The 229,977-nt window shown below is 42.6% G+C and overlaps 3 protein-coding genes and 2 long non-coding RNA genes across 5 annotated transcripts in view; 1 reads left to right on the forward strand and 4 right to left on the reverse strand.

The window, feature by feature from the left end:
- Positions 1-58,993, reverse strand: part of LOC132393961 (solute carrier organic anion transporter family member 3A1-like) — a 293,808-nt gene extending 234,815 nt beyond the window's left edge. The window contains exons 1-2 of the mRNA XM_059969457.1: positions 58,855-58,993; positions 36,807-37,272 (exon numbers count right to left, since the gene is read on the reverse strand). Coding sequence (XP_059825440.1) covers positions 36,807-37,272; positions 58,855-58,986 — 598 coding nt within the window. The 5' untranslated portion in view covers positions 58,987-58,993. The remainder of the gene's footprint in view (positions 1-36,806; positions 37,273-58,854) is intronic.
- A 552-nt stretch (positions 58,994-59,545) lies between these two features.
- Positions 59,546-65,112, forward strand: LOC132393962 (uncharacterized). The gene is made up of 3 exons (XR_009512116.1): positions 59,546-59,682; positions 60,027-60,798; positions 64,366-65,112. It is a non-coding gene; the product is annotated as an uncharacterized LOC132393962 (long non-coding RNA).
- Positions 65,113-103,578: 38,466 nt separating this feature from the next.
- Positions 103,579-184,105, reverse strand: LOC132393963 (solute carrier organic anion transporter family member 4C1-like). Its single transcript, XM_059969458.1, has 14 exons — positions 184,053-184,105; positions 174,886-175,009; positions 164,495-164,758; positions 153,863-154,057; positions 152,511-152,607; positions 141,934-142,055; positions 133,079-133,194; positions 130,469-130,613; positions 127,599-127,791; positions 120,539-120,698; positions 113,122-113,288; positions 110,389-110,453; positions 109,275-109,412; positions 103,579-105,579 (listed from the first exon to the last, which is right to left on the reverse strand). The coding sequence occupies exons 2-14, from the start codon at positions 174,986-174,988 to the stop codon at positions 105,428-105,430; spliced, it is 1,917 nt and encodes a 638-aa protein (XP_059825441.1). The 5' UTR covers positions 174,989-175,009; positions 184,053-184,105; the 3' UTR covers positions 103,579-105,427.
- Positions 184,106-185,109: 1,004 nt separating this feature from the next.
- LOC132393869 (basic proline-rich protein-like) lies at positions 185,110-187,803 on the reverse strand. The gene has a single exon (XM_059969263.1). The coding sequence runs from the start codon at positions 187,801-187,803 to the stop codon at positions 185,110-185,112; it is 2,694 nt and encodes an 897-aa protein (XP_059825246.1).
- A 25,237-nt stretch (positions 187,804-213,040) lies between these two features.
- LOC132393652 (uncharacterized) lies at positions 213,041-226,148 on the reverse strand. The gene is made up of 3 exons (XR_009512021.1): positions 225,891-226,148; positions 218,088-218,122; positions 213,041-213,943 (listed from the first exon to the last, which is right to left on the reverse strand). It is a non-coding gene; the product is annotated as an uncharacterized LOC132393652 (long non-coding RNA).
- Between the last annotated feature and the right edge of the window lie 3,829 nt (positions 226,149-229,977).

Raw genomic sequence — 229,977 nt, forward strand, 5'->3', positions numbered from 1 at the left:
GAGTTGTAAAGTAATACTCATCTCCTTCTACCTGGCCACGAAACTTATCAATCACCCCCCCCCCCCCCCCGTATAAAGCAGACAGCGAGTATCTATCTCTAATACTAGAGGACACACATTTAAGATCAGCAGGGATGTGTGGGACAAGTTTTTCTTCTTTTACACAGAGAGTGGCGGATCCTGGGATGGTGCTGGAGGCAAACATGATAGAGGTGTTCCCAAGTTTCTTGGGCAGTAGTGTGGAGATTAGCAGAATCACTTTATAGCACAGTGATCACCAACTGGATTTGATTGCCACCGCTGTCTGTGAGGAATTGGTACATTCTCCCCGTGACCGCGTGGATTTCCTCTGGATGTTCCCGTTTCCCCCCACAGTCCAAAGATGTCCAAGTTAGGGTTAGTAAGTCGTTGGTCCCAGAAGTGTGACGACACCTTGCAGGCTGCCCCCCTAGCACAATCCTCGGACTGTGTTGGTTGTTAACAGAAACAATGCACTTCACTGTATGTTTCAGTGCACGTGTGACAAATAAAGCTAATCTTTCTTTCTTTCATCGAGCATAGTAGCAAGTATTTTTGCACACCATGTCCCTGTGGAACACGAGGCGCCTATCTATAAATGGTAATCCCATTTACCAGCAGTTGGCCTGCAGCCCTCTGTGGCCCTGCCAATTCACATACTCATCCAGATACTTCTCCAGTGTGCGAATAGCTGTCTCTACCACCCACCCAGGCACTGTGTTCCAGATCCTAACCACACTCCGGATGAAAAAAAGTGTGTTTAAAAGCACGAGGAATCCAATTACTTTACTCCATTATTCAAGAGCTAATGCTCTTTCAAACAAAGAGGAGATGAGGACCGAGGCTCCAAAATAGAAATGTTTGTTTTACCATTCAAGCATTGACTACCTTAAATGGAGTCTCTCCCCGATAAAAAAAATTGCCACTGGCTCAGTACATTATGGAGACTCTTTTTCTGCTTTTCTTTGCATTCTGATGCAATTAGTTAACCATGAAGGCAAATGTTGTTCTGTTTATTATAATTACAATGTTAATAACATCATAAAACACAGGAGCCGAATTAGGCCATTTGATCCATTGAGTCTGCTCCACTATTCAAGCAAGGCTGATTTATTTTCCCTCTCAACCCATTCTCCTGCCTTCTCTTCATAACTTTTGTCACCCTCAAGAACCTATCAACCTCTGTTTTAAATATACCCAATGAATTGGCCCATAACGATGTTACATCATTTGTAAAACAAATGGGATACAAATGCTGCAGTCAGACACAATTGGGCAGGAAGTTCTTCAACCCAACAGAAATCTAGATCTAAAACAATTTGCATGGCTCCTCCCAACTCAATTATCAATTGTTTCCCCAATGACAGGTCTTATCTTAGTCTTTGAACAAAACTGTAATGTGAACAAATATGGCATTTTACATAAACGTTATCTGGGAGGATTCACAAGTTGGCCCAGAAATGGTGACAGGGCTCAAGGCAACATTTTTACTCATATGATTTCACGAAATCTGATTATCATCATCAAATATCTAACTACATGAGCGGAAAATCGAGCTGGAAAAATAATTTTTCACACTTTTTAACAATGTTTCAAGGCGGCACAGTAACATAGGGGTTAGCCTGATGTTATTAGAGCACCAGTGATCTGGGTTCAATTCCCGACAATGTCTGAAAGGCGTTTGTACGTTCTCCCCGCGACCACATGGATTTCCTCCGGATGCTCCCTTTTCTTCACACATTCCAAAAAATGTATGGATTATTTGTTTAATTCTTCACACGAGTGTAATTGGGCAAGAATGGCCTGTTACCATGCTGTTGTATCTCTAAATAAAGAATAGAAACATTAACCATGAAGGGATTTGGAATGTTATAAAAAGGATTAAATAAATCCTAATTCTTTCTTTTCCTATTAATGCCAGATTGCCGGACTGCTACATGGCAGATGACTTTTCCAATTTATCTTCCATCCCCCTACCCTACCACCACTTGCCTCTGTCTCCATGCCTCTCTGCAAGATAAGTGTTAATGAACTATCCAATGAACACTTCCTCTAATGGAGATGGAAGTGCAGAGTGATGACAAAACTCATTCCACACACTGCTACAAAAATAAAGCCTGGAGTCTTTTCCCTTTGTCAGATCATTAAATTCATGCGTTTGGGCCAATTTTCAGGAAATGACATCTACATAAAATACTTAATTAACTTTCAAGAAAAAGGAAAGAAACATCTACTTCAGCGATTCAAACAATTAGATATGTTTAGTATTTCAGCCTCCTATAGAATTACACACTCTCTCAACTTCACTCACCCCAATGCTGAACTGTTCCCACAACCTATGGACTCTTCACCTCATGTTCTCCATATTTATTATTTATTCATTTAATATTATTATCTTGATTTTCTCTTGCTTTTTGCATTTGCTCAGTTTGCTCTTTTGCACATAGGTTGTTTGCCCATCTTGTGTGAGGGCTTTTATTGGTTCTATTAAGTTTCTTTACTACGAATGCCTACAAGAAAATGAATCACAGGGTGGTACAAGGTGATCATATATGTTCTTTGATAATAAATCTACTTTGAACTTTGAAATTGGTGGTGTTGTGGACAGTGAGGAGGATAACCTCAGGCCACAGAATGATAACAGATGATTATAAATCGGGCAGAGTAAATTTAATCCTGATAACTACAAAGGGTTACACTTGGGAGGTAAAATAAGGATAGGAGATACATAATAAATGTTTGGAGCTCAGGGAATAATGAGGAAAAAAGAGACTTTGGAGTACAAATACAAATAACACTAAAGTTGGTAGATGCAATGGTATAAAAGGCATATGAGATGCTTACTTTTATTATTCAGCATGTAAGAGCACAGAGGGTATAAAAGTCTTACAGAACTTTAGTGAGGCCACATCTGGAGTTGTGTGTACAGTTTTGGGTACCACAGGATAGAAATAATGTAATGCTCTAGACAGAATTCAAAGAAAATTCCCAAGGATATCGATTGGGATGGAGTATCAGATTCAGATTTATTTATCACAGGTACATTGAAACATCAGAGAAAATGATAAAAGTTCTAAAGTTCAAAGTACATTTATTATCAAAGTATGTAGACATTATACATCCTTGAGATTCATCTCCGTACAAGCAGCGACATATACCAAGGAACCCATGAGAAAACCCAACAACCAACTGGCAGAGAAGCGAAAAAGAAAAACAAACCATGCAAATACTAATAGTAAGCTAGAGACATTTAGAACAAAAGTGAGTCCACAGACATGAAGCCCAGAGTAGGCCTCAGCCTCAGCCTCAGCCTCAGCTCGCAGTGGAGTAAATAACACCTAACTAACAGACCCATGGATGTGCTGGAGACACACCACACATTCCAGTATCAACGCAGCACACCCACGATTTTCAGCAGAGCAACACCAGCACTGACAACAGCAAAAGAACAAAATAACAACAGCAAAACCCACCCATGGTCTCACATGCATAGACAGGCCTCCAAGCCTAGGACAGGCCACATCCAGGCTTTGGTTGTGGGCAAAGAGCAGAAAAATTGGGTTTCTTTTCCTTGCAGAAAGGAAGGCTGAAGGGGGACCTTATATGGTTACAAAATTTTAAAGAACATAAATAGGGTCAACAGTGGTAAACTTTTGAGGGTAAACTTTTCCTCAATTGAGGCTTTTAATCAGGGGCATCAGTTTAAGATAAAGAATAAAAGGCTTAGAAGGGATACCAGGAAGAAATGTTTCACTCAGAGGGTGCCTGGATTTCAGAACAATCACACGAAAAAGGCAGATAGATGTCGGTAAATGGAAATATTTTCGATGGATACTTAATAATCAGCATAGACATGGTGGGTGCTAAAACCTGCTTCTGCGTATAATGCTGTGTACAACACAGGATTTTCTATCCAACCTGTATAGCCCGTGTTAATATCTCAGGCAGGTCTTTCCTCTTTTTCACTGTCTAACTCTTTATCAGCAAAATCCTTGGTTTTCTTTAGCCCCATGTGCTTATCTAATGCCCCCATTCTACCATTAGCTATGCCAGTGGGTTCTAACCCCCCTCCCCAAACTCTGGATAAAGTGCTCTTCTAAATTCTCTCTTTTGTTTCTAGATAGATAGATACTTTATTCATCCCCAAGGGGAAATTCAACATTTTTCCAGTGTCCCATCCACAACTGACTGATAGAACATCTTCAGCATCTCACTACAAACATTGAATGACGCCAGCCTTATACTTTATACTTTATGGACTTTAGCTTTTCTCTTTCATAGAAGGGATGAGGGGGCACTCTCTCTATGTCCACCTTATTGAAGACTTTCATATTTAAAAGCCTCCTGATTTTTTTTCTTTTCTTAAATGATAATATCGACATTTACACCAATCTTCTAAATTAGTTTGTACCCTTAATATTATACTTTTTTAATATTATGATTAGCGTAGTGGTTTTACAGTACCAGCGATCCAGGTTCAATTCCTGCCGCTGTCTGTGAGAAGTTTCTACATTCTCCCTGTGATCGCATGGGTTTCATCCCACGGTCCAAAGACGTATGAGCTGATAGGTTCATTGGTCATCGTAAATTGTCCCGTGATTAGGCTGGGGTTAAATAGGTGGATAGCTGGGCAGATTTGTTAGAGGGGCTAGAAGAGCCCTTCACTGTATCTCAATAAACAAAAAAAAAAATTATTTACATAAAAAAGTAATTAACTTAAAAAACTCTGATTCAAGCATTTATTCAAGTTTATTGTTTCTGATCTTAAAATTACACTGAAAATGCAGTAGAGAGGCAGGCCATTTTACCATTTAGTCCAGCCAGTGCTGTTGTCCCATTCAGGGCAAAATCTCAGTTGCTAATTTAAGTTGAGGAGTTGTGTTATATCAGAGTTCTTTGTAGGACCCAACTTCCAATGAATGTTGTTTTTAATCCAACTCGCTACTGAAATTCTACATCCACTAACATTCCAATATAAGCACATGATCAATGACAGCGTTCTATTGTCTATAAAAATATATTGTGTGCTCATATGTTTTCCCTGTCAAAACATAAAATAATAAGAAAAAATGCTGAAGAGTAAATCAAAAAATCTATTCAATTTGTGATGTCCAGACAAAAAAAAACAGAATCGGGTTTATTAGCACAGAGATAGCATGGGAACAGTACAGTCCAAGATAGCCAAAACACTAAGTTAAAACAAATAAATAATGCAAAAAAGCAAAGATAATAAGGTAGTATTCATGAGTTTATTGCCCATTCAGAAATCTGATAGCAGAGTCCTTCAAGCTCTTTAATCTCTTGTCTGATGGTAGTAATGAGAAGAGGGCATGTCCCGGATCGTGAAGGCCTTAACGATAGATGTCACCCTCTTGAGGCCCTCTAAACACTGCTCTGACTAGTTTCTGAGATGAAGCCCTGTCGCTGTTACCACTGATCTCCAACAACAAGGTTTCTTTCCTTGTTTAAGGTCTGAATGTAACCACTGGAGAGTTTCCTCCTCGATTCCCACAGAGTTCGGTTTAATCAGGATTATTTGATACCACACTTTGTTAACTGCTGGCTTGATGTCAAGTACGATCACTCTCCCCTCATTTTACCAGTTCCACCATTCCATCTACATTTGGACCAAGGCTCAAATTGGATCTGAAGCCAAGTGGCCCTGACAAAACCCACTTCAGGCATTGTGAATAAGATATTGATTTAGTAATGATAGTCGATACTTTCCACCATTTTGTTAATGACTGAGAATAGATTGATTGGGCAGTTATTATCTTGATTGGATTCTTCTTGTTTCTTAGGGTAAGGGATATCTGTAACTTTTCACCCTACTGTATACTTGCTTGGAAGTGTGATTTCTTCTCGAGACTAAGCTTGCAATGTACTACACAGTGGGTATCGCCTGGTCCCATTCCCTTTGTTACATTCTTCGCTCTCAGCAGTTTCTGCAGTGAATAAAAGTGACTGAAGATGGTGAACATAAAGCAACACACACATCTGCCTCATCAGAGCTGCCTTTCATTTTAATACTGTGGAAGGATGGGGGCATTCCTGGAGACTCCTCCTCCCATTAGCTGTTTAATTCTCCAACACTATTTACGACCTGATGTGAAAGAATTGAGTTCATTTGTTGGATAGCGACCTGAAACAGAGTTATAGTGCCACAGAATTGTACAGTTCTGAAACTGTCCCTTTGTCTCACCATGTCCACGAAGATCCCTTTGTGCATCTACAGTGATCCCAATTGGCCCGCAGTGCAGAACGATTTCATCTGAACATTAATCTGGTACACGTACGGAAAGAGGATTTAATGAAAGTGAGGAGATGCTAGACCGCTATAAATAATATGGGGAACCCATCCCAAATGAACCTCAAGGGGGCCAAGTTTAATAACTCACTAAAGCAATAGCCAGGACACATTGCACAACTGAATCCAAACCAACACTAAGCATCATCAAGGACCCCCACTCACCTGGAAATTCTCTCCTCTCCCCCCTCCCATTAGGCAGAAGATACAAAAACCTGAAAGCACATACAACCAGGCTTCTATTTCACCGCTATCAGACTCTTGAATGGACGTCTTACACTACAGGATAAGATCGATTATTGACCTCTCAATCTAACTTATTAGGGTCTTACACTTTATTGCTTACTGCACTGCATTTCTCTGTAGCTGTTATGCATCATTCTAGCTCAATGCACTGTGGTTTGATTTGATCTGTATAAGCAGTATTCAAGCTTTTCACTGTACCTTGGTCGAGGTGACAACAATAACCAGTTGACCAAGTCAACGTGGTTGAGTGCAATGCAGGCAAGATGTTAACTCTATGCTGTCCGCTCATTTAATTGTTTTAACATCTATTCACACAAATTAACTGGTTGGACAAATCGGAGGGCCATCACTTGCTGCTGCTAAATCCGGTAAAAACTACCCTTGGTTGTTGACAGCGTGGGAAAGCTGGGTGGTAGGGGTGGAGCTAAAGCGATATTGCAACTTGACCACGTATCTTGGTGGAAGGAGACAGAGGGTGGTTTCTCTGATCGGAAGCCTGTGACCAGTGGTATGCCAGAGGCAATGTGCTGAGTCCCCTGTTGCTTGCAAACTAAATTCATGAAGGTGCGTACGTGCATGATAATTAAGTTTGCAGATGACACCACAATTGCTGGGGTTGATGGGACAGTGAAGAAAGTTGTCAGAGATTACAACAGGAAGGAAACTAGAAAAGCGGGCAAAGAAGTGACAAATGGAATGTGTCAAATGTGCAGAGTGATGCACTTAGGGAAGTTAAAACAGGCCAGGACAGTGAATGACAGGGCCCTGGGCAATGTTATGAAACGGAGAAACATGAAATATAAGTACATAGTTTCCAGAAAGATCGTGAATTCTACTATGTTTCTTTGTTCTGTGGCTGCCCGCAAGGAGATGAATCTCAAGGTTGTATGTGCATACTTTGCTAATAAATTTAAACTCTGAACTTTTAAAGTGGTGACATTTGTAATCAGGACGGTGTAGAAGTCAAACAGCAAGCTCATTTTCATTGCACAGGCATGAAGAGTACAACAGTTGGGTTGGGACATCTTGTTACAGCCTCATGAAGGACTGGGGAGGCTGCACCTGGAATACAATGCACCCATAGGTAAAGTGTCACCTCACCTGGAAGGACTGCCTGCGGCCCTGAATGGTGGTGATGGAAGAGGTGCAGGTGTGTAAGCCCGTCACACTTGCAGACATAATTGCCAGGAGGGAGTTCAGTGAGGAGGAACAAGCGGACAAGGGGGTCACATAGAGAGCAATCCTCGCATTAAGTGGAGAGTGCAGAGGAGGGAACAATGGTAGGATCCCATTGAAGAAAACAAGAACCCAACCCTGATACAGCAGCTGGAAGATGCAGTGAAAGGAAAAGGGGGCAGCATAGACGGTGATGAAAGGGAAACACTTTTCTTTGAAGAAGGAGGACACCACAGATGTTCTAGAATGGAAAGCCTCATCCTGAGAACAGATGGCAAAGAGACAGAAGCCGAGAAAAGGGAAAAGCATTTTTAAAAGCAACAGGGTGGGAAGCGGTCAAAACAGCTGTGAAAATCATTAGGTTTATAAAAGATATCAGTACTGTATATCTTTAAGTATACACATTGCGTATCAGTACATCTTCAAGTACTGAATCTCACCAAGTCTCAGACATCACAGCGCATCTCCTTCCCCCGATAACCATTCTCAAGGCACATCTTGCCTCAGTTCCTGGCGCTTTTTAACACTTCGGTGCACCTCACACGCGCATCACCTGCCTTTGACATGTGGTCAGCCACTCAACCATCCGTTCTGGTGTTTGTGGAGCTGTGATCCAGTGACAGGATGCAGGACTCTCCCTCAAACCCAGGACAGCCAGCCCACCCACGCAGTCGACATCAGCGCTCACTGGCATGCCCCTGCTTGCTCGTGCAGACTAATGCAAATCCAGAACACAGCGACAAGTCAAAGAGCAAAGCTGCTGACATTCCCTAACCTCCCCCAGGTCAGGAATGGAGCAGCTGCTGAGCCGGCCAGTATGGAATGAGGGAACTAAAAATAGTGACATCCTCAGAGCTAATGGTTTGTTGCCACATTCCACCACTTAACGATAATCGAAGTATAGATCACTTGTTACCTCAGCTACTTCACCTCATCCGTTCCCTCGTGATAACTGAACTATTGCACTCCAGGCTTTCCAGAGATGCAGGAGCAGCAGGTTTACAGGACGAAATGCAAATTCATGAAGCATCCCCTATCTTTCTCAGTGCTGGTATCTTTAAGTATAGTGGCTCACGTAATGTTTTACAGCATCAGTGATCATGCTTTGATTCCCACTGCTATCTCTTTGAGTTTGTACGTCGTCCCTGTAACTGTGCGGGTTTCCTCCAGCTGTTTTGCACCTTCCAAAGACATTCGGATTAGGATTGGTAAGTTGTGGGCCTGCTGTGTTGACATCGGAAGCGTAGCGACACGGACAGACAGATCCCAGCGTAATTCTCAGACTGTGTTGGGTGTTGATGCAAATGATGCATTCAACTGTATGTTTCAAAGTTTCAATGATATATCTAATCTATCTTTGAAAGCTAATCAGGTTGAACATGAAGAATTTTAAACACAAGGCAGGACAATGACACTCTGGCAATGATATTGTCAGTCACCAATTTAGCTAATGACATTAGAACGAGAGGTCATAGACTAAGAGTGAAAGAAGAAAAATCAAAAAGGAACCTAAGGAGGAACTTCTTCACTCAGAAGATGGTGAGAGTGTGAAACAACTGTCAGTGGAAGTAGTGGATCCAGGCTTGATTGGAACATTTAAGAGAAGTTTAGATAAGTACATGGATAGGAGGAGATTGGAGGACTATGGTCCAAGTGTGGGTCAGTGGGACAAGGAACAATGTAGTTTGGCCAAAGGGCCTGTGTCCGTGCTGTTGTGCTCTGACTCCATGGCTTTATTTATAACTTACAGCAAGCACAGATAATATGTCCTGCACATTTAGAGACATCAGACTTGCTGGCCTGTGGTCCAGGCATGGCCAAAGGGTAGCACAGGTTCCGGCTGTCCAAAGCGGGAGGTTCTATATATGTTTTGCCGCTGAGCGAGCAGTTGAACAAAAAGGTATGTACAATTAAACATTTGACTATTATGAAACCTTCCAATAAACTTGAGTTCATTACGGAGGAGCCCATTACCACCAAGGCACAGGGCTGGCAGAGCTCAGCATCCATTCGTTCCAGCTCAAGTTAAGACACTGGGAAGCTGCATCCAATAACCAAAGCTGCAGCTTATATTGCAGCACATTACTCAACGGAACGTTTCAGCTGGTGGAACTGCTTTCTCATAGCTCCCGAGACCAAGGGTGTGCATGTTTGTAGGCAAGCATATGGAGAGAACAGGTTAAATAAGTCCAGATAGGTACTTGATCCTGTCCAGGCTCTCTTCTCACCACTGATATCAGGAAGGAGGTCCAGGAGCCTTAGGCCTCACACCACCAGGTTCAGGAGCAGTCTTTGCTCGACAATCATCAGGCTCCTGAACCAACATGGATAACTCCACTCACCGCAATTCAGAACTGGTTCCACAACCTACAGACTTGCTTCCAAGTTCTCATGGTCTGCGTATTTTTTTTTATTTGCAGCATTTTGTCTTCTTTTGCAAATTGGTTTTTTATTAGTCTTTGTTTATGTGTAATTTTTCATAAATTCTGTTGTATTTCTTTATTTTCCTGTAAATACCTGGAAAGAAAATGATTCACGGGGAGTATATGGTGACATATACATACTTTGATAGTACATTCACCTTCACTTTGACTTTGATTGGCACAGAGTTGGGGGGATGAAAGGCTGCTTGCTCTCCTGTTTCCCTCCGTGACAGGGGTTCCCAAACTTACTTGTGCCATGGACCAGTACCATTAGGCAAAGAGTCGGTGAACCCCAGGCTGGGAAACTTACTCTATGACTGCGTCTGAAAGCCACAAAGGAAACTTAGGTTGCTGCTATACTAAAACAAGAGATGAGCTTTCTTTGTCACGTGTAAATTGAAACATACAGTGAAATGCATTGTTTACTTCAAACCAAAGCAGTGAGGATTGTGCTGGGGCAGCCTGTAACTTCCAGCATACTCCTGGCAGCCATGAAACACGCTTGCAACTTGCTAACCGTAACCCATACATCTTCGGGAACCGGAGCACCCAAAGGAAACCCACACGATCAGGAGAGAACATGCAAACTCCTTATAGACAGTGGTGGAAAATGAGCCCTGATCGCTAATCATTAGCGTTGTAATAACCACTTTGCTATTGTACAACCCAGTACACCTCACTTGCTATTTGAGGCCTACAAACAGGCTTTTCAGGATGCAGCGTCCCGATAAGTTATCTGTGACTAGACACTAGGAAGGCAATGAAGGAGTAGAACCCCTTTCAGCCCCGATGTAGGCACACTGGTGTGTAAACAATGTGCATGGGGTCAATGACCCCCTGCATCGACTGGGAAGTTTGTAATCCTCAGGAAGCAACATGCTCCCTCCATCTCCTGGCCTCTGGCACAAGGAATGAAGCTCTCTTTGGAGGCAGAACTTCATTAAAGTCCCTTGTGCAACAGTGTTGGCAAATTCCACTAGGTCCAGACCTGGCGAATTCAAGATGGCTATTCAGCCACCTCATCCAGTAGGAAGAGAAGAAGATGGGGAGGGGAAGGGAGGGAGAAGAGACAGGAGGGGACATGAGGGGAGAAGCAGAGAAGAGAGAGGACAGAAGAGGAGGGGAGGAGGGGAGAGGGGTGGTGAGGGGAGTGAAGGGAGTTAGAAGAAGTGAGAGGAGGTGAGAGCGAGGGACAGCATGAGAGGAGGTAGAGTGGGATGAGGAGAGGGGCAAGAGGAGAGAGAGGAGAGGAGGAGAGAGTTGGAGACAGGAGAGGGGGAGAGGTGGAACAGGTGATCGGATGGAGACAGTGAGGACAGAAAAGGAGAGGGGGAGCGAGTAGAGGGAGGGAGAGTAGGGAAGGAGGGGAAGGGGGGAAGAGAGGAGGGGAGAGAATGAAAAAAGGCTGATTGATTGAATCACTGACCACACATGAAAGCCCCCCTCCTCATCCCTACACGTTCAGCTCGCTCTGGGTGCCCAGTGTTGATGCTGTGTTTCAAGAGAAAATGCCTGCTAATGTAACTATAACTCTGACCAACTGGCTTTCCAGGTTGCTTCAAGTAGAAATGTCCTTCAACACTTAGCACACCACTCCCTATAGACTTTCAAAACCCAGTGCAGCAATGGAATGTGCCGATGTTTGTAAAGTCAGAGCAAGGGCCGGAAGAAATCAAACAGTGCAGTTCCATAAATAGTGGGTGAACCCTTTATCGAGTATTGTCATTCCTGCTGCTGACATGCGTTCGGTGTTACAAGTTTAAGAGAGAATTGTAACTAGGGAATTATGCTCCAAAAGAATACTGCTGTTGAAGCAGCTAGGCACACAGAACGGCCTCGTCAACGACCTGCTCTGTTAACCTCCAGTGTATATTTCATGCAGGCATACGGACACCTTCATTCTATACAAGATGGAGTCATAAAGCACTATGACATGGCGTCACCGTAGCGGTTAGCACCACGCTATCACAGCTCGAGGCATTCGCAAGTTGAACTCCATTCTGTAAGGAGTTTTTATACATCCTCCCTGTCTAGCGCGTGGTTTTCTCTGGGTGCTCTGGTTTCCTCCCACAATCCAGAGGTGCACCGGGCAGGTTAATTGGTCATCGTAAAATTGTCCCGTTAGGGTTAATCCGGCTTGTTGGGCGTTGCTGGGGTGATGCAGATTGAAGCACCCAGACCATAGCTCTCCATACCCCTGCCATCATTGTAATTATCCAAACTTCTCTTAAATGTTGCAATTGAACCTGCACCCACCACTTCCGTTAACAGCGCGTGCCCACACTCACACCAGCCCGAGTGAAAATCTTCCCCCTCAGGTTCCCCTTAAATATTTCATCTCTCACTCTCAACCTATGATTCCTAGTTCTAGTCTCACTCAACCTGTGAGGAAAACTTCTGCTGGTAATCATCCTATATATACCTCTCATAATTCTGTACACCTCTGTAAGAGGTATCGCTCATTCTCCTATGCTCCAGGGAATAAATTTTAACTTATTCCACCAACCCCAGTCCCAGCAATGCCCCTGAGAATTTTTTTTCGCTATGATTATTAACATAAGGCTTGCTGTGGCAAAAAAGGCGTCCATTCAGCCCTTTAGATCCCTTCTAACCCCTAGTGGCATTAGTCACATTACGCTTCTCTTTATTTCCAGCCTCCCCCCATATCATTCTCTTTCATTGGCTCCCTTTGATTGAGCTCGGGTGGGATAGGCTGTGGGAGGACAAGTGTCACTGGCACAGAGAGGCAGGGACCAAAGCCTGACTGAAAATGGAGAATGGACAATTGCTGCGGGTAAACAGCAGGTGCAGTCTGCTCTTGTGTTATTGGACGTTGGGAGAGAATATTCACGGAAAAGAGAACAACGTATCAATTTCCACAATAGGACATGCTCTTAGGAGAAATTATATTCTCAACATCTGCTAAAATGGATAATGAGCCAATTATGTGGAATTTACAGGAAAAAAAACATAACTATATATAGTTTTAAACTCCAATTGAAAACAACTAATTATTTGAGATTTATTCCCTCCACTTCAAACTTAGGGTGCAAGTGAAATGTTAGCTGAAAGAAACTGACCGTGTTCACATACTTGTCAAGGAAAAAACAAAGTAAACTACTTATCAATACAGAAATTGCAAGAGTAACATATTTATGGGGTGATCCCATTGGAAAATTGCTTTGCTCTTATAAACTCCTACCACAACCAATCAGAATTTGTCAAAGACTCAGTAAAAGCATTCTGAATTAAACTGCTAGGTTCCAACCGATTCCGAAACTCTCAGAAATGAAAATCAAAATAGATAGCCTCCTTAGGTAGTACAACAAAGAAATGAGCTTTGCTGGTGATGATTAGCAAATCATTAATTGAAGCGGTCACTAAACTCAAAATACCTTAAAAGTGTTACTCTGACATCTCGCTTCCTTGCATGTTGGGGGTGGTCGTTAGGTCAGGATTTAACTGTATATTTATTTAGCATATTCTTTAATGGGTTGGGCATTGCTGGAAGACCATTGGTAGACAAGGAAGAAGAAATGAGAGCACACAGAGAAATTCTGTTGCCTGGGCTCTTCAATGATTTACCTAAAGTAACTCAGCAAGTGAAAGCATCTTCTCTGAGATGTAAAAGGATTTTGCCTAAAACAAGGAAGTCAGAGATACTAAATATTTTAAAAAAGATAAAGGAAATCCTAAGTGGAACAGCACTGTCAGTATGAATAGCTATAATTTCAGTCGGGATTCCGAAACATGGATTGTCCATTTCCTCCGCCAGATGCCGCCTGATCACCGTGTACCTTTAGCAGCTCAATTTCTGCATATTATTTCAACAAAGATATCATACAAATTAGCACTGTCTGAAAAAAAAAATCATGAAGCAAAAGTTATGAAGTTCAAGAAGGGCCCTGCCCACCCTGATCAGGGACTGTCTGTCCCACTCCCTTCAGGGAAGAGGCTATGCAACATGCACACCAGACTCGAAAACAAGCTATCAGGCTGATCAACACCTCCACCCATTCACACCCCCCCCACCGCCATTACTTCAAACATTTCCTGTCAGAGTCACCTTATGTACAGATGCTCTTGTACCTAGTTGTCACTTTATAGACATTTTATTTTATAACTCTAAAATTATATATTTCCTGGACCTATTATAAATCTAATCATACATTTATATTGATTGTGTTTTATTGTATACTTCATCCCTAATGTGTTTATTTGCATCACATCCAGAGTAAGAATCATTCCTGTCCTCTTTACACACGTGTACAATGAACAATGACAAGAAAAACAATCTTGAATTTTGAATCTTATGTACATAAAATCCTTAATATTTATGAATACAAGCTTAACTTTAAAAAAAATCAAACTCCTTGATGAAAGGTTTTTGTAAAGTTGTGATATTGCATGTGAGTTGATATATTGTGATATAGTGAGAGAATTCATTTCCACGTGTTAGTCTGGTGTAAGACTGCCCAGCCAAGATTCAAACATCCTTGTAAAAGCTCAGCTCCTGTGAGCCTAAAATAGGTCTGAAAAAGGCAAATATAAATATTTATTGATTTATTTAGCAAAACAACGTGGAATAGGCAAACCCAATTAACCCTAACCTAATCACAGGACAATTTTATAATGACCAATGAACCTAGCTGGTACATCTTTGGATTGTGGGAAGAAACCAGAGGACCTGCGGGAAACCCATGCATTCCACGGGGAAGACGTGGAATTCTTTACAGCACGGCACCGGAATTAACTCTGAACACCAGAATGCCCCAGATTGTAATAGCGTCAGGCTAAATACATGCAAAACCAATTGTAATGTACTAGACCTCAAGAGCGTTGGCTTAGAAATTCAACTGCATACCATTGCTTTGTCAGTGTTAAGTAATTGTGATTGTTTTTTTTTGTTTTTCATTTAGTGAAAAGTGATAGCAACAATCTCTACATTGTTTTGTCTCACTCCAGATATTTGATGGGACATTTTAGGGTAGGACTCTCAAACTGTTAGCAGCAAAAGGAGTGATGTAAATTGCGTGTGTACAGCTCCTTCTTAAGCACAGTCAAAATACGTAAATGAGATTACCTGGGAAACAAGTTTTTGGACATGCAGCACTTCCAAATTTCTGCATTAGGGCTATGAGAAATTCCTTTGCTTAACTTTCATCCATTTGGCATCTTACTGCCCTTCACTGCTGACAAACCCTCCCCACCAATACCTAGTAAGATCACAATTAGTCACTACCCTGCAAGGCCCAGATTCTGAGCCTTCGATTTCTTGGTTTCCAATTAGCTCTAACCGTCCTTTACAAACTACGTACTCCCTTCTCTAGACCTTTGCCCGGTAAGCCTGTTGAACCTAAGCCTATCTTCCCAGTCTTTAGCTTATGACTGGTTAAGTCCTGGGCCTTTCTTCCTGATCTATAGACTTCTTCTCTTCAGCCACCCAACTCAAACCAAGGCACAGGCCTAATTCATGCTTCACCATCCCACACACCCCCACTGCAGAGGCTTCACCCATCTTTACCAGAGCCTCCAACACAAGGCAAGGCCTCTGATCATTATTTTGCCTCATCCTGGTCCCTGGTCCACACCCACAAATGACCATTATCTTCTGTTTTGCTTCCCTTTCACCTGGCCACAGCCCTACAGAAGAGAAGTTTGACGTTAACTATCACTGCATCATTTTTTGGTCAGAGCTTTTTGCCCGCTGATTTGAATTACAGGTTTTCAAGATCAGTTGAATTTCTGATCAGTAGTGGCCACCCAAACTTTGATGACAGCCGAATTTGATGAAGTAATGGCATGGATAAAAGGCTGAGCAGCTGTACACAGTCTTGTTGGAGATGGTTAACAGTGGGGGCATAATTCCTGACAAAATTTTGAAGGTACTAAGTGTTAGTGTCAGCCTCGACAGGAAGGCAGCTCCCAGTCTCCCCCCAGCTAACAGGAGTCACCTGCCATTCATTTCCAACTCATCACCTGCAGCCTATTTAAACCCAGCTCTCATACTCAGTCCTTGTTCACCTATCAAACCAGCTAATTTCAACCTGTCACTCTTGGCCTTCGGTTACCTCACTGTCTGAGGTACTTAGTACCTGTTCTCTCTTGTTCTGTGTAACCTCATGGCTTGCTACTTTGCAGTTTATTATTAAAGTTAGGGTAGTGGGTGGAGATACGTCTCTACCAAACAAGGTGTAAGACACTCCTTCCTTCTGCAAGCCTGCAGGTCACCCTTGGGCAAGATGCATTACCTGTTTTGCACACCATCCCCCAATCAGTGTCACGTAAAGTCAGGGGAGCAGGTGGTGGATGGTCACATGAGCAGCTGTTGTATATCACAAATCCTAGTTACATGACCACTGACGCCAGGCGGACAATCTCTGAAGAGTACTGAGTAGGGTCTGAAGTAGGGTCTGAGTAGGGTTTGTGAAGACACTGCCCAGAAGGCAATGGCAAACCACTTCTGACGAAAAATTTGCCAAGAACAATCATGGTGAAGATGGTCGCCCACATCATACAACACAGCACATGACGATGATTATTATGATTAAAGTTACTATACATTGCTGAATTGCCTCCGCAGCTCTGCTCTCGGATCACGCCTGCACCACGTTCTCCCACAGTGGAAAAAAATACACATTGTTTGTGATTATGGTCTGCTCAAAAAATAGGGAATAATCCAAAATCAGTTGTTATTTAGCTGTTTCAGTACATTATGAATGCACATATTTACTCCTATTGTAAGTATTCAAACAAGATGCATTTTCCGGCTCACATTCAAAATGACCTGACCTGGTCCAGACTTCAATTATCTGCAATTACAACCTATTAAAATTTGGCAAATGCATATGAAGCAATTTAGAAAATGGACTTTTATTTTTCATGTAAGTCATTTAGCTTTTGTGTCGATTATGTGGAATCAGTATTCTTATTTTTAATGTCATTGTGGGACATTTATCCATGAAATAAAACTCCCAAAGAATCTAAACCAATTGGTAACGTGGGATGCAGCACAAAATAGTGTCTCATGTGTACCTGTGCTCGCTCAGTATCCAAGACCTCGTCTGCAAGGAGCCAGTATTAATACAACAGGCTTACCTGCAAGCAAATCCTCAACGCACATGGCAAAACTGTAAATGTGTTTTTCATAAACATGTTTACCCTTTTTGCAACAGACAACACATGGAGGAAATCCTCCCACCAGTGTGCAGAATAACAACCAGATTTCTACAGCCTGTCGTTCCCTGGAGAGCGTGCACTGGGGAAAGTAACCAACATGTCACAGAGATCATATCCAACTTCTTAAACAGAGGGCTGATAAAAAGCATGTGGAAGTATAGAATGCGCCTGTTTGGTTCAGTCATTCATAGGTCGATTTTACAGTCCTGACCACATTAGAAAAAATGTAATGAAAGAGTTTAGTCTCAGTCCTACAGTACTGCAAATTATTATAAACTACTCCACTTCTCATCTCGGGCCATGTGGGAGGAGGAACCAAATTTGCTGTCCAAATGCATTTTTAACTGCCAAAATCATGGTCCCCAGTGGAGTTAACTTTGACAAATTCAGTACAATAGAAAGTAACAAGAAATTATGTTTACATGAGCAATTAGATTAACCTTTCTAAGGATCCATTTGGGCAGAAGTACTCTCACAGGGGCTACACTAAATGCTTCAGCCCACCCAAAGCCCAGTCTTGCCTGTCCCTGTTGGCAGTAGTACCCTTGAAGGACTCCGGCATCACAACGTAACTTCACCGGTTTCTTACAGTGGCTCAGTTCCAGGCCAAGACATCGTTTTGACTTCAGTCATCTTCTTCATTGTGCAAGTGACTGATTACTCAAACAAGGCCATTCAAAGAGCCCCGGATCTCCTAAGTGGCTCCTCAGTGTAGTGCAGTGGTTAGCAACAATGGTTTACAGTACCAGTGACCTGGGTTCAATTCCCACTGCAGTTTCTAAGGAGTTTCTACATTCTCCCTGTCACCACACAGATTTTGTCTGGTGCTTAATAGGTTAATTACTAACTACCAGTTATTAAGTTAATTAATCATTGTAAAGGGGTTAAACTGGGGGATTGCTGGGCAGCTCAACTCATACTCCACGCAGTATCTCAATAAATAAATTCTTCACTTAAGCTAAGTTAAACACAATACTTCATTCCAAGCCACATGGGAGGCAGGGATAGGATGCCATTTGCAAATCACACTTTGTATTTCCTAGTTGCAACAAACTGCTGTGTCATCTATACTTTAATTAATGTGCCTAAGTCAAAAATTTAACAATATGTCAGTGTTTCAGATTATTCAAGGGTTATGGTGAAGAGCCATGAATGTGGAATCGAGGCCAAGATCAGATAAATCACACTTGAATCTGCTCCTACATTTTTGTTTAATGACATCGAATAATAGTACTGTACATGACTGTACGGGATCATTTTAAGGTCTCAGTATGAGTTGGCTTAGGTTGGAAGTGATGTTATTTTTTTAAAATCAGATTTGGAATCGACTCACAACACGTAATCATATGAGATTCTGCACACAAAATGCTGGAGGAGTTCAGCAAGTCAGGCAACACCTACGGAGGGGAATAAGCAATTGACATTTCAGGATTCTATCCTGATGGAGGGTCTCGGCCTGAAATTTCAAGTCCGTAGAAGCCACCTGACTTGTTAGGTTCTTTGGGCACTTCGCGTGTCTTACTTATTTAAATATATTGATGAGGATGTGGCCTCAGGTTTTATCTCTCTTCCAGCTCTGGTGTAGTGGTATCAGCACCGGACTTCAAGGCCAATGGTGCTGGGTTCAAATCCATCCATGCTGGGTTGAGCTGGCAACTCAGCCCAATAAACATAGAAATCTTCTGCCCACAGTGCCGTGCTGACCATGTAACTTACTCTAGAAACTGCCTAGAATTTCCCTAGTGCATAGCCCTCTTATTTTTCTAAGCTCCATGTACCTACCTAAGAGGCTCCTAAAAGACCCCATTGTATCCGTTTCCACCACTGCCGCAGGCAGTGCATTCCACGCACCTTCCACTCTCTGTGTTGAAAAACTTACTCCTGATATCCCCTCGGTACCTATTTCCAGGCACCTTAAAACTATGCCCCCACATGTTAGCCACTTCAGCCCTGGGAAACAGCCTCTGGCTATCCACATGATCAATGCCCCTCATTAACTTATATACATCTTATATGCGAACAGACAAATGCTAAGGAAGTGGCAAAAAATGCCGCCTGATGCGCCACAAGACACAGAAAAGGAACAAAAACTCTGACTTTAGTTAGCCAGCTTCGTGCACCATGGAAAAATGGCAAGTAAATGGAAGATGGGATAGTATTGTGCTCTGATAAAAGTGCTTTTCAGCTGTAGCCTCAGGGTCAGACACAACAGGAAGGTTCCTCAGTTTCCTCTAGTAACCCCCCTCCCCAATCCATAATCTGCTCCCTTCTTGTGACCATTCACTTTCCTTACAACCCCAGATTAGAACTACCCGTGATTATTGAGTCCATCACGTCCAAAACAGCTTCCAAAAGTCACCCCAAAACCAGACCCCTCCCAACAATCACCACCCCCTCCCAACCCCTTCAGCTCGGCCACTGATCATGCTGTTTTCCAAAACCACTGAACCCAGTCTCACACATGACACTCACCGCAAACCTTATCTGCTTCTGGGCTGCAGTCCTCACCCAAGAAGTTTCCCACTCCTGGATTTGTTGTTGTTCAGTCGTTAAGTCGAGTCCAGATCTTCGTGACTCCTGGACTCCTGCACACCAAGCCTTCTTACTGGAAACTGCCTCTCTGAGATGCCACAAGGTCATACACAATGTCTGAGTAATATTATCTATCCATCCCTCTCCTTCTTTTACTTTCTGTTTTACCCACATGAGAGTGTCTCCAAGGAATCCTGTCTTCTCATGATCTGGCCAAAATATTTGAGTTTTTGTCCCATAACCAAGCCTCCTCGTGAGACTTGGCTGTACTTCTTCAAGTACTGACTTGTTGGATCTTCTTGCTGTCCAATAAACTCTTAACACTTTCCTCCAGCATCCAAGTTCAAATTCTTTTGTATTCAGCCTTCCTAATAGTCCAGCTCTCACAGCTGTACATCATAAGTGGAAATCCCATAGACTTGACTATACCGATCTTCATAGACAATGTTATGTCTCCACTCTTCAGTATTTTATCTAAATTTGCCATTGCTGCCCTCCCCAGAAGTAAGTGCCGTTTAATTTTGTGGCTGCAGTTACTATCTATAGAGTTACAATCTCTGAACCGAGGAAGACAAAATCCTTCACTGCCTCCACTTCCTTTTGACTTATCAACGCAGCATTAATAGGGCTGGTTAACATAATCAAATAGGGAAGAGGTTAATCAAACGCACAAATGTCTGCTAAATAAAGCTCCAATGTGTTTTGTGAAATCAGAACACCTGTCCCAACTACTAATTTAACCTGCATTTCTTATATTACCAACTTTTATCAGTGCACCACAGAAAGCATTCTGTCTGGATGCATATCTGCTTGTTGTGGCAAATGCTCAGCAAGTGACCACAAGAAACTGCAGGGAACTGTGGAACAGCTCAGCACATCAAAGGAACCATTTCCCCCTTAATGGAGCCTCAATAAATCAGCCATCATAATCTAAGACCCCACCCACCCCAGACATGCTCTCTCCTCCCCTCTCCAATCAGGCAGAAGATCCAAAAGCCTGAAAGCACATACAGCCAGGCTCAAGGACAACTTCCACTCCACTGTAATCAGACTATTGAACAGACCTCTTGTATGTTAAGATGGATTCTTGGCCTCACAATCTACCTTGTTATGATCTTGCACTTTATTGTTTTCCTGCACTGCAGTGATCCAGTAGCTTTTAACCTTTATTCTGTATTGTTAATGTTTTACCTTATTCTAGCTCAAAGCACTTTGTAATGATCTGATCTGTGTGTACAGTATGGGAGACAAGCTTTTCACTGTACAGTGCCTATAAAAAGTATTCACCCCCCTTTGAAGTTTTCATGTTTTATTGTTTTACAACATTGAATCAAAATGGATTTAATTTGGCTTTTTTGACACTGATCAACAGAAAAAGACTCTTTCATGTCAAAGTGAAAACAGATCTCTACAAAGTAATCTAAATTAATTACAAATATATAAGACAAACACCAGCTGGTGGCTTAGTGGCATCAGCGCCGGACTTCACAGCAAAGGCTCTCGAGTTCGAATCCAGCCGGCTCCAAAAACCTGGAGAGGGATGGACTCCGCTGGGTTTCAGATGCCCAAGGCACGCCGTACGCCAAAAAGATCAATGCAAAAATCTTTTCATGACAGCGCCCTAACCCCTAATTACTCCACACACACACACACACACACACACACACACACACACACACACACACACACACACACACACACACACACACACACACACACACACACACACACACACACACACACACACACACACACACACACCAAAATAATTGATTGTAAAAGTATGCACCTCCCTTTAATATGACACACCAAATCATCACTACTGCAGCCAACTGGTTTTAGAAATCACATAATCAGTTAAATGGAGATCTGTTTTTGGAGACATGTCTGCAGTCAAGGTGTTTCAACTGACTGTAGTAAAACTACACCTGTATCCGGAAGGTCCATCTGCTGGCGAGTCCGTATCCTGGCAAAAACGACACCATGAAAATAAAAGAACACTCCAAGTGACTCCACAAAAAGGTTATTAAAAAGCACAAGTCAGGAGATGGATACATGAAAATTTCCAAGTCACTGAATATCCCTTGGAGTACAGTTAAGTCAATCATCAAGAAATGGAAAGGCTGTGACACAGCTGTGAATCTGCCCAGAACAAGCCGTCCTCAAAAACTGAGTGACTGTGCAAGAAGGGGATTCGTGAGGGAGGGCACTAGAATACCTATGACAACTCTGGAGGAGTTACCAACTTCAGTGGCTGAGATGAGAGAGACTGCACATACAACACCTGTTGCCCAGGTAGTTCACCAGTTGCAGCTTTATGGTAGAGGGGCAAACAGAAAACCACTTTTGAAAAAAACTCACATGAAATCTCGGCTAGTGTTTGTTGGAAGGCATATGGGAGTCTCTGAACTCAGCTGGAAGAAGGTTCTATAATCTGATGAAACCAAATTTGAGCTTTTTGGCCATCAGACTAAATGCTATGACTGGCATAAGCCAAACAGCGCACATCATCAAGAACACACCATCCCTACCGCAAAACATGGTGGTGGCTGTGGCTGTGGGGATGCTTCATTTCAGCAGGCCCTGGAGGGCTTGTGATGGTAGAGGGTAAAATGAAGACAGCAAAATACAGGGAACACTTGATGCAGTCTGCAAGAGAACTGCAACTTGGGTGAAGATTTGTTTCCCAGCAATGACCCAAAACGTAAAGTCAAAGCTACATTTGCTACAGAGCTTCAAAGGAATGACTTAAGAACCACAAAGTTAATGTCTTGGAGTGGCCAAGTCAGTGTCCAGACCACAATCCAATTGAGAGTTTGTGGCTGGACTTGAAAAGGGCTGATCACTCATGATCCTCATGCAATCAGACAGAGCTTGAGCAGTTTTGTAAACAAGAATGGGAAAAGACTGCAGTGTCCAAATGTGCAAAGCTGACCAGAGACCTATCCACCCAGACTCAAGGCTGTAGTTGCTAACAAAGGTGCATCTGCAAAATACTGACTTGGAGGAGGTGAGTACTTACAGGAAGTGAATACAATTATTTCGTGTTTAATATTTGTAATTAATGTTGATCACTTTATAGAGATTTGTTTTCACTTTGACACTGAGGAGTCTTTTTTCCGTTGATCAGTGTCAAAAAAAGCCAAATTAAATCCACTGTGATTCAATGTTGTAAAACAATAAAAAGTGAAAACTTCCAAGGGAGATGAATACTTTTTATAGGCACTGTGTCTTGGTACATGTGACAATAATAAACCAATACCAATATATTGCATTTTATGATACTTGCAAACAACTACAGAAAAAGATATGTTGGGATTGGGCAGTACGGCAGCGTTTAGTTAGCGTTATTCCCTCAGAGCGCCACTGATCACCATCTGAGGTTTGATTCCTGCTGCTGGATAAAGAAGTTGGTACATTCTCCCAGTGACCACCTGGGTTTCCCCCAGCAACTCCAGTTTCCTCCCCCATTCCGATGACACACGGTGAAGGTTAGTGAGTTGTGAGCAGGCTGTGTTGATGCCAGAAGCATGGCAACACATGCGGGCTAACCCCACCCCCCCTCCCAATCCTTGAACTGTGTTGTTCATTGACACAAAATACCACATTGAAACGTCCATTTCAATGTTTCAACGTAACGTGACAAATAAAGCTAATCTTGAACTTAAATATTAAATCGTTCTGGGAGGAAATGATTATATGAGGACACCAAAATCTCACATAGAGTTAATGGAAACAGAATAAACAATGATTAATTATTTACAACCATTGTCCCTATAAAAACAATGAGTGGAAAAGAGCTTTTTATTATATACACAGGAACACTGGAATTTCGCAAGATGTCTTCACAACTTAGCTACAAGTACTGAGCAATAAATAAACACTCCTCATTTTCTGTGGAAGATTGACACAAATAAACTTTTATGATTGCTATACTAAATTATAGTTTGTGTAATGAATCCCACTCCTTTGGGAATCAAATAGGAATTCCCAGGCATAGTTTAAATTCTATCGCATCAATTCACAGTCCCCCCACCTCCACGTGACTCGTTCTGCTGTTTCAGGCATTTCCTAAGTGGTAGGCTGCATCTTTACCAGAATGCATGTCACATGTCGGTTGAAGACGATCTGCACTGTAAATTGTTATGTTTAGTTTAAACCTATAGATCAGCGTAGTTGGAAAGAATGTGGAAATTTCAGCTCAACATTGAGCTGATTCTGCACCCTTTGGACTCATTTTCATGAGCTTTATAATTCATTTTCTTGATATTATTTATTTATTTATCTATCCTTTTTTTTCTTCTTTTGCACATTGATTGTTTATCTGTCTTGTTTATAGTTTTTCATTAATTTGTTCTATTGTGAATGTCTGTAATAAAGTGAATCCCAGGGTCACAGTATATGGTCACATAGATAATAAATTTACTTCGAACTTTGAACAATCAGCAGAAGCTTGGATAGGTACATAGGTGGTAGGGATATGGAAGGCTATGGTCCCGGTACAGGTCAACAGGAATAGGCAGTTTAAATGGTTTGGCACAGACTAGATGGGCTGAAGGGCTTATTTTTGTGCTGTATTTTTCCATGACTCTATGACTCTTTTTCACTGCATGTTTCAATGTACATGAGATAAATAAATCTGAATCAATAATCAGACACATTTGTGAAACCCTTAAAGAAAAAAGATTGGGCAATGTACCACAGAAATAATGGGTAATAGCGTGGCCACTGCTATTTACTGAACAAGTCTAATTCTGCTTCTGGGAATGGCAGTGGGTGGTGGCAAAGTCTGAAGAGCAGGTAAGCTGCATTAGTTCACCTAACAGTACAGTTTACATCCACACATCTCCAGGCAGGGAATAAGGAATAGCATCTTCCAAATATTAAAGCAGGATATATCAAATGTGTAAGATGGGGGGAAGAGAAATGGAGAACCAAACAATTCTTTTCAAACTTGCTCTAATTTTTTTTTAAACTGGGCAAATCAGTCAATTAAACTGGTGCAACAGCATTGTAAATTTTAGCGCTGCATGTATAGGAGTGATCTAATAAACTTTCATCAGTAGACACTCGCATAAATTAATCTCGCTGTCCCTTCAAATATTGAATATTAGGAATAACCAGATTACCAGTATTCACTAGGATAGAGCTCCTTGAACATAGTCAGTTGTCCTCACTGGTGCCCTCCACACTCCTCCACTAAACACTGTAACTGTCAAAGGACAGCGGCCAAAATAATAAGACCAACATCTGCCTGCAGGTCCAATACTGGGACTCCCCCCGTGCAAGGAAACCAGTTTCACTGTCAGGTCAGTAGTTGGTGCTTCAGATAGAAAAAATAAGTAACATTGATGTTATGGTGTCAGGACCACGATCACAACCAGAAGACCCACCCACTGTGGACCCACATCAGTACTTCAGAAACTGCTATGCCTCCTGAACCTAACAAACATCAGATATCATGGAAGTTGGTAACCTGTTCAAAGTAAAGCACTCCTCATTTAGTTTTGAGACTGGCTGCGATGGAGCTTCAAGTTACAAGCATTACAAATGAATCGAGCTAGCATGAACCAAGACATGCAAGTGGACAAACAAGTTTACACACGTGTAATTTCTTCTTCTTGAATCCAGGGTATAGTACAGAGGAAAGTTAACACTTTCTCCTTGGGAAATAAAAGCAATGTTGAATGAAACAAATTCATATTCCAGTCACTTGCATCCAGATTGCTATGGAAATTGAAAGCCAGTGACCTCCGTGTTGACCAACCTGTCAGAAATCCATCATGGGACCACCAGAGGTTGTTCAAAAAATTGTCCAGAAGTCATTCTAATACTTCCATTTCTGGAGAGGTAGAAGGGCCTGCAAGAGTATTTCCGTCTTAACCTCATCAGTATAAGCCAGCGCCTACAGCAATTGGGCCCCACCATGTGTCTGCTTCAGCTGCTCTTGTCCCTCCAAGACCTAGCTACATGGAACCAAAGCTCCCAAGAACTCGATGGACTCTTCTCACTGCAGTGTGGGAAAATGAGGTGTAAAGTTACAAAGGTGCATCACAAGGTGCACACAGAATCTACACAAGAGAGTCAGCGAACGTTTTAAATCCAGAGTAAATGCACACAAAATGCTGGAAGAACGCAGGTCAGACAGCACCCACAGAGAGAAATAAACGTTTCAGGCCGGGACCCTTCACCATGATGCAGATCAACTAAGTTCATGACACGTGTCAGTGATAGCAAACCTGATTCTGATTCTGGTTTAGAACTGCCTGCATTTTACAGGAATATTCACTTAAATTCCTCACTAGAATACACCTCGTTCCATCAGAATGCATGCCAACACATCTGCCATCAATAACAATAGGTCATTTATAGAAATACAGGTATCCCCACTTTATGAAAGTTCGCTTTAACAGAAGACCTACATTAGTACCTGTTTTTACTAACTGAAAGAAATCCAAAGAGGATTTTCGCTTTTATGAGAAAAGGCGAAAAGCAAAAATAGCGCTCAGCGTTTGTTTTGCAGCGAGCCGTTATAGAGGCAGTGTGCACCCCGAGCAGCGAGAGTGGCAAAAGGTGAAAATAGCGCTCAGCGTTTGTTTTGCAGCGAGCCGTTATAGAGGCAGTGTGCACCCCGAGCAGCTAGAGTGACAAAAGGTGAAAATAGCGCTCAGCGTTTGTTTTGCAGCGAGCCGTTACAGAGGCAGTGTGCACCCCGAGCAGCGAGAGTGGCAAAAGGTGAAAATAGCGTTCAGCGTTTGTTTTGCAGCGAGCCGTTACAGAGGCAGTGTGCACCCCGAGCAGCGAGAGTGGCAAAAGGTGAAAATAGCGTTCAGCGTTTGTTTTGCTCTCAGTGAAACACTCAGCATCAAGCTGCCACAGCTTTGAACAGCGTGAGATTTTCACTACGATTGACAGTGCTGCAATGATTGCCAAGAAGCATGACTTTACTTTTAAAAGGGCACGTAGGTTTAGGGCAGGTTTGCAGGATGTCTTGAGTGCTTACAACGAACTGTACGATAGAAAAATGCATGAACCTTCCAGTGTGCTCGCTGTCTTCCCGATTCCGGTAAGTGAAACTACACTGTACGTACATTATTTCTACTTTATACAGGCTGTGTATTTATCATATAATTCCTGCTTTTACTATATGTTCGTGTTATTTTAGGTTTCATGTGTTATTTGGCGTGAGTTGGTAGGTTATTTTTTGGGTCTGGGAATGCGCAAACATTTTTCCCATATAAATAAATGGTAATTGCTTCTTCGCTTTACACCGTTTCGGCTTACAAACTGTTTCAGAGGAACGCTCTACCTTCAGATAGCAGGCGGAACCTGTATCCGGTGTCTTTAAGACACACAGGAACTTAAAACTAGAGTTAAACCACTTGTAAGAATACTTATTGCCCAATACAGGGTTCGGTCATGATACGTACAAGTATAATTATCTCGAAATAAGGGATGGGTCACGCAGAACTGAGAAGAGAAGTTCTTTACCCAGAGGGAAGGGATTTTTGAGTTTATCTAACCAAGGCGTCTGAGGGCTAGCTGTTGAGCACATGCAAGCAGAGACTGGATTTTGCAGGAATTACTGGAAGATGACGTCAGAACATGAAAGTGAGATTGAAGGACAGTATCAGCCAAGACCCAAGCAAAGTATTAGAGCAGAAGCAAACACCATGAATGGCCTCCATGTGCTCTCACTTCCTCTGTTAAATGAGAACACACGTGAAGAGTTTAAAATTAAATGAAATCATTGTTTCAAAGCTCACAATTGCTTTGGAAGAAGCCAGAAGAGAACCATGTCACTAGCATGTTGTTAAAATGGCCAAAATACTGCAGCTGCTTTTAAGTACTGCTTGACTCTTTCCACACTCTGAGTAATATGAGAAAATTATTCTTTATTGAAGATTTTCACTATTTAGCTTGTCCTAAATTAATCACGACAAGCACATTCAATAGTCTGAACAAATAATACTTACATCATCTTCTAAGCAAGCTGGGATGTGCGGTGTCTGAGTAAAGTTAATCTAGTTTGGACTAGAGCCTTATTTCATTCCTTGCGTCATTATTTTCAACGACGTGATTAATTTTAGAATTGAAATTGAGCCAAGCCTGATTGAACTTGCTACTTCTAGTTCCTACTCTAAGAATTCAGTCCTGTTTGACATTTGATCTGCTATGAATCCTTTTTCTGGATCTACAACTGTGGATACTTAAACAGATATTTCAGAGTTCACACTGCAGATGTTTCGGAGTTCTCCCAGTGAAATCAGCCAAACAATTTTAGTAATAAGCAAAATTACTTAGCATGCCATTTGGAAAAGATAAACAATCTGAAATCTCCTTGTTTTCCTGCCATTTCAGACTGAGTTACAATGACTTCCTCAGAATTAGAATCAGAATCAGGTTTAACATCACTGTCATGTGTCATGAAATTACTGTCTTTGCAGCAGCAGTACCTTGCAATACCTAATAATAGAAAAAATGTGAATTACATTAAGTGTGTGTGTATATTTTTTTACATAACATACACAGTATACGTCCTTCAGACACTTCTGTTAACAGTTAAAATATAATATTTTAGATGATTCTTTGATTAAGAAACCAGACCAGACTTCACCTGACCCTCTTAATATAACAAAGGAAAGAGCAATGTTTGGCAAACTTGTGAATGACGGATCTTCATGGTTAACATTCTAATTTACACCAGGGAAGATGTAGTACAGATATACAATCTACACCTCTGAAATAGATCACCATCACAGTAGATACCATCTTCATGGTATGAAGAAATCCTTGTCATCCTAGATAATGCTAAAACTTCTGGAAAACTTATGGATGTACTGTGCTTTTTCAAGGACAGTAACTGAGAACGACACTGTCGAAAAGACGTGCACTGAATTGTGGATTATTTAACTTTTAAAAGCTATTTGAAAGAATTTTTTAGAATACTTTTCCATTCTGGGAGAGGGGGAACAGATTGTTTCATTGTACAATGTACCAATTTATATCATAACCATCGTCCTGTGAATAATTGGCATTCCTTTTAGAAATGTCCTCTATGCTGTTTAAGTCCTCTATGCTGTTTCCAATTGAATGGCAGAGGAGGTGGACAAAATGCAGGCAAAACAACGGTAAATAAGTGACACTGGATATTAAAAGTGCTGTGGGTAGGATTTTGACTGATAAAGCTGAAGAAAAGCCTTCACCTACTGTGTGTGATTAAAAGAATGATTAAGCCGGAGAGGTGCCCGTTACACAAGAAGACATTTAAATGTGATGCTATTACAGCTTGGGGGCATTGGAGTTCGGGAGTTCAATTCCGACGCCGTCTGTAAGGAATTTGTACGCTCTCCCCGTGACTGTGTGGGTTTCCTCAAGGTGCTCTGGTTTCTTCCCACGGTCCAAAGATGTATCAGTTAGTAGGTTAATTGGTCACTGTAAATTGTCCTGTGATTAGGCCAAAGTTAAGATAGGTGGGTATGTGGGTGGTGCAGCTCGTTGGTCTGAAAGAGCCTGGTCCACGCTTTATCTCTAAATAAAGCTAGAACAATGAATTAAAAAATACTCAGGATCCACGGACTGAAATCCCTGAGAATGCTGAAACTGCGTGATGGGAAATGTCTACATATCCATAGAGACAGAAAACATCGGATACAATCTGAACAGCCAGGTCAAGACCCAAAGAGATTAAAGTCTTGAAATGCCTGCTTAATTTACATCTCTGATGTCTCTTGAATACCCTCACATTCATCTATTTGCCAGTATATTGCTGCTCTCCTGTTAACTGGTTCCAAAAAAAGCTGCTCGACCTCATGGTAACAAGGCATATCTGAGTGTGGCATTTGCCTTCAATGTGTTCCAGCCCGCAGTGTGTACGAAGCATGGATCCCATAGGTTTAGCTGAACAACTGAGAAAACAACACTTGCAGGAGTGAACTTTAATCAGCTGCTCAAGCTGGGACACTAACAATAAGCTTAAACCCAGGGAAAGAGTAGAAACATTCTCAATGTTTGAAAAGTTGACGCCCTATGTCAATGTTTAATGACAAAATGTAATATGAACTGTATTCCTGCCCTGCTAAAACCATCTCGGTTGATTTACAATCCAGATTCTTTATGACCGAGGAATAGAATTTCCACTGGCCCCTCCCCATCTTCTCATGCAGTTCAGTTCAAGACTAAAAGAAATCCTAAAGTAACTCAAGAAGCTATTGTGCTGCTTAATCACGCTGGCTGCAGTGCCCCATCACTGTAGGCCTCCGTTAGTCTCGATAGACCATGGATTTGTGCATGGAAGGTTTCCAGGGTGCAGGTCTGGGCAGGGTTGTATGGACGACCAGCATTGCCCATGCTGCGTCTCCCCTCTCCACGCCACCGATGTTGTCCAAGGGGAGGGTATTAGACTACCCCTCTCCCAACAACACCGGTCCCCCACACAGACAAAATCTGGGATCCAGGTGAGCTAAGGCTCCACACTCACAAGGTAGTGTAGGTTCCAGGTAGCACGTTGGTCTCCGGTGACCCATACTCTGAATCTGATACACAAGAAGTGCTGTTCGTCATCAAGTCTGTTGTATTTCATCGGCCTGCTGAGAAAACTCACAAGAAAATGTACCTCAGGGTTGGTATGTTTTGTAACTCCAAAGCATTAAACTAATTGAAAGGAAAACATGGGAGTCAGGAGGTGCAAGTCTTAGTTTGTTTTTTTAAAGCAAGATGGACACATATAGGTACGATGTAGTGGTGTGATGACATATGCAATTTACATACTCTTACAGATAACCCACACTGCATTATGTAAGCAACAAAGAATGCTAATCAAACAATAGATTTACAATATTACTCAAATATTTCTGAAATGTTAACTACACAACGCTCCTCCCTGCTGAGCTATGAGCTCCAACAATATAAAATGCATCTCAACTATATACACAGTATAATAGATAATACAACTACTATACAGACATCTGCACCATAGTAAATTTAAAATTGTACTATTCAGGGCTAAAGATGTAACTACTGTGAAGGATTTCTTATTCTTGAGGGATAAGACAGTCACTCTGCTTGGCAGGTGTGACTTGTGGCTGTGAAAACGATCTCAGGTTCTGAGGTCTCCTCCGTGGTGGTTGTAAGAGTTGACTTGGAGACTCCAGGAAGTGGCCCAGACAACTCTGAAAACCTCTCATCTCCTTTTCTTGTCTCTTCTCACTGGATCTACTGTGATCCTTGCTTCCACTGTGATCCCTGCTTCTACTGTGATCCTTGCTTCTACTGTGATCCATGTTTCTACTGTGATCCCTGCTTCCACTGTGATCCCTGCTTCCACTGTGATCCCTGCTTCTACTGTGATCCTTGCTTCTACTGTGATCCCTGCTTCTACTGTGATCCTTGCTTCTACTGTGATCCTTGCTTCCACTGTGATCCCTGCTTCCACTGTGATCCCTGCTTCTACTGTGATCCTTGCTTCCACTGTGATCCCTGCTTCTACTGTGATCCTTGCTTCTACTGTGATCCATGTTTCTACTGTGATCCTTGCTTCCACTGTGATCCCTGCTTCTACTGTGATCCTTGCTTCTACTGTGATCCTTGCTTCTACTGTGATCCTTGCTTCTACTGTGATCCTTGCTTCTCTGTTTCTCTGTGATCCTTGCTACTGTGATCCCTGCTTCTACTGTGATCCTTGCTTCTACTGTGATCCTTGCTTCTACTGTGATCCTTGCTTCTACTGTGATCCTTGCTTCTCTGTTTCTCTGTGATCCTTGCTACTGTGATCCTTCCTTCTACTGTGATCCTTGCTTCTACTGTGATCCTTGCTACTGTGATCCTTCCTTCTACTGTGATCCTTGCTTCTACTGTGATCCTTGCTTCTCTGTTTCTCTGTGATCCTTGCTACTGTGATCCTTGCTTCTCTGTGATCCTTGCTACTGTGATCCTTCCTTCTACTGTGATCCTTGCTTCTCTGTTTCTCTGTGATCCTTGCTACTGTGATCCTTGCTTCTCTGTGATCCTTGCTACTGTGATCCTTGCTTCTCTGTGATCGTTGCTACTGTGATCCTTGCTTCTACTGTGATCCTTGATTCTCTGTGATCCTTCCTTCTACTGTGATCTTTGTTTCTCTGTGATTCTTGCTACTGTGATCCATGCTTCTACTGTGATCCCTGCTTCTACTGTGATCCTTGCTTATACTGTGATCCCTGCTTCTACTGTGATCCATGCTACTGTGATCCTTGATTCTCTGTGATCCTTCCTTCTACTGTGATCTTTGCTTCTACTGTGATCCTTGCTCCAACTGTGATCCTTGCTTCTCTGTGATCCTTGCTTCTACTGTGATCCTTGCTTCTCTGTGATCCTTGCTTCTCTCCTTTTCAATTTCCTGTTTTTCTTTTTCTCACCTTCCTTTTTCTTCTAGTTTCTTGTGAGTATCTCTGAATTTGTTAAGTTTATCCTCTTCCATAGCACTTATGTCATCATCCTCTTTTTTCTTTCCAGGATGTGCATCTTCATCTGGGAAGGTGTATTTAGTTCACTGGGGTAATCTCTTATGAATCCATCTATTGATCCCTTTATGATCTGATTTCTCCTCTTGGTTTCCGCATACACAACATCATCTGATGAATCCTCGGTTTCTGTACCTTCATTGACTCCTCCCTTCCAGCTAAAAGCCAAGCAGCACTTCACAAGTAAATACCTGATTAAAATATCAGAAGCATTCTCATATATTTTGCCTACAAAAACCGTTGTAGTCCGACCAGTGCTTTCGTCACTTTCACAATTCCTCTCAGCAGCCTGGTCCTTCAATGGTCCAACATCCTTTCTATCCAGAGCCTTAGAGGTTAACACCAACACCTACTTGCTCTATGTTAGACCTGAGTTCATGGTGTGGAGCATGGAGACTTTTTGTGGCATCATCCAGTACCTTTCTCGATTTGCTTTCAGTCGACTCTATTACAGGATATGTGGCATGTAAATGGCGGATGGATCTCCAACAAAGTTGTAGTTGACTCAGCCAATCACGTTCCTCAATGCTGCCCCTTCCGCTTTTACCACATACAAGCTCAATGGGGCTTGTTGTTTGCTGTATTTCACTGCTAAGAACGTCCTTCCCACAGGAGGTGTCTTTTCTCCAGTATAAGGTCTCAGTTGGATATCTGCAGGCTTCAGTTAGGTATCTTTGAAATGCCATTCAAACTCATTTTGTGGAATGACTGAAACAGCTGAGCCAGTGCCCAATTCCATTTTAATTAATTTGCCGTTCACTTCTGGTGTAAGCCATTTTGCCTTTTTATTGTTGGGTTTCACTTTGTAAACTTCAAGGCCACCCAGCCTTACATCCTTCTCATCAGATTTTGTACCAACAGCAAGCAGGTCAGTGCTTCTTCTGAAACTGCAATGTGATTTTTCATCCTTTTCTCTTCCCTGAGCAGTCCATTTCTTTTCGTCTGTCTGACATGCTATATGTGTCCTACTTTGCTGCATTTTCTGCAAGTTTCACTTTTAAACCTGCATTGGTCTGATTTATGTGAGCCCCTGCCACAACGGTAACACAATTTGTTCGACCAGGCCATTTTTCCTCTTAGGACATTGGAATTTTGTTCACGGTCACTGTCATCCCTAACTGCAGCTCAACTGCACCTCTGTCTACCCTTTCCATTCATACAGCAATTTCCAAGGGCTCTTTTAAATTTAAAGTTGTGCCTCAGTTAAGAGTTGTATCTGAATGTTTTCCTGTAAAATTCCACAAACTAAACAATCTCTCAGCCCATCTGACAATACTCGGACAGCTTTTACAATTCAGCCTTCCATGCTGAAATTGACTCGCCTTCCTTTTGAATCTGCTAAAGTGCAATCAACAATGTCTTCAATTCTAAATGTTCCTGCATTACTTTCACAATATCAGCAAAGTTCATTTCGGCTGGTTTCGTTAGAGCAGTTAAACTTCAAAACGTACTATATGCCTTAAACCCGATATACTCAGGAAAACGGATACTCATTTCTCATTGGTTATTTCATTTGCTTTAAAATGCTGCTCAATCTATGTGTACAATATCCAGTTATCTTTGTGAAATCAACTTTGTCATTGTGGCCGGCCATTTCTGCTCTTTTTAATGATTATTCCCTGATTCACCTTGTATTCACTGATTGTGAACCCATGAATTCTCCCATTGTGAAACATTTTTAATTTGTTCATCTTTCCCTTTCACAAAGGAAATGTGCTGCGCTATTTTTTAACTCGAACGTCATACAGCACTTCAACAGATAGGTAGTTATTTCAGATTCGCTGTAAAAGTACATTGTCTCTACTGTTATAATTAAAAGGAAAACAAGGAAGCCGAGGGATGCGAGCCTTAGTTCACTTTTGTTAAACGAGGAACACACTTATGACATAGTAGAATGACGATGTATGTCATTTACATACTTTCACAAATAACCCACAATGCACTTTGCAAAAAATGAAGAATGCTTAAGCAAACAATATGTTTAAGTATTATAGAAATACTAAATACACAACCAGGGTAGTGGATGGTGACGTATACGTAATTTGTTAATAAATTTACTTTGAACTTTGAATTCAATCATTCAGAATGCTTGTTTCCAACTTGACTTGCGCTTCCTGCATTTCTGAACAAACTTCCTATGCTATGGGTAACAGACTAGTGCAATTGTACATTTATTCTATGGTGTTCCACTGTTGTAATTCATAATAATATGCCTATTTATGTCTGGAAGGTATTTTGAAGTACTACTGGATGATGGAATTCTCCACCAACTTTGAAATTCCCTGCCACAGAGAACAATGAGATCTTTATATGTCAGTACTTGAGTTGTGTACACAAGATATATTTTCTTTCTCTTTTACAGATAAACAATTATTATTGCAGATGTGTTGGTACTGCCCAACATATTGACTTTGTTACAAACTTATCCTTGAAAATCGAAACCAAAAACATTTGTGTAAACTACAGAAAATGTCATGATCCACAATCACCCACTCTGCTTAAAATAAAACAAACTTCCAATGAGGTTATATACACTAAGAGATCACTTAGCATGAATCAACTAATCAAGCAATGAAAAAGTTTCTAGCAACTAATCTGTCAAACTCTTTATCTCATAAATTTGTGTGTTATCCATCTGTGACTCTACATTACTACATTTTTTTAAAAAGAGTTTTCAGGCATTGCATCTTCTTGAACTATATTAGCCATTCTTGAGAATTATTTGATATTTGAACAGTATAGCAATAAACTGTCTTAAAATGAAATTGCCCTTAATTGCTCAACTCTGGTGAGCACAATGTGTACTATAAAAAGTAACACGTACAATGTGGAGCTACTGACAGGTCTCCATTTATGCATCCCGAGGAAGGTCAGTGCTATTAATGGATACAAATATTATAAGATCCTACAGCCAACATATCTGGTGAGTTTTCCACAGTCAGTTCCCATTCATAAATCTTAAACTTATATCAATACACTTTGAAGGTCAATTAACATGGATGAAGGAAGTTAGTAATTACAGAGATGACTGAACCCTAACAAGGGAGCATGACTAGATATACAAGAAGACGTTAAGAACAGTTAACTTGCTTGTTGTATGGCTGGGAGATTCATATCCAACTTCAGCATGACAGGTTTTGAAATAATCAATAGACCCAATGTAGCATGTTTGGTTTGGCAATACTTTTGAGATCACTGCTCTCTAGCATAAAACCAAGACAGTAATTTTACAGGAACTCCAGCAACTGATACATAACTCTTGTCTGTAGTTTTGACATTTACTGCAGGTTCCTTCAACAGTAACTCAGGAAATTCCAAATACCGACAGCACAGGGACTGCAACAATTCAAGGAGAAGATCTATTGCATCTCCTTCCAAAACCAGGGACAGTCAATTAATCTGGCTTTCCCAGTAATATACACAGCACAAGAATATTATGTTAGGAGGTAATTTTTGCTGGTTAACAGTAGTAACTGTAAAAGCAAAATAAAATGACACTGCTTATCCTCAATATAAAAGGTATTTTATTGCATAATATTTGTCACGATTGTACAATCTGAAAATGTTGCTGACACCTAACAGGAAAATATATAGACAAGAATAAGAGAGCAAAATGAATTAATTCCCAGCAGTATACCAACACCATTTTTCATTTAATAGTGACAGATAGTAGGACAATGGTGGCTAAAGGTTCATATGAACATTATGTTAGGTAACGATAATTTGTCAGTGATTACCTGGCTGAGAAAATGGGAAAAGCACTGATCTAATTAATAAAAGACATTTTCTTTATGAAATTCTAACATGTTTTTCTTCAATTATCGTAACTTTCAATAGGGATCTCTGTAGATGACTAGCAAAAATGTTTAAAGACAATCTGGTTACCACAGAGTAGAATGAATTTTAGCAAGAAATCATTATATTGGAAGGAAAACATCTTAACAAATTGCCATTTCCTCAAGAGGAATTTTAATGCAAGTGGACAATTATGGCAGAGTGAAGTTCCTAAAATGTCAACAATTCACCCAAATCACCTCATACAGAGAAATATATGCTATAAATGCTTACAGTAGCCTCCTTTGAGCCCTCAAGGACACCTCTGAGTTATTATATTGATTGAATTTCTACAGGATCACAAGATTATTTTCTCTTTAATGACACTAACAGATTAACTGTGGGGTCTGAAAGTGAAATAAGCTTTAAATAGATTCACTCTGGAAGTTAACACTAGGCAGTCCATAGTACAGAGACTATATAGATCAGTGCACCTCATTTAAACCACAATCACCAAATTGAACAGATGGCTGATTAATAATCGAATGAAGAATTTTCCACTATCTCAATTCATCCAATAAACACCTGGAAATACAGAATTGTTAACTGAGCTATCACTTTTGAAAGTGTGGCTGAGAATAAAGAAGTACTCACCAATATAAAGTGACGAATCCCTCTTCCGTACATGGTCATCGATATAGGAGACTCCAAGCGGTTGAATGGGAGTTGCTCCCGCCCCAATGATAACCTGTGCCACAATAACCAGGACATACATCATGTTTGTCGTTTCTGTTTCTGCACACGTTTTTAGATTCTTCTCCATTTCAATCTGCTCTTCCTCCGAGGAAAGGTTTGCCAGACAGGTGTTCTTCACCACTGATCTGTCCACCTGCTTGTATTGATACTGATGGCTTAGGAACTCGGGTAATGCACAGAATAAAGACCCTATGGCCATTATGATTCCGCCACAGCCTATCAGTCGAGGCCGATGACCCTTGCCACCGAAGTAGCTCACCAACAATATTATCATGAGGTTTCCGATCTCAAAGCTACTCGCAATCACTCCCAGTTCAGTGCTGTGCAGGTCAAATCGCCTCTCAAGCGTTGTTAGAATACTGACCTGTGAGACACATGAGAAAAGCACTGTCAGTATTTTAAAAAGCAACAACCTGATTTAACGCTCCCGTGCACCAAGGCTTACATCCATTTTACTAAACCCTTTTGTGGTCGTAAACTGTCATCTTCATCAATAATTATGTGTGACAGAACAAAAGAGTATTGTTTATAGTTACCATATAGTCATGATACTCTGCTAGTAATTCGCAGACACTGAGCTCAAATCCCATTAGAGTGCTGGAAATTAATCACGAGAGAACTGCTATATTAATTTGCCTGTGCTTCAAGGTGCTTTGAAGTGAAATGTGAGAATCAGAATCAGGTTTAATATCACTGGCACATGCCGCAAAATTTGTTGTCTTTGAGACACTGGTACAATACAATACATACTAATAGGGAGAGAAAAAACTGTGAATTACAGTAAGTACATACTGTATGTATTAAATAGTTAAATTTAAGAAGTAATGCACAAAATAAAAGTTTTAAAAAAGTAGTGAGGTACTGTTCACGAGTACAATGTCCATTCAGAAATCTGATTTCAGAGGGGAAGAAGCTGTTCCTAGATCATTGAGTATGTGGCTTCAGGCTCCTGTACCTCCTCCCTGATGGTAGCAATGAGAAGAGGGCACGTCCTGGGTGAAAGGGGTCCTCAATGATGGATGCCGCCTTTTTGAGGCACCACTCCTTTTCAGATGTCTTGGACACAATGGAGTAGGACAAATACGGCATTTGTCCTACTGCTAAAAAAATTAAATCTTACATGTGTTCTTTCCTGTTCTTGCAAATAAAATGTGCAAAATTTTGAACTTCATTTACACCTAGGGCAAATCATTGTCTCAATAATACTACCTACCAATAAATGTAAAGGCTAAACCATCTTGACAGAACAGAAATCCAATTAACAATTTATATCAATAATGCTATCGAGCAATAAATGAAAAGAATAAACCATCTTGACAGAACAGGAACTCAATTAACAACTTATATATCTTTTCTGTCAACGTGGAAGAATCAACAAAAATAATTGGGCAAAGATGTGAACTTGTTAGATTTCAAACCACAGATAAACCACTAACTTCATGATTTTGTAACTAAGTCAAAATGTGAGGGTACCTAGGCTCAAATCCACGATAAGGACTTGCTGACACCAGACATTAAACCTGAACTCAGTAAGTGGAAAGAGATAAGGTTGACAAACAGGCTGTACTTCCAAAGTACGGTCAGGAACATCACTTCAAAATACTTTTCACAGTCACAGGAGAAACAATCAAACCCAAATCAAGACAAGATCTATCCGGAAGTGAGCTTTTGCAAGATGTGTGAAGAAGAAGGATTTCCCCTCCCAAGTGATTCTGGTGTCAACTCTGCCCCTGCAACAGCCAGCTGCCTGATGCAAGTCAAACTGACTGACCATTTTATGCTGTAAAAATAATGTATTATAATCGTGTCTCATTCATAAGTTTGTCAATTTCACCAATAGTCATGCTGTCAGCCAACTGAGCTCAAAAAACTGAAACTAAAAGGCTATTGTCAATAATTCTCAATATTTATTGTTTATGTAGAGATACAACACATAACTGGCCCTTCTGGCCAAATTACTCTTCCATGGCCAACGAACTACTAAACCATATGACTTCAGAATGGGGGAGGAAACCAGAGCAGCACACAAAGAAAACCCACGTGGTCACGGGGAGAACGTACAGACTGCTGTGGAATTGAACCCAGGTCATCAGACGCTGTAGTAATGTTACGGCTAATTGCTTTCCTACCGTACTGCCCCCATGTTCAATTCAGGATGAGGCGTTTAGATGCTCAAAACTTTTTTATTTCATATATATAGGAATTTTTTTTAGAAGGTCAGGAAGAACTCAGCAGGTCAGGCAGCATCTATGGAGAAGAATGAACAATCGATATTTTGAGCTAAACACAAGAAATCTACAGATGCTGGAATTCCAAAGCAATGCACGCAAGCTGCTGGAGGAACTCAGCAGGCCAGGCAGCATCCGTGGAAAAGGGTGAACAGTTGATGAGACCATTTATCAGGAATGGAAACAAAGGGGTGTGGGGGGGAAAAAGAATGTCCTCCTGAAGGATCTCGGTCTAAAACGTCAACTACTCACTCCTTTTCATAGGTGCTGCCTGGCCTGCTGTGTTCCTCCAGCATTTTGTGTGTGTTGCCTTTGATGGCTTGACAGGACTCAAAAGGAAAGTGACGGAAGCCAGAATAAAAAGGTGGGGGGAGGGGGGAAAGGAACACAAGCTGGCATGTGGTAAGTGAAACCAGGTGAGGCGGAGGTAGGTGAGTAGTGGGAGGGGGAGATGAAAGGACATGATGTGAGAAGCTAGGAGCATTTATTTAGTATGTTAGTTCAGTCGTTTACAGTTGCTAAGAGTTACAGCTTCAGCACTTGCATAAAAATTACTAATATTTGACATGAAAGGTTTTCTGTGAAAGTGTGTTTTATTGCCAATTTAAGAGTGGTGTGATATAAATATGGTGAGGTTGGGGCTTATATTACCCCCTAATAAACAGATGCACTATCCTGAGACAAAGACCCATAAACCACTTGAAACAGACGAAAGTGCATTGAAATTACAGTTCCCTCAAGCAACATGAATCCTACAAAACAGGTTAAAAGCAACCACATCAAAAAAAGAGGCAAACTACCCAACATTATCATTGTCTTATCAATACACTGATGATTCTTGAGAATGTACTGGCTGCAACTCCTTGTAGTCAGACAACTCAAAAGGAGACTTCGGTTTCTGGAGGCAAAGGGGTTATCAGTAACCAGAGGGTGTGGGCAGGAATTAAATGTAACCCGCTTTTCGGAGGTACACTGAACAGAACTGTATTCTGGCATCTGCAGATAGGTGCATATGTTGTGCTCAGTAACGACAGGGAAATGGGGCTTGCCAGTACAATCATTAATGGCCTGTTGGAACCCAGGAACCTACATTAAGCTTTTTTTTTGATTTACTATAGTTTTTAAGTAAACTCAATGAAGAGATCATTCAAGTTTAACTAAAATTCCAGATCAGTAAGCAGTCCAAGCACCCTATTGTAGCGGTGTGCTACACGCAGCGCTAAAATTACGACACGGAGTCGGTAACTGCAGTTGAAGGAAATAACTTTATTCGAAATCCTCAGCCTCACTTTTAAGCCTCCCTCAACCTGCCCCACCCCCCCCCCCCCCCCCCGTGGCGCAGAGGCTCCAAAGCTCTGTGCTCGCAAATCCCCGTAGGCTATCTAATTGTGAGCCGCCGGTTCGGATGTGCCAGGAAATGGGTCGCCACATAACCCCCCCCCCCCAGAACCGGCGATACATCCCCCAATGTCCACAGTCTGGGCCGGAACCTGCTTGGGAGGTCGGCCTCTGCGCCGAGGTGTCAGAAACTCGGCCGGTTGTGCCAGGTCCACATGGGCCGGTTTAAGGCGGTCCACCGTGAAAACCTCCTCTTTCCCCCCAACGTCCAGCACAAACGTGGACCCATTGTTCCGGAGCACCATAAACGGCCCCTCGTATGGCCGCTGCAGTGGTGGCCGATGCCCGCCCCTTCGTACAAACACAAACTTACAGTTCTGCAGGTCTTTGGGTACGCAGGTTGGGTTCCGCCCGTGCTGTGAAGTGGGTACGGGGGCCAGGTTACCGAGCTTCTCGCGTAGTCTGCCCAGGACTGCTGCGGGATCTTCCTCTTGCCCCCGTGGGGCTGGTAGGAACTCCCCGGGGATGACCAGGGGCGCGCCGTATACCAACTCAGCCGACGAGGTGTGCAGGTCGTCCTTGGGTGCTGTGCGGGTGCCGAGTAGGACCCAGGGAAGCTCGTCCGCCCAGTTGGCTCCTTGCAGGCGGGCCATGAGGGCCGACTTCAGGTGACAGTGGAAACGCTCCACTAGCCCGTTCGACTGTGGGTGGTAGGCAGTTGTGTGGTGCAGCTGAGTCCCCAAAAGGCTGGCCATAGCTGACCACAGGCTGGAGGTGAACTGGGCGCCTCTGTCGGAGGTAATGTGGGCCGGTACACCAAAGCGAGATATCCAGGTGGTGATCAGGGCTCGGGCGCAAGATTCGGAGGTGGTGTCGGTGAGTGGGACCGCCTCTGGCCATCTTGTGAACCGGTCCACGATAGTCAGCAGGTGCCGCGCTGGCAGGGGGCCCATGATATCCACATGAATGTGGTCGAAACGCCGGTGGGCGGGATGGAACTGCTGCGGTGGGGCTTTGGTGTGCCGCTGCACCTTGGCCGTCTGGCAGTGCATGCACGTTTTGGCCCATTCACTGACCTGTTTGCAGAGTCCGTGCCAAACGAACCTGCTGGAAACCATCCGGACAGTTGTCCGGATGGAGGGATGCGCCAAGTTATGAATGGCGTCGAAAACACGGCGCCGCCAGGCTGTCGGGACGACGGGATGGGGCTGGCCGGTGGCAATGTCACAGAGTAGGGTCTTCTCACCCGGGCCTACGGGGAGGTCCTGGAGCTGCAAACCGGAGACTGCGGTTCTGTAACTCCGAATCTCCTCATCCGCCTGCTGTGCCTCTGCCAGTGCCTCAAAGTCTACCCCTTGGGAAAGGGCCTGAACGATAGGGCGAGAGAGCGCATCTACCACGACATTGTCCTTACTCGAGACGTGCCGGACATCCGTCGTGTATTCAGAGATGTAGGTCAGGTGGCGTTGCTGGCGGGATGACCAGGGGTCGGACGCTTTCGTAAACGCAAAGGTAAGCGGTTTGTGGTCCGTGAACGCGGTGAAGGGCCGACCTTCTAGGAAGTACCTGAAATGCCGGATTGCCAGGTAGAGCGCCAACAGTTCCCGGTCGAAAGCACTGTACTTGAGCTCAGGTGGCCGCAGGTGTTTGCTGAAAAACGCCAGGGGTTGCCAGCAACCTGCGATGAGTTGCTCCAGCACCCCACCGACTGCCGTGTTAGATGCGTCCACTGTGAGGGCGGTAGGGGCGTCCATTCTGGGATGTACTAGCATTGCGGCATTCGCCAAAGCTTCCTTCGTTTGAACGAAAGCGGCAGCGGACTCCTCGTCCCAGGTAATGTCCTTGCTCGGACCCGACATCAGGGCGAACAGGGGGCGCATGATCCGGGCAGCTGAAGGGAGGAAGCGGTGGTAGAAATTGACCATACCTACGAATTCCTGAAGGCCTTTGATCGTGGTGGGTCGGGGGAAGTGGCGGACCGCATCTACCTTAGCGGGCAGAGGGGTTGCCCCGTCTTTAGTAATCCTGTGGCCCAGGAAGTCAATGGTATCGAGTCCGAACTGGCATTTGGCGGGGTTGATTATAAGACCGTACTCACTCAGTCGGGCGCAGAGTTGACGGAGGTGGGACAGATGCTCCTGACGACTGCTGCTGGCTATGAGGATGTCGTCCAAATAGATGAACGCGAAGTCCAGGTCCCGTCCCACCGCGTCCATTAACCGCTGGAACGTCTGTGCGGCATTCTTCTGGCCGAACAGCATGCGGAGGAACTCGAAAAGGCCAAACGGGGTGATGAGAGCCGTTTTGGGGATGTCGTCAGGATGCATCGGGATTTGATGGTACCCTCGGACGAGGTCTACCTTGGAGAAGATCCGTGCACCGTGCAGGTTTGCTGCAAAGTCCTGAATGTGCGGCACAGGGTAGCGGTCCGGTGTGGTAGCCTCGTTCAGCCTGCAGTAGTCGCCGCACGGTCTCCAGCCTCCCGTCGCTTTGGGCACCATGTGCAGGGGGGAGGCCCATGGGCTGTCGGACCGCCGGATGATCCCCAATTCCTTCATCCTCTGGAACTCCTCCTTCGCCAGTCGGAGCTTGTCCAGGGGAAGCCGCCGAGCGCGGCCGTGGAGGGGTGGTCCCTGGGTCGGGATGTGGTGCTGTACTCCGTGTCGGGGCATGGCCGCTGTGAACTGCGGTGCCAGAACCGATAGGAAATCCGCCAGGACCCTGGTGAAGTCGTTGTCGGACAGCGTGATGGAGCCAAGGTGAGGGGCTGGCAACTGGGCTGCACCCAGGAAGAACGTCTGAAAGGTCTCGGCGTGTACCAGTCTCTTCCTGGGCAGGTCGACCAGTAGGCTGTGAGCCCGCAAAAAATCCGCACCCAGAAGCGGTTGGGCTACGGCGGCCAGTGTAAAGTCCCATGTGAACTGGCTGGAGCCGAACTGTAGCTGCACCTGACGGGTGCCATAGGTCCTTACTGTGCTGCCGTTCACGGCCCTCAGGGGGGGACCCGGTGCCCTGCTGCAGGTGTCATAACTCGTCGGAGGTAAAACGCTGATCTCGGCACCAGTATTGACCAAAAACCGGCGTCCCGACCTTCTATCCCACACATACAGGAGGCTATCCCGATGGCCAGCCACCGTAGCCATCAGCGGTGGCTGGCCCTGGCATTTCCAGGGAACTTGCAGGGCGGGCGACAACGGCGGGCTTCTGCGCCCCACTGCTGGTGGTAGAAGCACCAGTGTTCCTTGGGCCGGGGGTTGGCGGGCTCTGCGGCCGGGCCTGGACGGGTTTGCTGCTGGGAGCGTGGCTGGGAGATCTGTGCGATGGACGCCCCGCTCACCTTTTTGGCGTTCCACAGCAAGTCTGCCCGGGCTGCCACCTTCCGGGGGTCACTGAAATCCGCGTCGGACAGCAGCAGGCGTATGTCCTCCGGCAGCTGCTCCAGGAATGCCTGCTCAAACATGAGGCAGGGTGTGTGTCCATCGGCTAGAGACAACATCTCATTCATTAAAGCCGATGGAGGTCTGTCGCCCAAGCCATCCAGGTGCAGTAAACGGGCAGCCCGCTCGCGCCATGAGAGTCCGAAAGTCCTGAGGAGCAGGGCTTTGAATTCCGTGTACTTGCCGTCTGCCGGGGGCGACTGTACGAACTCCGCGACCTGGGCCGCTGTGTCCTGGTCGAGGGAGCTCACCACGTAGTAGTAGCGGGTGTCTTCTGAGGTGATCTGGCGAACGTGGAATTGGGCTTCGGCTTGCTGGAACCATAAGTTCGGTCGCTGTGTCCAGAAACCCGGCAGTTTCAACCAAACCGCATGAACAGAGGCGGCGTTGGTCATTTCTGGTCCAAAAATCGTTTAGACCGTCGGGGTCACCAATTGTAGCGGTGTGCTACACGCAGCGCTAAAATTACGACACGGAGTCGGTAACTGCAGTCGAAGGAAAAAACTTTATTCGAAATCCTCAGCCTCACTTTTAAGCCTCCCTCAACCTGCCCCCCCCCCCCCCCCCGTGGCGCAGAGGCTCCAAAGCTCTGTGCTCGCAAACCCCCGTAGGCTATCTTATTGTGAGCCGGTTCGCATGTGCCAGGAAATGGGTCGCCACATTATTACAAATGAATTGTCATAAAGGAAGACATCTTGAGTTATTACCCTGAAAGTTTCACATAAACAATTGTGAGGTACTGATTAAAAAGTTACATCCTTCCTTTGAAGGCAGCCTGTTACACTGCCAAAAGGAAATTAGTTAGCTCACTTACAATAGAGGAACTAATGAAAATATAATAATGTTAGAATTCGGAGCAGCATTTGTAACCTGCATAAATATAAAAGAATCCTTAAGAAAATCAATAACAATAAAGTTCACAATTAATATTTGTGATGTTAATATTGACAAAGAAGATAGAGAGTTATTCATCAATCTCAGAAGAGCAATCTGGGAATGTTTTGGACACCTCCAGCTCAATTCTCTCTTCCCTCCAATGTTTTAACCCTCAGTGATAGGGACCTCATTCTTGTTTTTGATCACAATGCAATTCCAATCCCAGAGAAGGCTCACCCTCTATCAAAAGCCTGGTTGACTTTCTTTCACTTATTGCATTACAATGAATTATTGGTATTCAGGGAGGAAATCAGCCCAAGTTTAAGATTTTCAATAATGTCAAAAAACAAAACACAGATCAGGAACGTGGTACAGCTTCAGCCATGGTGCAATTGGCAAGAAGTGATTCCCGAATTAGAGGGCATGAGAGGTTGGACAAACTGGGTTTTGTCCGGAACGCCGTTGGCTGAAGTGAGATCTAATTATGGGAGAAACAGACAGTACCTTTATCCCAGGGTTCAAATGTCTAATACCAGAGGGCACACATTTAAGGTGAGGGGGAAAATTTTGAGATGTGTGGGGCAAGTTTTTTGTACAAGTGATGTTGGATCCCTAGAATGCACTGCCTGGGGTGGTGATAGAGGTAGATACATGAGGGTCTTTTAGGAAACGTGTAGATAGGCACATGAATTTGAGGAAAAAGGAAGGAGATGGCCATTGTGCAGGTAGACAAATTAGTTTAGTTAGCCATTTGATTACTAATTTACTTGGTTTGGCACAACATTGTGGGCTGAATGGCCAGACTCGGTGCTGTACTGGTTTATGTTCTTTGCTGTCGATATGCAACAGGATGGTTAGGACATCAGCTGAGGTTAGAGAAAAAGGTAGAATATTAGATGTTCCAAAGAAAGTGGTCACTAACTGTCACAAGACCACCCTCGTGTGTATTCTTAACATTTTTAATTATACTTTCAGCAATTCTGGCTTCTCAGATTCAAGATGACTCTGGAATTCCCACCCTCTGGTAAAGAGCCAGACTTTCAGGAAATGAGGCTTGGATATTCAACCCAAAATGATGCAACTTGCACTTCCTGCAATCACCACCACCCCGCTGGGATTTCAGGATTATTATTTGCATTTGGCTCAAACTTTTAAAAATGCATTTCAAGGTCTTTTTAAATCTACAAATGATTCTCAGAGTTGCCCCATAAATTCACTTTATCAGTATGATGTTGATAGTTTTCATAAATATAGATTCAATATTGTTCCAAAATGCAACTAACTCAGTATCAAAGTTATATTCCTAAAACACTTGTAAAATCTCTTTCTGGCATACTTGCTCAGAATGTCTGTTTACAGTTATTATTATTCCCCTCTTAAAACTAACTGTTTTCAGATCTACAACTATTTAATCTACTTCAAGTATTTCATTTATAACTATTACAATAATTATGCAATTTGTCTGTACCAACTAACTTTACCCATTCAGTACGGACTATTTTAACTTACAACAGCTGCCCCTAAAGTGTCACACTAACTATTATGTCACCCCTCCCATCTTCCCACAGTGCCTTACACTTGTCTTTGTTAGAACACAAGCTGTACGATATTGCGCCAGAACGCATGGATCCGCATGCTGGAGCTGGCCGTTGGTCCTCCATCGGCGATCTCCTCAACGTGCCCCAGGCCTCTGTGCCTACTCACTCTGCTGGGTATCAGCTGCACTCACATCTGACCTCTCACTCTTTTGCTGAACTCATTATCAAGCAAAAGGGTGTTCCCTCCATAACTGAAGTGGAAAGCTGGATACACTTTGAAATTGTCATTACCTATCATCTTCAGAGCAGCCATCCAGCAAGGAATCATTCTGTCGTATGGAATCACTAACCTTCATTTAACAGTTAAGATCAGGAAAGAGTTTTTGTATATTTCTCTTAGTTTCAATTACATATTTAAGTTTTAATTGACTGCAATCAGTTTCATGGGCTTTTAAATATATGACATTTTTCATTCAATCATATAAATAGATGTTTAACTATGCAGTTTCTTTCAATACTGTCTAATAATCAGAAACATTTGGAAAAAAATAGAGGCCTTCTGACAGCACAGAGGTCTGGGCGCCATGTGGCTACAAGAGGGTTACTACAACCACTGGACATCACCAAAGGCAAGCATGAGGTACAGGCTGCGTCACCCAACCCAGTGTGCTCCTGTGAAATTCTACCTTCGACAACCATCCTCGGCATTCGCCAAACACACTTTTGAGATGATTAAAACAGTGCCAATGAATATATTGAAATATATAGATGAAAGAATACATCACAACAAACCCTGTGAAATATGCTCATTGATCTAGACGACTGACACAATAAAGAGGAGGCAATAGCTCAGACAGATCTGCACCTGGAGTTGTGTGAAGTTATACCAAGCTAATGGTATAATTTCAATATACAGTTTCCATACATTTGCCTGAAGATTCTCTCTACATTTTAAGCGGAAATTTTAGCAAATATTAACACATATTCCATGGTGTAATATTTTACCATTTCTTTTTCCTCTCATCTCTTTTTTTTCAGCCAACTAACCTTTAACTCTTTAGCAAATTCTGAATCATTTCATTTGGAGTTTGAAGAGATACATCTGTCACCAAGGACTAGCAAATCTCTACAGATGTACAGTGCAAAACATTCTAACTGGTTGCAGGAGCTACTGCGCAGGATCAGAAAATGCTGCAGAGGGCTGTAAATTCAGCCAGCTCCATCATGGGCAATAGCCTTCCCACTGTGGAGGACACCTTCAAAAGGCAGAATCCATCATTAAGGACCTCCATCATCCAAGACACACCTTCTTCTCACTGTTGCTATCAAAGAGGAGGTATAGGGGTGTGAAGCCACAATCTCAACATGTTAGGACCAGCTTCTTCCCCTCCACAATCAGAGCCATTGCGAGCCTCAGTTTCTGCACATTTTAGTCTATCAGTGATGATTTACAGTGTTTTATTAAAGGGGATGAATACTTACACAATCAAATATTTTATGTTTTAAACTTGCAGGTAATTTAGACCAGTTTGTAGAAACTTGTTTTCACTTTGACGCATAAGAATCATTTTTGGTGATCTGTGTCAAAAAAGCCAAATTAAGTCCACTGTGATACAATGTTATAAAACAATAAAACATGAAAACTTCCAGGGGCTGGGGTGGGGTGACTATATATACCGGTAGTGCGTGTCTTCTATCTGCACTCACAGAACCTATGGAACAGATTTCACACAAGTGCTCATGAATCAGAGATTATCAGGAGCCAGTGGGGATGTAGCATTACTTCAAGGAGGCATTGAGTACATTCTTGAATCAATTTTTCTGTCTGCCTGAACCTCACGGCATGCCAATGATAATAAACCTGATTCTGATTCATCAGAGGTAGTGAGTAAGTCTCTGAATTAATTCAGCAAGTGATGGGACATGTTTTGGTCATAGCACAGTAGACAGAATAGAGTCTGGAGTAAGTTAAATCTTTAATTAATGGAGTAAAAGTACAGTAGGGTCTGCTGTGCGTGTTCCCCCACTAACAACATCCACCACACCCAGTCTGGGTCAGCACTGACAGCACTCCAAAAAAATGTTCTCTTGATGCACAATTAGGGACTTTTGACTATTTGAGTCAATATTTCCAGTGTTAGTGTATGTCTTGGAAGAAGATAAGCATTGAAGGCTTATTACAGGAAAAAAATTGGTGTTGGGAGAAGCATGGGGAAGGAATTTCAGAGCAAAGGGCGTTACCAGTTGAAGGCACGATCATCAACAGTAGAGTGCTTAAATTTAGTGATGAGAGCATGACCAGAATTTAGAATGTAGCGGGAGATTTATAAGGCTGTAGATGTTTATAGAGGCAAGAACATGGTGACATTTTCAATTAAGAATGGGAATCTTAATATCAAGTTATTGCTTATCCAGGAGGCAGTGTCAGTCAGCAAGCTCTGAGGTGGATTGGTGAGATTTACGTTTTTGATTCAAGTTTCAAAGTGTTGATTTATCTCAAAATTCCAGTAAGTGAAAACTAGGAGAGCAGTGGGATAAAAACAGAAAATGCTAGAAATACCAACTAGGTCAGGGAGCAACTGGGAATGGAGGGGCATGGCTAGCATTTCAATTGACGACCTTTCACCTGAATTGGGCACATTATGACAGAAACAAATTTCAAGATGCGAAGAAAAGGGGAGTGAAGAAGAAAAAGTAAACAATATGTGAAGGGGAGAAGATTGGAGAGATTAAGTCACAGAAAGGAATAGTAATGCAAAGTGCAAAAGGATAATAACAGGAAAAGTAAATTGTATCAGTCATCACTTCTGAGCGATGGTAATATTTGCTGCCTTCGTTTCAGATTTCTGCTGGTGTTTTGTTTCTGTGTTCACGCTTTAGAGCAGTTAAGTCCAAAAGTAAAAAGGCACAGCTGAGGGGTTACAACTGCAGATGAACTAAGGCCTTCCCACCAATGAGGACATCTTCAAAAGACAATGGCTCAAGAAGGCAGTATCCATCACTAAGGACTCTCACCATTTGGGACATACCCTCTTCTCATTACCACCATTGGGAAGGAAGTACAGGAGCCTGAAGACCCATTTACAATGATTCAGAGGCTGCTAATTTTACGCCTTGCCACTGTACTGCTGCCACAAAACATCAAGATAAGGCAGCAGTAATAAACCTGATTCTGATTCTGTTCATGATAAGAGATCAAAGTGAGCTGCTTTAGCAACAGCAAGGGTTTGTGGATGGTGTTACCCAGATTCCAAGCAATCCAGATGACTTCAAACAGTGGTCAGGAGGAAGCACAGTGGCAGTGACTAGGGAATGGTTTGATAGAAGAAGCAAAGGTAACCGTAGTCATTGCTAGATGGAAGTTTATGAGAGTACTGGATATTAGCAAATACGTCCAAAAAGTAAGTGAAAGAAGCAGAGATAATAGAAGTTTCATAGCAACACACCACAGCACGGTCCTAATCCATGTAAATGCACACAGCGAATAAAGTTGACCCTTGAAATGAAAATGGCGTGTTTGTGGATGATGCCACAACATGTAGAACTGTAATGCACACAAAAAGGCTGTTTGACCCACACTAGTCCATGCCAACAAAGATGCATATTCAAGCTAATACCATTTCACAGCACTTGCCTCATATCCCCGTAAACCAGGGGTTCCCAACCTTTTTTATGTCATTATCTGAGGGGTCCGTGGACCCCAGTTTGGGAACCCCTGCTGTAAACTCTTGTCATCCATATAGCTGTCTACATACATCTCAAATGTATCTGGATGCACCACCAGCCTCAACCACTTCCTCTGGCAGCTGGTTCCATACATAGTATCTGCCAACCACCAGGTTTTCACACAGGTTCTGATTAAACCTTTCACTGCTAACCTTATACCTAATAATTTAAAGGCCTGAACCTAATCTATTCAGGCCTTTGAACATTTCTGATTCCCCAAAACCTGTAAAAAAGACAGTTCACCTTATCAATGCATAATACACCATGAGTGGCCTTACCAACCTCTTGTACAATCACTTATTCAGTTATTCAGTGACCTAACTGATGAAGGCCAGAATGCCCAAAGCCTTATTCATTGCCCTGTCTATCTGTAACTCCACTTTAATAAGACCATAAGATGTAGGAGCAGAAGTAGGCCATTCGGCCCAATGAGCCTGCTCCGCCATTCTATCATGGGCTGATCCAATTCTTCCAGTCATCCCCATTCCCCTGCCATACCCTTTGATGTCCTGGCTAATCAAGAACCTAGCTATCTCTGCCTTAAATGCACCCAATGACTTGGCCTCCACAGCCGCTTGTGATAACAAATTCCACAGATTTACCACCCTCTGACTAAAGCAATTTCTCAGCATCTCCGTTCTAAATGGATGTCCTTCAATCCCGAAGTTGTGCCCTCTTGTCCTAGACTCCCCTATCATGGGAAATAACATTGCCATGTCTAATCTGTTCAGGCATTTTGACATTTGGAATGTTTCTATGAGATCCCCTCTCATTATCCTGAACTCCAGGGAATACAGCCCAAGAGCTGCCAGAACTATGCATCTGTTCTCCACAGTTACTCTGTTCTACAACAGTACCGAGACCCTCCTTTTCAGTGCAGAAGTCCTACTGTAACTTATTTGTCCTTCTAAGGTGTAACACTTAACACTTAATGTGAATAAAATTCCTTTTGCCATCTTCAGCCCACTCACCCAGCTGATCAAGATCCCACTGCAATTCTTGAATCCTCCTTATTGTCTACAACATGGAGTGCTTTAAATCAAGATCAAAGTCAGCACAGAAACAGGCCCTTTGGCCCATTCAGTCCATGCCAAACCATTTAAACAACCTATTTCCATTGACAGGCGCCTGGATCATAGTCTTCCATACCCTTCCCATCCATGTACTGTACATACATATCCAAACTTCTCCTGAATGTTGAAATCATAATGACATCTACCACTTGCTCTGGCAACTAATTCCACACTCTCACCACTCTCTGAGCGAAGAAGTTTCCCCTCATATTCTCCTTAAACATTTTACCTTTCACTCTTAACCTATTGCCTCTAATAGTAGTCTCACCCAACCTCAGTGTTAAAAGCCTGCTTGCATTTATCTTATTTATGCCCCTCATAATTTTGTATACCTCTGTCAAATCTTCAGCATTCCAGGGAATAAAGTTCTAACTTGTTCCAATCTTTCTTTATAACTCAGGCCCTTTAGTCCCAGCAACATCCCTGTAAATTTTCTCTGTATTCTTTCAATCATATTTACATCTTCCCTGTAGATAGGTGACCAAACTGCACACAATTCTCCAAATTAGGTATCACCAATGTCTTATACAACTTTAACATAACATCTCAGCTCCTGGACTCAATACTTTGATTTATGAAGGCCAATGTACCAAAAGCCTTTTTAATGACTCATCTACCTGTCACATATTTTCAATGAATTATGAACCTGTATTTGCAGATCCCTTTGTTCTACCACACTCCTCAGTGCCCTGTTGTTCACTGTGTAAGACCCACCCTGGTCAGTCCTCCCAAAGTGTTACACCTCAAATCTTACCATCATGTAAACTTAATAACCATTCTTTACGTATTCTCATTAATGTAGATGACAAAAAATAAATATTACATTACCAACCCTGGGGCACATCGCTAGTCTAGACCTCCAGTCTCAGAAACAATCTTCCACCATCACCAATTCCTGCCATCCAGCTATTTTTGAATTCCTGTGGCTTGTTCTTTGTTGATGTCATATGATCTAACCTTCCTGAGCCATCTATCAGGCAGAACCACATCAGAAGCCTGACTGAATTCTACAAATACTACATCTACTACCCTCTGCTTGCCAACCTTCCTCATTATTTCATCAAAAAACTCAATCAAGTTTATAAGACAAGATCTTCCTGAGACAAATCCATGTTGGCTACCCCTAATCAACCCCTGCCTGTCCAAACATATCTATATGCCTCAGAATGATTCAAAGTTTCTCAGGAGATTATATTCTGCTCTACAAGAGAGAAGACATCACATGCTCATTTGCACAACATGGTTTGATTTATAGTTCTTCAATTTCTGTGTTCAAATATCTGACCATAAATAATGCAAATGGTTAGAATTTAACAAGGTATCATTTAGACACAGCGCTAACTGCAGATTAATACTGTGTTACCCCACGATTATTCGACAAGAATGAAGTGTAAAAATAGCCATCTGACTCAAAAAATATTCTTCTTTCTTCTGCTGCAATTTGTAGTAATAATATTATTACTTTTGCAGCTTAAAGTGAAATCAGAAAGTGACAAGTTCAAATAAATATTCATTAATTTGTTCTCCACTCCACCTAATGTTTCAGGAAGTTGGGAAAGCCTATGTTGGAGTCGACAGATGGTTTTACAGGCTGTGTATGAGAGAAGACAGAAGCATCAAGGGGGAAGCAGTCCAAGAGGATAACATGGTACAGTTAAAACAACACCTTTCAATAAACAGTATTGGGCTGGAAATTGCAGGCACGTGCCAACAATTCATCAATGGTTTTTGATAAGACACAAGCGATTGCGCAGATGCTGGAAAATCTTGAGTATCACACACATTCCAGAGGAAATAGTGCAGCATCTATGGAGGGGAATAAACAGTCAATGTTTTGGGCTCAGACTCTTCATCAGGATCTTCATCATCAACTTTTATTTCCTTCCATGATACTGCCTGACTTGCTGAATGCTCCAGCATTTTTTGTATGTTCTGTGTATGGTTACGATGACATTTATTGGGATAAATACTATTATGTGTCTCTGAACAGACCATGAAAATATGAGCATTAACTCGCTTCTTGCTCTCTTTTTGCATTACTTACTTATGAGTTATTTCTTTTTGTAGCTTACAGTATTTTTTAAAAATGTATTTCCCTGTACCACTGCTGCAAACAACACATTTCACAACATATGTCAGTGATAATAAGCTTGATTCTGATTATGTTGTAAGTCTCACACACATGTGGCCAACCCAAATTCTGTTATCTTACTTCACCTAACAATCTTCTGACATGAAATGCTTCAAGGAATTCAATGACATACTACATGTGTGTTCCAATTTTCCAGAGAATACTCCGAGGAATCTGCCTGCTGAACCAATTTCAGGTTATACGTGGTGCAGACACAGTTCAGTGGATGACAATGGCTGTGAGTGACCCAGATAAGAACAAGGTAATACAGTATATAATTCCTTGCTCAGTTGCTTAAATATTAAACTGTTAAATGTGTTTACATTTTAGGTATTAATATTTAATCATTTTCAAACAGGAATGAATAGTCCATTGATGCCTTAAAATCTGTTTGAGTGTTTCTGAATCTCAAAGACATTCAGAGATATTCAAAACACTTGTTAGGTTTGAAAGCTGATTAAGCCTGGGCAGGAGGCTTCAAGTTTCCCATATATTTCTGACAGTAGGACTTGTTTGGGCCACAGCCATGATGCTTGCCCATAATTATATTACATTGAACAAGTCCCTGAGTCTAAGTACAACAGCTCCATCTTTGATTGGGACAGTTCTGGGCTACAAATCAGCACTCATGGATCTAGAAAATGTGGTAGCTCATTGCTAACAGCAAGCTTTAAAGCAATCTGTTGCAGATGTTATTTGGAGGGAGTTTGCTGAGACTTTAGGGGAAAAAAAACTTCCTTGATGATCTTCTATCTTGACAGTCACGTTGGCTGTGACTTATATTTTTATTGCTTCCATTGGACACCAATCAGAAGGAACTCTGGCCAGCAAAAACTAAGATCATCAATAGCATTGACGAGAGGCAAATAAAGCCAGAAATCCAACCATTAACTTTTCTTCAATCATTGGATCAGCTCTATCTTACACAGTGAATTCACCAGCTGAGGTCATGTCCCCTGGGACACGGCTTTGTTATTGCTGGAAATACCAGGGTAACTAGCAGGATACGTGGCATGAACAAGCACATCACTGATTCCTTAAAGTCATATTCTAAAAATGTAACCACTTTCAGATAAATTATTCCCTACAAACCAAAATAAAGAAGTCTGAATCATTTACATTTTAACTAAAGAGTGAGCAAATGCTGTTTTCGGACACATTGATTTGAATTACAAAACAGGGTGCATGGTTAGTTGTCAGCACAAGAGGGGTAAAACCAGATTTTTTTTAACTCTTTAGTAAAATATTGAGCAATACATAAAGGACAAAATTTATTGCCACAGTGTCATCACTAGCTAGTACTGTGTGATGTTTGAATAAGGGGAGATCTCATTGAAACCTATTGAATATTGAAAGGGCTCGATACAGTGGGCATGGAGAGGATGCTACATATAGTGGGGGTGTCTAGGACCAAAGGTCTCTTATGAGAACATCTCTTAAAAACAAAGATGAAGAGGAGTTTACTTAGTCAGAGAGCAGTGAACCTATAGACTTCATTGATGGCTGTGAAGGCCAAGTCATTGAGGTCTATTTAAAGCAGAGTTTGATAGGTTCTTGATTAGTCAGGGTGTCAGAAGTTATAGGGAAAAAGCAGGAGAATAAATCAACCATGGTGACATGGTGGAACAGACTCGATGGGCCAAATAGCCTAATTCTACTCCTACTTTGCATGGTCTTCCAGCATTCACAGTGTTCAATGGTACATGAATAAATGGCATATTCTAAATTTGATATTTAAAATGGCATTAACACTCAATTCAACGTGCAGTGGGCCACAAAGGAAACAACCTCTTGCTCTTAAGAGTCGTATTGCACATAAAAACATCTGTTAGCACAACTGGTCCATCCTGATCAAGATTCCCGTCTAAGCTAGCTCCATTTGCCTAGGTTTGGTCCACATCCCTCTAAACCAGATTTTCCCAACCTTTTTTTTAAAGCAGTGGATCCCGACCATGAAATGGGGTCCATGAACCCCAGGTTGAGAACTAAACCTTTACTAATCATGTACCTGTCCAAGTTTCTTTGAATGAAAAAAAAGTTTAAAAAATGATGCAAATACAGGTTTAGTACCTCTTATCCAAAATGCTTGGGGCTGGAAGTGTTTCTGATTTCAGATTTTTTCATATTTTGGAATATATAATGAGATTGCTTGGGAATGTCATCATCTCTGACCCAGAATATATGTGCTACCGGTAAGCAGCCTTTGTCTTACACTTGTTCAGCACACTTATCTACTTAACAATTAAAAATTATTACATATCATTAATGTAATGAAAATATAATGTGTGCAGGATAACAAGAGCAGCTCAGCAACACTAGAATAATATCTAAATCAGCTGCTGAACAACAACAAATAATGGAAGGTTTTCAGTCCCCACCTATAATGCCATGTTTTGATTAAAAGGTGACAGTACACTTTATCTGTATTTTACTTTTTTTTTAGTGGTGTAGTTACATTTTTATAAAAGCAATCAACTTTGTAGACTTGTTCTTGTGTAAGATTTCTATCAGTGACAATCTTGGCAAACATATCAACAAATGTCTCTGCTGCTTCGTGATCAGTAAATGCTTTAAAAAAGTAATGCCATGACTTTTCCTAAGTGTCTGAATCAGCCCGCTGAATACTCTTACTACATTCAAATTTCAGTTTGTCGTGATAGATTCCTGTTTGTTTCATGATCAGCAAACCATTAAGTGGCGTATTTTCAATCTGACACTGACGAATCCACTCTTTCAATGCACTATCGAGATCCTCATTTTGGGCTTTATGCAGTGTTTTTCCAATTGTCATTAACTTCTGTTCATTACATATATGAGATCACTTTTCACAATTGTCTGTGGTATGCATAATGCTGAGCATTGCCTGGGAACCTTCCCTAGCATCTTGTGAATTGTCCATTTGTGACATCAAATTTCAAATTTTGGAGGTGTTCAGATTTTAGATTTTCGGATAAGGGGCACTCAACCTGTATCAGCCTTCATATCACTGGCATATGTCATGAAACTCGTTGCTTTGCAGCAGCAGTACATTGCAATACGTACAAACTATAAATTACAATAAAAAATTATAAACATAACACTGATATAGAGAACTCTTTTCATACAATGTAGTTTAAAGTGCTTTGCTGTGAGATAAAGTGCAAACATGAAAATAAAAGACAAAAAGATGTTAGTTAAAGCAAGGTTAAATAAATAGGCTTTGTACTAGCATTTGAAGGTCTCAACTGTCGGCCCCATCTTGAGTACTAGCCTACAAATTATGCAGGACATCTTCAAGGAGAGGTGTCTCAGAAAGGTAGCGTCCATTATTAAGGACTTCCAGCACCCAGGGCCTGCCCTTTTCTCACTGTTACCATCAGGAAGGAGGTACAGTAGCCTAACGGCACACACTCAGTGATTCAGGAACAGCTTCTTCCCTTCTGCCATCTGATTCCTAAGTGGACATTGAACTCGCAAACACTGTGTAGGCCTCCGTTAGTCTCGAGAGACCAAGGATTTGCGCCTTGGAAAGTTTCCAGGGCGCAAGCCTGGGCAAGGTTCTTTTTTATGGAAGACCGGCAGTTGCCCAAGCTGCAAGTCTCCCCTCTCCACGCCACCTCACTTTTTCTAATATATATTATTTGTTTTTGCATGATGTTTAATCTATTCAATAAATGTATACTGTAATTGATTTACTTATTTATTATTATTTTCATTTTCTATATTAAGTATTGCATTGAATTGCTGCTGCTGACAAGTTTCACTACACATGCCGGTGATCATAAACCTGATTCTGCGTCTGCATCGCTTATAGTTTTAAGTGTTGAATTCTACAGTTTCAGAGTGTAGCTCAAAAAGATTACCTGCCTGCCAATTATCTTTTGAGGGAAACTGTTTAATATATATAAATATAATTAATACAAATATTAATATATAGTTAAGTAAGTTGTGCAAGAAGAGCCAAAAAGAAGTGTGGTATTGCTCATGGGTTAGTTTATTGCTCATTTAGAATCTGATGGCAGAGGGAAAGAAGTTGTTCACCGCACATTAAGGGCAACAACTGTACAGTATATAGTTTAGGAAACGTCGCATGTAGAAGCTTATATTGCATAGAGCATAGGAAAGGCAATAGATTGAAATAATGGGAAGCCTTAGTGGGGAAGACCAAGAGGAGAGAGCTGTAGGGTTGACTATGAAAGATATGTGCCAGGACTTAAGATCTGGAAAAGGCTGAGTTTCAAGACAAAGGGTTGTGGGGTGAGGGATCTGAGTCGAAGGATGTAAGGTGGGGGTGAAGTCAATGGTAGAAGTCGGTGTGGAATTAAAAAGTAACGCTTGAGGCGGAGGTATTGCAAGACTCAGAAGTACAGCCGAATGAACTGGTAAAGGGGAGGGGGATATAACAGAGCAGTCAGAAGAGGAATAAACACCAGAAATTCTGCAAGTGCCCGAAATCCAGAGCAACACACACACACACACACACAATGTTGGCGGAACACGGCAGGTCCGTCAATGTCTATGGAAATGAATAAGCAGCCGAAGTTTCAGGACGAGACCCTTCTTCCGGAAGAAGGGTCATTCATCTCTGTCAGGTCGCGACTTTAGCTGGAGGGAATGGGGCCCTTTTAAATAGGAAAAGTCAGTACCGGTGTAATAGCCAAGGTATGGATAGAGATAACTAAACTTATGCCAACAGCTGTGGCAGTTTCAGTGAAGGGCAGAGATGGGATTTTGGTATTAACTCCCAATCCCGAGACTCCCTCAATTCTGCAGTAGTAACGGGGAGGATATATCAACCGCGGGGGTTCGAAATGAGCAGCACTCCAAGTGGAGAGTTTTCTGGGATCTATCCATGGTTCTCCATAAACGTCAAGCATGGACAGATCCGAAAGGTGGGGCGTTGAATAGCAAGCCAACCCCGGATTACGGTAAATGATCGCCAAGTGTGTCCGCGCTTAAACCATTGCGAGAAACCAATGTCACGGCGCAGCCAATTTCGCTCCACCTGGGCGGTACCGCTGCTAACTTCATCATCTCGGTTAGGTCGGGCGGAGACTACCGGAGTGGGGGTAAAAATCTGAGGAGAGCGGCACGACCACTTTTGGGCATCTTTAGTCTCGCTTCAAATTCGTGGAGCGTGCATGCCTGTCTAATTTGGCAACTTTCATACAAACAAACCAGCTGCGGTCGGGGAGAATCACCCGCTCCTTCCCTATTCTGTGTTTACAGTTTAGTGACCACGCCGCCGTCATCTGCACCTCATACTCGTGTCTCGCCTCCCGACTTGTAACTGAGTGCCCAGAGATATCCGCCGGACACGCCGCGATGTCAGGTCGAAACCGAAGGAGCGCGCCGGCTAACGGAAATTATGGAGGATTGTCACGGCCTCCGATATATAAGCAGAAGACGTGGAGATAGATATCTAGGGGATCAAGCAGCACCTGTGAAAGGTCGATAACATTTGACAACTTTTTAAAAATAGGAACTGAGTGGGAGTTATCAAAACAAATGAAATTCATTAGCCCACACTGATATGTATTTGTCATTCAAAGCAATCGCACTCTTCCCTTTCGCCACTGCTCACGCAGCTCCCGGGGGCATGCTGCCGGTCGATACTTACTAAATACGCGCCGCTGATACCCTGCGTCAGCATCAGAAGGCACTCGGCGACGAGAAATGTTCGGATATCCGAGAAGTAGGACACGCGGGGGCCCCCGGCCGCCGATCGCCCGCTGTCCCTCTCATTGCTCATCCCGGGGTCGACTTGCAGAAGTTGTCAATTGAACGGAAAGGCTCGGGCGGAGAGGAGTGGAGAAGCCGGCACGTCTCCGCCAGGGAGCCACACCCACCGGCCGCTGCCTCGGAGACTACGCGAGGGTGAGAGGCGATGGGAGCCAGAGCGAGAGGTGGCAAACGAACGGGAGTCTACAGGGAAGGAAGTGCTGTGTCCGAGTAGGAGAGTTAATGAGTGACACTAGGTGTGCAGAATGAAGAATACCCCAAGTGAGAGTGAGAGAGCGGGTTTCGGGCGGACTGCGGGTGACGGGGCTAATATGAGGGGGTTACAGTGTAAGAGACTTGGGGGAAAGGAGTTATATATGTGCGGAGGGAGGGTGCCTGAGAAAGGGTGTGTCTTTGAGGGCGAGGAGACAAGGGGAGGGTTCTAAGAGAGTGAGCGCGGGAGGGAGGGGATTGCGACGGAGATGCCTCACGATGTGAGGGGTAGAGTGGAGTGAAGCGTGCGAAAGGGTGTGTGTTGGAGGAGTGCCCGTTCAGAGGGCAGTCCCCTCGAAGGCAGAGAAAGTGAGAGAGGGAAGTCTGTATCAGTATGACTGGGAGAGTATGTATGAGAAGGAGGGAATGTCCGCTTACACGGGGACGGGGGTGTGCAATAAAAGGAGAAGCAATCAGCGACTCTGTGAAGGAAGTGTGTGAACGGTGGATCGGGGTGAGTGCATGTGATATGTCACGGAGGCTGCGAGAGTTACAGGGCAGGGTCAGATGAGGGTGGTCGCCTTGACAGATGAGTAGATGTGTGACAGAGCGCGAGACCAAAGGATGTTGTTTGAAACAGGGGTTATTGGGCATTAGGGGGTGGAGGTCACTGTAGGCGAAGGAGCTGAGAGCGTGCGAAGTGAGGAAGGAAACGATGTTGGAGGGAGGGAGGGACTATGGGAGAGGAGGAGGAGGAGGAGCGGTAGAGATCGTATGAGAGGGAGAGCGCTGTGCTAGTGGCAGAGACTGTGTAAGAGAACACTATATGAGCTGACACGTGTTCCCTCCTTGCGCCAGAATGTCAGCAGGAACGGAACAGACGCGGAATCCCCGGCAAAGTCCTTTTCACGCCAACTTTCCCGGCCTCCGCGACTCCCACAGAGAGGACCCTAGCATTCCGGGCCAGAACAAAACTTATCTCAAGCCGTAGCGGTTTGTTTTATTTTAAAGTTCCTGGCGTAGTCACGGTCCTGAAGGCAGGTCAACTCCGTTCCTCTCTCCACAGATGCTGCCCGATCTGCTATGTGCTTCAGGCATGTTCCAGTCTCTCGGGCTAAGAGGCCGCTGATTCGAGCTTACGGCTGCCAATCGTGGAGCTCCGAGCTGTCAACGTCCAATGCACTGAAACTGATCTGACCGAATGCGGTGTGGTCGCCCCCGCGGAACCAAACGCGCCTCTGGATGACTCCACGTCCGAGGCGAGAGACTGGCCCTGAGCTAAAGTCTCAACAACTAACTTTGCAACAGGCTTGCCGGTGAACTGAGCGCAAGTTGGCCCGTGGGTTTGCAAAGGTTGTACAGCTCGGACCCGTTCAGCCCCCGAAGCGCATTTTGATTCGTTCATGCATTCGGATTTTTTGAGCAAAGATTCCGAGATTTGAGCTAAGATGTGGGGAACTTTCCTGCACACGGTTGGAGCCTTGCAAATGCTTCCTGCCTTCCTCCTCCCAACAAGATATTTGTGGCTGAGCTAAGACCTGCCATCGTGCAGCGGGGCGTGGGTTACAGGCAAAAACCGCAGAAGGCGATGGAACAATATTGCAACTTCCTCTCGAGCTGCTCTCTGGAGGTGGGAGGGGGGGGGGGGGGTGGGAGGTAACATTGTAGAAAACGAACACACACCCGGCGTTTCCCACTGCAAACAGCGCCACGTAGAGGGCTCGAGTCCGGGAACCGCAGCCGCCTCAGAATCATTGTGGGTGGAGAGAGAAGATGAATCATATTAAAATTATAGTCATCTCCAAAAAAAATCATCATGTACCTTATGTTAAGAAAAGGAGAGTTGAAATCTTAAAATGTACGAATGCTAATTATTTTTAAGGCTGTCAACATAAAAATTTAGGATCAACATTCATTGATTCAAAGACGCGGTCACAAATAGGACTTTTAAGGTGGCGTTCATCATTATTGCCTCTATTTAAAGAGGCTCTATCTCTATTTGCTCAAACCCGCGGTCACGCCTCCCTTTCTTTGTTTTCCCAGAAGTCCAGTTACTCAGCTGAATCCAATTGTCTGCTTTTCAAAAGCTTCTTAAAGAGGGGATGATCCTCAATAGTCATGGTGAAATAGTATGGAAAAGTTGCTACAAGTAATTTTGTTACAGTTAGCTCACTGAGATTTTACTGGAAAATTTTAGTTTATTATGAGTTGAAAATGACGGAGAATTCAACTCAAAAGACTCATAGACGCACACCTGTTCACACCTGGGACACGACACACACACTGTTCACACTGAAGACACGACACACACTCTGTTCACACTGAGGACACAGAACACTCTTATGACGGCGTATGACACACACACTGTTCACACCTAGGACATGACACACACACCTAGGACACGACACACGCTCTGTTCTCACTGAGGACACGGAACGCTCCTGTTACAGTGTATGACGCACACCTGTTCACACCTAGGACACGACACACACACACTGTTCACACTGAGGACACGGAGCGCTCCTGTTACAGTGTATGATGCACACCTGTTCACACCTAGGACACGACACACACACTGAGAACACGGAACGCTCTTGTTACACAAAGTGTAGGACACACACCTGTTCACACCTAGGACACGACACACACACTGAGAACACGGAACGCTCTTGTTACACAAAGTGTAGGACACACACCTGTTCACACCTAGGACACGACACACACACTGAGAACATGGAACGCTCTTGTTACACAAAGTGTAGGACACACACCTGTTCACACCTAGGACACGACACACACACTGAGAACACGGAACGCTCTTGTTACACAAAGTGTAGGACACACACCTGTTCACACCTAGGACACGACACACACACTGAGAACACGGAACGCTCTTGTTACACACAGTGTAGGACACGCACCTGTTCACACCTAGGACACGACACACACACTGAGAACATGGAACGCTCTTGTTACACAGAGAGTAGGACACGCACCTGTTCACACCTAGGACATGACACACACACACTGAGAACACGGAACGCTCTTGTTACACAGAGTGTAGGACACGCACCTGTTCACACCTAGGACATGACACACACACACTGAGAACACGGAACGCTCTTGTTACACAGAGTGTAGGACACGCACCTGTTCACACCTAGGACACGACACACACACTGAGAACACGGAACGCTCTTGCTACACAGAGTGTAGGACACGCACCTGTTCACACCTAGGACACGGAACGCTCTTGTTACACACAGTGTAGGACATGCACCTGTTCACACCTAGGACACGACACACACACTGAGAACACAGAACGCTCTTGTTACACAGAGTGTACGACACGCACCTGTTCATACCTAGGACACCACACACTCACACTGAGGACACGGAATGCACCTGTTCAAACTGAGGACACGACACACACTGTTGCACGGTACAAAGCAGCGAGCTAAACATGTGCTGGAACCTCATTTGGATACTTCAGCCAGCAAACTACGGATGATGGAAATCTGACATTAAAACAGAACACACAGAGCAGGTCAAACAGCATCAATGGAAAGAAAAACAAATTTATGTTTTAGCTCATTAGCCTAATGACAGAACTGGAAAAAAATAAACATAACAAATTGTAGGTGAATGCAGAGGCAAAGAAAGCAAGGAGAGAAGGGAAGAACAAAGGAGAATGTCTGGATAGAAGGCAGGATATTTGAACCATTAAATGCAGTACATTATCTATGTTAATCCATTCACAAATGCTGTCCGACTTGGCTGAGCATTTCCATTTCCACCTTCTGTCTTTCTAATATACCCATTGAAAGGATGCCTGTTTTTAGGTAGAGAAAATGGCTCTTATTTATTTTAAGAGATACTGTGCAGAACAGGCCCTTCTGGCCCAATGAGCCACACCACCCAGTAGCCCACCTATTTAACCCCAGCCTAATCACAAGACAATTAACATTGACCAATTAGCCTACCAATCAGTACACCATCAGACTATGGGAGGAAACCAGAGCACCCAGAGGAAATCAGAATCAGAATCGGGTTTATTATAATCAGCATGTGTCTTGAAATTTGTTAACTTAGCAGCAGCAGTTCAATGCAATACATAATATAGAAGATGAAATAACTATAATAATAATAATAAATTACAGTATATGTATGTTGAATAGATTAAAAACCAGAAATAATATAAAAAAGTGAGGTAGTGTCCAAGGGTTCGATGTCCATTTAGGAATTGGATGGCAGAGGGGAAGAAGCTGTTCCTGAATCGCTGAGTGTGTGCCTTCAGGTTTCTGTACCTCCTACCTGATGGTAACAGTGAGAAACAGGCATGCCCTGGGTGCTGGAGGTCCTTAATAATGGACGCTGTCTTTCTGAGACACCGCTCCCTAAAGATGTCCTGGGTACTTTGTAGGCTAGTACCCAAGATGAAGTCGACTAAATTTATGACCCTCTGCAGCTTCTTTAGGTCCTGTGCAGTAGACCCCCCATACCAGAGAGTGATGCAGCCTGTCAGAATGCTCTCCATGGTACATCTATAGAAGTTTTTGAGTGTATTTGTTGACATGCCAAATCTCTTCAAACTCCTAATGAAGTATAGTCGCTGTCTTGCCTCCTTTATAACTACATTGATATGTTTGGACCAGGTTAGATCCTCAGAGATCTTGACACCCAGGAACTTGAAACTGCTCACTCTCTCCACTTCTGATCCCTCTATGAGGATTGGAATGTGTTCCTTCGTCTTACCCTTCCTTAAGTCTACAATCAGCTCTTTTGTCTTACTGATGTTGAGTGCAAGGTCATTGCTGCAAAACCACTCCACTAGTTGGCATATCTCACTCCTGTACGTCCTCTCGTCACCACCTGAGATTCTACCAACAATGGTTGTATCATCAGCAAATCTATAGATGGTATTTGAGCTATGCCTAGCCACACAGTCATGGGGATAGAGAGAGTAGAGCAGTAGGCTAAGCACACACCCCTGAAGTGCATCAGTGTTGATCATCAGTGAGGAGGAGATATTATCACCAATCCGCACAGATTGTGGTCTTTCGAGGATCCAATTGCAGAGGGAGGTACAGAGGCCCAGGTTCTGTAACTTATCAATCAGGATTGTGGGAATGATGGTGTTAAATACTGAGATGTAGTCAATGAACAGCATCCTGACGTAGGTGTTTCTATTTTCCAGGTGATCTAAGGCCGTGTGAAGAGCCATTGAGATTGTGTTTGCCATTGACCTATTGTGATAGGTAAATTGCAATAGGTTTCAGGAAAACAAATTCCTTACTAATGGCGCCAGAATTGAACTCTCAACTCCAGGATGCCCAAGCTGCAATAGCATCATGGTAACTGTATGTTACCATGGCACCCTTCTGCCACTGCCATCAGAACTGGAAAGAGTGAGCGATTTCAACTTCCTGGGTGTCAATATCTCTGAGGATTTAATCTGGGCCCAACAAATCAGCACTGTTACAAAGAAGGCATGACAGTGGCTATAATTCATTAGGAATTTGAGAAGATTTGGTATGTCATCAAAGACACACTAATTTCTATAGATGTACGTGGATGCATCACCATCTGGTATGGGGGTGGGGGCACTCCACAGGACTGAAATAAGCTGCAAAAAGGTGTAAACACAGTCAGCTCCATCATGAGCTCTCACCTCCGTATTATCTAGGAGCAATGCATCAAAAAAGAGCATTCATCATTGAGGATGCCCACCACCCAGAAGATACCCTCTTCTCATTGCTTCCATCAAGAAGGATCCTGAAGACACACACTCAATGATTCAAGAATATCTTGTTCTGCACTGCCATCCAATTTCCGAATGGACATTATTCACCTCACTACTAATTTTACTCTTTTTGCGCTACTTATTTAACTTTTTTTAATAAATGCCGGTGATATTAAATCCAATCCTGTTTCTGATTCCTTAAAGGACACCAGAATCTGTCAAACTTCTGAGGTAGCTGTAGACAGTCCAGAGGTTGTGTGAGGTGAGAGTGGTGTTTGGATTTATAAGGAGGCCACGGGTTGTATGAGATGGTGATGATTGGTGTTGATGAGAGAGACAGACACGGTGCCTCCTTCGCTGCCACAGGGAAGATGTTTATGCCAGGATATTGGTTTTATGCACGTGTCTCCAATGGCAGAAATTCTTCAGCAATCACGATGTTTAAAATACATTTAGATAGGCAAGGCATAGTAGGATATGTTCCCAATGTAGGCAGATGGACTTAGTGTAGACAGTCGAAAAGATCAGCATGAATGTGATGGACTGAAGGGCCTATAGCACTCTGCAACTTTATCTGACAAGAGCTGTTGTGGGAAGATACTACTTTTTAACAGACTGCTCACCTAATAATCCTTTTAACCTTGCTAGTCAAATCCTCTGCCTGGAGTTACTACATTATCCTCTCTCTATATCCACAATACCAATTGCAATCATCACTTCTGCCCTGTACACACATTCTTCCACCTTTAATCACTGTCTTATTAACACATTCATGTATCACACAAGCAAGGTACCCCATAACTTGAGACATAAATTTGAGAACAGATTTACCCTGGCGTTCCCCAGTGGAAGAAATGGCCAGTGTAGATAAAGGGACAAACAACATGGCTGTTGTTACTGCTAGCATGGAGAACGCTCTGAATAAGGTTGCTACAAACCTCATCTCTTTCTATTTCCATGTTGACATGACAAATAGGTGGTGCTTTCAATGGACTGATCTCTCTTTCCTTCACGTTTAGTGACAACTTAGACTTTCTTCTATGTCAGATGCTGTAAATGCAGAGGTAGATTTAGGAGGGCTTCCTGAGGCTGGACCATTGCAAGTACCTGCTCGGATACTGATGCGTCCTCCAAAGGCACAGATAGAGAAGAGGTCTGACCTGGTGAATTACTGCAATGTGTTCAGGGGCTAGGAAGTTAAAAGTTCCAGCTCAAGGGAAGGTGAGGTCCAACAACACTCCCAAAGGAGCGGACTCAGATGCAAATCTCAAGTGCTCAAACTACAGTACACCTGACAAGATGCATAAAACCTACAAAGGGTAGCTCTGAAGATTTAAACTACAACATTATCAAAACTTCACAAGGAACGTAGAGACCAATTGGTGGAACGCAGACCAACCAGGCAGTTTCACGATCTTGACCATCATATCCATCACAACAAAGGCTCTTCTGACAGTTTCTGAGACGACTGACAAGGCTTTCATAAAAGGCCTGACGATTGTTGCCTTGGCTTTGAGGTCAGTGTGTTTGCTCTGCCCTCTACCGTAAGGTGCTCTCATTTTCTCCTGACTCCTTTCACCCTTCTGCTTATGCTTCGGTCCTCCAGAATGGTTGAGTAGGCAGTCAATAACAGTCCAGTAACCGAACCTTTCAGCAATCAGAAAAGTACGCTTTCTAAGTCAGAAAACAGGCACCACAGTAACGTGGCAATTCACACGACACTGTTGAAGGTTGGGGCATTCTGGGGTTTGGAGTCCAATTCCAACACTTGCCTGCAAGGATGTTTTCCCCTCGACCACGTGGATTTTCTCCACGTACTCTAGTCTCCTCCCACAGTCCAAAGATCGACCAGGTGGGTTGATAGGTCGTTGTAAATTGTCCTGTGATTAGGTAGTGTCAACTTAGTTAGGCGGCTGGACGGCACAGCTTGTTGGGCCGGAAGGGCCTGTTCTCTATCTCTAAATAAATTAATTTAATTAAATGGGGCAAAACACCCAGAACCTCAATAGTTGTCTCACATGGTACATCGGTGGTAAATTCAAATGATTTGCATGTAATAGTAAAATAAAAGTATATTACTGATGGTCCTTCCTGCCTAGAAGAAGTTATAATGTCAGATGGTGGAGAAAGTAATTATCACAAAAGGACTCTACAAGTAAAGGGCATATTAATCATTTTAATCAGCCATTTAAATAATAATCGAATGGTACTGCCTAAACCAATACAGAAAGCTGCTGTACTTTTCAGGTGTACAGCACTGTGCAAATGGCAGGCACATATTCTCATCTAATATTTGTATATCTGTGCACTTGCAATGTTACTGTGACACTGTAATTTCCTTTGGGATTAATGAAGTATCTGTCTATCTATAGCAAAGGTTCCAAGGACTTTTGCATAGTACTGTAATTTATGTATCGCACTGTGCTGCTGCCACAGAAAAAAACAAATTTCATTTTGTACGTGAGTGATGATAAACCTGCTTCTGATATGGGTCTCTATTGAGGACTGAGAGTGGGGAGGGGGCAGGGAGAGAGGAATCATGGTTGGGAAAAGGAAAAAGGGAAAAGGGAGAGGGAAGGGAGCGGGAAGTACCAGAAAGGCATTCTGTAATAATCAGTAGACAAAGTGTTTGGAATCGAATGACCTTGCCCGGTATCTCAGGGCAGTGTGTGACTGGAACCACGCCACCCTTCCCCACCCCCAGTCCCTGGCACTCCTTCTCTGCCACCTGTCCCATACCCCTCCCGTGGTGCTACACCCTCGTCATTCCCAACATCCTTTGCTCCCAACTAACTTTCAAACTCACTTTCTGTTCCACGTTAAAAAACCCTAATTATATATCTGTGCCTAAGACTTCTGCATAACTCCCTTCTCTGAAAGTACCCTCCTAGTTAAATTAGATGCTTATTCTGTACAGTATCTTGAGAGAGCCACTATATATGTTCACCTGAGAACATGGCAGCTGACTTTGAGAAATGATGGTTCCCCTTCAATTTGTATTTTATTCAAGTAGGTGTTTAACAAGATAGCAACATCCAGTACTTATCCTTCTTCCTGAACCTGAATATTTCATGGAACTAAGGTAAGGGGACAGTTGACCTATTTATCAGGAAAATAAATTATGAAAATGTCACAGACCCAGGCCACAATAATGTTCAGTGTGTTAAGCTTATTGTCATAAGAATACTTAAAGTTAGTAACCTACACCGGGAAATCCAAACCAGTGTGTAATCACCCAAAGGATAAGGAGTCAACTTGTTAATTTATTATTTATTGGCAATTCTATTAGCAAGCTGTTAGCTTCAAGTTGCCGTAGCTTGTGAATGATAAGCGCACAAATTTTCACTAAAAACTATAACTTCAGTAACTGCAGCAGACATTTCAAACCGCTGAGCACTCTTGAGCTCCAGTGGAGTCTCGGTAAGATCCTGTGAATCCACTGAAAGGGTAACTGAACCAACATCGTTGTCCTCCCCCAGGCCAACAGCCCCAGCACAGAAGCCCTAATTACCTTCATGCCGTTTGCACGCCTAAAACTCTGAAAATAGATGCTCTATTCTGAGCTCCATCGCAGCAATAAATTATCAAGCGAGCGAGGGAGAAAATTCAAGGACATTCCCAAATGCTCCTTGAAAAAGTGTAACTATCCGCACTGACTCAAGTTCAAGACCCTCAAAACCCTGAAGCTGTAATCAGGATGGCACTGACAACTTTGAGCTCGTTTACTGGGAGCACGCCAGCTTAAATGATGTCAAAGTCAAAGTAAAATTTATTATCAGAGTACGTGCACGTCACCACATACAATCCTGAGATTCTTTTTCTGCGGGCATACTTAGCAACCTATGGAGCGGTAACTGTAAACAGGATCAATGGACAACAAACCGTGCAAATGCAGATACAGTATAAATAAATAGTAATAAACAGTGAGCATGAAATAACAAGATAAATGCGTCCTTAAATGAGTGCCGTTATCCCCTTTTTGTTCAGGAGCCTGATGATTGAGGGGTAGTAACTGTTTTTGAACCTTGATGGTGCAAGCTGGAACCTAGCGGAAGGAATACTTGAATTATTGAAGCCTGCTTGTACCTCACAAACTAGAGGTGTTTTATATCTGGAACCAGCAGTGAGAATCATGGCACAGGTCTCAGAAGCTTTCTGGAAAAATAGGTCATAATATCTGTAAGATACACAAAATGCTGGAGGATGTCAACAAGCCAGGCAGCTTCTATGGACGGGAACAAGTAGCTGATGCTTTGGGCTGAGAACCTTCATCAGGACCAGAAAGGGCGTAATGAGTTCTTTGTCCTATGTGGGGCGCCAGAGAGCGTTGGACTCGGGATTTTAGAGCGCCTGAAGTGATTAATTGTAGTTGGATAAGAGGCATTAATCATTTAGAGTTCCTTGTGTTTTTCTTGTGTGACTCACCCTTTGCAATGTGGTCTCCTGCTGCTTTCTGAGTTTATTTTGATAAGCTTGGGGATTCTGTGTTACCCTTATTGAAGCAGATGCCCGATTAGTGCTAATCAGCTTTGAGAATGCTGCATCTCACATCGAGGTTCTGTTGGAATTACTATGAATAAACTCTTGTTGCTGTCTCTGCAGCAGAATCTGCACTTGGGTTCTGATTTTGCCAGCTTGCATCATGACAAGGAGCACAAGCTGGAAGATGATAGATGAAACCAGCTGAGAGCAAAGGGAGGTTGGTGGGGAGGGACGTTGAAGTGAGAAGCTGGGAGGTGATAGGTGGAAGAGGTCAAGGGCTGAAGAACAAGGAATCTAACAGGACAGAACCGTGGACAACGGAAGAAAGGGAAGGAGGAGGGGAAACAGAGGGAGGTGATGGACATGTGAGGAGAAGAGAAGGGGTGTGAGGGTAACCAGAATGGGGAATGGAAAAAGACAAAGAAAGAGGAGAGGGAGAAATTGCTGGAAGTTGGAGAAGTCAATGTTCTTGCCATCAGATTTTAGATTACCCGGACGTAATATAAGATGCTGCTTCTCCAACCTGAGTTTGACTCTAATGCTTATGAATATGGGTAAGAGCAGATTTTCAGACTAACCCCTGGGGAGTATACACAGCTCCTCACACCACGACCGCTGATAAAAGCCTGTCAATCAGGACTGGGACCTGTGCTTCACATGGCCTCCTGCATGTGCTACTACCATATTTAAAAGCACAGCGCATGTGCCGGCTGACAGCTATTCAACTATAGCAGCTACATCGCCCAAGCACAATGTATGACATTCATTTATATGCTTCCCCTTTTTTCAAGGTAAGATAGCAGACAATTAGTGCATCAGCAAGAACAGTCCAGCAGTATATAAATGCATCTGCAGTGTATAGACGCCCACTAGGGGGAGTGTTAGCTGTTACATGGCAGTCAAACTTTATTTTCCTTTTCAATGTGTCTTTCCTTCCTCCCACAATCCTTTCTGATTATGTTAATTGGTCACATGGGTGTAATTGGGAGGTGCAGACTCTCTGAACTAGAAGGGCCTGTTACTGTTCTCATTCCAACATGTTGGTCCATGGCCCCCTCTAAGGAGATGATGAGGTTGGAGGAGCGACACCTCATATACCATCTGGGTTGCCTCTAGCCTGATGGCATGAATATCGATTTCTCTAACTTCCGGTAATTTCACCTCCCTCCCCCTCTCTCTTTTTCCATTCTCTATTCTGGTTCTTGTTTTCCCCCTTTCTTCTCCTCACCTCCCTCCGGTATCCCTCCTCCTTCCTTTTCCCTCATGGTCCACAGTCCTCTCCTACCTCATTTCATCTTCTCCCACCTATCAACTCCCATCTCCTAACTTCATACCCCCTCCTTCACCCACTCCACCTACCCCCTCACTGGGTTTCATCTATCTCTTGCCAGCTTGTCCTCCTACCCCACCCCACTCCTTCTTATTCTGGCTTCCTCCCCCTTCCTTACCAGCCTTGATGGAGGGTTTTGGTCCGAAACATCGACTACTTATTCCTTTCCCTAGATGCTGCCTGACCTATAGAGTTCCTCCGGCGCTTTGTGTGTGTTGCTCAGTACTCGAAGAGGTATGGACTTACCTGAATGGTTGTGTGATCACACTGACCTGTCTTCACTGGCATAAAGGAAAGGAGCTGATGTTAAGTGCATTGACCCCTCAGCTTAGCCCCTTAGTCTTCTGCCTGTGGAGCTCAACGATGGAGACGGTGGTCAACACATGCATTCTCCAAATGGTGGGTACCTCGGAGGTTAACAAGCTGACTCAAGCGAAAGGCAGAAGAAACACTTCTCTGTGGAACAGCTGATCACACTTAAGAACAATTTCTCTCAATGCTAACCCTCTGTAGATGATGCCTCATCTGCTGAGTACTTACAATTTCTGATTAGATTTTACATTCACAGCACCTACAGTGTTTTGATTTTGTTTAACATTTAATCCATTTTATGCTAATTAATCTGCTTACCTTAGTTTATTTTGTTATATCACATTATTTAACATCAACATTATTTGATTATATAACATTACTTACTTCATTCAGCACCTTAATAACATACATCTTTCTTCAATAAGGAGCTTATTTTTCTGCCAATCCGCCAAAGTTCAAATGATGGGTCATTAAATGTTAATGTTCCCTGTTTCCCTTCTCCATAGATGTTCGTTCATCCCATAAGTATTTCCAGAACATCCTGTTTTTATTTCATATTTTAATTTCCTGAATTGAAATTGAGGCTTTATAAAACACTGGTGAGGTCTCACTAGGAATATTATGTGCATGTTTGGGTCCCTTAGAAATGATATGCTGACTTTGGAGAGGGTTCAAAGGAGATCCACGAAAATTATTCCAGGATTGAAAGGCTTTTCATATGAGGAGTTTGTGAAATCTCTGGGCCTCTACTTACTGGAATTCAGAAGAATGAGGGGTGACCATTGAAACCTATCGAATGTTGAAAGGCCATGGATTTAGAGAGGATGTCTCCAATGGCAGGAGAGAGTAAGACCAGAGGGGACAGCCTCAGAATAGAGGGATGTCCATTTAGAACGAAGATGGGGTGGGATTTCTTTAGCCAGAGAGCAGTCAACCTGTGGAATTTATTACCACAGGCAGCTAGGAGGCCAAGTCACTGGGCATCTTTAAGGCAGAGCTTGATAGATTCTTGATTAGTTAGGACCTGAAGGGATATGGGGAGAAGGCAGGAAATTGGGGCTAAGAGGGAATGTGGGTCAGCCATGATGAAATGGTGGAGAAAACACAGTGGGCCAAATGGCCAAATTCTGCTCCCATATCTTATGGTCTTAGGGAATTACCCTTAACATTGTTTATCAATCTATAAACACCATTGTTCGGCTGCATTTTAACAGGCTAATATTTTGTATGTGGCACTATTAGTGTCAAGCAGAATCAATATCATGTTTCTATTTATAATCCAATGCCTGGGGGACCTTTAAATCATTTTATGTTAGTGAAAGGCAGGCGTTATTGGCTGTACGGTTAGTAAATGATTGATTACTGCATCCAAATCTCTCTTTTCTATATATGTCCTGCCAGTCTACTTCTCATAAATTGGAATCAAAATCACAAAATTAAAGAGACGGTGTGCTAACACATAGCTTAGTTCCCAGGGTATTTTTTTTTTATTCTGATCTCTGTCATTTAAAACGTGGCTGCTTATTCCCGTCTCAATTACGCCTGATTCAATGGTTGAGTGAGTCAACTTGAAATCAGAAGCTGGTTTATTATCACTGACATATGTCATGAAATATATTGTTTTGAGGCAGCAGTGCAGCTCAAGACATTACAAAATTACCATAAATTACATTAAGGAATAAAATAACTAAAATTAACGCACCGACTTTCCAGTTTTCCCCAAAAACATTTATTCGGATATTCCATTCACCTATCGATAGTTTCATTTTCACTGGCCAGCTGGAGATTCTAATGAGTATGTTCACTGATCCTGAACTGTTGACATGAATCTTGCACATTTGGCTAAGTAGACAGAGGGTTCTAGGTTGGATGGGAAGTGTTGCAAATGCAAATATTATAGGGGCAAAGGGAGTAATATCATACAAGATGGTAATGACCTCACTTTGGTGTGGCATGGTAGTGTAGTGGTTGGCTCAGTGTTTCATAGTTCAGGTGACCCGCGTTCAATTCTGGCCGCTCTCTTTAATTAGTCTGTACAATCTCGCCACGATCACATGTGTTTCCTCTGGGTTCTCCGGTTTCCCGCCACTGTCCAAAGACATACCGGTTGGTGGGTTAATTGTTCATTGTAAATTGTCCCGTTATTAGGCTAGAATTAAATCAGGGGAATGCTGGGTGGCTGGGCTTGAGGGTCTGTAAGGGCCTATTCTCCACTGTATCTCAATCAATCAATCAATAAATAGATAGATAAATAGAAAGATAAATAAATTAACTTCTCGCCAAATCTGAAATCTGCATTCATAGGTTGAAAGTTGATGAATCTGATCAGCACTTCCAGCAAAATGCAATCCTGTGGTTTTCCCCATGACCAGGGCTGTCTTCAGCCTTATCCACATCTTCTTTAATTATACATCGTCTGTTCGAGTATTCCTGGCCAGATTTGCACCTCCTATATTTTGTGCACTGAATGAATGGACGAATGATCTTTATTGTCATTATACATAGGTACAATGAAACTCTGTTTAGCTTCTTCTCAGGCAATTAAATAAAGCAGCAGATAAAAACAAGGAAGTAAAAAAAAGTATTAAATAGATAAGTAGCAGAAAATAAGTTGCAGCAACACCAGAATATCACAGTAATGCACAAAGTGCCTTTAGTGCAGGTATTTGAGTCCTTGTGTGGGCTCACAGTTTCAATCATTGCTTCAAAAGTGATTGTCTGTTTCCTCATGCTGCGTACTGACAGGATGTACCTAATGACCTCCAGAAAGTCATTTATTTATGACCTCTCTCAATATTAATTTCCTCTGGGTCTACAACACTACGAGATCTGAAGGCTTCACACCCTTATCTCTTTACTCCGAGTTGTGTCACACATGGTCATAAACGGTGGTGGGAATATTGCTGAGTAAACGGGCGGGAGAGGCCTCGATGCTGACGTCTTCCGTGATGGTAGGGTCCCGGGTCTGAAAGGCTGAAGGCAAGCTGGGGCATTTGATATAAGCCTCCATCCTGCTGTCCTGACTGTCACAGAAGAGGGGCTACAGATGGCTGGATTTGCTTCCAGTGAAAGCACAATACAGCTGAAGACTCTGCTAGGCAGTATTCTGCCCGTTTATACACTCCAGAAGAGCCACGTCTCCAGCTGAACTATTCCTGTACAACTACAGCAGTATTAATGAACGGACAATATGGAAAACCGCCCGTCTACGTCCCAGAGGCATATTTCCAGTCCTTTTCCCTAGAAATAGACAACCACTTTTGAATGAGACCAGTAGAAGTCATGGGTTAAGGGTGAAAGGGGAAACGTTTAAGAGGAACATGAGGGAGGACGTCACCTGCATGCCTGCTCGTTAATGCAAAATCTAATCAGCCAATCAAGTGGCAGCAACTCAATGCATAAAAGCGTGCAGACGTTCAATTGTTGTTCAGGCCAAGCCTCGGAAAGGTGAACCGACTTTGACGGTGGAATGATTGTCGTTGCCAGTGTGAGTAGTTTGGGTATCTCAGAAGCTGTTGTTCTCCTGGGATTTTCATGCACAGTAGTCTCTGGAGTTTACAGAGAACGGTGCAAAAGACACAAGGCCTTTAGTGAGTGGCAGTTCTGGGGGGTGAAAATGCCTGAGCGTCTAAGAAGAATGGCCAGATTGTTTCAAAGTGTCAGGAAGATGAGAGTAGCTCAAATAAACACATGGCACAACAGCGGTGTGAAGAAGAGCATCTCTGTACGCACAACACGTTGAATCTGGGAGTGGATGGGTGACAACAGCAGAAGATCACATACATACACTCAGTATGTACGCTGAGCTCATCTTTTTTCTCATGTCCTTTACTTCAGACAAGATGCCAGTTACAGAAAGAATTGCTAGGTTAGTTATCATTTTGTTTTCATTGGAGCTTAGCCAAGAAATGAAGTTAAATTCTACAAATCGATTTACCAGTAACGCATTCCCAAACAAATACAAGTTTGAACAGGAGCCAGGTTATAGCTCAGTTCAGTTGACCAAAATCTTACGGGTGGTAAATCTGGACAATCGCTTGGGGAATTTTAGATGTACTCCACTCATGAAACAATATTATCCATGAAATCTCTGTGTGAAAGAGTTTTTGGAAACCATCAGGCCACCCTAATGTAACTGGAATCTGAACATGGGGAAAATTGTGTAAGGTTCTGAAAAAAATGTCGACAACATATTAGAATCAGGTCAAGTAAAATTGGTGGAAAATGAGATTTTGGCCAGAGAATGTCTATTCAGTCCTCCCCATCCACTCAACATCAGTAAATCTCTTCCTCCAAATCCAGTTTTGCCAGCCCCAGTCTCTACTGAACAATTGGAAGATAGTCCCTCAGCTCTCTCGAACCGCTTTTCTGATTCACGCCCCCCACCCCCAACTTTCAATGTGCACATTCAACAATTTCAAGTAGTTCTCATTCACTGTTTGTACACAAACCAGCCAATTCTGCCGCGGGTTAGCCATCTGTAACATTAACTCAGTTTTCTCCCTCCATTGGCACTACGGGGCAGGTTCCCATCAAGGGTCTCAGCCTGAAACGACAACTGCTTACTCTTTTCCACAGATGTTGGCTGGCCTGCAGAGTTCCTCCAGCGCTTTGTGTGTGTTGCTCGGACTTCCAGCATCTGCAGATTTTCTCTTGCTTGTGGGCAGGTCCTATGCCCTGATCCACGTTTCACACCTTTTGTGTGTTCTCTCTTCTATCTGTCCGCTTTACCTCACAACCAGATGTCTCAACAACAGCTTCTCACCACTGCGACTCTGAACTCCCTATATCCCATCTATTCGTCCCCATTGCCATCCTCTCTGCAACTTAAAACTAACTTGTTTTCCCTATTTTCTTTCTTTCTAGACAAAGAACCCTTGACTCAACATTTCAACTGTTCTTTTACCCACAGATGCCGCCTGACCTGCTGGCTATGTCCAAAACTCTGTGTTTATATTTTAATTAGAGCACAGTAAAAGGTTCTTCCAGCCGAATGAGCCCACAGCACCCAATTATGCCCATGTGACTAATTTACCTACCATCATTGGAAAGTGGGAGAAAATCAGAGCACCCAGCGGAAGTGCCGATGCTCGCTGAGAGACCGTTAAAGAGGCCTTACGGACTGTGGTGGAACTGAATCACTGAGAGCGTTACATTAACAGCTGCAGTTCAGGTTTCCCGCAGCTGCAATATTTAATAACAATTTTCATTATAAAACACAACCCCTGGCAATCCCACATCTCTATCAAGTTGGCCAGCCACCCACAACCCTCCTGGTTACCTCATATTGCCTTCCGGTTATGGGTGTGTCGTCCCAGTTCTGTAGGGACCCTGTAGGAGCACTGCCTTGGGTGATCACTTCATTGTCATGTCTCTAGAACAGGGATTCCCAACCGTTTTTATGCCAATATTAAGGAAGGGGTCCACGGACCCCAGGTTGGGAACCCCGGCTCTAGAAGATGAAGCTATTCAGGTCCTCTCTATTCCAATGTGCTATGGTTTCCATATCCAGCACAGCACCCTGACTAACTCCAGATCCATGCATCTCGTGCAGCTGCAACATCTCCTGTACTTAATACATTAATTTATGGCCAATGTACCAAAATCTTTCTTTGCTGCCTTGTCTACCTATCCCGCCACTTTAAGTTAATTATGAACCTGTATTCCCAGATCTATTTTGTTCTGCCGCACTCCTCAGTGCCCTGTCACTCTCTGTGTAAGACCTACCCTGGTGTGTCCTACCAAAATGCAACAGCTCACACTTGCCTGCGTTAAACTCCATCTGCCATTTTTCCAACTGGTCCCAATCCCACTGCAAGCTCCAATCACCTTCCTCACATCCACTACACCCCCAGCCTTGGTTTCATCTGCAAATGTGCTGATCCAGTTAACCACAGTATCATCCGGATCATTGATAGAGATGACAAGCAATAACAGACCCAGCTCTGATTTTTATGGCACTGCACTAGTCACAGGTGTCCAGTCAGATAGGCAAATGTCTACTAGCACTCTCTGGCTTCTCTGACGACAAAGCCTATGTCTGATCACATTTACTAACTCATCTTAAATGCCAAGCAAATGAACCTTCTTGACCAACCTCCCATGTGGGACCTTGTCAAATGCCTTGCTAAAGTCCGTGTAGACAACATCAACTGACCTGCCTTCATAAACTTCCCTGGTAACTTGCTCGAAAAACTCTGTAAGATTGGCTAGACATGACCTACCACACACAAAGCCAAGCTGACGATCACTAATCAGTCCATATCCATTCAAATATTCACATATCCAGTGCCTTAGGCTCATGAGCCTATAATTTCCTGGTTTTAGTGCCTTTCTTAATAGTGGAATACTCTCCTTGGGTACATCACCTGTTATTAAGTGTGATTTCAATATCTCTATAGCGGCCCCTGAAATTTTTGCACTTTCTTCTTACAGGGTCCAAGGGATTGAACCACTCTAATTTGCCTCAAGACAGCAAACACCTCCTCCTCCGTAATCTGCGTAGGGGCCTTGATCTCGCTTTTGCTTTGTGTCACTTCTATCTCTGTGTCTGTCTCCTCAGTAAGTACAAATGCAAAAAATCCATTTAAGATCTGCCCTCTTTTGGCTCCACGCAGAGATTACAACTCTGATCTCCCAGAGGACTAATTTTGTCCTTTGCAATCCTTTTGCTCTTAATCTATCTGTCGAATTCCTTCGGATTCTACTTCACCTTGTCTATTAGGGCAACCTCATCCTTCTTTTAGCTCTCCTGATTTCATTAAGTGTTCTCTTGCATTTCTTATACTCCATAAGCACCTCATGTGTTCCTATACCTGCAATGCACTAATCTTTTCCTTAACTAAGATCTCAGTATCTCTCGAAAACCAAGGCACCATACACTTGTTATTTTTACCTTTTATTCTGACAGGCACATATTAACTTTGTACTTTAAAAATTTCACTTTTGAAGGCCTCCCGTTTACCACGTGGGACACCTTTGTCAGAAAACAGCCGGTTCCAATCCACACTTGCCAGATCCTTTCTGATACCATCAGAATTGGCCTTTCTCCAATTTAGAATCTCAACTCACGGACCAGACCTATCTCTTTGCATATTTACTTTGAAACCTGTGGTCACTGGATGCAAAGTGTTCCCTGCTCAAACTTCTGTTACCTGGCCTGTCTCATTCCCTGAAAACAGAGCAAGTATTGCACATTCTCTTTTTGGGACTTCTATTTATTGATTAAAGTAAACTTTTTTGAGCACACTTGACAAACTCAATCCCGTCGAGTCTTTTTACTGTGTGGGATTCCCAGTCAATATATGGAAAGTTAAAGATTACATACTATAACAGCCTTATGTTTCTCACAACAGTCTGTGATCTCTCTACAAATTTACTCCTCTAAATCCTGCGGGCTGTACAGTGGTCTGTAATATTGCCACATTAATGTCGTCATACGATTCTTATTCCATAGTTCGACCTGCAAAACTTCACTAGACGAGTTCTCCAGTCTGTCCTGACAGAGCACTGCCATGACATTTTCCCTGACAAGTAACACCACCCTCCCCCTTTTAACTACCTCCCTATGCATATGTCCTATCTATCGCCACCTCAGCCTTCCAAATTATTCATAGTTCATCCAGTTCCAGCTCCAACTCCTTAACGTGGTGTTAGAAACTGCAGCTGGGTGCACTTCTCATGGGTGTAGTTGTCAAGGACACTGGAGGTCTTCCTGCCTTCCCACATCCCACAAGAGGAGCATTCATCCACCCTGCCTGGCATCCCTACTGTCCTCATTGTCAAATATAAAAAGAGAAACAATAAATAAACTGTGGGGAAAATATCTACCTACAGCTTTTTCACCTTCTCTCAGTCAAGCCTCTGCTCACTGAAGCCTCAGAGCTAAAGCCTCAAATCCCCCCCATAAGAGTGTCCACTCCGACAAAGGCCACTCCGCTTGCCTCTGCCTTATCTTCATTCTTCCTTGCCAATCAATCCTGGTCGCTGACCGGCCAGCGCTCGAAACACCGAACCATTGCCTTACATACCCAATTGGCAAACCCGAGTGAGTTACATATTCTCGCACTTCCAATCACGGATCAGGAAAAAAAACCTTCATTCTTTTCTTTCAATCTTCAGAGATTTACTCACAAAGATGGCATTAATTGCCCATCCCTGATTGGTCTTGAGAGGGTGGTGATGAGCCCCCTCAGACGTTGCAGCTATTGGTGGAGGTCGCTTAGAATTATTGGGTTCCCTTACCAGTAATTAGACCAAGAAGTAATAATGGACTGATGGCATGTTTCCAAAGCAGCATGTCATAAACCTCAAAAAGTTATCTTGTTCCCTATCTATTCACTGTCCTTGGTGTCAATGGCAGAGGTTCCAGTGCTTTCACTTGGAATGGTTGTATTTATCTTTGACTTCTCATGTTGAAAGAACTCCAAGAATGGGAGTAGAGATATTCTGCTCTATTGCATCTGCATGAGAGAGTGGCTCCAAGAAATGTCTGGCTGTATTATGTTAGTCACGATCACTTGATTCACAGTCACGTATAGAATTAAATGAGCCAGGATCATATTTACCTTCGGATAATTGTTAATTTTTTGCCACATCATGGAATATTTTAGAACTGCAAAGTTTATCCATTAACAATTGTAACTGCCAGAAATAAGCTAGAAAATTTCCTCTTCAATCTGATCTGTTGTTGAACATAAATTGCAGTAAGTTATACAACTCAGCCTGCCCATCATGGGCACCACCCTCCCCAACGTCCAGGACACCTTCAAAAGGTGATGCCTCAAAAAGGCGGCATCCATCATTAAGGACCCCATCACCCAGGATATGGCTTGTTCTCATTGCTATGGTCAAGGAAGAGGTACAGGAGACTAAAGACACGATATAATATTTCAGAGCTGCCCCTCTGCCATCTGAATGGACATGAACACTACCTCACTATTTTTATTACTCTCTTTTTGCACTACTGATTTAATTTAATTAATTTTATTTTTATGTACTTCTCACTGTAATTAATTGTTTTTTTATTATTATGTATTGCAATGTACCGCTGCTGCAAAACAACTAATTTCACAACACACAATACTGTGCAAAAGTCTTGGGCACATATATACAGTTAGTGTGCCAAAGACATTTGTACAGTACTGTATAATTTTATGTATTGCATTGCCCTGCTGCCACAAAAAAAACAGGTTTCATGAGATATGTGAGTGATGATAAACCTGATTCTGATATGGGTCTCCGTTGTGGACTAAGAGTGGGAAGGAGGCAGGGAAAGGGGAATCATGGTTGGGAAAGGGGGAAGGGAGGATGGAAACACATCCTGTAATGATCAATACACCAATTGCTTGGAATCAAATGACTTTGTCTGGTATCTCAGGCCCGGATATTTCAGCACCCATGCCACACCCACCCCTGGCACTCTTTTTCTGCCACCTGTCCTACACCCCTCCCGCGGAGCTCCCCCCTCACCATTCACAACATCCTTTGCTCCCGTCAGATTTATAAACTCACTCTCGGCTTCATGTTGACAAATTCAGTGCTGGGGATAAGTCTTAGGCATCCTGGTCATAAATATGTGCCTAAAACTTTTGCACAGTATTGTATGCCAGTGACATTAAATCTGATTCTGATTCTAGTGATGGTGTTGGGAATATTTGCAGTGCTCTACCTGTACATTTCACGTAATGGTGGAGTGTTATATTTGTCATTCTAATTTTTTGTATGCACTTTCCAAACATCTTAGGACATCTAGCTTTGATAAAAATGCATTGTTACTGATTTCATCTTTTTCTTCTTCCCGTGGCTTTTAATGGTGGTTAGCAGCCCAGCTGGACTGGAGTGTGGTGTAGAGATGGGAATTAAAACCCCAACAAGTTCTTTATCGAATGAAAACTAAATTACCACAAAAGCCCTGTAGATTGTAAATAATGAAAGACAATGCTGTGAATTAAACTAAAGTCACTTCCATAACTTAATAAAGTTTTTGAATGAAAACTGTCAACTCCCAAAGGCAGCAGTCTTTCAACCTTCTACGCTTCACATTGTAAAAGAATGTATTCAACTGTTTCATAAGTATGGCAAAACTTACACACCCCGAAGTGATGTTTTCCAACAAGACAGAAGGAATAATTAGGCATATAGAATGCCCAATTCTAAGTCGAGTCAATATAATTCCTTCCCTTCTTGTTTTACTCCCTTCTCCCTTCACTCCGACAGTTTTATGTGTTCTGTAAAGGTTTATTTGATCTTTTACCTGAAACTTTAATTAAATCTTAGTAAGTGAACCAAATAATTAACTTCACGTAAGGATTTGTTTCTGTCACTCCCCCAGTTACCGCTTGAAGCACCTTCACACATGTTATTTCCGTTAATTACACTAGAGGGCGCCGGATGTCAGTTGCCTTGCATGGCTCCCGCAAGGAAACTGTTCCATTTTTCACTGGTGTGGGAAAGGAACATCACAATAAAATGGGAGAGTTACTGTGATCAATCGTCAGAATTTCACAGCTTTCTGAATTATATGTTTTATAGCATGTTTGTATTCCCTCAGGCACCAGCATTTTTATCATCCTTTCAGCAATATTAATATCTTTTTATGAAGGCCTTTAACTGAGTTCAAAGTTCTTCACAGGGATTTATCAGGCAAAGATTTACGCCTAAAATCATGAATAAATATAAGGACGGATGCCCAACATCTTTGCAAAGTATTGATGTATTCTGAGGCTCCTTAAAGGCAGAAGGGGGCGGGGAGAGACGAGGAGGGTTGGGAGTGAATTTGTGAGTTTAGGGAAAGGGAGTAGTTCATGATGATTCAGTGAGCTATGATTAGGCATGCTGATCAACTATCATAAGACCATAAGACATAGGAGCAGAACTAGGCAATTCGACTCATAGAGACTGCTCTGCCTTTTGATCACAGTTAATTATCACTCTCAACCCCATTCTCCTCCCTTCTCCCCGTAACCTTTGATGCCCTGACTAATCAAGACCCTATCAACCTCTGCCTTAAGAATACCCAGTGTCCTGGCCTCCACAACAGTCTGTGGCAAGGAATTCCACAGGTTTACCACTCCCTGGCTAAAGAAATTCCTCCTCCTCTCTGTTCTCTGACTTCTGAGGCTGGTGCCCTTTGGTCCTAGACTCCCCCATTACTGGAATCATCCTAATTATTTATTTGGGAAAACAATGTGGAGTAGGCGTTTCCAGCCCTTCAATCCACAGCACCCCAGCAACCCCCTGACAACCCGGTTAATCCTAACCTAGATCACGGAACAATTCGCAGTGACCAGTCGACCCACCCGGTACGTCTTTGGACTGTGGGTGGAAACCGGAGCAACGGGGGAAAAGCCAGGCGTTCCACAGGGAGAACGCACAGAGACTCCTTACGGAACGGTGCCGAAATTGAATTCTGAACTCCGGACTGTCCCAGGCTGTGATGGTATTGCGTTAAAAGCAATCCTACCGTGGCAGCATTGCCCATTCTATTTAGGCCTTTCAGTGTTCTGTAGGTTCCAATGAGATCCCCTTCATTTTCCTACACCCCACTGAGTATAGGCCCAGGGCCATTAAAAAACTCCTCATACATACATTCATCATCATCATTTTGTGCCATGTTCCATGACCATGATTGTTCTTGGCAAATCTTTCTACAGAAGTGCCATTGCCTTCTGGGCAGTGTCTTCACAAGACTGGTGAACCCACCCATTATCACGGATTGAGACATCTCTTCAGAGATTGTCTGCCTGGTGTCAGTGGACCTGGGATATGCACCGGCTGCTCCCATGGATTGGGGGTTAGGGGACTAACTTGGTGCTGCACCTTGCCCAAGGGTGACCCGCAGGCTAGCGGAGGGAAGGAGCACCTTACACCTCCTTCAGTAGAGACGTATCTCCACCCCGACACCCTTCTCTTACATTAACACTTTCATTCACAACATTAGAATATGATTGTAAATTTGATTATTTAAAAATAATATAATGTTTGCCAAAATGATAAGTAACTAGGAATAAAATTAAAGTAGTAATATTCTCCTAAGGATTTCTTCTACAGAACAAATTTGCATTTAATGAACAACTTTCATAACTTAAAATGTGGCATGACTAATGACATACTTCGCTCCCAAAATACATCACTATATTAATGAAGGGAACATTCAACCAAGGGTGTAGAAAAAATAGATAAACTGCTTAACTCCACAGACTATTGGAAAATAATTTAATTATAGTGATGGTCCGGCAACTGGCTTTGGTTTCCCTTGAGAACAGAAGGCTGAGGGAACACTGACTGAGGGATAGAGAAAATAAAAAATGTAGCCAAGATGGCTACCACTGGAGAACATACGCTTAGTGTAGGGGGTAGGATTAAATGGGAATTGAAGGAATTTTACTGGGACGGTAGTTATAATCTAAAATTCACCGCCGTGAGAGTGACTCTCAAAACCTCAGTTCATTTCCCACTGCTGCCTGCAAGGAGTTTGTACATTCTCTTCGTGACTGTGTGGGTTTCCTCCAAGTGCTCCGGTTTCCTCCCACAGTCCAAAGACGTACCGGTTGGTAGGTTAACTGGTCATTGTAAATTGTCCCATGATTGGGTTAGGGTTAAATCGGGGGTTGCTGGGTGGCGCGGTTCGAAGGCTATGAAGGGCCTATTCCGCACTGTACCTCAGTAAATAAATTAAACACACACACGTGGAAGAAGTATTTGGATGAGCTTCAGAAACTGCCTGAAGACTACAGGTCACAAGCTGGAAATTTGTATTAGTGTAGCCACGCATTTGATGAGTAGCAGGGACATTAAATTGAGCTAAAGATATGTTTTCCAGCTCAATGGCTATCACTCTTAGCGTTATGCTTTGTCCTTTCAAAATATTAAATTAATTCCAAGAAACTCATTGGAGTTTGAAGTCATGGCTGTGGTTCGAGTTTACTTTAAGAAAGGTGCACATGTGTCACGCGGTAGAGTGACGAGATATGCAATCATTTAAATATATAACCCATAATAAATTATTTAAATGAACGAGAATGTTTAATCAACCTGTATATTTATGCAAGATTACTCAAATATTATTGAAGTATTAAACATGCAACAATGGAGGGAAGGAAGAATAGTCACTGATGATGGATGGCATATATTCTGAAAAAGTGGGAGGTATGGTGGACAGTGGGAGGTATGGCTGACAGTGGGAGGTATGGTGGACAGTGGGAGGTATGGAGGACAGTGGGAGGTATGGCGGGCACTGGGACGTATGGCGGGTACTGGGACGTATGGTGGGCACTGGGAGGTATGGCAGACAGTGGGAGGTATGGCAGGCAGTGGGAGGTATGGTGGAGAGTGGGAGGTAAGGCAGGCACGGAGGTATGGCGGGCACTGGGAGGTATGGAGAGTGGGAGGTATGGCGAGCACTGAGGTAAGGCGGGCACTGGGAGGTATGGCGGACAGTGGGAGGTATGGCCGACAGTGGGAGGTATGGCGGACAGTGGGAGGTATGGCGGGCACTGGGAGGTATGGCGGGCAGTGGGAGGTATGGCAGGCACTGGGATGTAAAGCGGGCACTGGGAGGTATGGCGGGCACTGGGAGGTATGGCGGGCAGTGGGAGTTATGGCGGGCAGTGGGAGGTATGGCAGGCAGTGGGAGGTATGGCGGGCACTGGGAGGTATGGCAGGCAGTGGGAGGTATGGCGGGCACTGGGAGGTATGGCGGGCACTGGGAGGTATGGCAGGCAGTGGGAGGTATGGCGGGCAGTGAGCGGTATGGCGGGCAGTGAGCGGTATGGCGGGCACTGGGAGGTATGGCGGGCACTGGGAGGTATGGCGGGCAGTGGGAGGTATGGCGGACAGTGGGAGGTATGGCGGGCACTGGGATGTATGGCGGGCAGTGGGAGGTATGGCGGGCAGTGGGAGGTATGGCGGGCAGTGGGAGGTATGGCGGGCACTGGGATGTATGGCGGGCACTGGGAGGTATGGCGGGCAGTGGGAGTTATGGCGGGCAGTGGGAGGTATGGCAGGCAGTGGGAGGTATGGCGGGCACTGGGAGGTATGGCAGGCAGTGGGAGGTATGGCGGACAGTGGGAGGTATGGCGGGCAGTGAGCGGTATGGCGGGCAGTGAGCGGTATGGCGGGAACTGGGAGGTATGGCGGGCAGTGGGAGGTATGGCGGACAGTGGGAGGTATGGCGGACAGTGGGAGGTATGGCGGGCAGTGGGAGTTATGGCGGACAGTGGGAGGTATGGCGGACAGTGGGAGTTATGGCGGGCAGTGGGAGGTATGGCGGGCAGTGGGAGGTATGGCGGGCAGTGGGAGGTATGGCAGGCAGTGGGAGGTATGGCGGGCACTGGGAGGTATGGCGGGCAGTGGGAGTTATGGCGGACAGTGGGAGGTATGGCGGGCAGTGGGAGGTATGGCGGACAGTGGGAGCTATGGCAGGCACTGGGAGGTATGGTGGGCAGTGGGTGGTATGGTGGGCAGTGGGAGGTATGTCACACACCGCATTGAACTGGAAACCTTTTTATACAATGTTGGATTCTTGGCTTTCCACCTCAGGAAGTCATCCAACAGCAGCAAATGCAAAGCTGAAGGCCGACAGTTACGAGGCAGCACAGATATAAATATGAGAAAAGCTATTTACATGCACTGACATGGCCTTTAACTAACCCTTGATGAAAGGCCTCAATGGACTGGATGTGGAGAGGGTGTTTCCAATAGTGGGGGAGTCTAAGACCAGAGGACACAACCTCAGAATAGAGGGGCGTCTTTTCAGAATGGATTTCTTTAGCCCGAGAGTGGTGAATTTGTGGAATTCATTGCCACAGGTGACTGTGGAGGCCATGTCAGTGGGTATTTTTAAGGCAAAGATTGACAGGTTCTTGATTAGTCAGGGCATGAAGGGATTTGGGGGAAGGCAGGAGAGCTGGGGCTGAGAAGGAAATGGATCAGTCATGGTGAAATGGTGGAGCAGACTCAATGGGCCAAATGCCCTATATCTGCTCCTCTGTCATATGATCTTATGGTTCTGTAACCATTTCATCTGCAAAATTAACTGAGGAATTTCAGATCAATAAATTAAATTTCAGAACAACCTACGTGGTCACCTGTCCTTCGCACTAATTGTGCTTTTACAACCTAATTTTCTTAACCTGCTTGTTATAACACACAGCAGCCATTCAGCACGCTGGCAATATGCTGGCTCCCTATAAAGTGTTTATCAATGCCACTCCTCATCTCTTTTTTTCCCATTTGGTCCACAATATGTTCTCTCTCGAGTCGTTAACTCCCTTTTAGTCTTTGTCAGGACTACTTGTGGGAGTCAGCGACCCTGCCAGCATATTTTTTGTGCTCTCTGCAAATTAGTTCCAACTTAGTGTTGTCAACAATCTCTCCCATCCAATGACACCCCCCCCCCCCCCGCCATCAGGAATGAGATACTGTCGCATCAGGACAGGGGCGATCAGGGTGTGAAGCACCTTCTCCCCCCAAGGCCGTGAGACTACTGAACTCCCTGCTACCACCCAGCTCTCATCATAGTTGAAGCATCAGTAGTGTTATACTGTTTGTAAATGCATCTTATTATTTCTTTCTTTATTTGTGTTAATATTGCTTTATGTGTTGTGCGTATGAGATATATGTACAGTGTTGTGCACCTTGGTCCGGAGGAACAAACACACATATATATAAAAAGCTGAATGACCATATACTTGAACTTGAACTTACTACTCATTGGTCATGTCTGACTTAATGAGTACAATTGTGATTACTGTAATCCGTGAATTTGCCTACTGGAAATCTAAAACAAAAACACAAGCTATCAGAATCAGAATCAGGTTTATTTATCACCAGCATGTGTCGTGAAATTTGTTAACTTAGCAGCAGCAATTCAAGGCAATACATAATATTGAAGGAAAATAATAATAATAAGTAAATCAATTACAGTATGCAAATATTGAATAGATTAAAAATCGTGCAAAAATCAGAAATATTCAGCAGATAACATAGTACATATTAAGTTTAATAATTTCTTGTTCTGAACAAATATGCATGGTATGGACGTTTGTAGAGAGTGCATTTGTCACGAAACGGTGCAACATACATTGTTCGAATGCAGGTCTTGTGAAGTGCAAAGAAAAAGTTTAATTGCTAAATTGAGATCTTTGACCTCAGACAGAGTTGAACATGGAAAATTTGTTAGGCTATCACTGCCGTCATAATGTATATAAGTGCACATCTGACTTTCGGGAAAGCATTAGGCTTTTTGATATTATTGGTGTTTTTTTTTTGTTGGGGGGAAATGTGGGTATTCTTCCTGAATCTTTGCTCCACACTCCAGCCCTGTAGGTGGCGGTAGTGCTCCTTATGTTGGTCTGCCAACCACCATTAAACGTTACACAAAGACGAAGAAAAGCGTCACACAGTATCTATGTACAGGGTCGGAGGGTTAACCCCATCTATTCTGAACTGGAAAATACTGGACATGAAAGCAAGCACAGGGACCAATGGAAGACCATTGACAAGGTTGGAGATGGGAATACAATGAGAAGTGACTAACAGGAAACGTCTTAGTGTGGAAGATGAGAGATTTTAAATAGACAATAATGGAAGGAAAAATTGAAGGGAAATAAAGTGAATGATGATATAAATTGCAGGGCTATTATGTCTATGGAAACAACCATTTGAAGACCAGCAGCTTTTAAAAAGCATAGAAAGCCTAGGAATAAGTCATTGAGATGGAATGAAACAGAGCTCAAAGTGGATTTATTATCAAAGTATGAATATATCACCATATACACTGGATAATTTTTCTGCAGGTATTCACGGTAGACACATAGAAACTCAATAGAATGAACGACAAACAAGCAATGAGCAGGAGCAGACAAACTGTGCAAGTACAAAAAAAATTAACTACCAATCAACTAATATTGAGAACATGAGTTGTAGAGCCGTCGAAAGTGATTCCGTAGGCTAAGGAATCAGTTCAGTGTTGAGGTGAGTGAAGTTATCCACTCTGGTTCTGATGCCTAGTGGCTGGTCAATAAAAACTGCTCCTGAACTCAGGATATAAGTTTGAAACTTATATTGAAACTTGAAAATAAATCAGATTGATACCCTCAAGCAGAGAGACTGTGCATATGCTGGAATGCTGGCAAAACTAACATTCTCTGGTGAAGGGACAAGTCTTGCCTTATGAAAAGAACTTTAGTCTAAATCAGAGCTGTGATGAACTTTGGCTTTAGAAAGGCCCAGTGCCAATGTTAAGTCTCAAAGATAGATTATTCCCAGATTCCGCCATGTGAGCAACCTTTGATTTGAAAACATCTGGTGAATTAATGTATTTATTCCTACACAGGACTTTGGATGCAGAAGACAAATAAACTGTACAGTATCGCAAATCTGAAAGCTGCATCCTTTGTACCTTGATATGACCACGTATATTCAATCAAGCTGACGTGCTTTAGATAATTTATGCTGATTATAGTCTTGGATTCCTATTTCCCTGTCTTCCCCCTTTAATTGTGGATATTGCTCTTGAGCTATGCACTGAAATAAAGCAATTCATTTGAAAGTGCATCCCTGCTTTATAATCTAATGATAAATTCTTGCAACGTCAATCTGTACTAAAGATAATTCTATCTAATGCCTGATGTGGAAAGCTACTGTCGTTCAACGGTCAGCTACGGGCCCAATCATGGCAGGCCCGAGAACGTGCCGAAGTGGCAGGGCCCAGCCCAGAGAGTGAGAAATGATCTGATGTTCGGACGATTTAAGCGCGGGGCCAGATTGAAAAGGTCGGGGCTCGCCGCTCCACAACGTTTACTCAGCTCTGCACTGGACTGAGGCCCGGCTTCATGTCTGTCTTCAGACTCACTGTCGTAAACTTTGGGTCTGAATGCTATTTGCTTACGTTTTCTGTTCAGATGATTTGTTTTATTTTGGATTTTGGTGTTTGATGGTCTTTTCATGGTGGGTTCTATTGAGTTTCTTTGTTTTGTAGCTGCCTGTAAGGAGACAGGTTATGTCAGGTATACATACTTCGGTAATAAATGTACCTTGAACCTTGAACTTCAATGAACCTCACAACCAATTTGAAGATATTATTGTAGTTTACACTGCAATAAGTTAGAAATCCAGGAACTTCCAGAATACATTTTCTTTGAACTTTGAAAGTATGCACATGTCACCATGTCCTGCCCTGAGATTCCTTCTACAGATACAAAGAAATACAGTATAATCAATGAAGAACTACACACAAAAAGATTGACAAACAGCCAATGTGCAAAAGAAGTTTAACTGTGCAAATACAAAACAAATAATAATAATAATAATAAATAAATAATACTGAGAACCAGTTGTCGTTCTGTGAGCAGCCTGCAAAGCATTGCTATGTATTGCCAGCGCCATCTTGACTATTAAGTAAGACTACTAAACACTTCCCTAGAATAATTAAATGGACTCGACCTCACAATCTACCTCATCATGATCTTGTACTTTATTGTTTACCTACACTGCAATTACCCTGCAATTTTACACTTTTTTCTGTATTGTTATTGTTTTACCGTGTTCTACCTCAATGCACTGTGTAATGATTTGATCAGCACGCAAGACAAACCTTTCACTGAATCTCAGTACGTGTGACAATAATGAAGCAATTCCAACTCCTAATGAGATGTGAAGTCACTGCCTGAAATGCCATTTGGCTGAGGAGTTTGCTTTTGAATGGCACCAACAACTATTCTCATTGGGAAGACTGGCAGACCTTGGCACTGCAGTGTTCCATGGATCAGAGAAAGTCATTTCAGCCCAGTGGCCCACCTCCTGTACCTAACAAAGTGGCCTCTGTGTGCACGTTCATAGTCATCCCCTGCTGCAGACCGTCCACTTCAAAATTTGAGGTGTTGCGTTTTGCTATTCAGCACACTACTGTTGTAACTCATGGTTACTCAAATTACTGTCGCCTTCCGTCTGGCTATCGGCCTCTCACCTCTCTCATTAACGGGGTCTTTCACTCACAGAACTGCCCACACTGGATGCATTTTGCTTCTCGCACCGTTCTCTGTAAACTCTAGAGACTGTTGTGTGAGTAAGTTCCAGAAGATCAGCAGTTGCTGAGGTTTTTTCTTCCCCATTCTGATATTTGCTCTGAACATCAACTAAACCTCTTAACCACCTCTGTCATGCTTTATGCATTGAGTCACAGCCGCATGATTGGCTGATTACAAGACTGGGCAAGTGGTAGCATAGCAGTCAGTGAGAGGCTCAGGGCAATACAGTTCAGAGTTCAATCCCGGTATCGTCTGTTTATACATCCTCCCCACGGAATGCGTGGGTTTCCTTTGGGTGCACCAGTTTCACCCCACAATCCAAAGACGTACGGGTTAGTAGGTCAATTGGTCATTATAAGTTGTCCTCTGATTAGACTAAGGTCAAATTGGGGTTCTTGTGCCATGGCTCAAAGGGCATTTTCCATTCTGTAGCTTCTAATAAAAAAATAAATATTTGCATTAATGAGCAGATATACAGTGCCCACTGAGTGTATATTTTCACCCGCAAGGAAGGACCAAAATAATTATTTGGTAGAGCATTATCAGGCTGCTCTAACTGTGCCGAAGGTGCAGAAGACCGGAACTGAATTGGGATCATTCCAATCCAGTACATAGACGTTAAAAGAAGCTGGAGGCCCGTGCTGGATATAAAGCTTAGCAGGTCAGGCAGCATCCGTTGGGACGAGCAGTCAACGACCTGCTGAGTTCATCCAGCTTGTTTGTACGTGTTGATTTGACCTCAGCATCTGCAGTGTACTTTGTGTTTATAATGCTTAAACCTGTCAGAAAAACATGCATAACCTGAGCCAGCAGTATGAAATTAAACGTCCAGTTTTTTTCCCGGAGAACTTCTGTAGTTCTTTTGCCAATGATGTGTTGGATATAGTAGAACCCTGTGAAAATCCACCCAAACAGACTTCTGTAGTGCTGAATGACTAAGCAGAATTTAATAGTCATACGTTTTCTGCTTTTCCATGAAGAATCTTACATTGCTAGCATTTCCTTCAGTTTTAGTTGCAGATAAAACAGACTTCCTTTAATCATAAACACAGTTTGTCTTCTTCCTGCTTCCTTTCCAGGCCTATTGATGGGTCTCATCCCAAAATGTTGTCTATTTATTCCCTTCCTGGCCTGCTCTGTTCCTCCTGAATTTTGTGTTTATTGTTGAGTGTAATCCTTTGAATGATACTTCAAAATATTTTGAGGAAGTTCAGGCCAGTTCCCCTTTAATTTGTTTGTGAGTAATTTCTGCTTTCTTTGCTAACCATGCTTGCCTGCAATCTACAAGGACAGGCTTCCAGGTTTGTGCCTAAATATCTGCACCCTGTTACCTTCAGGCGTCTCTCTTCCTTCCAGTTGTTCTCTCCTCTCCCTTTGAAAGGTTTTAATTCGCACTTTCAGGCCCAACGGAAAGTGAATGGAACCTGAAGCCTTTGTCCGCAGTTGAATCCCTTGTAATCCCAATACTTTTGATACTAATGATCTTCAGCTAGTTTTGAGTCCAGAGCTCAGGTGGAAAATGTGAAATATCCAAGGGAGCAAATAAGAGAGGATCCTGGTTTGTTTCTGTCAGCTCGTGACATACATTTTTCATGGTGATTGGATGCCGTATGAGAACTAACTATTTACCCAACTAGGAGCAGAGACAATGTACAATTTCAAGAGCACTTCTTTCTATATATTTCAAGCAACACACACAAAATGCTGGAGGAACTCAATATGCCAGGCAACACTTATGGGAAAATTACAGTCGACGTTTCGACATCCTACTGAAGGGCCTTGGCTAGAAACATCGACTGCACTTTTTTCAATAGATGCTGCCTGGCCCGCTGAGTACCTTCAGCATTTTGTGTGTGTTTGATACACAGGCTGATACGGTGGTTAAAAAAGCATATGGCATGAGGCAGTGAGTTTAAAAGTCAGGGCATTATGCAGCAACTTTATAAAACTCCAGTTCAGGGTTGAAACTCAGTCTCAGTGTGCTCAATGGCAAGCAGGATCTGTAATCTGCAGCTGAGCTCCTGAAGCTTAGGTAGCCTTGGTTCTGGAATATAGAATGTAGAGATGGCACAGGAGTGTAGTAGTAGCCTAGTAGTACCTTACAGTGCTGGCAATCGCCGTTCATCTCCTGTAAAGAGTTTGCACGTTCTCCCTGTGATCATGTGGGTTTCCTCCAGGAGCTCCAGTCCAAAGACGTACAGGTTAGTGTCAGTAATTGTGGGCGTGCTATGCTGATGTTGAAAGCATGTCAAGACAGCCAGCTATCCCCAGCATATCCCCCAGAATTTATCGGTTGTTGACGCGAACAATGCACTTCACTGTATGTTTCCATGTCTGCTACAGGAAGGCATCAGAGTTGGTATGAGAAAGTGGTCTGCAGTCTAACTACAAGTGATTGTCTTGAACGTTTCTCTTGTGATAGCAAGACCATCTTGGACATTGATAACGTAAGATGCTGCAAGTCTATTTCCTTTGTTTATTGACAAGTCGGATGGCACAGGAGCTATGTGCTCTTGGCTGTAATAAGGACTAGGCCTCAAGCCACAGCCTTGCCTGCTGCAGCGTCCAGGAGAGGACATGCTGGAGGCGGTGTAGCATAGTGCCCCTGCTGAGTTGGGGGCCGGTCCCACCCATCAGTGCTGCCCTCCAGGGTTCAATCGGTGGAATGTCAAGCTGGATTGTGTGTGTGCATGCGTACGTTCGTCTGCAGACTGCTGAAGACTGCTTGTTCTTACCGATAACACCCATAGACCATAAGTTTACAGGGCACGCCACTCAGGCAGTCGGAATATTTTTTTTAATGCATGGCAGTATGTATACTTGCTATCTTATATGTGATACATGTGCCTTGCGCTGTGTATGACATTTGGTACTGTGTTTTGCACATTGGCCCTGGAGGAACACTGTTTTGTTTGGTTGTATTCATTGGTATTCGTGTATAGTTGAACAATAATTAAACTTGAACTTGAACTTCAACTTAGAAGTAAGTCAACCCGAACCCCAGGGTAATTTTTAGGAACATAGAATGCCACAGCACAATACAGGCCCGTCAACCCAGGATCTCGAGTTTACCTTTTAACCTACTCTAAAATCAATATAAACATTCCTTCCAAAATAATTCTGCTCATTTCCATTTTCTACCATCTATTGTGCCATTTGTATAAGTTATTTCCACTCTGGCATCTCTCTTCTCTATTCCTTTTTTCATCTTGTACACCTCTCTCAAGTCACCTCTCATTCCCCTTCACTCTAATATGTACGAAGTTCATGGTCACTCCTTGTTCCTCTTAAGTAATAGAAAAACAAGAAGTGACTTTGAGCTTTGTGCCAATTTTGACCTTTTGAGTAAAACCCCCTTTTCACTTAGACGGCCAAAGGCTGCACTGCAACATTGAAGTTGATACTGCGTGTTGTCTGTTTTCTCTGAGAGTTAACATCAAGTGTTTGGGAAGAGGCCCACATTTTCCAGAACATTGTTATGGAATATTGAATAGTGCGGTCGTTTTGTAAAGGACGTTTTGTTTTGCATACAGCAATGAACATGCAAACAATGATTTGGAGATGATATCCAAGCACGTAACCACTAGCATTGTCAACATTACCGGGATGAAGTGATCTAGTTTTGAAGTGGAGGCAGTAGTTTCCTGTTAGCTCCGTAAATTGGGTCCTTTCTAGCCAGAATTATGTTGGAGATAGGGTTGAAAGACAGACTGAAGAGAATGTAAGGCTGATGATGCGGTCTTGTTCGAAACCGTCCAGCGGTGAGAGTGAATCTGTTTTCGACTCATTGGTTAGGATCACAATTTACAAGTAACTGTAAGATAGAGGTGAATTCCTGCAGCTGGCTGAGCTTCAGGATTCCTCCACTGTCCCTCCTTCCAGTCTGAATACTTATCAGAACTAAACATAAAACTATAACATAATATAGAGTAGTTATTTGAAAAGTGGGCATAAAAAAGGGAGAGAGAAAGGAATCATAACTAGAGTGGAGATGACTGAGTGGGCTCTTCCAATATTAAAATTGATATGATTTCCATTCAAGAACAGAATCAGAATCAGATTTAATATCACCGACATATGCCATGAAATTTGTTAACTTTAGGGCAGCAGTGCAATGAAGTACATGATAATGTAGAAAGAGCTTGAATTACAGTAAGTATATGTACGTATATTAAATAGTTAAATTAAGTAAGTAGCGCAAAGACAGGAATTAAAAAGTAGTGAGGTAGTGTCATGGGTTGAATGTCCAATGAAGACGCTGTTCCAGAATGGCTGAGTGTGCACCTTCAGGCTTGCGTATCTCCTTCCTGATGAGAAGAAGTCATGTTCTGGGTGGTGAGGGTCCTTAATGAGGGACATCAACTTTTTGAGGCATCACTCTTTGAAGATTTCTTGGATACTATGGAGGTTAGTACCCATGATAGAGCTGGCTAATTTTACAACCTTCTGCAGCTTAATTTGATTCTGTGTAGCAGCCCTCCCCACTCCCCATACCAGTCAGTGGCACAGCCAATCAGAATGCTCTCATTGGTACATCTATAGACATTGTTGAGTCCTTCTTTTAGGTGACATACCAAGCCTCCTGGAACTCCTAATATAGCTGCTGGCTTGCTATTTTTATAGCCGCATCGATAAGTTGGGACCAGGTTAGTTCCTCAGAGATATTAAACCCAGGAACTTGAGATCGCTCACTCTCTCCGCTTCTGATCCATCTGTGAGAGTTATTGCATGTTCCCTCATCTTACCCTTTCTGAAGTCCACCGTCAGCTCTTTGGTGTTAATGACATTGAGTGCAAGGTCGTTGCTGTGACACCACTCAACTAGCTGGTATATCTCGTTCCTGTACACCCTCTTGTCACCATCTGAGATTCTGCCAAATTTATAGATGGCACATAAGCTATGCCTAGCCACACAGTCATGGGTGTAGAGAAAGTAGAACAGTGGGCTAAGCACACACCCCTGAAGTGCACCAGTGTTGATTGTCAGGAAGGAGGAGAAATCATTACCAATCTGCACAGACTGTGGTCTTCTGGTTTGGAAGTCAAGGATCCTGTTACAGAGGGCTGGGTTCTGTAGCTTATCGATCAGAACTGTAGGAATGATGGCATTAAACACTGAGCTATGGTTAATAAGCAACATCCTGACATAGGTATTTGTATTGTCCAAGTGATCCAAGGTTGTGTGGAGGGCCAATGAGAGTGCGTCTGCTGTTGATGTATTGCAGCGATAGGCAAACACAGTGGCTCCAGGTCCTTGCTGAGGCAGGAATTGATTCTAGCCATGACCGAGCACTTCATCACCGTAGATATGAGTGCTGCTGTGTGATAGTCTTTTCGGCAACTCACACTGCTCTTCTGGGCATTGGTATAATTGTTGCCCTTTTGAAGCAGGTGGGAACTTCCAAATGCAGCAATGAAAGACTGAAAATGTGCTCGAACACACCTGCCAGTTGGTTGTCACAGGTTTTCAGAGCCCTACCAGGTACTCCATCACCTTGTGAAGGTTCACCCTCCTGAATGACAACCTGAACTTGGCCTCCAAGACAGAGACCACAGGGTCACTGGGTACTACAGGTATCCTCAAAGCTATAGTTTTACTCTCCCTTTCACAGTGAGCATAAAAGTCATTGAGCTCATCTAGGAGTGAAATGTCGCTGCCATTAATACTATTAGGTTTCACTTTGTAAGAAGTAATGTTCTGCAAACCCTGCCAGAGTTGATGTACTTCCAATGCCGCCTTCAGCCATGCTTAGAATAGATTCTTCACTCTTGAAATAGCCCTCACAAGTCATACCTGGTTTTCTTCTACAAACCTGGGTCACAATGCCTGTGCAAATGCCACAGATCTAGCCCTCGGCAAACTACAAAACTGGTTTATCCACGGCTTTTGATTTGGATATGTGTGGTATGTTCTTGTCGGCATACATTCATCCACACAGGTTTTAATGCGGTCAGTGACTGCTGTGTCATACACATTCAGACTCAAAGGCGAATCCCTGAATACAGTCCAGTCTACCAATTCAAAGCAGTCCTGTAGGCAGTCCTGCTCCTCCCTGGTCCATACCTCACTACTGGTGCTGCAGTCTTCAGTTTCTGCCTATACTCAGGGAGTAGAAGTACAGCCAGGAAGGAACCGATCTTCCAGAATGTGGGTGTGAAATAGTATGGTAAGCACTCTTGCTTAATACCTACCACAATTTAGACTGCATGCGTGATAACAGTTCCCCTATCATCAAAATATAATTAAAATTCAGACTGACACTTCACCTCATGCGCTTCTAATGAGAAATAATAACAATCCATATGATGGTGATGCTTAGCCAAATGAAATTCCCTGCATGAATAATTTATGCTCTCTGTTTTACAGTAATGTTTACATTTTAAAATAACTTAAATGCTATTAAACCATTGATTATATTGCAATCTAATCAGAAGAAGAATTCTTTTAAAATCATGTATTTAAGTTGTTTCGATTTGGTGCTTGTTCTCAGTTTGTCATTTTAAATATAAATACTTCACTATCTTGCTGCTTCCTCTAGGCCTAATAAATGCTTTCAGACTCTCCATAGAGTTCTCTTCAATACCATGGTCATCTGAGAATAAGGCTAACCAACTTCAAACCAAGCACAAGACTCATGCTTACAAGTGCTTACAGCAGGCACTTCAAAATACTGGAGAGATACCACCAATTCTGAACCTGGAAGATCTCCAAGATCCAGTGGTAAGGCAAGAGGACCACTGTTAACACCCAGTCATTACCATCATTCAGGCTCCCATTTAAACTTGGTCGGCTTTGCTGGAAATGATCTGAGGAAGCCCTATTTCTTGAATAGAAAGCAAGTTCTATGAGGATGGCTTGAGCAAGCTCAGGCTTTTCTCTTTGGGCAGGAGGCTAAGGCAAAATTGATGGAGGTAATATGATAAAAGGCATTGATCAAGTTGGCAGCTAGAGATTTTTCCCCCCAGAGTGGAAATGGCTAATATTAGGGGGCGAAATGTACCTAAGATTGTCATAGCCAAGGGTAGCAGTGGGTATAAGCTCCCACAACCTATAAAGTGCTCCAAATGACATGCATCTCTAACAGCCACTGACAAACAAGTCCGACTTTTGGCCTTCACATGTGGCTTAGCTACTAGGCCCGCAGAACTGTTTCTACTGATGAGAGAAGGGGCAAAGGTGGACCACTGGCACCTCAAAACCAGTTGCTTTGGGCAGGTTGGGCTTGACAGCCTTGGACAGCAGCCTGCCTAGGAGAGGGAAAACTCTGATTTTAAACCTCCTCTGCCTTGCGGCCATACCCACCCATGGGAAAGGCTTCGGGCGTTAACCCCGAGGAAGAAATCTGGAGCTGGGGTCCCGAAGGCAGTTTGATGTTGTTTAAAACTTCACTCTGGCAACCTCTGCGATGACACCAGTGCCAAGCTGTATCGACACTTGCCCTTCCCTTGGACTACATCAGTGATGTGGAGAGGGGAAACCCGCTGCAGGGGCAACAGCCAGTTCTTCAGATCTTCCCACTCAGGCTTGTGCCCCGGAGAGGACACAGTCCACCAGAGGCACAAACCCATGATTCCCTGGGATCGATGGCTGCCTACTACTAGGGGGCACACTTTGGGTTGGGAGGAGAGTAGAAGGGGAAGATGTTAGAGGTAGTTTTTATTTTTGAAAATTTGGCGCCCTTATTTACAAAAGACAGGATTAAATATATAGATGCTCCGAAGATGAAATAATTGGTTATTTGGGGAAAGAAATATATATATATATTAAAGTTATTACGAACTCCATGGAGCATGTGGGGATCTTCCAATATCCAGGCACTCCTTCTTTCTTTTCTTTTCTTTCTTTCTCATTTTTTTCTATAGGGATGCTAGGGGGGAGGGGTTAAGGGGAGGGGGGATGGGTAATATACATTTTTTTTCTCTACTTTTATTTTGTAACTACTTGAAATACAATAAAAAAAGTTTTAAAAAATAAGGTAGTTTTTGTTTCCACATGGGGAAAGGTAGGTATCTGAAATGCACTGCAAGGGATAGCGGTAGAGGCCCCATACATGAAGGACATTTAAGAGACTCTTGGATAGATAAATAGATGAAAGAAAGAAGGAGGCTATATGGGAGGGAAGGTTTGATTGAACACAAAAGATTCTGCAGATGCTGAAAATCCAGCGCAACACATCGGAACTCAGCAGGTCAAGTAGGATCTATGGGAATAAATAACATTTCGGGCGGAGACCCTTCATCAGGACTTGATGAAAGGTTAGATTGATCCTGGATTAGGTTAAAGTGTTGACACAACAGCACGAGCTAAGGGCCTGTAGTGTGCTGTACTTACCTATGTTCTAAAAGTTAAAGTGTGTAGAGACACAGAGCAACATCTGCACTACTCCTAGGAATTTGTGGCCCATTTTCACTCAAATTAGTAAAGGAGCCTTTGAGGGGGCAGTGAAAACTTCCACTTTGTGCATCAGGAGTTTGCAGAATGCTGCTATAAGTGTTAGTGTGCTTCTCTCAAACTAACCATCCACTGGCCTGGCAATTACATACTGTCCCACCTATAGCAAATTTGTGGGTAACATATAAACTGCATCAGCTATCTCCAAACTCACACACTGTAACTTGATGAGATTCTTAATCCCAAGGGACTGTCCAACAAGGAAAAGGTTTAACTAATTAGGAACTAAATTGCTCTAATTGTTCACATCATACTTGACTGCGAGTCTACCTTCAATATATTGTTATAAACCTTTTGATCTACTAAGGAATTTGCAGTATTACTACAGTAGATTCCAGTTAATTGGGCCTTTGGTTAAACAAGGTAGCCACTTATTTAGGATAACTCTTAAAGGACAAAAACAAATCAAGAAACTAGCCAGGATTCCCTTCATTTATTTGGGATGCTATGCTGTTTAATTGAGGCAGAAAACTGTTGCTGAACATCTTCTAAATAGTGTCAGTTGCTTGCACGTGATATGATTTTTGTCACTCGTGATTGGTGAGTCATAAACAGTAAGACAATTCAGAACTGTTTTGATCACTTTGGTTTCAAATATTCAGACGTGAAGTTGCCAGAAATGGCCGGGAGTTAAAAGGAAACTATTTCACTACTTGAACAAGTTAGGAACTGTGAAGAACTTGAAGGTATCAACAATCATCTTGAATGTTACAATGATTTGGAGGATGCAATCATTGAAAGCATTGTATGAAGGCAGTCCTCTATCTGCACTAGGTGTCTGCACTGATTTTGTTCACTTACAGTCAATCACTGAATGAATTCTTTTGTTGATAACTATTAGGAACTATTATGACAGTTTCATAGTAATGTAGTAGTTTTGGTCATGCTCTAATTTACTCTCCAATTCATTTAACCCAGTTAAATGATAGTTTCCCTTTTTTATGCCTTTTTAAATATTTCCCATGAAACCTCAGCTTATTGTGGCAGGCACGTAATTGGGCCAAAATGTACTAGTCCCAATGAATCCTAATTAACCAGAATCTACTGTAGTTACTTTTTGGTATAATTTGAGTCTTTATAAATAGAGATATTTGGCTGTTCGATTAGAGCAGTTTTACCTGTTTTAAAGCATGAGGATAATGTATGCACCCACTACAGTTAGCTCTCAGTCCAGCTCAGATGCTCCTCTGACCTTCATGTAATACAAATAACTGTTTAATGATTGAGAGGGTGTTCATTGTTCTAATTTTATCACTGGCAATTGGATACAGAAACCAGATGAAAATTGCTTCAATTCCCAGACATAAGCAGAATGAAATTTGAAAAAGCAACCAATGGTCAATAAAATAATTTAGATTTAATCTCTAAATGAACAGATGAATCACAATGCAAACATACACTTCCAACTAAACATTGGTTGGTGGAATAAAAATATAAGAAATCTAGAGTAAAACCATTTGACTACTTTTGCTTACTCTACCATTCAAATAGTCTCTTATCAATTCTATTATTATTCTCTGAGTCTATGGTTGCCATCTCCTTAATAATTTCTACCACATTGCAGCAATTTCTTCCACACTGATTTCAGGCTAATTAGTTTACGGTTTCTTGTCTTCTTTGCCCTCCTTTCATAAATAGTGAGATTATATTTGACTATGCTGAGTTAGTCACCTTGTATAAAAGTATTGGATTTGTTCCAGAGTTAATTGTTGCAGTTTAATATAATTAACTGTGAAACATAATATTTTAAGGTAAATTCAGCAATGAAGGAGTGAGAATTTCTCAAAGCCAGTGTAACAGCACAAAAAGCTTAACATTAGAGAATGAATGATAAATCAAATATATGACCACTATATGTGTTGATTATGGTATTCAGTTCCCATAGATCGGGGGTCGGCAACCCGCGGCTCCGGAGCCACATGCGACTCTTTTACCTCTGTGCTGCGGCTCCCTGTTGCTTTGGGAAATAATTGGTCTTTTGCAGCATCCGCGCCCATGGGGGCCAGGTTGAGGGAGGCTTAAAAGCAAGGCTGTTTAGTTCGAATAAAGTTATTTGACTGCAGTTTACTGACTGCGTGAGCACACCGCTACAACGTGTTTTTATCGCTATTAATATACGTCACCACTGCCAATACCTGACACCCGTCAGTGCGCGATTTCTTTAATTTTTCGATCCAAGGTAGGCCAACTATGGAGAATTCTAAAATAAAAGAAAAGTGAACGTTTAATGATACGTGGACAGATTCATTTGCTTTCACTGTTGACGAGACTGGTTTACCGGTATGCTTAATATGCAATGAGAAACTAGCAAACAACAAAAAGTCAAATGTTGCAAAGCATTTCTAGAATAAACACGCAGCCTTTGCTAAAAAATATCCGGATGGAGATGAGAGAAAAAAAGCCGTTTCGGAACTGATGCAGAAGGTTGATCTGAGCAAAAATCATTTCAAGCAATGGATGAAGTCCGGAAAAACAACGACATACGCTAGTTATATTGCCGCTCAGGAAATAGTCAGGCACGGGAAGCAGTTTACAGATGGTGAATATGTAAAAGAATCTTTCATTAAGATTTCAGAACATCTATTCACGGACTTTAAAAACAAGAGTGAAATTGTGCAGAAAATCAGGGATATGCCCCTCTCTGCAAAGACTGTCAAAGACAGAACCATAAAAATGGCAGAAGACATCACAAGACAGCAAATTAAAGACATCAATTCAGCTGTGGCCTACTCGATTGCCTGTGACGAGTCTAAAGACAAAGGTGATATTGAACAAATAGCGTTGTTCTGCCGGTTGTAAACTCTGCCGGGCCATAGGAAGAACTGATTGAGTTGATACCTCTAAAAGACCAAACACGGGGGGAAGGACATCTGTGAGGCTGTCTTGAATTGTTTAAGAGCCAAAGGAATAAAGCCTACCCACCTGGTGTCAGTAGCTACTGATGGGGCACCGAATATGACGGGAACGCACAAGGGAATTGTGGCTTTACTGCAGAAGTCGCTGGACAGAAAGCTCCTGATTTTTTACTGCATCTTGCACCAAGAGGCACTGTGCGCTATAACATTTCCTCCGGAATGCACAGAAGTAATGGATGTTGTCATTCAGATTGTCAATAAAATAATGGCAAAAAGTTTAAATCACCGTCAATTCCGTTTGTTACTGGACGAGCTGGAAAGCGCATATTCTGATCTCCTGCTGCACGACAAAGTCCGGTGGCTGTCCAGAGGGGAGGTGCTGAAACGCTTTGTCGCGTGTCTGGAAGAAGTGAAAACTTTCCTGGGCAGCAAAGGGCTGGAAAAGCTACACTTCATGGTAGACATGACAGCGCACCTGAACACGCTGAACACAGCTCTTCAGGGGAAAGGACGTACAGCCCTACACATGTTGGAGGAGTTTTGGCATTCGAGCGCAAGTTGACAGTGCCTGCCGGAGATTGACAGAAAGGCACTTTGTCTCACTTCCCCAATTTCAGAGAGTTCAAACAAGGTCACGACATGATAAGTTCGGAGTATTTACATTCTGCAATCATCGCAATGCAAACATCGTTTGGGAAACGCTTCTGTGAGTTCAGAGAGGAAAAAAACACATTATCCTTCCCGGTCACTCCCCCAAGCATCGATTCATCTCTACTGAATACGACTGCATTGGCAGGTGTGAGTAAACCTGATCTTGAGATGGAACTGGCCGAAATAGCCGACAAAGACATATGGGTGTCCAAGTTTAGACGCTTGACAGCAGACCTTGAAGATGTTGCCCGTCAGAAGGCCGTTCTTGCTCAGAATCACAAATGGAGTGATATTGAAAACCTCCTTAAACCGGACAAACTTGTGTTCGAAACATGGAATGCTATCCCCGACATTTATGTAAACATTAAAAAGTATGCGCTTGGAGCCCTGTCCATCTTTGGATCCACATATGTATGTGAACATGAACTTTATTAAAAACAAACATTGTGCACGCCTCACAGATGACAGCTTGCGATCCTGTGTAAAGATGAAGGCGACGTCATACAGCCCTGATGTGCAGATGCTGTGCGCTGAGGTCCAGGAGCAGAAATCCCATTAACCAAGTATGATACATATTTTAATTGCCTATTATTTTAGGAATATTCATATTTTTTCATTGTTCAGTGAAATAGTCCTTTTACTTTTCAGGTTGACAGCTGGCTGACGTTATTTTTGGTTTGCTGCTGGCGGAAAATTTAAGTTCAGCGTTTTTCATAAATACAAGAAGAACTCAAATAGACATTGAGTATTTTACTTAAAAGTAACCTTCAACCCAACGTCTTTTTTTCGGAGTTCAAAATGTTTTTGTTGCATGCAGAAATGTAATTTCGTTTTCTCTGCAGGAGTTCATCAATTTCATAAATGCAACACATTATAGTTTGTTTATACATAGCATAAAGGCAAAAAAAAACGTTGTATGAAGTGTTATTTCATTTTAAATGTCAAACGGGTTTTGCGGCTCCCAGTGTTTTCTTTTCTGTGGGAAACGGGTCCAAGTGGCTCTTTCAGTGCTAAAGATTGCTGACCCCTGCCGTAGATCAATAGCAACAATTAAATGCTTTACTTTTGTTCAGATTTAAAGACATTTTCAACAATTAACAACACATACAAAATACTGGAGGAACTCAGCATGTCAGGCAGCATCTATTGAGAAGAGTGAAGAGCTGACATTTTGGGCCAAGACCTTTCATTCCTGAGTCCTGATGAAGGGTCTCGGCCTGAAATGTCAGCTCTTTATTCCTCTCCATTGATGCTGTCTGACCTGATGAGATCTTCCAGCATTTTGTGTGTGTTGCTCTGGATTTCCAGCAGCTGCAGAATCCCCTATGTTTTTAACAATTAACAAGTGCTTCCATTTCTGATTGTGAACATGATTGGTTGTAGTGACGGAGCCGAATAGTTGCGGAATTCACTTGATCCTCTGCTGCTGTGCAAAGACAAAATGCTCAACTGTGGAAGACAACCAAGCAGACTTAAATGATGGTATTGGAAATATATTCTGGAGTTCATTTGCTTATCAGTGAAGGCAAAGAAATTAGAGGGCAGAGGCTGTAAATTATTCAATAAATCCAGTAAATTTACTTTATTGTTTAAAATGACTGAATCACAAAACACTTTTAAACATCTGCCTTATCAAAGCACTCAACAAGATAGCAATTCTGAATAGTTCAATATCTTTAATTTGTTTATTTACAGATTTGTTCTTGTGTTCTATTTTTAATGTTTGGATACGAAAACAAAAATAATTAACTATAATTCAACTGGAACAGTTTTGCAAAGATTTTTGTTGATATTAATGCATAACAGTAGTCAATGGGAAAGGATGCTTCTTGCTCTTTAGCAAAGACTTAACCTTCCCCCATTCTATTCCTACCTACTAAATAATGAATTGAATCTTTGGTTGCTCACATTAAAGGCTGTCAGACCATCACTCTGCACATTTAGCTAGATTGAAGTAAATGAACAGTGTGTGTGAAGTGAGTACACTGGGCATGCTCATGTGTTTAGTGTTAGCTCCTAAAGAGAAATCTCTCCCCCAGTACATTGGGGACACCTAACTCGGGCAGCTTAGGCAATTAAAAGCAACACATCTAATTTCACTATAAATTGTAGATGTGTGCGACACAAGCAACATTTATTTTGTCTCATTCTGCCTATTTTCCCGTTAGAATAGGATGACTGTTCCTCCCCATCAAGCCACAGCTCACATCCTCAGCCTTATGGACAATTGATGGTATTGGAAAGATATTCTGGACTTCATTTGCTTATCAGCAAAGGCAAAGAAATTAGAGGGCAGAAGCTGTAAATTATGCAATAAATCCAGTGAATTTATTGTTTAAAGTGACCAAATTACAAATACTTTGCCAATGTTCATTCAGGTTCCATTCTACTCTACTTTCAGAAGCATCCAACAATTTTCATATTTATTTCCCAGTACTTTCTTCCATCTTTTTAAGAAGGAATGCTTTGTGCTTGTATACCGTGCTATTCATGAGGCAGTGGTGTTTCTGCAGTACATTACCAAGCAGACAGTTTATATGTGGAATAGAGTTGGCAAAAATCTCTCAAGAACACACATACCAGATGTCAACGCTACAGATTAGGACATCTTTCCTTTCATTCTCCTTCAACCACCCCTTTGACTTTGTAGGCTGTTGGAAAGAATTAACTACCTTGCTTTAGCCGGGCTGTAGGAGATGGTTAAGTCAAATCTGGAACAAAAAGACTATGTAAGCATTAAAATACAATGTAATTCCAACAGAAAATGCTCGATGAACCCAGGAGTTCGGACAGCATCTGTGGCCTTCATCAGGGTCTCTGACTGAAATGTCACCTGTTTATTCCTCTTCAGAAATGCTGCTGACCTGCTGAGTTCCTCTAGCATTTTGTGTGCATTACTCCGGATTTCCGGCATCAGCAGAATCCATTCCATTAATTCCAAGTTTTATGATGCTGTAACTTTAAGTTGTTCAAGGTCTCAAGTAATATTTAATATGATGACTTTTAAAAAAAGTTATAGGCCAGATGTCAACCCTTCCATAAAATGCATCAAAAAATCTTCTCTGTTCTTAGCCACCACTCATGTAGTTTGAGTATTTTTCATGTTTTTCCATTTTGCGGTGACAAATTCAGGCTTTTGGTTACATGCAGGTTTTACATTTAACTATATATATATAAATCGCACTGATAACAAGACATTAAAAAACTTGGGTCCTCAATCAGATCCAAATAATTGATCCAATATACATCACAAATCAATAGAATTGTTTTTGGTAAAGATACAAATGTGTAGATCTTCAAATGCAGAAATTTGCATTGCTGTCATATTTTTAAAATATACAGAGTAATTTATTTTGTCCTCATACACTGTACATTCTTTATCACACAGTTGTCTCATACACAGTTCATTCATTAAACACAGTTATATTTTGGTCCTTGTCCTCAGTACTTCTTTCAGTATTGGACCCATTAGACAGGGTTTCAGCAGCTCTTGGAGGTTTATACAGGAAATAAGCTGCAGTGATGGCAATAACGCTGAACAGTTTGCAAGGTGCACCTGAAACAAATCACACCAATTTAGAATATGACAACACTGATTTATATAGCAGAGAAAGAGATGCATACTATTATCCGCACTCAGGAGCCACTTTACCTCTTGTACCTAATAACGTAGTCATTGAGCACATGTTCATGGTCTCCTGCTGCTGTGTTCAGAGATACTCTCTGAATACACTGGTTAGTTGAGCTACTGTCACCTTCCTGTCAGCCTGACCCAGTCTGACTATTCTCCTCTGACCTCTCTCATGAACCCACAGGACTGCCACTCTTTGTTTATTGTAAATTCTAGTGATTGCTGTGTGTGAAAAGTCACAGAGGTCAGCAGTTCCTGAGATACTCAAACCACCCCTTCTGACGCCAAAGAAAACAGTGGATACTCTGGGTGCACCTTATGGATTTTGGTCTGTTGATCATGAAAATCAGCATGACATTTCCCTATCACACATCATTTTTTAAAATTGTCCATATTTGTTATTTCAGTTCATAAATCAAGTCAATTCAAACATAGCCCACAAAATAAGCTGAAAAGTGCTCTATCTTGTCCAGACATGCCTGGGCAGGACAGGATTTAGAAAGGCTATAAAGTTCTGTGAAGAATTTCGATATTTGAGACAGATGTTTACTGATGCCAGGATTAAGGAGAGCGTTTATGTTGGTCCACAAATCAAACAGGTCATCAATGACAGGCAATTCGAAGAACTTCTAGTGGGACCAGAGGGAAAAAAATTGCATGGAAGGCATTCAAGGATGTTGTTGAAGATTTTCTTGCAGCTACAGAGCACCGAACTACACGCAGCTGGTTGACAACATGCTTCAAGCTCACAAATCATGTCACTAAAGATTAATTTTCTCTATTCCTAATTAGACTTCCTTCCTGCAAATCTAGCTATCAGTGACAAGCATGATGAAAGGTTTCACCAGAACATTACGGTCATGGAAAAATGGTATCAGGGCAACTGGATTCCATCAATGCTGGCTGATTATTGTTGGACATCTAAGTGAGAAGCCTCAGACACTGAGTACATCAGAATCATCAATATTTTTTAGCTTAGTTGAACTATTGCAAAGCTTCAGCACCATTATGCAATTAAACGCATTATATTCAATAAAAGTTAAATTCTTCTTTCTCCAAATTCCTATATGATGCAAACTATATTTATGTTCAACTTCAAATGGTCTATCATAACCAAATAAAAAAGTCTGAGGAAGTCACATCTTTTGGAAAAAATTTGTTCTTCAGTGCAATCGTTCCAAGGACAAAGTCACTTAGTCTACATTGCTTCCACATTCTGATGTTTGTTCTGAACAATAAATGAACATCTACATGCTTTTACACATTGAGTTGCTGCCGCATAAGTGACTGGTTAGGTATTTGCATTAACGACCAGGCGAGTAGATATAATGAAGTAGCCACTCAGTGTGCATTCCCTTGCTAAAGTGCAGATTAACTGATGTTCAACACACTTAAGCTATCTACTTAGCCCATCCTGTTCATGCCTGCTCAGAAGAGTTTCAGGAGCCATGGTGACCATCTCTAAGTAAGGAGGTGTGCAATTAGGATTCAAATGAAATTCCTACAGACAGACAGTAGAGAATATTTGGAATAGTGGGGCTATAATAGTTCAGCCACTGAGCATATTCAGAACAGATATCAATAGATTTTTGGATATTAAGGTAAGCAAGGTATATGGGGAAAGTGTGGAGAAATGGCATTGAGGTAAGCGATCAGCTTTAACCTTACGGATTGATGAAGTAGGCATGGGGGTCTGAATGACCTGTTCCCACTTTTATCCTTTGTTTTACATAGATTAGTCCCAGTTCTCAGTACATGAATTTCAGTACACAGGTATTTAAAATTATGAGGGGGATAGATCGAGTTGACGTGGATAGGCTTTCTCCATTGAGAGTAGGGGAGATTCAAACAAGAGGACATCAGTTGAGAGTTAAGGGGCAAAAGTTTAGGGGTAACACGAGGGGGAACTTCTTTACTCAGAGAGTTGTAGCTGTGTGGAATGAGCTTCCAGTAGAAGTGGTAGAGGCAGGTTCGGTATTGTCATTTAAAGTAAAATTGGATAGGTATATGGACAGGAAAGGAATGGAGGGCTATGGGCTGAGTGCAGGTTGGTAAGACTAGGTGAGAGTAAGCATTCGGCATGGACTAGAAGGGCCGAGATGGCCTGTTTCCGTGCTGTAATTGTTATTTGTTTATATGTGGGACTAGGTGAGAGTAAGCGTTCGGCACGGACTAGAAGGGCCGAGACGGTCTGTTTCCGTGCTGTCATTGTTATATGGTTATATGACTGTAGGTCTTTGAGTGCTCATTCAGGAATTGGTGAGAATGGGTGCCTCTTTCACCACTTTGAACAGTGAGACCCAGAAAACCACCACTCTCAGGGTGAAAACAAATTTTCTTCACTCCCCACCAATCCTTCAATCAACATAAATCTAAAACAGAAACAAAATGCTAGAAATACTTTGGGTCAGTCTCACCAGCATCTGTGGAAAGAAAACAGTTAATATTTTAGGTCGAAGATATTCCATCGCTTATTCTCCCAGTTTTCGCCTTCTTTTCACATCATCTAGGCCACTCAGCCTTTTCCATTCCTAAGTCAATCACAGCCTTGTCATATCAGAACTTTCCAACCCTTGTAAGCCATTCTGCGCCCTTTTCAGTATCAACACACTTTTTCTATAACATACTTGCCAGAACTGTACTCAGACTGAGGTCTAACTAGTATTTACCCAGGTTATGCATGGCCTCTTTTTTCATATATTCAAAGACAAGTATCTGAGATGCCTTCCTATCTATTTTCCATATTTACTTTTGTATTTCCTTGCAACATTCATAGGAGGAGGTCACTTGGCCATTCAAGTCCATACTGGCTTTTAGAGCAAATCCATCCCATTTCCCATTCTTCCATAAACTTTATTGCAACTAATTCTCCCAATGCCATTAAAGCCCCTTTATTTTGCCATTACCTACCTACGCCAGTGGATAACTTACAGTAGCCAGTAAATGCAATAACCCGAATATCACTGGGATGTAGCAGTGAATTTACATGGTTATTGGGAGAACAGGCAACGATCTCCACACAGATTCTTTGAGTCAATTTTCACAAAAAGCAGAGCATGTGGTATTGAACATCACAGAACTCCAATGCACACAGCTCTCCTGTTTCAAAATTCACAATCTTTACTTTTTACTTCCTCCCTATGTTGGGAAAACCTAATTTCAAAAGCATAATTTTGTCTTTTAAATGTACAGTCTCCAAGAGCAAAAGTGCCAGAACATTGTCACATCTTAAAAGTTTATCATTTTTTTTTAAACTTAATCTCTCTTTTATTTCTGAAATTGAATGAGTAATGCAGGACTTCGGTTTTATCAGCTGTCAACTTCTCAATTGATGTTAATATTCTTCAACTGCAAACCATATAAGCAACTGCCTGTCTTCAGCTGCACATAATCAAGTTTATCTTGTCCTGGTCACTCAGTTCACACTAGTTTAAACATTACTTTCAATACAACACTGGTAATCCATTCTGATCTCAAGAAAGAAATTTGAGTTTCCATATACATGGACATAACCTGTTCTAAGGATGATTCAACTCAATGAACCCTGAAGTAAATCATCTCTTTATTGAAGTTCACAATTTAATTTACATTACACTAAAAATTGAGTGAAAAAAAATTACCAATTGCCAACATTAAATAGGACATTTTTGGGTTGTCATATATCCAGCAGGCTCCTTGATTGTTACATTCATCTCTATTCCAAAGGATACAGGAGTAATCAATTACTAACCCAAAAAAAATTGGTCCTGGAATGCCACCTGTAAGTAAGTTAAAACAATATTCAATGAAAACAGAAAACGCTAGAAATATTCAGTAAGTCAAGCAACAATTGAGGAGGGAGAAACACAATTACAATTCTGCATCAGAGTTTACAGCAAACTCTTTGTGTTATGCCAAACCCTGAATTTTGAGCAGTCCTAGCAGCTTAAATAGCTAAACAGAATTTTTTTTATGACTAAACATCTATTCCAATGCATAAAAAAAGTATTTTGCTTGCCAAGATGAGGAAATTAGTTCTGGAAAATGGAACATTTTGTCATCCAATTTCAACAGTGAGCACTTTCTCCTTTCCATCTCCAAAATAAATTACTGCTTAACAACAGTTTTGATACTTCCATCTAGGAGATAATTCCTAATTTTTAAAGACAAAAATTTATCTTGAAATTTTTGTAATTTTCAAATTGTAATTTTTTGCAATTTGAAATCATCTAATTTTTGAAATTACATGATGTCATGATTTTATCTTGAAATCATGTAATCACACATGATTTCAAGAATCATGTATGATTACCAATTTGTGAGAACAGTTTCATTCACATCCACTGTGAAATGAATGAAGATTACCAAATACATAGTGTTTATGAATTCCCTGGTATGGTTCCAGTGGTGTAGATTTGGGGTCAATATGCCTCTTCCCTCCAACTCATTAGTTTTCAGGTCCAAATAACCTTCAATATGCCACTTATGATATTGTTAGTGAATGTCACCAGCTTTATTTTCTAATCTTATTGGCCTGAAAAAAACACCTCAAAACTGAGCCCCTGATGTTTTATATTGAGGTCCAGGAATTCCAACCTGAATCCAAATGAAATCCAAGCAAATTTGGTGTTACTGTGTTATATGCTTAGTTTCACTCATGAATTCCATACTCCATGCATAAATGAGGTGATGTATTTTCTTTTATTTTGTAGGTTGCTTTACAATATCAATATCATCATCATGGCAGCTCCTTACCTAGGAGTCGTACAAACGTCCAATTAATACCCAATGAAAATGAGCGCTGTGTATCTGGAACACACCTGTAGGAAAATAAAACAGCAAAAGTGGTTGATTATTTTATAAAAATAACAGAATAATCACATACATTAGCAACACGCACAAAACGCTGGTGGAACGCAACAGGCCAGGCAGCATCTGGGTAGCAAAGGGTAGCGGTGAATGGGTGTTTCTTGGAATGGCAGGTGGTGACTAGTGGGGTGCCACAGGGCTCGGTATTGGGACCACAGCTGTTTATGATTTACATCAATGATTTAGATGAAGGCATTGAGAATAACATCAGCAAGTTTGCTGATGATACTAAGCTGGGTGGCAGTATGACATGTGATGAGGATGTTAGGAGAATTCAGGGTGACTTGGATAGGCTGGGTGAGTGGGCAGATACTTGGCAGATGACGTTTAATGTGAATAAGTGTGAGGTTATCCACTTTGGGAGTAAGAACAGGAAGGCAGATTATTATCTGAACGGTGTAGAGTTAGGTAAGGGAGAAACACAAAGAGATCTAGGAGTCCTTGTTCATCAGTCACTGCAGGTGAACGAGCAAGTGCAGCAGGCAGTGAAGGCGGCTAATGGAATGTTGGCCTTTATTACAAAGGGAATTGAGTACAAGAGCAAAGAAATCCTTTTGCATTTGTACAGGGCCCTGGTGAGACCACACCTGGAGTATTGTGTACAGTTTTGGTCTCCAGGGATAAGGAAGGACATCCTGGCTGTACAGGAAGTGCAGCATAGATTCACAAGGTTAATTCCTGGGATGTCCGGACTGTCTTACGCAGAGAGGTTAGAGAGACTGGGCTTGTACACGCTGGAATTAAGGAGATTGAGAGGGGACCTGATTGCAACACATAAGATTATTAAGGGATTGGACAAGATAGAGGCAGGAAATATGTTCCAGATGCTGGGAGAGTCCAATAGCAGAGGGCATGGTTTAAGAATAATGGGTAGGTCATTTAGGACAGAGTTAAGGAAAAACTTCTTCTCCCAGAGAGTTGTGGGGGTGTGGAATGCAGTGGAGGCCAATTCTCTGGATGCTTTCAAGAAGGAGCTAGGTAGGTATCTTATGGATAGGGGAATCAAGGGATCTGGGGACAAGGCAGGAACCGGGTATTGATAGTAGATGATCAGCCATGATCTCAGAATGGCGGTGCAGGCTCGAAGGGCCGAATGGTCTACTTCTGCACCTATTGTCTATTGTCAACTATAGGAAGAAGTACAGTTGATGTTTCAGGCCAAGACCTTTCTTCCTATAGTTGCTGCTTGGCCTGCTGCATTCCACCAGCATTTTGAGTGTTGCTTGAATTTCCAGCATCTGCAGATTTCCTCGTGTTTGCAAATCATAAACATTAATCATGGATTAGCAATTATTAATGATGAATGAGGATGTAGCACTCAACTCACTTGCCCCATCATTAAAATGTTCTCACAGTCAATAGGCTCACTTTCAAGGACCCTTCACCTCATGTTCTTGATATTGATTATTTATTTATTTATTTATTATTGTTTATTCTTTTTCTATTTGCATGGTTTATCATCTTCTTCACTCTGGTTGAATGCCCTAGTTGGGTGGTCTTTCATTGTAATGGTTATTATTCTATAGATTTATTGGGTATGCTGACAAGAAAATGAACCTCAAGGTTGTACGTGGAGACATACATGTACTCAGATAATAAAAATTATTTTGAACTTTGAAATAAGATTTCTCTAGCATCCCATTTCACCATATAGAATGCATGACATTAACTATTAAGATAATAAGGGTAAGAAACCTCTTATTCACTGAGAGAAAAGAAATAATCCTAGATTGTATCCTCCTTGACAACAATTTTCCTGTGATTATTGTGAGAGTGATTAATCAGCATGGACTGGATAGTCAGTATGCATGCCTCACGCATGGGAAATTACATCTCATGAATTTAATTGAAATTTTTGAAGATGTGACCAAGAGGATTGATGAGGACAGGGCAGTAGGCTTTGAACATTGAGACTTCAGCGAGCTCCTGCTTGGTGGCTAGATCACTTGGGATACAGTGAGCTGGCCAATTTCTACAACATTGGCTTAGTGGAAGGAATCACAAGAGCTTGGTGGTGGAGGGTTGTTAGCCAGTGTGAAGGCCTATAATCAATGGTGTGCCACAGGGACAATGTTGGGTTCACTGTTGATTGTCATCCATGTTAATGATTTAGAAACATATAATCAAAGAAAAGCACAGTGCAGAAACAGGGTCTTTGATCTATCTGGTCCGTGTCTAAGACTTTTGCACAGTACTGTATTTGTCAATATGGAGCAGAGAGTGAGTTTGTAAATCCAGTGGAAATGTTGAGGGTGGAATGCCACAGGAGTGGAAGGCACGTTGTAGGGAACGAGTGCCAAGTGCAGACACACCAGCCCCAAGACACCAGCCAAGTCCATTTGATTCCCACTCACAATCCACAATTGAGATCCATATCAGAAATCAGGTTTATCATCATCCACATGTCATGAATTTTGAATTTTTTTGTGATAGCAGTACAGTGCAATACATAAAATTACAACAGTACTGTATGAAAGTCTGGGGCACTCTATATGTGCTTCAGGCTTTTGCACAGTACTGTATAAAACTTAATTGCTTGACACAATTAAGCATGTCACAGAGCAAGCTGGTTTCAAAATGCAGTGGCTATATTAAGAGAGTAATGAATACACCACACACCTGAGAACAGCCGTTGTGATTGAAGTGCTGGTCATGAATGTGAAAATGACACAGAACAAAAATACTCCCAAAAACAATGGCATGCGACTACACGTAGAACCACACTTTCCTTTTAGTGCAGAAAGTTCAGGGTTATCATCCGGGATACAAGAACACCCCTCATAAACCTGTAATAGAAAGCACAAGCACTATATATATCTCTCCAGAGCTGCTTCAACTTATCTGTCAGAACCGCTGTAGAAACATTGATTCTGACCAACTTCCTGGAGAAATGGTGGAGAAGCAAGAGCAACAGTTAGAATTCAAAACCAAAAAATTCCAGATGACAATACGTTTTTTAGTTGTATCTGTTTAATATTAATAAGTGAACTCGATTCACAGCTGGATAACGATAAAACATTTGAACCAGTAGCTCATTTTGAGACAAGCAGAAGGGTGTGGTGCAGAACGGTCAAAACAGAAACTGCTTTCGGAAGTTCTGGAATTACCAGCCACATTTCCTATTCCATGCAAAATACGCATATAAATTTAAGCAATTTCACATTAGTGACAGATGTTTGTTCGCCATCACAGAACATCTGGTGTACTTGTTTTTTAATAGATACTTTGAAAGGACAAGGGTTTGGATTGCATAAGCCTCCAGCTTTTTGCAGCACTGAAGAAAATATTATTTAAAAAGTCACCAGAATCATGCCTTAAATATCCTAATCCAGAAGTTCCCAACCCTTTTTATGCCATGGATCAGTACCATTAAGTAAGGGGTCCGTGGAGCTCAGGTTCAGACCCACTGCTCTATTGTCTATCAAATATTTAACAACACAATTCTTGAAGAAGCCTATATTTAATCTCGATTCCCTTCTCTTCCTGATCGTCTTGCATGTTCTATCAGTTTCAGCTATTGCTGTCCATGAAAGACTTTAAAGCTCCTCTTCTTTTGACTTGTCCAGCAATCTCAACATTTCATAGCCTCATTAAATTTTTATAATTTTACAACAGCTAGTGTATAATTTTTCCCCTGTATACTCATGAGCATTTCACCCTTTTTAAACTCATTTCTTTTTGGATCTGGGTATTGCAGGCAGAACCAGAACATTTTGTAAAAAGTACACACTACATGCATTGAAGGCAGGTTGGGAAAGCACTGAATACAGTATTTTGGGTAAACATGAAAAATCTTGAGCAACACCCACGAAATGCTGGAGAAAACTAGCCAATCAGACAACAGCTATGGAGGGGAATGAACAAATATTCTTTTGAGCTGAGATCCTTCATCAGGTATTTAGGGTGATGGGTGGGATACCACTCAAGTGGTTTTGCTTTGTCTGGGACAGGATTGAACTTCTTGAATATTGTTGAAGCTGCGTGGAGCATATCCCATCGCAATTCTGGATGGGAGACAAATGTGGGAAGGATGGATTAGATTGATCTCGGAGTAGATTAAAAGATCCGCACAACATTGTGGGCTGAAGGACCTGTACTGTGTTGTAATGTTCTACGTACTAGGGCTCTTTAAGTCCCAAGCGGGGGAGGGAGAGGAAAGAAACAAAGGAAATTATGTTTTGAAAGACTTAGAGTCCAGCTTGTATATTGTTTTGCCATATCATATTAAGTCATGACTGAGTGATTCTTCGCTATTTATTTATGGACCATTACTTACATATGTAATCCTGTTCCAAACCAATGTTTGAATGCTTAGACTTACAGTGGGTGGGAGGTGGAGATGGTTGGGGGGTGTGGTTTACCACTGACTAACAATGACAATTCATGGGTAATTTTTACTCTCCCAACTCAAGTGACACACTTCCAGAATCTTGAAATCCCAGCTCAAAGATCACATAAATGGCTGTAATTTCTGGATTGGTACCTGTGCCACATGGTAGTGAGGGTAGAAACAGGATGATTTGGCAGATAAATGTGTGGCTGAGAAGCTGGTGCAGGGGGGAGGGCTTCAGGTTCCTGGATTGTTGGAAGCTCTTCTGGGGGAGGTCTACTCAAAAGTAATGGTTTGCACCTGAACCCAAGGGGGACCAATATTCTCAAGGGCAGGTTTGTTGGAGCTATTGGGGAGGGTTTAAACTAATTTGGCAGAGGAGTGGGGACTGGAGTGAAAGGATTCAGTTTAGGATGGATGGTAAAAAAGCAAAGACGGTGTGCAGTCAGATTGTTCGGAAGGGCAGGCAGATGATAAGACACAATTGTGGCCACAGGGTATCAGTTTATTAGGGACGCTGAATCAAAAATGTAGCAAATACAGTACTCAAAGTGTTATAACTAAATGCACGGAGTATAAGAAGTAAGGTGGATGATCTTGTTGCACAGTATCAGATTTTCAGGTATTATGATGTGGCCATCACTGAATCGTGGCTGAAGGATGGTTGTAATTGGGAGCTGAATGTCCAAGGTTATACATTGCATTGGAGGGATAGGAAGGTAGGCAAAGGGGGTGGCATGGGTCTGCTGGTAAAGAATGGCATCAAATCATTAGAAAGATGTGACATAGGAGTGGAAGATGTTGAATCTTTGTGGGTTGAGTTCAGAAACTGCAAGGGTAAAAGGACCCTAATGACAATTAAATACAGGCTTCCAAACAGTAGCTGGAATGTGGATCACAGTTTACAAAGGGGAAATAGAAAAGTCAGGTCAAAGGGACAATGTTATAATAGTCATGGGAGATGTCGATTGGGAAAATCAGGTTGCTAATGGATCTCAAGAGAGTGAGTCTGTTGAATGCCTATGAGATGGCCTTTTAGTGCAATTTGTCGTTGAGCCTACTAGGGGATCAGCTATATTGGATTGGGTGTTATGTAATGAAGTGGAGACAATTAGGGAGCTTATGGTAAAGGAATCCTTAGGGGACACTGGTTACAATATAAATGAGTTCAATTTCAAATTGGCAATATTTCTGTGGAGTTAAGGGAATTACAGTGGTGTGAGAGAGGAGTTGGCCAAAGTAAATTGGAAGGAGATGCTGGCAGGGATGTCAGCAGAGCAGCAATGGCCTGAGTTTCTGGGGAAAATGAGGAAGGTGCAGGATAGATGTATTCCAAAAAACAAAAATGGCAACATAGTACAACCATGGCTGACAAAGGAATTCAAACCTGATGTAAAAGCTAAAGAGAGGGCATACAACAAAGCAAAAATTAGTGGGAAGACAGAGGATTGGGAAGCCTTTAAAAACCTACAAAGAGCATCTAAAAGAACCGTTATGGGGAAAAGATGAAATATGAAAGCAAGCAAGCAAACAACATCAAAGTGGATAGTAAAGGCATAAAGTATGTAAAAAAATAAAAGAGAGATTAGAGTGGATATAGGACCACTAGAAAATGAGGCCGGACTAGTAACAACAGGGGCCAAGGAGATGGCAGATGAACTGAGTGAGTATTTTGCACCAGTCTCCACTGTGGAAGACACTAACAGTGTGCCAGATGTTGATGGGTGTGTGGGAAGAGAAGTGAGTGCAGTTACTAGTACAAGGGAGAAGGTGCTCAAAAAGCTGACAGTCCTAAGGGTACACAAATCACCTGGACCAGCCGAACTGCACCCTAGGGTTCTGAAAGAAGCAGCGATAGAGTTAGTAAAGATATTAGTAATGATCTTTCAAAAATCATTGGATTCTGCCATGGTGCCAGAGGACTGGAAAATTGTAAATGTCACTCCACTCTAAGAAAGGAGGCAGGCAGCAGAAAATAAACTATAGAGCAGTTTAGCCTAAACTCAGTGATTGGGAAGATGTTGAAATCAATTGTTAACAATGAGGTTATGGAGTTCTTGGTGACACAGGACAAGACAGGACAAAGTCAGCATGGTTTCCTTAAGGGAAAATCTTGCCTGACAAACCTGTTGGAATTCTTTGAGGAGATTACATGTAGGATAGATAAAGGGGATGCAGTGGATGTTGTATATTTGGACTTTCAGAAGGCCTTTGACAATGTACCTCACAGAAGGCTGTTTACCAAATTAAGAGCCCATGGTATCACTGGAAAGTTACTGGCATGGTGAGAGCATTGGCTGATTGGTAGGAGACAGTAAGTGGGAATAAAAAGGATCTTTGTCTGTTTGGCTGGCAGTGACTACTGGTATTCCACAGTGGTCGGTGTTGGGACCACTTCTTTTTATGCTGCATATCAATGATTTAAATGATGGCTTTGTTGCCAAGTTTGCAGATAACATGAAGATTGGTGCAGGGCAGGTAGTGTTGAGGAAACAGATAGGCTCCAGAAGGGCTTCAACAGATTAGAATGAGCTAGAAAGTGGCAAATGAAATACAATGTTGGAAAATGCATGATAGCAGAAATAAATGTATCAACTATTTTTTGAATGGGGAGACAATCCAAAAATTTAAGATACAAAGGGACTAGGGTGTCCTTGTGCAGAACACCCAAAAGGTAAACTTGCAGGTAGAGTCAGTGGTGAAGAAGGCAAATCCAAAGTTAGCATTCATTTCAAGAACAGAAGAGGTATGATGCTGAGGCTTTATAAAGCACAGATGAGGCCTCACCTGGAGTATAGTGAACAGTTTTGGGCTCCTCCTCTAAGAAAAGATGTGCTGGCATTGGAGAGGGTTCCGAGGAGGTTCTCAAGGATGATTCTGGAAATGAAAGGGTTATCATACAAGGAACTCTGGGTCTGTACTCGCTGGAATTTAGAAAGATAAGGGGAGATCTCATTGAAGCCTTTTGAATGTGAAAGGCCAAGACAGAGTAGATGGGGAAATGGTGTTTCCCATGGTAGAGGAGACTAGGACAAGAGCATACAGCCTCAGGATAGAGGGGTGCCCATTTAAAACAGAGATGTGGAGAAATTTCTTTAGCCAGAGGGTGGTGAATTTGTGGAATCTATTACCACATGCAGCTGTGGAGGCCAGGTTGTTGGGTGTATTTAAGGCAGAGCTTGACTGGACATGGCATCAAAGGTTACATGGAGAAGGCCAGGGAGTGGGGCTGAGGAAGGGAACAAAGGATCAGTCATGATTGAATTGCAGAGCAGACTTGATGGGCCAAATGGCCTAATTCTGCTCCTATGTCTTACGGTTTTATAAATGAACCTAAGGTGACTATCAACCATTTAGTCAGTACTGCATAGTACAATATGTTTTTCCTAGAAACAGAAGCTTTCGTGAAATCATTTGCTAATATAGTGCTGCAAAATGTTCCATGCCATTATGTTGCAATACCTCTTATGCAGGCTTTCATACACATTGCACAAGAACCTTGCATACCTTGTAACTCATTTCCATTTAGATAATTTTCTCGCTTGCAGACTTTGAGCACAATTAATTTCAAAAGTCAAACTCACAAAGGTAATCTTCCCAGTACATAGCTTTCCTCCACCTCTTAAAAAGCAACAAAGTTGAATTTAGGCAACTTCGGATGTCACTGTATACCCTGGGGAGTAGGGATAAGAATGAAGGTAGGGCTGCAGGTTGGCAACCTGATTCATTGGTCGAAATCTTAAAGACCTTGGTGGAATCAGAATCAGATCAATATCACCAGCATATGTCATGAAATTTATTAGCTTCATGGCAGCAGTACAATGCAATACATGATACTGTAGAATAAATAAGTCAATTACAATAAGTATATGCATATTAAATAGTTAAATTAAAAATAATGCAAAACAGAAATAATTTTAAAAGTGAGTTAAGTGTTCGTGGGTTCCATGTCCATTTAGGAATCAGATGGCAGAGGGAAAAAGCTGTTCCCAAATCGCTGAGTTCTCCACGGTACACCTGTAGAAGTTTGAGTGTGTTAGGTAACAAATCAAATGTCCTCAAACTCCTAATGAAATATAGTCACTGTTGTGCATTCTTTGTAGAGGGAGTAGAGTAGTGGGCTAAACACACATCCCTGAGGTGCACCAGTATTGATCATCAGAAAGGAGGAGGTATTATCACCAATCTACACAGGTCGTGGTCTTCCAGTTAGGAAGTTTAGGATCCAATTGCAGAGGGATTTACAGAGGCTCAGGTTCTGTAGCTTATCGATTAAGGTTGTGGGAATGATGGTGTTAAGCACTGAGCTATAGTCAACAAACAGCATCCTGATGTAGTGTTTGCATTGTCCAGGTGATCAAAGGCCGTATGAAGAGCCATTGAGATTACATCCATTGTAGACCTATTGTGGCGATAGGTAAATTGCAGTGGGTCCAGGTCTTTGCTGAGACAGGAATTGATTCTAGCCTTGACCAACTGCTCAAAGCATTCATCTCCATAGATGTGAGTGCTGGTGGACAATAGTCATTATGGCAGCTCACACTAATCTTCTTGAGCACTGGTATATTGTTACCCTTTTGAAGCAGGTGGGAACTTCTGACCATACCAATGAGAGGTTGAAAATGTCCTTGAATATTCCTGCCAGTTGGTTGGAACAAGTTTCCAGACTTTTACCAGGTACTCCATCAGGGCCAGCTGCCTTGAGAGGGTTCATGCTTATGAAACAGAGATCACAGGGTCACCAGGTGCAGCAGTGATCTTCACAGCTGTACTTATGTTCTCCCTTTCAAAATTGACATAAAAAGCACTGAACTCATCTGGTAGTATGGCATCACTACCATTCATGCTACTGGTTTCCACTTTGCAGGGAGTAATGACTTGCAAACCCTGCCAGTTGACATGCATCCGATGTTGCCTCCAACCTCACTTGGAATTGTTTCTTCATTCTTGAAATAGCCCTCTGCAAGTCATCTCCGTTTTTCTTGTACAGATCTGGGTCATTAGACCTAATTGCCACAGAACTAGCTCTCAGCAGATGACGAATATCCTGGTTTATCCACAGCTCTTGGTTTGGGAATTTACAGCAAGTTTTTGTAGGCACGCACTCATCCACACAGGTTTTAATGAAGTCGGTAACAACTGCAGCATACTCATCCAGATTCGAAGATGACTCCCTGAAAACTGTCCAGTCCTCCAATTCAAAAGCAATCCTTCATGGTCCACACTACTAGTGCTGTTTGGAGATGCTTGGAGAGAGGTCCTGGATACCAAGGGGGTCCAGAAAGCCACCAACTGGATGTGACCAGACAGATAAAGTCCCAAAGTCTAATGACCAAGGTCTAGTGTCAGAAAAAGTTTGATGGATTTGTCTGATCAAGTTTAATGGAAATTGTAAAATATCCCTTTTACCAAACAACTAATTTATATGCTTACCTCAACTCTATTACTTGCAGATCTCAAACTACATAGTTATTTCAGTTATTTAGCCCTGGTAAACATATCACACACAGACAGTACAACACACTCACTATGGTTCTTGTCTTTTGCACACATCGCAGAAGGCAGTAGTTGAGAAGGGTGTGTCCTACCATCCTACATTACTTCAATACTTTTCAATATACCTTTTGCATAACCATAGGACAATTTTAATTCCATTTATAATAAATTTGAAATAATAATAAACTATCTTAAGTTAGAGGGACTTACGTGAAGGTCACCTTTCCTTGTTGCATTAATACAACCAGCATAGCATGCAGAAAAATACTGGACATTCTTTGTGTCACAGACTGGATTAAAGGATGAATGGCTACACTGACAGTCAGCATTACAGAGTGCCTCAAGTTGGAACTTCTTTGTATTGTTGTAACTGTGAGATAACACATAGAATAAAAATCAGATGATTTATGAAGCCACATAAGAAAAAACATGAAGCATATTGAAGCATGAAGTTCCATGACTTCCTTAAAGGGCTAATAGTGAAAATGTTACCTTTTTTGGAGATTCTTTATGCTATTTATTGGTTTTGGCATTGACTAAAGTGCATTTCCCAAAATAAAAAATAACTTAGTTATGCGTTAGAGCATATTCTGAGTGATTACATACATCTGCCCTACTTTGTGTCAAGGCTGCTGAAATGTAACTTATACGATCTTTGGAGACGCATCCTTTCCAGAGCATATGTCCCCATTCAGAATGAAACAAAAATTATATGACATAAACTTAGAAGTTGGTAAATTTAAGTAATTGCACTGAATATGAAGGACTAATTGCTTCTGAGGATAGTGTAAATTAATAATAATGCTTCATGCTAATACTGCCCTTCTTTCAGATGGCTGACTTATAGCCCTCTATTTTACTAAGCTCCATGTACCTATCTAAAAGCCTCTTAAAAGACCCTATCATATCCACCTCCACCACCATTACCAGCAGCCCATTCCACGCACTCATCAATCTCTGAGTAAAAAACTTACCCCTGACATCTCCTCTGTACCTATTCCCCAGCACCTTAAACCTGTGTCCTCTTGTGGCAACCATTTCAGTCCTGGGGAAAAGCCTCTGACTATCCACACAATCAATGCCTCTTGTCACCTTGTACACCTCTATCAGGTCACCTCTCATCCTCCCTCGCTCCAAGGAGAAAAGGCCAAGTTCACTCAACCTATTCTCATAAAGTATGCTCCCCAATCCAGGCAACATCCTTGTAAATCTCCTCTGCACCCTTTCTATGGCTTCCACATCCTTCCTGTAGTGAGGTGACCAGAACTGAGCACAGTACTCCAAGTGGGGTCTGACTAGGGTCCTATATAGCTGCAACATTACCTCTTGACACCTAAATTCAATTTCACGATTGATGAAGGCCAATACACTATATGCCTTCTTAACCACAGGGTCAACCTGCACAGCTGCTTTGAGCATCCTATGGACTCGGACCCCAAGATCCCTTTAATCCTCCACGCTGCCAAGAGTCTTACCATTAATACTATATTCTGCCATCATATTTGACCACCCAAAATGAACCACCTCACACTTACCTGGGTTGAACTCCATCTGCCACTTCTCAGCCCAGTTTTACCTCCTATCAATGTCCCTCGGTAACCTCTGACAGCCCTCCAAACTATCCACAACACCTCCAACCTCTGTGTCATCAGCAAACTTACTAACCCATCCCTCCACTTCCTCATCCAGGTCATTTATAAAAATCATGAAGAGTAAAGGTCCCAGAACAGATTCCTGAGGCACACCACTGGTCACCGACCTCCATGCAGAATATGACCTGTCTACAACCACTCTTTGCCTTCTGTGGGCAAGCCACAAAGCAATATCCCCTTAACCTGTGATTCGATATGCTGAGCCATTTTAGTTTTTTGGCATCTGATGATTAACATTTAATAAAGGCAGCTGTAAAAAATTACCACAGATGGACAATTTGGATAAAAACATAGTGTTTTTTCATTCTCAAGTTTCTATATATCAACCACTGTACCACATCTCCGTATTTTGGAGCACTGTGTTCAGTCCCATGCCTCCTTACTTTCTCAACAAGCCTTGCATGGGGTACCTTATCAAATGCCTTGCTGAAATCCATATACACTACATCTACAGCTCTTCCTTCATCAACTTGTTTAGTCACATTCTCAAAAAATTCAATCAGACTCACACAGCATGACCTGCCCTGTACAAAGCCATGCTGACTACTCCTAATCATATTATACCTCTCCAAATGTTCATAAGTCCTGCCTCTCAGCATCTTCTCCATCAATTTACCAACCACTGAGGTGAGACTCACTGGTCTATAATTTCTGGGCTATCTCTACTCCCTTTCTTGAATAAAGGAACAACATCCACAACCCTCCAATCCTCGGGAACCTCTCCCCTCCCCATTGATGATGCAAAGATCTTCTCCAGAGGCTCAGCAATCTCCTCCCTCACCTCCCACAGTAGCCTGGGGTACATTTCTTCTGGTCCCGGTGACTTATTGATGCTTTCCAAAAGCTCCAGCACATCCTCTTTCTTAATATCTACATGCTCAAGCTTTTCAGTCTGCTGCAAGTCATCACTACAACACTAAGATCCTTTTCCATAGTGAATTTTGAAGTAAAGTATTCATTAAGTGCCTCTGCTATCTCCTCTGGTTCCATACACACTTTTCCACTGTCACATTCGATAGGTCCTATTCTTTCATGTCTTATCCTCTTGCTCTTCACATTCTTATAGAATGCCTTGAGGTTTTCCTTTATTCTGCCCACCAAGGCCTTCTCATGGCCCCTTCTGGCTCTCTTAATTTCCTTCTTAAGCTCCTTCCTGGTAGCCTTATAATCTTCTAGATCTCCAACAAAACCTAGCTCTCTGAGCCTTTTGTAAGCTTTTCTTTTCTTCTTGACTCGATTTATTACAGCCTTTGTACACCACGGTTCCTGTACCCTACCATAACTTCCGTCTCATTGGAACGTACCTATACAGAGCACTACACAAATATCCCCTGAATATCTGCCACATCTCTTCCGTACTTTTCCCTGAGAACATCTGTTTCCAATTTAAGCCTCCAATTTCCTGCCTGATAGCCTCATAATTCCCCTTACTCCAATTAAATGCTTTTCTAACTTGTCTGTTCCTACCTCTCTCCAATGCTATTGTAAAGGAGATAAAAATTATGATCACTATCTCCAAAATGCTCTTCCACTGAGAGATCTGACACCTGTCCAGGTTCATTTCCCAATACCAAATGAAGAACAGCCTCTCCTCTTGTAGGCTTATCTACATACTGTGTCAAGAAACATTCCTGAACACACCTAACAAGCTCCACCCCATATAAACCCCTCTCTCTAGGGAGATGCCAATCGATATTTGGGAAATTAAAATCACCCATTACGCCAACTCTGTTATTATCATACCTTTCCAGTATCTGTTTCCCTATCTGCTCTTCAATATCACTGTTACTATTGGATGGCCTATGAAAAAAATCACCCAGTAAAGTTATTGACCCCTTCTTGTTCCTAACCTCCACCCACAGAGACTCCATAGACAATCCCTCCATGGCATCCACTTTTTCTGCAGCCGTGAAACTATCTCTGATCAACAGTGCCATGCCCCCACCTCTTTTGCCTCCCTCTCTGTCCTTTCTGAAACATCTAAAACCCGGCATTTGAACTAACCATTCCTGTCCCTGAGCCATCCAAGTCTCTATAATGGCCACAACATCATATCTCCAAGTACTGATCCACACTCTAAGCTCATCCGCTTTGTTCACAACACTCCTTGCATTAAAATAGACATATCTCAAGCTTTCAGTTTCAGCACGTCCCATCTCTATCACTTGCCTATCCTCCCTCTCGCACTGTCTACAAGCTTTCTCTATTTGTGAGCTAACCTCCTCTTCCCCAGTCTCTTCAGTTCAGTTCCAACCCCCCAACAATTATAGTTTAAACTCTCCCCAGTAGCTTTAGCAAACCTCCCTGCCAGGATATTGGTCCCCATGGGATTCAAGTGCAACCCGTCCTTTTTGTACAGGTCACACCTGGCCCAAAAGAGGTCCCAATGATCCAGAAATCTGAATCTCCGCCCCCTGCTCCAATCCCTCAGTCATGCATTTATCCTCCACCTCATTCTATTCCTATTCTCACTGTCGCGTGGTACAGGCAGTAATCTCAAAATTACTACCTTTGCGATTCTGCTTCTCAACTTCCTTCGCAACTCCCTGTAGTCTTTTATCAGGACCTCTTCCCTTTTCCTACCTATGCTATTGGTACCAATATGTACCATAACCTCTGACTGTTCTCCCTCCCACCACAGGATATCTTGGATCTGAAACATCCTGGACCCTGGCACCTGGGAGGCAAACTACCATCCGAGTTTCTTTCCTGCATCCACAGAATCGCCTGTCTGACCCCCTAACTATAGAGTCCCCTATCACTACTTCCTTTCAATTCCCTTCCCTCGCCTTCTGAGCCACAGGGCCAGACTCTGTGCCAGAGGCACGGCCACTGTTGCTTCCCCCAGGTAGGCTGTTCCCCCCCCCACAACAGTACTCAAACAGGAGTACTTATTGTCAAGGGGTACAGCCACAAGGGTACTCTCTAGTACCTGACTCTTCCCCTTCCCCACCCTGACTGTGACCCACCTGTCTGTTTCCTATGGCCCCAGTGTGACCACCTGCCTGTAACTCCTCTCTATCACCTCCTCACTCTCCCTGACCAGGCGAAGGTCACCAAGCTGCATCTCCAGTTCCCTAACATGGTCCCTCAGGAGCTGCAGCTCAACACACCTGATAAAGATATGGCCGTCCAGGAGCCTGGGAGACTCCAGGACCTCCCACATCTGACACTGAGCACAGAAATCTGGCCTCACACACATACTTCCTACCTCACCTCATCCTGTTACTGCCTAAGTCCATTGAGCCAAAGCCCTACCACTCTGCTGCCTCTCACTCCACTGCCCACTGGATGCTGCGGCCTTCTTTTTAAATCTTTTGTGCTCTACTGACTGACGTCATGTGCCTGCGCACTCGCCTCTTTAACCCGAGTAGTTAAAAAGAACTCCCTTCGCTCTGAAAATTCAGCAGTTTACTCGCTGCCTTCTTGCTCCGAACTAGCAGAACTGTGATCTCTCAAATCAAGTACAATTGGTTGTCAGTAGATTCCCTTAATGGAAAACATCAGTGCGTGACTTTTTTTTTAAATGTGGGGAGGGCGGCCACCATATGGTCCTTGCCTGATTGGGGTTAGAGTCCAGTGTCGTGGAATGGAAGCCAAGTGGGGACCCTTCACTTCAGCAGCCTTCCTCCACTTTCACTGTCATTGTGATGTGTCATCATCGTTTGTCCTCTCCACCATTGAGATCCTGGTTGGATTGCTGTTTGTCTGGAACCTGGACCTTACTGTCATGTAACCTTACCAGGAGCTAAGCACTAGATCACTAAACTCCAGGCAGCATTGCTCTACAGATCTCAGGAACTCGCAAGCCTCTCTATCATAACAAGATGATGATCCTTAGAGAAGTATTATGCAACCAATATTATACAGCAACTTTTTTTTATAAACAATGAATAATGAATATCTGCTTCTGATCCCAATGCTATTCACTGGTGACAATGTCAAGATTTATTTTTGAGAAGGGAAATTGTAGCCATGTTTAATTTCAGCTAAATATCAGCTATCAGGAAATAGTTTGTATTTATACTTTTATTCACATTAGCTGTATCCTTAAATATTAATATCCTTGCTTTTCCCTCCCTTCATTCAGCAAATTTTGCTTGTCTATTTTCCAACCATTCTTGACGCTGTTGATCCTCTGTCAGCCCATTAAACATATGCTATTTTTCACCTACTTGTCTGAACACTATCACTGATGAAACCATTCTGAACACCATCTACATTCGAAGTCTGGCAGAGGACTGTCATCAGGCTGAAGTTAAAAGAGACTGCAGATGCTGACATCTGGAATAAGAAAGCAGCATCTGTGGGGCAAAATGGCGTAGAACTATAGTCGTAGAACATGGAAACAGGCCCTTTGGCACAACTCATGCCTGCTGACCAAAATGGCCACCTACTTGCCCATGTTTGACCCATATCCTTCTAAACATTTCCTATTCACATACTTGAACAAATGTCTTTTGAAAATTGTTATTGTATCTGCCTCAAGCACATCATCTGGCAGTTCATTCCATATGTGTACCATCTTCCGTGTGCCCTATTAAACTTTTCCCCTCTAACTTGAGTTGAGTGCATCTTCATGGAGTGCTGTCATAGGAAAGCAGCATCATCAAAGGTCCCCACTATCCAGCCCATGCTCCCTTCTCACTGTTGCATTAGAAAGGAGGTAGAGGAGCCTTAGGACCCATACCACCTGGTTCAGAAACAGTTATCACAGCTCAACCATCAGGCTCTTGAACAGGGGGATAACTTCACTCACCCCAACTCTGAACCAGTCCCACAACCTATAGACTCGCTTTCAAAGACTCCTCATCCAATGATACTTATTATTATTACTTATTGTGTCTTTGTAGTTACTTCAAATGCCATCTAGAAAATTAATCTCAGGGTTGTATATAGTGCCATATACTGTATGTACTTTTATAATCAATATAGTCACCACTCTGACACAGTGATGCCAAGAAAACAACCTCTCCCGCAATGTCACAAAATCAAAGGAGCTGGTTGTGGAACACAGGAGGAATGGAGACAGGCTAACCCTCTGACCCCCTCCCTTACAAAACAGAACAGGAACAATAGCATCAAACTCCGAACCCCTCTCTCAGAGACAAAAACACAGAAAAACACCAACAAGAACATCAGATCCCAAATCCTCAACCCCTGCTTCGCACATGAAGTAACACATCTCAAAGCTCTAATCAATCTACCATGAATCAGAAAATGACACAATAGGAACATAGAAATACAAACTTAGTAAAGGTCATACACTGATAGGAGAAAAGTAAATGGGCAGTTGGGTGATAGATGCAAACAGGTATTGAAATAAAGAAATATACTAAGGAAGAGAAAAACTTCAGATAGCCAGATGCAATAACAACAAAAAAAAAGTATTGTACCTCTGCAGCTTAGGCAAACAGGCTGGTTTTAGAGGATGAAAGGAAGACAAAGGGCTTTATAGAGGGTATCAAAAGGGAAAATGAAACTAGCTTAGCTGGGCAATCTGTGTGGCAGAGATGAGCTAGACTGCAGGGGCTGTTTCTGTGCCTTGCTACTTAATGACTACTTAAAACTATTCAGAACTGCTGTGTTAAACAGAAAGTAATTAAATATTTACTCACTGATAATTCTGGTTGACGCCAGCAAATGGAGTGTTTAAACAATAACCGAAGGTGAATACGGTACTGAAGAGTACTGATAATACCGTTGTAGCTACAGCCATCTTAATCATACTTCGACACAGGAGTTTCAGCTTGGACATGATGATCCCACTGGCAAGCTGACCAATAACAGCTCCGGGAATAAGTGCTGCTCCTTGAAAGTAAATTTAAAATCATTTGTACCTGTGCTATTTCATTTGCTATGGCTTTAAGCTTTTTTACTAGTATCTGGATAATTAACTGTTAACATGAAAGCTTTCATTATTTCAATTTTACTCACTTTTTCAAAAGAAAATGTTCTGTTTGCTGAATCCAAATCATTAATGAAAACGTGAAAGATAATTTTCCAGTATTAAAGCATGGGGAACATAGCTTCATATTTTTTGCCAGTTTGAATAACTAGAGGTCTCAAAGTTCATTCCACCAACCACATAGTTACTTTACTCATAACACTTTGTACTCTGAACATAGTCATGACTATAAATGTAGTCCCTTTTTAAAGCTTTTTAAAATCCCAATGTTATATGTATCAGTATTGCAAAGAAATAAAGGGAGTTAGAGGCATGAGAGAGGAGCTTGCCCATGTGGATTGGGGGAGGATACTGGCAGGGATGATGGCAGAGCAAAGATGGCTGCAGTTTCTGGGAATAGTTCCAAGCTGCAGGATAGATGAATCTCACAGGGGAAGTTGTTCTCAAATGGCAGGGGTAGGTAGCCGTGGCTGACAAGGGAAATTAAGGACTGTGTGAAAGCCCAGGAAAGGGTATATAAGGTAGCAAAAGTGAGTGTGAAGTTGGATGATTGGGTAGCATTTAAACTCCAACAAAAGGCAACTGAAAAGCTATAAGAAGGGAAAAGATGAAACATGAGGGTAAAGCAGGATTCTAGAAGTTTTTTCAGTTATAAAAAGAATAAAAGGGAGATGAGAGTTGATATTGGACCGCTGGAGAATAATGATGGTGAGGTAGTAATGGGGGGGGGGGGAATGACAAAGAAATGGCAGATGAACTTAAGGGGTACTTTGCATCTGCCTTCACTGTGGAAGACACTAGCAGTGTGCCAGAGGTCCGTGAACATCAGACAGCAAGAGTGAGAGCCATTGATATTACAAAGGAAGAAGTACTAGGCAAGCTCAAAGGTCTTAAGGTACATAAGCCACCTGGACTAGAAGGACTACATCCCAGAGTCCTGAGAGAGGTTGCTGAAGAGATAATGGATGCATTGATCATGACCTTTCAAGAATCACTTGACCCTGGTATGGTCCCAGAAGACTGGAAGATTGCAAATGTCATTCCACTTTAAGAATGGAGGAAGGCAAAATAAAGGAAATTGTGGGTCAGTTAGCCTAACCTCAAGCACCCCGACTATTGATAAAATAAGTCAAAGTCAGCATGGTTTCTTTAAAACTAGAATTCGTCTGACAAATCTGTTAGAGTTCTTTGAGGGAGTAACAAGCAGAGTGGACAAAGGAAAGACAGTGGATGTAACTTAATTCGATTTTCAGAAGGTATTTGATAAGGTGCCACACGTAAGTCCGCTTAACTAGATAAAATCCTATGGCATTACAGGAGAGATACTGGCATGGATAGAGGAATAGGCAGGAGGCAGTAACTGGGCATAAAGGGGGCCTTTTTTTGGTTGGCTGCCAGTGACTAGTGGTGTTCCTCAGGGGTCAATATTGCGACCACCATTTTTTACATTGTTTGTCAATGATTTAGATAGTGAAATTGATAGTTTTGTGGCAAAGTTTGTGGATGATACAAAGACAGGTTAAGGGGTAGGTAGTGCTGAGGAAGCAATGTGCTTGCAACAGGATTTAGACAAACTGGAAGAATGGGCAAAAAAGTGGCAGATGGAATACAGTGATGGGAAATGTATGATAATGCATTAAGTAAAAGGAACAATAGTGTTGACTATTATCTAAATGTGGAGAAAGTTCAAACATCAGTGGTGCAGGGGGACTTAGGAATCCTCATACAAGACTCCCAGAAGGTTATTTTACAGGTTGAGTCTGTGGTAAAGAAGGCAAATGCAATGTTGTCAAATATTTTAAGGGAAATAGTATATAAAAGCAAGGAGATAATGCTGAGCCTTTCAAAGACACTAGTCAGGCTGCACTTGGGAGTACTGAAAACAGTTCTGGGTCCCATATCTCAGAAAGGATATCTTTTCATTGGAGAGAGTCCAGAGGAGGTTCATGAAGATCATTCTGTGAATGAAGGGTTAACATATGAGGAGAGTTTGGCAGCTTTGGGCCTGTACCCACTGGAATTTAGAAGAATGAATGGGGATCTCATTGAAAACTACCGAATGTTGAAAGGACTAGATAGAGTGAGGGTGGAAAGGATATTTCCTATGGTGGGGGGTATCCAGAACTAGAGGGCACAACCTCAAAATTGAGGGATGACATTTTAGAACAGACATCAGGAGGAATTTTTTTAGCTAGAGAGTAATGAATCTGTGGAATGCTCTGCCACAGACTGTGGTGGAGGCCAAATCCATAGGTATATTTAAGGCGGAAATTGATAGTTTCCTGATCGGCCAGCGCATCAAAGAATACGGCGAGAAAGCATGTGTTTGGTGTTGAATGGGATCTGGGATCCGCCATGATGGGATGGTGGAGCAGATGCAAAGGGCTGAATGGCCTAATTCTGGTCCTGTCTTAGAATCTAAGTACAACTTTGTATAAATTAAGGTGCTCTTTTTCACAAATCTACAAAACAAACTGTGCAACAATGTGTGACTTAAATAATCTTTTTAAATAAATCATATCAAACCTGCATTTTAAGAAATAATCCTTATTTGTGAAGAAAATTAATAAAACCACTGACCTCCAAGAATAGCAGCTAGGCTAGCAGTTTGGCTGAACTGATTTTCAATGAACTTTGGCAAAAATGTCACAAAGCCTGTGATCACCAGAGCTTCACTACAGCTTGCTGCAGTCAAGCACAAAAAAACCGGATTCTTCAGCATCCCCTGTGAGAAAATATAGATTCAACAATTTGTGAGCAACAGCCTCAGGCAGTCCAGCAAGCTGGTCTGATTCTCTTTATAGAAAGTGAAACATAAAAGCAAAAACAAAAACACATGAGATTCTACAGAGGCTGGAAATCTTGAGCAAAATGCTGGAGGAACTCAGTGGGTCAGGCATCATTTATGGAGGGGAATAAACAGCTGTTTCAGGCGGACACCAGTCAAGGGACTTCTTTAAAAGTAAACAGATGCTGAACTAAAAATTCATTTACCCTTTAACAGGATCATTGGAACAGTTTTAAACAGTTCACTCGGGTATCATAGCTGGAGCGTCAGGACCATGGTTATCAGTCACTTTCAAGAGCGTAAAAGCACAGGCAACAGTTATACCTTGTCATTAAATTTTGCATAGCTGACATATCATTCTTCGCAGGGTCACACAACGAGCACTACTGCGAGGAGGAGGAAAGGGAAGGAAGTGTACTACCAAGCTCACAGCTATTTTCATAAGAGCAAAAATGGAAATACTAATCCTAGCCAGGAGGCAGTTGCTATTCACCGATAGCCTGAGGCTTTAAAGGGCCACCATTCAATTAAGCTGGCAGGATGTGGTGGCAGACCTGTCTGCGAAGGAATTATGGAGTGAGCAGAAAGAATCACTTTAACGATACGAAGTGTGAGTGTGTCAAGGTGGCAGTTCTAACACTTCAACCTGCAGCTCCATGACATACGTACATGCAGATATAAACACACACTCAGAACCAGGAAATTGGATACCTTCAAATACACACACACACACTCACTCTACATTACCACATCCAGCACATCCAGTCCAACCTTGATTACATTCTGCAGTACTGCATTTGGAAGAGGGCCTATAGAAACAGGTTGTAGAAGACTAGCAGTCAGCCTCCTGTAAAATCATGCATCCTTGACAACCCCTTGATGTCCTTTATCCTCTAAAATGAAAATCAAGAAGAAGAGATGGTGACACAACTGCTGGCATGCACAATTCAAGTGCACAACGTTAACAGAGTGATGATTTTTGCCGAGTCCACTGCTGTTTGTCATCTGTATTAATAATTTGGGTAAGAATGTAATTGGCAAGGTAAGTTTGGAGCTGACAGTGAAAATGGTGCTATAGTGGACAGTAAAATAGAATGAGACTACAACGGGATCCAGACCAACTGGAAAGTGGGCTAAGGTATGGCAGATGGAATTTAATTCAAACTGTGAAATATTGCATTTTGGGAAGTTAAACTAGGACAGGACTTCCACAGTAAATGATATGGCACAGGGGAATATTGTAGAAAGGAGACACCTAGGATTATGAGTATATCGCTCTCTGAAAGTGGTGCCACAGTCAACAGTGTTTGAATGCAAAAGTAATAGGTATTACGCACAATTCGTGTAAAACCCAAGAACACTGGCAGAACTCAAGGTGCAAGAAATTGTTGTGTACATTAAGATCATCCTGATCAACCTTATCAGTTTGGCTTCCTTACAATGTGGCAGCTCCAGCTGAGCCACAAAGGTTTCTGTGTTACGGTCAGAGAACAGAGTATGGAGCATAGAGCATTCCTCAGTACAGCAGAGAAATTGCTCTTACCATCTGCCCTTTTTATGGTCTACCTCCCTCAATTCCCTGCCTGACCACGAGCCTGCTAAATGCCTCGGAAGCATAGCTGTTTCCATCACCTCTTTGCAGAAAAACTTTCTTCCAAAATCTCCTTTAAACTTTTCCTCTTTCACCTCGAAGCTGTGCCCTCATGTTTGACATTCCCACCCTGGGATAAAGTCTCTGACCATCCATCCTGCCCATGAACCTCATGATTTTATATACTTCTGTCAGTTTGCCCTCAGCCTCTGATGTTTCATAGAGAGAGAGAAGTGTAGTACAGACTGGGTCCTTCAGCCCATAATGCTGTGCCAACATACAAGAACCAACTCCATGATCAACCTAAACGCTCCCTCCTATATAGCCTAGAACCCTTCATTTTTCTTTCTTCCATGTGTCTACCTAAAAGCCTCTTAAATGTCCCTAATGTATCAATCTCAAACACCACACAAGGTAGGGCGTTCCAGGCACTTAGCATTCTCTGTGTTTAAAACACCTACCTTTGACAACTTCCTAAACTCTCCTCCACTCATCCTAAAAGACTGTCCTCTCGTATCAGCCACTGCCGCCCTATGGGAAAAGGTGCTGGTGTTGGAGGAGAAGCACATGCTAACTGTTTCTACTTGCACAGATTCTGCCCCTCATGCTGAGTACTTCCAACATTTCCATTTCAGATAATGACCAGAGTGAGGCCTTTGAGAAGCACAAACCACAGTTCTATCAGCATTTAAACAGAGTTCGGTGCATTTGGTAAAAGAAGTCTTTGTGACATGAAAATGGTTCAGTCATAAAAATAACAAACATTCTGGAGAAACAACTTAGGTGGAGGTAACTTTATTAGTAAGCTTACCTTCAGTACCTTGAAGAGGTCCTTCAAATTTTCTCCAAACTGTCCCTGAGCAAAAATACTTGCTCCCTTATAAATGTGAGCCTGTGAAATCTTATCATGTTGTATTTTTTCTGTGCCTGAAATAAACAACATATTTGGGCAGTGTGAAGCCAAGGCTTTGGTTATTTTTACAGTCAGTTCAGAAGTACATGGATTATATTCAAAACATCACCTATCTGTTTAGTGAGTCATACCATGTGTTCTGAACAGAAAATTAGTTTTGTCTGCCAATGGCAGTACCTAACAGAAATTGTCATCACATAGTCCTTGTAAAGCTCATTCCATTTGTTACTCTCCATCATCGGCACTTACGCAATGCCAAGTGGAACAAACAAAAAAACAATCAAAACTGGGCCTTTGCAGGGTGTTGTTCTTCCTCCACTACAGACTAATTGGCAAAAACTAAAGATGCCGGAGGAGACCGTGTCCTGAAAATGAGATGCTGAAGGACAGTCCACGTTTCAGTGAATATGTACAGCACAAAGTGAACAAAGTGAATCTGATGCCAAGAGGTCAAGGGAACTGAACCAAGTCATAATTTTCTGTGCACCAGTAGTTCAAGAATCTCTTCATCATTCACCTGTTCCCTTTTCCTTTCAGATAAGGGAATAAATAGCTCAAACACTGGTATAGGAGAAATAATAAAATAAAGGTGAAATAAAGCCATCACCCTCTCACAGTTGCACATGGAAACGCAGATACTAACAAATGGCATATTCCTAAATATTAAACAGAAGGCTGGCGTCTGTATGGTGAAACATTATCTGTAACAGGATGGAATTGAGTGCACAGGAAAAGAAACATTACATCGTATCAAGTTATTTGCTGAAGTTCTACCACAGAAAAGGGCTTTAATGAGAGAGGTCAATGGACCAGGCTGAAGGACACACTATTCAAATATTTAATGTGGTTGAAGTCCTGGCAAAAAGTCTACAGTCTGTGTTTAGGAGCACAGGGGAGTCCAATATAACCTTTCTCAGAGGCTACCATTTCCAACAAGGAATGATTGATCACTTCTTCCACGTGTGTACAAACAACCATTATGCAACCTGGAGTGACCAATGTCCAAAACAAACAGCTTCCACCAAAAGTCCAAATACTGAAACAGGAGCTGTGTGCTGTTAAGCAATTATACCACAGGCATCGGTCATGAAATCTCAATTTGCTGCTGTGCAACTACAAACTCATCCAATGACAGTTCTCCTATCGCATTTCTCATCTTCTTCATCTTTAAAGAAAACAATCTCAGCTTTCAAATTTATCTTTATAACTGTAGTTCCTTATTCTAGGAACCAATCTCATAAAAATTTTCACAGCTTTCTATAATGAGGTAACCAAAACTGAACATAATACTCTATGGAGGCCAGGCCAATTTTTACTGAGTTTTGAAAATAGGTCTTTCGTTATCACGTGTACCAAGGTGCACAGAAAAAAAATTGTCCTGCATACTGTCTGTACAGATCAATTCATTGCAATGGTGCATTGAAGCTGTACAAGGTAACATAAGAGTGCAGAGTAACAGTAACTGTGTTACAGTACAGACAAAGTGCCAGGCAGGTAGGTAGTCAGGTGCATGGTTACAACAAGGTAGATGGTGAGGTCAAGGGTCCATCTTATTGTACTAGAGAAATGTTCAAGAGTGTTGCAACATCTGTCCTTGAGCCTTGCTGAGACAGGGGAGAAGAGAGAATGTCCGGGACGGTGGGATCTTCAATTATGCTGACTGAGAGAGCAAGAAATGTAGACAGATGCCATGGATGAGAAGCTAGTTTCCAGATATGCTGAGCAGTGTCCAGAACTCTCTACAGTTTCTTGTGGTCGTGGACAGAGCAGTTTCCATACTGAGCTTTGATGCACCCATACCAGATGCTTTCCATGGCACATCAATAAAAACTGGTGAGGGTCAAAGGAAACATACCAATTTTCTTCAGGCTCCTGAGGAAATGGAGGTGCTGGGATGCTTTCTTGGCTTTGTTGTCAACATGGCTGGATCATGACAAGCTATTAATTATGTTCACTTCTAGGACCTTGTGCTCTATACCTCTAACTATGTATTGTTTACTAATTGCTTTGTCGATCTGTCCTGCCACATCTTTATCCAGTATGTGGCTTCTTGATGGATGCACCATGCTCACAAGTCCTTCTCCTCCTGTGCCGTCAAGTCAAGTTTATTGTCTTTTAACTACATACATGTATATAACAGTATATAACCAGATAACATATATAGAAACAAGACAACATTTCTCCAAACTAGGGTGCAAGCACAGTTGTACAGTACCCCTAACACACATAATGCTCTGTAATTTATGAAAGTAAGGATTAAAATCTGCAGATGAATCACACATAAATATCAGATTAATGTACATTAATATTAAATATTGTTAGGTATGGAATAGATTAACCAATGACACTTCAAATGCAATGCAGCTGGGAGTTCAGAAGCCTAAAGGCCTGGGGGAAGAAACATTTTTTCATCCTGACTGTGCTTGTTTTTATACATCGGAGTCTCCTGCCTGATGGTAAGGTGGGATCCTTAATAATACCTGGGGTCAGCGTTCCTGAAAAATGTTCCTGATGGATGGTAGGGAGACCCCTATGATTCTCTCAGCTGGTCTCACGGTCTTTCCTACAGACTTCTAGTCCAATGCTCAATTGCTCACGTACTAGATGGAGATGCAACTTGTCAGGACACTCAATCGTGCTGCTGTAAAACACTGTTAAGATGGGAGGGGGGAGCCTAAGTTGCCTCAAGTGGAGGCGCTGCTGTGCCTTGTTGTTCAGGGCAGTGATACTAAGGGAGCAGATGAGGTCATCTGTGATGTGAACTCCCAGGAACTTGCTGCACTTAACTCTCTCCACAGAGGAGCCGTGTATTCACAGCGCAACGTCCTTTATTCTCTAGTGCTTTTCCCCATTCTTGCTGCCAATATGCATGACTTCACACTTTTGGTTGTATCAGATTACATCATCAACACAATACATTCTCAGTGGTAGCAGATCCTTTAAAAGGGAATTTACCATCCTCTCTCGGCTCAGCCAGATAGTCCAGTGTACAGGTGCCCCTTCTCAATCTCAAACTCCGAAGCTAACTACAGCCTTCTTTAATTGCACACTGGGGGAGGGTGTTATTGGGGTTTGGTGTGAGGTTTGTGACCATTTTTAGTGTAGGCTTCACTCAATGTTTTTGGAACAGTCTCTTCCCCTCCGATTTCTGAATGGATAATGAACAATACCTCACTATATTTGCTCACTTTTTGCACTACTTATAGCATTTATATTTCGTGACATGTCACTGATAATAAACCTGATTATTTTGGAGACACAGCTATCAGTCAGGTTACCTCAGTGGTTCAGGCCTCTCAAGACAGGCAGGTATGAGGCTCAAAGGGACTTCGGAGTCCTTGCGCAGGATTCACTAAAGGTTAATTTGCAGTTTCAGTCTGTGTTGAGGAAGGTAAATGCAATGTCAGCATTCATTTCAACAGGATTAGAATATAAAAGCAAGGATGTAACATTGAGACTTTATAAAGCACTGGTGAGGCCTCATTTAGAGTAACGTGAGCAGCTTTAGGCCCTTTATCTGAGAAGGGATGTGCTGAAACTGAAGATGGTTCAAAGGCAGTTCACAAAAATGATTCCGGGATTGAATGGCTTGTCATATGAAGAGTATTTGATGGCTCTGGGCCAACGAAGGGTGGCCTCATTGAAACCTATCGAATGGTGAAAGGCCTTGATAGGGATGTAGAGAAGATACTGGAAGAATCTAAGAACAGAGGGCACTGCTTCAGAATAGAGGGGTGAAATTTTACGACAGAGATGAGGAATTTCTTTAGACGGAGAGTGGTGAATTTGTGGAAATCTTTGCAATAAGCAGCTGTGGAAGCTGCCTTTATGTATATTTAAGGCAATGGTTGATAGATTCTTGATTGGTCAGGGCTTAAAGGGCAATGGGGAGAAGGCAGGAGATTGGGGCTGAGAGGGGAAATGGATCAGCCACGATGAAACAGTGGAGCAACCTCGGTAGGCCAAATGGCCTAATTCTGCTCCTATATCATATGGTCTTATGGAATGACAGTCCAAGTGCATCTGAACATATGGACACAAAGAGAATCCTGGCAGTGATTCCAAGTGGTGAACCCTGACCAGCAAGCTTAAACTATTGAAGCACAGTTAGGGCACAGAGAGAATCCCTATGACAAATTCACTGGTACATTGTGTAATAATTTAATTTACTCGAGTGACACACACTAAATGTTGGAGGAACTCAGCAGATCAGGCAGCATCTATGGAGAGGAATAAACAGTCAACGTTTCAGACTGAGATCCCTCATCAGGACTCACGAAGGGTCTCAGAGAAACATCGATTGTTTATTCCCCTCCATGGATGTTGCCTGTCCTGCTAAGTTTCTCCAACATTTTGTGTGCACCACTCTGGATTTCCAGCATCTGCAGAATCCCTGTATTTATAATTTAATTTACTGAAGGAGATTAGAATGTATATTCCGTGTTAGCAATGTTTGCATTGTGGGAAAGATAAGGAGTGAGAAGCCTTTGGTATGAGTCACGTCAAGTCACTTTTTATTGTCATTTTGACCATAAACTGCTGGTACAGTACACAGTAAAAACAAAACAACATTCCTCCAGGACCCTGGTGCTACATGAAACAACCCAACACTACACTAGACTATGTGAGACAACTCAAGGCTACACTAGACTACAGACCTACACAGGACTACATAAAGTGCACAAACAGTGCAGGACAGTACAATAATTAATTAATTAACAAAATAATAGGCACGATAGAGGACAAATTTCAATATAATAATAAATGAAACTACTGACTATTTGAATATAGTAATAAATTAGATTACTATTTTGAGATCACTGATGTCAGTGATAAAGTATTTGACCATAAGACGTAGGAGCAGAGTTAGTCCATTTGGTCCATCAATTCTGCTCCACCATTCCATCATGTCTGATTTATTATCCTGCTCTACCCCATTCTCCTGCCTTCTTCCTGTAACTTTTGACAGCTTTCCTAATCAGAAACCTTTCAACCTCCACTTTAAATATATTCCATGACCTGACCTCCACAGCCATCTGTGGCAATGAATTCCACTGTTTCATCACCCTCTGGCTAAAGGAATTCCTCAACTAGGTGAGACACAGCAGAAAAGGGAAATATACGTTTCAACACCTATCCTCTTCCTCTTTTCTGCTGACACATCTTCCTCTTATTGAAACTTCTCAGCTTCTTGCTGTGAGCTAGTGATAAGGGCATCTTTATCATGACAGCAAAGTTAAGCAGCAGGCTACATGTCACCACAAGTTTTATGAGTCACGAAGCTGAGCTGTTGCAGGACTCCACCAGGCAGTAGCTTAAGGAGTCTGTGTATAAACAAACAGAACTGATGATAAACACACAGGTGATAGAAAGATTAAAGGCTATGGAGGAGATCAATCTTAGAGTAAGTTAAAAGACCAGCACAACATCGTGGGCCAAAGGACCTATACAGTGTTGTAGTGTTCTGCTTCTAAGAGACTCTGCATATGCTGGAAATCTTAAGCAACACACACAAGATGCTGGAGGAACCCAGAAAATCAGGCAGCATTTGTGGGGGATGTTTTGGGCTGAGACCCTTCAACAGGACTGGAAAGGAAGGGGGAAGAGGCCTGATTAAGGTGAGTGGCGAGGAAGGAGTACAAGCTAGCAGGTGAGACCATATGAAGGGAAAGGTGGGTGGAGGGGAGGGGATGAATTGAGCCTAGAGAGGATTGTTGGAACAGGCAAAGGGCTGAAGAAGAAGGAATCTAATAGGAGAATACAGTGGACCATGAAAGAAAAGGAAGGCAGAGAACTAGAGTGAGGTAATGTGCAGGTGAAGAGAAGAGAAGGGGTAGCAGGGTAACCAAAATGGGGATTGGAGATAGAGGGAAGGAGGGAGGGAGGGAGGGAGGGAGGAAGTTAGAGAAATTAATGTTCATGCCATCAGGTTGAAGGCTACCCAGACAGAATATAATAAGTTACTCCTTCAACCTGAGATTGGCCTCATCATAGCAGTAGAGGAGTCCATGGACAGACATGCCAGAATAGGAATGGGTCTTTGATCAGACCGAAACTTGATGGTCTACCAGCACATGGAGATGTCCGTGGCGGGAATGCTGCCGACTGGCACATTCTCGGCTGTAGGAGTACGTGCTGAGGGACGCACTCAAACTTGGTGCAGCCACCGCAAGGGCCCGGTGGGAAAGGACCACAGTCTAGGGTCCTTCTCCCATGGGAGTTGAGGGGTAGGGGGGTGGGGTGTATACCCCTCAACAAGGGAATGGCAAATATGGAATAACAGAGTGCCACGTGGATGGCAAAAAGTGTGAAAATGTAAAGACCGTAATGGAACCATTTGTAAAAGATTGAGAGTCATTGAATGGTTTATTGTATATAATTTTATTTTTGAATAAAGTATATTTTGTTTAATAAAAAAAATAGGAATGGGAAGTCGAATTAAAATCGGTAGCCACTGGGACATCTTTCCTTTTGCAAAAATAGTTTCTGGTCAATGTCTTTTCATCAGAAACGGTAAAGTGAAAACATTAGTGTCTTTTAAGTTGGGAGTCACAATATAGACCACCTTTCACTGGTGAAACCAAACACTGATTGAGAGACGCTTTGCACCACATTGCCGCTCAATCCACAAGGATGTCTTTGTGTTTCCAGCTGCTTCTCAGTCAGTTTTCAGCTTCCCACATTTTCTAAGGAAACACAAAATATACCTAAGGAACAACTTCTCGTTTTCAACCTGCAGATGATTCGCCAGTTTCCACATTGATGTCAGACTCCTCGGAGCCAAAGTGGAAACAAGTCATTCTGTATCCTAATGAAGTAGCGAAGAAGAAATGGCCATGGAGGCCGAATTAGAATCAGATTCAGAACCAGGTTTAATATCACTGGCATTTGTTGTGAAATTTGTTTTGTGGCAGCAGTGCATTGCAATAGATAATAATAACAATACTATAAATTACAGTAAGAGATACAGGTATACCTAAAAATTTATATTTTAATTAATATATAATCAAATGAAGTAGTGCAAAATGTGAGCAAAATTAAATAGTGAGGTGGTGTTCATGGGTTCATTGTCCATTCAGAAATCTGATTGTGGAGGGGAAGAAGCTATTCCTGAAATATTAAGTGTATGTCTTCAGGCTGCCAGACCTCCTCTTTGATCAAAAAACAAGAGAAAATCTGCAGATGCTGGAAATCCAAGCAACGCACTCAAAATGCTGGAGGAACTCAGCAGGTCAGACAGCATCTGTGGACACGAGTACAGTCGATGTTTCAGGCCGAGACCCTTCGGCAGGACTGCAGAAAGAAGGATGAGGAGTAGATTGAAAAGGTGGGGGACGGGAGAGAGAAACACCAGGTGATAGGTGAAACCTGGAGGGGGAGGGATGAAGTAAAGAGCTGGGAAGTTGGTTGGTGGCAGAGACAGAAGGTCATGGTAGAAAGAAAAGGGGGGAGGAGAACCAGCGGGAGGCAACGGTGGGCAAGGAGACAAGGTAAGAGATTGAAAAGGTGGTGGGGGGAGGGGGGAGGGGGCATTACCGGAAGTTTGAGAAATCGATGCTCATGCCATCAGGTTGGAGGCTACACAAACAGAATACAAGGCATTGTTCCTCCAACCTAAGTGTGGCCACATCATGACAGCGGAGGAAGCCATGGGTGGACACATCGGACTGAGAATGGGAAGTGGAATTGAAATGGGTGGCCACAGGGAGATCCCGCTTTTTCTGGCAGACTTGGTGAAGCACATTGTTGCGAAACTCCTCCCAAAGTGTACCAGTGGCTGCAAAGTGCTTTAAAGTATTCCGAAGAGGTCGTAAAGGCACTTTTAAATGCAAAGTGTTCCTTTCTTCTGCTTTAAAAGTTTGATTATCTAGCACAATTGCTACTGTTAATAGTGAATTCTGTGATCACCAATAACATATAATCGCTCAGTCCCCTGTACTGATCATAAGTATCCTATGATTTGACAGATTCTTCAAGAAACATTTTGTTTCAAAAGTTCTCTTCAAACTCATTGCAGTCATTTGCTCTCCATTATCAAAACAGTAAAATACACACATGCCTTTAGAAGCAATTGTAGTCGTTACCAAACACTTGAAAATGCAGTGCTAGCCAGCCCATTTATGAAAGCGCAAACACGAGGAAATCCACAGATGCTGGAAATTCAAGCAACATACACAAAATGCTGGTGGAACGCAGCAGGCCAGGCAGCATCTATAGGGAGAAGCACTGTCGACGTTTCAGGCCGAGACCCTTCATCAGGACTGGACATTGATGAATAGCTTCCTTAATGAGCATTAGAAACCAACTTAATTAGAAGTCCAAACTTTAATCATTCTCTAGCTAGATATGTCCACCATGCAGTTAATCTCCAAACCAAAATGCTAACTCATGCTAACAATAGATTAACCAGGTATGTATTACAAGTAACAACCCCAATTTGGAGACATCTTGGCAGTTAAATGATTGATTCCACAGCAGAGGATGTATATTAATCAATTAACTTAGTAAGTAACATGTAGAATGCAAACTAGAAATTAATTTTAGCATTCTACTTAGAATTAATTTTGCAGACTTTATTTTTAGTTTGCATGTTCTATTATTTCAGTTGGGTGGAGAGCATCTAATTTTATAAAAATGTACATATGCATGCACCAATGCTATCTTAAACTCAAAACATCTCAGGTTTCTAATCCTTTACGTAATTTTTAACTAGTTCAGTAATCATTTTAAGTTGAATTAATCATGGGATTTACCTGGTAGATGCTTTGGAAAGCAAGATAGAGGTATAATCAGACTCCAGGAAAGTATCCAGCACAAAAGAAATCCAATCCACCAAGCACCAAGCCTTCGAGGGTCATCTGATGTTAAATCAATGCTGCAAAATAAAAATAATGTCTTAAACATGAGGCCTCGGTGTCAATCTTGGGATTCTTGGCCAAAGGCCTCTTTCAGTGCTGATTGACTTTTTGCTGCAGTGTCCTAATCTTACCTCAGAGAACCACACAAAAACAAAAAAAAGCTATTGGTATTAGCGAATTTTTAAACAATTTTGTTCACATGAGCTTTCTCTCATCCTTCCGAGGGATTTTAGCAACATCTAGCTTAAAGCAATTTCAGAGGTATACACCTTGACTACTTTCAATGTTAGGGATAGTTTAGGCAATGGATTATTGAGAATATCTGGCAAAAGATAATGTTTCATCAAATGAACATCAAAACATTAATTGAAACATACCTCATGAATCCATTTCAGAAAAGAGTGAACAACTGGATGCTAGGGATTGAAAATGTGAAAAACAGGCCAGAAGTGAATTGCTTCTCAGTGCTTGAGATTCTCAAATGGTAATCAAAATCCTTGCCTAATTCATATCAAAAATCAGTTTGTAGCTCTCCACCTTTAAGAGACAGCTAATTCAATCCCCATGAGGTAAAATTCTGAGAATCTGCCAACACATAGAATTTGTTTTGCCAGCTCTCAAAACACATGCATCTCTGAATGGGTCTTTTTCCATGACCTGTACAGCTAGCTGAACAATCTAATTTTGTTAAACTTGAATGAAATTTAGAACGATTTGATATAGGATATTGAAGTGATATTATGTTTGAAAAGCAATATTCCCAAATCAGAACTGCATTAGAAGTTCACATTTGTTTTTTGGAAGTCCAGCGTTGCTGCTGCTTATGTGTGGAGGCTGGGAGTCAGGGGCAGAGCTTTGGGGCTGTAAAGTTTTTACTGTCACTGATTATTTGGAGTATTTTTTTGTTTTCATGGATGCCTTTGAAGAGCAAGAAATTCAGGTTGTATATTGTATACATTCTTTAATATTAAAATTGAACTATTTAACTATTATTTATTGCCTTAAAATTAGCAGACACTGGTACACTTGAATTCCTGTATAGGTACAGAGTGTGAAGCAGTGAACTGTTTTGATATTTAACTACTTTGAACTAATCAAAAAGCTTCAAGATCTAGACTTCAACACCTCCTTGTGCAACCGAATCCTTGATTTCCTCGCTTGCAGAACCCCGCCAGTTTGAGTTGGCAGTATCACTTCCACAATCTCCATCAGCACAAGTGCACCACAAGGCTGTTTCCTTAGCCCCCCTGTTTTACTGCCTTTATACTTATGACTGTGATGCTTAGCACAGATCTAATGCCATACTGCTAGATACAAGTTTGCTGAGGACACCACTGTTATTGGCCAAATCAAAGGTCGCGACAAAGAAACAGATAGGAGGGAGATTAAAAATCTGGCTCCGTGGTGTCAGTAAGGCCAAGGATTATTGACTTCAGGAGGAAACTAAAGGTCCACTAGCCAGTCCTCAGAGGTGGGTAGGGTCAACAACTTTAAATTCCTCAGTGTTATTATTTCGGAGGGCTTGTCCCAGGGCTCAGCGTGTAAGTGCAATGACACCGAAAGCACAGTAGTGCCTGTCCTTCCTTAGGTGTTTACGAAGACTCGGCCTAACATCTAAAATTTTGACAAACTTCTATAGTTGTGTAGTGGGGAATATATTGACTGGCTGCATCACAGCCTGGTATGGAAATGCCAATGCCCTATTCTGGTGGGCCTCCAAAAGTTCCACACCTCACACTTGACTGCATGAAATTTCAGCTGCAATTTTTCCAGCCCATTTCACCAGCTGCTAAAGATCCCACCGCAAGCTTTGATAGTCTTCCTCACTGTCCAATACACCCCTAATTCTTGGCATCATCCACAAATTTACTAATCCAGTTTACCACATTATCATCCAAATTGGTGATATATATGACTAACAACAACAGACCCAGCTCTGAACCCTATGGCACACCACTATTCAGAGGCCTCCAGTTGGACAGGTAACCAGCTACGACCATCCTCCCACACAGCTTCTCCCACAAAGCCGGTCTAGTTCAATTTACTACCTCACCTTGAATACCAAGCAACTGAACCTTCTTGACCAATCTCCCACTCAGGACCTTATCAAAGACCTTGTTAAAGTTCATGGAGGCAACATCCACTGACTTGCTTTCATCAACTTTCCTCGGAACTTCCTCAAAAAACTCTGTAAGATTGGCTAGACTCAATTACCACACACATAGCCATGTTGAACACCTAATCATTCCCTGTCTATGCAAATACCCATTTATCCAGTCACTTGAAATATTTTCCAATAACTTTTCTTCTACTGATGTCAGGATCACAGGCCTATAATTACTTGATTTACTCTTACAGGCTTTGGTAAACAATGGAACAACATTAGCTATCCTCCAATCCTCCATCACCTCACTGTGGTTAAGGATGTTTCAAGCATCTCTGCTTCAGCCCCAGCAATTTCTGCACTAGCTTCCTACGGGGTCAGAGGGAAAGTATTGCCAGGCACTGGGGACTTTTCCTCAAGAAACAAACACCTGCTCCTCTCTAATCTGTATAGGGTCCATGACCTCACTGCTCCTTTGTCTCACTTTTATCGACTCTGTCTCCTGAGTAAATAGAGATGCAAAAAAAAATCTATTTATTATCTCTCCCATCCCTTTCGACTCACGTATGGATTACCACTTCGATCTTCCAGAGGACCAGCTTTGTCCTTTGCTATCCTTTTGCTCTGAATATATTTGTAGAAGCTCTTTGGATTCCCCTTCACCTTGTCTGCTAGAGAAACCTTTAGTTCTCCTAATTCCTTCTTTATGCATTCTCTTACAATTCTTATGTCTCTCAAGTACCTCATTTGTTCCCACCTTCCTATAGCTGCAAGGCACCTCCTTCTATTTCTTAACTAGGGCCTCATCATCTCTCGAAAACCAAGGTTCCTAAACCTATTATCATTCTTTGCCTTTTATGCTGGCAGGAACATACAAACTCTTTACTCTCAAAAATTTTATTTCTGAAGGCCTCCCACTTACTAGGTAAACCATTGCCAGGAAACTACCCATCCCAATCCACACTTGCCAGATCCTTTCTGTTAAAATCAGAATTGGCCTTTCTCCAATTTAGAATCTCAACCCAAGTACAAAACCTATCTTTTTCCATAATTTCCTTGAAACTAATGCCATTATGTTCAGTTGATGCAGCGTGTTCCCCTGCACAAAGTTCTGTCACCTGTTCTGTCTCATTCTCTAATAGAAGATCTTCCCACTCTCTTTAGTTAATTCTTTTATGTACTGATTGAGGAAACTCTCCTGAACACATTTGATGATTTTTTCCGCATTCAGCCCTCTTAACAGTATGGAAGACCCAGTCAATATCTGGAAAGTTATAATCACCTAATATCACAACCTTAAGTTTCCTGCAATGGTTTGCAATTTCTCAACAAATTTGCTCCTCTAAATCCTGTGGACTGTTGGGTGGTCTATAATATATCCCTATAAACATGGTCATACCTTTCTTATTCTTCAGTTCTACCCATAAAGCCTCACTGGATGAGCTTTCCAGACTTGAAAAGCTGTGCTCTAGTAGTCATGAGCACAGCCATGACTGGTAACACCACCTCTCTCCTTTTAATTCGTTATGCTCTATTACATCTAGAGCAATAGAATCCCAGAACATTGAGCTATCAGTCCTGCCCCTCTTGCAATTAAGTCTTAGTAATGGCCACAATGTCATAATTCCATATGCAGATGCAGGCCCCAAGCTCATTCACCTTTTCTACAATTTTCCTAGCATTGAAATATACGCAGCTCAGAATATTAATCTCGTCATGCTCAACCATTTGATTCCTGACTTTGTATGAGGGCTTAACAACATCTTGCTCCACAACCACTCCACTGTCTGTTCTGGCGCTCTGGTTCCCATCCCCTGCAACTGATGTCATGAGACAACTAGACAGGTGTATGGAGGAATTTAAGGTGGGGTGGTTATATGAGAGGCAGGGTTTAAGGGTCGGCACAAAATTGTGGGTCGAAGGGCCTGTACTGTGCTGTACTATTCTATGTTCTATGATAGATCCTTGCTTGATTCATGATCAGTGTGCTGTTAGGCAGTATATGCTGACTGCAAAGCTGACAAATCCACTCATTGAATGCACGATGGAGATCTTAATTTTTCACTTGATGCAATGATTTTTGATTAACTTCCATTCATTACGTATGTAAGATCAATTCTCAGAACTGTCTGTGGTGTGCAGAGACCTGTGCATGGCTTGAGAACCTTCCCAGCGCCTTGTGGGATTTTCCATTTGTAACGTCAAGTCAGCGCTGAAAAAATTACGGCTTTTGGAATTTTGGATTACGGGTAGTCAACTAGTAGTACAATTAGCCAGAGGAATCTGTGGGATTTATTGCCACAGACGGCAGTTGAAGCCAAGTCATTGGGTACGTTTGTTAAACTTTACTTCTAATTATTGCCCATTACCCAATGCAGGAACACACAGTACTACAGAAGATAAAGCAACCGCTTTTTTTTTAAATTAGTAGCTCGCTACTAGTTCAGCACTCCTTCAGCACTCTCCTGGGGTCTACGCAGGGGTCTCCAACTACATGTACAAGCATGGCTCTTTTATACACATGTACACTTGTTAAGCAATTGTGCAATTTCTTTACTTGCACAGCAACAGTAACATAAGGATCTTATAAGGTAATTGTTCATTTACTGAATCATTGTTCTATATACCTGCTTAGCATGGATAGTTCCCATTTACTTCTAAGAACCTGTGTTAGAACATTATTTCATCAGGCGTTTCTTTATTTAAACCTTGGTCTAGCAATGTTTCATGTTCAGAAAACAGTCAATAATTAACACCACATCCTCTGGTGTGTCAGCAACATCGAAATTACTCTTTAACCCCTTTAATTCCTTCACACTTGAAGCGAAGGCTGATAGATTCTTTATTAGTATGGGTGTCAAGGCTTGTTTGTTTACTTATTTAGGCATAAAACACAGAACAGGCCCTTCCAGGTCAACAAACCGCACAACCCAGCAACCCACATAACAATTTACAAATGACCAATTAACCACCAACTGGTATGCCATTGGGCTGTGTGAGGAAACCAGAGCACCTGTGGGAGGAAATCCATGACATTCACGGGGAGAACATACAAACTTCATACAGATGGCACTGGAATTGAACTCCAAACTCTGGAACACCCTGAGCTGTAATTGTGTCATGCTAACTACTACACCACTGTGGTGCCCCAAATTACAGGATATGCAGGAGAGTGGAGCTAAGAGGTATAATAAATCAGTGGAGCAGACTCAATGGGCTGAATGGACTAATACTTCTCCTTCATCTTATGGTCTTAATATTTTCAGCCCAGTGAGGAAGGAAGCATAACTGTGCTAAAATCAGAAAATGAAATTATACATATGGAGTATGCATTAGTGTGGAGCATGCAGGAAGCAATAACTGTTCCCAGTCATTTGTGGAAAGGCAGTGGGAAGGTTGCCTCTGAATAATCAGGTTATTTTCGGACAATTTAAACTGACCCAGATGAACTGACCCAGATGAACTAAAATCAAGAGGTCTGCAGGTCAGCAGTAAACATGGAATGAGTGGCTTCCAGGGAGAAAACATTCACAATGCAGTCCCACAGGGAGTACAGAAGAGTATCCAAAGCTGGAGTTTCTGGTCTACTTAATATGTAGAAATGAATATAAAACATAAACATGAACATTGCGATTAATGCCAGATTCACAGTTCAAATAAAGAAGCTGCTTGAGTACCACAAGACCAGAAGAAAACACAAAAATAAACGGAGTAGGAGAGCACGTCGGCAAATAGAAACAAAGAGTAAGCACATATAAAATCATTTGTAAACACAAATAAGTAGAAAGTCAAAGGAAAAATATGGCCAGTTTGGAAGCATAATGCATCTTTTACTGGCAAAGGGCTTGGCTTCTACCTAGATAAGGGCCTCCCTTTAGAACAGAAATGAGGAGGAATTTCTTCAGCCAGAGGGCGGTGAAACTGTGGAATTCATTGCCTTGGACGGTGCTGGGGGCCAAGCCTTTGGATATATTTAAAGCGAGGTTGATATGTCCTTGTTTAGTAGGGGTGTAAAAGGTTACGGAGAGAAGGCAAGAGAATGGGTTTGAGAGAGATAATAAATCAGCCATGATTGAATAGCAAAGCAGACTTGATGGACTGAATGGCCTAATTCTGCTCCTATGTCTTATGACTTTGGTAATATATTAGACCATTAGGCATTTACTGATTGGAAAAGAGGATGCAGCTGATGTAGCAATAAAAGAGATGGTAGGAACAGCAACCAATATGACAAAAATCTTCCTTCATTAATGCAATTTTTTTTCAATGAAGAAATGGCATGGCTTGATGAATGTAGTGGACTTGATACGGTGAGGTGATGATGGGGATTATTTGGGATATCTTCAAGAGTTAAGAAATTATGTGAACTATAGGCATTAATACAAATGAGAGCATATAGAAACAGAAAACCTACAGCACAATACAGGCCCTTTGGCTCACAAAGTTGTGCTGAACATGTCCCTACCTTAGAAATGACTGGGCTTACCCACAGCCCTCTATTTTTCTAAGCTCCATGTACCTATCCAGAAGTCTCTTAAAAGACCATATGTTCAAAAATCTTTTTGAATGTAAATTACAAGCAGTAATCAATTTTTAAATTAAAAGTATAGCTTTCCAAACAATGAATACTGTGTACAGAGCACAAGGTGCTGACTCACAGCAGGCCAGTTCAAGAGAAATGGTTTGCATACAGACATGATCTCGAAACATCTTTGCACATCAGCCAAATGTAAGACAATGGGGTAATTTACTGGTCTCTATCAAAGCAGACATCAGATAACTTCAGCAAAGTTAACTTTGCATCATACAGATAAAGAGAGGCTCCAGGCCAAGCATAGTCACAGGCATATTTGCTCTGTATAGGAATAATGTAGATATTTGTGTGGCCAGTCAGCCTGGATCTCCACCCATGTGAGCAGTGTTGTCCCAGGGATGTCTCAGTTACAGTTTGTTCCTATTGTAAATACGTAATTTGATGGAACTGCTTGTCAGACTGAAAATACTGAAGTAAATAATATCATTGCAATTACTGAAACTACATTGAATCAGCAGATGTAATTATCGTCTTTGGTGAAATTGTACTGACTCTCACCAACAGAATGGTCATTTGCAGCTTAATGTGAAAAAGACTAAGAAGCTGGTGGTGGACCTGAGGAGAGCCAAGGCACCAGTGACCCCTGTTTCCATTCAAGGGGTCAGTGTGGACATGGTGGAGGATTACAAGTACCTGGGGATATGAATTGACAATAAACTGGACTGGTCAAAGAACACTGAGGCTGTCTACAAGAAGGGTCAGAGCCATCTCTACTTCCTGAGGAGACTGAGGTCCTTTAACATCTGCCAGAAGATGCTGAGGATATTCTACAAGTCTGTGGTGGCCAGTGCTATCATGTTTGCTGTTGTGTGCTGGGGCAGCAGGCTGAGGGTAGCAGACACCAGCAGAATCAACAAACTCATTTGTAAGGCCAGTGACATTGTGGGGGTGGAACTGGACTCTCTGATGGTGGTGTCTGAAAAGAGGATGCCATTCAAGTTGCATGCCATCTTGGACAATGTCTCCCATCCACTCCATAATGTACTGGTTAGGCACAGGAGTACATTCAGCCAGAGACTCATTCCACCGAGATGCAACACTGAGCGTCATAGGAAGCCATCAAACCATCAAACTTTACAACTCCTCCCTCGGAGTGTCAGACACCCTGAGCCAATAGGCTGGTCCTGGACTAATCTCCACATAATTTACTTATTATTATTTAATTACTTATGGTTTTTATATTGCTATATTTCTACACTATTCGTGGTTGGTGCAACTGTAACGAAACCCAATTTCCCTCAGGATTAATAAAGTATGTCTGTCTGTCTGTATTTGACATGATGAATGAAGACCCTTTTGCAGTGTCAGCTTCAATCTCCAGTGGTTTAGCCACAGATACAATAATCCCAATGAAACATTGAAATACATGGAGGTTAGAGAGGTTAATTACAAGACAGATATTTTCCTCTGATTAAGAGGCTAGGATTACATGGCATGATCTTTGGATAATAAGTTAGCCATACAGGATAAGGAGAACTATGTTCGCTCATCGACTGTGAAGCTTTGGAAATTTCTTTCCAGTGGGCTGTGGGTGCTCATCTGTTCAGCATTTTTAAACCAGAACAGGAAAGATTCAGGACGAACAGGAATCAAAGAAAACAAGTAAGGGGAAGAGAAGTGGTCTTAAAATGGAGGATCCATCATGATCTTACTAAATGGCTACAACACACACAAAGTGCTGGAGGAACTCAGCAGGCCAGGCAGCTTCTATGGAAAAGAGCGCAGATGACATTTTGGGCCAAGACCCTTCAGCAGAACTGGAGAAAAAAAGATGAGGAGAAGAGTTAGAAGGTTGCGGGAGAGGAGAAAGAAACATAAAGTGAGAGGTGAAACTGAGAGGAGGAGTAGTGAACTAAAGAGCTGGGAAATTGATTGGTGAAAGAGATAAAGAGCTGAAGAAGGGAGGAACGAAACCACACGATCAAGTTTATCTATGCTTGCTCATGCTGTTTCTCTGCCTGATGTAAGAAGCTACACTCTGGATAGAAGCTTCCTTCACTGTGCTATCAGAATTTGGAACAGCCTTCCGGATGCTGTGGTTGGAAACATCTGTGACGATAGGATTCAAGCCTTTAAGAGTCAAATGCATAAACACTTATCATCTCTGGGAGGGAAGTCACATGCTTTTTCATAAACTATCGTGAAGGGGACCAGGATGGTTGTTGGTAGGAAGGGTTAATACCCGACTTTCAAGAGTGCTTGTGAGTTTCGTTCCGGCTGGACTTAGTCCTTAAACTGCTGGAGAACAGTGTAGAAAGAACAGGTGCTGTTTTCTCCCAGAAGGGATTAGTTTTTAGTTCTAAGTGCTCCTGTCACATTTTGTCACCCTGCAGCTTTATCCTTCAATCTCCTTGAATTATGGAGGACAGCATGTGTATAAATGTCTCTCTCCAGCAGACTTCATCATGATCATCGTGACTCCAGTATTTCTACTATTTTTTTTACACATTCCTTAATTGTACATATGATTTTTTTTTAATGTTCTATCGCTGAGCAGCAGTGAACCATCTGATTGGCCTATCCTTGGGAACTAGTTGACTTGATCACCATTTCTGATCTGGCCATTGTTCACCATTGCACAATAAAATAAATAAATAAATCTAATAGGAGAGGACAGAGAGCCACAGAAGTAAGAATAAGAGGGCAGAGCACCAAAGGGAGGTGATGGGCAGGCAAGGAGATAAGGTGAGAGAAGGAAAAGGGGATGGGGAACGGAGAAGGGAGAGGGAGCCATATCAGAAGTTCAAGAAATCGATGTTCATGACATCAGGTTGGAGGCTATCAAGTTGGAACATTAGGTGTTGCTCCTCTGACCTGAAGGTGGCTTCATCATGACAGTAGAGGAAGCCATGGACTGACAGGTCAGAATGGGAATGGGAAGTGGAATTAAAATGGGTGGCCACTGGGAGATCCCGCTTTTTCTGGCGGACAGAGCGCAGGTGAAACTTCTACTGTTTGGCTTATTTCTGTTTTTTTCCATCTGCCTTCGTGTCCTGCTGTTTCCCCTAACCCAGTCTTGGTGACTAAGACCTAATGAAAGGTCTCAGCCCAAAACGTTGCTTCTTTAATCCTTTCCTTAGATGCTACCAGCATTTGTCTGAATTGATCTGGATTTCCGCCATCTGCAGAATCTCTTGCGTCTAAAACTGTTATTTCTTCTAGACCAGATTAAAGTCCAACACCATTTTAAAATTAGGGAAATATTATAAACTGGATAAACCATTAAAGAAATAGGTCTTCCTTCCAGGAGATGCAGAACAAGTTGGAAATACTGTATATTGGAGTGAAAATAAAAGAAAATCATGAGGAAAAAGAGGATAGTGACATTGAGAAAGTGACAGACAAAAGATGTAAAGAATTGAAAACAAGAGTAATGTATGTGAGAGGATGTAAAGAGTCGAAGATTTTCCTTCTGTTCCTGTCCATATAAGTTCGGATTCTAACTTTAAGAATTTAAGGTGGGGGAAACTGGGCAAGGGTATTGGTGGGAAAGTGGTTGGGGTTAGAAAGAAAAAAAACAGCAACAGAAGAAGTAAACATAGGACTCAAGGACCTGTCGCAAGGAAAAAAATGGGAGTGACAAGAGTTGAAGATCTTCTTCCGCCTTCAACTAATTTCTGTTATTTACTGCAAAATCTAGAGATCTTGACTGAGAACTAGGGATATCACTAGTGATGTGCTGGCTGTGATTTCTTCCATTGTACAAGAGTAAGAGCAAATAAACGGAGATAACACAGCATGGAGAAATCTCAAAAAAAATGACAAACAGCTTACTTGGAAACACGATTGACATCAATATAGATGTCCAGCATCTGACCACCTAATACAAATCCAATGGCTGGGCCCAGAGTTGACATGCTATTTCCAATACCTGCAGAGTATCATAAAATAGGATTATTTAATTGAAACATAAGGCACCATACATTAAAAATGTGGTAATAATTCAATAAACTTTCCCTTAAGTGGTTGTGATTCCAGATGCCCAAGGCCAAAATTCTGAATTCCCAATTCTAAGTCTCTCTTTTGCCCTTTCTTTTGTACTCTCACTATAACCGATCCTGCATGCTTTAACATATTGTTGTTTTTGATACCATTCTTGTGAAGTACCTTCTTGTCCTTTACTATGTTAAAGTGGCTAACAAATGTAAATCATTATTGTTGAGGTTGTAATTAGAAATGCTCAAAATTAAAAGTAAAGATAGTAGATTGTAAAAAATGGTGTTTGGAGTGGAGTCACCTTGCTTGCAAATCTATTGTTCTTGAAATCAGGAGCCCCCAACCTATTCTGATCTCCCTGTACTCTGTGGGAAATGAGGGCATCAGGTGAGCAAAGAATTTGCATATGTTTCAATCGCATACTCAGTCCCTGATACTTTTTTTTTAAAACAATATTTTTATCACTGAAATTGCATTGCAACACACAATAGAATTTCTAGCCCTTGCTTGTCAGGAAACAACTGCTTAAAAATGATTCCCCATCTTAACAATAAAAGCTGCAATGAAAATCCTCCATCAAATTACTTTTCATTTTAAGAATCTTTTTATTGATATATAATCTTCTACAACTACAACAAATTGAAATGTATACAATTAATAAAGCTGGAAAAAAAACTAATCACAATATATAATGAAAAAAAATTATATAGAAAAAAGGGAAAAAAAGAACCCCATCTAACTAAGAAAAAAACTCCATTAACTACAAAAAAAACCCCATTAGGAATCAAACTACTGATGATTGTCCGTGCATAAGACCACAAGACAGGACCATGATTTGGCTATTCAGCTCATTGAGTCTGCCCCACTGTTCAATCATGTAGGATTTATTTACCTTCTCAACTCCATTTTCCTGCCTCCTCTCCATAACCTTTGCCAGCTTTGCACTTTAAATACATCCAGTGACTGGGCATCCACAGAGGTCTGTGGCAATGAATTCCAGTTTCACACTAAGCTCTCTACCCACACGCCCAACCATCTATTTAGTAACATGGTATGGTCTGAAAACTTAACTTCTGTTTTCCAACAAGTAGTGTGACATAATAAACAGTATGAATCATATCACTCCAATTCAGGAATCCTACTTTCCCAGAAAATCAGTGACGTTTGAAGTAAGTACATCACAAGCATACCTATATAGAGAGAAGTTTTGTCATTAGGAACACTGTCATCGAGGTATGCCGTTCCCAGTGTGTACAAAGGGGTTCCTCCAACTCCATGCAACAATTGCCCCAGAAAAAACAGATAGAGAAAGTTGCTGTCTTTATATGCAACAGAGGGTGTGCAGCCTTGTGTCGTGGAATTACCATTTGAAGGAACACAAGTATCTGAAAGATAAAATTGTGCAATTATCCTAATATTTTAAAATTCAGGTTGCGAAAGCTTTTATATCGTTATATTACTTTTCTTTCCTTTTGGTCCCTATTGATTCCACAGGTTATGATATTCAACTGGAATGTTGTTAGTTCAGCATATAAATTACACTCATTTGAAGCAACACACAGTTTAAAGAAAAAGAGCTATTAAATTGAAACATAATACAAGATATCAGTTATTAATCAACCATGTCCCTCGAGTCATGATCTGGCAAACTGAAGAGAGGGGCTGAATTTGTCTGACTATATAGCTCAATACCAGTTTGTTGATCTGATTTGTTAAGAAGATTGACAATTGTTCAGTTAATACATAATGTCAATGGTAAAAATATTAATGCTTACATAAATTGTTAATCAGACAGCAATTTACAGTGAATATGGTTAAGGATGGAAATTAAAAATTGTTGCTCTAGTCATCTTGATCTGACAGGAGTTGTATTATAATAGAATATCATCAAAACATGCAAAATATAAAGACATGAATGAAAAAAATCTATTTAATGGTAAGATAGTCATCAGAAAATGGGGTTTGTCCACTCAAGTACAAGTGATTTTTTTTACCAGATTAATAAACTCTGATTACTGCCAACTAATCTCTCTAGCACAGGAAATTAACTTTCATAGGCATGGAGCTAAATTCTTCAGATTTTAAATATTATTGGAGACTTGGTATTAAATTAAACATACTTAACTGACAATTCCTAGTTCTGACTCTGCATGGCTCAGTGCCAGTTGTCAATCAGATAAGTTAAGTAGATTCAAATTGTCTGTTTTGCTAACTGGGTTCAAATTTGTTTCACAGAGTGCATTGCACCATGATGCCTTTCTAATTACAACAAACTCCTGTGTCATGCCTGACGAATATGATTTCTACTTAAGCCAATTGTAATGAGGATTCATGCACAGCTGACCAGAAAATTTAACCAAGATGACAATATAACAGGTATTGAATATTTGGATTAATGTGGCAATTTATGAACCCAATATTAATGCTAATAAATCATTGAGTTTACTCGCAAAGCCTTCATTATCTGCCCCACACATTCTTTCACACACAGAATAATACAGCGTGCTAAGGATTAGGACGAGTTAAGGGGAGGGTGCTGGGGTTGGCAGGGCTGTGGGACGTCAAGACTAGCATTCATGTGCCTGATTAAAATTGAGGGCAGAATGACCAGATCTTGTATGAGAGATTGGAAAATGGAGATGGGCTCAGAGATGGTGGTGGCAGGGGAAATATGGGTCTGCTTGATAATCATAGCCTGTAGTCAGTGGGTTGAAATGGTAGGCCATGGCATCAGCTGGGATGTTAATGGAAGATCATGGGGAGGCCAAAGAAAGCAGTTAAGTTACAGAAATAAAAGGAAGCTAAGTAGGTCAGGTCTCCAGTCCTGGAGTGTAGGCTACCATAGGACTCCCTTGAATAAAAGCCCTCAATTCATTTTGAAATGCCCAATGCTCCTCAGAGCAATGTGATACAATTTACTGGAAAATATTCCAAAGGTCAAACTTCTGATAAGCTGCACTTATAAATTAAGATAACAGATATTCATACAAGTAGTTCTGAGAAAAGTTTCACCAGATGTCCAAATTTCTTGGTTATCATAGCTCCACATTTCAGGAAAATAAAATCAAAGTTGTAATTCAAATGTGTGCAGTTAAAATCTGGTTTTCCCAAGGGAACATAAATAGAGTCATCAAGAAGTACAGTGCAGAAACAGGCCCTTCAGCCCATTCCAAAACCAATTAAACTGCCTTCTCCTGATGACCTGCACAAGGAACCATAGCCCTCTATACCTTGACTATCGATGTAACTATCCAAACTTCTGAAGTGTTGAAATAGAGCTCGCATGGACCACTTGTGCTGGCAACTCAATCCACACTGTCACAGCCCTTTGAGTGAAGATTCCCCTCATGTTCCCCTCAAACTTCTCATCTTTCACCCTAATGCAATGACCTCTGGCTGCAGTCCCACTCAGTAGAAAATACCTGTTTGCATTTACCCTATCTATACCCCTCATAAATTTGTTTTCTCTATCAATTCTCCTCTCTATCTTCTACGTTCTAAATAATACAATCCTAACCTATTCAATCTTTCCTTATAACTCAGGTCCTCGACTCAGCAACATCCTCTTAAGTTTGCTCTTTGCTCTTTCCACCTTGTTTACATCTTTCCAGCAGGTGGGTCGTCACCTACATGGAGACAATCCTGGGAGGGTAGAGAACTGGAAGGGCTTAATGGTTCAAAATACTAGTCAACAGGATATTCAGGATAACGTACATAAAATGCTGGAAGAACCCAGCAGGTCAGACTGGAAAGGAAGGAACAGTCAGCATTTCAAGTCAAGACCATTCTTCAGAACTGGAAAGAAAGGGGGAAGACACCAGTATAAAAAGCTGGAGGCAGAGGAAGGAGGTCTAGCTAAAAAGTAATAGGCGAAACCAGGTGGGAAATAGAGGCGATATGGGGGAAGGAAGAGAAAAGATATTACTGGAAGGAGACATTGTTGTTCATGCCATCAGCTTGGATGCTACCTGGAAGGATTATGAGATGATGTTCCTCCATCCTGAGAGTGGCCTCATTGTGGCAAAAGAGGAGGTCATGAGCCTTAGGTCGGAACAGGAATTGGGAAAGAAATTCATTTCCATAGATGCTACCTGACTTGCTGAGTTCAGCCAGTATTTTGTGTGTGTTGCTCAGGATTTCCAGTATCTGCAAAACCTCTTGTGTTTATGATATTCTGGATGCTGATTCCACACCCCCCCATGTGCCCCACTACTAGCCCGACCATCAAAATTATCTTCCACAACGTAGAGATAATTTAGTCTGCACAAGGGAAAATAACCAATAATTCATAAAATAACTGAATAATTACATAAACACAAGAAATTCTGCAGATGCTAGAAATCCAAAACAATGCACACAAAGCTCTTACCTCTTCTCACTTGCCTGTTACTTCCCCTGATGCCCCTCCTTCCCTTTCTCCTGTCCATACTCCTCTCCTCTCAGATTCCTTCTTCTCCATCCCTTTAACTTTCCCACCCATCTGGCTTCACCAATCACATTCTAGCTGCCTTCCTTCCCTTCCCTCAACCCTTTCATTCTGGTGACTTGCCCTTTCCTTTCCAGTCCTGAAGAAGGGTCTTAGCCCGAGTTACTTCAGCATTTTGAATTTCCCATAAGACTGGATTGTGTCATTATAAACATTTTGACGCTAACAAGTTTATGCTTTTTGCAAACTCATTTACTTGCAGAATAGACAAGTGCACCGTCACCAGCATTTTCTAGATATGGTCACAGGTCAGTTGAATTAACTTTACTGACTAAGCATTTAAAATGTCGCAATTCATCTTTAGTCGAAGATAACACTCAATAATTACACCATGCTTGGCACTGAAGTATTCACAAATGCTGTTGGGTCACAGATTCAAAATAATATTTTGTCATCAATAAATTTTTTTTAAAAAAGCAACACACCTAGAATGCTGAAGGAACTCAGCCAGTTAGGCAGCATCTATGGAAAAGAGTAAACAGTTGACATTTGGGGCTGAGACCCTTCTTCAGGACTATATAATTATAGTTTAATATAATTTTCCCCTCCTTTAGACTTTAAAATTGTCAATTAAGTTTTGAATCATCTGAAGCTTTGTAAATGATGTATCAAAACTCCCAAACATGAATTTGACAATTTTCATTTATACTGTTTAGTCATTTCCAATGCATTAAGTTATTGCAGACAATGAACTAATAGAAGGGTGCAGAGGAGATTTACAAGGATGTTGCTTGGATTGGGGAGCATGCCTTATGAGAATAGGTTGAGTAAACTCAGCCTTTTCTCCTTGGAGCGACAGAGGATGAGAGGGAAACTGGTAGAGGTGTACGAGATAATGAGAGGCATTGATCGTGTGGATATTCAGAGGCTTTTTCCCAGGGCTGAAACAGCTAGCATGAGAGGGCATAGTTTTAAGGTGCTGGGGAGTAGTTACAGAGGAGTTCCCAGGAATAAGTTGGTTTTTTTTTTAAACACAGAGAGGGATGTGCGGGTGGAATGGGCTGCCAGCGGCAGTGGTGGAGGCGGAAATGACTGGGTCTTTTAAGAAACTCCTGGATGGATACATGGAGCTTAGAAAAATTGAGGGCTATGAGTAAGCCTAGGTAGTTCTAAGGTAAGGACATGTTCCGCACAGCTTTGTGGGCCGAAGGGCCTGTATTGTGCTGTAGGTTTTCTATGTTTCTATGAACTCATTGCTATTTCAGGAATAAGCCACTTCAGTGCAATAAATATTATGAAAGAAGTGATAACATTTGGAATTATAACACGTAATAAGTGATGAGCTCTACTTAATTCTTACTGTAGCGGTGTGCTACATGCAGCGCTAAAATTACGACACGGAGTCGGTAACTGCAGTCGAAGGAAAAAACTTTATTCGAAATCCTCAGCCTCACTTTTAAGCCTCCCTCAACCTGCCCCCCGTGGCGCAGAGGCTTCAAAGCTCTGTGCTCGCAAACCCCCGTAGGCTATCTCCCTTAGCCGGAAAGCTGAAAGCTGGCTAATTGTGAGCCGGTTTGGATGTGCCAGGAAATGGGTCACCACATAACTCCCCCCCCCCCCAGAACCGGCGATACACCCCCCAATGTCCACAGTCTGGGCCAGAACCTGCTTGGGAGGTCGGCCTCTGCGCCGAGGTGCCGGAAACTCGGCTGGTTGTGCCAGGTCCACGTGGGCCGGTTTGAGGCGGTCCACCGTGAAAACCTTCTCTTTCCCCCCAACGTCCAGCACGAACGTGGGCCCGTTGTTCCGGAGCACCATAAACGCACCCTCGTATGGCCGCTGCAGCGGTGGCCGATGCCCGCCCCTTCGTACAAACACAAACTTACAGTTCTGCAGGTCTTTGGGTACGCAGGTCGGGTTCCGCCCGTGCTGTGAAGTGGGTATGGGGGCCAGGTTACCGAGCTTCTCGCGTAGTCTGCCCAGGACTGCTGCTGGATCTTCCTCTTGCCCCTGTGGGGCTGGTAGGAACTCCCCGGGGACGACCAGGGGCGCGCCGTATACCAACTCGGCCGACGAGGCGTGCAGGTCATCCTTGGGCGCTGTGCGGATGCCGAGTAGAACCCAGGGAAGCTCGGCCGCCCAGTTGGCTCCTCACAGGCGAGCCATGAGGGCCGACTTCAGGTGACGGTGGAAACACTCCACTAGCCCGTTCGACTGTGGGTGGTAGGCAGTTGTGTGGTGCAGCTGAGTCCCCAAAAGGCTGGCCATAGCTGACCACAGGCTGGAGGTGAACTGGGCGCCTCTGTCGGAGGTAATGTGGGCCGGTACACCAAAGCGAGATATCCAGGTGGTGATCAGGGCTCGGGCGCAAGATTCGGAGGTGGTGTTGGTGAGCGGGACTGCCTCTGGCCATCTTGTGAACCGGTCCACGATAGTCAGGAGGTGCCGCGCTCCATGCGACACTGGCAGGGAGCCCATGATATCCACATGAATGTGGTCGAAACACCGGTGGGCGGGATGGAACTGCTGCGGTGGGGTTTTGGTGTGCCGCTGCACCTTGGCCGTCTGGCAGTGCATGCATGTTTTGGCCCATTCACTGACCTGTTTGCAGAGTCCGTGCCAAACGAACCTGCTGGAAACCATCTGGACAGTCGTCCAGATGGAGGGATGTGCCAAGTTATGAATGGAGTCAAAAACACGGTGCCGCCAGGCTGTCGGGATGACGGGACGTGGCTGGCCGGTGGCAACGTCACAGAGTAGGGTCCTCTCACCCGGGCCTACAGGGAGGTCCTGGAGCTGCAAACCGGAGACTGCGGTTCTGTAACTCGGAATCTCCTCATCTGCCTGCTGCGCCTCTGCCAGTGCCTCAAAGTCTACCCCTTGGGAAAGGGCATGAACGGTAGGGCGAGAGAGTGCATCCGCCACGACATTGTCCTTACCCGAGACGTGCCGGACATCCGTCGTGTATTCAGAGATGTAGGACAGGTGGCGTTGCTGGCGGGACGACCAGGGGTCGGACGCTTTCGTATACGCAAAGGTCAGCAGTTTGTGGTCCGTGAACGCGGTGAAGGGCCGACCTTCTAGGAAGTACCTGAAATGCCAGATTGCCAGGTAGAGCGCCAACAGTTCCCGGTCGAAAGCACTGTACTTGAGCTCGGGTGGCCGCAGGTGTTTGCTGAAAAACGCCAGGGGTTGCCAGCGACCCGCGATGAGTTGCTCCAGCACCCCACTGACTGCCGTGTTAGATGCGTCCACTGTGAGGGCGGTAGGAGCGTCCATTCTGGGATGTACTAGCATTGCGGCGTTCACCAAAGCTTCCTTCGTTTGAACGAAAGCGGCGGCGGACTCCTCGTCCCAGGTAATGTCCTTGCTCGGACCCGACATCAGGGCGAACAGGAGGCGCATGATCCGGGCAGCTGAAGGGAGGAAGCGGTGGTAGAAATTGACCATACCTACGAATTCCTGAAGGCCTTTGATCGTGGTGGGTCGGGGGAAGTGGCGGACCACATCTACCTTAGCGGGCAGAGGGGTTGCCCCGTCTTTAGTAATCCTGTGGCCCAGGAAGTCAATGGTATCGAGTCCGAACTGGCATTTGGCGGGGTTGATTGTAAGACCGTACTCACTCAGTCGGGCGCAGAGTTGACGGAGGTGGGACAGATGCTCCTGAAGACTGCTGCTGGCTATGAGGATGTCGTCCAAATAGATGAACGTGAAGTCCAGGTCCCGTCCCACCGCGTCCATTAACCACTGGAACGTCTGTGCAGCATTCTTCAGGCCGAACGGCGTGCGCAGGAACTCGAAAAGGCCAAACGGGGTGATGAGAGCCATTTTGGGGACGTCGTCAGGATGCATCAGGATTTGATGGTACCCTCGGACGAGGTCTACCTTGGAGAAGATCCGTGCGCCGTGCATGTTTGCTGCAAAGTCCTGAATGTGCGGCACAGGGTAGCAGTCCGGTGTGGTAGCCTCGTTCAGCCTGCAGTAGTCGCCGCACGGTCTCCAGCCTCCCGTCGCTTTGGGCACCATGTGCAGGGGGGAGGCCCATGGGCTGTCGGACTGCTGGATGATCCCCAATTCCTCCATCCTCTGGAACTTCTCCTTCGCCAGTCGGAGCTTGTCCGGGGGAAGCCGCCGAGCGCGGGCGTGGAGGGGTGGTCCCTGGGTCGGGATGTGGTGCTGTACGCCGTGTCGGGGCATGGCCGCTGTGAACTGCGGTGCCAGAACCGATGGGAAATCCGCCAGGACCCTGGTGAAGTTGTTGTTGGACAGCGTGATGGAGCCGAGGTGAGGGGCTGGCAACTGGGCTGCACCCAGGGAGAACGTCTGAAAGGTCTCGGCGTGTACCAGTCTCTTCCTGGGCAGGTCGACCAGTAGGCTGTGAGCCCGCAAAAAATCCGCATCCAGAAGCGGTTGGGCTACGGCGGCCAGTGTAAAGTCCCACGTGAACTGGCTGGAGCCGAACTGTAGCTGCACCTGACGGGTGCCATAGGTCCTTACTGTGCTGCCATTCACAGCCCTCGGGGGGGCCCCGGTGCCCTGCTGCGGGTGTCGTAACTCGTCGGAGGTAAAACGCTGATCTCGGCACCAGTGTCGACCAAAAACTGGCGTCCCGCCCTTCTGTCCCACACATACAGGAGGCTATCCTGATGGCCAGCCGCCGTAGCCATCAGCGGCGGCTGGCCCTGGTGTTTCCCGGGAACTTGCAGGGCGGGCGACAACGGTGGGCTTCTGCACCCCACCGCTGGTGGTAGAAGCACCAGTGTTCCTTGGGCCGGGGGTTGGCGGGCTCTGCGGCCGGGCCTGGACTGGTTTGCTGCTGGGAGCGTGGCTGGGAGATCTGTGCGATGGACGCCCCGCTCACCTTTTTGGCGTTCCACAGCAAGTCCACCCAGGTTGCCACCTTCCGGGGGTCACTGAAATCCGCGTCGGACAGCAGCAGGCGTATGTCCTCGGGCAGCTGCTCCAGGAATGCCTGCTCAAACATGAGGCAGGGTGTGTGTCCGTCGGCCAGAGACAACATCTCATTCATTAAAGCTGAAGGAGGTCTGTCGCCCAAGCCATCCAGGTGCAGTAAACGGGCAGCCCGCTCGTGCCGTGAGAGTCCGAAAGTCCTGAGGAGCAGGGCTTTGAATTCCGTGTACTTGCCGTCTGCCGGGGGCGACTGTACGAACTCCGCGACCTGGGCCGCTGTGTCCTGGTTGGGGGAGCTCACCACGTAGTAGTAGCGAGTGTCTTCTGAGGTGATCTGGCGAACGTGGAATTGGGCTTCGGCTTGCTGGAACCATAGGTTCGGTCGCTTTGTCCAGAAACCCGGCAGTTTCAACGAAACCGCATGAACAGAGGCGGCGTCGGTCATTTCTGGTCCAAAAATCGTTTGGACCGTCGGGGTCACCAATTGTAGCGGTGTGCTATATGCAGCGCTAAAATTACGACACGGAGTCGGTAACTGCAGTCGAAGGAAAAAACTTTATTCGAAATCCTCAGCCTCACTTTTAAGCCTCCCTCAACCTGCCCCCCAAAGGCTCCAAAGCTCTGTGCTCGCAAACACCCGTAGGCTATCTCCCTTAGCCGGAAAGCTGGCTAATTGTGAGCCGGTTCGGATGTGCCAGGAAATGGGTCGCCACATTACAATTAATCTCAGTGATGGTCAAATTTAAAATTATAATAATAGAAAAAATTTGCAGATTTTAGTAAATCAGCTTATTGAAGTGGGCTGTTGTGAAGTGACCACCACAAGTTAGAGGTACTACATAGATCTTTACCTGTATGTGAAGGCAAGCTTCTAATGTAACTGATCTTGTAACTTGGATCCAATGATTAACTAGATTTTGGCACAAAAGAAGCTTTGAAATTTTAGTTTGCTTGTGAAGTGGCCCAGATTGTGTGGCTCGCAATGAATAAGCAGCACTGGCCATTTACTGTGGCTACGTTTTCTCTACATTTATTCAAACTGGGTTTTGCACCAGAGATTGTAAAATTAGAAGTTCTCTGCAAACTGCCTTAGTTAGTTGAAAACAAGCAAGCAACCGTTGTCCAGGGCATATAATGTGCACAAGAACATATGCTAAAATAGTCATGCAAAGATGACCATTGCCAGATATTCCATTCACAATTTCACAAATCATGACAGAAGGGCAAGTTTATAAATGTTACTGCTTGCCTTAACAGGAGGAAATTTAGTGCTGGTGCACTGCATGAAGCACCGCTTCAAGATGTACGACAGGGTCAAGAGGATGGCAGGAAGGAGATACCTGTGGATAATTAGGTTTCGTGTCTCAGGATAAGTAGTTATCACCTCCATTTTACAGCACCACCCACTTTTCTAAAGAAAGAAAATGGCCTTAATTGAAACAAATCATCTGTCGGAAACGATTTCTTCAAGGTCTTTCGCAAAAGGCTCCCTCTACCCTGAGCAATCCTTCATTCTCCTGCTAAAACCTATATATTCTCCTGTTAAGAACATATATGTATACACATTCACAAAAAAAAGAGCAATGGCTGCTTTTCAAGCCATTGCTGTGCTTCAAACAATCCATCTAAAAAGATGGATTTAAAAAGATCCATTTAAAAAGTACAATTTTACAAAATCATTTCTAGCTCTATTTATCTCCTTAACCAATTGAGATGAAGAATACTTACCTAGAGTTTGAAAATGGAAGTGTAAATTGGAAAAATTAACGCTCAGTGGAAAAAAAGGGAAGAAAGATTACATTAATAATAATAAAACCTAATAAGACCTTTTTTCTCAGCACCACTTTCCTGTACTAGTCTCACATCTCTTAATTCCCAAAATACATAAATATCTGAAGAGAGAGAGAGAAACAAGTTGCATTTATTATCTTTTAAATCTCCAACAACCATTAAAATCTAAAAGAATGTGACCCATGTGTTTAAAAACAAATTTCTATTGTTAGAGAAGTACTTGACCTAATGTGTCTTTAAGAAAAGAACTTGAGTGTGAATTGATGAATTTAATATTTACTCATCAAGTTAGTTTAACAGCTTCAACACCCAATTCCCTGCTTTCCATGTGTAACTGGACAAATGTGGTCATGAGCAATGGCTTGCTGATCTACTCCTTATTACATCTCAGCTGATGCATCTTACTTTACATTCACATCCAAATCAGTGTTGGTTGCAGTTCAAACTTATTTACATCATGGCTCATGCAGCTCAGTGCTGTTTAACAGAATAAATTCACCAACTTAATTATCAAATATGAACTAATTTAATTAGCATAAGCTACACATCAAAAGAGGTACAAAAATCAAAGAGAAATTAGCTTAGTCTGCCTTGATGACAGAGTTGTGTTTTTCTGATGGTTTGAAATTAGATTGCATTATCTTATTGAAACTGCTGTAGTATAGGAGAGTGAACTAAACAAAAAGATACAGACCTGTTATTTTGGAACCATAATGATACAAGCCACTAATGAAATGAGGAAGTGAATATACAAGAGATCCCAATCCAAGCATGAAAGCTGCAAAGGCTAACCACCGTGGCTTGTGCCCCTTTTGTCCGTAGTATGAGATGAAAAGAGCCAAGGCACAGAAGGAGATGTCATAGCCAGTAGAAATCAATCCTGTGTGGAAACTAGTCAAACTGTATCGCTTTTCTATTGTGGAGATGTTGATATTCACCAGACCATTCACCAAAGCACCTGGAACAAAAAGAATTGTTATTATTTTAAAGATATAACCATATAACAATTACAGCACGGAAACTGGCCATCTCGGCCCTTCTAATCCGTGCTGAACACTTACTCTCACCTAGTCCTGCTGGCCCGCACTCAGCCCATAACCCTCCATTCCTTTCCTGTCCATATACCTATCCAATTTTTCTTTGAATGACACTGGTTATGATTTCTACCGCTATGCTATAGCTATTTCATTTGAACATCTTTGTAAGAGCAGTCTGTTCTGCTTTTAGCATGCTTGGATTTGAGCTAAAGTAAGGGGCTATGTTGTTTAACTTAGGAATGTTGTGTCAGCCAATCAGGATGATGGAATCAGGAGATGGTTCTAGAGAGTGCTGGGCAGAGAGGTTTTCGTGACGGACTCCAGTGAGGGTTGAAGTCTTTTTGGCAGGAGCTGGGATAAGACAGGAAGGAAAGATATTTGAGATGCTTTGTGCAGATGAATGGCTTCAAGGAGGAAGGACCAATACACCAGTGGGGGAGCCCATTTGTTCAAAATTCATTTCGAGCGACATTCGGAAGGTGGTGTGTGCTTTCATGCGGACTGAGGGTCCAGCACAAGTTAAAGACAACTTCAAGATAAGCTACATGTGCAGATTTGGACTGGGTTAACTGTAATGGGCCCTTTTATCCCCCCCTTTTCTTTTTCCTACTAACTGTTCGATAAAGCCGAAATTTGTAAATATATTTTTCTGATAATTGTATGCTGTGTACAATCTGTTATTTCTCACTGGCAACTAATTGCACGAGGGCAGTATTTACACAGTATTTGAACAGATCAGGGTTCCGGCGGTGAAGACATCCCAACTTCCTGGTTTAGGTAGGACCCAAATCATACAGACCCAAGACATACAGAGTTTGAGAAAGCTGGTTTTCTCACTGCTGAGCCCAGTGGCTGTTAGCGAGGGGCTAACAAGCTGCAGAGAAGCCCGGTAGAAAGAGGTTTCGAAGATATAAAAGCAGGAAACATGTCTCAACGCTAATTCTATGGTGGCATCAAGCAAGCAACATAAGTGTCAAATTAATGAATTCAACCAAATAACTCTGGCCCAAGTCACAATTTCCATGTCTTTCCCCATTATTCCACATCATCCCTGAATTGCCTGATGGTGGAAATTCCTGAATCACCGTTCACCTTACTATTGTTACACCAGACTGGGACACTTCAAAGGCAATTTCCATTACTTCCCTTCGATTCTTCTGACCACTTACTACATAAGATCAATACCATCTTGATCACCAACATTAATCTTAACACCCTCATCATCTTAGCCCCAATTCCGTGATATCCTAGCTTTTTACCATTATTCAAACACCATTTTTCCAATCTTCCTTTATCTTCAATGTCTCCAATAGCCCAATCTCTGAACTCCTCAGGCACACCCACCCTAAGTGACCATTAACTTCAAGACGTCCCAAGCAACTCAAAGGGGATTTGTAGCATCCCCTCAGTCAGCCTGCACTACCTATGAAGCTATGAACAGTTTCCAATGCAACAACCACAAAAACACTCAACTCTGCACACCTCAGTCCTGAACAGACTGCATAGAGTATGTCAGGGGAACATTGACCAGTAAGTGTGATGTACCAAGGGATTTTTAAAAAATCACTAATTACTGGTGATTAAAATACTGCACACTGTAGTAATTTTATGTATTGCACTGTACTGCTTTTAATAAAAAAAACAAATGTCATTACATACATGAGTGATGATAAACCTAATACTGGTATGGGTCTCTATTGTGGACTGAGAGTGGGAAGGGGGCAGGGAGAGGGGAATCATGGTTGGGGAAAAGGGAGAGGGAAGCACCAGTGAGACATTCTGTAATGATCAATAAACCAATTGTTTGGAATAAAATGCCCTTGCCTGGCATCTCAGGGCTGGGTGTGTTTGCAACCATGACATCCCACCCCCGCTGCCTGGTACTCTTTCTCTGCCACCTGTCCCACACCCATCCCGCGGCACTCCACCTTCGCCATTTCCAACATCTTTTGCTCCCCCCAGATTTACAAACTCGTTCCCTGCTCTACATCGACAAATACAGTGCAAAAGACCTAGGCATCCAGCACCCTAGCTATATATTAATGTGCCTAAGACTTTTCCACAGTACTGTGCAAGTTGTAAAATTTAGTTACACATTCAGCAGCTTTGCAACAAATATGGGGAAGCATTATGTTGTAGTTGATCCTTAAAGACGGTGCATTTTCAATGCACACAGTTTGATGGTGTACAAAAGCTACTCAAAGCATCAAAGCTTCAGATAGCATGAGGCAATCTCTCGGAAATAAATACTGGTGGAGGAAAAACTGTTCTGTACAATCTACCCCGTCCAGATTTCAGATCCATATTCTCTTATTTATCACATGTAGATCAAAACATACAGAGAAACGCGTTGCTTGCCCTAACAAACAACACAATCTAAGGATTTGCTTGGGGCAGCCCACAAGTGTCACCACACATTCCAGCACTAACAGAACATGTCACAATGTTCAGTGGAACAACACAAGCAGCAATAATGGCACCAGAACTACAAAGCAATAGCAAACCTAGACTCCTTTTCACCTTTCCTGATGTTAGATTACCTTGCAAGTAGTGTGTTGATGATCATTTAAGGTCAGATAAGAACATCTAAAATATAAAAGAAATGTTTGTGATGTTTAAGATGGTTTTGCTTTTTCCATTGAGAGTAGGGGAAATTCAAGCAAGAGGACATGAGTTGAGAGTTAGGGGGCAAAAGTTTAAGGGTAACACGAGGGGGAATTTCTGTACTCAGAGAGTGGTAGCTGTGTGGAACGAGCTTCCAGTAGAAGTGGTAGAGGCAGGTTCGGTATTGTCATTTAAAGTAAAATTGGATAGGTATATGGACAGGAAAGGAATGGAGGGCTATGGGCTGAGTGCAGGTCGGTGAGACTAGGTGAGAGTAAGCGTTCAGCACGAACTAGAAGGGCCGAGACGGCCTGTTTCCGTGCTGTAATTGTTATATGGTTATATGTGGGACTAGGTGAGTGTAAGCGTTGGGCACGGACTAGAAGGGCCGAGACGGTCTGTTTCCGTGCTGTCATTGTTATATGGTTATATGTGGGACTAGGTGAGAGTAAGCATTCGGCATGGACTAGAAGGGCAAGATGGCCTGTTTCCGTGCTGTAATTGTTATACATGGTTATATGGTTTTTCCTTGAGGAACAATATATCTACTGACTTCTGCCAATAACTGTGAAAAATATAAAACACATATTACTTTTCTGTAAGTCAGTTTCAGTTCTGAAGTTCATCCAATGATTTAGGCAAGACTTTAATTATGTAATTATGTGGGACAAATGGCAGGATACAGAATGACACATCTCCTAAGCTGTTAAACACCTCAATAATACATTGTTTTCTTTTCTCATTTTAGCCATTGTTAACTGGTTTCCATTACATCAACAGTCATAGTAACATCAACTCAATAATATGGCATTCTTAGAAATTCAGTGGTACTGTACTGGTATCAACTGCTGTTTGTGGAAGGAAGTGTAGAAATACCCCCAAGTCCACTTTTAAAGAAAACTCCCATGGATGACAGAGATCTGAAATAAAAACAGCAAGTACTGAAAATACTCAGCAAACATGCTGAAGGAACCAGCTTTAAGTTTCAGGTCAATAACTTTTGCTTAGATTGAAACTGAAATGTTAACTCTTTTGCTCTACACAGAAAGAGATGAGCATTGTCAGTATTATCTGTTTTTATCTTAGATTTGGCAAAAAAGTTTTGAATAATGACCTCAAGACCTTGATTTTCCAATCTGCAAGAAATAGCTTCTCACTGCCTACCCCAATAGCTGTGTTTAAATACCTCGAAGCATCATTCAAACCACAAATCATTAAAATTTCAGGCAATTAGCACCCACACAAATAATATAGCCCTTGCTATTATTTTGTGAAAGTACACTCCTTCCAGAGCCAATATATTCTTTCCTACAGAGAGGTTGCTGAAAGAACTCTAGATATGGGTTATTCAGAACTTTGTATAGCCGGAATATAAAACTACCCCCTTTCAAATTTTAGTGCTCTATTTACTTAATGCACACAAAACTAAATAGACATAGAACAATGCAGCACAGAAAGAGGCTTTTGGGCCCAGAAGGTTGCAGCGATCTAATTAAATTAGAAATCAAATACTAAGCTAATCCCTTTTGTCTATACAGTGTCAATTTCATCCCACGTTCATGCGCCTATCCAAGAGATGAACGCCTCTATCATATTTGTTTTCACCAACACCTGCAGCAGCGCATTCCAAGCACTTGATACAATCAGTGTAAAATAAACTTTGTCAGCACATCTCCTTTCAACTGGCCTCCTCTCACCTTAAATGCATGCCGTCTGGTTTTGGATATTTCAGCCTTAGCTGCCAGGATCTTTCCCCCATCTATGCACCCGAAAATCTCTAATGGATCCCTTCTCAGCCTCTGCTGTTCCAGAGGAAGGACATACGAAGGCCACAAAGGTTAAGTGTGTGAAAAGGTTCTAGTAAAATGGAATATAATGTGGGAACATCTTACATTGACCATATTAGCAGGAAAAATAGGGAGAGCCCTGATGACACTCAATGGGGTAACATCTTTTTAAAATCGCTCCTATCTTACTTATCTTTTTATTTCCTACCAGTTTTTGAAACTTTATTACAAATCTTAATATTGCTCTAATATGTCTCTGAGAAAAACGAGCGCCACTGCAAAAGAAACAGAACAAGACTCTCCAACTACTTTGGAATCCATTGGAGATTTCCTTAAAAAGCAAAGAACAGAACTCTCTGAGGAATTTTGACATCTTAATGTCAAGTTGGACGCTATTCACCAAACTTTAAACGAACATGAAAAGCGAATTAAAGAGAACAAAGAAGCTTTGTCATTATTGGAAGCCGACTGAGAAGATATGAGTAAGATATGCAAAACATTATCATTATCTAATGAAAAATTAACAAAGAAAATTATCAACCTGGAAAGCGGTAGAAGGAATAATTTACACATTTTAGGTCTTGAAGAATCAATCGAAGGTGACTGCCCCAAGGAGTCCTTCGCAAGTTTTTTGAAGCAGCTATTCCCAGATTTATTGCCATCTGTGCCTAAATTGGACTGCACCTATCGATCACTATTCCCAAAACCCAAGGCAGGAGAACGCCCCAGGTCGATCATTTTATGCTTTCATGAATTTCACACTAAGGAACTTTTATATATCTTGTTTTTTGTTATTTTCTTTGATAGTTTTTCTATTTTATTCTTTCCTGTGAGGTTTTCGTATATATATTTCTTTTGAAATCGTTAAAACAAATCCTCTCGTGTTTTGGATTTTTGATCTAAGTTTTTTCTTTGTTTTGTCTGGGTAGGAACAACACCTTTCAAAGTTTTGGAGTTTCCCCAGCAGGATTCCTTGGGAAGGGTTATCTATAGGCTTAGCTTGCTGGCTGATCTTTAGCCGGCTTTTCTGAGTTTTGGGGGAGGGGGTCTCTTTTTCTCTGGAAGCTGGGTTGGGTTAACATCCAAATTTTCTGTTTGAGTACCTTATTTCATGGTCTGTCTTTTGAACCTAATAATTTATGCTCAGATCTTTTAACTCTTCTGTTAATTACAATTTAAAATGGAGCGAAATATTAATTTACTCAGTTTGGATGTGTAAGTGGTAAATCATCCTGTAAAACGGAATAAGATCTTTGCGTATATTAAAAAGTTAAGGGCCCCCATTATTTTTCTACAAGAAACGCATGTACGTAGTTGTGATAATGCACACCTTTTTAATCAGTGGAGGGGCTTACAATTTCATTCTTCATTCAGAGCAAACTCTCGTGGGGTCTTGATTTTTATAGCTAATACAATTTCTTTTGTTCAACATAAAGTTGTCTCTGACCCTAATAAATTAATTGTATATGCTAATGTGTACGCCCCCAATGCAGATGACCCAGGATTTTTTGAGCATTTCTTTTCATTTTTGCCAGATTTGAGTTTTTATTCTTTAGTGATGGGAGGAGATTTTAATTGTTGTCTAGATCCAGTATTAGATTGTTCTTCTAAGTTAGCTACGCCTAATAAATCACCTTTATTTATTCAATCCTTTCTAATGAAATGTGATATCGATGTCTGGTGTTTTCTTCATCCAGCAGAAAGGGAGTATTCATTCTTCTCCCATGTCCATTATTCCTATACTAGGATTGATTTTTTTTTATTGATAGTCAATTGATTCCATTAGTTCGATCCATTGAATATAAAGAAATAGCTATATCTGACCACTCTCCTGTATTTTTATCTTTAAATCTTCCTGTTTTCACTCATATGAACAGATCATGATGTTTTAATTCAACTTTATTATCTGACAAGGACTCTCTAAAATTTCTGAAGAATCAAATTACTCTTTTTTTCGAAGAAAATGTGTTGGAAGAGATCTCTACATCTTATCATTTGGGATGCTTTTAAGACATACATCAGAGGACAAATTATCTCTTTACTGCACATATTAATAAAAAAGCAAATAAAGAGAGAACTGATTTAGTTGATCAATTAAATCAGTTAGACCAGAAATATGCTTTGGTACCAGACCCTGAACTATACAAAAGATGTACTGAAATTAAAACTAAATATGATCTTCTTTTAACATACCCAATTGAAAACCAACTTTTAAAAGATAGAAGCCAATTTTATATACATGGAGAAAAAAACCAGTAAACTACTGGCTAATGAATTGAAGACCATTATAGCTAAATGGCAAATTGAAGAAATTTGCAAAACAAATGGCAACATGACAACTGACCATTTTGAAATAAATGACACTTCTAGAGAATTTTATTCTAGATTGTATAGTTCTGATTCTATTAAAGACAATACTACAATGAACAATTTTTTAGATCAATTAAATATTCCGAGATGTTCGGTTGATAATCACAAGCAGTTGGATCAACCTATTTCTCAGGAGGAAATCGCTGAGGCTATACATTCATTGCATTCTGGGAAATCTCCAGAACCTGACAGTTTCTCTGGAGAATTTTATAAGGCTTTTTCCTCATTGCTTATACCTTATTTATGTTCTACCCTCACTGAGTCTTCTAAGGTCGGTAGGTTGCCACAGCCTTTTTATGAAGCTTCCATTTCACTTATTCTTAAAAAGAATAAAAATCCCACCGGATGCTCCTCATATAGACCAATCTCTTTACTCGACGTTGATGCTAAGATCCTATTAGTTCTGGCCCGTAGACTCAAAAATATTATACTTTCTGTAATATCTGATGATCAGACAGGATTTATTAAAACTCGATATTCCCATTTTAATATATGGTGACTGTTAAATGTTATGCATTCTCTGTCCAAGGAAATATCGGAATGTGTGATTTCTTTAGATGTGGAGAAGGGTTTTGATCAAGTTGAATGGAATTACCTATTTAAATCCTTAGAAAAATTTAATTTTGGGCCCAATTTTATTCATTGGATTAAATTATTTTATTTATCTCCCTCTGCTCGGGTCCTTACTAATTTTAAAACTTCTAAACCAATTAAACTTCAATGTGGAACAAGACAAGGATGTCCTTTGCATTTTGATTTGGTATTAGAACCTTTAGCAATTGCCTTTTAGAGATTCTAAAGATATTACCAGTATTTTAAGGGTAGGTACTATTCATGAAGTCTCGCTTTAAGCTGATGACCTATTGCTTTTTATATCAAATGTTACAACTTCCTTATCCTCATTTACTGACTAATTTTAGTCAGTTTTCAGGATATAAATTGAATTTACATAAGAGTGAATTGTTTCCTTTAAATAATTTGATACCAACTGATATTAACCTTCCTTTTAAAGTTGTAAGAAAACAATTTACATATTTGGGTGTAACAATCACTAAGAATTACAGATTTATTCAAAGGAAGTTTAACCTTAATGAATTATGTGAAAAAGACACTCTCTAATTGGTTGCCTCTCTCTTTATCATTGATTGGTCGAATTAATCCTATTAAAATGAATACTTTACCTGAATTTATATACCTCTTTCAAGCCGTACTTGTTTTTATTTCTAAGTCTATTTTGGATTCTTTAGATTCAATTCTTTCTTCCTACACATGGAAGAACAGAAAACCTCAATTAAATAAAGCCCACCTTCAAAAAAGCAAAAAGAATGGTGGTTTTGCTTTACCTTTGTTATATTATTGGGCAATTAAGATATGAAATCGTATGGGATTGAGAATGGTTCCTTTAAATAAAATTAAAAAGATTTGGAAAAGGACTTACAGACCATTATCTAATGAGACCTGGAGGGTTATTTTCAAAATGGTTAATTCTTCATCATTATATGCTCGTCATTGCCTCCTACAATTTAAAGTATTACATAGGGTTCATATGTCTAAAGATAAGCTCTCTGCAGGTATATTGCAGATATATCTCCTTACTGTGACAGATGCAATAATGGAGAGGCTTCATTAATTTATGTTTTGGTCATGTTCGAGCCTTGAAAAATATTGGAAAGATGTATTCCAAACTTTTTCTGTACTTTTTAAAGTTAGTTTTAAGCCCAATCTGTTAACTGCCTTATTTGGTATTGTTGAGGAAAGCACTATAATTTTGGAGCCTTCCCAATCATGCGTACTGGCTTTTAATTCTCTTATGGCTAGGAGGGTGATCTTGCTTAAATGGAAGGAGATTGCCTTTCCCCCCACCCCCGACACATGCTCAATGGTTCTCAAAATCTACCTACTAAATCGTTTAGAGAGAAAACAGCTCAGATTGTACTTCCAACTTGAGGCCTTTTATTTGGGGTCATTGTATTTTAATTACATGAAATGCTTTTGTCAAACTTTCAAATTAATTCAACCAAGAAAACACTGTAACTAGCATATCAAACAGGCTATAAGTGTCTTTCTTTAAGAATATTACAACACTTCATACCTTTAATTCTAAGTTTCATTATTTAATTTTATTTCAACACAAAAAATAAATGAATAAAAATTGTCTGTTGCACTCAGTGTGATGACTGAATACTTCCTGCTAGCTCACTGAAATTTGGCTCATAACTACAGTCTGAGGCAGTCTGTGAGGTGTCTGTCAGTAAGACAGCTCCTGTACTTATATTTAATAATTTTCATCTGTGAAAATGCAATTTCACACGGACCTGAAGTAGGCACTGACTTTTAGTGCACACGTGGTGAGATGACTCTCCCTGCTGATGAGCCCCCAAAAGTCACCGTCCCTTCATCTTGCTTAAAGCTCAATGTCATTTTGCAAATCAATTATTTCCATTTCAATATCACTTGGCACACCAAATACTTGCTGGAATTTGGCTGCTATCTGTTCTATATCGATTGGCAGAAATGGGTTTGAAACAAACGCAGCAATATCTTTCATGATGTTTAGCTCCCCAAAACACCGATCGAACTCTATTGCCAGTTTGTCTAGGGACGCACAGGGTGAAAAGCATTTTTTTCCTTAATGGTCTGTAACATTTTCTCCGAGTTGGGAAAGTGTGTCAGCCTCCCATTCTTTAAATTTGAAATTCTAACACTGAGCTTGGCCTTAAATGCATTTACTGTGCTTATCATGTGGGGCAGGTGTTGGTCTTTTCTCATAAGCTCGTTGTTAAGTGCGTTTAATTTAGCCATTAGGTCTGTCAGAAACCCCAAATCCAGTAGCCACACAACGTGACAGTTCCTCGTGCTCCTTGTTTCTTGTCGACAGGAAAGTCTTTATCTTAGGCAGCAAGTCAGCAAATCGTGGCAGCACTTTGCCGCGACTCAACCACCGAACATCAGCATAAAGATTTATGTCCCCGTAAGTGGCATCGAGCTCATCCAATCACACCTTGAATAAGCAGTGCTGAAGTGCTTTTGCTCGAATCAGGTGTATCAGTTTGACCACCAGTGTCATTACATGAGGAAAGTCCATGACCTTCCCAGCCAAGGCCTGCTGATGAATCTCACAGTGATAACCCAGGTAGTCGGGAAAATCAGGGTCATTACGGCACAGTGCTATAAAACCAACTCGCACACTGCGCCTTGCTGGGGCCCCATCAGTAGTAATTGCCACCGGTTTATGCGAATGTCATTTTCACGGAAATATTTTTTAAATTTATTGTAAATATCCTCACCTCTCATTCTGTCCTTTAAGTGCAAAAGAGTGAGGGAGCCCTCCTTTGTTGTAAAATCCTGGAAAGCCATTCTGACAAATACAACAAACTGAGCTGTTTGCATTACATCCAGGGATTCATCGAGCTGTAGTGAAAAATATTCACAGAGTGACAAGTCCTTTCACACTTGTCGATCCACTTCCTCTGACAGTGGCTCTACTCTCCTTGTCACTGTTGCAGGGCCAAGCGGTATATTACGTATTGCAGTTTTGATGTTGTTTTTGTTTTTAAAGTCATTAAAAACAGTCTCTGCCAGAATGGCCATTGAGTAAATCGCCATCTGTAAAAGGCTTCTTGTGTTTAGCCAAGAGGTGACTTATACGAAATGATGCTTCAGTAGCAGCCTTATATGAGCAGCATGTTTTATGAAAAACAATTAGCTGGGCCTTCAACCCCGAACAGAAGTAAAACCCCGCAACCCTGGAAACAACCTCTCTTTACAAACAGCTTTCTGTAGTGGGAGGATTGTTATATTACCATTATCCTAATTAGTATTACTTATTTTTATAATGCGGACATTACAACAGTATTTATGTATTTCTTTTTCTTTTCTTTTTTTCGGGATCTACTGGGAAAGTCTCAAAGATCGACCAGTTGATTGTGATCGACTGGTTGGCAACCACTAATCTAGATGATGGAAAATGATAATCAGTTACAATTGAGATAAGGTGAATTTTTTTTAAAATCTCTCTCCAATGGCCATGAGTATTTGGACCTATCTGTCAAAGAATAACAGAAGCAAAGAATTTATTTCAGAGCAAAGGAAGATACATACATTATAAGTAAGGAGGTAATTGAGAAAGTAGAATTACATTACAATTCGATTAGCAGTGGAGTTATTAAATGGTGGAAAAGGTTCAGAGGACCAAGGGCATACGTTTATTTACAATTCACACATTCATATAATTTGCAAAGGCTATGACCACAATCTGGTGATATCAACAGGAAGATGTATCAGGGGGACTTGCAACAGTAGTGAAGTCTGGTTGTCACAACTATAGAGGACTTCCTTATATTTAAGAAAGACTTCTGTAACATTGTTAGGGTCCCTGTTAACCTCCCTCTTTCCAATGGTCTTTTTCTAATGGCCTAAAGAACTGTTCCCCACACCATAGTGTGAATTCCATCCATCTCAAAGGTACAGAGGGCATAATCTTCACTACATGAGTCTTCCAAGAAAAAGCTAGGGAACAGTACCAGCATACTTCAGTCTGAACACAGAGCACATGGTCAACAGGATAGGAGTGATCCCAGTCCTCCAATATGCAGGTGACATCTGGCTACCTACAGCATGTATCTCAAGGCACCAACATAGTCTCTGTGACATCAATGAAATTCACTGAAGGGTAAGCGAATCACTGTCCTCTCATTGGCCATCATCTATAGTACTGAGGTCCTATATACACTCAGACTCCTGACTTTACACCAAATTCTATCACAGTTCCTGGTAGACAAAAGAACACATTCAATGATATGCTCAAAGTCACCCTGAACAAACCCAACTTTCTTACCGACTTCTGAGAACCTCAGGCACATTCCTGCTCAAAGTGGAAAAGAAGCATTTGGGCTGATACTTTAGATGTGCATTGAAACTCTATGTAAGTCACAGAAAGTGCCCACCACCACCTCTGAAGTGTCTAATTCAAATAATTTTATTTGTCTTTTAAAAAGTTTACTGGGTTAGGAAACTCAGTTACACAGATGGTTTAGGCAAATTAAGAACTGGTTTTATAAACTAATCTATAACAATGTGCTATTCTAAAAATATTTGGCAAACAAATGTTTCAAGTGGATCCACCATGCATCCAATGGATTCCTTTGAAATTTGCATATGAGGTCTTATATCTTCAGTCAAATTCACAGAGAAGATTTAATTATTACTATAGCTGAAGTTGTGACTTTCTCATTTTCACATGGGTGTTTCCTGTCTTTATCATCAAAAAATTGCATTTGCAAGTTAGTAATTCGAAGACATAACACTGGACCTTTGACTATAATTAAAACATACTTCTGTTTCTCACTATTGAATCCTGATTGCATTTCTGCCTTTATATCCTCAGCTTGATAATCACTTATTCCATTCCACCGTGAGTTTATTTGTTCTTCTCAGACATTGTTCATATCAAAGGCATTTATAACTGAATATCTGTTCATCAATTTACACTGCTCCTGAAGTTCCTCACTCCTTCATATTTGTTGATTGAGATTCACCCAGTGCAATTCCCCAAAACACAAATTATCTTTCAGGGTTCACATCTTGGAAATGCCCTAAAAGGTAATTATTACATTTTCAAAACTTCTTCTATTTGCAAATTACAAAATTGAGTTTATCCCCAACTCCTAAAGTTCACTACAGGAACGTTATCATATATAGTGTGCACATCCCTTCCAGTCTGAACAAAAAGCTAAACAGAATATTTTTTTCCCTCTCAAATGTTGCAACCAACTGTATCACCATTCTTCTACCCATTCAACTGTGCCCATTCTTCTACCAACTTTTCAATTTTAGTAGCAATACTAATATATGGTACTTTACCAGAACCTTCAGTTACAACACATTCATCAACCTCAGTCACCTCAGCAAAATAACTTTTAACAATGTCCAAAGCACAACATTCATTTAAAACTGTAGAATTACTAAACCTCAGGAGATTCCAGCTCCCTGAAGAGAGATCTGTCCCCAAATTTCAAACACTGTTCCAGATCAGTCTAAACACAAGTAACCATAGCAGCATAAAAGTATATAGCACAGAAACAGGCCCTCCTGCCCAACTCAATCATGCTAACCAAGCTGCCCACCTGAGCTGGCTCATCTGCCTGCAGTTGGGCATATTCCTCTAAACTTTACTTATCCAAATCCCTGGATAAATGATATTAAACGGTCAACTTGTATCCACCTCAATAGCTTCCTCTATCAGCTAGTTCCACTTACCTAACACACACTGTAAAAAATGTGCCCCTCAAGTCCTCTTAAAATCCCTCCCCTTTCATCTTAAACCTGTGACCGATAGTTTTAGACTGTTCTAACCTGGGGTAAGACTATGACCATTCACTTTATCTAATTCACTTATGATATTATATACCACTTTAAGGTCTCTCTTCAGCCCCCTATACTCCAGGGGGAAAAAAACCTTCCATTCCATCCACCCTCTCCTTGTAACACATTCCCTCCAGACCTGGTTAAATTGTCCTGAATCTTTTCTGCATCCTTTCCAGCTTAAGGATGCTCTTCCTAAAGCTGGGCACCTGTAGTTAGCCCCTGGTTTCCCAAAAATATTCCACAGTACTCAGTCACAAACAAGAGAAAATCTGCACATGCTGGAAATCCACAAAACGCTGGAGGAACTCAGCAGGTCAGGCAGCATCTATGGAAAGGAGCACAGTCAACATTTCAGGCCGAGATCCTTCATCAGGACTGGAGAAAAAAAGGATGAGGAGTCCGAGTCAGAAGTTGTGGGGGAGGGGAGGAAGAAACACGAGGTGAGAGGTGAAACTGGGAGGGGAGGGGAGCGGAGGAAAGGGGTGAAGAGTTGAGAAGTTGATTGGTGAAAGAGGTACAGGGCTGGAGGAGGGGGAATCTGATTGGAGAAGGCAGACAGCCATGAAAGAAAGGGGGAGGAACACCAGGAGGAGGTGATGGGTAAGTAAGGTGAGAAAGGGAAATGGGAATGAGGAATGGTGGAGGAGAGGGGTGGGGGGACATTACTGAAACTTTGAGAAAATAATGTTCATGCCATCAGGTTGGAGCCTATACAAACAGAATACATGGCACTGTTCCTCCAATCTGAGTGTGATAATCGTGACAGTAGAGGAGACCATAGACTGACAAGTCAGAATGGGAATGGGAAGTGGAATTAAAATGGGTGGCCACTGGGAGATCCCGCTTTTTCTGGCAGATGGAGTGCAGGTGCTCAGCGAAACAGTCTCCCAATCTACACTGGATCTTACTGATACACAGGAGACCACATCGGGAGCACCGGACACGGTATATGATCCCAGAAGATTCACAGGTGAAGTATCATCTCACCTGGAAGGACCATTTGGGTTCCTGAATGGTATTGAGGGAGGAGGGATCCCAGTACTCAGTGATCACTTAACACCTTTAATCATGCAGTATAACTTCAGAGCCCAACAGTTAAATACTCTAACATATGCAGTGGATGGAGAAACAGAAGATTGAGTGATCTCACACTGCTATAAGTCGTACAGAGAGAGCAGGTCACTCCAAGGTCCTTGTGGGTGATAGTGAAGCTGGACTTGTGCTTGTTAATAGACTGAGCCCCAGGATTGAGGAGAATAGGAGATCATGGTGAAGTGTTGGGCTAAAGTTCAGATGTAGGGAATGAGTTAAATCTGTTGTTAACTGGATGAAGGTGTGGTGTGGTTGGATGAGGGATGATGGGGAGATATAGCCAAGTGTTCAGCTTGGGCAGTGTAGGTCATATGAGCACGAACGGGGTCTTTGGCATATAAATGCTGTAGAGCTGAGGGGGCCTGAAGGAAAACCAACTGGCAAATAAATGTGGGTTGCGTTCTCTGCAGCACCAAGATGGATGACTTGGAGGGTGTTTCAAATCTATTGCTGCAGATCAGCAATAGATTTGTTGAGCCGTCAGCGCCAACAAACTCAAATCATGATCTAATTTCACACAGTAACGTTCAAAGTGAGCATTCCATGGGGAACAATATCAGTAACTGCATGCCTGGCAGCTTATACCTTCATTGACCACTTCATTAGATACACTCATATTCCTGCTCGTTAATGCAAATACTAATCAGCCAATCTTGTGGTAGCAACTCAATGCATAAAAGCACGCAGACATGCTCAAGAGGTTCAGTTTTTGTTCAGACCAAATATCAGAGTGGGGAAGAGATGTGATCAAAGTGACCTTGACCACCGAATGATTGTTGGTACCGGATGGGGTGGTTTGAATATCTCAGAAACTGCTCATTTCTTGGGATTTTCACACATAACAGTCTCTAGAGATTACATCTAAAAAAAACATCCAGTGAGTGGCAGTTCTGTGGGCGAAAATGCCTAGTTGATGAGAGAGGTCAGAGGAGAACGGCCAGACTGGTTCAAGCTGACAGGAAGGTGTCAGCAACTCAAATAACCATGTGTTAGAACAGTGGCGTGCAGAAGAGCATCTCTGAATGCACAATATGTTGAACCTTGAAGTGGATGGGCTACAGTAGTACAAGACCACGAAAATACAGAAATACACTCAGTGGCCACTTCATTGGATACCTCTTGTACCTTATAAAATGGCCACTGAGTACGTGTGCCAATGGAATCCCAAAAGGGGGAAACCAACCATATTTCCAAAGAGACACAGGAGCTAGTGTAGTTCCATTCCGCTCCAGAGGTCACTGATTTTCAAATGCAGAACACTCAGTATGTGGTAAACATTACCACATAGCAAAGCAGTCTAGTCTCTTTTAAAGACAGAAGACAATCAGGTGATTATGAAAGAGAACAGGATGTTACAAAAAGAAATTACTTGGTGCAAATGTTTAGGGAAGAATACACTGCTAAAAAGGTTGGTAACTATTTTTGTGACTTTTAGAGATAAAAAATGGAACAAAGTGACGTGCTCAATAAGAGTAGGAAAAAAATGGCAGACGACAGGAAGTGAGATCATATTGTAAGCTACTTGCCCAGAACAAGAAAGGCACTGCAGCTTCATGTGCCACTAATGAGCCAGTGTGGAAGGGAGGGCTCTCTTCCAGAACAGGTCCTAAACTGGAAGTGAACCAAGATGATTGCAGAGAGCCTTTCCAGTACTACTCGAAAGAGTTTGAACAAGAATAGCAACGAGGTGGGAACCGGAGTGGCAGGTCAGCAGGTGGAGAGGTTAATGAGAAGCTGGGGATTAGGGCAAGTAAGCCTGATAGAAAAGACAGGCAAATGTGCACAGTGGGACTGTTGGGCTGAAATGTGTTTATTTTAATACAAGGAGTAAAGCTTTGGACCATGGATCAATACATTTGTTGACATTACACACTTAGTGAGGCACAGGACCGGCAGCTCAAATTTCTAGTCAAGCCCCGCTTCGTCGAGCACCTCCGCTCCGTCCGCCACAACAGACAGGATCTCCTGGTTGCCGCCCGCTTCAATTCTGCTTCACATTCCCATTCGGATATGTCCATACATGGCCTCCTCTACTGCCATGATGAGGCCAAACTCAGGCTGGAGGAGCAGCACCTCATATACCATCTGGGTAGTCTCCAGCCCCTTGGTATTAACATCGAATTCTCCAACTTCCAGTAATTTCCTCCATCTCCCTTCCCCCATCCTACTTTCACTCTGCCTCCTCTTCCAGCTGTCTATCACCCCTCTCATGATTCTGCCTTCTTCTGCTACCCATAGTGCTTTCCCCTTACATTTCTTCGTCACCTCTCCTGCCGATCCCCTCTCCCACCCCTTGATCTTTCCTCTGATTGGTTTTTCACCTGGCACCTTCCACCCTCCCTCCACCTTCTTTATAGGGCCCCTGCCCCCTCCTTCTTCAGTCCTGACCAAGGGTCTTGGCCCGAAACATTGACTGTTCATTCCACGGATGCTGCCCGACCTGCTGAGTTCCTCTAGCGTGTTTGTACATGTCAACTTTCTAGTGTTTTCATGTTTCCGACAGGATACAGGATGAGGTAAGAGCAGTGGGGTAACTGCATTACTAATCAGGGAGAATGTCACAGCTGCATTCAAAGAGGATATACTGGAGGGCTTGTCCACTGAGGCAGTATGGGTACAGCCAAAAAATAATAAAGGTGCAGTCACTCTGATGGGTTAATACTACCGGCTTCCCAGTAGCCAGGGGGAGACAGAGGAACAGGTACGTAGCCAGATGGAAAAATGCAAAAGCAACAGGGGTGTCATAGTGGGTGACTTTAAATCCCCCTATATTAATCTGATGTCTTCAGTGCAAGGGAACTAGACAGGGAAGGGACAGTATTGTTACATGCATCCAAGAAGGTTTCTTGACCAAGCAGTCAATGTTTCGGGCCGAGATAGTACAACTAGACAAGGAACCAAACAGATCCTTATGTTGGAAAACTAGCCTAGCCAGGTGATGAGAGTTTTGATGTGACAGTAATCACAAATCCTTCAATTTTAACATAGCAATGTACAAGGATAGATCTGGATCTGTTGGTAAAGCACTAAATTGGGGGAGGGTAAATTACAACTTTATGGGCAGAAGGTAAATTGGGAGCAGTTGGTATTGGGCAAATCCACATCTGCATGTGGGAATTATTTAGAGATCAGCTGATCCAAGTATAGAACTGGCATGTCCCACTAAGGAGGAAAAACAAGGACAACAAGGCAAGGGAGGCTTGGATAAAGAAAAGGGTCAATTTAATGAAAAAGAAAAAGGGAAACAAATGCAAGGTTCAGGAAGTTGAAATCTGACAAAATCTTTGACGAATATAAAGAAAGCAGAAAAACATATGCAGTGAATTACAAGGGCCAAAATGGCCACAAAATGTCATTGGCAATTTGGATTACAGTGCAAAATGCTGCCTGGCTAAGACAGTATCAGCTTGAAGGAGAAGCTGAACTAACCTGAATTGTTTTCTCTGGAACACCAGAGGTTGAGAGTAGATCCGAAAGAAGTTTATACAATTGTGAGAGGCATAGAGAGGGCAGATGGTTAGAATCTTCTATTCCCCAGCACAGAAATGTCAAATACTAGAAAGGGGAAAAATTTAAAGGAGATGTGTGGGGCAGACTTTTTATAGAGGAAGTGTTAGGAGCATGGGACAAGGTGCCAAGGGTTGAAGGTGGAACCAGCTATAATGGTGGTGTTATACTAATAGATTAGGGGCCGAATGGTCTACTTCTGCACCTATTGTCTAATAGAGGAATATGGAGAAATGGCACAGAAGAAGATTTGAGGCCGGCGCAGGTCAGCAGTGATCATGTTAAATGGTGGGGCAAGCTTGAAGGGCTCGACGGCCTTACTCTTGTTCCTACTTTCTTCTGTAATTGCAGAAGTATTGTGTGAAAAGAAGTGTCAAAAGCCAGAATTTGAAATTTCACAAATTGAGTTTAAAGCTTATTGAAAGCATGACAGCGCCTCTACTTCCTCAGGAGTCTGTGGAGATTTGGTATGTCATCAAAAACCTTGGGAAATTTCTACAGATGTGTAGTGGAAAGTGTGCTGATTGGCTGCATTATGGCCTGGTATGGGAACATCAGTCTTTGAACAGAAAATCCAACAAAAGGTAGTGCATTCGCTCCAGTACATCACTGGTAAAGCCCTCCCTATCATTGAGCACACACATGAAATGTTGCTGTAGAAAAGCAACATCCATCATCAAAGATCCTACCCAGGCCACGCTCTTTCATCACTGTTGCCTTTCAGGTAGAAGATACAAGTACCTCAGGACTCACACCACTAGGTTCAAGAATAGTTACCACCCCTCAACCAACAGGCTTTTGAACAAAAGGGGATAACAGCACACATTCTATTTCTGATGCTCCCACATTGATTTAAGACCTCTTTATCTTGTTATTTCATGCTTATTAATTATTGCTATTTACTTATATTTGCAAATGCACAGTATGTTGTTCATGGATCCTGTTTATAGTTACTGTTCTATGGATTTGCTAAGGAAAAAGAATCTCAGCATTGTATGTGGTGACATGCATGTGATCTCATAATAAATCTTACTTTGAACTTCAAAAGCCTTTTATCCAGATTATGCCATATAAGGAAATTGGTTGAGAGGGGAAGAAGTTTCCGATCAGGCATTATACTAGGATTTATTTAACAATAATTTATACTCAATTATAAGACTTAAATCCATGTTGTTTTGTATTGAGTTGGGAATAAAGGGAGTTGATACTAAGGAGAGCTAGGTGACATCAATTACTCCAATTAAATTACCCATTGCAAAAGCATGTACAGCTTGTTTTCTTAATAATTTGGAGAATTGCTGAAGGATAGCAGCACGTTTGTCCAAGGATCAAGAATATTTATGATTGAGAGATTGTGCGTTGGTTATAATACTGTACTCATTTTTATCATCTGATTCACAGTCTTAATTGTAAGTCTGATAATGATTAGAGGGAATCAAGAAAACAATATTAACAATATTTAAAGAAATAAGAAAATTGTAAAACCTACCTTGTACGATAGATAACAGACTGTAAAAGAATAAATATCCTTTAGGGTTGTTGCAACGTTGAATGTAACTTAACGTAAATGATCCCCAGCCACATGGTCCTTCCTCAAATTCTTGTCTTGATACTTCTTGGATGTTTTCATTGTTAGATCTTGAGTTTTGTTCCACATTTATATTTTCATCAAGAACAAATGCTGGATTATAGTTACCTTCAAGCTTTTCTTTAGCAGATTTTGCTAAAGCCATATTTCAAGCAGATAAATAAAACTACAGCAGTCAGACTTAAGTGAACAAATTATACATCCTAAGTTCTCTCACATACAGTAGTTCAGTTTTATCATTTGACTTCTCTTGCTGATGGTTTTTAGCAAGACAATCCAAGTCTGCTGATTAAAAAAAAAGATTCTTCCTTTACATAGAATTTGACAAGCTTGTACCTGCTTGTGAATTCAGGGCATTTCTACGAAGAAGTGATAAGCAGAATTGTATTTGCATTATTAACAAGAGGCGGAGTTAGAATTCTGGTTAACAAATACCCTGAGGCTATCATTTAATTGAGGCTATCAAATAATAAACATGTCAACTAATGTCTAGTTTGTAAATTATTGTCCAGGAGATATTTTTCTAACTATTCACTGCATATCCATGTTCATACCAGCAAAGCCTGATCTTCAGACGGTTACTAAATTCTGAGCTCAAATCCATTTAAGGACCTTTACAAAAGCAGGAAGTTCGTTTTGTGCTTCTTCCTTGAAGAGTTGACAACTTAACTCATTCAAGGCTGAGGGCGCTTTATACATTTCAAAGTTACTGGAACATTAAAAACAGCAAATGTTGGGATGAACACTACAGAGCATTAAAGAGCAGCAGGTGCAAAGAGAAAGCGAAGGCAAAAAAAGTGCGAATCACATACGTACAAATGATCTATTTAAAGGATGTGTTTGCCCCCTAGCTCGCAAGAAACACGTTTTCTTTAAATGATGATTTACTGAGTTCCGAAATATATGGAGGAGGGGGCGAATCATGTGAAACGTCGGGCTCCAGAGAGAAGAGAAAGCGCTAGAGAAGGGGAACTGAAACTCTGAAGTGTCGAAGCCGGTCGGCAGAGAGGAAGTCTCTGCCGGCCTGAGGGCACGGGGCACGGGCTGGGCGTCGCGCTGAAGGAGGGCCCGGGGCGGAGGAATGGACACGGGGCACGGGCGTGGCGTCGCGCTGAAGGAGGGCCCGGGGCGGAGGAATGGGCACGGGCTGGGCGTCGCGCTGAAGGAGGGCCCGGGGCGGAGGAATGGGCACGGGCTGGGCGGGGCGCTGAAGGAGGGCCTGGGGCGGAGGAATGGACACGGGGCACGGGCGTGGCGTCGCGCTGAAGGAGGGCCCGGGGCGGAGGAATGGGCACGGGCTGGGCGTCGCGCTGAAGGAGGGCCCGGGGCGGAGGAATGGGCACGGGGCACGGGCGGGGCGTCGCGCTGAAGGAGGGCCCGGGGCGGAGGAATGGGCACGGGCTGGGCGTCGCGCTGAAGGAGGGCCCGGGGCGGAGGAATGGGCACGGGCGTGGCGTGGCGTCGCGCTGAAGGAGGGCCCGGGGCGGAGGAATGGGCACGGGCTGGGCGGGGCGCTGAAGGAGGGCCCGGGGCGGAGGAATGGGCACGGGCGTGGCGTCGCGCTGAAGGAGGGCCTGGGGCGGAGGAATGGACACGGGGCACGGGCGTGGCGTCGCGCTGAAGGAGGGCCCGGGGCGGAGGAATGGGCACGGGCTGGGCGTCGCGCTGAAGGAGGGCCTGGGGCGGAGGAATGGACACGGGGCACGGGCGTGGCGTCGCGCTGAAGGAGGGCCTGGGGCGGAGGAATGGACACGGGCTGGGCGGGGCGTCGCGCTGAAGGAGGGCCCGGGGCGGAGGAATGGGCACGGGCAGGGCGGGGCGCTGAAGGAGGGCCCGGGGCGGAGGAATGGGCACGGGCAGGGCGGGGCGCTGAAGGAGGGCACGGGGTGGAGGAATGGACAAGGGGCACGGGCTGGGCGTCGCGCTGAAGGAGGGCCTGGGGCGGAGGAATGGGCACGGGCAGGGCGGGGCGCTGAAGGAGGGCCCGGGGCGGAGGAATGGGCACGGGCGTGGCGTCGCGCTGAAGGAGGGCCTGGGGCGGAGGAATGGACACGGGGCACGGGCGTGGCGTCGCGCTGAAGGAGGGCCCGGGGCGGAGGAATGGGCACCGGCTGGGCGTCGCGCTGAAGGAGGGCCCGGGGCGGAGGAATGAGCACGGGCAGGGCGGGGCGCTGAAGGAGGGCCTGGGGCGGAGGAATGGACACGGGGCACGGGCTGGGCGTCGCGCTGAAGGAGGGCCTGGGGCGGAGGAATGGGCACGGGCAGGGCGGGGCGCTGAAGGAGGGCCCGGGGCGGAGGAATGGGCACGGGCAGGGCGGGGCGCTGAAGGAGGGCCCGGGGCGGAGGAATGGACACGGGGCACGGGCTGGGTGTCGCGCTGAAGGAGGGCCCGGGGCGGAGGAATGGGCACGGGCGTGGCGTCGCGCTGAAGGAGGGCCTGGGGCGGAGGAATGGACACGGGGCACGGGCGTGGCGTCGCGCTGAAGGAGGGCCCGGGGCGGAGGAATGGACACGGGCTGGGCGGGGCGTCGCGCTGAAGGAGGGCCCGGGGCGGAGGAATGGGCACGGGCAGGGCGGGGCGCTGAAGGAGGGCCCGGGGCGGAGGAATGGGCACGGGCAGGGCGGGGCGCTGAAGGAGGGCCCGGGGCGGAGGAATGGGCACGGGCAGGGCGGGGCGCTGAAGGAGGGCCCGGGGCGGAGGAATGGACACGGGGCACGGGCTGGGTGTCGCGCTGAAGGAGGGCCCGGGGCGGAGGAATGGGCACGGGCGTGGCGTCGCGCTGAAGGAGGGCCTGGGGCGGAGGAATGGACACGGGGCACGGGCGTGGCGTCGCGCTGAAGGAGGGCCCGGGGCGGAGGAATGGGCACGGGCGTGGCGTCGCGCTGAAGGAGGGCCCGGGGCGGAGGAATGGGCACGGGCGTGGCGTCGCGCTGAAGGAGGGCCCGGGGCGGAGGAATGGGCACGGGCGTGGCGTGGCGCTGAAGGAGGGCCTGGGGCGGAGGAATGGACACGGGGCACGGGCGTGGCGTCGCGCTGAAGGAGGGCCTGGGGCGGAGGAATGGGCACGGGCAGGGCCCTGGGCGGAGGAATGGACACGGGGCGCTGAAGGAGGGCCTGGGGCGGAGGAATGGACACGGGGCACGGGCGTGGCGTGGCGCTGAAGGAGGGCCTGGGGCGGAGGAATGGACACGGGCAGGGCGGGGCGCTGATGGCCTGGGGCGGAGGAATGGGCACGGGCAGGGCGTGGCGCTGAAGGAGGGCCCGGGGCGGAGGAATGGGCACGGGCGTGGCGTGGCGCTGAAGGAGGGCCTGGGGCGGAGGAATGGACACGGGGCACGGGCGTGGCGTCGCGCTGAAGGAGGGCCTGGGGCGGAGGAATGGGCACGGGCAGGGCCCTGGGCGGAGGAATGGGCACGGGGCGCTGAAGGAGGGCCCGGGGCGGAGGAATGGGCACGGGGCACGGGCGTGGCGTCGCGCTGAAGGAGGGCCTGGGGCGGAGGAATGGGCACGGGGCGCTGAAGGAGGGCCCGGGGCGGAGGAATGGGCACGGGCGTGGCGTCGCGCTGAAGGAGGGCCCGGGGCGGAGGAATGGGCACGGGGCACGGGCGTGGCATCGCGCTGAAGGAGGGCCTGGGGCGGAGGAATGGACATGGGGCACGGGCTGGGCGTCGCGCTGAAGGAGGGCCTGGGGCGGAGGAATGGGCACGGGCAGGGCCCTGGGCGGAGGAATGGGCACGGGCAGGGCGGGGCGCTGAAGGAGGGCCCGGGGCGATGAAGGAGGGCCCGGGGTGGAGGAATGGGCACGGGCAGGGCGGGGCGCTGAAGGAGGGCCTGGGGCGGAGGAATGGGCACGGGCTGGTCGTCGCGCTGAAGGAGGGCCCGGGGCGGAGGAATGGACACGGGGCATGGGCGTGGCGTCGCACTGAAGGAGGGCCCGGGGCGGAGGAATGGGCACGGGCAGGGCGGGGCGCTGAAGGAGGGCCCGGGGCGGAGGAATGGACACGGGCAGGGTGGGGCGCTGAAGGAGGGCCTGGGGCGGAGGAATGGACACGGGGCACGGGCTGGGCGTCGCGCTGAAGGAGGGCCCGGGGCGGAGGAATGGGCACGGGCAGGGCGGGGCGCTGAAGGAGGGCCCGGGGCGGAGGAATGGACACGGGCAGGGTGGGGCGCTGAAGGAGGGCCTGGGGCGGAGGAATGGACACGGGGCACGGGCTGGGCGTCGCGCTGAAGGAGGGCCCGGGGCGGAGGAATGGGCACGGGCAGGGCGGGGCGCTGAAGGAGGGCCCGGGGCGGAGGAATGGACACGGGCAGGGTGGGGCGCTGATGGCCTGGGGCGGAGGAATGGGCACGGGCAGGGCGTGGCGCTGAAGGAGGGCCTGGGGCGGAGGAATGGGCACGGGCAGGGCGTGGCGCTGAAGGAGGGCCTGGGGCGGAGGAATGGACACGGGCGTGGCGTCGCGCTGAAGGAGGGCCTGGGGCGGAGGAATGGACACGTGGCACGGGCAGGGCGGGGCGCTGATGGAGGGCCTGGGGCGGAGGAATGGGCACGGGCAGGGCGTGTCGTGGCGTTGAAGGAAGGCCTGGGGCAGCTCCTCGCCCGGAAGTTTGATCTGGCACCTTGGAGTGTGCTGCTTCATTCTGTGACTGGGTGTGGCCCATCGGCTCACCTCAAGATACACTTTCCTCTGAAACGGTGAGCTCTTTGGAACACCTGCTGAACCATGAACCCTTCAACTCCTAAATTTCTTAGTTTTCTTTGTCCTTTTTATATTCAATTCAAACATATGTAACATTAGTAATTTTACATTCATTTTTGTCAAATAATAGTTTATGTAAATTATTACATCCATTGTCAATTGGCATGAGAAAACTTGGGTAAAACACAAAGAATTCTAGCTGAGGTATTTATATCAAAGGATTTAGTTCCAACATAGGACAGATTAAAATAAATTCACTAGAATATACAGAATCTGTAAACTCTACAATTGATGTGAAACAATAAATACCCATTTTCTTCTGAACCACCCTCACTTGTCATAATTTAATAAACTTCTGTAACTGTGATAGCATTATAAGATAAAGCATGAAGTCAGGAGATTATGAAAGATGGATATAATCAGCATTTCTGTGCAAATGTTTGTTAACATTTCAGCTTTCTCTTCAGCACTCATGTTGGTTCTGCAATCATTACAGATGGGAATTTTTAGAATTTGTTGTTTGCTGTGTAATTGTACACATTGATGGTGGACGATAGGTCCCAAGCCCTAAACATTGATTTTCTCTTCCTACGGACACAGCATGACCTGTTGATTACCTTCCATGTTTTCTTTTTTTGTTTTAGATTTCCATTATCCTGTTTTTATTCTTGATATTCACTATTTATGACTGAATGCAGGGTATTACTATGATGCATTGGTTGTAGAATTGCTAAGCTACATTATGTCTAGTACAGTAGATTATTGTTTTTAAAAGGTATGTCACAACCTAACATAGTATTTTAAGCATTGCAAAAGCTCCTCTGCATTCCTCATCTGGGCTGATTGAGTAATGAAGAGGGAGGGTAATATCAAATAGTAGCAGTGTAAACTTCCACTGCTGCTAATGGTCTTCATTTCCTTATGGATGTCAGAGTCGTCTCTACTTTTTGAGGAGACTGACTTTAACATCTGCCGGACGATGCTGAGGATGTTCTATGAGTCTGTGGTGGCCAGTGCTATCATGTTTGCTGTTGTGTGTTGGGGCAGCAGGCTGAGGGTAGTGGACACCAACAGAGTCAACAAACTCATTTGTAAGGCCAGTGATGTTGTGGGGGTGGAACTGGACTCTCTGACGGTGGTGTCTGAAAAGACGATGCTGTCCAAGTTGCACGCCATCTTGGACAATGTCTCCCATCCACTCCACAATATACTTACTGGTTAGGCACAGGAGTACATTCAGCCAGAGACTCATTCCACTGAGCTGCAACACTGAGTGTCATAGGAAGTTATTCCTGCCTGTGGCCATCAAACTTCACAACTCCTCCCTCAGAGCATCAGACACCCTGAGCCAATAGGCTGGTCCTGTACTTATTTCCACTTGGAATAATTTACTTACTATTATTTCATTATTTATAGTTTTATATTGCTATATTTCTACACTATTCTTGGTTGGTGCGACTGTAATGAAACCCAATTTCCCTCAGGATCAATAAAGTATGTCTGTCTGTCCGTTAAAATCTTTTAAGTCTGTTAGGAGCCAGTTGGCACAAGTATAATACCTAGCATATAAGAGAGTGTGCTCTCAGTATGAAGGCAGATCTTTGGTGATAGCTTCCACCACTGACAACATAGTTGAAGTACAAAAAAAGGGAGAGAGGCTGGAGCAGTTTTAGATGAAAAGATGTGTCTTTAAGATGTGGGATTTTAGCTTTGGAGTTTTAGCTATCTGCTATTTCTTTTAGTTCATCATATGCAGCCACTCCTAATTGTCTTTATCTCATGTTCTGGAATTTTCACTGTAAAAATTTCAATTACTTCCTATTCATTATTTTAAAATCCCCCTCTAGGTTTAGGTTAGCTCTCCCTTTAAAGGCCTTTCTTTCTGATAATGTCTCTATTTTTGTCATGCTTTTTTTATAAAGTTTTATTAATCATTTACCAACATTAAAGGTATTGTGTAAGTGTAAATTATTCTTATAGAATAATGATGTGTAAATGTACATTGTTCTCCGCAACTTCTGCCATCTCCAAAGGGATCCTACCATTGTATCTTTACTCCCCACCCGACCCGCTTTCTGCAAGGATTGCTCCCTCTGTGATTTCCTTATCCATTTGTCCCTCTCCACTAATCTCCCTCCCAGCACTTAATCATGGAAGAGGACGGCGCTACATCTGTCCATTCACCTCTTCTGTCACCTCCATTCAGGACCCCAAACAGTTCTTCCAGGTGAGGCCCAACACTTCACCTGTAAATCTGCTGGGGTCATCTGTTGTGTTTGGTGCTCCGGGTGTGACCTGCCTTATACTGGTTAGACCCATCGTAAGTTAGGGGACCATTTTGTGTAGCAGCTCCGTGCCATCCACCAAAACTGCTATCCCAACGGCAAACATTTTAATTCCCGTTCCAACATCTCAGTCCACGGCCTCATTTGTGCCATGATAAGGCCACCCTCAAGGTGGAGAAGCAGCACCTATATTCAGTCTGGGTAGCCTCCAACTGGACGGCATGAATATTGATGTCTCCTTCCGGTATAAAAACAAATCTGTCCCCATCACTTCTTCTATTCCCCACTCTGGAATCTTACTACTTCTCACCTACCTATCACCTCTCCCTAGTGCTCCTCCCCCTTCCCTTTCTCTGACAGTCCATTCTCCTCTCCTATCAGATTCCTTCTTCTCCAGCCTTTTACCTTTCCTATTCACCTGGCTTCACCTATCACCTCATAGCTTTCCTCCTTACACTCCCCCCACCTTTTTTATTCTGGCATCTTCCCCCTTCCTTTCCAGTCACGATGAAGGGACTTGGCCCAAAATGTCAACTGTTTACCCATTTCCATGGATGCTGCCTGACCTTTTTGAAGGAAATAATGAAAAAGCAGATTATTATTTAAATGGTAAAAAAATTGCTACTGTGCAGTGGGACTTGGGAGTGCTTGTGCATGGATCACAAAAGGTTGGTTTGCAGGTGAAGTGTTGGTAAAGGCTATCGAGAAGCCAATGGAATGTTGGCCTTCATTGCTAGAGGGATTGAGTTTAAGAGCGGGAGATCATGTTGCAACTGCACCTGGAGTACTCTGTGCAGTTCTGGTCTCCTTAGTTGAGGAAGGATATACTGGCTTTGGAGGTGGTGCAGAGGAGGTTCACCAGGTTAATTCCAGAGATGAGGGGGTTAGACTATGATTTGACCATGAACTCATCTCCACCTATTTGCCATTTCCCCATAACCCTTAATTCCCCTACTATGCAAAAATCTATCCAACCTTGTCTTAAATATATTTACTGATGTAAATATTTGTGCCATTGCTTTATTGGGCAGATTCACCACTCTGAGAAAAGCAGTTCCTCCTCATCTCCGTCCTAAATCTACTTCCCCAAATCTTGAGGCTATATCCCCTAGATCATGTCCCATCTACCAGTGGAAGCAACTTTCCTGCCTCTATCTTATCTATCCCTTTCATAATTTTGTATGTTTCTATAAGATCTCCTCTCATTCTTCAGAATTCCAGTGAGCACAATCACAGGTGACTGAATCTCTCCTCATAGTCTTAACCCCCTCATCGCTGGAATCAACCTGGTGACCTTCTCAGCACCATCTCCAAAGTTAGTATATCCTTCTTCAAGTAAATAATGAAGTAGGTTTTGGATAATGAAGTAAGTGTGATGTGCTACATTTTGGTAGGAATAATCCAAATAGGACATACATGGTAAATGGGAGGGCATTGAAGAATGCAGTAGAACAGGGTGATTTAGGAATAATGGTACATAGTTCCCTGAAGGTGGAATCTCATGTGGATAGGGTGGTGAAGAAAGCTTTTGGTATGCTGGCCTCTATAAATCAGAGCATTGAGGATAGGAGTTGGGATGTAATGTTAAAATTGCACAAGGCATTGGTAAGGCCAAATTTGGAGTATTGTGTACAGTTCTGGTCACCGAATTATAGGAAAGATATCAACAAAATAGAGAGAATACAGATTAGATTTACTAGAATGTTACCTGGGTTTCAGCACCTAAGTTACAGGGAAAGATTGAACAACTTGGGTCTTTATTCTTTGGAGAGTAGAAGGTTGAGGGGGACTTGATAGAGGTATTTAAAATAATGATGGGGATAGATAGAGTTGATGTGAATAGGCATTTTCCATTGAGGGTAGGGGAGATTCAAACAAGAGTACATGATTTGAAAGTTAGGGGGCAAAAGTTTAAGGGTAACACGAGGGGGAATTTCTTTACTCAGAGAGTGGTAGCTGTGTGGAACGAGCTTCCAGTAGAAGTGGTAGAGGCAGGTTCGGTATTGTCATTTAAAGTAAAACTGGATAGGTATATGGACAGGAAAATAATGGAGGGTTATGGGCTGAGTGCGGGCCAGTGGGACTAGGTGAGAGTAAGCGTTCGGCACGGACTAGAAGGGCCAAGATGACCTGTTTCTGTGCTGTAATTGTTATATGGTTAAGGGACCAGATCTGCACTCAGTACTCCAGGTGCGGCCTCACCAGTACCCTGTACAGTTGCAGCATAACCTCCCTGCTCTTAAATTCAATTCTTCTAGCAATGAAGACCAACATTCAATTTGCTTTCTTGATAGCCTGCTGCACCTGCAAACCAAGATTTTGTGAACCATGCACAAGCACTCCCAAGTCCCTCTTCACAGCAGCATGCTGCATTTTTTTTTACTACTTTCGTAACCTGCTCTTTCATTTTCCCTTCCGAAGTGGATGACCTTGCATTTACCGACTTTGTACTCCATCGGCCAGACCCTTGCCCAGTCACTTAACCTATCTATATCTCTCTGCAGACGCTCCGTATCTTCTGCACAATTTACTTTTCCACTCAGTTTAATATCATCAGCAAACTTAGATACTCTACACTCAATCCCCTCTTCTAGATCGTTAATTTACTTCATGAACAGTTGCAGGCCCAGCACCAACCCCTGAGGCACATGGCTCACCACTGATTGCCAACCAGGGAAACACCCATGCATCACCACTCTCTGCTTTCTATTAGTTAACCAATCCTCTTTCCATGCTAATACATCATCCCTAACTCTTTTCATCCTTATCTTATGAATAAGTCTTTTATGTTGCACCTTATCAAATGCCTCTGGAAATCCAAGTAAATAACGCCCATCTATTCCCCTCTATCCACTGTGCTCATTATATCATCAAAGAACTCCAGGAAGTTTGTCAAACAGGACCTGCCTTTGCTGAATCCATGCTGTGTCTGCCTGATGGATCCATTTCTTTCCAAATGCCTTGCTATTTCTTCTTTAATGATAGCTTCAAGCATTTTCCCAACTGCAGATGTTAAACTAACTGCCCTGTAATCCTGACGAAGGGTATTGGCCTGAAACGTCAACAGCACTTCTCCCTATCGATGTTGTCTAGCCTGCTGTGTTCTACCAGCATTTTGTGTGTGTTGTTGCCCTATAGTTACCTTCCTTTTGCCTCCATCCTTTTTTGAACAAAACTAACTTGGCATTCATTAGCCCTTGTAGCCAAATAACATAGAGTTGAATAATTACAAGTTTATCAATGTTATTCAAAGTACATTTATTATCAAGGTATGTATGCAGTATACAACCCTGAGATTCATCTTCTTACAGACAGAGATGAAACAAAGCAAAGAATGGAACCCATTCAAAGAAAAACATCAAATGTACAAAAGAAGAACAAATCACATAAATGGCAAAAGGAGTGAAAAACACAGAATATAAAATATAAAACCACGAAGTTCACAAAACAGTCCAGGAATTTTCAGTTCCTGCTCAGTTCGGTTCCATTTAGCACTGTGTTGTTTGTTGACTGCAGGCCACCGTATCAGGTGCAACAAGAAATACACCATACTACAGATTCCAATCCACAAACTGTGCTGATATAAATATTATATAAAATATTTCCAAAGATTGGAGAAACCAATCCCCTTTAATAGCGCAAAGTAATGAGTTCCATTTTTGTTATCTAAATGATTGTGCATGTTGACTGACACACGGTCAGTGAGCAGAAAGCAACATGAAACTCTCATACTGAGCTGTTAAGTGACAAATGAAGTTTAGCATAGGTAAAGACAAGGCAGAGCATTGAAATACAAAGTATAATAGCAATTTTTGTACCTCAGAAGACTGGAAAATAAATAGGACAGAAAGACACTTCTCCAGTTCTGATGGACTAGAGATATGTTCAGTTTCTCTGTTCACTGTTGCTACGTGACCTGCTGGATATGTCCAGCGTGATCACAGTAGCAAGGAATAGGTGTGCTGGTGAACAAATCATTAAAAGCTTTATGACAGGTCAGGAATGATTATAAAGACAGTGAAGTATTACAGTTTCTTTCTGGAAATACTGAACTCAATAATAATGAAGTCATGTTAAAGTTGTCAGGTGGTGCTCTGAGCACCTGACAGGACTGATCTTTGCATTATAGGAAAGTTATAAAGGACACAAAATTTACGAGAATTGTACTGTAACTGTCAACTTGTCACTATGAGAAAGGACTGAATGGCTAGATTTTGTTTTATTTAGAGTTCGAGGTTATCTGTCATAGGAATGTCTTGGAGAAAGCATGTCCATTTGTGTGGAAAAAACTAAACTTTCTTAACTTATGGTTTGAATATGGAACTTGCTATCACACAAAATAATGGAAAGAAATTACATGCTTTCTGGAAGAAGCTATTTGAATACATAAAATACAATGGAAGGAAGTGTTGAAAGGTTGAGCTGAGGTTAATAGAGTATCTAGTAAATTCCATTTTTATTTTGTGAAGGGTCTCATTGGTTCAAATCATCATTGGAAAAATCTTAAGACTATAAAAGCACCATACAGATATCAACCTTAATCTTTCTTGCCTCAGTTTGGATTCAAAACCAAGTCCAAAATGCGCAGTGTGAGAACTGGGTAAAATTGCACAATACTGTAGAATATCAAGTATCAGTTCAAAGATAATAAATTCGTGGAAAAGTCAACAAGAATCTTAAATTACAAAAAGGAAACAGAACAAAAGCAGGAAAGAGTCCCATGATGTTTAACAATAAAATATGAAAGACCCAAGTAACAGAAAGACAGATTGTCCATGAGGGTTCTCAGTCATTAAGGTAATTATGTATCAAGCAGTAATAAATCAGAATCAGGTTTATTGTCACCGGCAAGTGTCATGAAATTTGTAACTTAGCAGCAACAGTTCAATGCAACACATAATATAGAAGAAGAAAAACAATAATAATAATAAATCAATTGCAGTATACATATATTGAGTAGATTAAAAATCATACAAAAAGCAGAAATAATATGTACTAAAAAAGTGAGGTAGTGTTCACAGGTTCAATGTCCATTTTGGAATTGGATGGCAGAGGGGAAGAAGCTGTTCCTGAATTGCTGAGTGTGTGCCTTCAGGCTTCTGTGCCTCCTACCTGATGGTAACAGTGAGAAAAGGGCATGCCCTGGGTGCTGGAGGTCCTCAATAATGGACGCTACCTTTCTGAGACACCGCTCCTGTTGCCTTGATTTACTACCGCTTGATAAAGACAGATTGTTCTGAAAAAATGTACAATTCTAATGTGAAAATATGCACAATATGTAGTAAAATATGCATTATAATTTGCTGATAAATTAACCCAATCAACCTTTGTGGTAGGTACAAAAACAGTGTACAATAGGTATTCCTCATTTCACAATTTTAAATTCATCCCAGAAGTAGGAATGAGGAAAATTATGGAGGATCATTGAATGTCCTGTATGCCTAGCCATTTATTTAAGCCATACAGAGATTGATACTTCCCTTTTCTTCCACTAGCAGTGAGGATAGGTTGGTAGCTTTCCAAAGGAACAGAAAGAAGTGTGAAAAGAAATTTCAAATAAGATAAGGAGACATTCTGTCCATGGTTTCAGGCGATCAGGTATATGCCTTGCAAAGAAAAGATTGGGTAATATCTTTCTTCATTTATATGCACTGAACATGCCACAAAACAATTAATAATGAACACAAACTTTTATTGCATGGATATGCCAAACATAACTGTGAAGGACACCAAAACAATTCAATTACTTCTAGATGATTTTGGTTAATTGGGTTCTAAAGGTTAGTAAAATAAGAAATTTTATGATAGCAGCTTGAGCTAAGAATACCTGAATATCTCAATGCACAGTGGAATGAGTTGATTCTTCTGAATGGTATGCAAGACAAGTTTTTCACTGTACCTCATTATATGTGACAATAATAAATCAATTTACCAATTTCAACTTTCGAAGTAAATTTATTTCAAAGAAAATAATAATGTCACCATATACAAACCTGAGATTCATTTTCTTTCAGGCATACACAGTAAATCCAAGAAACACAACAGAATCAATGAAAGACTGCACCCAACAAGACAGACAAACTTCCAATGTGCAGATGACCATAGACTGTGCACACACAAAAGAAAAAATAATAAAAATAAATGAGGAATAAATATGGAAATTATGAGATGGATGTTGAGTCCTTGAAAGTGATTTTGGGAAGAGTGCTGGGCCCAGGACAGATCTTCTGAAGTGATAAAACGGAGAACTTTGAAGTTGCTGACCTTCTCCACCTCTGATCCTCCTATGTGCACTGACTTATGGACATCCGGTTTCCTTCTCCTGAACTCAATAATTAGCTTCTTGGTCTTGCTCCCATTGAGTGAGAGGTTGCATTGTGGCATCACTCAGTCAGTTTTTATTCGTCACCAACTTTGATTGGACCAATCACAGTGCTGTCATCAGCAAACTTAAATATGCCATTGGAGCCAAAACTTTTAGCTCTTTAAACTTATCTCTTGAATGGTATTTCAAAGTCTACAACCACTAAGCCTGTATATGCCACATGTCTGTACTGTTATGAACCCCGTAACTGGGTCACTTAACAGCAAAGATAGAGAGGACCGTTGAAGTCTGATGGTACTATTTTTAAAAGTCTTTATTTATAAAGGGGCACAAAAATAAGATTAATACAGACATTCAGATAAAATACGTCGTCAATACTCAATCGAAAAACGCGGGTATAATAATAATCATCAATTAAGCAATAGCTCTATCGTTTGTCTAGGGGATATTGTATTGTCCGATGGAAAGATAAAAGTCACTGTCCTTTCAAGCTGCAGTTTTTGGGTTTAAGAGAGACGGTTTTAAACTTGCCCGGGACTTTTATGAGGCCAATCCGTTGCGTCGGGGTAGTTGGTTCCCCGTTGTTAGTTCCAAGTCGTTTTCCGTGGTACCAGCCACCAGCCCCCAGGCAAGGGAGCCAAACGCACGTGGCTTCCTTCAACTGGCTCCCCGCTATTACAGGATCGCTAATGTTTCTTCTGGTGCATCTGAAAGGGGTTGTTCCCCCAGACCCTCTTTTATACTTCCTCACGGGGTCTCAGATGTCAATCAGGTTGGGGTGATGCAATCCCTCTCTCAACCAGCCCACTTTGCCCGAGGGCTTGCATGTAGCATAGTCCCCAATCCACAAACGTGGCTTCCAGCAGACAATGGCCATGTCTCTCTCTCTCATTTCCTGGGTCCTCTGACACAACCCAATAATGCTTTTGCAATTCTCGCAAAGGAGGGGGCTCCCCCCGCACCCTTTGGCCCCTCAGAGCTGTGGTGCATTCATAACAATACAATCTTAGGCTGGTCCATAATAGAAAGAGAGCTGTTTGCTTTGAGTGATTCATAATAATATTAATCAAACTGGAGCAATTTATCACTTCTCTCTAGACTTGACACAAGATTTTCAGTACACTGATGATGGTGGTATTGTCTTTTAATTTGAGATATTGAATGAAGTCTGATCTCAACTGGATATAAAAGGTTCCACAGTCCTAACTCCTAAAGAGGATGGGAGTTCTGCGCCATGGCGAATCTTCTCAAGCAATCTCTTGAGATTTCAGAACAGCTTCTTCCCCTCCACTATTAGATTTCTGAATGGTCTATGAGCCCATGAACACTACCTCGTTGTTCCTTTTTGTTTTGTACTATTATAGATTTTTATATCTTTGCTGCAAAACAACACATTTTACATCATATGTCAGTGTTAATAAATCTCATATTGATCCTGAGAAAGACCTCCTTCCACTTCAAAACTGTGCAAGTTTTGAGTTGACTGATGACGAATGTTGGAACCACAGATTCTTCTACAGATGAGACAGGAAACATGTGACCTATAGTTATCTGTCAGACATCGACAACAAAACAGATTATTTCGATGTTATTATTTCGCTGCTTGTAGAAAAGTGTTTTATATGAATTGGCTAGTATCTTTGTTAAAACAAAGTCATATAGTAGTTACTGCAGCAGAAGCAGCACCCATGACCTGGATACAATTTGCCCTCTGTCAAAATGTGCAAACTCCACTCTGTGACAGTGTCAAATTTCCACATGTTCTCTATAACCATTTGGGCTTCTTCCAGGTGCTCTGGTTTTCTCCCCAAACCCCAAAGACGAACTGGTTAGTACCTTGCCTGCCTACAGTAAACACCCCTCGTCTGGTTTAGCGATAGTTGAATCAGGAGAAAATTTGATGAGCATGTGAGAAAGAACAAGTTTCTAGGAAATAAGTTCAAGTTTATTGGCATCTTACTGTCCAAATGGAAGAACGTTCCTCCAGACCACAGTTCACCCACAAAGCATACATTACGTACAGTACATTAAACAAAATATTACCACAAATGCCATAATAAATACTCAAAAGGGGGAAGGGTCACCCCGGTGATTGGCTCAGCAATGTTTGCTATCCTCTGTAGCGGTCTTGCCTGCAAATAAGTTAAAAAATAAAAGTGCATGTAGTACTATCACAGGTGAACAGTAAACAACTTGCTGTGCTAGTGACAAAACCCTGATGTTGGCAGGGTAATCATTAGTCTCACAGCCTGAGGGAAGAAGCTGTTAACAAATCTGGAAATCTTAATCTTGATGCTCCATCCTGATAGCAGTGGGATTGTGGGATCCTTATCAATGCTTCATGCCCTTTATGTACAATGCTCCCAATAAATTTCACAAAAGGAGGGAGGGTCATGCCAGTGATCGATTTTTACTATCCTCTGCAGGAGGCTTGCCTACAGCTCTCAAACCACAGAATGATGCAGCCAGACTAGACACTCTTGATGGTGCTTCTGTAGAAGGTTGTTAGAATGAGGGCAGGAGACCTTGCACGCTTCAGTCTCCTCAAGTGTAGACACTGCTGTGCCTTCTTGTCTAATGAGGAGGTGTTGTGGGTCCAGGTTAGATTGTCCCTTAAGTGCACACCAAGGAACTTTGTGCTCTTCACTCTTCCCACAGCAGAGCTATTGATGTTCACAATCATCTCTTTCGTCTTGTCTACAGTGAGACTCAGGTTGTCGTTCTTATGCCAATTGGCAATCCTATCTCCCAATCTGAACGCAGCATCCTGATCTCCAGCCAGTGCAGAAAGGTCTGCAGTCAACTATGGTTTCTGGTTAGCCCTGGCAGTGTAGTGCTTAATCACAGTAACATGCTCAATGCATTTTCCTACATAGTTAGTCACCGATCATGCATGTTCAACTACGTTGATGTGATGCTTGTAGGTAGCCAACTCCGAATATACTCCAGTCTGTGCAGAGGTGATACCTTCTGGCCAGGTCCTGATCTCCCTGCAAACTAGTTTCACTCAGTTAACCAGTAGTCTGTAAACAGGAATTAGCAAAAGGGACACATGGTCCGAGTATCTGAGGTGAGGGCAGCAGGTAGCCTTAAAGGTTGCAAGAACATTGGTATAGACCAGGCCTAATGTATTCTCTCCTCCGACTGCAGAGTTGGCATGTAGGTAGAACTTCGGCAGGACTGCTTTTTAGTTGGCATTTTTGAAGTCACCAGCAGCAACAGAGCGCGACTTCAGAACTGCAGATAGCACCGTAGAGCTGCTGCAGTGCTTCCCCAGCACTAGCATGGTGGGGGTAAGGATATACAGCAACAATCACAATGACAGTGAACTCCCTCGGTCAGTAGAAGGGCCTGCACTTCACCAGTAAAACTTTTATCTGCAAGTAAGCAGTGGGCAGTTACTACCGGGGCACTCGCACACCCAGTTCCCATTGACATAGACTCACAGATCTCTCCACAGGGCTTAATGGATTATGGAACTGCTCTGAGAGCTGGTTCAAATACAATAGACCTAGTGGCCTCCCTCAATGACATGAGAAAAAGTATGTCAGATATGCTTTTCCATCTTTAACTAAAATGTCCTCCTCAGTGGTTGTAACACATCAATATCCTTACAGAATCAGGCAACTTTAATTTATTCCTGCTGTAATTTGGGTCCTAGCCAGATACATTTTCCTTGCCATTTGGTAAGGACCATAAGTACCTACCAGCCATCCCACAATCACTTTGACCCACTACTGTCAGGAAGGAGGTATAGGAGCAGGAGGATTAGGACTGCCAGACTGAGTGATAACTTCTTTCCTCGGACTGTGAGACTAATGAATACCCTGTCACCTCCGAATCCTTGACACTAGGACAGTAAGCTATTTACCGTACTATTTACGGTTTACCTGTGTTGTGTGCACCTGCACTTTCAATTATACTTCATTAACTTAGTGGTAATATTTTATTTAATGTGCTGTGAGTGATTTATTTTTTTGGTAGTGCATTGAGGAACACTGTTTCATTTGGTTATATATGTGTACAGTCAGATGACAATAAACTTGAACTTGAAATTGATAAGTAAATCTCATTCCCCATAATTTTATGTGCATAAGTGGTATAAGACCATAAAATATAGGAGCAGAATTAGCCATTTGGCCCATCAAATTTGCTCCACCATTTCATCATGGCTGATCCAATTTTTCTCTCAGCCCCAATCTCCTGCCATCTCCCCATATCCCTTCATGCCCTGATCAATCAATAATCTATCAACCTCTGCCTTAAATATACATAAAGACTTGGCCTCCACAACAGCCTGTGGCAAAGAATTCCACAGATTCACCACTCTCTGCCTAAAGAAATTCCTCCTCACCTCCATTCTAAAAGGACAACCCCCTATTCTGAGGCTTTGTCCTCTGTTCTTAGACTCCCCCACCATAGGAAACATCCTCTCCATATCCACAGCATCAAAGCCTTTCACCGTCCGATAGGCTTCGATGAGACCACCTTTCATTTTTCTGAATTCCAGTGAATACAGACCCAGAGCCATCAAAAGCTCTTCACAATGAAAGCCTGGAATTGTTTTTGTGAAGTATTGTGAGATAAGCAATAAATCCCTTATTGCATCGTTAAAATCAATGGAAATATAATGATTGCTTACACTCAAATTCTTTAACCAATGGACAAAATAAGGTCATTAACTGTAAATCGCAGCCTATCATTCAAAGTCGGAGTCATTAAGTAACTTATGTTGACAGCTAACTTTCACCAGTGTGTAGAGTGAAATTTGGTGTATTGGTCTATAGATGTACACAAGTGGCCCTGAGGGAGTAATAGGCTCCAGCTTAGTAGGAGGAAATGGCCTAAAGACAGGGATTCTTGTTGAGTTAAAATCTGTATCATCATTTATAGAGCAGACTGAAAGATGGCTCAGGATCAGTTTTGCTTGAGAACTGGAGTAATATAGTACTGTGCAGAAGTATTAGGCACATAGATATAGCTAGGGTGTCTTAAGTCTTTTGCAGAGAGCAAACAATATTGGGAATGGTGAAGGTGAAGTGCTGCAGGTGGGGGAATGGTGAAGGTGAAGTGCTGCAGGTGGGGGTTTGGTGACGGAGGAGTGCCAGGAGCGGGGGGTGAAGGTTTGTCCGGAGTGACACAGGTTCCGACATATCTAGTCCTGAGACATCTGGTAAGGTCATTTGGCTCCAAATAATTGGTTTATTGATCATTACAGAATGTCCCTCTGGTGCTTCCTGCTTCCTAACCTTGTCCTTTCCATTTTCCCAACCATGAATCCCCTCTCCCTGCCCCCCTCTCAGTCCCATATCAGAATGTGCAATATCACAGACATTTGACCAATGTTAAACTCAAAGATGTATATTCCCATGTGTCATATGTGTCATAATCTTGGTCAGCAGACCTTGGCTATCCATTTCTAGTTAAGTTAAAGTATGTCCCAAGCCTTATGGGCTCATCAGGCCCATGGCGTGAGGCGACTGAAAGTACAAGACTTCCCCCCCCCCCAGATAGGGGGCCAGTTTATCGCGAGGTTAACCCCCAGCATTTTGGGGGGGTTACCCATTTTCAGCTGGGTGGACTGGAGCACTGTGTGGTTAAGCACCTTGCTCAAGGAACAAACATACTGCCTCGGCTGGGGCTCGAACTCACAACCTTCAGATCTCTAGTCCAACATCTTAACCACTTGGCCACACAACCATTTCTAGGTGGTTAAACTATTTCCCAGAGAGCCTTCTCGTTTACTTTAAAATATTTATAGTTTTCATTTACATCGGCAAGCAAGGTTAAAAAGATTTAATAGTTAAATTATATTAAACAAATAAACTCTCGCAGTTCAGGCAGGCACTTGGTGGATACTGCGTATCACTGACTGGCAGTGAGCTCTGCCCTCCTGTACACTTCTGAATCATGATTAATTAACTTTGCACTTCATTCTACTGGAAAGGTACCAACCAACACAATCTTTGCCAAACGTTCTGTATCTGTCTGGAAGGTGTGAAACCATGTCAGTGTTGTCTCCCAGGCCAAAATTCCCAGCATTGAGACTTAGTACTGAGGCTCTTACACAGGAGGTACTGATGTGTGGGCTACATTAGACTGAAAACAGAGCACCCCACTCCAAACTTCATCATGGAAAATGTATCAAGGATGCTTCTCAATCTTCTTGATGAAATGTAACATCCTCATCAAGGTGAGAATTCTTCCCTTAGTTCTGGTCAGAATGGAAAAGGAGCATCCTGATACATATTGAGGGTGTTTAGTCTTTTCATCAAGAGCACACAGAAGGCAAAAAGTACCACCAAAGCATGCCAGTCACCTGACTCTGCTATGGGAGAATCTGCAGATTCCATGTTGAGACTATCAGCCACAAGGAGGGACATAGAAGCAGGAGTGGTCCCTTGAACCAGCTCCATCAAGTTCAACAAAACTGGCTGATCTGATTGTAATCTCCCATGGAAATATTTCACCCTCATCCATATCCAACTACGTCTGCTTTAAAATATTCAAATATACTCCTGCCACAAAAAGAAACATCTTCTCCACACCAACCCTATCAAGACAATCCTATCACAATTTTAGAGTAAAATGCTCAATGGTGGAAATCCTTCAAGAAGCTCATGGCTAATAGCAAATGTAGAAGTTGAAATAGGAATGTCCAAAGGCATACAAGGCCATCATGTCATTGCAGGATGTCGGAGAAAATTATATTGATAGCATAGTGAGCCATATGTTTTGGGAATATTTCCACCATTTTCTTGCTAGACAGGGTAAGATGGCATTAACCTCCTGCTCAGGAGATATCCTCAGAGTCATGCTGGCAGGAATGGGAAGGACCAGTTACCTATTGTTATTAATTATTTGTGAGCATCAGTGATCTTAGGAGTGAACCTGATTTTTAGTCACTTGGATTGAAGAACTATGTTTCACAAAGGATTGCAGCCTAGGTAACAGAAGGCACAACACATGGGCGGGCTGATGACATAAATTGCTTAAAGATATCCAAAATTAACACTATTACCATATGGTTAATAATACTTAGACAAGTGTCAAATATAAAATAATCTTTAAATAGGAAATAAATATAATAAAATCTTCCCCTCACAACCACATGGTGAACCCATTGTTTCTCACAGCTATATGGACTATACCTCTTCCCACCCTGAGTGTGGCTTCATCTTGACAGTAGAGGGAGGCCATGGACACTTTACTTCACTTTTTGCTTCCCACAGGAATTGTTCCCTACATGACTCCATTGTCCATTCGTCTCTCCCCATTGATCTCCCTCCTGGTACTTATCCTTGCAACCGGAACAAGTGCCACACCTACCCCTACACCTTCTGCCTCACTACCACACTGGGCCCCAGACATTCCTTCCAGGTGAGGCAACATTTCACCTGTGAGACTGCTGGGCCATCTATTGGTTCTGGTGCTCCCGGTGTGGCCTCCTGTATATCAGTGAGAACTGATGCAGATTGGGAGACTGCTTCACTGAGCACCCACGCTTCACCGAGCGCCAACACTGCATCCACCAGAGAAAGCGGGATCTCCCGGTGGCCACCCATTTAAATGCTACTTCCCATTCCCATTGAACCATGACAGTCCATGGCTTTCTCCACTGCCGTGATGAGGCTACACCTAGGTTGGAGGAGCAACACCTTACACTCCATCTCCAACCTGATGGCATTCACATCAATTTCTCAAACTTCTGGTAATTGCCCCCCCAACACCCTCTCCTTCACCATTCCCCATTCCTATTTCCCTCTCTCACCTTATCACCTTATCTGCCCATCATCTCTCTCTGGTGCTCCTCTCCCTTCCCTTTCTTCCATGGTCTTCTGTTCTCTTCTATCAGATTCCTCCTTCTCCAGCCCTTTTTATCTCATTCACCAATTGACTTCCCAGCTTGTAATCACCACACACCCTCTCCCAGTTTCACCTATCACTGACTGCCTCGTACTTCTTCCTCCCCTACCTCCACATTCTCACCCTGACCTCATCTTTTTTCTCCAGTCCATATGAAGGGTCTCGGCCTGAAAGGTAAGCTGTTTACTCTTTTCCATAGGTGCTCCTTGGCCTGCTGAGTTCCTCCAGCATTTTGTGTGTGTTGCCAAATATAATATATAGTTTTCTCTTGTGGGTATTTGCTGGCTTGTTATTTTAACACTTATATGAAGTACAGTGAATGCAAATTTATAGAGATAATTATCTTAGTGCAACAATTACAGACATAGCAGGTACAGTTTACCATGAAGAATTTTGTAGATGCAGTAGTTGTGGGCTCATTCAGGTCGGGTATAATGATCTCCCAGAGGGTTTACCACTAGTGTAGGGTGGATTCTCTTAAGGGAGAATGCCTATGTGTGACTTTGTTTAACATGGGGAGGCTGATACATGGACAGCCACCACATGGTCCTTGCCAGATCAGAGTCAGGGTCCAGTGGCATGGAATGCAAGATGACTGGGGACCTTGTGCTGCTGCGGCCTTCCTTCGCTCTTACTGTCATTGTGATGTCATCAACATCTGCCAGCTCCACTGTTGAGGATTGCTCTTTGTCCGGAACCTTCCCTTTGACCCTACCGCCATGCGTGACCCTACCAGAAGCTAAGTGACAGCTGGCTAAACTCCCAATGGTATCACTCTCGGAATCTCAGGAACCCACGAGCCTCTCCACCATAACAAGCTGACGATCTTCAGTGAAAGGTGGATATAAGAAACAGTACACCAGCATTTAGCTTGATTTACAGTGGTGTGTAAATATTTACAATTAACTTATAAAGGCAAATCATTATTTGATGGGATAAGTTAATGCATATAGTTAAATGATAGTTTATAGGTTAATTACCTTTTCAAAATTATTCAAGAACTGTTGCATATAAGATTGTGAGTGTATCTTTAAGAACTGGATGTATCTCATGACATGACCTTGACAAATTGTTGCATCAGATAATCCTGTTCAATTTGATAATGGCTGTGTTTATATTATTTTATGATTTTATTTAACTGGATAGTGTTTACAGGATCCATAGTACAAATTAGCTGGCATGTTTCTTTGCATCAAAGGGGCAGTTGTAATTTATTAACATGAAGTTGTTGTGAATATTGCTATACAATATAAATTCATTCTTTATACAATGATTTAATTGTTTTACTGTTCTGTCTTTTTTTCATAAGTCTGCTATTTTGAAAAACTCTGGCATGTGCTCAGCTAATGCATAATACTGACATAATACAGACATCATTGGGTACAAGAGTCCTTGCCAGCATTATAAAGATCAATCTAGGTCCTACTTCCTGCCCTTTCCTCAAAATCCTGTAATTTGTTTTTTTTTCTTACTTTCCCATTTGACTGCTACAACTAAGTTTGCCCCTCGTCCTATCCTTGCTGTGCATTGCTGCATCAGAAAGCTTTTCCTGACATTGCTTTTGGTTCTTTGCCAATTACCTTCACTCAACGTCCTTTGGTTCTTGACCTCTCTGCCAAAAGTGAGCTATTTCTCTCTGTCTACACACTTGCAATTTACTTTGTTCAAAGAATTGTTATCCCAGTTTCTTAACTTTATCCACATCCCTCATCCCAGCTATGGTTTTAGTGAATCTCTTCTGCACCCTCTGTAAAGTCTTTGCATCTTTCTTAAAGCATGGCCTCCTTGAACTGGGTGCAATACTCCATTTATAACTCAATCCTTGTTTTATAAAGGTTAATAATCAAAGCTTCTTTGAGTTTCTTTCAACCACTTTCTCAACAAACCATGCATACTGTATATAACCTACAATCACTCTACTGGGAAAACCATTTTAGAATTATGCCCTTTAGTTTAAATTGCCATTTCTCATTTTATCTTACCAGAACGTAACACTTCGCATTTCTTGTAAAACTTCACATCTGACATTTATTTCCTATTCCATTAGCCAGCCCATATTTTCTTGGTCTACTACAGTCTACTCTGTATAGTTCATTACACCTCAATGAAGCAGCTGGATATTGAGAAACAGTGCTGTATTTACCCAAGTACGTCATTTATAGATATTAGGAAAAGCAAAGGTCTAGTATTAGTCAAAAAGATTTTGATAATTACTTTAGGGAAGTTCACAGCAAGAAACAAACAGTTAAACATGACTGTATGATCACAACTGGATTTCACCAATTTTCACACAAATTTTGACACCAAGCTGTGAATCAATCAGAGAAAGCATCAACTCTAACTTTCCAATTAGAGCCAGACATTTAATTTAGAATTTTTGTTAGCAATATAAATAATAAATTAATGCAAATTCCTCTAAATATAATTAAATAATTAGGTTTCAAGTAGAATTGGGGAATATAAATTACATTAATACTGTGCTTGCATATAAAAACTAAATAGATACCTAGTTTGAATTGAATTATACTCTTATAACTGGTCCATGTCAATAGCTTTATGATGTATTTGAGTTTGGTATAAAGACTGTATAAGTACTGTACTTAAAATCTTTTTCTTCTTCAGCCTTTGACCGCTTCGAACTATTGCCTCCCAGCTTCTTAATCCAATCTGATACACCCACGCACCCACCTTCCCCCTCACCTGGGTTCACCTATAACTTGTCAGCTTGTAATCCTTCCCTTCCTCCCACTTTATTATTCTGACTTCCCCTCTTCTGTCCAGTCTTGATGAAGAGTCTCGGCTCGAAGTGTCAAATGCTTTTTCCCCTCTATGTTGCCGCCTGACCTGCTGAGTTCCTCCAGCACATGTGTGTGTGTGTGTGTGTGTGTGTGTTAAAAACTATGAAGAAAGTTTTCCACTTGGTATTTTGTGCAGTGTTTTTAAATGTAGTACCTTACGTATTTTAAGGAAACAGGTGAAACAATTAAGGCCATACCATCTCATTTTGACATGGAAAACAATTACTCAGTTTCCAGATATTTTATTTATTGACACTGTATCTTCTAAATACTGGCTCATCTAACCTCTGTGTAGTTTCATTATAGATGGATCCTAAGTTTAAAGGTCATAAACTTTCTCACAGTGTAATGACCAAGCAATTCAACCTTGCTGTATGAAGATGTACATATTTTAAATGGAGGTAGAAATAGTCATCATGTCCCCTAAAACATCATCTTGGAGATCAGTGTCATCCCTGATCCTGTATCTTATCTTTTTTCCTGCCTTAGTCCCCTATTTCTTAATCCCCTAATGTCTAGAAATCTATTGAGTCTAACCTTTAATGTACCTAACAATCAATTACTGTATCATCAACAGCAAAAAATTCAAATCTTTTATTCACCCCTTACCCTTTCCCCTCCCAACCACCCTGAGTAAAGGGAATTCTCCTCATCTGTCCTAAATTCATCATCATCATTATGTGCCACTTTGTATGATGTAGGTGATCATGACCCATGACCATGATTGTTCTTGGCAAATTTTTGTGCTGAAGTGGTTTGCCATTGCCTTCTTCTGGGCAGTGTCTTTACAAGATGGGTGACCTCAGACATTATCAATACTCTTCAGAGATTGTCTGCCTGGCGTCAGTGGTTGCATAACCAGGACTTGTGATATGCACCAGTTGCTCATGTGACCATCCACCACCTTCTGCCATGGCTTCACTTGACCCTGATCAGGGGGAGGGGGCTAGGCAGGTGTTACACCTTGTCCAAAGGTGACCTGCAGGCTAGCCGAGGGAAGGAGTGCTTCACACCTCCTTTGGTAGAGACATACCCCACCCTGACACCCACCCTAAATTATTAATCCATCCAATTATAGTTATAAGTTTTTAAACTGAGGAAGTATCCTCCTCCCTGCACCTATGATTTCAAGTTCATAAAATCTTTGTGTTTACATAAGGTCGCTCCCTCATTCCTCCAAATTCCAGTATGTTCAGGCCAATCTTCAGTCTGTCCCCATAGGACAACCTTCTGATCACAGAGATGAAGCTAGTGACTCACCCTCCCTGTCTCTAATTTGTTTGTCCTTCCTTAGTTGGAGACCAAATCTGCTACAGATTTTTTAATGTGGTTACAATTACATTAATCAGTCAGGGCATTGAGTACAAGTGCTGGGACGTCATGTTACAGCTGTACAAGACTGTGCTTGGAGTATTGTGTGCAGTTCTGGTTAATTGTTTTTGGATAGATGCCAAAAGCTGGAAAAGGCACAGAAAGGGATTCACAAGGATGTAAGGGGTTATTGAGTAAAATTTGGAGATAGTATTTGCTGGGACTGTTTTCACTGTGGTGTAGAAAGCTAAGGGGAGATCAGTTTGAGATACATGAAATCATGAGGGACATAGATGAGGTGAATGGTCATTGTGCTTTTCCTGGGATAGGGGATTTGAAACTGAAGGGCATTAATTTAAGGTTAGAGGGAAAAGGGAAATTAGGGGCAACTAATGTGTATGTGTATGTGGAATGAGGTACCAGAGGGATGGTAGAGATGGGTACAATTATAACAAGCAATAGATATTTGGACAGGTACATAAATAGAAAAGGGTTTGAGAAAAGGGAATGCAATTAGCTCAGGTAGGCAACTTGGTTAGCATGGATGAGCTGGGCCGGAGGGCCTGTTTCTGTGCTGTGCGATGACTGACTAATTGCAGCAAAACTTGCTTCTAGTTCTATGGACCTTCCAATAGCAGGCAGCACACCATTTGCTTGCTTAACATGCATATTAGCTTCCTGGCACAGATATTGCTGACATGGGACTGCCAAGTGCAATCAACACCTACAAATATCCAGAGACTGAATTTGGATATGTAGCATCTACTTTGCTGGTCTGTCAAAAATGTATCCTGTTGCTTGGGAATCATGTCATCTTTATTTCTTTCATATTAGCTCTTTTCTAAATTTAATAACTTAAAGTCCCTCTGTATATCTTTGGTATTAACTATATCTGATGGGTTTATTGTGTCTTTTATGGTGGACAGTAATGCAGAATACTTGTTTAATTCCTCAATTAGTTCTTTATTTTATCTTTATCTGAGAAAATCTGCAGATGCTAGAAATCCAAAGTAAAACACATAAAATGCTGAAGGAACTCAGCAGGCCAGGCAGCATCTATGGAGAAGAGTAAACGGTCAAGGTTTCGGGCCAGGACTGAGATTTATTTCAATAAGACTCATGTTTATTTTTTGCCAATCTCCTTTATACATAGCTGTATAAGTTCTTACTATCTACCTTCATTTTTCTTTGTTAGTTTACTCTTCTGTTCTGTCATTTAGCATTTTTGTTGATTATCCCAGGCTGATTCCAAAGGCAATCTCAAACTGACTGGTCTCCTTGACAATGTATATGTTATGTTTTGTAACTCCAAAGTGTAAAGTCAAATTGCGCGCAAAAGATGGCAGCACAGGAGGATGGGTCTTAGCTTCTTCTTTAGCAAGACTTACACATATCGTGTGGTAACGTCATGACAAATGCATTTCACGTATTTTTACATATAAACTGAAATTAATTACTTAAACAAGTAAATAATGCTTAATCAATAACATATTTACAATATTCCTCAAATTCTACTGAAATATGGAATACACAACAGTAATAAGCTTGTCTGGTCAGTCTAAGACTATTCTTAACCTGTTTAGTTAGCCATGCAAAGATAATTTCTCTGAGTATTTTTTATTTATCCATAGAATATATGGAATCAAATATTATTGGTGATTTATTTCAATGTTTGCCATAGTTTATCTGCTATAATGCATTTTACTATAATTTTCCATTTCACTCCTTATTCCTATGTCATTTGTTTTATTTAAGCTTTAGACTCTCATTTTTGACTGAACCATGACACTCTTGAATTAAATCTAAAATTTTGTCATGCTGTGATTACTTTTCTCTAGGGAGCACTTACTTATGAGATACCTAATTAACCCTGTGACATTTCATAAGTAACTATCTACAATAGCACATTGCTTTCAAAGCATCCCTGTACCCTTTGATGAAAAATTACATAGGATATATACACAGAACCAAATTGTTCAGCCTAATTCACCTCTCTGGTAGTTACAATCCAGAATGTACAAGTCTCCTCCCATTCCATTCAGCTCATCACAAGCCTTTAGTTTTTCTATTCTCCTTTCTCTGTAGCGTTTGACTCATTTCTTCTTTAAAGTATCGGATTGGTTATTCAATTCCTTTAATGGAAAATGCCACATTCTAAGCACTTTATGAGAAAAGGAAATATTCCTTTTCTTGCATTTCTCTTATTTATAATTAACCTATATTTATGACTCAAGACCCACTAATAGAAATATTCTCTCCATATCAATTTGTATCATATCTATTTATAATTTTACTATATATGTCAGCTCTTCTCTAGGTAGTCTCCTTTCTAAAGGAATAATCTTTGACTGGTTCAACATTTCCATTTAACATAATGTTTTTAATTCTAGTACCTGACTTGGCAATTCCTTCTGGTTTTCTCTTTCATTTTCATCAATATGAGAAAACAGACAGACGCCAGGCATTCGGTAGTACCCATGTTATCCTTACTCAGTACAGTTTCAGTATTTTTGAATTCTATACCTCATTGGGTGGCGGGGTGGAGATGCATCTTGACAAAAGGAGGCATAAAGTGCTCTTTCCCTCTGCTTGAGCAAGGTGTAGCATCTACTTAGCCTTCCCTATCAGGGTCAGTGGTGGATGGTCATATGGTGCATATCACAAGTCCTGGTTATGCACCACTGATGCCTGCCAGACAATCTCTGAAAAGCATTGATAATGGCTGGGGTCACCTGCCTTGTAAAGACACCGCCCAGAAGAAGGCAATGGCAGGCTACTTCTGTAGAAAAATTTGCCAAGAACAATCATGGTCATGGGAAGATCATAATCACCCACATCACATGACATGGCACATGATGAACAAAACTCAAGGGGAAAAAATACCATTTTTTTTTGTGTCCTGGGGTTACCTTTATAATGATTTGTTTATCTGCTTCCCTGTACCTTTTAACTTCCCACTTCATTGTCTTAAAGTAGATCTTGTGCTTCTGTTTTTTTGTATCAAAAATGATCACTTCCTATTTATCTAAATTTTTTGTTCTCACCCAAGAAGACATTATCTTTAACCTTTAACTCACAGTCTAGATTTTGTTGATAGATTTCCTGCATGAGTCATGACCAAATCACCCTACTTAAAGAAATATGACTGTTGCAACATGGCAAAGATTTTATTGAAGAACTTCTCCAAAAATTTCATTCCCTTTGACTTTAGTAAAGTAAATAAGAATGCAGAAAAGTCTGTTCAGCTCACCACATCTTCTCATTTCGTTTATCTGACCTTCCAACTAATGATATCTGAACCATCTCATTAATTTCCTGAGGCAAATTCAAAATAAATGTGCTTGAATAGTGATATTCCAGTATGACAATTCATTCATAACAATATGCCTATTTTTGGAAACTGGTCTTCCACTTTACTTGGTCATCATTCTGTTACCCTTTCACCCATGCCCAGTTTCAAAATACAATGGGTTTCAGTTAGTTGGGCCATTGGTTAATTGGGGCAGCTGCTTATTTAGGACAACTTTAAAAGAATAAGCACTAATCAAGAAAATAGATAGGAATTCATTCATTTATTTGAGATGCTATGTGGTTAACTTTGGCAGGAGACCGTTGCCAAACAGTTTCTAACTAGCATCAGACACATGCTCTTGTGTGGCCATTAGGAACTACACCATGCTTAGAATGAAATTTTTTTAAATAGCATCAGTTGTGTGTGTTTGTGTTCAAAAAGCAGTGATTTTTTTTCACTGATAGTTGGTGGGAATAAGCTGTAAGGCAATTCATGACCGTTTTGCTCACAGCAGTTTCAAGCATTCAGGCTTAGAGATGCCAGAAATGGCCAGGAGTGAAAATGAAATGATTTCACTACTTCAACAAGTTAGGAACTAGGAAGATATTGACAACCATCTTGAATGTTACAATGAAAGTGAAGAATTAAATTGAATTGAATTGACTCTATTCCTTACACGAGGAGTAAAATTCTTTATGCTATGTCTCCGTCTAAATGCAGAATGTGCAACTTATAGTACAAGTAATTTATAATAAATATTATTTACAACAGGATCGTCAATATAACATTGAAATACAGTTGCATCAGCATGAATTAAGCAGTCTGATGACCTGGAGAAAGAAGCTGGCCCAGAACCTGTTGGCCCTGACTTTGCAGATTTGGAGGATGCAATCATTGATAGCATTGTAAGAAGGCTGTCCATTATCATTGTCTGTGATAATTTTGTTCATTTGGAGACAGTCAATACAACATGGCAGAGTACACTAAGTGAATTCCTTTGTCGATACGATAGGAGCCAACATGTAGCCTTATAGTACAGTCATAATATTGATAGTGTTCTAATTTGTTCTGTATTCCATTTAAATACATAATTTATTACTCAGTTAAACAATAGTTTGTTTGTTTTTATACCATTTTCACCTGCCTGAGAAGTGACTTGGATCTGCTCCAATTTGCTTACCAGAGCAACGGTCCATGGCAGATGTCTTTGCTCAACCCTGGAACATCAGGACAGCAAAGAGCATAAATCAGGATGCTCCTTATCAGCTACAGCTCAGCATTCAATACCATATCCCCTCAAAACTAATTAATAAGCTTTAAGACCTTGGCCTCAATACCTCCTTGTGCAATTGGATCCTTGATTTCCCCACTTGCGAGATCCCAGTCAGTTCGGATTTATATCTCCTCTATGATCTCCATCAGCACAGGTGCCCATCAAGGCTGTGTGCTTAACCCCCCCCCCCCCGCTCTACTCAGTTTACACATGACTGTGTGGCTAAGCACAGCTCCAATGCCATACTTAAGTCTGTTGATGACACTAGAGTCGTAGGCGGATTCACAGGTGGTGGCGAATCGGCATGTAGGAGAGAGATTGAAAACCTGGCTGCATGGTGCTACAACAACAGCCTCTCACTCAAGGTCAGCAAGACCAAGGAGCTGATTATTGACTTCGGGAGGGGGAAACCAAAGGTCCATGTGCCATTCCTCATCAGATGATCAGAGGTGGAGAAGGTCAACAATATTAAATTCCTCAGTGTTATTATTTCAGAGGACTTGTCTTGGTCCGGCAATAACAAAGAAAGCACAACAGTGCCTCTACTTCTGTAAGAGATTGCGGATATCCGGCATGGCATTCAGCTCCGACAAAGTTCTATAGAAGATTAGTGGAGAACGTATTGACTGGCAGCATCATGGCCTGGTATGGAAACAACAACACCCTTGAACGAAAAATCCTACAAAATATGGCAGGGGATACGAACACAGGAAAACCTGCAGAGGCTGGAAATCCAAAGCAACACACACACAAAGTGCTGGAGGAACTCAGCAGGCCAGGCAGCATCTACGGAAATGTGTAAACAGTCGATGTTTTGGGCCAAGACCCTTCATCAGGACTGGAAAGGAAGAGGAGAAGTCAGAGTAAGAAGGATAAGGTAGTGCATGATAGGTGAAACCGGGAGGGGGGAGGGGGTGAAGTAAAGAGCCGAGTGTTCATGCCTACACCGGAAGTATAGCCATGGGCACTCGCCTACATCCCTGCTATGTCTGCCTTTTCATTGGTTACATGGAACGGTCCAGGTTCCAAACCTACAACTCTTCCTACGCTACAACAACGACTGCATTGGTGCTGCCTCCTGCACCCGTGCTGAACTTAACAATTTCATCAAATTTGCCTCCAACTTCCACTCTGCCCTCAAATTTACTTGGTCCATTTCCAACACCTCCCTCCCCTTTCTCAATCTTTCTGTTTCTATCCCTGGAGACAGTCTTTCTACTGTTGCTCTAACAGCTATCTGGAGTATATCTCTTCCCACCCTGTCACTTGTAGAAACGCCATCCCCTTCTCTCAGCTCCTGCGTCTCTGCTGCATCTCCTCTCAGGATGAGGCTCTTCACTCCAGAACTACTGAGATGTCCTCCTTCTTCAAAGAAAGAAGCTTTCATTCCTCCACCATCAACAATGTCCTCACCCACATCTCTTCCATTTTTGCCCTCATCTGCCCACACCCCATCTTCCCACTGCCACACATGGCTTCACCTAGCACCCCACTAGCCTCTGCATGTGGCACGTAATTCTCCATAACTTACGCCATCTTCAAGAGGATCCCACCACCAAGTACATTTTTCCCTCCCCCCACTTTCCACTATTTGCAGGGATTGCTCCCTACACAAGTTCCTTGTCCACTTATCCCTACACTCCTCGTATTTATCCTTGCAAGCGGAACAAGTACACACTTGCAACTACACCTCCTCCCTCATTACCACTCTGTGCCTCAAACAGTCCTTCCAGGTGAGGTGACACGTCACCTCTGAGCCAGTTGGGGTCACCTATGGTGTCTGGTGCTCCCGGTGTGGCCTGTGTTTCAATGAGAACTGACCTAGAATAGGAAACTGCTTCGTCGACCTTCGCTCATCTGCCATAAAAAATGGGATCTCCCAGTTACCAACCATTTGAATTCTACTTGCCATTCCCATTCCAACATGTCAGTCCATGGTCTCCTCTTCTGCCACGATGATTGGAGAAGCAACGCCTTACATTCCTTCTGGATAACCTCCAACCTGATGGCATGAACATTGATCTCTTGAACTTCCAGTAATTGCCCCTCCCCCTCTCATTCACTATTCCCCATTCCTGTTTCCCTCTCTCATTTTATCTCCTTACCTGCCCATCATTTCCCTCTGGTGCTCTTCCCCCTTCCTTTTCTTCCATGGTCTTCTATCCTCTCCTATCAGATTCGGCCCTTCTCCAGCCCTTTATCTCTTTCACCAATGACCTTCCTAACTCTTTACTTCACCTCCCCCCCACCCCAGTTTCACCTATCACTTACCAAACACATTCTTCTCTCCCCTCCCTCCACCTCCTCATTCGGACTTCTTCTCTTCCTTTCCAGTCTTGATGAAGGGTCTCAGCCCGAAACGTTGGCAGATGCTGCCTGGTCTGCTGAGTTATTGCAGCATTTTGTGTGTGTTGCTTATAATGATTATGGCCCAGTCCATCACAGGTAAAGCCCTCCTCACTATTGGGCACTTCTACACGAAACGTTGTTGCAGGAAAGCACCATCCATCATCAGGGACACCCTCCACCCAGAGAATGTTCCCTTCTCACTGCTGCCATCAGGAAGAAGGTACAGGAACCTCAGGACTCACACCACCAGGTTCAGGAACAGTTAACACCCCTCAACCATCAGGCTCTTGAACCAAAAGGATAACTTTACTTAACCATTATCGAAATGTTCCCACAACCAATGGAATCACTTTCAAGGGCTCTTCAGCTCATGTTCCCAATATTTATTATTATTATTATTATTATTATTACTTATTTATTTTTATATTGGCACAATTTATTGTCTATTACACATTGGTTGAAAACCCAAGTTGGTGTGGTCTTTCATTGATTCTATTATGGTTATTATTCTATTATGGATTTATTGAGTATGCTTGCAAGAAAATGAATCTCAGGGTTGTATATAGTGACGAATACATGTACTTTGATAATAAGTTTTCTTTGAACTTTGATCTTTAACTACTTGCATAAAACTTCAACTCATTGGTACAGCTGCTTAACTGAGCCAAAATGCACTGCTCCCAATGTGTCCCAATTAACTGGAATCCACAAGTTTCATGGTATATTTTGCTGATATTAAACAGTAAAGCTGCTCTTCTATTTCATCAAAATATCTATCCAAATTATTTTCTCAATTTTCTCTCTGATTAGAAAGTTCAAAAGTTAATTCTGACTCAGATTCCTGGGAGTATTATTCATCTGTTTTTTTTAAAGCATCTTTTAAATCAATTGATCAAAACAAATCTAAGTGACTTCTAAAGCAACATGCTGCCACCTTAGGGCAAGAACTAAACACAGCCATTAGAGCTTAAACTATTTTTGTACATGAAAATAATGAGACAACCTTGCTGAGAAATTCCATTAGTTCCATAATGAGCTGTCTTCAGTTCTCCCTGTAGGTTTCAGGAAGCTTAGAGTCCTAAACTATTTTGATGTGGTATATTGTAGCTACATTTTTATGTCATATCTCCGATGGACCTGCAGGAGAGTGAAAAAAAGCCTGCTACAATTTCCCAACACTTATGACCATAAGCGCACAGGGCAGAATTAAGCCTTTGACCCACTGAGTCTACTCCACCAATCGATGATGGCTGTTTTATTATCCCTCAGAAGTCAAGTTTCTTCCCATCACTCCCCCATACAATTACTCCACACCTACCGGCTTGTTTTAAGTTAAAAATAGACTAGATGCACTGGAAGTGTCATGTTTCATAATCTCTCCTATGGCTTGTTACAAATCCATCCTGCCAGTCAGACCCTACACAGTAATTGTGGGTCCATTCATGTCAATGATAAATAGCTACAACGGACAAAGTTGTTTAACTGAATATAGTTTTAAATTAACAGGTATTCAATTATCCTAAATGTTTAAAGATATTTCTGTTTTATGAACAGATATTTTCTGTTTTATGTATTATGAACATAAATGCTGCAATAATTTTAAAGTATTTTTAATGTTTCTGAATGTCAAGAGTACTTGGCAGCATTCATATTTCTTTGTTAGGTTTGTCAGCAGCCAGTTATGTCATTGGTAGCCATCTAGGCTTTTCTTTTTTAATTTACACTCCACAAGATCCTACCTTAAGGATGAGACAGCAAGCGGACACTGGCAGATCTGGAAAATATAAGTCATTACAAAAATTACAATGCTGTATGGTAATTGAATTTAAATGTTAGCTCTGTTTCTCCTTCACCAGATGGTGCATGGACTACAGAACACTTCTACCATTTTCCCCAGATGTTTAGCAGTTACAGTATTTTGCTTTTTCACAATTACCACAGAGGTCAGTGATAAATTGCCACAGCCAATAAATTTTGACCTTCTATCCATTATTTACTTTCTTGTTTTCATCTTCAAATTCTTTATTAAACTTGCTTAAATTTATCATGCTACATCTTCATGTCCCCGTTGTCCACTGGAATGGTACCGGAGGATTGGAGGGAGGCGAATGTTGTCCCCTTGTTCAAAAAAGGTAGTAGGAATAGTCTGGGTAATTATAGACCAGTGAGTCTTTCATCTGTGGTGGGAAAGCTGTTGGAAAAGATTCTTAGAGATAGAATCTATGGGTATTTAGAGAATCATGGTCTGATCAGGGACAGTCAGCATGGCTTTGTGAAGGGGGCAGATCGTGTCTAACAAGCGTGATAGAGTTCTTTGAGGAGGTGACCAGGCATATAGATGAGGGTAGTGCAGTGGATGTGATCTACATGGATTTTAGTAAGGCATTTGACAAGGTTCTGCACGGTAGGCTTATTCAGAAAGTCAGAAGGCTTGGGATCCAGGGAAGTTTGGCCAGGTGGATTAAGAATTGGCTTGCTTGCAGAAGGCAGGGGGTTGTGGTGGAGGGAGTAGATTCAGATTGGAGGGTTGTGACTAGTGGTGTCCCACAAGGATCGGTTCTGGGACCTCTACTTTTCATGACTTTTATGAATGACCTGGATGTGGGGGTAGAAGGGTATTTTGGCAAGTTTGCAGATGACACAAAAGTTGGTGGTGTTGTGCATAGTGTTGAGGGTTGTCGAAGATTGCAGAGAGACATTGACAAGATGCAGAAGTGGGCTGAGAAATGGCAGATGGAGTTCAACCTGGAGAAGTGTGAGGTGGTACACTTTGGAAGGACAAACTCCAAGGCAGAGTACAAAGTAAATGGCAGGATAGTTGTAAGTGTGGAGGAGCAGAGGGATCTGGGGGTACATGTCCACAGATCCCTGAAAGTTGCCTCACAGGTAGATCGAGTAGTTAAGAAAGCTTACGGGGTGTTAGCTTTCATAAGTCAAGGGACAGAGTTTAAGAGTCACAGGGTAATGATGCAGCTCTATAAAACTCTGGTTAGGCCACACTTGGAGTACTGTGTCCAGTTCTGGTCGCCTCACTATAGGAAGGATGTGGAAGCATTGGAAAGGGTACAGAAGAGATTTACCAGGATGCTGCCTGGTTTAGAGAGTATGGATTATGATCAGAGACTAAGGGAGCTAGGGCTTTACTCTTTGGAGAGAAGGAGGATGAGATGAGAGATGATCGAGGTGTACAAGATATTAAGAGGAATAGACAGAGTGGACAGCCAGTGCCTCTTCCCCAGGGCACCACTGCTCAGTACAAGAGGACATGGCTTTAAGGTAAGGGGAGGGAAGTTCAAGGATATTAGAGGAAGGTTTTTCACTCAGAGCGTGGTTGGTGTGTGGAATGCACTGCCTGAGTCAGTGGTGGAGGCAGATACACTAGTGAAGTTTAAGAGACTAATAAGACAGGTATATGGAGGAATTTAAGGTGGGGGGGGGGTTGTATGGGAGGCAGGGTTTAAGGGTCGGTACAACATTGTGGGCTGAATGGCCTGTACTGCGCTGTATTGTTCTTTGCTCTACCAAAGGAGGTGTAAGGTGCTCTTTCCCTCCGCTAGCCTACTAGTCACTCTTAAACAAAGTGTATCACCTGCTTAGCACCCCTGAGAAGGCTCGCAAGAAGCTATGGGAACAGGAGGTAGATGGCCCTAAGAGCAGCTGCTGCATATCACAAGTTCTGGTTACGCGACCACTGACACCAGGCAGATAATCTCTGAAGGGTATTGATATTGGTTGGGGTCACCCATCTTGTAAAGACACAGCCCAGAAGAAGGCAATGGCAAACTGCTTCTGTACAAAAATTTGCTAAGAACAATCATGGTCATGGAAGAACCATGGTCATACAATAGTACATAATGAGTGAACGATTGATCTACCTTAACAGCTCTCTTTAAGTTACAAAGTAGTGCAATATTTTCCTGAGGATTTTTGATTACTTTTTTAGAATGTATGGAAATAGATTGGAGGAAAAATTGAGGTTATTGTTAGTGATAAATAAAATAACTTTCTATAAGATGACCATGATATTGTGAATCATGTAAGTTAAAGTTGATATTTTTAAAGCTCAAACATACTAAAATTATTTTTATTTCTTTTCATAACTTCTATGCATCTGCTACATTTAATAATATGGAAAAACGTGCATTAAGATCATTAGTTGCTGGATTTAAATCCCGTTTAATGGAAGTAAGTATATTTAATTCAGGACACAATCACAATTTCAGGTTCAATTTCCATATGAAAACTCAGGCTAAACTGATAGCATCTATACATGTGAACACCTAAAAAATAGTTCAAGTCACCCATCTACCCTTTCAATACCATTATGGTTGATCCAATCCAGTGCTCAACTGTTGGGGACCATAGTGGTTAGTGTAAAACTTCACAGCAGCAGCAATCAGAAGATTGGGGTTCAATTCACATTGCTGTCTGTAAGGAGTTTGTACGTTCTCCCCACAATCATGTGCATCTCCTCCTGGTGCTCCACTTTCCTCCCACATTCCAGAGATGTCCAGGTTAGAGTTGGTAAGCTGTGGGCATGCTATGTTGGCGCTGGAAGCATAGTGACATTCGCGAGCTGCCCCCAGCTCATCTTCAGACTGTGTCGATTGTTGATGCAAATGGCACGTTTCGCTATATGTTTATATGACACCATAAGGTATAGGAGCAGAAGTAGGCCATTTGGCCCATCGAGTCTGCTCCACCATTCAATCATGGGCTGATCCAATTTTTCCAGTCATCCCCACTCCCCTGTTTCCTTCCCATACCCTTTGATGCCCTGGCTAATCAAGAAACTATCTCTCTCTGCCTTAAATACACCCAAATGACTTGGCCTCCACAGCTGCTCGTGGTAACAAATTCCACAGACTTACCACCCTCTGTCAAAAGTAATTTCTCCGCATCTCAGTTCTAAATAGACATCCTTCAATCCTGAAGTCGTGCCCTCTTGTCCTAGACTCCTCTACCACGGGAAGTAACTTTGTTATAGCTAATCTGTTCAGGCCTTTTAACATTTGGAATGTTTCTATGAGATTCCCCCTCATTCTCCTGAGCTCCAGGGAATACAGCCCAAGAGCTGCTGGACATTCCTCATACAGTAACCCTTTCATTCCTGGAATCATTCTCGTGAAACTTCTCTGAACCCTTTCAATGTCAGTATATCCTTTCTAAAATAATGAGCCCAAAACTGCACACAATACTCCAAGTGTGGTCTCATTAGTGGCTTATAGAGCTTCAACATCACATCCCTGCTCTTATATTCTATACCTCTAAAAATGAATGCCAACATTGTATTTGTCTTCTTCACAACTGACTCAACCTGGAGGTTAACCTTTAGGGTATCTTGAACAAGGAATCCCAAGTCACTTTGCATCTCTGCCTTTTGAATTCTCATCCCATCTAAATAATAATCTGCCCATTTATTTCTTCCACCAAAGTGCATGACCATACACTTTCCAACATTGTATTTCATTTGCCACTTCTTTGCCCATTCCCCTAAACTATCTAAGTCTCTCTGTAGGCTCTCTGCTTCCTCAACACTACTCGGTCCTCCACCTACCTTTGTATCATCGGCAAATTTAGTTACAAATCCATTAATACTGTAGTCCAAATCATTGACATAGATCGTAAAAAGCAATGGTCCCAACACCGACCCTTGTGGAATTCCACTGGTAACCGGCAGCCAACCAGAATAGGATTCCTTTATTCCCACTCTCTGTTTTCTGCCGACCAGCCAATGTTCCACCCATGCTAATAACTCCTCTGTAATTCCATGGGCTCTTATCTTGCTAAGCAGCCTCATGTGCAGCACCTTGTCAAAGGCCTCCTGAAAATTCTAAACACTTGAAAACTTCTGCAATTATAAAAAGAAACAAGGATGGTAGTTTGCCTCTCTGGTGCCAGTGTTTGTGATGTTTCTAAACGCATCCTCAATATCCTGAAATAGGAGGGTGAGCAGCTAGAGGTCATGGTACGTATTGGCACTAACGACATATGTAGAAAAAGGGTGGAGATCCTGAAAGCAGAATACAGGGGGTTAGGAAAGAAGCTGACAAGCAGGACCTCAAAGGTCGTAATCTCGGGATTGCTACCTGTGCCACGTGATAGTGAATATCGGAATAGAATGAGGTGGGGGATGAATGCGTGGCTGAAGGATTGGAGCAGAGGGCAGTAGTTCAGAATTTTGGATCTTTGGGACCTCTTCTGGGGCAGGTGTGACCTGTACAAAAAAGATCGGTTGCACTTGAATCTGAGGGAGATTAATAACCTGGTGGGGATGTTTGCAAGTGATATTGGGGAGGGTTTAAACTAGATTTGCAGGGGAGTGGGAACCAAAGTGATGGGGAGGTTGGAGCACAAGTAGAGACAGCTTGTAGGGAGTTTGTGAGAAGGATAGGCAGATGATAGAGCAAAGATGCGCTCAGCCTGGAGGTTTGACAAGTGTCTATTTTAATACAAGGAATATCATAAACAAGGCAGATGAACTTAGAGCATGGATCAATACGTGGAACCGTGATGTTGTGGCCATTACAGAGACTTGGATGACTCAGGAGCAGGAATGGCTGCTGAGTGTGCTAGGCTTTAGATGTTTCAAAAAGAACAGAGAGGGAGGTAAAAGAGTTGGGAGTGTGGCATTGCTAATTAGGGTAGTATCACGGTTGCAGAAAAGGAAGAAATCTTGGAGAGCTGGTCTACTGAGTCAGTGTGGGTGGAAGTTAGAAACAGGAAAGGGGCAATAACTATATTGGGTGTTTTTATAGACCTGCCAATAGTAACAGAGATGTCGAGGAGCAGATAGGGAGACAGATTCTGGAACGATGCAATAATAATAGGGTTGTTGTGATCTGTGATTTTAACTTTCCTAATATTGTTTGACATTTCCTTAGTGCAAGGGGTTTAGATGGGGTGGAATTTGTTAGATGTGATCAGGAAGGTTTCCTGTCACAACATGTAGATACGCCAACTAGAGGAGAGGCTGTACTTGATCTGGTACTGGGAAATGAACCTGGTCTGGTGTCAGATCTCTCAGTTGGAGAGCATTCTGGTGGTAGTGACCACAACTCTATCTCCTTCATCATAGTGCTGGTGAGGGATAGGGGCAGGCAATTTGGGAAAACATTTAATTGGGGTAGGGGGAAATAAGATGCTATTAGGCAGGAACTTGTGAGCATAAATTGGAACAGGATGTTCTCAGGGAAATTCATGGCAGAAGTGTGGCAAATGTTCAGGGAATTTGCATGGAGTTGTGCATAGGTATGTTCCATTAAGGCAGGGAAAGGATGGTAGAGTTAAAGAACCATGGTGTACAAAGTATGTGGAAAATCTAGTTAAGAAGAAAAGTTTACAAAAGCTTCAAGAACCTAGGTACTGTTAGAGCTCTAGAAAATTACAAGATTTCTAAGAAGGATCTTAAGAATGGAATTAGGAGAGCCAGAAGGGGTCCTGAGAAGGCCTTAGTGAGCAAGGAAAACCCTGAGGTATTCTAGACGTATGTGTAGAACAAGAGGATGAGCTGTGTGAGAATAGGACCAATCAGGTGCGACAGTGGAAATGTGAGCATGGAGTTGGATGAGGTAGTGGAGGTATTTAATGAATACTTTGCTTCAGTATTCACCAGGGAAAAAGACCTTGGCAATTGTGGGGTTGACTAAAGTGGACTGAAATGCTTGAGCATGTAGACATTAAGAAAGAGGACGTGCTGGAGCTTTAGAAAAGCATTAAATTAGACAAGTCACCGGGACCAGATGAGATATACCCCAGGCTGCTGTGGGAAGTGAGGGAGGAGATTGCTGAGCCTCTGGAAATGATCTTTGTGTCATCAACAGTACCAGGAAAAGTACTGGAGGATTGGAGGGTTTCTAATGTTGTTCCCTTGTTCAAGAAAGGGAGTAGAGAAAACACAAGAAGTTATAGACCGGGAGGTCTGACTTCAGTGGTGGGCAAGTTGTTGGTGAAAATCCAGAGAGGAAGAATTTATGAGCATTTGGAAAGACATAAACTGATTGGGGATAGTCAGCATGGCTTTGTCAAGGGCAGGTTGTGCCTTACAAGCCTGATTGAATTTTCTGAGGATGTAACAAAACATATTGCTGAAGGTAGAGCAGTAGATGTAGTGTATATGGATTTCAGTCAGGCGTTTGATAAGGTTCCCCAGGCAAGGCTCCTTCAGAAAGTAAGGAGGCTTGGGATCCAAGAAGGCCCTGCTTTGTGGATCCAGAACTGGCTTGCCCACAGAAGGCAAAGGGTGGTTGTAAATGGTTCGTATTCTGAATGGAGGTCAGTGACCAGTGGCTTTCCACAGGGATCTGTTCTGGGACCCCCTCCTCTTTGTGATTTTTATAAATGACCTGGATGAAGAAGTAAAAGGGTGGGTTAGTGAGTTTGCTGATGACACAAAGGTTAGGGGCAGACGGACTTCAATCCAGATAAGTGAGAAGTGGTTCATTTTGGTGGTTCCATTCTGAAGACAGCTAAGACTGTTGGCAGTGTGGAGGATCTGAGAGATCTTAGGGTCAATGTTGATTGAACACTCCAAGCTGCTGCACAGGTTGACAGTGTTGTTAAGAAGGCATATGGTGTGTTGGCATTCATCAGTGAGGGACTGAGTTCAAGAGCCATGAGATAAGGTTACAGCTACATAACACCTTGGTCAGACCCCAATACTGTGTTCAGTTCTGGTCACCTCATTACAGGAAGGATGTGGATACTATAGAGGGAGGCAGAGGAGATGTGCAAGGATTTTATCCGGGTTGGAGGGCGTACCTTATGAGAATAGCTTGAGTGTTCTTGGCCTTTTCTCCTTGGAGTGATGGAGGATGAGAGGTGACCTGATAGAGTTGCATAAGATGATGAGGGGGATTGATCCTGTGGTTAGCCAGAGGGTTTTTCCCAGGGCTGAAATGGCTAATACAAGGGGGCACAGTTTTAAGGTGCTTGGAAATTGGCATCAAGGGAATGTCAGGGGTAAGTTTTTCACTCAGAGAGTGGTGGGTGGGTGGAATACACTGCTAGCGGCATTTGGGGAAGTCGATACAATAGGGTCTTTTAAGAGCCTCTCAGATAGGTACATGGAGCATAGAAAAATGGAGAGCTAATCACTAGGAAATTTCTAGGCAGATTCTAGAGTAGGTTACATAGTCGGCACAACATTGTGGGCTGAAGGGCCTGTAATATGCTGTAAATTTCTATGTTCCTTAACCTATGTTGTAAATATACTGTGGAGAGCATTTTGTTTTGGCTGCATTGCTTTCTGGTATGGGGGGTGGTGCTACTGCAGAAGTTCGAAATAAGTTGCAGAAAGTTATAAAATTAGTCAGCTCCATCATGGGCACTAGCCTCCGTAGTTCCAGGACATCTTCAAAGAGCCATGCCTCAGGAAGGTGGTGTCCATTATTAAGTGTCCCCACCACCCAGGTCAAAATATTTAATATATCAAATATAACTCCCCTTTTAGACTTCACAGATGGTGCATCATGTTGATCAATCAAGCTACTCCCAAAAGTGAGTTTCCATTTAAATATTATAGTTGAAAACCTTGCACTTACCTTCTCTTTCAGCTTGAGTGATGTCTGATCAGTCTTCCCATGTTTCTGGAAACTGAATAACTCCATAGAGATGAGGATGGGTTTGAGAAAGTATTTTTTTAGTCCTGTTCATGGACCATGTTAAACAGGAGTAGTTTATCCAACACCTAAATTTACCTAGATTTGGGGCCCACCCCTCTCCAGCAAACTTTCAAAGATCACTCCCCAAAAAATATTGGAAGCTCCTGGGCTGCTTCAACTCCTCATCAACTACCCACACCTGGTTCCATCTGTCCATCACTGACACAGCCCTGAGTTTTTTCTCCAATTGGTTACCCATTCTATTCCCTTCCCCAGTATGGTTCCATTGGCTGATCATCCCTCATTTACGTGACTCCACATCACCAACATCTGTCTCTACCCTCACACTCCCTACCTGGCTTCACTTGCATTTCACCTACCTGCTTCCACCAGTTGAAGGTTCTCTTACCGTCGAATAACTTCGACATTTTCATATTTTGTACTTTAAGTTCAAAGTTTATTACATTTTTAACATGGGGCAAAAAGCTTAATTATTTATTGTGAGTTATACTTTATGAATAATTCAGAATTTTCTCACTGTTTAATAATTTAGATATTTTCACATTTGGTATTTTAAATTCAATGTTCAAAATATTACATTTTTATGTAACATAGGGCAAAAATATTCATGAATGGACTAAAATTCTGACAATAAAAATTGCTTTATTTCAATGTTATTAATCTTACTAGAAAGGTAAAAACTGTATTTGCCATAAGTAGATCACATCCAGATAAGATCAGCATCTGTTTAAACATTAGTTACAGATCTGGTGCAGTACTTAAGGACAGAGCTTATTGAATTTTAGGTGAAAACTAACTTGAGTATTTATAAGATGTTGGGAAGCTTCCAGGCAGAACAGACATCTGGAGCGTAACAAACAAAGGAAATATTACATAGTTTTTACTGAAAGCCAAAAGGCATTGCATGCTACTTTTTTCTCTAAATTACCTCAGTTATAATTGATTAATAAAAAAAGGCTTTAAGTTTCCATTTGTTCAAATATACTATTTTAATCATACTTGGAAAAACAAGCATTAAAAAAATAATAAACATTTTGTTTGTTTAGAACTAGCTTTACTCCAGAGGAAAACCATTGGATGATGTCTCAATAAATTTTCTATATTTTGGACCATATCTGTAGAGGACTGAAGGAATCTTCAAAACATTAATTTACATGTACAGTACAGTGCAAAAGTATAAAAGTCTTAGGCAAAATATATATAGCTAGGGTGCCTAAGACTTTTCAACAGCACTCACAAAGTACACTGCAGATGCTGCGGTCAAAGCAAAACATACAACACGCTGGAGGAACTCAGCAGGTTGGGCAGCATCCGTTGAAATGAGCAGTCAACATTACGGGCCAAGACCCTTCGTCAGGACTGAAAGGGGAGGGGGCAGGAGCCCTATGAAGAAGGTGGGGGGAGGGTGGGAAGGAGAAGGCTGGTAGGTGCCAGGTGAAAAACCAATAAGAGGAAAGATCAAGGGGTGGTGGATGGGAAGTAGGGAGGGGATAGGCAGGAAAGGTGAAGAAGGAATGTAAGGAATGTCGAGCGCCTCCACTCCGTCCGCCACAACAGACAGGATCTCCCGGTTACCACCCACTTCAACTCTGCTTCACATTCCCATTCGGATATGTCCATACATGGCCTCCTCTACTGCCATGATGAGGCCAAACTCAGGCTGGAGGAGCAACACCTCATATACCCTCTGGGTAGTCTCCAGCCCCTTGGTATTAACATCGAATTCTCCAACTTCCAGTAATTCCCTCCCCCTCCCTTCCCCATCCCACTTTCATCCTGCCTCCTCCTCCAGCTGCCTATCACCTCTCTCATGATTCTGCCTTCTTCTACTACACATTGTGCTTTCCCCTTACATTCCTTCTTCACCTCTCCTGCCTATCCTCTCCCTGCTTACCCTCCCCCACCCCTTGATCTTTCCCCTTACTGGCTTTTCACCTGGCACCTTCCACCCTCCCTCCACCTTATTCATGGGACCCCTGCCCCCTCCCTCTTCAGTCCTGACGAAGGGTCTCGGCCCAAAGCGTTGTCTGCTCATTTCCACAGAGGCTGCCCGACCTGCTGAGTTCCTCCGGCATGTTGTACGTGTTGCTTTTCAACAGCACTGCCTAGCACTAGCCTCCGTAGTTCCAAGACATCTTCAAAGAGCCATGCCTCAGGAAGGTGGTGTCCATTATTAAGTGTCCCCACCACCCAGGTCAAAATATTTAATATATCAAATATAACTCCCCTTTTAGACTTCACAGATGGTGCATAATGGTGATCAATCAAGTTACTCCCAAAGTTGGGTTTCTATTTAAATATTATGGTCAAGTTGAAAACCTTGCACTTACCTTCTCTTTCAGTTTGAGTGATGTCTGATCAGTCTTCCCATGTTCCTGGAAACTGAAAAACTTCATAGAAATGAAGATGGCAACGTGTAACACCTGCTTAGCCCCCCACCCCACCTCCAATCAGGGTCATGTGAAGCTATGGGAGCAGGTGGTGAAAGGTCATTCGAGCAGCTAGTGCATATGACAAGTCCTGATTATGCGACAACTGCCACCAGGCAGACAATTTCTGAAGAGCATCAATAGCTGTTGGGGTTACCCATCTTCTAAAGACACTGCCCAGAAAATGGCAATGGCAAACCACTTCTGCAGAAAAAATTGCCAAGATTATTTCACAGTCAGGGAAAGACCATGATCACCCATGTCATACGACATGACACATAATGACAACGATATGTCAATTATTTACTCACCAGCACTCAGTTTTGGAATTATAGAGGCTGTACAGCTTCTGGTTTCATTATAGTCTTTGTCCCAACTTGAACAATGTTGAGGAGAGATGAAATTCGTTCCCTTACATTAAGGATGTCACCTTGGCGGTCTAATATAATTATTCAATAGGCATCAAGAAGAAAACTTTACAAAGGTTGGGTTCATATGTGACAGAATAGGATATGTGGGTATTAGAGGGTTTTGCAGCACGTAAGACATAGTAGTAGAAATTGGCCATAGCCCATCGAATCCATTCCACCATTGCATCATGGCTGATCCGGGATCCATTTCAACTCCATACACCTGCCCTCTCACCATATCCTTTGATGCCCTAACCAATCAGGAATCTATCAACCCACTTTAAATCTACCCGTGGAATTGGCCTCAACTGCAGCCTGTGGCAGAGCATTCCACAGATTCACCCCTCTTTGGCTAAAAAAATCACTCCTTACTTTTGTTCTAAAAGGTCGCACCTCAATTTTGAGGATATGCCCTCTAGTTCTGGATACACCTGTGGTGAACTACATATACCTGTCTGGACACGCCCCCTGCTGACTGCTCCTGTGGCTCCTCCCACAGACCCCAGTATAAAGGCGATTGAGGCCTGAGCCCGGCCTCTCAGTCTCCAGGATGTAGTATGGTGGTCAACCACTGCTTGTTCCTTCTTCCAGTCAATAAAAGCCGATATCTCACCTTTACATCTCAGAGAGAGTTATTGATGGTGCATCAACACCCACCAGTGGAAACATCCTTTCCACATGCACCTTATCTAGTTCTTTCAACATTCGGTAGGTTTCAATGAGATCCCCATACATTCTTCTAAATACCAGCGAGTACAGGCCAAAAGCTGTCAAACGCTCCTCATATGTTAACTCTTTCTTTCTTGGAATCACCCTCATGAACCACCTCTGGGCTCTCTCCAATGACAATACATTCTTTCTGAGGTAAGGGGCCCTAAACTGTTGACAATACTCCAAGTGCGGCCTGACTAGTGTCTTATAAAGCTTCAGCATTATCTCCTTGTTTCTGTATTCTATTCCCCTTGAAATAAATGGCAATATTGCACTTGCCTTCTTTACCACAGTCTGTGAATTAACCTTCTGGGAGTCTTGCACAAGGAATCCTAATTCCTTTTACACTTCTGCTGTTTGAATTTTCTCCCCACTTAGGTAACAGTCTGCACTATTGTTCCTTTTATCAAAATGCATTATCATACATTTCCCAAAACTGTCTTCCATCTGCATTTT

The sequence above is a fragment of the Hypanus sabinus genome, chromosome 5, assembly GCF_030144855.1.
Source record: "Hypanus sabinus isolate sHypSab1 chromosome 5, sHypSab1.hap1, whole genome shotgun sequence".
Classification (NCBI taxonomy): domain Eukaryota; kingdom Metazoa; phylum Chordata; class Chondrichthyes; order Myliobatiformes; family Dasyatidae; genus Hypanus; species Hypanus sabinus.

Bases quoted from the DNA above. Each gene is read 5' to 3' on its own strand.
- LOC132393963 (XM_059969458.1), bottom strand. From the start codon at position 174,988: ATGCAAACAGCTCAGTTTGTTGTATTTGTCAGAATGGCTTTCCAGGAT. The intron at 133,195-141,933 runs GTAAATCCCATG...TGTTTATTTCAG, and splicing joins CTTTCCAAAGCATCTACCAG to GCACAGAAAAAATACAACAT. The intron at 120,699-127,598 runs GTGAGTAAATAT...GTTATCTCACAG, and splicing joins GGCGTCAACCAGAATTATCA to TTACAACAATACAAAGAAGT.
- LOC132393869 (XM_059969263.1), bottom strand. From the start codon at position 187,803: ATGTCCATTCCTCCGCCCCAGGCCCTCCTTCAGCGCGATGCCACGCCC.